General features: G+C 40.1%; 4 protein-coding genes across 16 annotated transcripts; 1 reads left to right on the top strand and 3 right to left on the bottom strand.

Moving 5' to 3' along the window:
* The first annotated feature begins 9226 nt into the window (after positions 1-9226).
* Positions 9227-106891, top strand: APBA1 (amyloid beta precursor protein binding family A member 1). Of its 2 annotated transcripts, XM_068926681.1 has the most exons (13): positions 9227-9373; positions 66100-67298; positions 78901-79002; positions 82684-82723; positions 85826-85971; positions 91234-91266; positions 92373-92459; positions 93097-93282; positions 96826-97005; positions 97833-98045; positions 101947-102066; positions 102719-102859; positions 103186-106891. In XM_068926681.1, the coding sequence occupies exons 2-13, from the start codon at positions 66153-66155 to the stop codon at positions 103255-103257; spliced, it is 2466 nt and encodes an 821-aa protein (XP_068782782.1). In that variant the 5' UTR covers positions 9227-9373; positions 66100-66152; the 3' UTR covers positions 103258-106891. The 2 variants fall into 2 exon arrangements, with proteins under 2 accessions (XP_068782782.1, XP_068782783.1); XM_068926682.1 differs by lacking the exon at positions 91234-91266.
* Positions 104485-143356, bottom strand: ENTREP1 (endosomal transmembrane epsin interactor 1). 2 transcript variants are annotated; one of them, XM_068926683.1, is made up of 11 exons: positions 142909-143356; positions 140324-140380; positions 127608-127718; positions 125651-125779; positions 124737-124844; positions 124479-124612; positions 119989-120118; positions 119257-119332; positions 115802-115942; positions 113699-113988; positions 104485-112548 (listed from the first exon to the last, which is right to left on the bottom strand). In XM_068926683.1, the coding sequence occupies exons 1-11, from the start codon at positions 143317-143319 to the stop codon at positions 112342-112344; spliced, it is 1794 nt and encodes a 597-aa protein (XP_068782784.1). In that variant the 5' UTR covers positions 143320-143356; the 3' UTR covers positions 104485-112341. The 2 variants fall into 2 exon arrangements, with proteins under 2 accessions (XP_068782784.1, XP_009670353.1); XM_009672058.2 differs by lacking the exon at positions 142909-143356 and adding an exon at positions 142817-142893.
* Positions 143357-150918: 7562 nt separating this feature from the next.
* Positions 150919-218891, bottom strand: TJP2 (tight junction protein 2). 11 transcript variants are annotated; one of them, XM_068926605.1, is made up of 25 exons: positions 218617-218891; positions 203885-204005; positions 190374-190431; positions 174813-174866; positions 172644-172768; positions 170302-170404; positions 168955-169534; positions 167413-167516; positions 167095-167248; positions 165834-165942; positions 165600-165739; positions 165033-165099; positions 163288-163438; positions 162106-162214; positions 161117-161327; positions 159695-159882; positions 158496-158591; positions 158305-158384; positions 157032-157242; positions 156506-156606; positions 155877-156089; positions 155329-155439; positions 154064-154399; positions 153555-153640; positions 150919-151819 (listed from the first exon to the last, which is right to left on the bottom strand). In XM_068926605.1, exons 4-25 carry the CDS (start codon positions 174855-174857, stop codon positions 151651-151653), a joined length of 3489 nt encoding a protein of 1162 aa, XP_068782706.1. In that variant the 5' UTR covers positions 174858-174866; positions 190374-190431; positions 203885-204005; positions 218617-218891; the 3' UTR covers positions 150919-151650. The 11 variants fall into 11 exon arrangements, with proteins under 11 accessions (XP_068782706.1, XP_009670356.2, XP_068782705.1 ...); XM_009672061.2 differs by lacking the exon at positions 190374-190431 and having other exon boundaries at positions 218617-218889; XM_068926604.1 differs by lacking the exons at positions 190374-190431; positions 218617-218891 and adding an exon at positions 218070-218224.
* Positions 218892-220614: 1723 nt separating this feature from the next.
* Positions 220615-233187, bottom strand: FXN (frataxin). The gene is made up of 5 exons (XM_068926607.1): positions 233077-233187; positions 232091-232188; positions 230786-230906; positions 227129-227226; positions 220615-223765 (listed from the first exon to the last, which is right to left on the bottom strand). The coding sequence occupies exons 1-5, from the start codon at positions 233185-233187 to the stop codon at positions 223612-223614; spliced, it is 582 nt and encodes a 193-aa protein (XP_068782708.1). The 3' UTR covers positions 220615-223611.
* Positions 233188-236823: the final 3636 nt, after the last annotated feature.

Here is a 236823-nt window from a genome sequence, read left to right as displayed (position 1 = left end):
TTCTCCATTCTTTCATACCCAGCCTTTCTAGTGTCCTCCCTTTCATGTTTGCTGCCATTTAGAACCCTGCAATGAAGCCAGTCAACCATTCCGGTAAAAGGAATAGAGATTGTTCCTGAAGAAGCTATGATACTGTCTTTGTCTTTAGATGTGCCCACGCGATGCAAGGTTGGGGTTTTTGTTTGTTTGTTTTCCTTTTCACAAGTCTCTGTTCCTCTTGTGGTATTTAGAGCTCAGGATCTGTTTCTCTCATCTTCACGATACAGGCTGTAGAACTGTCAAATGAATTACCAGGATAAATCAGTAGTTTTAAGTTGGGTACAATTTAATAGGAGAATTTTATAGAAGCATCAGCAAGAAAAAACAGTAAAGCGCCCAACTGATCTTTTGACATGTATTGCTCTCTATTGGTTTATTTTCTTCTCTTTCTGTTCCTATATATGTTATATCGTAAACTATAAGAAGTTTACTAACTCCTTGTGTGGTTTTTCAAAGGTATGGAGCCCCTGGCTGTTCCCCTGTAGTTTGTTTGGGGTTGCTATACCTTTAGAAAGCAAGCTGTGGATTCACTGCTTCCTTTGTAATCAAACATTTGAAACTTATCTGAGAACTTATTTTCAACAGTATCCAGAGAAGAAGCAAAAAAGAAAGGAAATGAAAGATAATATAAATGTCAGGAAACATCCCAGTAGAGAAGAGTATGCTAGTGGAGCACAGTAGGAAAAAGGAATTTTGTCATCACTCTCACATCATTATATGTATAAGGCAAGCGTGAGCTACTATGCAGATACATTGACAAGCTTGGAAGGCAGTAAAGCAGTGTCTAAGGGAAGAAAGCAGCCTTTTGAGGGCAAGCGCACATCACTTGAAGTGGAACGCTCGCAAGGGAGGGAATTTGTTTTACTATGGCACAGCTTTTTATTTCCTTTGCATGTATGCTATCTCAACTCTGACATTCCCGGTAGTATTGGCATTTCTTTGGCTGTAGTAAGCTTTCCTGGTGGCTTACAGCTCAAAGCAGTAAGAGGATAACAAAGACTTTTAGCTGCAGAACACACGAAGTTTTTAAACATCTTGTTCTCAGTATAAACTTGCTCGTTTGCAAACAAGTGCTAATTCAATCTGCCTGGTTTCTCCATCGCAACAGATGGAGATACCTATCTTTTTAAGGGCAATGAACTTAATTAGTGCTTTATTTCAGTTTTTGTTTTAGCTTCCCCTCTCTCCTTATGAAATAGGGCAATACTGATCATCTTTTATATGAAAGTTATTAACACAAGAAAGCTAAAGACTAAATCTGTCAAAACTGCCTACTGCTTTGAAAAAAACTGTACAGATATAATGTATATATTACACAGTGCCTTTTATCGTTCAGCACCCGGCTTTTATCAGTGGCAGTGTTCCGCATTGCTCAGCACACCACAGTTTCTACTGAGGACCCAAAAAAGAGGAATACTGAGTGCATACATGTTTAAAAAAACCCACAGATTTGTGAAAGCACTCTCACACAAGAATTCTTTATAGGGGGCACCTAGAATACTCTGCTTTGATGTAGCCCTTAGTATGGCATGCACACAACAGAGAATAATTCACTTTGCATGGGAGGTTTTCATTCTGGCAGTTGCAAACCTTAGTTTGATTGTGTGACCTTAGTATTCCTATATTTTTAATAATAGAAAAAATATATACTTTTAGATAGGTTTTGTGATTTTTAGTTTCTGACTTCCTCAAAAACAGTAAATGGAAAGTGTTTGGAGTAAAGAGCAATAGATACATTTTTTATCAGGACTGCAAAATTAAACTATGTTGTAACTGCAACAAAGAATCTGTGGCATTTTTATGGTATACCACATAGGAACCACAGAATTTAGTCTTAGTATTGGTATTTTTTGTTTGAATGTATTGCATTTATAAAAACTTTTAAACAGTTAAACTCTTAAACTCTTACCTACCACATTTTGCCTCTAAAGCTGCTAGTGAAATTAATTTCTGCACATAAGGTTTTTCACAAAATCGCCTTTACTCAGGAGGGTCTCTAACACTAAAAGGTTCTGATTGCAAACATTTTCATGTCATTGGTTATGCATTGTTGCAGTTAATATGCAAACAGCTTACAAATAGTTAAGTCTTGCTATACATTAAATGACTATAGAGCATATTGTTTTCAATATAGTTCAATAAAAGGAATAATAAATCAATAAAACTAGTTTTATTTTAATAAAAGCTAATCTTAAAAGTCCTTCCTCCTTCACTGTTTTAGTAAACTTCAGATTATTCTTACGGTGACATACTGTAAAACAAAACCTATCCCAAGAGAGGTCATAAATAGCAGCCTATCTTCAGCTGAAATTAAGACAAGGTAATACCAAGAAAGTGCACGTAAACACTATTTAATAGCATGTTACATCTTTACAGTAAGACTAACTTTTTAATTTTTTTAAGGAACTGTGCTGTTAATATTTTCCATTTCTTGTCTCTACGGGTTTGTAAGCAGGTCTGCTTCTCTGTTTCCTTTCTTTGTCCTAAAAAGGAGGAAAATGTAGGTCTTCGTTGAGAATAAGAGTCAGGATCTTCTTTCCTGCGTCTTCCTTCTCTGTGAAAAAGGGGCTATATGTGAACATAGATTTATGTATCTATGTGCAGCTGTGCACCCAGAAAGAAATCCTTTGAGCAGGGATGAAATCCCCTCCTCCAGTCACATATCCCATTTCTTTAGCAAAAGCCATAAGGTTGCTTTTCACCTTAGTGTGGCTAATACGCTAATGCCACATACGTGGTCTATGCAGAATGAATCTCGACTAGCCATCTACTGACTCCCTTCACTCATTTACGCCGCCCTTTTTTTTCCACCTCCTCAAATGATGGTAATCCTTAGTCCTGACTCAATGATCTTAATTTTCAAGAGGAAAAAAATGTGAATGGAGAGTAACTCTGATTGAAATATATCATCCTTAGAATTGTTATCATCTCCTTTGTTGTTGCAACCTATTATTTGGTAACCAGTGTTTAGGCACAGTCCTGATAAAGTGAAGTTTTTCCAACTGGAGGGTATAAAAGCATCTTTTCAGTGAATACAGTATACATCTTTGAGCTTGCTCTAAGCAAGTAGGCCTCCTTTTGGCCTAATTTACTTTGATAAGGAGGATATTTGGTTTCAAGCATACACATTAACCCGTTCAACATTTGGAGACTGATTTATCTCCGCAATTCGCTATAGTCCTAAAAAGCATGTTTTAACAGACTTCAGATGCATTAGTTGCTCTTAGAATTTGAATTAATGTAAATATTAGTAAAAACACGAGACTAGACAGAAGAGACTGTTTTTCATTTAGTTTGTTTCTTCTGTGTTCTCAACAATTATAAAGACTATTTCTGTTTTCCACCTTCCTTTTTTATCCAGTGGTATTCATTATTAACAATCACAGCTTTTCTTGTATTGGGTCTGTGCTTAACTCTTACATTTCTCAATTGCTTTGTATTTCAGCAAAAACTGTTGAGTTTTTCATTCTTATTTTCTCCTGTGATCTGAATGCAGGTCCCCTCCTGGACCAACAATTTCTTCACTGATTCCGAATAAGTGAGAGAGAGCTAGGCTTTTTGGTTTTGTTTTTACATATTCACTAATTGAGTTTCAGATGAGACACTGACTTCCTGCTTTATATTTTATGTACCCCTGGTCTGCAAGGCCTAGGTATCACAAGTTATTATGAGTCGGACACTCAAGAAGGGATCACATAGAATCAGTGGCCATTTTGAAAAGAAAAAGAAAAGGCGGGGGCGGGGAGAGGTTTCACTAGCACTTTTCTCTGAAGCAGAGTTTAAAGGAAGACTTTCTGTTCTCTCCTGTCTTCCACGGTAGTGTTATAAATCCTAAGACATAAACACTTGCAAAATGCTATGTACATTTCAAATAGTGGGTGTAATATAATGTGATATGTTTTTTGCATAGTACAGCTACTGCTGTGACATGTCAGTGCCTCGAAGAAGAAACGGTAAAAGATCACGCCTGGTATCTGTGAAGGGCTTCACCTTGAAAAAAATAAGCCTTGCAACATACTCTGTAGGCCATTGTGTGCAGGTGATCCGTTGGACGTAACAGATCTCTAGGAGAAGGGAGTTTGACATTCCAGCGATGCTTTATTGTGACTATCTTCTTTTGCTGCCTCTTGAACTCCTTAGAGTTACCAGCAAAAGTGCCTCAGCTGATTTTCTTTCCACTGGCAGAAATGAAAAAAGAAAATTAATGTGAAGGATACCAGTGCCAAGTCATTAATTTAAAACCTGTGATTGCAGGCGGGAGGCCATGGATTAAAAAACTGGAGCTGTGCCTTATTTTAGCCTTTTTTGCCAAGCAGTTGGGCTGCTCCACTGCCTGGTTTCTGCAGCTTCATTTGTAGCACTAGACACCTGACTCCAGTAAGCAGCTCAGAAATTGAAGGTACTAACTATTTGGCTTGTTACTGAGGCCATCAAAAATTCCGATCAGGAAAGAAATCCAATTTCCTAATTAATTATACATTTGATTTTTTTAATTCTGTAAAACAAACACTCCTACAGTCTGCACTCTCTGCAAGTGTTTTTGGCAAGGGGTTAGGTGTACTTCACCAACAGATGGAAGAGGCAAGACCCTGCCAGATCCTACGCTTTTATCGACCTTGGCAACCACAATACTACTGCTGCCTTCTCCAAAATTAGGCTGTAAGCCCACTCACTTCCCTCTCCCAGAGAAACCTAGGAAACTGCACTATAATGAAAAGACGAAACAGTGCTGAAGCTATCAGCAAAATGATATTGCTCAAACCCATGCAGCCCAGAATATCTCTCTCTCTCCTTTTCAATGTGTGTTCACTGGACAGATTAATCTGGACTGTGGGCTGGGATGTTGCAGAATCGTTACTTGAGAAGGTCATTTGGGTGGACTAATAATGGCCCAACTCCATCTGCTGATAGGTCCTAGATTGGAAAGAAGAAAGTAGTGTTGAATTGGCCCGTCTCCTGTGTAGATTTCACAGGCAGGTAAATCAATGTTTCACAGTCATCTGTACAATAGCACCTAATGGAGCTACTTGGCACACTTCAGCACCGTGCTGGAGGAGACTGCTCATGGAAATAGTACAGCCTTCTTGGCCTGTGAAGGTCTGAAAAGAAAGGCCTGGAAAAGAGAAAGTCAAAGAAATACATTCAGAAGGAGAACGCCTGTGGCAAAGGAGCGCGTGGTGAGGGTAAAGTGAAGTCATTCTCAGCAAGAACTTACTTCTCGTTTGAAAATGCCTTCTGTATCACACAACTGCAGGAAGACGGTGACAACGCCTGTCACCTAAAACTTCATGGTTGGTTCCATGGTTTACAAACAATCAGGACGTAGCCAACAGGCAGCCTATGGAAATCCCACACGTGAAGGCAGCTGGCCAAATTCAGAGAGAGTGTAAGGTACAGCAAATCAGTTCAGTCCTGCTCAAACTCCCTGTGCTGCCATTTCCACCCTTCGTAAGTGCTGGCTAGTGTAACTTACTAAGGAATTAGAACAGTAAATGCACAAGGGCAGCTATCCTATTTAATTTAACTTTTTTATTCCTTCTGTGGGCTTCCTGATGTATAAATTCCACTAGACGTTCCCTTCTGCAGCTGTGGGAGAAATACGAAAAGGCCTAGCTGGGTGTATTAAGTGCAATACGCTATCTCTGGATTCATTGGCTTCAGTAAATTTTCCACGCTGTTCGACACTGCTCTGAGAAAAAAGAGCCAAAACAGTTTGAAGCTAGGTATTTTGCAAAGTAGGTGACAAATTTGTCACATTATAATCAGATTGAAAAATATGTCAAATGAACATGTTTTATACTCACTATACAAATAGTTTCTCTGAATGTTGTACCTGAAAAAAAAAATTTTATTTTCCATCACTGTGGTCCTTAAAATTCCTAAAGATTTAATGTATAACACAAAGGAGGTTTTCTCAAGCTAAGTCTTTAAACCATTACAGCTTTTTTGAAAAACATACACTTTTCGCTAATTCCAACAATTCATTATAAAGGGCCGCTATCAACTTTAATTTGAACAAAGGAAAAAGAAGAAGGAATGGCATTGCTTTTCTATGTTCCTGTGTCAAAGCACTGTCTGAACAGTAGGAAAAAGTGACTGATTCTCCAGTGAAGGGGAAAATGAAGCAAAAATCTATACAGTGCGTAAAGAAGGACATTAAATGGAAGGTGGCCTTGAAGCAAATTACACTCCTTTAACATATTTCCAAACTTTCAGAATTGCCTCCTTTGATATGTTGTTGCTGAATTCCCCAGATGCTAACATGTATTATGATACCATCCATATGGCTCATTCCTGACTACATTTTTACACCCTGAAAAGTTTTCTCCTTGCCAGCTAAGATCCCTATTTAAGGCCTTTTCATAGATTATGCCGCATTCTTTATAATTTAAATTAATTTAAAATTTATGTATGTGGTTCCTCAGACAAAATAAATGCTTCAAAGCATAACTAGTGATATACTGTCCCTCAGATTGTTAAAATATTAGAAAAGGGACAACCTGTTCCTTACAGGCTGTAGGCGGGCTGGCTACAATAATCGCAACCCAATTGAAGTGAATGTTTCCATTTTAATATATGTGATATCTGCTCCAAAGTTTGGCCAATGGGATGAGAGGACCATCAGAAAACCAGATTTGTAGCACTTGTCTAGCATGCAGGTGTAGTTAGGGATATGTTAAGATATTACTCCCTGACACGGGGAGTTACTTGTTGAAGTAAAATGCTGGTGGAACCCGAGCGTCTCTTATGCGACAGTCAAGTAAGTTATGGACTTGATGCAGAAACAGTGGGTGAAATTTTACAGGTGCACTATTCAGGAGATCAGAATAGGTGATAACAATGGTGGTCTCTAGGTTTTAAATCCATAAATCTGACTCTGCACTCCTGACATAGCTATTTCTGACCAAACTAAGCAAGATGGTGGAGTGTATGAGACTTTATTAATAAAACTGTTCTTTCAATTCATTGGTTCAGCTAGTATCAGAGTTTGAAAACATTTCCAATTTTGAATGTTAAGTTCCTGCTTAAATATCATGAAGCATCTTTGAAACAGTCTATTCTAGCTGCAGATATTTCACAAACCACTGGAATCAGAGATTAATGCTTTATGACATATGAAAGCTGTAATTACAAGCTCTCGGATGGTAAAAAGCATGTGTTTCTGTCCCTAGTGGACCTTGAGCTGTCTGACCTTAAAACCATTTAAAGCTTACAATGGTCTTTTTAGTCTGGCAGCGCTCTTTTGCCCTTAGCCCAAGGCTGAAAGTAGCAAGTCATAGACCTAAGACCATGGCAATTTCCCTCAAAATCCCTGAAAATACATACAAGCTTAGTAGATTAAGGTAGTAAAAAAAAGTGTGAGCTGTCATGGCAAAGGTTTCTGTGTAGGCTCATGAATGTATAAATACAGGTAGAATGTAGACATGCTGAATCCAGTTAATGTATTTTACAGGGCATTTTTTTTTTTTCTGAAAAGAGAAACCTTCAGGGTAGCTTTTTTCTTTTAGACACATATCCAGGCCCAGTTACTGAGATGTGCATGAAACCCGGGCCAGGTGTTTCCCTGTGAAATAGATGTTTTGCTGGCACTCAAAGCAGCTTGCACCAAATGACCCTAAAATATTCCCAGAGTAAGGGAATATACATACTCTTTGTGTGTGAGCAGGTCCCAAGGGGAATGAGGCTTCTCTAAGATCTGGCAATTTCCATCTGCCTTTCTGTCTTCCCAGTGCCATGGGCAGGCCAACATAATTAGAGGCCATATGTGAGGCAACAAGCCTGGTCTTAGCTGCTGCAAAGCTTCTGGAAGGAAAGGCTTATTCATCCCCATTTTCCCTTGAGTCAAGCCATAGCTTGGTCACTGAAGAGGCACTGAGTCTTAAAAGCCATTGTTGCATGGGCTGATGTTATTGCTTGTCTTTAAACTGAAATACAGGGGAAAAAGCACATACACTGAAAAATTAGCTCAGGGTAAATAGCACTATTTACACAGCAAGAGTGTCTGGATATTTCAGAAGCTGGCTGATTTGCATTTCTTACAGATTGTCATAAACAATGTATTAGAAAGCTGTCACCCTCGCAGGATTTTGTCTTAATGTTCAGCAGAAGGTATAGATTCATTCACAGACTCATTTCATTTTACAGATTTTATGGATTGTTCTTGGTGCTTGTGATACTATGGATCTTTTTTTGGTTTGGTTTTATTGACTGTTTTTAAACGTGTTCTAGTCATTTTTAAAATGGCAGTTTACATTTGTCCAAAAGTTAATTTCATGCAAGCATGGTTTAAAAAACTCAAGAAGTGCTTCTACATTTTGAGAAAGATCTGGAGCAAAACAGAGTGTGAAACTTAATGCCTTTCTAATGATGAATTGTGAAACAAATGGGAAAAAATGGAGCTCTGGGGGAAAAAATGCATTTAAAATATGGAGCTTCTCTTGGATACAACTGGGCAATCATGAAGACACCTGCTATTAACCTTTTGAAATTTTATGGAAGTAACAGAACAATATTGGTTCAGAGGGACCTCTAGAGGTCCTCTGATCAACCCCTCCTCTCGAAGCAAGGCAAATCTAGGGCCTGACAGGTTGCTCTGCTATTTTGAGAGGGAGGAGAGAAAGGAGGCAGCTAAGGCGAAGTACAGTGCTTGCACCTGATCTGACGATTCAGGAATCAATAGTTTTGGAAATTCGCTCATGCACATCCTGCAACAGCTGTGGTAACCTGTAAAACCAGGCCATAAAAAAGCATAGCGGAAGACGGACCTTCTCCAGGTTTTTGTTATTTTCACTCCAAAGGTGATAGGGCTGGAAGATGCCTCCAGCATAAGAAAAAATCCCTGGAAAAAATCTATCAGCAAAAGGAGGCGGGGGGGGGGGGGGATTGTAATTAACCAGAACGGAGGAGAGAGTTTTGGTAGCATTTTCAAACTTTCCCCTTCACTTTCAGCCAGGCGTTTCCGCGCTCGCGGCCTCAGCGCCGCGGCCGGGGAGGGCGGAGGTCGCGGCCGGGACGGGCCCGCCCGGGAAGGCGGCACACACAACCCAGCTTTCCAACCAGCGCCGCGGCACCCCGCCGAGCCGCGGCGGCGGCTGCCGAGGAAACCGGCCATGTCGCCGCCCCAACGGCTGCGGCGGAGGGATCCGGCGGAGGGGGCGGGGCCGCGGTGGCGGCGGGAGGCGGGGCCGGGCCGGGGCGGCGGCGGCGGCGGGAGGAAGATGGTGGCGGTGGCGGGCGGTGAGGTTGGCTGCCGGGCTTTCCGCCCCCCGCGGTGCTGCCAGGCCGGCCGGAGCCGCCCCGCGTGCTGAGGCGGCCGGCGCGGACCCGCACCCAGGTGCGCAGGGGGCTGCGCGGGGCCGCGGGCGGGGCGGGGTGGGGGGTGGGGAGGCCGCCGGCGCCGCCGCCGGGCGGTGTGCGGGGCCCGCGGGGGGCGACATGGCGGCGGGGGGGCGACATGGCGGCGGCCGCCGGGGGTGTCGGTGTGTGCGTGTACGCGGCGGTAGGCGAGGGGCAGAGAAACGCACCAACGCCTCGGTTTTAGCCTTCCGCCAACGGTCGTGTGCGCTGGCCTTCCCTGAGGGCGCCGGGAGGCGAGCGGGGCGCCTCAGCGTGGAGCGAGGTGTGCCCCGGGGCGCCGTCCTTCCCCCCCGCCGCCTCCTCAGCGGGAGACGGGACGAGCAGAGGCGGCTCTGTGGCCGCGGACCGAGCGTCCGCTGGCCCCGGCAGCAGCAGCAGCAGCAGAGCCGTCCGTCCCCTGGGCCTCCTGGCCGGGCCCCGCTTTGCAGAAGGGGCCTGGACACTCGCCAGCCCCCCGCTCCCCTTTTCTTTTCTTTTTTTTTCTTTTTGAAGGCTTGGTGATTTCCCTTTCCTGCCCTCCATCTCGGAGCTGGGAGGGGGAAGTAAGGTCTGCTACCATCAGGTACTGATTTCAGGAAAAAGGAGAAGCGTCCTGATCTTGCCTTCCTAGAAAAGCAAGGCTACAGCCCGCGATGCAGTGAGGCCGCGCGTTGCCTAAATCGCATCCTTGGTCGGTGCAGCCATATGTATTCTATCTTCTTTCTGGAAAGATCAGTATTAATAGGCACCAGGACTTGTTTTGCTCTCGTGATGTGTAAATCTGCCTTTCAAGGGAGGCTGGGAGCTCGGGCCTAAGCTGGAAAACTGCAGCACCGTTTTGCTTTCCCCTTTCGTAGCTTTATTGGGCTGTAGAATTGCAGTTTATTTGAGAGAGTGCACTACGGAGCTGGTTGTTTTCATAGCTGCTGAGGAAACAGGCCTAGATGCTTTTGCCTGACTTTGCATGTATTAACAGTGAGCTAACGTGGGTGTAGAGCAGATGTAGCATTTTTTCTTATCTTTAATAGGCTCTACCTTATGCCAGCTCATAAGAATGCATGCAGGTGGCTGCAGTTTTGATTGCGTTGTGTGGATGTGGCCCTTAGGTCCCAAACAACTTGCTCCAGAAAATATTCTGGTCACAATACTTTAGATTTTACTGCATTGCTGTCAAAATCTGAACTGGCCGACCCTGTCTTTGCAGCCCGTGGCTGAAACGAGTATGTGATGCGTTATTTCCCCAAACCCTGGTGATGCCAAAGAATATATTTATTTTCTAAGTGTTACACTTAGTGATATGCAGATAACCAGAAGTGAGGTGCATATTTACCCTTTTGCTTTAATCTGAAGGGGGAGGGAGGAAGACTGCTTACCTCTTGTTCATTTTAATTATAGTAATATCTAATGGTGTGCACACAGCCTTTCTCTAGTCAGTTCAAAACACAGCTTATATTCTTCAGTTTCTCAACTGTTTAAACTTGGAAGGGAGGTTATTGAAAATCTTGTTGAATGGAGGAGCCACAATCTTAAAAATACTTGATTCTTTTTGTGAAGCTATACTATTTTGATTGAGGGAGAACAATTAACATAGAATTCTACTGCACCTGTGCATTGGTGTGTATTTAAACTGAAAAGTTGAGTATCCACTAAATAGCAATGAGGGACCCTGGGGAACTGTGCAAAAACAGCAAATCCAGCATTCTCATGCAGTCTGGGAAGGGCTTTATGGATGTCTGATGAGTGAAATATAAAACAGAAGTTGACCGAAAGACAGGAAGAGCAGCTTGTGTTCACTGGGAGAAATGCAGTCTGAATTTGAGAGATCTATGAGCTTTGGGGCCATGCTGATTTACAGAGTAGTGGCTGTTCAAGGTTAATTGTAGAATGTGAATCCTGTAGTTCATTGGTGTAAGTTTTCTTTGACCTTCTTAGTTGTAGCTCGAAGCGATACGTTTGCCTTACATTAATGCATTGTCCTCACTTAAAATAGCAGTAATGTTTTTCTGTCTATTATTTGAACAGATGCAAGGCCAGTCTTTTAGAAGCCTGTTAAAATAAAGATGTTTACAGATTGGCCCTTTGACTATAAAATGGAAGAATGCTGGGAAAGTGATTTGGTGCAGCTAGTTAGATAGAAAGGATAGTTTTGATGTGTTGGAGAGGAGGGAAAGAGACAAATACTTTCTAATATAACTCATTCAGTATTGTAGATACTTAATATAAAATAATTTTCACGATTTCTTATGCTAATAATAGTTTTAAACGTTTGTTTAGGATTAGTTTGTAAGTCCATACATTCCTATTGTTGTATTTGCTAAAGCTGTCCTCCTGTGCGTCTAAACAATACGAAGTAATGCTTTAGAAAAAATTCTGTGATGCTGGATGTGGTGGTGTAATGGATGCAGGAGGTGAAAATCTTGGCATAGTCAGTTGTGCCCCATTCTTCTGGGGCAGGGAGAGTGGGTATGGATATTTGGAGGTAGGCGTGATCATCTTGTTTGCTGTATGTGGATGTTAAGAATCCGTAATGCTTTTAAATAAGAAAAATCTTGCTGCTAATTTTGACCCTAAAGTTTGTGAGAATCTATCCAATAAACAACAGTAATCAGAAGCCAGAATTCTTTGTGCTTAAGATTGGAACGCATTTTAGGTGGAGTTAGTTTTAATTTAATTCCTTGACTATCTTCTGATTTCTCTGACATTATTTTAAGCCACAGTCTTATGTAATGTTTACATGCTTAAATTGAAAGAAAGAAGTAAAAGCTTACAGCATGAGAATTATGTGCATCTTTGAAACATGGTTAACCTTCTGCTGTTATAAGCAGTGCCTGCCAGCACTGGAGCTGGCATGAAAGGCAGGCTAGGGGGAAGAAATGGCATCTCTTGTTCAGCTTCTTGTTTTGTATTTTTAATATGCCAGCGTGCAGAGTCATTTGCAGTGTTGCTTGGTTTTACACTGTGTCAGTGTGCCTTAATGTTTACAGCAAACAAAATTAGGAAAATGGGATAGTAAACCCAGAAATAATAGCTGAGAAAATATGCGCTATATTGGTTCTGCAGTGCTACTGCATATGAGATCAGTTAGTAGCTAAAACTTAACCATTAACTGTCTTTAAAAGTAGTTATGGATTAAATTTTTGAGTTCTTCAAGTGGACAAAATCAAGGAAAATCAAACTTAACAGCTAAAACTTTTAACTTACGTCTTTCTGCCTAGGTAGTTCAGACTAGATTCTTTTTTTTTTTCCCCCTTCCTTTGCATGTGAGTTGACTGCTGTTGGCTGCAGCTGTTCTGGATTGACACTAGATTAGCAGGAGAAGAATTAGACGTTTTCTATGTATCCCTCTCAAAAAAAAAAAAAAAAAAAAGAGATTCTTCAGATAGTTTAATGTATGTTGTCTGTAGGCAGTGCAGCTTGATTAATTGAGGCTTAACTTTAAATAAGATCCTGTTACTCTAGGTTTAAGTCAAACCTTGATGTTCTAGTAATGCATTTTCAAATGTGGCTTCCTCATTTCACAGAAGCTGAAGACTTCTACATAATGAGAGCTGTAGCGAGCAACCCTCTGCTCATTTATTTCTAATAGGTGGTGTGTAATACACGTTGTATAGGGGAAAAAGGTTTTTGAAGCAGAAACAATCAATCTCTTGTTTTCACAGTATTGACTGACTTGATAAGCCGGCAGTGTGATAGTATAGAAAGGACCTAAGGATGTATTTTCATTTGCTACTTTCACATGTGCGGATGTAAAATGATGATAATATCTGTCCTAATTCTTCAGAATACTTCCTATAAATATGGGAATACATAAATTTGATAAATATACATAATATATAAATAAATAAGCACAGGAAATAAAGAACAGTATAATGGGAAAATACCAACTGCAGATAGCATTCGATTTAGTTAAGGATACTGTAGCTGAGTGGACCATAGGATGAACTCTTTCAGTTAGACTTTTTCTGTTCGAGAGAGTCTGTCTTGACATAAGGAGAGGGGGGGTAAAAAGGAGTGAAAATCTCCTTCCAGGGAGTCAATGGGGAGATGCCAGTATCACCATTGGGAAAGTGGGATCCAGCCCTTGCTATTTAAAAGGGCTGGGTTATGCTTTCCTGGTCCGCCTTGTGGGCTTATAGGGTCACAACCTACAAGGTATTTCCTATACTGTATTCTGTCTAATTTCAAGTACTTATTGGAAGAATAAGTCTATATAAGCAAGTATTTGTTGATAATTAGTGTGGTTTTGTACATCAGAAAGGACACTAATGAAAGGAATGGAATGGCAATATTTAAAACAATGCAGTAGAGGTCTAGATGAGGTAGACCAGATGAGGAATTCTGGTTTTGCTATCCCCTAGAAAAAGGTGGAGGAGATGTTCTGTGAAATTTAGACCAAGAATTCAGAATGTTTACAGAGAAAAACTTCAGACATGCAGCCTAACCCTCCCATGCTGTCATCTGTTATTGAATTATCTATTTAGTCTGTACAATCTTGCTTATAAGCTAGTGATTAAGCAGTACTTGCATTAAACTTTTTTGTGAGCAGTTTAATAAAAATCAGTCTCTGTAGGTCAAAGATCACCTTATCCTACAGATGAGGAAAATATGATAGTAGAGAGTGGGAGAATTCTGGATAAAACCTATGCGTAAATGTTATGACAGATGAGCAGTACATCCTTGAAGTTTTGACTGAATCCTTTTAAGCTATAAATTTGATTTCTCAACTGATTAAGCTTTTCTGAACCTTCAAGGTACCCTCTTTGCGCATCAAGAGCATCCCTGCTGAATTTGATATTCAAACTTTCTCTTCTGTAGGAAACCGTAATTACTGGTCCCAGCCGAAAGATGAGTACAGATCAAGAAAACATCAGGAGAGCAGAGCCATGAAGTTTAAAAAATGTGGCTATCTGCTACCAAGATCAACTGAACAATTATTAACTCAGTGTTACTTGATTTTTTCTGCACTCAGGGTGTATACCATGGAAAGAACTGTTTTTTGGTGTGTGGGAGGCTGAGGTAATGTACTGATGTCTAGGAGATACAGGTTTGAGTCCCTGTTTTGCGCTGGATAAATCATTTAATTTCTCTGTACTTATTTTCATTTTTGCATATAACAGAAAAGGTTTCTGATTGTTCCACTTTTGGTTCATTTGTCCATTTTTTGGTCAGTCAGAATTTTTCTCTGACAAGAAACACCTTTTGCTAGAAATTTGGTGGGCATTGAGAGGGCTAGAATTTTTAAACTTACACGAATATGATCTTTTTTTCCCTAACGTGCTCAGTTTTTTTGTGAGCTTCTTTTTTTTTTTTTTTGAACCCATTCTGATATATGAGTTGTAATTTTTTCTGATAGTGTTACTGAATACTTGTATAATGCCTATTCCGAGGGGGCTTTGATCTTGTTAGAAATCTTGGTGCTTCTGTAATATTAAGTATAACTCTTCCTAGACCAGGTAAATTTAAGTAAGAAAGCATTTTAAAAAAAAGATAGTAATGTCTCAAAGAGCTTCCATCACAAATGGGAAAGGAAAGGGAGGGTATAAGTTCTTGGTTTAGGACTTGTATAGGCTAAGATAAAAAAGAGTTTTAGCTAACACACTTAAATCCTAAGGAGAGATGAGCTCAGTTACATTCTATGGTATGTTGCCTGACTCGGGTGAATTTTAGGAGCGTAAATACTACCTATACTGCTGGAACAGGAAGTTGGCATATTTTGTGTGTATGTGTGAGAGCGCTGTGGTGTTTTTTCTCTTTTTTTGTTTTTTTTCTTTTTTTAACACCTGTCTTAGAAAAGCCTGGTTGGAAAGCCTCCCTGAATGCCATCTGATCTAAACCCTGCTCCAAACTGGTGATTAAAACGAAAGCTAAACACTCAGTATATGTAGGCCTTGAACTACTAATGTATGAAATTCTGAAACCAAAGTGTTGCTTCTTTAGTGGATTTCAAAAATAGCAAACAGTATGCAAAAGATTTTGTTGTGCAGTCTATCCAGTACAAAATATGACTGGCAAGAGGCAAATTTTTCCTCTGACCTTGTAGCTGTCTGCCTGCAGAACTTTTTATAGAGAGAGTAATTCACTTTGCTGACTGCTGTTGGGGCAGATGGGAATGTTGGGACAGAGAGTGAAGGAAACAGTGATTGCCTTCTGGTGGGCCCTATTTTTAAATCCTTCTTACTGTATTCACTCCACCCAGGACATTACTGGAATATGAGTGTACCTTATCTGGTAACCGAATAATCTTAAAAATAAAAAAGAGAAATTTTAGACTCTTAAAAAGGAAGAAAAATAACCTCCAGAAGTGCATAAAATATTTTTGTATTACATTATGTTGTAAGAGTTTAAAAAGTTGAGCGTTAGTTTTAAAAAATGAAAGATTTGGTAAGCAGCTTTCCCGCTAACTATATGTTGTACAGTTACCTTTGGCTAATAAAGAAAATCTCTCCTAATAATTTTATGGTTACCTGTTTTGATCTAACCTAAAACAAATTTAAATAGTATGGATTAAATAAAAGATCCTGTGTAAAAACAGTCTATAGCTTTGAAATTTCGTTGTATTTTAGTGGACCTTTTAAATATCCTGTACTTCCCTTATGTTTCTGATATCCATAGCTATTGTACGTTTTATCCAAGAGTGATAAATAGGCATGAACTCAGGTTCTGTTCTCACTCAAGAATTATCTTGCCTTGCTGATAAATGATTAATGTAATCCACTTATAAGATTGCTGTGACATCATTCAGATGTTGGCATGCTGAGTTTTATTTCATACTAACAAAATAAGCAAATCCGGAGGTCCTTGAAAGCTTCTTCCTGGAGAAAAGTACTAAGACTGCGAGAAGACTGGGAGAGCTCCTTGAGCTTGCTACATTCTTAACAATGAGCTGGGCATCAGTTTGAGAGTACTGCTCTGTTTTTAATAGCGTTAGTTCATGCTCTGTTTTTAATAGCGTTAGTTCAGTACTGACTTTAACACGCAGACTCTCTAGACTTTAGCCTTTTAGCAATGACCTCACGATAGTCTGATTTCTTTCACAGAGTTTACCATCTTGTACAATTCATACAGTTTTAATTTTTTTACATTTTGTGGGCAATACCGTTTGAGTTGCACTGATTGTTGAATCAGCAGTTTTAATCTCAATTGAAATTGACACATACAACCCTTGGTTTCAATAAACATAGAACACGCTTAAAATTGATTAAGTTTTTCTGTTTTTGTAGAGAGGTTGCCTCTTACTGCTAACTGTTGAGCTGCTGATTTTGTAGCTAGCTGTAGCCACTAAAATGAATTCAGTCTTGTTGCTTTCATCACTGGGAAGATGCATTCGAAAGATGAGTATCTTAACAAACACTTAGCTTTTCTTTTCTTTATTTAAGAATAATGTAAAAATTAAATGACTATTTTCATTTAGGTCAAACTGCTTTTGGATGTAAATTTCAATGTAATTAAGAATACAGAAAGCCACTGTGTTTCAGGGGTTTACACATTTGATACTTTGATATACAGTTCATCAAAATGTGTTCTGCATACAAATCTAACTACCTTATTAAAATGAACTAGTTTTCCTAGTTAGCTAGTGATCTGATTATTTCTGGTCCATGATATAGGAGCCAAGATGTCTCAGCCTCTTGAGCTTAATTTTGGCTTAAGGAAAGATATACAGGAAAGCCAAAGGGAAAATAAATTTTTCCTTTTTTTTTTTTTTTTTTTTTTTAAACTTAAGCACTTCCAGAACTGCTGCAAAAACTAGCTATTGAATCGAACATTTCTTAGAGGAAATCTGATTTTCTGTCAAAATTTCCGTGGGATTATTGACCCTCCCGATTTTTTGTGTTCTAGTTAATAGCATTTTGAACTAAATAGCAATGTGGAATTGAGGTTTTATGAAAAGTATATATTAAAAGCACAACCATAGCCTTTACACAGTTAATATTCATACAATCCATTTTCAAAAAACAATAGGTTCTCTACTTCAAAAAAATTACTGCCTTTTGGGAGAAGGTTTTGTGGACAGCATTTTTGTATATGAAATGAGCAATTTTTATACTTGACTAATTTTTTATTTTAGGGGAGGGCAAAGGACAGGTGAATTAACTATATGTTTTCAAAATAAGTCATGGTTGTTATGTTTTTAATAGCAAAGGAATATCAGTTTTTGGAGGAGGAACCACCATGCGTTTTGTGTTTTAATTTTGCCAAGGCATCGTGCCAGAACCACTACTGTTCACTTTCAGAAATTGCTTCTACAACATTATATGTGCTTTTTTCCCTTAATCTAAAAACCTGTTGGATTGTTGAGTGTGGGGAAGAGCAATGTACGGTTGGCAGAAGTGATACTAAAGAGGGGAAAAATGAAACTGCTGTGGGACCTCCTGTAATGGTAAATCTCCAGAAACCAAAATGGCTTCAGTGGCAAGTTCTATAAATGTTCATGCTAGCTGCTACTTTGTGTAGCAAATGCTTTAAAAGTTCCATTGCTTTTTGAAACAGAATAATTGGCCACTTCCTTTTTAGAAGCTATTATGAAAAATTCTCAAATGTTTAATATTGAGGAGACTATAGATATAACAAAATCAGAGCTGGTTTCTACAGTTACCTATCAGACAAGGGTCTTCCTACATGATTTTTTTCTGCTGCACCCCCCCCCCCCCCAGCATTTGTGTAAGTAAAAATGTGTTCAGGTTGCTCAGGTTTTTTTAAAGGGTATGTGTAAGGTATATATTGAAAGATATGTGAAATATATTTGTGCCTGGATTAGTTAACTTTTTAATCCTTTGAATTTCTTAGCAGAGTTTTTCAGCAAATTCTTTTAAACTTTCTACCCACTAAAAGAGAAGAATTTAATATGTGAAGTAGCTTTGTATCACGTGGAAAGACAGGAATAGAAGAAAAAAGAATTACTGACTTCCAAAACTAGAAAGCTACTTTTTCAGCTGTAATTCGTAATGCTTGTACTCTGTAGATTGTATAGCAAAGCCTCAAGACAGTCTCACATGGTTAAAAGTGGAAGCATCGGATTGTCCTTGTAGTCCTTCTGGCCTGATATATGGTGACATTACTTTGATCCCCTGAGACACTGGAATGCATCTTGTAATAGCGACTGCCTTCAAGAAGGAAAAAATGGCTGTCTGGTGTGTTAATGTAACATCAGTGTTTTCGTTGTATTCATGTCAATTTCCTATTCTTCAGCATCTCTATCTGTGAAGTTGCTAACTTATTAAGCAGAGATCCCAAAGGTATTTTGGATTTTTTTTTTCTTCTAGTATATAACTGTATTGAAACCTGAACAGTTCACAACTTAATTTGGATCTGAAGTGTTAAACTCTGTATACATGTCTTTTAAGAACAGTCCTGTAAGGAGTGGCCTCTACATGTACTGTGGTACAGGCTGATACGCATACACTAGATGCCCTCAAGATAACAGAATGACATTAGTAGTAAGGTAAGGGTTCTTTTTTTGGAGAGAGAAAGCACTTCATTTATTCAGAAAAGGAAGACTATTTAAGCTTCCTGTCCAATAGCCTTGTATCTTCAAATGGCAGAATATATATCGAATAGTTTTTGGACCACTAGGCAGCTGAAATGCTTAAGAATATGGACTGTTCCTTCACAGGTATCTTGCACCAGAAATCAGAGGGCTGAATTACCAGGCAAGAGGTTATAGAGTTGGGATGAATAGTTCAGAGCTATTTTGTGGTATAAGGAAGAGGAAGATATTATTTAGTATCAGTCATCTGTTAAGCCAGCCTCAGGGGAACTGTGAGAGGTTGGTAGCTGTGATAAGTTAATTAGAATTCTATACAATGGAAAGTTTTAGGCAAGTTTGATTTCCCCCCCCCATGTCCACCATGGCTTAAAAAAACCCAAAACAAACAGATCAAAAACTCCCTCCCCCTCTGCAGAAGCTCTACATATACTGCAGCAGAAAGTTTTATAAATGGTTTAAAAATCAATGCCAGATTTTCCTGTTAGTTTTGACTAAAATAATTGTAGCAGTGATTACACTTTGATAAGCAAGTAACTTTTAAAATAGGTTTTTCTGTGTTGGCACCTGTCACTGCTCTCTAAAAATTGCATCTTATTAGGAGAAGAAGAATGGAGAAGTGACTTTGTGTAACTGGAACACCCATCTGATGCGTTTTGATGTCACAGCACTGTAGTGAGTTGAGCGATACTTACTGTTTGTACAATGCCAAATACATAACCGGGACCTTGCTTAAAGTACAGAAAGGAGCATGCTATTCGATATTATGTGTTTAGATTTCTCTAGTTTCTGACGTTTGTTCACCGTTTTACTCTTGTTTACTAACTGAATCTTTGGAGGACAGTCTAAAATCCCATTACCATAGCTGTTTAAGAACAAAATTCATAGAACATGAACTTTTGTTTGCCGAAAGGAAAGAATCCCTCACAAAGTTCTCCACCATACTCTTTTTGTTCAAAGAGAAAATCTTCTGGCTGCAGTCCTGTCTAAAGAGAAAATGAACTGGTTATATGGTAAGGTGCACAGATGCCGCTAAAATGTGGAATACGTTTTCTCCTGAGGAGAGGCTAAGACCTTAGAGGTTTAGTCGTCTTATTCTATTGCTCATCGGTGGAAAATATCGCTGTGCGATATGCTTTCCCCAGAGCTCTGGTATCTGAGCTCACTTTAAAAGCTCCCAGATGTATTTGTGCTGATGTTTATAGCTTGTCAAGCGCTGTTACAGAGAACTGATGAGATTTTTGTCACTTTTGCTTCTGACGATGCGTTTGAGTGTCGAAAGTGAAAACTGAGCAAAGATTTACCTATTTCATTCTGCTTTTTGTGAGATGGCACAGGTATTACTAATGCCAGGTTTTCTTTGGGGAGTCAAGATGGCAAGCAGTGCTTTTATTTGTGTTTCCAGGCTTATCTTCGTGCTCACGCTTACTTGAGTCTTACACCTAGGTACTTGACAGGAAACCTTCCTGTGCGCTAGTTATGGAAGTGTTGGCTTTTTTTTCTGTCCCCAACTGAAGCTTGTGAGAATTACATCCTTTCTTGCAAGGCATAGCATTGTAGTCCTTCAGTTTCATCTGCATGTGAAGCATCCTTGTAGCAAGGGCTGGAAAGTAAACTCATATATATGTTTTATTTCGCATCTAGTGCGTCTGTTCTAGTTTTACAGTGGATACAGGCTATTGTAAATGCCTTTGAATTGTATGTGGTGATTGTTTTCTGTTTTCCCTTCCCGCCTGCCTGTATGTGGTCTGTAAATGACATTATCATTTCCAATTTTCCTTTTCTATCATAAGCAAGCTAATTCTTCATCCTAATTGTAGCCCAGTTCATGAGTTCGCAGTGCATGTATGTGACATATTCCATGGGGGGGGGGGGGAGATGAATTTTTGTCTGTTTGGGATTGAGATTAGGAAAAAACAGCTTTATAGAAGATCTGATGAACTTGTGGAGAACACATGTGAAGAGAGTGAGTGTGTGTGTTTAATCTAGGAACACATCTTTCTGAAAAGTGCCTTTAGCTCTTGAAAACTCTAGGAGAATCCTGGACTGGGTTAATGAGATAACCTTAGAGCTTTAAGACTGGTAGTGACAGAAGGAGCTTCATAGGCCGCAGTCTGGATCCAGTGGCCTAGAAGGTCTAAATAAGCCTTTATCTCTTGGTTCTGAAGACTTGGCAGCTGCTCTGCATAGCTTTGATATTCCAAACTAAAGGCAAATCTCTCCGTTCTCTGTGGCCGTAATGAATTTACTGTCAAAGAAATGAAACTTTCTCAATTTTATGTTTGGATTTTTTTAAAAATAATGATGAATAAACATATTATGAAGATGCTGTCTGCACATACTTAGATGTTGGATGAGTAACATGGTGTTTGTTTTTTCTGTACATCACTAATAAAGATGCTCAGTGACTTCTAGAAATAGAAGACCTCATTGTGACAGATGTGGACACAGTTTCTCTTGTTATCACTGCATAATAAGTACATGGCAATTTTGTAGTGTTTGATTAGCAGAGGAGGTTACTCCGTTGTTGCTATTGTGATTGTACAGCTGCTTTATACAGAGATTTGTGTGATTTTATTGATTTACTAGGGACAGATGCATTCCTGGATTGCAGAAGTGAACTCCTTCATTGCTTTTCTCTGCATAGTTTGTACTGTCAACAACAGAATAATAGTGATTTGGAGCAGAAATTGCGTTATTAGTCTTCCCTGTGAAAATAATGTTTTATTTTAATATTTACAAACTTTTTTCTAAATTAAGCAATAAATATGGGATGTGTGTGCATATATGGGATGTGTGTGCATATATGGGATGTGTGTGCATATATGGGATGTATATATTCTCTCTATATGCCATTTTTACCATTTTTATTTTGGTTCTTTATGTACAGATTTTATATCAACTTTTCTTTTGCATTTTGACATCTGATAGCTATAGTCATCAGCCCATTTTTTCCATCTGTCATCTTTATTTTTCTTTCTATTTTGGAGATTGTTTCAAGGTCTCTCTTGAGTATCCTGGAAGGTGATCTGTGGTCTTGATCCTATATTCTGAACGTTTATCCGGTTTTAAGAACTGTTAAGAACTGTTCTGATGCTTGCCTACTTGCACACCTCCTGCTGTGTCAACTAGTTAAACTCTTTGTTACTTTTGTCAAGGTTAATTGCTAAGTGCAAATGAAGGAAAGGTGAATTAAAAGGATTCAGAAGTGAGAACAAATACTCCCCCACTAGTTTCAGGGCAAGTGATTTGCAAACCAGTTGTATGAAAAACACCTTTTCTATATTTTTTAAAGTGACACTGTAATATTACCATATGCTTTGGAAAATTGTCCACCCTGTTCTTTCTCCTTTCTCAGCATGGATTGGAAAATCCCTTTTAGTCTCCTTGAACTTCTGAAGAATGATCAGAAGTTCCTTATTGCTATACTGTTTAAGGGTCAGCTCTACAGATAACCCTTTGTGAATGTACCTTACAGGTAACCTAGATTTCCTCTTGCAGTAAAGAGTGAAAGTTAGTTGTAACATCAGTAAAACCACTTTTTTTCTTCTGGAATCCTCAGCTTGAATAATCTCATTCTAAGGGATTTTGCCCTGGCTTTGTTTTTAGTGATCAGAGATAATTTCATCTGTAAAACTGTAATCAGATTTTTTTGTATGTCATCAAACGTAACATTCTAATATAGTTTCTTCCATGAGTATAACCTTTTTGTGATGTAGTACTTTTTTTTTTTGTTTTAGTTTTGCCGTTGAAGGGATACCGTGACTGTTTCTATGGTCAAATGCTTTCCTTTGATATTTATATTTGACTAAAATATAATAAAATTTAGGGGTGAACACAAGTATGTTTTGTCTTCGCAAAAGATCAAAAGTTATTGGTAAATCTAGAAGTCTAACACACGATTATAGTGAAATTACGTATGATCATGTTCTGTAGTGATCTTTTGTTCCTTTAAAGGTCAGTGGAACGCTTCTAACAAGAGTGCCCTGTACCGAGGCGTGCATCTGATGGAATTGCAAACATGATCTCATTTGCACTGCTTGCCTTTCCTCTTTAAATAATATAGGAAGAGTAAAACTTGTAGAAAAAGCAGCTTAAATCTAGGGATCTGATACCCAATGAGTGATAGAGGGGGCCTAGTGCAGACTAGATAAAAAGACGTTAAAGGCAAACATAGTAGTGTTGTGCAAGGGTCCTCAATGAAATAATGTCCAGAGTGGAAGGGGGGTTAATTACCTTTTTCAAAATTAATAAAAGAAGGAAGGATGGTATAAAGCTAAAGGTATTGAAACCATCATACTGAACTTGAGGAGAAATTGTGATAATAACGCTGAATTAATTGAAGTACTGCTAGAGATTGCGTTGGGAAATTATTTGTAGGGTTCAGCAGAGTCAGTGTAGATGAGTGAAAAGTTTTGCAGGCTTTGTGTTTTCTGATTGTTAGAGTATTTTCTTTGCAAGGAGAGTACCATTTCTATAGGAGATCTCTTTGGTTGCCACTGCTAGCTGTTGTAAGAAGGTGATGTGTTTTTGAATGCGAACTTATTTTCACTGAAAATGTGGAGTAATTATTATGGCTGCAAGGTGCCTTGAGCTAGCTCAGGTTTTCTTCTCTTCTCCTTCACCTCAGGTGGTTGTGGTAGTTCTGTCGTAACCCTAAGGATTACCACTGTAACTTGTCACTGCAGTGTATTCCCCATGCTCTTAAAACGTGGCACTGTGGCAAGTGCTCTTTAGTAATTTAAGACTGAATAATGTTATTTCTGGATACCATTGCTGTCTCTTTAATCGTCCTGAATTTGATGGTGTCCTTTCCAGCGCATCCACGTTTCACTTTTTGCCTATCACTGTAATACTATTGACATGTGAAGCGGGGGATGCTGGCTGTTGAGCAGTCAATAGCCCTTACTTGTCCAGGATCAAAAGACAATAACTAGGCGCCAAGCCCAGCTCTGTTGAACAGTGAGGTTTCAGCTACAAATGGTCTGACTGCAGCTGGTTTGGACTACTGTTGCGGCTTCAGTGCTACTCAGAACTGAGAAAATTGTTGTACGGAGTGTCCTTAAATTGGCTAATTCCCTGGATGTGGTAAAAATGGAATGGTTTGTCTTTTTGCTTGCAAGTATATAATAATCTAATAGCTTTTAAATGCTCTTTCTCCTTCCCTTCGTCCCTCAATTTTTTTACCAAAGAAGGTGCTAATTTTTGAGTGAGGGCTGAAAAACCATACAGTCCGCAGTAAAGCAGTGTCTGTCAGAGGTATGCAGCAGATGAGAATATATTTTATCCTTTTGTTTATTTTTTCTGGTTTTTAAAGCAGCGGAATCTGTTAATTTGTCTGCCTGTTGCAAATCTTAAGTTAATTGCTGCACCGATTCTATTCTTCCCTTTATTGTAAGCATTGGAGGGATTTTCAGAGGGTGGAGAAGGTAACTCCATCTCCTTAGCCATACGCAGGGGTTGTTCTCTCCAGTGAGGTGAGCAGAAAGAGTGTTGGGGTGATGGTTTTTGATGTGGAAGCCTTCTCACTGAAACAAAGTTGTTATCTGCTGTAGTGATGATGTATCTTTCAGCTGTACTTTGTGGCTGCCATATCCTTCTTGCATTGTGGTAATCATTTGAGTTTTAAGACGCTCTGTAGTTTTTGTGGCCTAAATTTCGGTGTGAACATAATAGAAATTTCCAAGTTAGAGCAGTGAAGCTCTGCATGTATAACAGTAGACTCTGCATGCATAAAACACCACAGAAATAGCTGCTTTTACTGTGTGAATTGTGATTATGACCAGAAAAGTCTACTAGGGAAGTCTCAGTCTTTTTTTATTTTTTAAGCATGATAATATATTGTTGATTTTTGTTGTTGCAGGTATAACCCAGATTATAAACCTTTGAGGTGACGGAGGGAAGTGAATTTCTAGTTTTATTGTGCGGAATGGGAGGGCAACTCAGGTGCACCACTTGGAACTTCTAGAAACATGTGAATCTTTAGATTAATGATGCCTTTAGCTTAGTACTTAGAAAACATGAAATTAAATGACTTTTACTGCCTGATGCCCAGGTCTTGGTATTGTTCTTAAGGCCATTTGCAGACTGCCTTGGCTTCCAGCTAAATTCACTGAAGCTTGTGGAAAAAATGTACTTCAATGTTTATCGTGTGCAAAGTGCTACAATACAATATATTCTTTTCCCTCTATAGAGCAACTGAAAAATTAAGGTGACATTGCTGTTTTGATCTTGGGGGAGTAAGGATAGAAATAATGAATTGATAATCCTCTTTAGATGTAGGAGATTACCTTTTTTATTTAAAGTAACACTTAGATTATTTTGATTCTGGTTCTGTAGCATGCTTCGGTTTACATTTTCACTAATTGCTTGCTCTAGAAAAGCTCCTAGAAATGCCCCACACAGTTCAGTGTATTAGCATTTTCAGAGCAATGAATAGACCAGTAGAGTACAATGTTATGGCAGTTCTGAATAGCAGCTGAGACTATGCTTTGAGCACTGACATCCAAAATCACTGAGGTGGAAACTGATGAAAGTGAAGGGTATTATCAAGAACATTTTTTCGGAATTTAGCTAAATATTCCCTAAGTGGGATTTTCTTTACGGTGATTCAATGATTGCAAATCTTTGGGAATTTGAAAAAGTACCTCAGTGGAAAATAGAAAAGGACTGAGAAGCTGAAAGATCCTTTGACTCTGCAGCTCTCGCTCGTCTACTTGTAAGATAATTATCCAAGTCCTGGACAATAATTTGCTGTTAGTAAAGTTGTATATCTGCAGTCACTGTACTAGCATGGCAAGAGCCATTAATGTCACACTGCTAGCGTTACAGCTCTGTTAGCTTTAGAACAGCTCTTTCTCTGCTTATTGGGGGTGATTTTTTCACTTGCTCCAGAAATGTAGAAAACTACCAGATTTATTGAGGAGAAAATGGTTTTCGATGCTGGGGACACTTGACTGACTCAAGGCTATACAGAATTTTGTGGAGTTGCACTGATTTGGAATCAACTAGGGGTCAACCCTTAGTGTTTAAGCCATGATTTTTGTTTGCTACTGTCAAAGCCTTACTTGAGAACTTAACTGAAATGGCACTGAGGCTTTGTGGGCATCTCTAAAGAACGTTCCCATTCCGTATTTGGAAGTAATTTTGCTTCCTAAGTTTCCACATATCTTTTTCCTGCTATCCTCAACCATAATCTGTAAAGTAGCTCTTTGTTTATTCATGCTGGAAGCTGTATATTATACTCTTCTCATACTTGCATCTTTGTAAATCCAGAATTGCTCAGTTGATTAATGGGGTTTTGCACTGAATATTTGCATTGATGTTGCTAAGAGTAAGATATGACCTGTAGTCGTCTGTGCTTATGGTTAATTTTGGGTTCTAATCTTGTATTTTTTTGAACTACAGCTTAAGGTGCAGAAAATAAGTTTCAGCAGTTGATGATCTCATAAGCAAAGACAACTTCTTCTATTCTGCACACTTGCCTGTAGCTGCGGAAAAAAGCCACCTGAAGAAATCTGTAAGACAAAAACATGCTGAATAAGTAGACTGCTTTCTTTCTCAGTAGTACCATTTTCCAAATCTTTCTGTAGGCTTCAGGAGGCAAAATTACATTATTAAGGTTTTCCTCACATAGATAGTTTTGATTCTGTTCTTGCTGGAGGTCAGTGAATTTGCTACTGATTTTTGGCAGGAGATGTATTGGGCAATATAATTTAAAACACACACACTGGTCAATTTGGATTCTAGGAAGACTTTTTTTAAGACAGTTTTGGTATTCATAAGGTATTTTTGTAGGGATAGCTGGAAATGGTTCTCTTCTAACGCACAGGCTTATGAAGCTTAAGGGAATTCAGAAAATATTGCTTCCTAGCTGTATCAGGTTTATGAGGAAGTAAATGGATGAAAAGAGTATTCAAAAGTTATTCAAAAATATTAATTTCCACCTAAGAGATTATGAGCTGTTTTAAATTGGTTGCCTTTAACAGTGAGGATGTGTTTCTTCTGGTGAAGTGGAGGACCTTATGAAAGCTCTTAGTTACTGGTTTGTTTGTTTATTTCCAAGTCTCCACACAATTTAGTAAGTGTTTCTAATAATTACAAGCATCACGAGAGAGAGTCTCTTGTGAGAGATTCTTGGCTAGTTTGTCCATATCGACAGAAGGCATGGATTAATATAAAAGCTATCAGTGAAATCCCAGATATGCTTTTGGGGTGGAAGAGATTCCATTTAGCCTTGTTTTCTGGCTGTATATTTAACTTCTCCTTGGAACAGTTGGGTGGATGGGAAACTGCCATTTCAAGGACTTGTTACTTCCTAGATCTACACTTATGCTTCCAGAGAAGTGCTCTTGTGCAATTATTCCTATATTTAATCTTTTGCTTTCTGCCACAATTTGTCCTTGTTTGATTGTGTTGTCAGAACCAAGCAAAGTTCAACAGGCAGCCAGCAAAATTTAGAAGAAATCAGTCTGTGAGTAAAGCCAAGCAGGAGGATAATTTATAAAATAAATGATTGCTAAGTAAGTGCATTGTGTACACTGGGAAGGAGCTAAACTTTTCAGTAGCGTGATGTTTGGACGTTTTTTGTAGAATCTCTTAAAACTTTAATTGGTAAGATTATAGTAGACAAATGGAATGTCTTCTCTTGTGTAATTGGCTCGTTGTCTGTTCCCACACTGTGTACTACCCAGTGGTTTGCACAGCTGTCAGGCAAAAGTGAGCCATCTTCTGGTCTCTGTTACATGGGTTTAAAACTGGATCAGCTCCAGATATCTTAATCTCAAAGCCTTTTTCAGTTTCTTTCATGTTCATTAGTATTAATGAAAGCAGCAGGCTGTCCGGACTACTCGCTTTCGCAATACTGTTCGTCTCTGTTTGGAGATGATGGAACCTGAATTCAGCAAACTTGGCACAAGAGTGGCTTGCAGCTTAACTTAGAGAATGGGAGTAATCACTTTCCTCTCCTCTTTGCAGAGGAAATCAAATGACCTTTCCATGCAGTATCCAGTCAGAACCCCTGCACGACCTGTGAATACGACTTCTTCATAGCTGTTTCCATAGGATTATGGGGTGCATTTTGTAATACATAGCAGGTTTTCCCGCATCTGTCTTTGTGTACCCACAGCTTTTTACTGTGCATCATGGGGAAGCTGAGGGATGGAAGGAAAGGTCCAGTGGCTGGCTGCAGAGAGCATGTGTCTGTCTTCCTGTCCCACTCCCCGTATCTTTTCTCCAGGTATCCTGAGAAAGCCTTAGGAAACTGGTCAAGAAACAGAGTAGGCTGAGGATAATGGAAGACTGAACACTTACTGACTTGCTGGTCAGGTCATTCCCGCTGGTTGGTCTGCCTGCAGTTGCCCGATAGTTTGAATAATGGGCAAGTTCTGTTAGCCTTTCTTTTCATGGGAAGACTAATTGGCATTGCCCATGAAACTTAAAGGAAGTGCATTATCTTTGAGACTCCTGCACTTCTAAAGTTAAATTAAAATTAGACAGTGGTTAAAAAGTTAAGGATAAGGAGTAAATGAATATGTAATCCTTTTAAACTACTGTTTGTAAATTATCAGTCTAATAAAAGAGCCTGTGTTCCAGGCCGTTTGATTATAGAGATTTTTTCAGCTTAATGTTATGCATAGGTTGTAAATCTTACAAACCTGTAGGGTTCTTCATTTTCTTTTGGTAAACAGCAATTGAAAACCAGCAACATAATATTATTGTTATTTAATGAAGCTTTAGTTATATCTTTGCATTTGTTTGACTAGCATTAAGTTGCATTAAAAAAGTATATATATACTACATATGTGATAGCCTCTCCAAAAAAAACTGTATATAGCTTTGATCTTTATATGCTTTCAACTATACAGCTTTCATCTATATAGCTTTCAACTATATATCGCTTTCATCTTCTTTATTTATTTATTATAAGGATCTCTTTCTTGGTTGCAGTATTGGTGGACACTTGTCTGTGTGTGTTTAGGTTCAGTATGGGTCTTTAAAGAGCTGATGTTACATGAAGAATAGAACCTGTATTAATGTATCTATAAGTAGATTAAAAATGTAGTGCTTTTCCAAAAGAAAATTTCCTTTATAGTTCTGAATTGATTACACTGCAGACGTTGCTATTACTGTAGAAGAAATAAAGAGCTTGGTGATCATCAGATTTATGCTTGTTTGAAACATTTTCTTCAGATGTGTTTCAACAGAAAATTTGAAGTAATTTTTGAATCCGTACTATCAGTAGTGGTCATGTGTCTACCAACTGCTACATAAACAAAAATAGTGGGCTATAGAGAACAAAACTTGTATGTTGCTCAATTGGATATAGGTTTTTCTAGACAAATGGCTGCTTTAGTAAATTACTTTTTCAGTCCTGTGAAACAAAACTTAAAACTATCAACATGAATGTATTAGCTAATCAGGAAAGAGATTTGATTTAGACTTTTTTGTATCTTGGTTTCTGTCTAGATTTTTTAGATGCTCTCCAAATTGGCAGGTGAAAATAAAATGGACATCAGCTATTCCGGGCAGAGTAATATAACTGTTGCATTTCTTGCCAGCATTTTTATCCACCCTAGAAGAGTAAGCAAGAACAATTTCTCCCTAGTTATTATTTTTCCTAAAATAGATGGCATTTTCAGCTCTGTATGTCTCATTACTCAGGTAGGTAGACTAGGAAAGGAAACTTTAATGCTATCTTTTCAGAGATTTTATAGGAGGTAAGAATTTTACCTTTGAAATCATGTATCACTTGGACATTCACATTTGGACTTTCTTCTGCCTTATTTTTTGAGTTTCAGATCTGTGTGTGAACTGTTTAAAGTACTTGTTTATAAATGAGGAGATTAAGGGCAGACTTTAAGACTTTGCTTTGATTATTCTTCCCTTCTTCTCCTTCCCATGTGGTTTTAGTTTATGTGACTGCTTTAAACAGCAAGAAGGCTGGAGTTTAATTGTTTTAATCCCAGCAGTGTTAAACATCCTTGTCTGGACAGCATGGAGAGAAAAGATTGCTTCTCCAAACATTATTCACTTCTGTCAAGCCTTTTGTATTGGAACATACACAGTTACTACTGAACCTAGTTACAATTTTTTTCTGTTGTGAGTTTATTACCAGACTTTGATTTGAATTCTTTGGATTTCAGAAGATTCGAAATTCTTTAATTTCCTGTGCTTTGGTCTTTTGATCAAAATGACAGCAATTTTCCATTATTCTTTCCCCGTTAGTGAATTTTCTTTCAGAAGACAATCACTATTAATACCACTTAGGCAGTCAACTTAACAGTTGTTCATAATGGTTCCAGTCTATCTTTGTGGGAATAGATCACAATCCCCACTCAAAAATATACCTGCTTCCTTTAGTTCGTGCAATGGATCATCTCTGAATTTCCTAGCATTTCAGCTATCTTGTCCTAGCATCTAGATGGTGCATGGTGCATATAGGGATATTTTATTTTTTGACTTCCTTTGCTGGGCAAAAATCAGGAAAAAAAAATGACTTTTTTTTTTGTGAGAGGGTAGTCCTTATAAATGAAACAGTGGCTACCATCACTGTGTGGACGTGCTGAATTTCTTATTTGTTTTGAAGAGTGACTTGCTGGTTTCCTGGGTGGTTCTATATCTTTCTTTCTCAAAAGATGCTATTTAGCGTTGTTTATGGGAGTGGTAGTACCTCATTACACCTTAGAAGGCGACAGTGCCCTTTGATTGTATCACATACTGGTTGGTGCTCTGTAAATATCTGGCCTTTTACTGTTGGAACACAGAAACTGGTATGTGTGTTGTGGCCATGTTTATCAGCTGAACCTTAAGTGGGGCCTTTTGTTTCTGTTTTCTCACTCGTTGAAAACTCATTGGTTAGTGGCAGAATAAGGATTTTTGTCTGCTGCTAGCGGTTATAGATTGGTATTTGTTTTTCTGTTAAGTGCTTGTATACTAAAATAATGAGAACTCTGTAAGTTATTACAGTAAACAACTGATTCAGTCTGTAGGGGTTTAAACATAGGATTAATCATATTCTACCAGATTTAACTTCCTGTAAAACTACGTGGGCCTTACACTGGTATGACATAATGCTTTCAGAGGTTATGGAACTTTGAAAATGTTAAGTAGCTTAAGGTGATGCATAAGTTCTTTGTCAATGCTAAATCAAGAGATTTATTTTGAAAAGCAGGTTAAAGATATAAAAAAACCATAATCTAATTGTAGTCATTTCTTTTTTTTTTTTCCTTTTTAAAGTAATGCAAAGTTTTGCCAATATGATTTTGTTAATCTCTTCTCTTCTACATTTTTTAAAAGGTCAGTAACCTAGCATAAATTTGTAATTTTGCTTGCTAAGGGAGAGTTGTTTGACCTCTGCCTGTTTTAAAGATTATTTTGGCTATGTTTTTGGGTGGGTTTGTTTGTTTTTCCTCTCTGTTAAGTGTGAGGTAGGTAAGTATCTTTGTTCTGGAAGTTAAGTCAAACTTTTTGGTGGTGTGTTTTATTTAGTATTTTTCTTCTCTTTGGAATAAAGTTTCCTGTTGTGCTTCTGGCCTAGTTTTATTTTTGAGGAGTGGAAGGAAAGAGGCTGGGGTGAATTGCACTTAGTGCTTCCCACAAGATGCATTTTGATCTAGCTCAGAGGACATACTCCACAGGCCGTAAAAAAGAATCTGAAAACCTTAAAGGATCTGGGCCCTAAATTTTGCTGCTGTTGGCTGGTTCACACCTGGGGTTGGTGTGTTTTTATTTGAGTAGCTCTGAAGATTTTGTTGGTTTCAGAGTACCGTTACATTTGGATTTAAAATGAGTTAATGCTGTTTTATAGGATATAATTTATATTCCACATCAGATTTCCACCGACCTTCCTAAAGGGGTAGTGATCTTTAAATGAGTAAGTAGTAAGTATGTAGCGATAGTACAGTAAAACTTGCCGACAAGCACTTTTCTCTGCTGTTCTCATAATCAGACTAGGGGAGGTAGTTCTAAGGAAGTTAGTGGAATAAAAGCGAGCACTCACTAGAAAGCTTTATCAAGTTGAATTTTGCAGGATGTCATCAGCAGTACTCGGCATTTTCATTAATGGTGTGGAAAAAATAGAACGGAGAGAATGTAGATTTGATAACCAGACAGCAGCAGTCTGGAAGGAACCACCAGTGTGTTAGAGGATAGGAACAGCATTCAAAACACTGGTGATGAGTCATCGTGGAAAGGGAGGGAAAGGTGCTGTTGGACTGGAACAAAAGACAGGTGGATGATACAGGAGGGAACTGCTGCCTAAGGAATAGTTCTCCAGAAACCTCTATGGGGGTTTTAGCTAGTCTCAAGGTAACTTGAGTTGTTGGTGTCATATTGTTACTAAAATGCAATTGCTGCTGCACTGAGAATGCTTAGGAGAGGCATGACAGATTCTCCATGAAGACTCAGCTGGAGTGTCCTGTTCTATGCATTGCATTTGAGAGCTGGAGAGGGTTTGAAGGAAGGTACTGAAAGCGCTTGGATGGACAGAAAATACAGGCTGTGAAGAACGGAGGGGGATTGTTTAGGCCAGAGAAGGGAGGGCTAACGCAGGATATAAATAGAGAAGGAGGGCAATCTGCGCTCTGTTGACAGGCCTGGATATGACTGATTAGCTTCCACTGCAGCAGTCAGACTAGATGCTGGGACATTTTTCTGACAGTAAAGATCTTGAAACGCTCAAATCTGACCAAGTGACCCTGGATGCTCAGAGGCATACTTCAGGAAAAGAGACATTGATACAATGGCATCAACACCTGAATATATGACTCTGATTACAGGATTTCAGATATGCTGCACATAACTGTGCACTTAAATTATTTTTATAGTCACAGGTCTAAAATCAACCCCTAATTCCGCTGTCTTCAAGGAAGCTTGAGGAGGTTAAACATGGCCCTTGTATTATAAAGAAACAGAGCAATTTATATAAACCTCCCTTTTCCTTTTGTCTCCTAGCAGTATCCTTGCTGTTAGTTTCAGCTAAATTTGGAGGAAGAGTAGCGATCTCAAAAATGAATAAATCTATTCATGTTCATGAAATTGGTGACCAGACAGGGGAAAATGCATTCATTTGCTCCCCTGAGAAGAAAAGGTGAACTGATTTATATACAAATTTAGCAGTAGCCAATTGACTAAATGGATGTGTGTATTGGGCAAATATTGCTTGTGTAGTCTGTACTTACCATAGAGCGATCTATCTGTTGCCTGATCAGAGTTTCATCGGGTAATAGGATCGACTGTGTTATAGTAGTAATAGAAGATGCTGTAGAAGGCAAAGATTAGAAAGACACAGGAATTTGAACTCAGTAATCTGAGCAGCAGAGTTACTTGATTAAACTTATGGAGCAATAACCTGAAGCGTTCACAGAATGAGTGGAGCTCACGTCCCTTACTATACCATTTTATTACTACCTTATACCTCTTAACTCCTTCCATTATTTTTTCCTTTGTAGCATTTGGATTTTGTAGGTAATCTGTGGCACACAACATAAGAACTATGTATCTGTTTTGGAGAGCAGTTTTATCAGAATTGTGCCTGGTGGATGCCATGTAGAGTTTACATGCTGAGCTGAAGTTTTAGGGCATATACCCAGGGGGGCTTCTAAAAAGGGAGAGCTGTTTGGAGTACGTGATTTTAGGTGAGGGTTGTAAATCCAGGGTCTGTATAGCTTTTTGTATACTAATGTTTTAAATCTGTAATTTGTATTCTATTTAATGAATGCTTGCTGTCTCCCATGTTGTTTAGAACATGTACCGTATCTGAACATCCTCTTTACCCAGGTAAACTGTGGGTGCAATGGAAGGGGTCTAGCTTTCTTACTTTTCAGCTGAATGATATTGATTGAGCCTCTGTCTTTCAGAAAGTGAAGCCTTTACAGTTGTCTATATGTGAAGCATTTTTGCCTGACATCAATACTATGTGGCTAGTAGAATAGCAGTCTGACAAGAAGCTTTGATCTGTGGTGGAGTGTGGATTGGGTGAGGACACATTTATTCTGTGAGCTGTAATTATAGTTTGTTTCCTGCCTGTCTTTTGAATCCGAGTTCTGTGATGCAATTTAAAATGGAGTAGATGTTTGCAAATTAATAATGTCAAACCCCCAAGTGATGCCTGAAATAATCTGTTTTGCAGATCGGTGTTCCTGTTCCTCGTTTTCCCAGGTGCCATCTTGAGGCCTGCTCTGCTCTTCCTTTCTGCTCAGTGAATGATTCTATATTAGAGAAAATGTCCAAGACAATTCCTAGAGGAAATGAAGAAGTCTGGAAGAGAGTGATTTGGTGCAAAGCACTGTCAGATCTCTGACTAGTTGAGAGTTGAAATATAATTTGATTCATGTCACAAATAGCGTGAGAGAACATAAATGGAAATTGCTTATGCAGGGAGAGAGAATGAGCTGCATTTTTGGAGGTACTGTTTTGCAAATATAATCTACAAATCTGTTCTGCTCAGATTCTTATTCTGTGCCTGTCTGTAGTATTACAGAGAACCTCAGTATGAATTAATAGGCAACATAATTAGTTTATCTTGACTTTTCTGCGTTTTGAATTTTGATCCAAATTGTACCTTGGGACGTACTGCTATCCAATGTGGTATGACGTTTCTAGAGCTTTCAGAGGGGATAATATAGTTCAATTTCTGAAAAAGTTTCAAATTGGAATTCAGTGTCTTATTCACTACAGAAACAAGACAATAATGAAGATAAATATTTCAAATCAAAACAAAGTGAATGATTACTGGAAATGAACAATTAGCAGTTATTTTCTTACTGAGGTACCATTTTTACATCTTTTTTGGCATTGGGTGGTTAGTGGTTATGTTGAAGTCATCTATGCTGCCTGTGTTCCGGAAGTCAAGTTTTAATATGGCAGGACTTGCAAGGCCGCTCTATCATTTTTGAAAGAGAGTGGAGATCAGGGGAGGTCCCTCACAAATAGAAAAAGGCAAATATTGCATCTATTTTCAGAAAAAAAGGCAAAAGGGCAGTCTAGGGAACTATAGGGTCATTAGTCTGTCTCCAGTCTGTGGGGAAAATGATGGAGCAATGTGCTCTTGGAGCACATTTCAGGACACGTGAGGGAGAAGAAGGTGACCAAGAACGGCCTGCATGGATTACATGACTGGAATGCTGTCATGGATGGCTATGTGCTTTTTAGGAAAGAGAGGCCAGGAAGGCGAGGTGGTGGAGTTGCCCTTTATGTGAGGGAGCAACTAGAATGTGTGGAGCTCTGCCTCGGGGTGGATGAAGAGCAAGTGGAGAGCCTATGGGTAAGGATTAAAGGGCAGGCTAACATGGGTGACACTGTTGTGGGGGTTTACTACAGGCCACCTGATCAAGAAGAGGAAGTCCATAGGGCCTTCTACCGACAGCTGGAAGTAGCCTCGTGATCACAGGCGCTAGTTCTCATGGGGGACTTCAACCCCCCTGACATCCGCTGGGAAGACAACACAGCTAGGCACAAACAGTCAAAGAGGTTCCTGCACAGCACTGATGATAACTTTTTGGCACAGGTGATGGAGACGCCAACAAGGAGAGGTGTGCTGCTGGACCTTGTACTAACAAACAAAGAAGGTCTGGTTGGAGATGTGAAAGCTGGGGGCAGCCTTGGCTGCAGTGACCATGAGATGGTGGAGTTCAGGATCCTACAAAGAGGAAGCAGGGCAATGAGTAAGATTGCAACGCTGGACTTGAGGAGAGCAAACTTTGGCCTCTTGAGGGACCTACTTGGAGGAATCTCATGGGGTAGGGCCCTAGAAGGAAGGGGGGATCCAGGAGAGCTGGGACATGCAGGGATGTGACAAGGAAGGCTAAGGCCCATTTGGAATTAAGTCTGGCAAGGGATGTCAAGGATAACGAAAAGGGCTTCTTCAAATACTTCAATAGCAAAAGGAAGACTAGGGAAAATGTTGGCCCGCTGCTGAATGGGGTGTGTGCCCTGGTGACGAAGGATACAGAGAAGGCAGAGGTACTGAATGCCTTCTTTGTTTCAGTCTTCACTGCTAAAGTCAGCCCTCAGGAATTCCTGACCCTGGGGACCAGGGAGGAAGTCTGGAGAAAGGAAGACTTTTGCTTGTTTGAGGAGGATTGAGTTAGAGATCGTTTAGGCAAACGTGACACCCACAAATCCATGGGCCCTGATGGGATACACCCACGAGTGCTGAGGGAGCTGGCGGATGGTATTGCTAGGCCACTCTTCCATCGTCTTGGAAAGGTCATGGAGAACAGGAGAGGTGCCTGAGGACTGGAAGAAAGCCAGCGTCACTCCAGTGTTCCAAAAGGGCAAGAAGGAGGAGCCAGGAAACTACAAGCCAGTCAGCCTCACCTCCAGCCCTGGAAAGGTGGTGGAACAGCTCATCCTGGAGGTCCTCACTAAGCAGCTGGAGGACAAGAAGGTGATCAGGAGTAGTCAGCACGGATTCACCAAAGGGAAATCATGCTTGACCAATCTGATAGCCTTCTCTGATGGAATGACTGGCTGGGTAGATGAGGGCAGAGCAGGGGATGTTGTCTGCCTGGACTTCAGCAAGGCTTCTGACACTGTCTCCCATCACATGCTCGTAGGTAAACTCAGGAAGCGTGGGCTGGATGAGTGGACGGTGAGGTGGCTTGAGAACTGGCTGGATGGCAGAGCTCGGAGGGTTGTGGTCAGTGGTGCAGAGTCTAGTTGGGAGGCCTGTAGCTCGCGGTGTCCCCCAGGGGTCAGTGCTGGGCCCAGTCTTGTTCAATGTATTCATCGGTGACCTGGAGGAAGGGACAGAGTGCACCCTCAGCAAGTTGGCTGATGACACTAAACTGGGGGGAGTGTCTGACACACCAGGGGGCTGTGCTGCCATTCCGAGGGACGTGGACAGGCTGGAGAGGTGGGCGCAGAGGAGCCTCATGGAGTTCAACATAGGCAAGGGCAGGGTCCTGCACCTAGGGAGGAATAACCCCGTGCAGCAGGACGGGTTGGGGGCTGACCTGCTGGAGAGCAGCTCTGCAGAGAAGGACCTGGGAGTGCTGGTGGACAGCAAGCTGAGCATGAGCCAGCAATGTGCCCTTGTGGCCAAGAAGGCCAAGGGGATCCTGGGCTGCATTAGGCAGAGTGTTGCCAGCAGGTGGAGGGAGGTGATCCTGCCCCTCTCCTCAGCCCTGGTGAGGCCTCACCTGGAGTGCTGTGTCCAGTTCTGGGCTGCCCAGTACAAGAGAGACATGGCACTCCTGGAGAGAGTCCAGCGGAGGGCTACCAAGATGATTAGAGGGCTGGAGCACTTCTGCTATGAAGAAAGACTGCAAGAGCTGGGGCTGTTCAGCCTGGAGAAGAGAAGATTGAGAGGGGATCTCATCAACGTGTACAAGTATCTGAAGGGGGAGTGTCAAGAGGATGAGGCCAGCCTCTTCTCCGTGGTGCCCAGCGACAGGACAAGAGGCAACGGGCACAAACTGAAACACAGGAAGCTCAATCTGAACCTGAGAAAAAACTTCTTCACTGTGAGGGTGACAGAGCATTGGAACAGGTTGCCCAGAGAGGTAGTGGAGTCTCCTTCGCTGGAGACATTCAAAACCCGTCTGGACACGATCCTGGGAAATATGCTCTAGAGGACCCTGCTTGAGCAGGGGGGTTGGACTAGATGATCTCTAGAGGTCCCTTCCAACCTAAACGATTCTGTGATTCTGTGATTTACCAAGGGTAGATGATGCCTGACAAGGAGGGGATTGAGGAGACGCAGGCAGGCTCCACACAGCGTGCTTGGGACAGGGCTGGAACAGCCAGCACAGCGGGAAGCAGGAGAGTTTGACATCCAGAAATACTTTTTCCCCCAAGGATAGCCCAGCAGTGGAGCAGGTTGTATTGCCTCCGTCCCTGGAGGTTTTCAGGCCCCAACTGGGTAAAGCCCTGAGGAACCTGGTCTGACCCTGCTTTGGGGTCTTGTCTTCCATGCTGATGACTGAAGCACAAAATGTGACCAGGTAAGTTCTGTGAAAGGGCTCGGAACATGATTGCTGACATCCACCCTCATTCCCAAAACAGGCAGCCTGCTTTCCTTTGAACTGCCACTTTGGCTAACAGGAAACTCCCTCTACTCTACCTCCCCCCCAGTGTGGCTTTTATTGTTTAATATTTTTCCGGTTGATTCAATATTTTTCAAGAAGAGAATTAAAGAACTCCTGTAATTCTGTACTGTGCTCTGAAACGTCATGAAAAATATATTAGTTGATCAATAAATACCCATTTCTTTTTCATCAAAAACCATTATTTAAAGAGATTTAGGCTTAAGCATGGTGAATTTGGCCCAAGATACTTGAAAACTGTTTCTAAATAGAAGGTCCTTTAATGATGAAAATTTACAAAGTACTTGGACTGCTGAAACAGTAGCTCTGAGCATTTGAGAGGCCATGCTGTACTTGATAAGTAGGTTTAAAATGTTAATGTGTCTCTGGAGTTCACTAGCATTATTTGTGAAGCACTGTGTTGTCGCTTGCACCTGTATTGGGCAGGGTTTTTGTAGCAGGGGACTGCAAGGGTCCCCTGTGGGGAGGAGGCCATGAATTGCCCTGTGCCTGTCACAGCCACTTCCAGCCTGCTCCAAATCTGAGGAAAATGACCCACTGTGTGCCAAAACCTCCGCCAGTCAGAGGGCATGTAGCACCTCTGCTCCAATATATTTAAGAGAAAGCAGCTACTGTGAGAGGGAGGTGAAATGAGGGAGACGGGTGGGAAGAGATGTTACTGGAGACAGGGCTGGAGGCACATGCTGTGAAGCAGATGCTCCCCCTGTCCCCAGGGTAGGGACACCTGTGGGGCTGTGACCATGGGTGACCCATGTGGACATCGGAGAGGAGTAAAAACCAAGGAGGAGGCAGAGGAAAATGACTTAAGAAGTAAGGAGCAGCAGAAAGGAACCATTATGCACTGGCCCCAGCTTCCTGCGCTGCCAGCCGCATCCCTGGAGAAATTGGAGGGAGACTGAATGTCAGGCAGTGAAAACGAGGGGAGCTGATATGAGGAAGCAGGGAGGAGGAGAGGTATTTGACTGAAGTCAAGTCTGGAGAAGGGGGAGGAAAGGTGTTTCCCTAAGTGTTTGTTTATATGTTTATCTTTTTCATTTTTTAATATCTGAATCAGTAAGCAAAAGTTTGTGTTACTTGACATAAGTTAAATTAGGTAGAATTCCCCAAGTCAAGACTGTTGTGCCTGTGACAGTGTTATGCCTGTTAAGCTGTGAGATGCAACAGCTGAAAAGCCAGCTTGTGATATGCCTTTTACTAGTGAAGAGCCAGGTTGCATGTTGAGAAAGTGCTGATCAGTTGTAAGCTATATACAACTATACGACAATACTGTAGCATTTCTGCAAGATCTAGCATAACTGCATTCAAAAAAAATCACAAGAACCACTCTCAATGAATGACATAGAATATTCTGAGTCCATTTGCCCTATTTCCAACAGAGAATGCTTACGAAAAAGTATGAAAACAAGAAAGGTGTGCTGTGATGCTTTTTCAGCTTCCTGGCATTTCAAGTACTTCCTTATTCAGACATGAAGTATGGAGTCATCTTTTTAAAACAAGGAGAGAAGCTTATAGCTTATATAGAAAGCCATACTAGAGCAATTTGATGCGTTTTCACCAGTCCCTGATGCCTCAGATAATCCATTACATGAAATGTTGGTGTTTTGCTTTAGGAACAGCTGGGGTTGAAACTTTATTTTTGCTTCCACCAGAACTCCCATATGAAAGCTGCTGCAGAACTAACTCGTTATTTCCAGTCTAAATTTCATTTATGCCTATCTGTCCTTCTTTCAGCATAACCTTTCAGTTTAAATAGCTTTTTTTTTTTTTTTTTTACTTCCTGCTTCTCAGGTTTTTGTTTTGTTAAGCTCAGCCCTTCTAGATTTTCCTTGTAGGGGAACTGGAAATTCCCCTACAAGAATTGCTCTAATTATTCTTGAGGATTGTTTTGGTACCTATTCCAGCTTCTGTACCTGTTTATTGTTTCTGACTAATATTCCAGCTGAGGTCTGAACTAAGTCTTCGTTTTTTTGTTTCTGAATTTGTTTGGTTTGCTGCTTGAATTCTGATCTTGATTCCTGAAGTTCTACTGAGAAGCAATTCTGAGCTACGTAGACCTCTGTGAGACCTCTGTATTGAACATATGTAACCATTCACTTTTTGCTGGTAGAAGAAGGAGCTGTACAAAGAAAGAGGTATACCAGTTGCCCTCTCAGGCCGTGAAGATGTTTACAGCATTTAAAGTCGATCGCTGTTTCTCAAGCAGGAAATCTTGAGACACACGAGTGTAAAAGCATTTTAAGAATATTTTGAGACATGCAAAAAGTAAGCACTCTAAATGATGAAATCAGTGCATTTAGATATTTTATCTATCTAGATTATCCTGTTGTTATAGGTCAGGTTTATTTTCACATTTCACTAACTATTTTCACATATTCTGTACTTTTTCTTCTTCTCTTTGAGCCTAATAATTTTACCTGAAATTTAAACTTTTGACCTTTTGGGTTCTTTTTATTGCTGTCAACACCGACCTAGTACATAATATTATATATTGGAGTAGTGAAGCAACTCTTGCATTCAGGACAACGTATATATGAGCATATATATGAAGTTGGAGCCAAGGAGGAGAAAACAAAAAGCCTTGACATTTTATCAGAATGCTATATTTAAACTGTTTCATATTAAAAGTATTTCAGCCTAAAACCGTGGCATTAAAGCATTAATGTCCTGTTCCCAGGACAGCTCTGCAAAGTGTGTTGTTGAGGCATATTTAAAATTAGCCAAAGCAATTTAGAATTTGTTTCTCCCAACCTGTATGACTTTGCCTAGTGTAGAGTTAGATACTGTGTAGTGTAAGATCATACCTGGCTAGACTCTTCAATCAAGTGGACTACAAGAGTAGATCCTTAAGTGTAAACACAGATCATTTCAAACATGCTTGTCTTGTAGCATGGACCTTGGAATCCACGCTTGACTTGCATGACTGATGTGACTGGGGATTTTCCTTTTTCCCAGGAACAAATTCTTTCAAGCTTCCCTTCTCCGCTTTCCATGGAATTAGAGAATAAGTTGCTGAAGGTGGGTAACATTAATTCCTGATCAAATTTGACAAATTTGAATTTGGTCATTATGCTGAGGCCAGTGTGTGTCTATGACATGACAGATTTTTAAATCCTATGTCTTGAAAGCTATATAATCTTTTTTAGTTAGTTGTGGGTAGCTACTGTTAATGCAAAACTTGGGTTTGGAAGGTTTTTCCGCCTTGTGACCCCACTCCATTGAGCTGAATAGCCTTAATAAAACACTATTACTGAATCGTACCAGGAGATAGATTTTGCATTTTTCTGACATTTTTTCAAGCTGTCGTCTTTAGGAAAAACTATTGGCATTTAAAATAGTCTGAAACAGGTGGCAAAGTCTGTGGCCAGACTTGGAGCTCTTCCTGAAGCCAATGGCAGTTTTTCTTGTAAAATAGCTTCAGGATTATAGAGGCAGCATACATGGATTAAGATCAGTCTGCGCGGCCTGTGATCCCTCTGCAGAGAACTTGCTTCTGCGCTTCAGTGGGAGTGGAATGGCAGCACTCTGCCTTTAAAACTGTTTCCCATAATATATTAAGATGTTTACAAAGAATCTTGTCTGATCTCTTCCTCATTGCCTATTTGTTTCAGTGAGGCTACAGCAAATAGGACTTTCCAAGCGGTCCTGAACTGTATAAGCGGAGAAATTCTGTAGTTCTGTTGATGAAATATGCCATCAATTTCAAACAAAGAGCTGTACCATTACAGCTTGCTGCCAGCTGTGTAACACTTGGAGGATCTATGATCCTGCATCCCAAAGAGTAACTCAACTCACTTTGTTCCATTTGTGACGTCACTTCATTGTAAGCTTACCTGATTTCAAGTGTTATCCAAGGTCATTTAAACAAAATAAAATAATGCTGTTCCCTGCAGGAATCTTCCTGCTTCTGTGTAACTGTGCACCAGAATTTGGTGATATGTTTTATAGTTAAATTCTTAGCCTCTGTTTATAGATATTTACATCTCAATCAGCTGTGGTATGCCTGATTTAACTTGCAGTGAAAAAAATTTACGTCACATATAGTTAATGTGCTTGAGAGATGTTTGATTTAATTACTGCTGTTGCATGTGCTTATGTACCAAGTACACATTTCTCATAAATTCTCCCGGAGGATTATCTTCAGGAGGTGTGTTTCAGAGAGACGGTTTCTGTGTTTATAAACTCAATGTTTAAGTAGGCTAGCCTTGCTTTAAGCTGTATGTTTGTCCTTGCTACAAAAATAAAACAGATGAAGGAAGTACAGTGTAACTGTCCCCTATGCCTATGGAAGTTTTATGTCAAACTTTCCCCCTTCCTCTTCCCCACTTTATTTCATGCTGCCTGTGCTGTGTCATTTTTAGGACTAGCTGATGCAAATTGTGCTTTTGATTTTCAGAATTCGCTACAAGCATGCGCTGATCAATTTTCACTGTAGTCTAGTAACCTGATAGATTGTGGTGTCTTGCTTGTTACACGAGGGAAAATTGAAGGAGATATTTTATGCGACTTGCCCACTGTCAGGAAGGGATTAGATAGAAATCAAGGACTTCTAACTGCCAGCTTTGTTCTCAGAGCATCTGTCCCACGGCAGATATAATCAAAATATTACATACCTGAAGCAATGGAACAAGAGTTACCATAGAAATCAGTCATACATGGTGACAAGCTAGTGTCCATAGGCTTAGTGGTGGAAACTGGACTTTTTTAATGTTTCTTCAAAAACATTTTTCCAGTGGTGATGAGCAAATATTCCATATTTGTTAAAATTATTTTTATTTAATAATCTTTTTAACCAGTAAATATATAAGTCAAACTGATTTTGATATAGCTGGGTATCATTACAGTGTATTGTTTGCATATCAGGTTTATAAGGTAGGGGCAGGCTTGTCTATTATCTAGTTTAATACTATACATCCTGTAAGAATGTCAAAAATAACTGTTAATTAGATGCATTTTTGTTATTGTCAGGTTTTGACACTCCCCCTCTAGACTGGAGACTTGAGATATAGCTGATATAAGCTGATTGTTTATTGATTAACAAACACACTACAAGGAAATAGAGCAGCAGAAACATCAGTGGGGGGGGGGTCTGTGCAATCCCATATACCCATTTACAATTACATAATGCAGAATAATGCAGATTCTAAGGAATCACGTATATGATCACTACTGAATTACAGTTGTGCAAATATTCTGTTTTCCCCCCACATGCCGAGTCTTATGAACATAGACCTGACAGAGAGTCCAGCAGGCTGTCCAGCATGGTTTCCTCCAGCCTCCTGGTGGGCTTTGGTCTGCAGGTCAGCATTACCACCATCCAGACACCCTCCTGCTCACAGAAGTTGCACCTTTTTTTCTCCACCTGATACCTTATTCTTCACCTTTTCTCCAGCCTTGCACCACGTTCTCTCCACCTAAACTCTTCCCAAGAAAACAGCCCTCCCCTAATTACTTTTTTTGCCATTGGTCTCAGCGTTGCTACATGCATACCCAAATTTGGTATTTCCAATACTGTTACCTAGGTAACGTTAGCCTTATACAATGTTATTGACAGGATTACCTCAGTGTGAGTGATCTGCAGCCCAAAGTTCCTCTATTATTCTCCAGTTCTGAGTGGTTGAATTCAGTTTACCTTATTCAGTCACTAGACATAATTATTCTCCTTTGCCTTGATTCCTCTACCTAGTTTCAGTTAAGCACAAGCAGGTTCTTGCCATAACCACTTTTGCTGAGGGCTGTCAAGGTTTCCTCTTAGGACCTTAGCTTTTGTGAAGCCTTATGCTCCAGCTAGACCTCTTACTCACAATTTTCTTACGTATGATTCATTTTTTTACTGAAGTCTTTCTGCCTAATTAACCAGGAATTAAAGGAGGGAGGACCTTGGTGAAAGTCTTGGAGCTGAATCTCTTGAATTTTTTGCCTTAGAGAAGCTATAAATATTTTAATAGAAGAAAATCCTAGCGCTTTGAAATCTGTATGTCGCTAGTGTAGAAATACAGAAGATAATTCCAGAGATGAATCTAATTTATTCCTTTGCATTTAGGCATGATGAATTGCCTAAATCATCCTTGATTAGATTTTTCTAACCTGCTGCTGTATGTCCAGATAAACAGAAGAGATATTCCACAGCCTCCCAAAGTTTTAAGGCTTCATTATCCTTTAAAGTTAAAAAGGAATGTTTATTTGTCTCTTTATTTTTCCTAAAATCTAACCCCACTTATTCTGGTTGCTACTGTAGGCTGATTTTGGCTGGGGAGGGGGGAGACCCTTTTTGCAGGGGACTAAACTCACTCATTTTTTTTCACTATTTTCTCAGAGGGCTGGTGTTTTAAGCCTCTTGTATTTATTTAATATTCTCCTGTGGTGAGTATCCCAAATCCCTTACCCTTGTTGTGTCCCAGTCAGAATACTGCTGTTCTTGGAATACTGAACTTTGTTGCTTGTGATTACTTCAACACAGTTATCATCACATCTAGATTTTCAGCATTAATTCTTACCTATTTGATCAGAATAAAGCATACATTAGTCACTTTCCTAATAACCTTCTTAGCTTTCTAAAACAACAAAGATCCTTACTCTCTCCTCCAATAGCTGGGTCTTTTGTCGTCAAGTGCCTGAGTTTATGGAATCTTGTATTTTACCCTCACAGGCTATCTTGTGGGTAGTTGAGATAACTGGTTAAGAAAAAAGGTCAGTATTTGCTTCAGAACTTAGGAAATCTGTTTCGCCTCTATTATCACCTTTGTTTCCTTCCTCACCTTTGATTTTAAATTCAGTTCAGGTGATCTTTTACCTGTTCTTGGAAGTTAGAATAAATGCACTACTCCAGATGTACAACATAAGACTTTCTTGCTCTTTCCTCTTTGCTGTAGTTGACATTCATGAAGCAGATGTCCCCTTCTGTGTTACTGTTCCAGTGCATTGTCCCACAGAGTTTTTCTGGTGCTGAATAGGAGGTGCTGCAGAACTCCTTTGTATTTTTGGAATTCATTGACATCTTTGGTGTTTTATGAACCGTCTTGATGTATTATCTTTGTTTCTTCCATGATCCTCTTACGATTTCCTACTGCTTCCTTGATTCTAGCTCTAAGACAAAGTTATGGTGGTTTTAATCTGTGAGGGCTTATCTCATTAATTCTCTCAAAAATTACTATCTTTTTGCTGTTGCTGAGCTAGTATTCTGAACTGTGGCTCCATCTCTGCATTTTCTGCCCCCTCTTCCTTTGAGCAGGGTGTCTAAGTTGAGAAAATGACAGCCCTTCTGCTGATCCCGTTTTTGTACAGCCATGTATTCATTCCAGTTATGCATCTGCCCCTACTTGGGCCTTTACACCGGATGAGAGGATTGAAGAGGGAACCACCTCTGTCTCTAAGAACTGCAGCAATTTCTTATAAACTGAATTTTTTTAAATCTATTATAGCCCCATCTTAGTGTCATGTGACTAGGTAGCATAAGGAAGGAGGGGTCCAAAGGGGGGAGAGCAAAATTAATTAAACTTTTTGCAGTAAATAGCCTTTTAATGTTACTGGACAGATTGTTACAGGTTTGTTTGAAAGTCTGCTTTCCTGAAGTCACAAACTATTTAAGCTTCCCAAATCACTTTTCAAAATGAGCCTTAGGTGGTTAATGGTCTCATAGGTGCTCTTGAAAACGTCTGTGGTCTGCAAGGGAAAATATGTTATCTTTATGTTCTCGATCTGTGCTCTTCAGATTAATCAGGTGCACGCTGCAGTTTCTTTGTTCCTATACTAGTTTGAATTGCAGAGATCTAAGGCATGTTTCAGCGATGAGACCCTTTCAGGCAGGATCATATGCAGGGTTCTGTCAATTTAATCTTGGTGAGAGGATTGCTAGCATAACTCTGAGTTGTCCTAGAAACTATTTTATCAACCAGGCGTTCTAGTAGGTTATTTGTTTATTTTCCTGAAATAATGTGCTGCTACAAACTAGTAACATCTTGCTGTTTAATGCAGAAACATAGACTATTTAGGAACAGATCTGAAGAAGGGGCTGATTTTTTCATATAAGTTAGTTAATATTTCTGAAATCTTAGTGCACTGACTTAATGTCAGTGTACCAGAGAAATCATATTGACATAAAGACCTGTATACAGATTTTAGTGAAATAGACTAATAGTTTGCTCCCGCTGTACAAATATGTCAATGATTTCCACATTGCACCAATGATTCTTTACACTGTTAATGGTACATAAAAGACTTTCAAAACATAACAATGAAGCATCCTGCACAAAAATAATTCTTGATAAACGTGTTGGCCTTTGTTATACAAACTACTACTTGATTGGCAAAAAATTTATTGTTAAAACAGAAGTGCAGTAATACATTCTGTTAATCAGTTTAACTGAGACGTTAACTAGTTCATCAGATTTGGACATCAGCTTAACGTTTTGTACAATCTGATTTTCTTTGTAAGAAAAGCTGAACAGAAGCAAATGGCAAATGCAGAGCAGTCATGACTTTGGACTTCTGTGGAATTCTATGCCTAGTTCCAAAGGATGTCAATATTAAGTAAATTTTTATTTAATATTCAGTAGGTTTAACTGCAGCTTGAGTATAAGCTTCATCAGTGTTAACTGCTGGGGACAAATGTAGTATCCTTGGTTTCCTCAGTTATGCAGGCTATTTTAAAAATCCTGTCATTAAGAAAGGAAAAGTGTTTGTTGATGATGTCTGTTTTTAGCACAGTCTATGGTACCTGCAATTGAGCAGCTTACTTAACTGATATAAAACGTTGTATTACTGAGGGGAGGAAAAGGAAGAGAACAAATCAAAGACTAAAATTATTTAATTTTGAGTCTCTGAAGGAGGAATCTCTCCTTATTGATCTTTTGACTTCTTTTTGCAGTTCCATTAAGGTAGCACCATGTGTTATTTTCTGTGGCAGCTGAAGGTCACCATTATCTGCAGAGCAGCCCTGAAAGATTTTGAGAGTACAGAAGGTCAAGGTATTTAAGTGAGCAACTGCTATTATTGCCTCAGTGGGAGAAGTGAGGTAGTTTCTTCTTGGAAAATTTTTGTTTTGAGAATTCTGGAGCGAGTTATGACAGTGCATAGCTTTAGAGTTGTGAGTAGTCTCAGATTTACTTATGGGAAATGGCTTTGAATGGTTTTGGAAGATACCAACTGAGTGAAGTGTAGTCATCTGTGATTCTGGCATCAGGCTTTCATGTATTATTGGCAAGAAAAATGGGAGCCTTGTAAGGAGAAGAAGCCCATGGTAGAAAATGTGATTTATTTAATTTAAAAAAAAAAAAAAAAAAAGGAAAATTTGGGGAACTTAACGTGCTCAAAGATAGTCCTTCAGTAGCTTTATTAGATTGCTTAGATTTCTGGTTGATAATGCCCCTAAATTAGCTGGTTCTGCAAACCTCACTCTGAACGTGGTCGTCGTCTTTGTCTTGCGTCCTTGTCGTTGTCTTGCTGCCCAATCAAATTTTTGACAAAAACGTTGTCAAAACTTTATCTGCTTTTCCCACCTATGTAAATAAGTAGAACGAATTCTATTTGACAATGACTAAAAGAATGATTGCTTATTAGGAATGAAATGAAATGGTTTGTTCTTTTTTTCATATTATTATTCTAAAGACTTTGGATTCCTTTGAGCAAAACAGACAGCAAAGGGTTTGATTTAATTTGGAATGCTTTGCTCAGTTGAGCTACAACTGAATTTTCTACAATTCAGGAATGGTTCTGAGACGTGGAAAGCCTAGGCTGTGACATTATAGAGCCTGACATCTAGGAATCTTACCCCTGCAGATCTATGGTGAATTTATGAGGAAGGGACTTAGCTGTGCTTAGGATGGCTTAGAGCCAAAGAATCCATCATATTCTCACAGCTCAGAGCGTTTTGGCTGCTGTCTTTTGTTTTCACTTAAATTCTCTCATTCTGTGTCTGTTCTCAACTTAATGTTCCCTTTATGATTTTCCTTTAATTTTTTGTGTCATTTAGTTCTCTGCAGTACATATGAATTATTGATCTTGACCTTGTTAATAGATGACTCTGCTTTGCTGTGCCTTGAGTTGGACTGGTGGGTATGCTGATTTTTTGTTTTTGTAATTGTCAGATTTGCTGGATGAGCTCATTGAAATGTTTGTATGCATGTTCTTACTCCTACAGTTTGCAAAATGGGTCTGTTTTTCAGCTTCTTGGCACATTTGGTTATCTGAATTTTGGTTGGTACTGTTATTTCCAAGCCATGTGGAATTAAACATCATAATACAAAGAATCATATTTCAGGAAGGAAAGGGATTTTCTGCACCATTGTTTCATAAAGTAGCAGTTTTTCTGTTGTTACAAATCTCCTTTCTTGATTTTTTGCTATTAGGTTTTTCCTGTGCTTTATCTATTTTGTGTTTTCTCTCTAGTTTGCTAGTGCAGGTTTTTGCATAGCATGTGTCTGCCTTTGTGCATGGGCTCATGCTTGTTCTGTTGTGCTTGGACACAGAGGTATTATGCAGAGTTAGGAATCTTGCTTTGCTGCCGTTTCTGTAGTCGATGAAAGAATTGAGGTCATAGTTTCTCTGTGCAGTTTTCTACTGCTGATCTTTTTCTAGCTTTTCATGTTTCCATTTATGGCTACACAGGATCCCCTTGAGAGAGAATCATCAGTCTAATACATGCTAATTTGCATTCTCCTCAATGACTTTGCACACCTATGTAACTCATGCAGAATTTTGCTGCTTGCTTCCAGATTGTCTGGTTTGAATACTTGGCAGTTATGCCTTGTAGATTCTGGCACCATGATAGGGCAAATATCAGTTGCCAGTCTAATTTGAGCTATGCTTGGAGAGACTATTTTTCCCTTTGGGCTTTTTGTAACCTGCTTTTAAGAGGAAAGTGTTGCATGCTTGCCTTCACCTTGGAGCTTGGGAGGGCCTGCTTCTGTAGTATTTGTCATGTTTGTTTCTGTGAGTAGCTTGATCAAACATGCTGTGTTTTCAAAAACGAGCTCAGAGAGCAACCTGGGAGGGTGCTGTGAGATGCCTTTCCTTGTGGAGGTTAGAGCTTTTGTGATGTCGGGATTTATCCCTCTGTTGCCTCTTTACCCAAGAAATCTCTTAGTTGGAATGATTATTGGAAAATCTCGGATTGTCCTTTCTTCCTCTACAGTGCACTGTTTTTAAGGAGTCAGTATATGACCTAATTTGATCCGTTCTCGCTCTCTGATCCATAGTATCCTGCAATTTTTCCTGTAAGTGCTGAGACTCTTGTCTCGTTTTATTAAAAAAGCCTTCTGATGTCAAGCAGGTTGACTGGTGTCTTCCATACGTCTGTTGTGAGCTTGTCTTTTGGTTTATCCATTTCCCTTCCAGCCTGATATGAGGTTTGTAAGTGTGTGCTTTGATTACTGTAGATTGGACCGATTGCTCATTTCCACTTTGAGGCTGATAATCTCTGTAAGAGAGAGGTGTGAAGTGATTGGTACATGGATACGTAAACAAAAGTTTGTACTGAGGTTCACAATAGCTGAATAAGTCAATAAGTCAAAGAGTAGGAAGAAAAAAAAAAAGATTAGTTTTATATGGAGCATCTCTTTTCTTTGTTACTGGAGGTAATTCAGAAAATGTAATTTCATCAAAAGGAAATGGCTTGTCTAAAGTTTTGGAGTTTAGTTTTTGTTTTGATAGATATAATTTTACAAACAAATTACATAAGAAATGTCTGTATTTATAGTGGGCATTCTTGGTTATTAGAAATAGTAAACAAATCTTTTTCTGGCCTTTTCTAATCTGAAAAGGGATTAATACATCACTTCATTTTTCCTGGGAAGGGTTTACAGATATCTTTCCACAATCTCTCTTGTGAAGCCGCTAACTATTAAAATGATGGTTCCAGTGGCTGAGCAAGCCAGTGTGCAAGGTTGGAAAGAGAGGTCTTACATGGGGCAGAGATGTAGGATCTAAATATTCAGCTTTTCGCCAAGCTTTTGCTTGGTTTTTTGTTGTCACAAGGCTCAAGTAAACTGAGGGCTTGGCAGCGTTACTTTGCCATACGTTCATATTGCCTGATTGCACGCCACCATAGCCTTGGTTGATAAGAAGTTATATCTACGTTGCTTAAAGGGCCTATCCATGTGGATTTCTTAATTCAAAACCACACCCAGAAGAGAAAAAGGTTTTTCACAATTTTCTTTTGTAATAGAACTTACTTTTTTAAATTAAAACTATGTTGCTCTATCTTTGGCAAGTCTTACATGATACTGAAAGAGAACACTGGCATTAGGCCTGATCTGCTTTACAAACAACTTTTTTCTATTTGTGCTTTTTTGGTTTCTTTCTTAAATTTTTAGTTTTTTTACAAAGCTACTTGGGACTGTGTATGAAAAAATATTTTGCTTTTAAGAGTTCACCTCATATTGGCTGTTACTCTTTTGCTCATATTGGCTGTTACTCTTTTGCAAAGGTACAGACTGTCTCTGATATCCTGTTAGATTAATTTGGTAGGACTAAAAGTGACATTATGAACCCACAGATTCTATTTTCATGCAGAAAGTACCTTAGTAACAGTAAGATATAGACAAATTGGAACTCACGGGAAAACATTTTCTGTGTGGAAAGTTTTTCAAAATCTCTTATCTCCATCGGTTATTGTTAAGTCAGAACAAGGCAAATAGATAAAAGGAAGAAATGAAGAAAGACTTTTCAGTTGAGTGACACAGTTCTGTCCCAAGACAGAGCATCATAAATTGTTTCAGTTTCTGTACATCTAGCAAAACTCCTTCATCCTGCCTAATGCTGTGTGTGGGTGCAAGGGTGACAGAGCAATTGGTACAGTTGGTTCAGAGATGAATTTGTCTGTTGGATATTGCTACATTTCCATAGTTTTATGTCTCCTTGATGCAGTTTTCTTCCAGTAGTTCAAAGGTAAACGTACTTACAGAAGAGCAATGCTGATAGGTGTTAGATAAGACTCTTTTGGCATATTGCAGTATTTTAGCCTTGATTTTTTGGGGGGTTTTGTTTATATATATACGTTTTGTTTTGTTTTTATATATACTCTTTTTTTTGAGAATTGCCCCAATACTGCTCTGAAAGCCGTGCTTCAGGCCTGTACGTGTGGAAAAGTCATTATCTGTGTGGGCAGAAGGTGGATCTTGCTGTGCTGCCACCTTTCGAGGGACTGCTCCAAAAGAATAGTGTGAGAGTACACTAAGAGCCTGTAAAGAAACAAGGCATAGTCTGATAGAGTTGCTCTACAATTACAGGGTGAAATTCTTTAACTTGTACTATATGGGACTTCAGGCTAGATGGTTTGATGGTCCCTTCCAGCCTAAAAAGTCTGTTCACATGCATGCACACGAGTGCCCACCTTTCAGCAAAGATGGCATAAGAGACTTCAGCTGAGAAGGTCGTTTTGTTCTGAAAGTAAATAGTGAAAGTACCTTCTCAGTTGTTACTAAGATATCAGACTGGCAAAGCCCTATAATAAAAGTTGAATCTGTTACGTGTCTCTTTGGATATGGTAACAGAGAGGTTACAGTCTTGGACAGAAATCACTGATTGCATCCAAAGTAGTATGGGAGAGGTAGAGTTTCACTAATCATTTTCAATCTAAAGTAACAGTAGGCGCGTTCAGAAGTCTGTTTTTAACTCAGGCTATTGTGATTCTTTAAAATTTTGTGATGCCACCAGATAAATCTTAGTTGATCTCTGATGATGACCTCAGAAAATTGAATTTGTAAGGTATTTGGAAGTGAAAAATGGAATTTCCAGATGTACCTCAAAGAAGTTAGGTGCTAATTTCTCCTCTGTTTCCTGAGACTCCTTATTTTTCTTTATGCCTTATGCATTCTTGTTATGATTCTTCGTGCATTTTTGGGAAACATTTTTTGAAGAGCTAAAAATCAGGATATATGCAAAGAAAATAAAAACAAAACATTCTCATGGGTTTAGTAATAGGCAAGTATCATTAAATCTTATTTCTAATTTTATTTTTCATGAGTAAGGAATCCAAATGTGACAATTGCAGGGATAATTGCAGAAGGCATTAATATGACCCAATTCATGCCCTGTTAATTTATTTACCTTTGTGCTGAATGACCTTTCTCTCTACAGAACAGTTGAGGTTGGAAGGGACCTCTGGAGATCACCAGAGGTGCTCCAGCAGCTTCACGTTTCTTTTGTACTGGGGAGCCCAGAGCTGGTCACAGCACTCCAAGTGAGGCCTCACCAGGGCTGAGTAGAGGGGGAGGATCACCTCCCTCCACCTGCTGGCAACACTCTGCCTAATGCACTCCAGGATACCCTTGGTGCACTCCAGGATACCCTCGGCCTTCTTGGCCACAAGAGCACATTGCTGGCTCATGCTCAACTTGTTGTTCACCACAGCTTCCAGGTCCTTCTCTGCAGAGCTGCTCTCCAGCAGGTCAGCCCACCAGCCTGTCCTGATGCATGGTGTTATTCCTCCCTAGATGCAGGACTCTGCACTTGCCTATGTTGAACTTCAGGACGTTCCTCTCTGCCCAGCTCTCCAGCTTGTCAAGATCATGCTGAATGGCAGCACAGCCCTCTGGTGCCTCAGCCACTCCTCCTGGTTCTGTATCATCAGCAAACGTACTGAGAAGGCCCTCTATCCCTTCATCCAGGTCATTGATGAATAAGTTAAGTAAGACTGGACCCAGTCTTGACCCTTGGAGGACACTGCTAGCTACAGGCCTCCCACTAGACTCTGCACGGCTGATCACAACCCTCCGAGCTCTGCCATTCAGCCAGTTCTCAATCCACCTCACGGTCTACTGATCCAGCCTGGTCCTTCCTGAGTTTACCTACGAGGGTGTGATGGGAGACAGTGTCCAAAGCCTTGCTGAAGTCCAGGCAGACAACATCCATTGCTCTGCCCTCCTCTACCCAGCCAGTCGTTCCATCAGAGAAAGCTATTAGCTGTCCTCCCCCTGCCCTTCACTGCTTCGTTTCTGCAGTTTCTGATCCCCTGTATTTTCCCAAGCTTATATTTGCTCGTATGAACTGACACATTATGTGAACGTATTGGGAATTTGTTGGTGAGATCTATTCTAAATTCTGGTGTTTCAAGCACAGCACTAATTGAGATCATAATAATGGGCATCTTGATAGAACCTCAGGGACAAATTCTTCCCCAGAAAAGCTCCCAGAGTGGGTTGTCTGAAGAAGCAGCGGAAAATCTTGTCTGTGCTGTGTTTCGAGGCTTGGTTTGGCAAAACCACAGCTGATCTGATCCAGTATGGGCATCAGTTCCACTTCTGAGCCACCGCTTGAACTGAATGATCTCCAGAGGTCCCCTCCAATCAATTTTTCTTCTGATTCTTTGAGTTTGTAAGCACCATCAGAGTATGCAAATAGATACCAGAATAGAGTGGGTTTTTTCCAAATATTTCATCCCTTTCCATATTCTTTTTTTTTTTTCCTTCCATTTCCTTATCTTCCCCATCTCCTCACATTTCAGGAGTCCCATATCACACTTTCTCTGAACTGGTCCTGTGCCTGAGTGCTTACAGGCAGACTGAACTAGTCAGGTGTACTCCTGGAGCATTCTTTTTTCCAGTTCAGTTTCATTTGAAAGAGATCTGTTTTGAACTCTGCAAGACTGCCTTGCAACGTGAACTGAAGTGCCTGGGGACCATGAGTAGAGGGGGAGGATCACCTCCCTTGACCTGCTGGCGACGCTCCTCTTAATGCAGTCCAGGATATCATTGGCCTTCTTGACCACAAGGACTCATGCTCAACTTGTCCACGCTGACTCCCAGGTTCTTCTCCACAGAGCTGCTTTCCAGCAGGTCATGGAGACCATCAGATGTGTTTCAAAAATGCTTCAAATCCATACTAAAACACAGATTAGAGACCCAGTCTGGGAAGCTGGCTGTTACCAGTCTACATGACACTCTGTTGACTCGTGCAAGCCTGAGACTTTGTTTGTGTCTTTTTCTTTTCTCTTCTTTTCTCATTTTATTCCAGAATTTTTTTCTTTTGCAGTCTGTGGCTAAATGGATGTGAGAAGTTCAGAGACTTCCATGGAGCCTAAAACTCTTCATCGATGTAAAGAACAGTTTATTTTTCCCCAGAATTGACGCGATTCATTAAGTATAGTAATTCCTTGTGTGCGTGTCTGAATCTTATTTTCAAAATGTTTCTTCCGCTTGCGCTGACTTGTTCTTAATTCCAGAACTTGTATGTTGTGTATTTGAGCTCTGGATGTGCACGAGTAACAGTGTGCAGAAACTGGCCTGTTTGAAAGTCTTGCAAGCTTGGCCTGGATGAATTCATACTATGAACGAACTGCCTTTGTAAATAGAAATTGTTTTGTTCAGGTAGCTGACTTAAAATCTTAGAGGGGTGTGGCTGAGGAGTTTTTTGGGCTCACAGTTTTTAATAATTATTACAACAGTGCCAGAGTCCCAGAAAGCTATGAGCAAGCTTGTGTTATGCTAGTATTTTAAAAGTTAAAGTGAATGGTTAATTATAGCATGACAGCTTAACATCACTCCTGCATAGAATAATGGAATGGATGTTGTGGATTGACAAACTGTGAAGTGAAAACTGCACATCTTTCTAAATGGGTTATGCTGCAGTTAAAGCAAGCAAGAGCCTAGGGAGTTGTAATGGTTTATGCTGTATAGGAGGTCAGGTGTACTGGTCACAGCAGTCCTTTACAACATTTACACAGCTAAGAACTTAAGCTATCTAGGGAAGACTATGTGATTTAATACCAAGCCATAGCCAACTATATAATTGATTGGAACCACACTGTCAAATTCTGTAATAAGGTGATAATCTTGAGTTAATCCTGTAGCAGCCTACAGGGCTACAGAAAAATATATAATTCTTTATTATTTTCATAAAAAAAATTGTAACTACTTTCACATAAATCATTTAATGTTAATTCAGTGACATCCTACCTTCATTTTAAAGCATGCTTCCATGGGAGACATCACAGCCTCATTATTTTTTGCCCTCAACTTAAAAAATCCCCCCTAAATGATGGCGTAGTATATACTACAGCAGAAAAAAACTGGAATTAGTGTATGCATGTTTATAAGGTCACTTACGCATAGGTTAAATATTTGAAGAGAGGTCAGAACAGTTCATTTACGTGATATAGGGCAGAGAAGAGACCAGCATGGCTTTTAATTTGAGTTAAATGCCACTAGAGAGTAGAGATTTAAAGTTTAAGTACCACATTTAAACTTGGATATTGAAAGAGAAAGGCTTACTGTTGTAGGAAGGACAAACCTTGAAAATGAATAAAAAGATAAAGCAAAATGACTTTAAATGTACCACTCTTCAGAAGTGTTTAATCCCTCTTATCTAGATTTCATGGAACAATTAAGAGGCATCTTATTTTCTTTTTATGAAACATAATAAAGAGGACTTCCAGTTTGTGGAAGGGAAAGGTCACGAGTGTCTTTGAAATACATTGCCTTGAAAATAATTTCTGGAGATAAATAAAAGGATCTGTTGAGTCTGAAACAGTGTGCAAACACAAAAGAGAAAAAAATTGACAGATTAATACCTGTATATTATAATTGCTTTAAGTATTAAAATAGCCACGATTGTACTGTTCGTCCAGCAAATTTACCCCGGGAAATGTATTTTACTGTGCAACTAACCATTTTAGTTGCTGCTTTTCTCTGCTCTAAGCGTGCTACTTGGATATGTTAATGATATATAAAGATTTGGTAAGGTTATGAATGCATAATAAGAATATTTCCAATTGAGTGTATTCTCAAAGTAAAATCTAAATATTGATATGTGAAAAGAGGAGAAAAACGTACTTTTCAGATGCCTTGCATTTCTGTAAGTTTGTTTTAAAGTAATTTCTGCTTGGGAGAGGGACAAAATACAGGGGGAAGCATGTAAAAAAAAAAAAAAAAAAAAAAGTCTATCTCCCTGTGTGTGCTTACGAAATCATTTATTTGTGTTCTGTTCCCTTTATGACTGCATGTCTAAATACTGTTACACTGAATTCTTTTTTCCTGTTGCCCATGTTTGCCTTGACTGATTTGCATTGAGGTTTTAGCTGTAAATGTTGCACAGGGATATGAAAAGTACGTTTGGGTGACTCCCCTCCTTTTTCTTTGTTTTCTTCTAAAGTTGTCCGTTTGTCAATGTGTTCTTAAAAGCTTGCTTTCCTTAGGTAGTAGAGCCAGGCAAATGCATGGAATGCTTTATGTTTTTGACAACGTGCATCTATTTTTAATTTTCTTGATCCAACTGCCTGTGGCAATAGTGTGTGTGATCTGGTTAACATGATTAGCATCAATAGAAAAAAAAAAATATATATATATATATATATGTATGTATATAAAAGTTTTTTTTTTTTAATGTTGTGACCCCTGTAGCTGTCACTGGGCATCCCACCACCTCCCTTCCAGCCTTACTCTAGCTGTGACTTTGGAGTGAACTGAAATTTCTGAGAGACACCTGGGAGGACCCCTTGTTGCATCCTTTGCGATTAGCAATACCCATCAGGTCCGGCTTGGAGGCGCAGGAGAGGGGAAATGCCAGCCTTCATTAAGGTTCAGTCACATTGGGAGCAGATTTTGCTGGTAGCAGCCTTGGAGCAGCTGGTGCTACTTGCTCGCAGGGTGGCAGAGCAGGCAGCTTGACGGAGGCAGGTCCAGCGCGGTGAGGTGCCAGCCTGCATGAGGTGCCAGCCTGCATGATGTCCCTCGACGTGGTTTTGGAGAGGCCAGCGGGGCTGTCTTTGCAGTGTTCTAGCACTGTTGCAAATTCATGAGGAAAATGAAGGTGGCAGATCAATTTTCATTCAAGCCTTTGGAAATTTGTCAGGTGGTGTATGCAGCTTTGGGTTTTTATTTATTTATTTTTAATGTGGACTGAATCAGCAGCTTGTCCTTGAAATAGCATCTACAGATCCTTTTAATTCTTCTATTAGAACTTAACGTGTGGATATGAGATGTAAAAATCACAGTGAGGACTAAAATAGTAACAGAAAATGCAGCAGAAGAGAAAGCTCTGCATGTAGGAGGGGAGAATAAAGTTAAGTTTAATCTCCTGTAACCTGCGTCTGTCTTTTTCTATTTCTTCCTTCTTTGCATCTGTGGTTTCATTCTGTGTTTTTTATTTCTTGTGATTTTTTTTTCTGAGAATAAAAGATATATAGATACAGGCTCAAATCCTTCTTCAGCAGCGTTTAGCAGTATCCAGGAATACTGCAGCTTGAAGTCAGTAGAATTCTTTTCCATTTATTTCTTGGTAAATTGGGTTTTCTTTTTAGCTGTGATTATAGCAGTGAGTAAAACCTCTTTGTTAGTGGGCTGCATAAGTAGTCTAGAAGGCTTCAATACCGTCTTTCAGTGGTTCTCCATGAGGTTTTGAAAGCCTGCAGGTGTTAGATTCTCTTGCTTATGTTTTTAGTTTCTGTGGTTGGAAGCAGGTTTGGCTGTGATGCTTATCATCCCTGAGAAAGGAGAGACAAACTGCCTAATATTTAAAATATGCTTCTCAATAATGTAATCCAGGCATATGTCAAGTCCTTGAAAGAACCTTAGGATATGGCAGCTAGAAAGTGTTAATTCAGTTGTTCTGAACAGTGAGAAGGGGATAATGAAGAGTTAATACACACAACATAGTCAAATACTTTGGAATTTTAAACTTAACGCATCTTCCGTGCCTTCCTCATCCTGCCCTGATACGAGTAACACCTCCACACCTTATGTACTGCCCTTTCCAAACGTTACTAGGAAAAGTCATTCCCAAGAAAAGCAAAGTGCAGGCCTAATTGAAACAGCAATGGAGAAAAGGGCTCTTGTTTTCGACTAGGATTTGAGTGGATTTTGTTGGTGGTATTTTCTAAAATGTAATGGGTTTAATTATTTCCTCTATTGCACTGGCTTTTCCAGCTTAATTCAGGTGTAGCTCCTTGGCATTTTTGAAACAAAGTGAGTCAAAGGAGAATCAGGTTTCTTCTTCACATACTGTCTGAGTGCTGGTGGCTTCCCATGAGGGTGTATCCTCTTAACTCAAAGTGCTTGGGTAATAATGATTGCCTCAAAACGAATCTTTTTTCTGAATGTATAGCACAGAATCTAACTGGAAAGTTACTGGTGTTTCAGTGCTCGCTCTTTATCTTTTCACGGGGGCTATTTGGGTGAGTTGGAAGCAGGAAGTGCTTAGATCAAGAGGCGTTCCTCAGTTCTCTTGGTAACTAGTAGAAATTGATACAGATGCATGAAAATGTTTTTTTATTTAACAAATAAAAAAAATATTGCTTAGTTGTCCTAGAGGCTTTCTTAATCCTGCATGTGCATGCTTTTCTATAATGCTAGCTTTTTCTTTTTGTAATTGGCTAGGCTTTTCTCTCTCCACTGTTTAACTTGGTTTCCATGAAAGCTACATATTTGCTGAAGAGGTTTCTCTCATGTTCTAGCAGAGTTTTCTACTTTTCATGAAATGGTCTCAATATTGCCTGAATGTTTCTCTGTACCTGACACAACCTGTGATGTGTTTGCCCTAAAGAATTCAAAAATCTGCAATTTAGCTAACTATAAAACTGTCCCTAACTAACGATAAAATTTCCCATAACAAAATTGATAGACCTCATTTTCCCCTCACAGTATCATTTTAGGATGTTAAATCGGGAAGACTGAGAGACTCAAAATTTTTGATAGACTGGAGAGTGTTTTGGGTTTTGATTCTTGGCTGATATGTCATCTGCCTCAGTTATATCAAAAAGTAGTAGCTGCATGGTGTGCAACACCAAGCAAGAATACAGCTGAGTGAGATTGTCTCAACCACAGGTGGGCTCGGGTCAGGAGGGCTGGATGAAGTCTCTATTTGTAGGCAGAGGAGAAAAACCAAGGGCCTCTTGGACCTCTTAGTTCTTGCTGGGTCTGTGACTGAAGCCTGAGGAACTCTTACTCATCCTAAGACTATTTTGCTATGGCCTGCAATTCACTGGTTCATTTCTTTTTAAATCTCTGTCCACCGTTCTTGTTCTGTATTGCACTATTAATGTCACCTGAAAGGAGGTGGAAAGGGTCTTAGGCTTGTTGGTTAAGGTTTTTTTTAAGGTAGCTTAGAGCTAATCCTTCTTTATGTAAATGGAGAAAAATATGTAGTTTTCTTTGTTATGAAAATGCCACTAGTGAAAAGATAACATCATTTGCATTCAGCATTCATCACTGAAGAGTCAGCATTTTCCACTGTGCTCTCTGAGGCAGTTCTGCTCTTTTTACACAAAGGAGAGAGCATGGTAAATCACAAACAACCATGTGCTCAGATTCAGTACAGATCCATTTTTAGTAATTGCATCTCTAGTACAGATTGAAGCTAGTCTCACATTGTAATACTGATCTTAAATGTTGTTGTGCTTTGACACTGCTTATATCCTGTTTTAACTTACCATCTTTGGAAACAGATTTTATTAATAATCATGATTTAAATCCAAGAACATCAAATCCAGTGATCAAAACTGTATATTATCTGGCAGCTAATTGAAGATGCAATCCGTATGACATCTGAGAATAAAAACAGCAGTAACCTACCAGGGCATCACACTAGAGTAAAAAAGAAAAACAGAGAAAAACGAACTTGCGTAGGTTAACAGTTGTAATAGGAGGGTTTTTTTATGATGCTTAAACTGTAACCATGCTGTTTGGTGAGACTGGACACATTTATTCTCTCAACAACTTACGATTTGGAATTTGTGGATTTTTTTTTAATCATCTTGGATCTAGTTTGTGTAATCCTTTGTTAAACTTATCTGCAGAGGTTGCCTCTGGAGATCCAGAAGTGGATTCTTGTCATGACTTTTCTCTGCTACTTTTGTTCTCCTATTTGGGTAATAGCATCAGTCACCCTTCCTCTGGCAGCAGATGGGTGGCCCCTCTGATACCCCTGGCATGAGTTAGTCTCCAATATGGGCAGGACTTTAGCAATAAGACGTGGTGGGAAGGGGCCGCTCCCTCTGTGAGTGGAGCTCGGTGCTCCTTGGGCGTCCAGGAGGCAGCGACCCCCTTGCCCTGATCTCCTTTGCCCACTGATTCCCGCGGGGTCAGTCTGAAGAGCTCTAAAGAGTTGTTGGCTCAAGTTTAAAGTTTAATTGTGAATAAGAGGGGAATTGGGACTTCAGAGAGGAGATACTTACGGAGAGGTAATGCTGGTAATCCTACATCTGTTTATTACTAGCAAAAATTTGGAATTCTTTTATGCCAGGTGTAGGGTTCTCTCTGCTCTTCTTTTACCTTGCATTGGGACAGATGTAGGCAGGAAATGATGGAGGTTGTTGTTTTTTTTTTTTTTTTTTTTGCTTCAATCCTTCATCTGTTACATTGGCTTTATCACTGATTGCATAATGGTTATGTATCAGCTGCTGAATGTGCTCAGGTCCAGTGTAATTAGAAGTTGGATATTTTTAACGTGTTCAATTTAATAATTATTAAAGTAATTATTACTTTTCTAAAATTTTGTCTTATGAATTTAAGACTTGCAAAATGCTGCCTTTGTCTGTTTTAAATCCATATGACAAATGATATGGGTGAGCTTCATGGGCAATAAATAATTTCTGTTGTCAGTAATTTGTTACAATTGTAAATATGTTTATTTTTTCCACCAAAAGTACTTTTCAAATCTTACCTGAGAAATGCCTCTACAAGTTACATATATTGTCAGTTTTTTAAAACTGACTTTCTGTTGTTTCACCAATTTATGTGCTGCAGCAGATGAAATAAAAATGTGCTTTTGAAGAAATAAGCTAAGAGTGAGATGGCATTGTCAGAATAAAAAAAATCAAAACAAATGTAGATTTAAAAAATGAGAGAAAAATGCTGTTAGGCAAAAACATGGTGCAGTCCTGGGATCCTGTTATCCAGGGAATGATGACATTTCCAAACTCAGTATTTCCCTACTTTTTGTTAGGAATCTGTGTAGTGTTTTAGGCTAGTTGTGCTCAGAAAAGACAGCTGAAGGTATCAGAAGCAGCTAGGCCCTTTCGACGTTTACATTCCTTCCTATAATTAATATAGCAGACACCTCAGGAAAGGGAAATACTGTATTCAACCTCCTCATATGGGTAACAAGCCTATACTTAGATATACATGCTGTGTAAGTGTCTGCTTAGAGACAGTAACGTGAGCAAGTACTGTAGTTATAGTTGCAAATTTTATTTCTTCAGCTTTTCTTCAGTTTAGTTTAGTGAAAGAGTTGATGTTTGGAAGGATTGTTTTTTTCAGTGCCTGGTCTTGAGCTAGAGATAACCTTTCTTACATACTTAAACTTTTTTGAGAGGAGGGAGCTTGGAAATCATGAGGTACTTCCACACTCCTTTGAACAGTTTAGCAGCTGATTTGAAACACCTTGAGACACCTTTGAAACACAAAACTGAAAATAGGATTAAATAACATGAACTAAGGAAAATATTCAAAAGTTATGAATACTGTGCTGAAAATGGTTTTGATTATGGTGCTGTGACCAGTTGAAAATTGCTTTTTAATGTTTATTTTCCTCAAAAAAGTTTAATGACTAAAGTGAAAAATACGTCTGCTACCAAGTACTGCAGTTATTAAGACCTAAAGCAATCATACTGTATTTAAAAATAACATTCATGATCATTATCTTGAAGTGTTGCACACTCTTGACATTACATTTTTTTTAATATGCCACTTCATAAATGTCTTTTGTTTTGTGACTGTGTGTCTGTCTTCCCCAAATGATCTGTTGTGTTGCGTTTTTGCTTTCTAATACGTTTTTCTTTTTCCTTTTTCCTGCTTTACCTCCCTCACTTTATATTTCATTGTATCAAGGTCTACAGAAACTTAAAAATTGTCCTACATAAAATTTGGGTTGTCTAGCTCTTGATGGCTAGAACAAAAAGGCTTTTCTCCTAAACACTAAGTACTGTATGTTTTAAACTTGCTTCTGCTAAGCTCAGAAACAGATGTTGGACTCAGAAATGGAAACTTCCATGGTTGTTTAGGAAGAATAAAGTCGGAGCAAGACTTTACAGCAAATATTAAAAGCAAATTACAGTGCTAAAACTAATGTATTTAATGTGTTTAAAATATTACAGGGTTTAATGTGTTTAAAATTTTGCAGGGATACAGGGCTTCCACAAGCTTCTGTAGAAAGCTCTATAAGTACAGCAATTTTGCATATGCAACTTTTTAAAAAGAAAAAACAAAGGTACAGCTCAGAGACGTATGTTTGCTAAGAGAAGAATATTTTCATTTTCTGAAGGGTAAGTTGTGAACGTACGCCTTTTTTAAATCAGTCCGTATGCGTAAGTCTAGTGAAATGCTGGTGCAGTGATGGAGTCTGGCAAAGCGTGGGTGCTTTGTGAAATTCCATCGGTAGCTCTGCCAAGATGACCTGCTCTGCGAGTTTGACACCTTTGCAAATTCACTCTGCGGGTGCAATGTGACTTGAGTTTATGGGTAAATATGTCTAAAGAAGAGGTAGCTATTTTGTAGGTAAGACAAAAACACTTTTGTTTGCATGCTCCACTGGCTTACTAACTGACTTCTCTTATAAAAGCTCTGCAAAAGAAGGGTAAGCGGACGTCTTAAAAATGAAAGGGTTAACTGAAATGTTGCATATGGCACACAGCTTGTTTTAGGACAGTAGTGGTATACGACCCTATTGAAAGTGCAGTCTTTTATTCCAGACAGTCAGAGCAGGACTGTAAGAATATGGTGCGTTGTGTTCATGTAAGACATGTTTGTTTAAAAGACATATTTGGAATTTAAAAATTACTTCATTTCTGCCTGCATGTACAAGAAAGCAAAGGATTTTAAATCTGGACTTGGGAATGAAACAACAAACAAAACTGCATTTGAATCTGAACACTCGCATTTTCACCTCTTCTTATTGCATTTGATGTCATGATTGTCATGCACTGGACATGAATGCTGTAGTCTTTCTCCAGAATGAAAGCGTGCCCTTTGGTTGTGTTAAAAGGGCTTTATTTGAATAATTTTTCTTTAGTATAAAGCAGCAGAGAAAAAATCCTCAATCTTGAAACTGTTTTGTTTCCCACTGCCTGAAAAATATATGGAGATACTAATTTTTTTTTCTTTACAGCCATGAAGGTTGTTTAACCTTCAGCAAAGAGCTACTTGCGCTAGTAATCAACCTCTGATTTGTCTGTTTTGGAGGCAGATTCATCCATCAAGTCCTGAGTGCAAAGCTAGAAGTGCTTAAAAGGCACTTTCCCATACATGTTTGATTACTGGAGCACAGCTGCTGTTCTGGGTAATTAATGTGAGAGTATTACATCTTTCAGATGGGTGCTGTGTCTTTATTTCCAGGGTTAGGTGACCTCTGTTGCTTATACTCTCTTCTGCCTGTGGCATTTTACGTAGGTTATTGGTTTTTGTTTGCTTGCTTGAGGTAAGGTGCTTTTTGAAGGCTTAGTGAGAATAATGAGAAAGACCTTGTGCCTGCTTGATGGAAATGCTAATGAGAGAAGAAAATTTTGTTTTTCAGTAGTCTTCCAGCTACCGTTTAAGAAAAGTGCTTCTAAACCCCCCACATTAATAGGTAGTCCTTTTACAGTACTCTGCTAAGAACCTTCAGTGAAAAGTAAGCTTCTGAGTTAAATACATGCATTTGACTACTTAAAACTGGTTATTGGAGCTGAGGTAACCTAAGGACATTTATTCAGATCCACAGTTTTATAAGCATGTTTTTCTTCACCGCTGACAATTAAAATTTGAAAAAATGTTGTCCATATATTATTCTTAGTAAAATTAAGAAGTGAATTTAAAATGAAATTATTGGAGAGAGGGGTAAACAGAAAAGGACCTTTTTCAGTAAAAGCCTTTAAGTAAAACAATTTCCTCCTCATGCCCCCTAAACGCTTTACCTTGACATTTTCAAGAAGTCAGTATTTGAAATTAACCTGAGATCAGTCCTCAAATGAGGGCAGTTTCACACATGAAACAGTTTTACTGTGGTTGCTTTCATTTTGCAAAATATTGGGGGCCTTCAGGTGGTCTATAGCAATATTTCAGCTGGTCGGTATCTCTCTTTAATTTTTTCTTATAGCTGTACATGTCAGCAATGATTTGTATCCTTTATATGCTAGCTAGTCTGTTTTAATTGATCTTGTGCTATGGCTTCCAAAGTTGGATCACATATTTTCAGATATTGTCCTAACTTTGGTTGTAGTAAATATTGTGGCATTTGATAGCTTTTTTTGGGTTGAGGTTTGGAGAGTCTTCACACGGTTGACTTTTGCCTTATTTTCAGACTTAGCATCATTCAGTTAAAGATGTAGCAGTATACATGTTACATACATTTCCAAAAATTTGCCGTCATCCTGTGATTGGGTAGAACTTCACTTCCTTTTACTAGTAGTACACTTTCTCTGTGAGTGACCAATGACACTTAGGTAAAAGTCAAGGGCTGCTTTGAGTGCAGCAGTTTTAAGGTAGATTCTTTAAACAGTGCTCCATTTTTTGGCTTAATTGTGTGTCTATGCAAAGGAGTGGAAATTTTACAACTGACTTCAATGGAAACAGGGAATCTTACTTGGAATGGATTTTTCAAAGGCCTATTATGTATTATTTTCTTCACTATTCTTTTTATTTAATCTGTGCTTAAGATTGAAAGCTCTCTGATACCGTTGTTCTTGTTTCCTTAAATGATATGGTTGTCATCTGGTTTGGGGGTTGGGATGTTTGGTTTGGCAAAGACATTACCTTGTCACTGAAGGATTCTTATTCATATATGTTCTTTAGCTGAAAAAAGGAAACCTGAATTTTCTCATAGTTATTGTGAAACTGAAGTCTAAAGTAATGAGCTTTTCTGTTTGCTTTTTCTTTGTGTGTGACCTCAGAAGGTTAAGGATTAGTTTCTGTATAATATCTTTACTTGTTCAATTGATGTTTTTTATGTGATTTCTTAATTATTATTTTACAACTTTACTATACCATGATCTATTAAACTTTTTTCTGCCCTGTAAAGGTGGAAAAGGAACATCTTATGAGTTAAACACAGCATGCTAGATTTGCACGAGTTATGTGTGTATTGTTGCTGGAATTGAAACGATCCTTCTGGAATATGGGCCAAAATTTATTTTGTTTCCTTCTTTTTTAAGGACTGTAAGTTTTAAAGGCTAAAGCATTAGATGTGGCATAGACAAGGAGAAACGTTTGTTGACCTGAAAGGTGCCCACTAGCTTTCCCGTGGAGCCATAGTACAAATATCTCCTATCTGCCCTTGCCTGCTTGCCAAAACTCTGGTGGAGGGCAGCAGAAATTATTACTTGCTCTCCTGTGGAGAGTATTCCCACTGCCATTTTCCACAGAGCTCATTTATTTAACAGAGCGTCGTCTAAACCTCCCTGCCCAAGTTCACTAAATTTGGTGCAAGTTCTATTTTACATTCGTGTTAAATTTTTTAATTGATGTTTGACATGTACAGTTTCGTACTTCCTTCAGATTATATGTCTTCCAACAGATGCCTTTTCTCTTAATATGTAGCAATAAACTGCAGGCTAAAACAGTATTTTATTCATGGGTATGTTGTTTGAGTTGGAATACATAAGATGCCCCCATCTTTATGAAAGTACATTTTTTAAAACATAGGGCAAGGTTCAAAATAGCTAAAGCTGTTAGGTAAAAATGAAACCTTCTGAGCTAGAAAAGCCTGGTTGCCTTGAGAAACTTGTAGAGGCTAACCTGTCGTCTTATGGCCTGCATAATTGTCATCTTTGGCAGACCTCTGTGGAAATTATATTGTCTTTTGAGATTTTTACTCAAACACAATAAGGCCAAAATGTTGTGTTGTGTTCTCAATGTAGCAGGGGTCATGGTTATGAATATTAGTAATGCCTGTTCGATATTTTAGGCAAGACATTTGGTTCAGGAGTCATCCTATGTGATTTTAGATGTATCCCATTAAGGATATTGGATCTTGCTGTCACATGCTTCCCCAGGAGCTGCTCTGAGATAGTTCTTCCACAAAGAATTTGTCCTTAAAATGTGAGGTGCAGTCCCCAGTGGATGGTGGTTGGTGCTGATGGAGATCATTTGCGTGGAAGGCCATACTGCTGTCCTGGCTGTCCTCTGACTTCGTAGCTTATGAAGTCAAAAGTTTGTCTACTGGGGCAGAAGTCAAAAGTTTGTCTACGGGGGCAGGAAAGGTGCCTGTTGTTGCTTCTGTATATTGACTTTTAATTTTTCTAAGAGTAACTTCAGGGGTTTTTTTTGTTGTTGTTTCTTTCTTTCATTCCAGCTGTGATAGGCAAAATGTCAATAGAATAAGTGGCCTGTCCGCCAGAACTTGCCATGAACCATTTGGTTGGACCGCCTGAGGGGGAAGTAAGTGAAGAGCCAGCAAATGGAGCAGTAAACGAGTCGGTGGAGGCTGACCTGGAGCGTTCAGAGGTGGAAGAGGAGCAACGGTATGCAACTCGCTACCCGAGGCACACAGACAGCAGCCAAAGGGGCCAGTCTGGGCAGGAGGAAGAAGGGATGCTAGCTCGGTCGGCCAGCACTGAGAGTGGTTTCCACAATCATACAGACACGGCCGAAGGGGATGTTATAGCCACAGTGGAGGACAGTTACGATACAGACAGAGTTCAGGAAAATGAGGATGAGAGCGCATATGCGGTGCAGTATAGGCCAGAGTCTGAGGAGTACACAGAGAACGCTGAGGCTGAGCATGGCGAGGCCATTCATAACCGAACGCTGCCCAACCATTTGCATTTCCACTCCATCGAGCACGAGGAAGCCATGAATGCAGCCTACTCGGGTTATGTCTACACGCATCGGCTCTTCCACCGGGGGGAGGATGAGCAGTATGCTGAGCCTTATGCTGATTATGGACTGCAGGAGCATGTGTATGAGGAGATAGGGGAGACACCAGAGCTCGATGTGAGGGACGGGCTCCGGCTCTATGAGCGGGAAAGGGAGGATGCGGACAATTACCGCAAGGAAGCACTTGGCGCCCGACTTCACCATTATGATGAACGGTCTGATGGAGAATCTGACAGCCCTGAGAAGGAGGCAGAGTTTGCACCCTACCCAAGAATGGATAGTTATGAACAAGAGGAGGACATTGATCAGATTGTGGCAGAGGTGAAGCAGAGCATGAGCTCCCAGAGCTTGGACAAGGCCGCTGAAGACATGCCAGAGGCGGAGCAGAGTTTGGAGCACACTCATGTACTTGCTGGGCATGAAAGCAACGGCCAGCTACCTGCTGGTTCTCAAGTCATGTCCAACTCGGGAGAGTCCATACAGAGGTACAGCAAGGAAAAGAGAGATGCGATTTCATTGGCCATTAAGGACATTAAAGACGCTATTGAGGAAGTGAAGACAAGGACCATCCGATCTCCTTATACCCCTGATGAACCAAAGGAGCCTATCTGGGTGATGAGGCAGGACATCAGCCCAACCAGGGACTGTGACGACCAGAGGCCACTAGATGGAGATGTGAGTATGCGGAGCCTTCCTCTCTCAGGTTGTGTCTGCCCTGTTGCTTTAATTGTGACATAGACTGCAGTGCAGGAGGGTTGGGTTTTTTTCTTGTTCTGTGACTCAGTCCTCAGTACAGTATGTAGTGCTTAGTGCATTTTGAATTCGTACCCTAGAGGGTATGTAAGAGCTAAGCGTGCACTATCAGTGAGACAAATTTTCCATTATGAGACACTGATGGCCTCAGTTATATTATACAACAATTTGATTCACAAAACTCTTGACTTTTTTTCTGAAACAAGTGCTGTTACAGTTTTTTCTAACAGCCACTGCACAGGTAGAATAGAATAGCTAGCAAATAATTTATCTTCTATTACCTTGTGTCCTGTTAATTCTAGACTTCTAAGTTTCATTTTCTGTCAGATAATAGTTTTTGTTAACAGCCTGTTAGTGTTATTTATGATTTCTATAAAGATTGTATCACAGATTCAGATTCCAGAAAAGATCCATGCTTTTTTTTTCCCCTCACTTCCAGGCTCCAAAGATATGTTATGAACCCTAATATAAAATATTATTGCTATAAAATGTATTCTCTCTCCTGTGACCTAAGCATTGAAGACCATTGCCGAGAGATTTACAGTATCAGCATTTCTTAAATTTTGTACTTCTTGGCATGAGGCTTTACTTGGATCAGAATCAGTTTAGGTTGTCATTCCAGCTGTCATTGTTGGCCTGTCATTGTAATCTTTGCTTGAAATTTTATGGCTTTTCTTCTCTCCTAGTAAAATAAACTCATAAGCAACTTTTAACTATATTAAATTCATGCCTGATGTGAAAAGATCTGGTAAGCTAAATTTAGCAGGCCGAAATCATCTCTAATATGGACCTATCCAATTATTTCAAGGATAACTGCACTGTAAACATCTGCTCCATCCTCTTTACTGCTGTGCAGCATTTTTGGTGACCTTTGTTTTTTTGGAAGAACACTGAATGATAGACGTTTGAGTATTGTTTAGCCTTTTAACCTTAACCTATTGCAACCTTTTATTGTTACCTATTGTAACCTATTGCACCCATCAAAACTACAAAATACTTCAGTCTCAGCAAAGCAAATTCAGATGATGAAAGAGGATCACATGCAGTGTAGACCTATGACTTGCTTCTTTTTCAGCTATGTTCAAAACTAAGAAGGCTAGTATTCTACAAATGTGACTTTGGAGCGTATCAGAATTGCTGAATAAGCATGCAAGCTAGCCTAGACAGACGGCTTCCAGATTTTGTTGTCCTTGGAAACTGTCGGAAACGTGTAGCGATGAGTATGTTCTGGTTTTAATTTCTTCATAGTCTCATCGAAACTCTTCAAAATTGTATTTTAAAAATTATTCCCCCAGCTATTTTAGAAATCAAGCCTGTTCATTGGTAATCAAATGAAGGACTAAAGCAACATGTCCATTATATAGAAGAAAACAGTTATTTTTCATTTTATTTTTTGAAATTGTTTCCAACAGTATTGAATAATTCCCTCTCGTTATTCAAATATGGATCGTGTTACTCTGTTTCTCGTTGTACGCTTTAGCCACCGTATTTTCTGTGCTTCTAAGTGCTTCAAGAGAATCAAAGCATTCTTCTTGCTGCTCAGATTACTTAGTACCAGCAGCGCTTAAGCAACCTTAGGTTGGGGGTCCTTGGAACACTGAGTCCTTCCTGAAAGTGCTCCGGCTACTCTCAGAAACCTCACTGCACCTTGCGGAATTTGACTTTCTAAGGTGTGATGTTAGTAGAGTACATTGTACAAGTACACTAGGTTTTTGATTTTGCACCAAATAATTCATTTCTCATTTGACATTTTTCATGGCTTGTCATATAGGAGCCTGACTGAGATTTTCCATGCTGGCAGTAATTGAAACAGTGATGTATAATGACAATAAGCATAGCTCATTGCAGAGATAAATGGTGATTGTAGACATACAGGCAATCTGCATTCTTGGAAGGAGAAAACAAAGTTGAGCAAATAGAAGATGTGTGGCAGATTGAGGGGAATCCATGTTGTAGGAGAATAAAATATGGAATTTGGGATTGGGAAGGTTTCTGTTTTTCATAGAAGATTAGATTTTTATTTGCATTACTAGGCTCTTTAATTCAGATATCAACTCATACAAGTCTGAACTTGTACTTTCTTTAACAGAGCATTCCTAGAATTGCTGCGCAGTAAATTGGATAAAATTGGATTGTGTTGACTAAGTGATTATGAGCGAACCATTCTAAAACTATATATAGTTGAAGCCCATTTATCAAAATATATTTTTTTCTCTTTCTCTCTCCAGAAGAAAAACCAAGATCTCTGACAAGAGCTTTTCAGTGTAATCAATATATGCCAGAGATGTAATTCAGTCTAGTTTGTAACATTGATATTGAAATAAGAAAGAATTCGATTCAGAGAGAGATAATTGTTTTACCTTCGGACAGTACACCCTCTTCGTCCCCCGGAACTATCAAGGAGCTGCACAGGAGTGAGGCAGATCGGGTGCTTTTATTACCTTTAGTATTTTTCCAGCTCTATTTTGAAAATTATCCCCGTGCTGTTTTTTTTAACAAAACCACTTTGCTTTTAGAACTAATACTTGGAAATATTTTTAATCATTTTGTGTTGTTAATCATATGATATTGAAACTGGCAAGACCTCTTTAGATCTAAATAGCAGTCACTTTTTATTTATCTAGGAGCCGCTCTCCGAAAGAGAGCGATGGAGCCATGGAGTCAGAAGAATGATTTGCAGTTGAGAGTCATTAAATACGACAATTTCTCTTTTGCTTTTTTTCCATGAGAAAGTGACTGCCGTTCCTTCGGTCTGAGCATTTGGTTGATAGATTAAAAATAGAATGTTTGGTGGAAGACCAGTTTGAAGGATCCAGTAACTAGTTTGAGAAGCTAATGATCAAAACAGCCGGCCTGCAGCAGGGTCTAGTTAGAGATTATTTGCAACAGCAAGCATGGAAGTAAGATAGATACAGATCAGTTGAGTAAAAGTCCATTTATTTTTAAGGAGCCCTGTTTCCAAGTTTATTTACAATTTAATCTACACAGAAATTTCCATCATTCCTATGTACTTCTCCCCAAAATAAATATTTTGTAAGTATGTAAAAAGGGTATTGCCGACATCCCATGGACACTTCCGCTGTAGTAAGCTGTGGTAGTCCTGTGATGTAGAAGGTAGGTAGCAGACTTGTGTGAATAAATCCAAGTACCTGCTTAATGTTTAACGATGCAGGGTATATTCTGTCATGTGCTTTGTGCGGTCTTATTTAGGGATGCATGCTTTCACTGGAATAAGAGAGGCTCTGAATTTTCTGGACATTCAGTTGATGGGGCAGGCGCATTTGATAAAAGCTGAAAGATGCTGTCACTGTCCTTGGAATAAATGCGGTTGTTTTTTGTTTGTTTTTGTTGTTTTTGCTTTTTTGTTTTTGGAAGTTTCTCACTCAAGCAAGATACAAGTAGTTGACATATATTTCCAAAGTCTTTTTATCAGAAATCTTTTCTGAATACAGTACCAGTGAGAGCTGCACAGCTGCTGAGATTGTGACAAGAGGAAACCGACTTTTGATGAAAGGCTGTGGGGCTCCAGTTAGATTATATACTCTTGGGTGTGAAACTGGAGAGATTCTGCTCACATTGTGCTGAAAGATGTTTGTGGCTGGACACTAGCATGGAGCATCTGGTACATTCGCCTCCAGGACAACCTGCAGGAAAGGCTGTTCTTATTCTAGATGCTCACAGTTATCTTCCAGGAAGGAAAGGCCCTGGTCCTATTTAGGTAGCTGTCCTATTTAGGTCAGCCTTCCCTGGCAGATTCTCCGTCAGAAACAACCTATTATGTGTGTGCCTAGCCAAGCACAGACACAGAGGTGTTTAAAGGTCTAAATAGAGGACGTTTGCAGTGGATCTGGATTTAAGGATGAATGCGTATTGCTGGAAAGGAGAATAGTTCTTGTGTGGTGGGTATCTCAATATGGGGAAATATTTTGTATACAAATTGTGTGAAAGGTCTAAAAAGCATCTTTAAAAGGTCACAGTGCTTTGAGAATAGTGGCTTTTTTAGATGTGGAAATAGAGCTACCTGCTGAGAAAAGCACTGTAAGGCACAAAAGCTTAAGTTGTTTTTTTTTTTTTTTTTTGGTCAGGATTTAAAGAGCATTTCTTTCTTCTCTTGACCAGAGAAGACAGGCAAGCAGCCTATTTCTGTTGCCATAATAAGGAGAAAACAATGTAGGGCTCAAAAGAAGGTCATGATACTTAGTTCTAAGAATAGAGAATCTCTCCTTCCAAACTAGATCACCTATCAAAAGGTTTATGGATCTGAAAACCAGAGGTTGACTCTCCAGGACATATTTTGTTCCTGTGTTCCAAGATCTCTGTGTTAGAGCCCTGTCACTGGTGTCCACGGTCTCTGTCCCTCTGCAGACCCTTGTGGCAGTGGAGTATTAGAATAAAAACTAGTATAAAGCAAAACCACATACATGGATGGCTTGGATTTGTGAAGCAGAAGCTGACTGCTGAAGACAAGCCCTTCAGATAGAAAGGAACTGACCTGCAGTATTTTGCTTCTCTATCCTTTTGTGTTACACATATTTTATTTCAGCCTTTAAGTTCTCATTAGCAGGATTTTCTCGATTCTGATGACTCCAGAGATGCTGGAGTATCATCACAGAGATGAATTTGTTTCACTTTTTCCACAGCAGGAGTAATTTATTATTAATAAGGCAATAGAGAAGTCTGTTTTAAATAATTAAGCAGGTTTCAGTAGTAGATGAACTAAGGGGGGACAAAAAGAAAGAAAAGGAATGAAATAAAGATGAGCTTATATTAATAGGATATTATTTTCTTTTTCTAAGCAGAGGTTTTAGAATTGCTGATTGAACACACAAAATACAGATTGTCTTTGTCATCTGCGTTAGTCCACGGTCTTAAAAGTATATAGCAAACTAGTTAAAAATAAAAAACAAAAAAAAATCACTAGGGCAGAAAGCTTTATGCTGATTCGTCAACTACACGGGAGAAGGATATATTTACCTATTCATGTGTTTGAAGACCAGCAGTTCCCAGAAGAGTTATAGGTGTATTTAAATTATAGTGAAGATTGGATTCATAACCCTTTGAATTGTTTTTTCTTTATATTTTTAAGTAATTTATTGAAAGATGAAAGCAATTTGGCATGATTTTCCAGTGCTGTTGAAAACTAGAACAGCACTTGCTGCAGTTTTGAAGTCTATTGGAAACACTGATGAGCTCTGCGCTAGTTTTTTCAGATTGACACATGAAGTGCTGCATTTGAAATCAAACTGCAAGTTCAAGAGAAAGTACAGTGAAGTAAGCTCATACTTGAGAGAGAGAAACAGCCAGCACTGAACCAATTTCCAGCAATCCTGGCTGTGCTGCCAGTCACTTATCCAGCATGCATGATGCTGGACAGATCCTACCCACTTAATGTGTGTGTCTGTGTGTGCATGTGAGATCTCGTGGACGGTTAGAGACTGTAGAACCCCAAATTTTATTCAAAGAGAAGTTATCGGTGCACAAACCACATGCCACTGTGGTACTTCGTGATTACTGCTACAGTCTTCTGTTGCCAAAGGGACACTTTTTGAAATGCGAAATTAAGGGCCATCGTGTAACAGACTCATTTACATTTATTTGTTCACTTGATCAGACTCTTACAGGTCAAACTTAAACTTATATATATTTTTTGGTAAGTTTTTTTTATTTTGTACTTGAGATGTAGTAATGTGAGTAGTACCAAGTGAGGGTCTTTCTCTGAAAATTTTGGCAGAGGACATGTATGTCTTAGGTCAGAATCTGTGTTTTCATAACTTCAGTGATTTTTACTGAAAGATTACAACTCAGTGTTATTGCACAGACGCTCATGGACGAAGTGTTTATTTTAAAAATGCTAATTTATTCAGAGCTTTTGCATAGCATAAAACTTGTGTGGACAATCAGATCTCTCGGACAAGGTGGTCGGTCACTATCCAGGTGGTGACAGATCCTTTCAGTGGCATCTTCAGCTGGTTCCGGGGAGATTCCTGAAACTGCTGCTGTTCTCAGGTCTTATGCAGAGCTGGTCCTATGTGACCACTCTAGCACGTATGTGTTCCATTGCTACAGAATACCTTAAGCTACATACGAAACATATCCTCGCTATCTTAACTGTATACAAAAGGTGGTCATACATGACCTTATTTGCATCTGCAGGAGTAGTTTCTACTGACTATTTTCAAGTAGAATCTTATCTGTGTAGAATTTGGTCACTTTTGCAGCAGAAACTGCCTGGGACAGCCATTGAAACTGCCTGAGTCTACCCAGGATGGCAGTCAGCGCCTTGAGGCAGCCAGTGGTGCCTGTCTGTTGGCCAGAGGTGCGGTAGGAGCTGCCTGGGGGAATCCCTGGGACTGCCCAAAACTCCTGCATGGAGACCCCCTACAACAACTAGTCAAATGCTTTGTTGTGAAGCAGGTAGGAGTTCGGTCAATCACCTTGTCCCAAGTCGATCCCTTGTCTCAACTGTGCAGGCACTAGCTTGGGAGTACCTGGACCACCGAGGAAGTTGATGAATAAGTGCCCTGAATATGAACGCAGGCACAGTTGCACCACAGTTTTGAGTACAAGACGAACTTGAATGCCATCCTTATGTCACAGTTATCAGTTAAATTCCATAAATAGTGCCATATGCATGTATGTGCAAAATAATATTGGGAGTTGTTTTGTTTTTTCAAAATCTCATTTTTCAACATCACATTTAACTTAATGCAACTTTTAACTTTTACCATCTAACAGCTATGAACGCATGTTAATAGTCTCACTGTAGTTTTTAGTGAGCTGTTCGAGTCACAGTGGATATTCTGCAGCAATGTTATTGGCAGCTTTGGCAAACAGACTTTAACTTCTGTCAGATAGCAGTTGTTCTAGCTAGTGGTAAGTAAGAGCAGAAGGTAGGTTTCTTACACAGAAAGATATAACTCTCTTGATACAACAGTCCTACTTATAAATCTCATTTTATCTTGTACTAGAAACTTCCCAAGAGAAAGAATTTTTTAATGTTTGATACGTGGAATTTTTTTTTTTGAACTGAGCTAGCTTTACTCTGTTAAGCAGAAGTAAAATCACATTTCTTCCTTGGTACTTTCATTTCCCATGTTTGGATTATGACAGCAGACAAAGGTTTGACTTGAAATGCAGAGCATAAATGTATAAGGTGTCACAGGTCACAGACTTGTGACCCACAGTTTATGGATTTGAATTTACATAGCTCTTTGTGTTTGAAGAGCTGCTTTTTCTACCAGATCCTTACAGAGGAAATGTGAAAGAAAGTCTCTGCTCCCAAGATCTGATGATGTGATCTGTGGTATCATTCTTTCTATTAAAGAAGCAGATGATGGCGTGGTTGAGGGAGGCTCAAGTTTACATTAATGCCATCGTGAAATTACTTAGCCTTGTCAGACAGAATTAGTTTTGTGTCCTTCTGAAGGTGAGCAGAGAGTGTGTGTAATGTACTGCTTATTTGGAAATGACAGAGAAGTGAGTTTCTCCTAGTCCAGCATCTGTTGATGAGCTGACTCCTGTTGGCCTCCCTGAAGTAGGTTTTGGATCAAGCCCTGAAAGGGGGCAAGGATGGTGGATTGCTTGTTTGAAACCTTAGCTGTGAATGCAAGTGCATTTTCTTTGCTCTTTCTCCTCCTGAAAGAAAGACAATTTAATGCTAGAATGCAAATGAGACTACAAGGCGGTTAATTGCATGTGGTGTTGTCCAAGCACCTGCTTTTGAAATCATAAATCTGACTAGTACTTGATTGTGGGACCTGAAACTTTTACAAAACTTTGACCTGTGCCTGAAGTATATGGGTACCTCTCAGGAGACTTTTTGTCACAGAAGTCAAATCAGTTTAAAAACTTTATCCAGTTGTCTCTGCTGAGCTGATGGACAGAACAACTCCTTGCCGCTCCGCTGCCCAGAAACCTAAGGATGGGAATTGTTGCTGCATAAATAATGGGCTTTGGTTTGGGTAGATCTTGTTTTGCTTAAGTATTTGTTGTTTCATCCCCTCTCTCCCAGCCTTGCATATGCAGTATGACCCCCTAGATTTTACGGTTTTCAGATACACTGCTGCTAAAAATAGGCAAACAGCAGTGCTTTCCTGAAGCAAGAGCGTATGGTTGTATTTGAAGGTGCTTTAGTATCAGTTGCTTTTGTCTACGTGGGGTATTGCGTAGCCAAGCGGATTGGCCTGGCTAGGTTAGGTGCAACACAATGCTCTTGCCTCTCTGATTACAAGCTCTGTCACTAAACCCCATGGTTCATCAGCAGTGAGGGATTCTCTGGGGAAGCAGGTTGTGTATGAGTTAGGATTGAACAGGCCAAAATTGAGATGGAGAATTTTTGGATGTACCAACTTGAGTATCATAAGAGGAATGTAAGTAGATCGCCAAAGAGGAGGAATGGGGTTACTGGTATTTTTTATTACTGCTGCCTTTTAGGAAACACTTTGTAATCCCATTAACAGACTTTTCCAGGGTAGTAACAGCGTACTTCACGTTCATTTATTGGTTTTGCCTTGACAGAGTTTTTGTTAGATTTCCACAGCTGTTTTGTTAACGGACGGTGAAGGAGTACTGTACCTTTATTTTAGGCTTCAGTTTGCAGTGTTTTGAGTAGCTATGCAACTTGTCTATGCACTATGAGTAAACAAAATATTTCTTGCTGTTAATATAAAAGCTATTCTCAGGTTTACTACATCCGTTGCTTGTAAGGTTTATATTGTACCTCTTAGCTTGCATTTTGATGGGGAAGAAAACTGAGTGTTTATCCTTGGAAGACTGAACTTTTCATGATGAACGTTTTTGGGGACAGCTGTCATTTCATGTCATGTAGCAAACTGTGTAGCCTGTATGATGTTTGGTTTTGGTATTTTTGATTGGGGCAGAATATTTTTTCACGAAAATTTTCAGATGATGTTCGGACACCATGTAGAAAGCTGCTGTGTGACCATTTAGGTGGTTGCTTCACGCTGGTACTTTGTAAATGAAACTAGCTTAGTAAAGACATTTGTAAAGCTACTACAGAAACTGTTAATACATTTTAAACCAGCATAATGTATAAATGTCACCTATTAACTAATTTAAGTGAGAACATTTTTGTTATTAATAATTATTGTTTCTTATTATTATTCCAATGTGTGAGGACAAGAGCTTTCAGGCATTCTAAAGAACTTGTATTGTGGAAACACTGGGTACTGAAAGGACACATGCTTTACTTTGCTTCGTATACTATTTAGAGCTCGGTCTTGCAATATGCTGATACCATAGGTGGATAGTATTGTGCACGTTTATATTTAAACCTATCATGTTTGTGTTATGTAACTAGGGGGAATGAGAGCACTATGAGGATGCTTCCCTAAGGGAATAGGAATTGCTGTTTGTGCAGCAAAACACAGTCACTGTGGAGCTGTAACTCTCAGGCAGTTAGGCAGCAATTTAGGGACCCTGTAGCTCACAAAGCTCCTGGGAGGGTGCCAGGGCTCTCACAAGCAGTCCTTCGGTTTGACAACGCAAACAGGCCCATCAAGTAGCCGTCTCCTTTTTGCCTTGCAGTTGTGATTCAAAACATAGGTTAATGCAAGGACAGCTGTTGTAACCCAGGTTGCGTATGTACAAGGAATTGCTTCCTAATTCTTTAGTAGCTTCTATTAGTTAAGTATAGTATTTAGTAAGTATTGACGATAGTCCTTGTAAAGGAATGAGAGTATGAAAAAGAAGGATGGAATTTTATTTTCTTGTTTTGTTGCATATCTGTTTAGAGAAACTTGCAGAACTTAGATTTTTGTAGCTCAGCATTTCACGGAACAGCTCAACGTACCAGCTGGAGTGGAGACATAGCAGGAAGGAGCTCCTAGATTAGAGCTGCTGCTGCCAGCTCAGAGCCCTGGAAGTGCAGCTATATTTGATAACATGAGTTGGCTTAGAGAAGAGCCATGTTGTGTAATTGCTTATGAAACTGGGAAAGTATAATTTGTCTATTTTACAGTCAGTGATAAACCGTTGAGCTGGCAAAGCTGATACCAAACTTCCTACATCAGAGGAGGCTGCTGATCTAAAAGCCCAGCTTGCATAACTAAATGCAAAAGTTTTTTTTTTGAGAATTCACAATGTGGCCTCTGCACTGACATGTTTTACAAGTACCTCCGAAAGGTCTGCTTTGAAGCACCTACTGGGTTGAAGCTTTGTACTGTTTTACATCTTGGTAGCCTTCGTTAATTCCACACTCTTCTGTCATATTTGCGTTACAGTTCCCCTGCTCAGGATTCTATCTACCTAGCTGTGGCTTTTCAGTGTTAGCAGCAATTGTTAGGAATCGGCTATTATTGAGTAGCCTTTCCCATATTGGCTTGCGAAGATATTTGCTGATGGATCACACAGAGCTAGAAATTTCATGATACTGGTTTTCTGGGCTGTTCCCTTTGTTTTTTTAATGTGACTTTCCAGGTAAGGAAAGGCTATTACTGAAGGGTACATAATCATAACAGAAGGGAGAAAGATCTTTATGATAGTGAGTTACTGGGAAAGTCGTCTGAAAAACAGTATCCCCATTGAAATTGTCCTTCGTGAAAGGAGAAAAATGAGGAACTCTGCTCTAGAGAATCTATGAAATACTAAGATCGTGACATGAACCAGGACATGTTTTCCATGTTTGTATGGAATCTAGAATGAGGAATCATAGTCCTTGGTTTTACTGGTATTGAATACACTGAGAAGTCCTTGAATATATTTGTATTACTCTATACGATTCATAAAAGCTGTTTTTAAAGACAGTGGGGTAACGTTTATGGACAGCCACTGTAGCCTACCTCTGCTTAGATTAAATTAATTTGGTAGTTCAAGTTAATCACAATGATACCTGAGAGGCTGTGTACTTGCAGGAGAAATCACAGTTTGAGTGCCTTCTCCTCCTTCCTCAGTTTGACAGTTGAGAATAAATCAATTTCAGCAGAATCTCAGTTTTCTAGTCATGGTCAATTTACCTTTCTGTCATTGCAGCTTAATTCTGTCTTGATGACTTTATCTTGTCTTTTCTAGAATGTCAGAGTTCTAGGAGATTGGTCTGCGTTGCTCACCGCTACTGCTTTCATTAAACTCAGAGTAATTTACCTGCTGCATGCAGAGGCGTGCACTTGCGCAAGCAAAAGTGCTGTAACTGCAGCCGAATTGGATGGCTAACAGTTAAGTGTAAGCATTTAGCCCAATATTAGAGATGAACCCTCCACCCAAAAATATGATTTTATGACACACTTTCTGGGTGACTGATGCTTGCCACTGGCTATCACATTAACTTTACCACCTGCTTCCTTTTGTACGTTATTGCCAACGAAACATACTTTGAAAATCCCCTGGGATACTGAGAGGGATGTGATAATTATGATAAAAATCAAGAGTTATAACATTTCAAGAAGTGTTTGTCCAATTTTTTGTTCATCTCTTACTTCCACTGCTGAGTTACAGGAAAATAAGAGAGCAGAATTTCTATATTGATCTCTCAAATTATTATTTAATTTTATTTTCTTGCCATGTCTAGTCTCCATCTCCAGATTCCTCTTCACCTCGGGGTGCTGAATCATCAAGCAGGCAACATCACCAGGATGTCTGCAGTACAGCAGAGCCCTCCACTAATAAAGAGGTAGAATGAAATCTTTCTAAAAGCCACAATGGTATTCTTGCTACTCATGCCTTCTTGTTTTCCCTGCCCCCTTGTGTCTGTGCAGTCCCTTCTCTCCTAACCAAAACTGTGACAAATCTGAAAAGTGGTTTGCAGTTCTTTTGATTTGTGCTTGCCTGGCAGTCTGACTGAGTCTCTAACGTACTTAAGGCTGTTTATCATTGCTTTTCTGATTCTATGTTTGGCTGTCATTAAATGCGTTTAGCAGGCTGGAATGTATTGACTTCCTGAAGAACAGCCAACATAACCTCTGTATTAGAGGCAAATGGAAGGAGCCCTTTTTTTAAATCCTGCAGAGCATCTTGCCACGACAAAAATAATGTTTCTCAGCAAGGTGAATGAACTTGCTTAAGTAAAGCTAATTAGGTAATATTTTTTGCTGCTTACCGTATTATTGTTATACAAATGGCCTGCTGGAAGAACTAAGTGATTTGGTAATAGCCTGCCAGTGGTTCACCGTCTGGATCCAGCAATTCCTGACTCCAGGCTCCTCAAAATCAAGCTAAATACTTGAGAGAGAGAGAGAGAGAGAGAGAGAGAGAGAGAGAGAGAGATATGTATATATATGTGTATGTATGTATATGTGTGTGTGCACGCGCGCACACACACGCATGTACATGTACACACGCATAAATACACACACATATATACATATATATGTATATATATATAAATAAATTACCTAGACTTGAGAGCTTTTCACCGTGCAGTAGTTCTCCCAGATCAAAATCTGCTGTTTAAATGGAACTTCTCAGAGTGTGAACAGGAAATTATTTGTCATTTAAAAAAAAAAAAAATTTAGATGAGTGTAGAATGGCTGGCTCTCTAGGCAGGAAAAGCTGCAAATATCTGTGTTTTTTGCTTTTTAAACTTTAACAAATCTAATGTGGAAAAGAATCCTGAAAAACAAGTTGTCACAGTAGCTATCGAGATACTGTGTTGTTATTGGTAGCAAAGCATGAGTTATCTTCCACCATGATGAAACTGGGCTGCTATAACTGGAAAAACTGATGAAAATTGAAACACTAAATTGTAGTCCATTCTTTTTCTTTTGTTATCATCGAGGGGCTAAAAAGCTTTTATCATATATGTATTTGTGCCAGTTTATATTTGCATTTAGAAAAAGATGGACCCTTTCAAAAGACAAGGATTTCTTAATTTCTGCTGTGCCAAAGCCTTCAACAGTGGTTTGTGTCTTAACATCTTTGTCTGCAATATTCTGAGCTGTTCTAGCCTTTGGCCTTCTTTACGTACGTTATCACTTCATGCATATTCTGATCATTAGATATCATGAAACGTATTCAAAGGAAAAAATATCAAGATGTTACTCGTTTCAGTCTTTAGTGTGGGACCACATGCAGTATCAGAAGTAGTAAAACAGATTTCACAGTGGGGTATGTCAGGCTGTTTATTTCCTCCAGATAAGCAATAGTGCTCTGCTTTAGTACCTCGCTTGCAAAAGTAACAATGACAAAGCAGCTTAATTATTTTCGGGAACAGCTTTTACGTCTTAACAAAACCAGTTTTTGAAGTATAAATGTTATAATACTTGGCTGAAAGGCAACAAGATTAACAAGAGTAATAAAACATTAATAACCTAGCTATTTCATTATTCATAGTATGTAAAATTAAAAGGTGTAGATTTCTTCTTTTCAGTAACTTTACCTTGCTGTTGCTATGGTATTAGCAGAATGGGTTTTGAGGTGGGTAATAAACAAAAAAATTTATTTGTATGTAGAACTTTTGCAATAAAAGCATATATTCATGTTAGTTTACAATATTTTATCCTGAAAGGAAGTTGTTTTAACTGGTAAGATAGTTGAATATCTGTTCAGGTCTTGGGTCTGTTTATTTAAAAAAAACATATACTTTGAAAAGGGCATTCCTATGGGTAAGTTGTCTCTTTTTTTCTCAAGTATGCTGTGGATTTGTTCTCTAGATCTGTCGTAGTCCGACTGTTCAGTTTTCCTCCTAGCAAAACACCAGTTATAGTAGCAGTTAGGCACAGTGGTTGAAGTCTGTACAGGAGGTCCGGTAAAAATAGTCACTGCAAATAGAAGAGTCACAGAGCATCTTCTCCTGATTTGAAAATAATTGTCCTCACAGCAGTTGATTTCCATTAAATGCCTTGGCAGCAGGAGTTCAATGGTGACAACTCTATTTATGCTAGTGCTATCTCTGATGAATAACTTTCCTAGTTTTATAGTACATCTTAGTCATTTTCACAAGGAACAGCAACTGTTCTAGGGCAGTGCAAGCTCTGCTCTCTGTATCACGCACTTTTTGTTTCTCTGACACAAGTCACTTTATAGCAAGGCCTGCAAAATTTGTTGAAAAATACTCCTGATTTGTCACATCTTTGTAATAATAAATGAAAAAGCCTTGTGGGGTTAGTCGCTTAACCTGTCATATAACTGTGACCTTCCTAATTTCCTAATTTTTTCCACTAACGCATAGAACCTAGTAAGTTGTGTGCCACAAAGGAAAGTAAATTAGCATGTGTGCGAATATATAAATGAAGCTGGAACTTGTCTAACACACTGGACATTATCCTAATCGTACTCGGATCTTATTTTAATGTAACTAATATAATGGGCGGCCATTGGAGGAATTTATAATCTACTGTAGATTCCTTAAAGTTTTGTTGTCCTTAGTTTATCAAAAAATTTTTATCTGCAACACGTATGAAAGCACCATATATTTCTGTTTGTCTATTACCATCCATACACTGACACACAGAATATTCTTTGATAGATTTTCCTGTGTGGGTATATTATTGATTACAGCAAAATAGTGATTTCACTGAAGTGGCAGTCAGATGTTCAATGTGTTACCCACCGAGTCTTTAACAGAAAGTTACCTTTGGAAATAAGGTGGTCTTTTAGTCTATGTATTTACAAATGCAGGACAGGGGGGATTTGTTGTTGTTTTTTGTTAGTTTATCTTTTATGAAATAGAGACTGTCAGATTCTTTACTTGATAAAATAAGGAAAATATAAATGCCTTGCTCAGAGTTTTCACTGTCCAAATCAAAAGTGTGTGTATGTGTATTTTTGTGTAAACATAGTTGGTTGAATAGTGTTACTAAATTTGTTTACCCCACAGAATACAGGTTACTGCCTAACCTGTTGAAATTGGGAAAGTTATATGTAGGCTGTATTGACACGAGGGATAAATTTAAGATCAGTCCTAACGAATACAAAAATTTAGTTCATGATTAACTGCCTGGGCTGATGGTTTCAGTCATGAATAATGAGGGTATTGGGACATTTTAAATACTTCTACATGTATTTATCTGTAGTTGGAAAATCCAGCGGCTGTGAGATTTGATATATTTTTCCATGTGCTTTCAGGTTAGTAAAAACAGAGCGCTGGTTGGTAGACAGGAAACACGGTGCCGAACACCAGCGAGTAACTGAAAACTTGAGTGTAGCACATTGCCTGACAGATGAACATGCTAGTGCAATACGTTATACTTAGGAATAATAGCCTCTAATGAGTAGACAGAGTAATATAATTCTTAATAAACTGTGATCTTCCTTTGCTAATAACTATGACTAATTTTTTTTGGCATGAAGAAATTTTTAATGCATATTGGCGCATGCTTTGTTCTGTTTGAAATCCTGTTTGTCTTAATTACAGTCCAGAAAAAGCTTGGCTTCATTTCCAACCTATGTTGAAGGTAAGATACAGAACTATTTTGTCATATATCCAAAGAACTCTAGTATTTATAATGTGTGAAATTATATTTTTATTTGTTGAATAGAAAAACTACGAGGATTGGATGATCTGGTTTAGGTTAAATTGGGTCCAATCTGGAGCTTGAACTGAACCTTGCTAGGCTCTTTTGCAAGTTCAGAAACGTACCTCTTATTTTTGAGCATTTTGTTCATAGTTTCTGTCCCAGTTCTGTTGAGTTTTTATCAGTATCACTTAAAACACCACTAAAACTTCTTTTAATGGCATTCACACAACACATGTTAATGTGTGTGCACAGTGAGCTATTGTTCTGACAAGGTTAGGCAAGATTACTGTAATGATTGCTGTCCAGCATTGAGGCAGGCCTGGGAGAGGAAATTTTCATGGCTTTACAGGTGCTTGTCCTCTAAGTAAATAGAGCTTCCTGTTTCAGAGTCAGGGTAGCCCTTGTACTCTTGCTAAACTTACTCAGAACGGTGTGAAAAGCAGGTTATCTGCTACATGAGCTTCTCTTAGCTTTTCTATGACTCTGCATTCTGTGTATACAAAGAGACTGCATGCTGTAAAACAGTTATTTCATTTTGAGAGCATGACAGAAACAGGAAATTTGAAGATTCTTTTGCTGTTTTGCCCTGGCGGCAGTTGTGCTCCATGCTTTATAAAATGGCAGAAATAAAGCTGATACAATATTTCATTTGGATTGTCTTGACATTCCTTGGGTTGCTTTACAGTGTGCTGTGCTGTGTTTAAAAGATTATATGATCAGTGTCTTTAGACTGTAAAATTGATCATTGGTTAGTATTCAATGTATGTACTATACATTTTGGAATCTGTCACCAGATCATCAGCTAGTGTAGATTTCATAGGTTGTTTTGAAAGTAAATGAGCTTTGGAAATAGGCAATAGTGAAGGATCAGTCTCAGAATTAAAATTTATCTCCAGGAGCCAGCCCTCTCTATTAAGGGCAATATTACAGCATCCTCCCCTCCTTTCAAAAAAATTTTTTTAAACTAAATTTTTCTTAGATATTGATCTTTTGGGAAAATGCTTAAAAAATATACGTACTGAATACGTACTGAATGTGTGTTCACTTCCAGTGGCAATAGAGCACATTCCTTTTCCATTTTGAATGTGCTTCCTTCCTGAAGTCTTATCGGCACCTCTTTCAGCCTACGTTTATGTTTTTTGTGTTTTTATCAAAAAGTGTACTAAAAAGGATTTGGAGCTGGAAGTGGTGATAGGGCCCTTGTATGTAGAGTAATGAATAACACCATTTAAAATGCCTTGGGTTTTCAGGACTGGAAGAGTGCACAAATATGCAGCACTTACAGATGTATAAATCTCCCTAAGGGAAAAATTTCATTTATTTGGGTCATCTACTTGAATGTTGCTAGTTCGTTTTGAGCAGTGTCCAGGTACATGGTGTATGATCAGATTCTGCATGCTCAAGATGAGCATCTCAAAACTGTTAGTCATAAATTTTCATATTTAAAAAAAACACAGCAGGCAAAAGCTCCTGATAAGATTTGTGAGTGTACTTGTATCTCTGTGTGTAGTTTGAGTAGTTCATATATGTGTGTGTATTTATATATATGCATATATATATAAAATATATGTTAATATATATTTATATTATATTATTTTAATTATATTATATTAATATTTAATTATATTTAATTATATTTATATTATTATATCACATGTGTTAATGTAGTTATGTAAGTTATATAGGTATAGGAGTTACATTAACTGTATATTAATATATTTATAATTAGTATACAGTTAATGTATAATTAGTTAATGTGTATATTAACTCCTCAAATTACACGCACACATTATATAGCTATATAAAAATTAATAATGACCTGTATTTCTTTGGGGCTGTGGTTATTCATGCTCATTCTAAATACTTGTTACTCTCTCTCTTTAATAAATTAGAATTATTATTCAGCATTCTGAATTATACAAGACTTTGTGTCCCCATCACCACAAAAATATCTGAAGATAACCCTTGGACCGATAAGCACTCCGTTCCGATATTTTAGGGTTTTTCACTTTGAAAAAAAGAAACAAAAAACAGTTTGTTTTTGATGATAAAATATTAACACTTAAAGCAGTCTCTAAAATGATTTGCCTTTTCACTGGCCTTGAACATAAATTCTTCTTCCATGCTTGTAACAAAACAAGCCTTTTATGTAAACCAGCATCCCTATTGATTCATGACAAGTGAAACATCTAGTGAGAAATACTCAATCCTTTGTAGATATAATCTCCAAACACCAAAAATCTGAAGTTCATAAATACTGCTTTATAAGGACTTAAGTTTTTAGGTGCTGAATACTTCTTTACCCACTGACTTTCCACAGACGTTGACAGATGTTAAATCCTTAAGAATCTTGCTGGACTAAGACAATAGGCTCCTTTTCCAGCAGGAGAGCCTATGCTCTGTATTTTTGATTATTCTTTCCCTCGTCGTCTTGTTGTGACAAAGCATGAATTTTAAGGGACTATGGCATAAAAGCACTTTCCTTAATTGGGGGTTGATGCTACCAGTCTTCTCCATAAGGGGACATGTTGTACCTGTAAAGCACTCCAGGGAGATTCCTCTGCCTAGTCCAGTAGCTATGGGTAATACGCAAGTGAGCAAGTTGCTGATGGCTGTTCTTAAATTGTGCCCTTCCAGCCCTCTTTCTATCTGTGACTGTATCTGAACAGTGACGTGTTAGTGCTAGTCAAAATTGCAAGGCTGTTGGTAGTGGGTGAGGGAACAGCTGAATACCTGTGCCTCTTTTTATGAGCAAAAGCTCTCAGGGTTTATTTTGCCCAAAGGTGACGCCTGCCTCACGAAGGAAAGAGCTGTTGTGAGAGACAGGCTGGATTAACAATTACAGCTTCTGCTGGGGAGATTGGAAAGCATTTGCTCAGTGTTTTGTACCTGTGAAAGCACTGGTTGCCATGTCATTAAGTTAAACCAGAGAAGAGCGTTTACAGCCAGCCGTCAGGTGCAGGCTCAAGTAATCAGAGTGCTGCTGTTGTGCCGTGGTTCAGTATGATATTCTTCAGTGATTTCTTTCTTGTGTTACAGTTCCTGGACCTTGTGATCCTGAAGACTTAATTGATGGAATCATTTTTGCTGCCAATTACCTTGGCTCCACTCAACTCCTTTCGGATAAAACTCCGTCCAAGAATGTGAGAATGATGCAGGCTCAGGAAGCTGTCAGCAGGATCAAGGTGAGGAATGACTCCTGCTATTTCTTATGCTGAGGCCTTACAGTGGCAGATGTGAACTTCTTAGGTATGCAGTAGTCTTTTCATGTTGGGTTATCTGTGTTTTCAGAAAGGTTAAGTGCCTGATCTTGCTTTCTGCAAGCACTTGTTTTATGCTGCAGAATGATAAGGAATCATTTTAATTCCCTACAGTACTAGTTGTTTCCTGTACTGTAAGCCAAAATCTAAACTGAGTGGTGGTCTAACTGCTAGGTTACCTGGGTGCTGAGAGAAAACAGGTTTAGGGAAAAACTTGTGTTGTAGTTGCTTCTGATCTGGCATTTATCAAAGCTGTGCTGTAGTAATACCTGCCTCTTTCTGGCCATGTTGTACATAGTACTTCTTCACCTCACATCAGCTATGAACTGATGAACAGAGAGAGTAGTCCCTGATAGTAGGGAGATGTATGGAGAAAACAGTGTTTTTCATGGAATCTGATATATTCTCTACACTTCTTTGAAAACAGGAACACTCACTGATTTCTGTATGGGCAGGGATAAGGGATGGCCATTCTCATCCTATATTGTAAGCTGACAATGGTGACACTGTCAATGGATATTAAGATGTGTGGAGGAAATATTGCACAGAGGATGCTACAATCTTAAGATACGTTTCCTTCCCCCCCCCCCCCCGCCCCATTACTCTGTTGCATGGTGGGCTCACGGTTCCATATAGCTTGTGCTAATTCAGGTACCCAGCATAATCTCATCTGAAAGTTTTCATGAGTTTATTATTTACATGTTCTTCTTTTGCACAGTTTATTTTGGGCTCCAACTGAGACTCTGTGTGTACAATAGTGTAAGAGAGAGGAAGGGAGAGAGCATGTTATCAGCACAGTCGATACACCTGATGCTTCCTGCAGTTATTGTTCCTTCCCATATTTTCCATACCAGGTGCCGACTTCAGTCTGTGCGTGAACTTGTAGAGCGATGCTCCCGCTAGAACCATTTAGACACTTTCAGAAGTTGTAATTTTGCCTATGTTCAACTATACATAAGTTCTTGTAACCTTGTCTTTGAAAATCACCAACTCTCTAGCACTTTGGCAGGGAAGTAGCCTTCCTGTTCAGATAAGTCTTTCCCTGTCTTTGTAAAGGCCTGCCCAAATTTAGACAAATAATAAGCTTTTTGAAAAATAGTGATCTGTGTGTGTTCAGTGGTGACAGTGGTTTCAGTTCTGTTTTTTTAAAAGACTTTCAAGTCAGCAAGCTTTCTCAAGTCTGCTGCTCGTAGTCTTAATGAGAGTCATATGTGCAGTATTCCTTTACATTTACAGCTGAGACTTTCCCTTACAGTGTGTGCTCCTTTCTTTCTCTGGGTGCAAGTGAGGCTGTGCCTATCTGTGTTTATTAGTCCCCACATCTCCTTTCCTGACACTTGGATGCGTGGTAGAGAAGTTGCTTGATTTGAATGCAGACGAAACAAAAAGGTAAGCTAGAGAAGGAAGAGAAATAAGGACTTCAGTGTGACTGCATCTAGGAGGGACGCGTGGCTGGAAGGTGAAAGGAATGGTTAGGATCAGCTGTGATGGAAAACTGGTAGTGGGAACCAGAAGGCTCGGGGCAGCTGGGCTGGGGGCCGAGCAGGAGGTTTGCATCCAGGAGGCAAAGCGTGTGTGGGATAACAGGAAGAGACAATGATTGAAGGAAGATGTTAGAGAAAAGCAGCGCAAAAATGATTTGATTTAGAACTGGCTTTGTGAGGTAGAAGAGCTTAGAATCTTGCTTAGATATTAATATATTACTTGGAATTTCAGTAACAAAATACAGCTCTTTCTGAGGGCTCTGTTATGCCCTAGCACTGCTTTGTCTCAACGCAGAAGAAATGTACTTAGCTCATTTCACCCATCGAACCTATAGATTATAAACCAAATAAATGAGCAGGTGTGCACCTGTTGGTTGTCGTAATTTTGTTCAAAGTGGAGACCCAAGTAGTTGCATTATTGACCTGATAAGGCCCTAGCTGGTGCACATGAATTTTCCGAAGCTGCGAGTAGATTTCAGAAGATTGATTGCTTACTACTTGGCATGTGTTACCACTGCACACTTTGACAGTTATGGCTTTTCAGCTTCTAGGGGAACTTCAGGAAATGTAAATAGCCCTGGGCCTCAGAATTCTGGTTTGTTAGACTTGGTTTTGGCTCTTTTTGTGAGTTTTGTCATGAAAACCAAACCTGCCTAGTGGTGACTTGATTATGACAGATGCTGCCAGATTCATTGTTGCTGAAGACAGCATTTAGCCCAGAAGTGTAAAATGTTGCCTAAAGCATGCTGATAATGCTTGTGTGCTACTCATGTTTGTTTACGGAGTGTGTAGGGTGTTGCATGTGAAATGTTTCTCTGTGGTTAAAGGTAACAAAAGTTATGAATTAAGAATGATCTTTTAAAAACTTAAAAACATGAAATTAAGAACATTAAAAGGGGGAGAAGGCCTTTGTTTAAGGCATGCTGCTACGATACTTTCCATTTAAAGCAACCTGCACTGTTAGGCTCATGCATCTGAATGCGTTCGTTTTTAATTTAGCAATCCCTAGTAATGCCTCGTTTTAGCAGAACCTTTAGACCACTGCGTTCACTCATTTAGAATTTAAACAGATTTTACAAATGCTTCTCCATACTTTGTATTTACCTGAGTATCTCTTCAGTTAAAAGTATAAAAGAGTTGAGACTTTTTTTTCTGCTCGGGTGCTTTTCTCCATGAAGTCTAGTCCACCTAAGTTAAAATGTGTCGTGCTTTGAAGACAGTCACCAAACTTTTTTGACTTGATATTCCCACTAAAAGGTACTTTTATATTCACTGTTTTCTGACCGTAGTCTCATTTTCTTCAAATAGCAAAGGAAGAAACATCTTTCCCTGTTTTACTTTGACTGGATCTGTTTAATGCTTGTAACAGTTTAGAAAAGTTAATGTTCACACTTAACAATTCACAGCTGATTTGTGCAGAATAGCTGTTGTGTTTTGCATGTAAAATAACAGCTAGCTTTTATTTTTATTTTTCATCAGCAGATTTGTACTGTATGGGAGGTTTGAACAGTTTAGACACCAACTGAATTAATTAACTGAAAGTAGCTGAAGATAGAATCCATGCATGACAATCATTTAATATCTTACATGTTATTGTTTACAAAGGGCCGTCTGGGGTTCTCTGGATTATAGTACGTTTCTTAATGGGTTAAAGTTAAGAAGAAAGATGTTAAATGGGTTACATGTACTTAATCCATCCTTCTAGCGTAAATGGAAGTTTGCTTTTTATTTTTTAATAACAATAAATAACAATATTTTGGAAACAGCAACATTTCACTTAAATGAAATGTTTGGACTCCCTATATTTAAGAAACAGTATTCATTTAAATTAGGTTGTTTCTAGTTTTCTAAGAATGTTAGAAGGATCCTTTGATTCAAGTTAGCAAAATAACTTAGTCATGAAGAATATTTGTTTGACAGTGTATCTTTCATAGAGTTATCCTAAAAATTTCATGGACCGTAGCTTCTTTCCTGCCATTTCTGTGCAGTGCCAATCACTTCTTAAAATTGGCGCTTCACTACCTTAGTTTTATGAAATATTTGAAAATCGTTCTCCAAGAAGTTAAAACTAAGACTGCTGCAATTGAGTTCAGGAGCAGAAATCTGAAGAAGCAAATGCATAACAGGGTTTTTTGAGTCATGTTTGATTCTTCACTGTAGGCTCCGCCGCAAGGATTTTTTCTGCTTTCTCTTCTTTTAAGCCTGTGCTTTTTTTATTTTGAGAGTTCTGTCACTCTGTAAAGCTTGAAAAAATTTATCTGAAAGGGAACTTGATTTTGGGGAACAGTCTAAATGCCTTATCTCCAGATTGTCTCTGCCCAGTATTTGCCAGGCAGCTATATTCAAGATAAGTATATTATTTCTGAGTACCAAGGTAAATTAATTTAATGCAGAGCCTTCAGCATGAGACAGGTCTAATTGCTTTTGTAGCAGTTTGCTGTCACCAGACTATAACAGATTTCTCAGTTTGAGTAGGGTTAGTAAAAGCAGTGTGAAAATGTTTGTTCACATTTATAAATAAGAAGCACAGTCTAAAATTTCAGTAGCTATTTGCAGACTGGTTTAAACTAAAACTGACAGATTTAAGTTGTAAGCATCAGTGTAAAACATTGGATGTGTCTGTGATTCAGGCTTCCTGCTTGTTCTTCCTAAATATAATTAGTCATGAATCTTTTTCTGTGAAGCCTGTCGTAATAAGACCACTGCCCACCACAAGGGCACCTGTTAATTTAATTAGCTAAGAGGCAGTGTTACTGTTGAAAGCGAAAGGATATCTGCTAGCCTCATGAGTATTGCCTTTTTTTCAGTAAGGAGGTCCATAAATTCAGTTCGCCTTAGGTTTGTATTTCAACTTGAATTAATGATTGCAAGATTTTAAGAATGATAATAATTACTAATATTATTGCTATTGTCACTGTAATAGCACATAACATACTGATTTATTACAATAGGGTGAAATATCTCTGGATGTAAAGCAGTTAAACTGCTTAGTTATAGGAGACCATTTTCAGGTGTCGGTGGAAGGGCCTCTCTTCTGCCTTTTATGAAAAAGTGTGGCGGTATGGACCTTTATGCGGGTGTCACAGGAAAACTTGCTGTCCAGCAGCAAAACTTGTTGTCCAGATGCGTGATACTAACTTGGCATGGGTGTATTTGCACGGAAGAATGAAATAGCAAAAAAATTCGAGTCAGTTATCTTCTGCCATCTTGTTTTTCCAGGAAAGATTAGTATAGTTTTAGGGGATTTGTTTTTTAGGCTTGCTCCTGTGTGTAGGAGCATTAGGCAACTTGAAGTTAAGTTCTTTAGATCTGAAAAAGCTGAAATAATAATATTTGAGCTTCTCCTCTCACCTTTTACACTGGTGTTTCTTCAGAAGAGCTCCTCATGGTTTAGAATGCTGTAAATGGAAAAAAAAGGCTATTTGTTTAGAGTAAACCCAACCTTTTCTATTCTTCCTAGCACAATTTCTTTTCATTTTTTTTTAAGCTATATTAAGTGTGGAAAGTTTAAAAAAAAAAAAAAAAAAAAAAAAAAAGGAAAGGAAAGAAATGGAAAAAGGAGGAAATTAATCCAAGCAGGAACTAACTTAGATCAGCTAGCAGCCTGTGAGCCCTGGCATTAGTATGCAGATCCCTGCTTGAGTTGGAATTTCTGTACGTTCTCTAACTCTTCTCCTGTCTCTGTTTATTCCATGCTAAGCAGATGGCCCAGAAATTAGCCAAAAGCAGGAAGAAGGTGCAGTACAAACTCCATCAGCTTGATGTTATGCCTGTTCTTTTGTTTTCTGGGAGGGATTTTTCCTTTCTTTTTATTTTGTGCTTTTATTTTCTGCATCCAGCAAGTTTTTGTTTAGGTTTATTTCTGAGCCGCATACAAGTTAACATTTCTCAGAAATCAGTTGCCCGATTGGCCATTTTTTGTTGCTTATCATTAGCCATTTCATATTAGAAACAGGGTAAAGATTGGATTTATCAAATGGTTACAGGCAGTACCCAAAATGCATACTAAACGAACAGGACTGACATGGCAAAGGTTTTAACTCTGTAAAATACCAGATTAAACAATAAGTGTCTGTTTTTATCCCTCTCTAAAACCTGTTTTGCTCAATTTACAGATGTGTCAAACTGCTGGATGCAAAAAAGAAAAGAAAGTTTACATATATACACAATCATATGCTGAGACTGTGACTGATTTTAGTAATAACTTTTGTTTATGGAGTTTCTAGGGGCCTTTTAACAAACCTAATTATTTTTAAAATTACAAGCATTTGCTTTCTGTTAACAAAGGTATGACTTCTGAAGTGGGTTAGTGCTTGAATAGTGTGTTGTCTGACTGTGAAGACCTTCTTACCAGAACTGCATTATGAATTGCTTAAACTGCACCCACCTGTGGTACATGTTTTTACATTGGTCTGAGCAGTCACTGTTAGCCCATTCAGAAACTCCTCAGGCAAGAAATACCTGTAGCCATTTGTATGGCTTGTGTGAAAAACCTTCTTTAAAGTGAAATTCATAACGGGGGAGAAAATGGGAGAATCATTTGATTTTCACAAAATCTTTATACAGTTCATGTTGCAGTGAGGTATAACTTTACTGGATCAGGAAAGTGATCAGGGAGGTTTTTATGGGATTAACGATTTTTCAAGTAATACCTAATTCACTTTCATATATATGCATATAGTTTCCTTGTCTTTATGTTTGTCTTTAGCTTCTGCAGTCTAATACTCTATTTTGCATTGCTGTTCTGGTGACAGTGTCTTAGTGTGTCCCGGTTTGTGATCTAATATAATCTTTAAGGATATTACCTAATATGTTTGTTAATGCTAATAAATATATTCACAGGCTCCGGAAGGTGAATCTCAACCCATGACTGAAGTGGACCTCTTCATTTCCACACAGAGAATAAAAGTATTGAATGCAGATACACAGGTATAGACAAAGAAGCCATTGCCAATGTTGAAATAATAGTTCATTGAAATAGACTCTCACCTACCTGCCAAAATTTGGCCTTCAGAAAATGCTGGTTCTTGTATTTCCGTCTGGGATTTCCTCATAAGAAATCCATGTTATAGAAGCATGTCGTACATGCAGTTACTCTGGTGTGTTACTCTGGAAAATGGTAAGAGTTCGCAGGTAAGGTGACCCCAGCTGTCCCCCTACTTCTTATGAGAAGCTAAGTTGCTCACATTACAGAATATTCTAGGTAGCCTGGTATTGTAGTGTGACAAGTGTTGATTGTCCACAGAGTAGACAGAGTAGTCTAAAACATGTGATTGTGATAATTTGAAGTTCATAGTCCTGAGTACAGTGGTCCCGTATATGCCCTGCATATTCATGTTCTGATACTGAGGTCTTTGCATTCTTTTCCATAGGAAATAAAACTTTAAATTGGAAAACTTGCTGTTTGGTTTGTTTCTGGAAAGTGAAGCTTTTGATTTCTCTTGGCATCTCCTCCTCTGCATGAGACTTTTTATGGACTTAGAGTTGCTATTAGTGTGTTTGTCTAACCCCAGGAGTGCAATAAGAACTTTCTGAAAACGGCTGATGATGTTGATTTTTTGCCTAGGAAACCATGATGGATCATCCCCTGCGGACCATTTCTTACATCGCAGATATAGGGAATATTGTTGTTCTGATGGCACGTAGACGAATGCCACGGTCTAACTCCCAGGACAATGTGGAAGCTTCTCACCCTTCCCAGGATGGAAAGAGGCAGTACAAAATGATTTGCCACGTCTTTGAGTCTGAGGATGTAAGGAATTACTCTGTCTCATGATTGCCTAGGGGTGGAAATGTAAGCCTATTTTGATAGGCTTGAAGTCCATCACTAGTGGTCCTGTTTATTTGTTAACTGCAAAAAAATATTTCATCTAAGCAGAGGAACTTGCCTTCTGTTTGCATATTGGGGCCTGATATTTTAATCACAAATTTGGTGTGTATAGAAAAGCTTCCCACTTTAAGTGCCTACAATGTCTTCCGGTGGCAGTGAGAGTCAGGCCCTGTTGCCACAGCTTACATATACCAGCTCAGAAATTCTACCTGTGAGTGTGATTGTCTGTCAAAGACATTTATTTCCCTATGAAACTTCTCATCCCACCTGTTGCTGCAAGGATCATTAATACATATCAGAAAGGTGATTTTTTTTTTTTTTTAATGGGAAGGCTTGAAATAGGGAGCAGTTGCTGATGTCATCCAAAAAACAGCCAAGAAAGTTGGTAATTCAAGTGATCCCAAAGTGCACTAAGTGGAGACACATCTAAATGAGTATGTATGGTGTAGGTTTATTGCATTACCTGTTATCAAACTTGCTATCCTGCCCTCAGCAGTTACAACCCAGACATTTGTGGAAGAAAAACCAGTGTGTACAACTTGTTGATTTTATTTATTTTGTTAAACTCTGTAACCGAAAGGTAAAACTAAACATACATATGTCAGAACAAAGTGGCTAGATACTTAGTTAGCAGTCTCATAATCAAGTTAGCCCTAAAATGAAGTGATGTCACACAACGTTATCACATAATTTGGGAAAAGAGCAAATCGCATTTAGCTCTCAGCCCTTCAAATAACAGGATATTAACTGTCTCCATGGCAACTGTCATATTGATACCAGTCAGATGGTTCATGTAGCAGGAGGTGGAAGGAGAAGATTTGCTCCCAAGTGAAAATCGTGTTCAGACTAGGGCTGTGATCCCAGTTAAGTAAGGCATACTGCCCAGACTACAGATAAGGAGGTAATAGTTTATTCCTGTTTCTTGTGCCTAGCATACCACTCAGGGTGCAGAAAGACTGTGTAGTTCATTTCAGTGTATATTGAAGTAGTTAACGGAAGTTAAGTGAAATCACCCATTTTCTTTGGAATACCTCATATGCCTTCCACTCCATGGAGTACGAGTGAGGACTTTCAGATGGAAAGGTTTCCTAGAATAAACAGTTGATTTTATTTTGTGGTGACCCTATTCTGAGCTTATGTTCGATAAATTCTGTGGCTGCAAATGCAAGTACATATATCACCCGCTGCTGAGGTTAAAAACTAAAGAGAAGAGCACTGATAAAGGTAATCCTTTACCAAAACGTTGACAGAAAACATTAAAAAAGTGGTAGTGGTTTTTTAAAGAGCACATAAGCCAGCTTTGCAGTGTCCTTCAAGAAACTGATGTGCAAGTGGAAAGACTAATGGTTTGTTTTTGTTGTTGTTGTTGTTTCATATCACTCAATAAGCTGCCCGATTTGTGGCTGTAATTCCTATATTTCCGGTTACAAGTGTTGGACATCACTGGACTCTCTTACGGGCCAGCTGAAAAAGTGGGGATTAAGTTGTCAGAAGCCAGAGGCAGTGTGTGGTTTTCCTTCAGCCTGTGAAAGCTTGACTGTGATCCAGCCTTCATGGATCTTTTTCCTATAGCCAACACTTTGGCTAACTGGCATCTATGCTTCCATTTGGGGATGCTTCCTGTTGTTTGGTTGGATTAGGTCATACTTCTATCAGATGTGATCCTCCCTGTGCCAGTAGAAACTGGCTTGGAAAGTACATGTCTGTTGTTCCAAAGAAAGCATCATTCAGTAATGTGAAAATATGCTAAAAGATTTTGGAGATTGTATCAGCTGTCCTTTAGTCCTGGTGTAGTTCATAAAGAGCTTGCAAAAATTGTCTCAAAGATCCAAATGACTAGGAAAAAATAAATTGGGGAGGAATTACAATGTAGACATCATAATAGCTGTTAGCAGCAAAGGGGTTGCAGCTCCAAAGACTCTGTACCTGCAGTGCAGTAGTACAGACTCTTTATGCTATAAACTTCATATATATTTCATTGTAACCTTTTCTTCTGGGACTGCTGGGTATCAAGAAGAATTTGCTCAAGAGCTGGCTCATAAACTGTAAGTTGTCAAGGAAGTGTTGGCCAGACTGTGTCCTTGCTTGTCATGGTCCTTATCTAAGAAGCACAGCATCGGATTATCAGTTGTATTTGAGGCTGGATCTTCAGAAGAACTGAGCTTTTGTGTGCAATTGTTGGATGTCTAAATGGGAGCTGAACTCTTAAGATCTTTCTTAAAGATCAGCTTTCTTTAAGGTCAGCTTTTTATTTCAGGGTTGGTGACCCTTTCTTTATTAGGGAGCAAACTGGACTTAAAAATACGGTTGATAGCTGTACAGAAATGCACCTCAGGTGTATTCGTGCATCCCCAGTGTTCCCCCACACCTATGCTGCCAGCTATGCAGCGCTCCTGGTCTCTTCCTTCTGTTCCTACAGGCAGTGCTGTGCACCAAGGTTGGTTTCACGGCACATCATGACCACGTTCCCTGTACTGCACAGCGCTTCCTGCACCCGCTGCTGTGGTTTTGTTTCCAGCTGCAGCCCTTGCATGACACTGAGTTTCCTTTTGTCTGCCCTTGTCTCCTACTTCTCCCGTGCGGTAGCAAATGTCAGGGGTTGAAAGCAGCTTGCGGGCGGTAGTAACGCAGAAGAGCGAGTGAAAGCTGCAGGCACTGGCTGCAGAGAAGATGTTGGGAAGCTGTAGGCGCAGGAGCGTACCACATCAGATGGGCTGGGAAGAGAAAGTAGTGAGGAACTGATGGAGTCACTGGAGCTGGGGAGGGAAACATGAAGTGTCAGGGGGAGAGGCTGAAGGAGGTAGTAGGATGGAGAAGGAGCCTTGAATGACCGTTTCCAGTCACTTCAGGGGCTGGATCCAGTCATTTCAGTGGGTCAGAGCTATTAACCTTTTTTGTTTATCTGAGAGGGAGGCATGAGCTGCCAAACACACACGTGATGATTTCAAAAGAGGGAGAGAAAAAGAGGAGGAAATATCCTCTCAAATGCAGCTGTGTCTCTTCTAGTAGACATTTTCATTTTCACTGCTGGCTTGTCAGAGATGGCATTGCCTCTGCTAGAAGGGAAAGCCATCCAAGAGCTGCGTGTGCTGGAAGAGAGATTTGTACCTGAGAGCTAGCGCTCTCATTCTGCCATCTCTGCTCCAGGCAACACAGTGGGTATATCTTTATGTTTATATTAGTAATTCTTATCTGTGAAAGGAAGGCTTTATTCACGTTTCTCATTTATAATTGCCTGCCAGGCTGGATTCACAGCACAGGTGAACGCGTTGGACGTTTTGTGGGTCTTTTAAATTAATTTGTAATGCACAAATATTTTTTTAAAAGGGGTTGCAGTAACTTGAATTGTAGGAAGGAGCCATTTTGCAGTGTGACTGTAACAGAGAAAGTGTCAGTAGGCAAGATGCATCAGAATGTTTGATTTATTTATTTTTTTTCTTTTCTCCTCTCTGGGTACTGTCACAGGCCCAGCTGATCGCACAGTCCATAGGTCAAGCATTTAGTGTGGCCTACCAGGAATTTCTGAGGGCAAACGGAATCAATCCAGAAGACCTTAGCCAGAAGGAATATAGTGACTTGCTCAATACCCAGGACATGTACAACGATGACCTGATCCACTTCTCCAAATCTGAAAACTGCAAAGATGTACGTCTCGTTTTTCTCCATAACAGTGCTAAGTTGTGTGTATGAGTTGCAGGCTCGTTCTGGCATAAATTAGAAAACCGTTCATGCTTCCTAGGAATGACCTTAGTGAGGACAGAATATCCTCCCCAGGAGGATACCCTGTGGGCAATTCTGTTTCAAAAGCAAACAGTGAACCCAAAATTTATCAGCAGTGAAATGATTTACCATCTGTTTGTGTTGTCTTTTCCAAACAGTTTCAGAGATGTGGGACACTACACGTCAATGAAATGTATTTAAAACAGATTGTTAATACAGTAAAAAATATAAAATGTATGGCGGCACTAGAGAGTTTACTAGAGTGGTTGATTCCAGATTTAAGAATTATATTTGCTGAAAGGATTTGCTGCTTGTTGTTATTATTAATAAAAATGAACCAGTGCGCCTTTGCAACACACAGGTACTGGTTTTCCAATCTGCAGTCAGAAGCTCATGCAATCTCTTTCTGTTTAGCTCCCTCCACAAAAGCCCACTGCACTAGAGTTTCTTATTCTCCAGTTTCTTATTCTCCAGTTCCTTCAACTCATATGCAGAAATGAGTTCTGACCGAGGGATCAGCGTTAAACAAAATCTGTGGATTTAGTGTCAATTATTTACTGTTTCATACAGTTAAATATGCAGTAAATGTATACCTTATATTGTTTTGCCTTTGAATTAGGAAGACAGGTTGGAAAGGAGGAATGTGCGATTTTTTGATTCATAAAAGATCTAAATGTTTTTTTGCGGGGGAGACAGTTAATTCCACAGATGAGAAGAAACTTCTATTTGAAATGCTGCTTCTTATGATGCAGGTTTACATTGAAAAACAAAAGGGAGAAATTCTCGGTGTAGTTATTGTGGAGTCTGGCTGGGGATCGATTTTGCCTACAGTTATCATAGCCAACATGATGCATGGAGGACCAGCAGAGAAGTCTGGGAAGCTAAACATAGGGGACCAGATCATGTCAATCAATGGGACCAGTCTGGTTGGCTTACCGCTCTCAACCTGTCAGAGCATTATAAAGGTAGGGTGAATGTTTCTGGATGTTTTACATTTTAAAAGTGCTACAGACGTAACAGTAAGTAGAAAGTATAGAAAAATGTATTATTTATTCATTTCTGTCAAATGTTTGTATAGCACTTCCCATTTCATGTATTACCATGAGCGTGCTTGCAGAAGTACGCTGCAAATCATGCAGCACTTCTTTTCTGAGTCCCAGAAAGGGAGCTGTGATATTTACTTGCGTAGATATGGATTCTATGCACAACTTCAGGCCCTAAGAGAGTATTTGGTTCAAAAGGAATATATTACCGGATGTACGTCTGAAGACACTTAAAACTTTACATGACAAACAGAGACTCAGGTGCCTAGTATTGTCTGGGGCCGTTTTTTGCTGTTTAAATGCCTCCTGGGATCTGACTCAAAGGGAACTGAGTCGTTGTCTTTTTTTTTAAACAATTTAAAATTTAAAAAACTTTAACTTTGAGTTTAAAAAAGGAAAAAAAAACATACCTATCCTCAGTAGAGACCACCTAATTTATTTGGAAGTGGAATATTTTTCTTAATCTGACTAAATGATATGTTTTACTTATAAGAGCTTTCTTCTAGTCGTCACAAGAGTATATTGTTACAAAAAGCAAGCAGGTCAGCTGGAACTGAAGAATGCCTGAGGTAGCTGCATCATAGAAGGGAATGGATATTTCAACTTCAAAGCTTCAAGAGGCAAGAATTTCACCAGGGAGTGCTGGAGATGCAACTAAATTGAATCCTTGACTGTTTATTTAAATAACCCCACAGAGCTCCTCCACTTCATAGCATATAAACATGTGATGTAATGGTAGTGTCAGACTACACAAAAATCCTTCTCTTATTTCTGCTAATATGCCCATTAAACTTAAATGTATTTATTTATTTTTACTAGTTCCTGCTAGGTAGTTATATTCTGCAATACATTTTTTTTTTTTTGCGTTGTGTATTTTTGTAATTCACAAGGTAGGTTTGTATTTGTTGCCTATGGATTAGTTTCTTAGTGCTTGAAATAAGATTTTTGCTGTACAGACTTGCCATTCTGGCTTCCAAAAACATGACTGCTCTGCTCTAAGAAGTAATAGAGGCACAAGTCTCTGAGCCTGTCATTTTAGACTCTGTGATTGCAAATGATACCCTGGAAATGTTGTATATTAAAGCTATGGCAAAGCAGTCTTTCTTTGTGAAGAAGGGAAAAAAATAATCGTATTAAATATGTCTGCGCCACCTTCAGTGGAACAAAGCCCACTGCAAATTCGGGTTTTTAGTGCTACCAGCTTCGCCATACTTGTTTCCTGTCCCACATCAGTTTTATTTCTAAAACTGTGATGAATTTTCAGAGCCTTTTCAGGTAGACTTTTGTTGTGAAGTGGTGAGGATATTCTATACTTTCTCAAAATAAAAACAACCAAAAGGACAGCTTTGCTGTCTCTAGCTTCTAGGGACCTTTGTACTACTTCCTCGCTGATACTTGCGTCTGTTGCCATAGGAACTGCTAGCCATTTATCGTCTCTTTCTAAAGAAAAGCCTCTGTGTTTGCAGGTCTTCATAGCCATAGATCTGGAGCTGTTCATACAGCACTTCAGGATAACAAGTAAACATTTAAACACATTTAAATGTGGTGGAAATATCTCAGGGTTTCAGATTTCTTCAGCGTGCTGCAAAGACTCCTATAAAGAGAGTTTTATGTATATAAGAATATCTTGCAAGTACTTTAAATAAGATTCTTTTCATATTACAGATGCAAGCTGTGCTACTAATTGACCATAAACTAATTATAGACAGACAAAGCTAGGAAGAAACTTTCCACATGTGATAGTTATTCATAATTTTATTATGCTGCTTATGTCTTTTTCAGAAGCATCTGGTGCTGGCTGCTGTTATAAACAGACTCAGGGACGACAAAAGCAAATACTCTGGTCAAACAATGCATTTCTTATGTTTCTGATCAGCATATATTGTTGGCCTGCACAGTGTATAAATTAGCCATTTTTGAAAGATATGTTCTTTCTCTAGAATTAAAAAAAAATCATTAGGGACCATGTTACTTTGTTGGTTTTTTTTTTTTTAAGAAATACATAAAAATATACTATACATTCTCTTGGAGAAGTAAGAGAGCATTGATGTCATCTGTTTAAGGCATCTAAACTGAGTAAAACTCAAGACAGCTAAAGTTAGACATCTGAATTCCTCTTGGAAAGGAGCATCTCCAGTGCTCTGAACCCTGCTACCCTCCTGGACACAGAAAGGCCCCTCAGACTTCTGAGTACACATCCCACTACAGCTTAGTGCTCATTAATTAGCTCCTGCTTTTTACTGTGTGTGTTGTTGTGAAGACCCACAAAGGGATGATATATTTATCCTTTAGCATGCGTGGAGGGCTGCCAGCTCCAGGAGCAAGTTAAACATGGATGGGTTCATGGGTGAACCCATGTCCCATGGTGGCTGGGATGAGGGGATTCAGTCCATGCCGCTACTGCGAGTGAAGGGGAGGGTTCTCTCCCTGCTGTGAGCTTCACCATTTCGTGTTCACGTGCCTGGTCTCCTCCAACTGCCTTGAGCAACCAGCTGGGCTGGGTTCAGCTCTGCTGGGGCATGAGCACAGTCGTTGTCCATCCAGACAGTTTAATGCAAAGAAAACAGACTCAAAGTCTCTTCACCCTGGCAGGACACCAGCCTGGTGGTTCAAGTCACTGATGAACCTCATTAAGCTCTACAGAACCAGCAGCATGTCAGGACATCTGTGTATTACTATAGCTGCAGTGGGAATTATTTTTCTGAATGAACCTTTGAAATCAGTGTCAGGAAGCCATTAATTTCAGTGAGACCCAGATTCCAACTTCTATGTATAAAATAAGTTTAGAAGTAGGTACTGGAATTGGTAGGTATTCATATAAGGGAAGGTGAAAGTGACTGTGTTCTTGACATAGCATTTCTTTCTTGATGTGGATTTTACTTATTTTTGAAGGCTTGAGTGCAGCATTTCACAGTGGAAAAATGTGTGTTCAGTCTGTGTTATTAGAAAAAAAAATGGAATGTTGGGAGTGGATTTATCTGCAAGGAAGAGTTTTGAACACTTGAAACTGTGTAATAGGTCAAACTGCAGTCATTTTTGCTTTTGGATTTGAGTTTTCACAGAAGCGTACAGCCAGATTTGCTGAGGCCATCAGGAACCACTGGGGGTCATGTAGTGTAGCCCCTGCAGGAGCAGGGGGTCAGCTGCAGTAGGTTGCTCAGCAGGTTGCTGTGTCCACTCTGGGTGTGAATCCTTCCAAGGATGAAGACACCACAACCTCTGTGGGCCGCCTGTGCCAGTGTTTGAACACCCTCACAGGAAAGCAAGTTTTTCCTCCATTAGTTTTCTTCTGGTAGCAGAGTTCATAACAAATGTGATGTACCTAATTTAGAGGGGAGAAGAAAAGGGAATTAGGAGCACTGCTCATATAAGTGTTATATGAGGAGGACCTTCTGTTACTTGACAAAATTTTATATATCCCATTAGGGAAGCTACTTGTAACTCTCTTAGCTACATATTTAGAATTTCATTTTCTAGCCACAAATCTTTTTTTTTTTTTTTGGTCAGCTACGTAGACCTGTTTCATATTTGTGTGCATGATTTGTGTTTTGAAGTGAAGAAATTGCCAACAAGATACAAGATTTGTTAAAACAAATGTCCACTTTTTGGCAGGAAGAGTTTGGTATTGCATTGTTCATTTCACTGAGTGTCGTCGTGCTTGTGTCTGGTATTCAGTGATCCTGTTCTGTTATGATGCATACAAAGCGCTGCTTATTCAGGGCTGTTCCCATGTCAGCATTTCAACAATCGTTTTTCCCATTGTCCATGTTAAATGTTTTGCCCTGTCTTTGCCAGCATTTTTCATGGTGATTTGTTTTTGCAGGGTTTGAAAAACCAGGCCCGGGTCAAGCTAAACATAGTTAGGTGTCCTCCAGTAACCACGGTCTTGATCAGGAGACCAGACCTCAGATACCAGTTGGGCTTCAGTGTGCAGAACGGGATTGTAAGTCACTTCTAGACTATCTGGGGAAGCTTTAACCTATGTGAAACTTCTTGTTTACGTGTGGCAAAGTGAGGAGAATAAAGCTGTCCTTTCCTCCTTTGCTGCAAGGAGGACTTAGTGCATGTGTTAAGACTAAGATACAAAAGCTGAGTTGGTTATAGAGTTATTCTCTTCTCCTTGGCCTTCTGCTTACTTCACAAGCTTTGTAGTCAGTCAGAAGAGCAGAAAGGTCGTTTTAGGTTAGAGAAACAAAACTATGTGGTTGAGGCTATTTTCAGTCTGCAACTTTCATGTCTCTAACCAAGTCATTGTGCGGCCTCAAAAGAAAGATGCTGTCCTTGTTCTCTTGTAAGGCAAGGCGTCTGCATCCTGAACGTGGTTAAACTGTGGCCCTTCATGCACTCAAACGAAACGCACCTGAAGTACAACTCAAACAGCCTCTTCTGACAGTTTCTTTTGCTCTTGAAAGAGAATGTACAGTAGTTGCTCTGTCACTAACAAATTTTACTTTGAATCAGCGATCCATTACATTTTAGACTTTGTTGCAAGCACATGTATTTAAATACTGAGTTACAATTGGTAGGCAAAAATGGGTAAACTAAAGCCTCTCTTCCATATCCAGGCGTTGATAAATTTGTCCTTTTCTTACCAGATCTGTAGCCTTATGCGAGGAGGTATAGCAGAGCGAGGAGGTGTGCGTGTTGGCCATAGGATCATTGAAATCAATGGACAGAGTGTTGTAGCAACACCCCATGAGAAAATTGTTCACATTCTCTCAAATGCTGTTGGTGAGGTAAGAGTGTGCGTTGGCAATATTATGTATTTCATCATCGTTATCTCTTCTGGGCTCTTGCTAATCAAATCTAAATAGTGGGAGTGAGACTAAGGAAAGCCTACCATTTCTTTTATATTATTTGCCTGTAGTTCTCGTATGTTTTAGAAGCACCCCAATAAAAGGTGTTAAGTGCCTACAACTTTAGACAGTTGATTGATGCTCATCAGTGTTTCATAAAATCATCAGCCTGTTGATAGTGTAACAGCAGTATGAAAACTCTCAAGTCTGTGCTGTGGGTAGCATGTGTGGCAGGAACATGGATTAACTTGCCTTATTTTCTCTAGATTCATATGAAGACTATGCCAGCTGCCATGTACAGGCTGTTGACTGCTCAGGAGCAACCTGTTTACATCTAAGGCTGACACCTCACCTTCACGAAGTGCATGGAGGATGTTTTTCTTCGTTAGTGCTTGTGTCTCTAGTGCTGCATTTTTGTGTCTGCAGAGACATTTTTTTTCTCTCTCTCTCTCTCTCTCTCTCACACACACACGCGCGTGCTCGCTCGCTTGCTCTCTCTCTCTCTCTCTCTCTCTCTCTCTCTCTCCTTTCCTCCCTCCCTTCCTCCCTCTCTTTTTCCCCCATTCTGCACCATTTCCCTGTTTATGGGAAAAGGGGAAGATATACTATTTTGGTTACATCCCCTTACAAGAGAAGCTTTATGCAGTTCCACACGCAGAATAGACAAACAACAGCAGCAGCGTTCACAGCTGGGTTCACAAAAAGGATTAACTGTACTTCATGCTATGTAGTCAGTTTTAGTTACGTGGCTATGATTTGACAACACGAGTAATTGTTGCTAAAAGAAAGCTGACTTTACCACATAGATACAATCATAGGGTAAAGTGCTCTCTTGGACACCACGCGCGTGACTCTGCTTCTCTTCCACTATTTCCCTGCAGGCACTGAGCTCAGTGTTGACGTTTAATATCCGTAGGGAGAGTAGAATACCAAAAGGGTAAGTTTCATCCTCAGTGAAGAATTACCTGCTTATGAAGAATGAGTAAATGCCGCTATGGTAAAATTATCCAAATGCACACCTTTTAATTCCCCTCTATCATCAGTTTTTCAGGATAATAGAACTCCAAAAGGTACTCTGGGACTTGCTGAAATGTGTTACAATTGCATTACTTACACCAAGTAATTTAGGGGGGGCATCTTTTGCAGCTGCCCCTCCCTGCCCCGGTTTTTTATCTCTAACTTTCTTCTGCTTTGTTTCTAAATGCAACATGTCTTTTATAGTCCCCTGCCGATTTTAGAAGTTCAGTGACGTGGGGAGGGGAGGATCTAAGTATCTACAAAAGAAATAGTGAGGGGCTTTCCTGAATAGCTACACTTTTTCTAGGCTCTTACTTCCAGATTTGGTGCACACAGCCCAGTGTGCCAGTGTATATAGACATTTTTAAAATTGTGCTTGCTATTTATGAAGTTTGAGGATAGGAGATCTGCATACCTTTCTAAGTAATTTTGTTCTCTGAGCCAGTTTGAACATATATTTTTGTCCAAAGACTTGCCTAATTGTATCGACTTTTTCTTTAGTTTATGGCGTAGATAACAGTGGGAGAGATAAGGTGGGGATAAATTTATTTATTTTGTTATGTAAGTTAACTTACGCTTTTTTTTTTTTTCCATGTGTATGACACTTACAGGATATTTGTGTGTACTATAGGCACTTGTATGAAGAAGATATATTGTAGGTATAAATGAAATCTAGGATCTGATTGGCCTCTAAGTTGCATGCTATAAACGAAAAGGGGGGAAAGGTTTTGTTGTTGTTTCTTGGTTTTGTTCTTTTAAAAGGCAAAGGCTCTTTTTCCAAGCAAGAGGAAAAAGTCTCTGTCCTCTATGGTTACATTTCACCAGGAGTGCGTGCTGATGTTTCCACCAAAATTGAAACAGGCGTTTAGACCTGACAAAAGCCCTGTTTGTTGTTTGTTTGTTTTTTTGAAATGAACAGTTTCTGCTGTGTCTTGCTGTGATAGAAAGGCTCAGTGAGATGCAAACAAGGGCTGGACAGCCATGTGCACACAAACACACACATGCACACATTCCAGCCCTCTATTTTGAAAATGTGGTTATGGTCGTAGGCATTGGTTTCTCAGTTATTGTGGGGTGGACTGTGCAGTATAAGCATTGCTTGCAGACCAGTAATGGTACCTAGAGAATTCTCCAGAGATTCATGGATATGGATGTGTGTATGTGTGCCTGTTTGTGCACGTGTGTACGTGCACATTTTTGTTGGTGAGAGCCACAGAGCACTCACTTGCCGTCTGTTGCCAGAGGTCCTTTTTTGGCTTTCAGAAATTGTAGAAATGCATGGGCTAATCAGAGAGAGAGAATGAACTTTGTATTTCAGTGGGCAGTAAATATTTAAGGAGGTGATGGAATGGTGCATACGCTATTGTAGTCAGTGAATATGTTTTAGTGTGAGATTAACGTGCAATGACTTGATTTACTGCAGTTCTTGTCGTTACATAATTTAATCCCAATCTTGGAATAGCAGATTGCACAAGAGAGTGGTATTAGTTACCTCTGCTACCAGACTGATGCAAATAGATAGTGAATGACTTGTGTGTATATTGTTTAACTGTAGACATTGGTTTATGATGATCATTTCAACTTTTTTCAGAACTTTCCATATATATATAGTAATATATGTAAATATGATATATCAACTGTGTACAATTTAGAAGACTATATACAGCGCAGCCTTTACATAAGTTGCCTGAGGAAACTCAGCGAACTCTTGAAGACACAGTTATCATGCTTCTGATTCCTGCTACGTTTACACCCTCAGCTTCACTTGTTGCTTTTGTGGTTCTGTCCAACTCGCGTGGCAGGGTCTTTAATTCACTTCACTGGGTGATGATGGAGACCTAAACATGCAAAAGTACTTAGAGATGATACAACTGTTTGTTTGAAAACAAGGCTATTATCTTGGCAATCAAGTTTGTGCTTCCTTATATGCGCCTCAGTGCTTGCCCAGTTCCCTTCATGGTAAGTTGCATATAGGTGCCTACCATTAAGGGAGCGAATACTTGCAGGTTCAGAGCCTGGCACAGAGTCTTAGTTATTCCGATCACATCATCTGCGTAAGATTTCTGTGCTGGGAGATCTGTAGTGTGCATACGCTCCTGATAACAGTCTTGTAAGCAATCTCATTTTAGTTTGTAAAGGGAAAGAGTTTTTAAGAAAAGTGAGCTCAAAAGGGAGAGCTGGCACTTCTCTGGAGTAGTGCAGCATTTTGTTAGATTACATATGTGAATTCTTAATGGATTCAGAGGAACAAACTGCTATTTTACATTCCTTCTTCAATGACAGGCCTGAAATTCTCCTTTCCTTCCTCACTGCTTCGTACATTCTAATGAACTCTTCAATGTTTACATTAAGGATGAAGAATCCTTTACATTTTTTTTATTGGCAAGTTTCATACTGTTTTTTTTTAATCTTGTTCAAATTTGTTGAGACTTCCAGATTTGTTTGCTCTCTTTTGCTTATTTTCTAAATTAAACAATACGTTTCTGAAGATGGCAATGTCGTTGAGATCTCTTGTACATATTTAGCACAGTACCTAGAATATGAAGTACTATTGTTCTGTAAAGAGGGTGAATAGAAATTATTGTAAAGCGTTGGGAAAAGTATAGTATTGTATTTGTAACAATATTGTTCTTTGTAAACACTTAACTCAATGATCTCTATATATAAATATAAATATATATATAAAAATATACGTGAGCCTGGAATGTTGATACTGCACATCTACTGAATGTAATTCCTCTGTTTTTTGCCACAGGTCTCTGACCTCTGTAATGAAGCTGCAGTGGTTTGATTTGGGGGAGGGAGTGGAAGAGGAGTTGGGTTTTTTGTTGTTATTGGGGGGAGGGGGTTCTGGCCAGCTATTTTGTTGTGATGTATTTCCTGTGCTACATTCCTTTATTTAACAGAGCGCTAATGTCTGTAATATTTGCAACAATAAAATACAAAACAAAAATACCTCAGATGAGGCTGAGAGTTTGCTGATACTACTCTGGGATTTGGCTTGCCAATACTGAATGCATGAAGGTATTGGTATGCTTGGAAGGTATTTGAATTTCTCTTTTTTTTACGTAGTTTGGCGTAATAGTATACATGTGTTTGCAGATGTGAACCAATGCCATTAACTTTATTTTTAAAACAGCATTATTTTCAGGTAATAGATGAGACAACTGCTCCTAAATGAAACTGCTCCTCCACATCTGAAGTTGCATCCCAGTTTTTACTGTGTGAACTATCATCATGTTTGAGTCTTCCTTCCACATGACAGAAATATTATTTCGTTGTCTGAATAATCTTAAACATGTTTTTTTCATAAGTGAGATTTTACTAAAAAGATTTTTGCCATATTACCATTTCTGAAGCTGTTGTTTTCCTTCCAGGGTCTTCAGTATGATTTATTCTGAAAGACCTATCAGAATTTGAATAAAAATGGTTTAGAATTGTAGTATGCCTGGCCTTAGCATAAACTGTGGGACTGCCTGTGCTAAAGTCGAAAAATATTTGTATGATCAGAGACTGACTATGCCCAACATGATAGTATTTGAAAGTCAGCTAGCGAAAGCCAGTAAAGGTGTGTTTCTTCATGTAAGGTCTCTGTGCACCACAGGTTGTCATGAGAACTTTCAATCTGCAGAAAAGAAAATATGTACCATACTTGATCCAGAAGAAAATTGAACTTGGACCTTCAGGCACCAAGTTGCTCATCATAACGTGAAATACGCATATTGCCAAAATAGGGAGGAGAAGTGCATTGTAACTGTTCGTATTCTTTGCTTAAGTGGTAGATTGGAAAATCTCCACTTGATTTTTGTTTTTGGTTCTTTCAGTTAGGCAAGAATAAAGTCCCACTATTAAATGAGAAGGTTACTGGAGCAAAAGAGCAGAGAACTTCTTCCAGACAGTTTGTATTTTAATTACAGCTTACTAACTAACAAAGAGTCTCATTTTATAAAACATAGTTATAGAACACTGAAGAGCAGTTCTTACTGAAAGCATGTTTTGTACCTGAGTGTCTGTATGCATTTAAACCATATTACTGATGAGTTGCGAGGGTCTTAAATCTTGCTGGTGGCTACTGCCACAAGAAGTGGGTATGATTCCTGCACAGCTTACCAAACTTAAGAGCCAAGAAACTTTTTCCATTGAGTAACTTAAAGTGGGAGCATAAGATGCCTAGATTGCGCGTGTGCATCCCTCGTAGATCTTTTTCTTCTTCTTCTTAGACAGCGTAAAAACCATGGAACATAGACTCCGCTGGCCTCAGCCATAGCTTAGGTGTAATAGTCATAGTTTGTTGAAGAAACTGTTGACTTAGAGCCTAGAGTAGTGATGAGATTGGTCAAGAGTTATGTATAAAGTGATTATGCATGAATCAGTATACTGACCTTTCTGAGGGAGGGCAGCAGCAATTCTTAAAAAACCGAAGCATCTTAACAGCCAGCGTGTTCTCCTCTGAGCTTTGTACTACCGTAACGGCAGCACATATGGGAAGGAAACTATGGTTTGTACTTAGAGGTTGATTATTGTTGTAAAGCTCAACCTTAAGTACTGCTGTTTTTGTAGTACGCTCTAGAAGTGACTTTTTTTTCCCTTTGCTAGTATAATGTTTTTGGATACCCCGTTTTCCTTTGCTGCTGGCCACCTGGTGTGACTCTTCTCTGAGAAATCTCCCCCATCAGCTCTCTAGATTTTTTATTTGCAATATGGAAACCTAATATTTATTGTAAGTGTTTCTATTCTGGGTCAGCCAAACAACATAAGATATGGTTTATGCTGATTCTGCTGCTTTCACAGTAGCAATTTCGTGCAGTATTTATCCCCACTGGATGTTTGTAGAGATAACTGAAGTAAGACATCAGAGAAATGGCTCTGAATCCTGAGCAGCTGGCTAAAAAGCTTGTGCCCTGTCCTTCCACCACTCTGTCATTTCTGATAAGTCTGAACGCGCGTGTGTATTTGGGCAAGGGGAATAGGGGCTGTAAGAATGACTTCTATAGATGTAAACTGAAACCAGATACAGGTATTTTTGCACTTTAAGTCCATCCTTCATGCTTATACTTATTGCGCTGATGTTGTTCTTATCTTTTCTTTACCCTCTCACAGTCTGTATGTCCTCTGCATTTTCTTTCCTGCCTATTCTATCGCATACAAGGTCTTCCATGGCTTCTGCGAATTTCTCTGCCACGTGAGAAGGTGTCTATTTTGCTCCTTCTCGTGAAGGGCTTCCTTAGACAAGACTGCAGAAGTTCAGGGGACCTGCCCTGGCATCAGAGGAAGACATACGGCATGACAGATAGCACTGAATATCGCGTCCCCCTTTTTTAGAATGAGGTGGTCTGGGGCAAAGAAGGCAGCTTCTCTCCCACTAAAAAATTTTCATTGCTCTGACTAGTGGCTTTTTCACTGGACAAAAAAGTTGGAGGAAGACTGGCATGGCATCTGTGTTTCAGAGGGTGCTGTTGGTGAAGGGAGAGTGTTTTTCGTTGGTTCTGAAGACCACCTGGAAGGGAAATGAGACTGCGTTTGCAGGTGTGTTGGAGGGGAGAAGTTCTCTCTTGAACATAACGTAGCTCATAAAGCTGATGGGTTAATGTTCAGGAAAAAAAAAAGTGCTAGGGGGAGACTGGTTCTAATGAAAGATTTGCACAAACTTTTTCTTGAAGGGAGAGGGGGGGAAACCTTAAGGAAATGAAAACAATTCTGTTGCTGAAGGCCGCACTCTCACCTACCTTATACAGGTTGTAAGCAGCTTTTTTGCAAAAGCTTGTGCACAAAAAAATCCATGCTAATGAAGACTGACGTCATGCCAGTTTGGCGCAGTATAAAATTGTGATGCTAAGGTTAGCTGCTAGACATCTTGTACCACTTGAAACTGCTGAATGTTTTAGAATTGTTGAAATAGTATTAAATGTGTTAAGAGTCCTTTTTATTATCTCTTGCTAAGAGTCCAATTATGACAGAAAAAGAAAGCCTGGATATGCTACTTCTAACTCTGTGTGTCTCTGCCTTAAGCTAACTTAATTTACACTTGCTATATCAATCATTTTGGATTATTGTTAACTCACTTTTTTCCAAGACTTGCAATTTTATTGTTGTTCTGTCTAATACTGGTAGAGAAATCTAATGTGTATCTTGGAAAATGACTTAGTTTGCAACAGGATTATTTTGTGGTGGACTTGCTTCCTATCTACTAGTATTTCCTGCTCTCTGGATCACTGTGCCAAAGAATAGTAATAGTCCCCTGTCAGAAATGGGGTTGTAAATTCATGACAGTCAAGCTGTGGGATTAGGGACTGTGGTTCAAGGAGCTGGGTGCTAGCAGACAGAATGGATTATTAGTGTATATATAAAATGCTTGGAGTTAGCAGGACCTACTTGTCCAGTCCAAAGGCAGTAAGATTGTCAAGTCATGGGTGGAGAACTGAGCACAGCCTGACTGGAGAAGCTAGCCCACTTGGTATTCAGGCCAGTCTCCAAGAAATCTGGGAATTCCAGAACTACTTTTGTGCACTGATTCAGCTACAAAAAGATTGCAAGTATGTTACATAAGATATGTAGAGAACAGATGGGCTCCTGACTTGACATAAAGTGCCTTGACTTGTGCAGTCGCCTTCTGAAGCTAGCCTGTGTACCCGTAGAGCATCCTGGGCATAGACCTGGCTCACAGGTGTCTCAAACACTCCATGGGACTGACAGGACATCTAATAGAAAAGCTTGTGATAATAAAATATCGGTGGTGAATATTTGTTCAGAGAAGCTGACAACTCTGAATATATATAGTTATATATATATTTTTTTAACCTTTTCCTCTTGTGGAACAAACCTCTGTTGCCATCTTGTTTTTCTCAATGTCTGTCCAAGCATGACTGACTAGTTCAACAGTTCATGTTTTTTTTGCAGCTCACTAAGGGAACAGCTAACCTGGGCGATAACTTGATTAACAGATTTACTAAGTAATTGGGTTTCACTTTTCCTTGAGTAATTACCCTATCAACTTGAAATGGACTGCTATGGTAAGCAAATAATTTATTGAATTCTGATTTTATTTTTTTCCTTTTACGGAAGCATTTACATACCTTTTGAAACATTATGCAATAGCTGCTAACTTTAATTCAGGTTAGTCCTATGCCACTGGGATGGTAAGCAATTAAGTGAATTCTGATCAGGTTTTCCAAAGCCTAAATTTACACTGCAACCTGACTTAGAGCCCAGGGACCTTGCCGACTTTTTCCCCAGTAAGTGACATGGAGTTATGAAGGAATGAGCTGTTAAAAGCTACTGGAAACACAGTTTGCACGAATGGAGGGGCATAATTCTCCTTTTCTACACACTAATTTTAGAAAGGGAACGATAAAGTAGGAAAAGGAAGCTGATATGCAAATCTCAAGAGCCCTAACATACGTGCTCTACCAGACATGAAAAATAAAACGCCAATTTCAGAGTAGAGATAAACATTTTATTTTATTCAATTGTCGTCTTTCATGAGTCAAACTGCATGAACAGTTTCTCCTTCTGAACAAGCTTAATTAAAATTCACTTTAAAGCTTTTCGTTTTTCAGTAGGCAAGCTGCTTAATAATTGTTAGATGAAGCTTTATCTTTAAAATAGCAGCAGGAATATTTAGTTGTCCTGCTGAGATGCGGAAGGTTACAACTAGCTTTGGAAATAAAAACTGTGTGCCTGATCCCAGCCTCTGGAAACACTTAGTGTATTCCAAGTTAGCAGCATACGTACAGAATAGAGCTTGACATACTAGCTGCAGTCAACAGCTTGAGTCAACTGGCTTATGTGTTTATGTAGTAGCCAGGGAGTGTCAGCTCATGGGTCACTTTGGCCTAGTGGTTAAGGTTGCCAAAACAACATCAGGTAGTTATCTGCATATTTGCAGAGGATTTGAGATGGCTGCAGAAATTCTTTCAGCGTGGATGGCTGTTGATATGTAGGAAGCACCTCTACTAGGAAGTAAATTGCTAAAAAGCTACAGTAATTTAGAACATACAAAGACAGGCATTGACTCTGGCCTGTATTGTTCAGTGAGATACAAAGTGCATGCATGCGTAACTGTTCTTGCCTCACCTCAGCTAAACCAAGGCATAGAATCATTCTACCATCTCTCTTGTAAATTGAGTATAAAAAACAAATCCATCCTAAGTGATGATGGACTACAGAGGCGCAAAAGAACAGTATTATATCACAAACAGAGTAGTTGCACTGGAATAGCCCAGTTTAAAGGCCAGCTTGGAATCTGATTAAGAGCTTTTGTAGAGTGAGCTTCCTCTTAGGAGTCTGAGCAGGAGGGTATAAAAATGGATTAGCGACATACTCTTCCACGTACTTCTCAGAGATGATTTTTTCTGTTCAGCAAGCATGTTTGACAGAAATGCTCTGAGGAATAGAGAGAAACCAGCTCACAATACAGTTTCCCTTACAACTCCAATAAGACTGTGAGGCCGTTCATGTTCTAGTCCCTGGATCCTTCTTTCTTCTAACTGACTTTCAGCTGTTGTAAAAGTACTCAGATCACCACAGCTCTCCAGGTGCAGCAGTCCAGGATGCTGTCTAAAAGGTTGCACGTATGCCCTTGATGACGTTGCTTGCTGGGCAGGTGCCATCACCTTTAAGAGGAAAAAAAAAAGTAAAATCAGGTTTGTTTTGGGGTTCCTTTTCCATTAAAATGGCTTCTTACCCAATACAAAAGGCTAGTTGGAGTGCTGCCTACTTTTAAAAAAAAAAAAGAAAAAAGGAAAAAAAAATCCAAGTGATGCCCCATTAATTTTGAGCAAGTCACTGGTATTTGCTAAGGAGGCATGGGAAAAGCAGTCCCACGGGGAAAAACATTGAGTGTTGTCATTCCTCACCTTTTCTTTCATAGAGGCTGCACAGGAATTAGCTCACCCCAAACCAGGCTATGTCAGTTACTGTTTAATGGGAATCCAAATGTTACTTCCTGAAAAGTCACTGAATTTTAACAAGCTTCAGGCTAGCGTGATAAAACTGCCCTGAGGCAGGTTTAAGACACTCATAAGGAAATGTGTTTCAGCTACTTTTGTCAAACTATTTGATGCTCCTATTGACAGTAGGCTGCAGTGGAAAATCTCACTTGGTTTCTAGAAACAAAATTAAAATTTGAGGGTTGTGTGTGAAAACTCAAACCAAAACCAGCTGTCACCGCAAATTGCTTGTACTGTGCTATCAAACAGATACATTTGAATCAACCCGTCCTTCCAAATGCTCTGAATGTCACCCAAACATTTAGTGCAGACTTTGTCTATCTGAACTTCTGAATATTCATTCCACTAACGTAAGCACATTATTTTCTACTTTCTGCTTTCTTCCTTTAGTAATAGGTCATAAATGTATTGCACAAAAAATTGCTTCTAGTGGGTTTTGCATGAAAATGTTCTTGTCAGCCTCACTTCTTTCCAGCTTACAATTATAAAAGCTTTGTAATGTCTCTTGCTTTTCCCCTACCATAGGTGGTATGTCATGCTTTTTACAATTCACGATTACACCACACAGGACTGTCTCCTTCAACTTTAAAGTATGCATGGTGTTCACGCTTTCTTTTGAAAAACACTGCTGGCCCTGTGGGACATCATGGCAGCACAGCCTCTTGTATTTTCCCTCTATGAAGCCAAAATAATAGTGAAGCTAAACTGGGCTCAAAATTTTGAAATGCAACATACATACATTTGGAAATGTTCACTCCCAAACCAAGGCCAGCTTTGGTTTTCCACATCATCCTGAATACAGTAATAAAACTACCTGCTCAAGAAAGGTGGCACTGGTGATAGCTTCCGCCATGTGTTCTTCATCTGATTTTAAAACAGACTTGATACTTTCCAGCAATTCATGTATGTCAGGGGTCATGCTGCAGGAGGACTGCCCCAGGAAGCGTGCCACAAGCAGCTTAGTGTCTATGTAGGACTTATAGTCTATCAAAGACTGGGGTCTTGCTCTCAAAGCTCTTCCTCTCAAACTCTTCCGCAAAGTGACAGTATCAAGTTCTGGTTTTAATTCAGTCTGAGTTGCAGCTTCACAGCTTAGCGCTGGACCTAAAGACAAAAATCAAAGTAAACAATTTACTTGGTTCACACATCTTGTGGGATTTCAGTACTGATTCAGTGATGATTTAGTGCATAGTTAGGTCTTACTTGGGTTAAGTCTGGCACAATCAGGGTGGCAGGTGTCCCTCAGTCTATCTGTACTGAATTTACTTATTGGAGAAAAAGCTTGTAAGATAGAGTAGTACGTAGCTATGGGTGAATGCATATCATATGTCAAAAAGAAACAAAAAGAGTCTGTAGGAACATCTTTGTACAGGTGAAGTTTGCCATGTGCGTACATCAGTTCCCTTCTCTTTCGCTTCTGTTTTGCTGAAATATGAGCATTTAGCATTAATGTTAACATAAGAGTCATTCAAGACACGTTGACAATAGTTTGCTAGGTTTTATGATCACTCCTAAACTGTATGTAACTTTCCGTTATTATCAGTCAAGAGGGCTGGTTACAAACTAGCTGGAAATAATTTCTTCTCAAGCTGGAAATCAGTAATATTAAAAAGTGGAAGTTCACTGACCAAAAAAAAAAAAAAATCCATTCCAAATGACTTCTTTGGGAGGGCTAAGCAAGGGGTGGCAGGGAATGCAGTCCACTGCCTTTAGCCTACATAGAGGTCGTTACTGTTAAATAGATTAATAAATAAAAGGACCTACAAATTATTCAAGTAGCTTTTTAATGATGGCATTATGCCAAATACAACAACAATTCTAGGAAGAGAGCCAAAACTTCCCTGTAAGAGAGGACAAACCAACTTGAAGCAACTTCCCTTGTTAAAGCAGCTCACTTCCATTTCTGCAGCAGCTGTGTATTTCCCTTTCAGGTCCAATGCTGAATAGACTTAATCTCAATTATACATTAAGCCTAAAGGGCCCAATTGCTTCTGATGGATGGATTCTGCCTACAACAGAAACACCCAGCTCTGTTTTCACAGCTATAAATAGGCTCTGCATCATTTAACTACTGCTTCAGCAGCAGCTTCTGTGGGGGACTGTGGTGGAAGTTGATGAGGAACAGAGAAAAAGCATGACACAACAGAGAGATTAAGATATTCCACAAAATAGTAAGTGTAATCCAGACATATATGTTCTTAATCTTCAAAATAAATACTTGTTACTAACATGTCCCCTCTTCACTTAATTTCTGAGTGCTAAAAAAAAAAAATGTATCAGCAGCTACTGTAGGGATTCCAAAGCTCTCTAATAAGACTGTAGGACTCTGACTGGATTTTTTTAGGACTGTCAACAGAAACAAGAGCGGTGCAGCCACACTAGCAGTTTTCCCATAGCAACTGAATTGGATCATATCCCCCCCCCCACAAAGTAATTATGGCAAACCTCACTGGATGTCCACTGTGGGACTTTCTTTGGCTTTTTTTTTTTTTGGGGGGGGGGGGGGGGTGCTATGAAGGGAGAGAAAGGTGATTCAAATTTAGATGCTCATACTCAAGCTAATTTTTTACTTTCAATTGCTTGTATCAACACATGCCCTTGAGTGGTTTTTTTACTATAAAAATGTACTGAAAAATCCCAAGTTTTATTTCTTCCTCATCCCCCAAGTAAGTAATACCTAATACAGACCCTGTGCTGAGCTGTGAAAGCCTAAAAGGAAGCTGGGCTAAGACTGGGGAAAGAGAAGGATATGACAAAGCAAATTGTTTGCTCCGCTATAGCAAACATTTGCAAATATTGTTGGGCGACAATAGTTGATTTTGGCGCTTTGTAGGGTTAAGGTACTACATTTTCTGGTATATGTCCTTGTTAGAATTCGTTATGTAAAAGCATTGATGATACAGAAAAATCAAGTCACCTTGATGCAGCAGGCAGTGCAGCACAGGGTCACTTTTGGACCGTTTCTTTAGAAGAGTGAAGGCTCTCTTGTCTGCAGATGCTGGGTTTGCATTTGAAGGTGAAAGGCTCACTCTGCTGGAAGACTTAGGAATTTCTTCACCTGAGTAATCAGGAATAGTAAAGATGAAGTAAAAGTAGTTAAAGCAGAGCATTAAAATAAAGATTTGCTTGAATTCCTTTTGTGTGTTTCACCTTTCCAGTTAATCAACACTCCTAATTTTCCTTAAAGTGAAATTATATGCTGTGATACAGGCAATTTCCTTTTAGTGAATAGCTGGGTGAAGCCACTTATTTTTCCTCAAGTTTAGTTCCATACTTCCATCTGATGGCACCTGGCATCTTTCTTACAAGGAAAAAAAAAAAAAAAGAAAAGAAGAAAAGAAAGAAAAAAGAAAAAAAAAGAAAGTTCTTTCTTTCTTATGCAAAAAAAAGCAAAATTAGGGTCAATAATCTCTTATACAGAACGCGGAAAGTGTTTGTCCTATTATACCGAACAGAAAAGCAGCAGTGACTGAAGTATCTATGAACATTAAGTAAGTCCTGGGAGATGTGTGCTCATTTAGTGAAGTACCTTATCTCTTACTTACTTACTTAAATACAACCTAGAATCTCTAAAAGGTAGACACAATGACATATAACCTATATAAAGCAGTTTCTAGCCTGGAAAGTTGAGGTAAGACCTAACAACAAAGCATGGCAAGCAGGACTAAAGACACTAGAACCATCGCTGTACCTTCAGTAATGCTGGTGGATTTGTGCTAGCTATCAGTCCTTGAGGTACAGTGGTACTACTGTTCCGGGATTCTTGTTTTTACTGCTAAACTGAAGAATTAATTAGATTTCATGATCTTATGCTAATTCTTCATAATGGTTCATATGTTAAGAGGGCTAACAACTGGCAAAAAAATTGCATATTCCTACTGTGGGATGATCTAGGGCAGCTGCCAAGCATTCTCAGCCATCAGCAGCTGGTTGGATGTGTTCCCACCACATTCAGCAGGGAAAGTCCCATTTTCTTTGACAGGAGTGCTTTTGACTCTCCCAGTTCTGCTGGCAGTGGGTAGCTTTAATTTCCAGCAGGAGCTGAACACAGTGGATCAGGCCTGATGATGCCAAGGGAATCATGGAGTACACAAATCCCCTGGCACTGCAGTTTTACCACATAAACCATGCAAACAACGTTCAGCCTTTATTTATAGACTGTTATTTTCCACTAACTGAGAGAGCCCATGAAGTTGCGCTGCTGTGATTCTAGCACGCCTCCTCAATTTCTGTGTCCTTCCCTACACATAATAAAGTATTGTTCAGCGCCTTTTTCTCTGCTTAAATTCATTGTCCTTGAAAAAACTTCACCCTTCAGTAAAAGCAGCGCTCATTTTTGTTATTAGGCTAAGAAGAAAAGAGCAAGAGAGCTAATACCTAGCACTAGTCACTAAAGTAGTTGAAGGCTTAGGCTGCAGCCAAGGCCCACCGCAGCCTGTTTTTTTGCAGAACAAGGGAATATCCTAACCATTGCAGATGATAACAGTCACAGAGGTAACCTAAATAAACCCCTCCCAGTGACAGAGAGTACCAACAGACCACAATAAAATGAATAAGAGAAGTTGCAAGATTGGTTAATAGGGACCAGACTATGTGGGAGGAGTTTGTGTTTGGGTTGCAAGGGGATAAATAGAAGCAAGAACCTGCAACTGGGGTCCCTCCTTGGAGCCACCCAGCTTAAGCTGTAGCTCTATTCTGCGTAACAAACTTTTTTTGTTTGTTTGTTTAGACAAATATTTGATGTTTAATTGTGAACATAAGCAGAGACCAAGGGTCAGAGCAAGGCGGTTAAAGATGGCAGCTGTGTAATTCCTGCAATCGTCCAGGTGGTAACAGCGTCATGCCTGCTGTAAGAGGTGAGAACTGTGTAATTCCTGCAACATCAAGATGCTTGCTTTCTTGTTGTATTTGAATTTAGCAGCCATGCTAACATTTAAATGGCTTTTTACAAACCATTGAAGGGGGAGACAAAGCAGTTTAAAAGAGAGGGAGAAGAGGGCATTTTATCACATGAGCTCAGTTCTGCTTGCTTATGTCTCTCTGTGAAGGAAGTTTTTCAATACAACAACACCTCATCACAGCTTTATTTATATATATTTTTAAGAGACTTTGGTTCTCAACAGTTGCCTCTTCTGTAGTTTTCCTGGTTTCTGTTCTTAACTTTAACCACTCATCACGTAACCCAGTGTTTGATATCCTTTTTCAGTTTGTAGTCAAAGTGCCCAGAGAAAGCAACAGTAGTTTTATCTATGAAAGGGTTCTGAGGATTAAACTTTGCACTGTCACTCTTCTGAATTTCTTTCTGGGCATCGCAACTGATGGGAAATTAGAAGCATCCAAATGCTTGTTTTCAGAGTTTCAGGCAAACTGGTTTCCTTACAAAGGAAATTTAAAAGAAATGTTACTTGATTAAAGTACAGCTTTATGGCAATCAACTTTTTTTTTTCCCGGTCATCACTTAGTAGGGCCATTTCAACTGATAAAATTCACACCAAAGTTTTCCTACAGTTTGTCATAAAAGTCTGCAGAAGTGAAGCCATGGCCAAATAACGGTTTGGGTTTTTTGTTGTTTTGGGGGGTTTTTTGGTTTTGTTTTTAATATCTGTCTTTCTTTACTTTCTGTATCCTTATGTTGTGAACATTGTGCAGCAGGGGCACAGCCATCTTCTGCACAAAGGACAATCTGCATTGTGATAGCAAATTAAAATGAAGATTAGAGTAGAACAGATGTTCCTGTTCACCAGGGCTGTAGGAGAAAAGCTGCCTGTTGCTCACCTGGAAGCCAGCTATGGTTTAAGTGCAAGCGTACACCACAACAAATGAAAAAGCAAGGCTGAAAACAACTCAGAATGATTTCCATGGTTTTCTGAAACAATGCTGAGCAACGTTTAGTCTGGCCTCTACTTGTAGTCTAGCCATATCCTGTACCAGTAGGTGGACACTCAGAAATTCTTCCAGTGCAGGCTGGATAACAGAGGAAGTCTCATATTCAGAAGCTCAACACAGCATTACTTTTTCCTTTTTTTATTTTCATCAGTAATCTAAAGTCAACAGGCACCATCACGTACACAAAACAGAATGGGAGCGCTGGAACCGGACATCATTTATTTCAAAAGGAAAACGTGTTTCCATCTCAGTTATCGGCAAGATAGTTGCTCTCTCTAAGTCTGTACATTGTATCTTTAAAACAAACAACTTTTTTGAATTTTAGAGCTCACTCTCTGTTCCTACTACCCCGAAACAATCACAGTTCTGTATCTCTGGCTTGTAGTATGGTGGCTGTCTTTCAAATAAATAATAACGCTGCTGCTGTATGAAGTCAGTTGGATTGCGTAGAACTGTTTTAAAACAAATTTTAAAATGCTCTTTTACCTTGAGAGGCCTGCCTATCACTTGTGTCCACAGAATCAGCAGCAACTTCTACCACACCTACTTGTAGTGTATCTTCCTAGAATAAAATAAAAAAGTTGAAAATACAGTCATCTTTTTCTTAGTACTTTTTAAGAACTGCAGCATCCACCTTATAAAGTGATACGCTTTGCTTTCCTGCAAAATGCCTTTGTACTTACTTAATTCGATTGCAATACCAAGGATAGTGAATTTCTAAAATAAAAAATTAAAATTAATTTCCATCATCCAGATCAGCCAATTTTATCTTGCCGATTATTCTCTGGAAAAAAGTACCTCTCCTGAAAACACCAGTAAACATGGATCAGAAAGTGAAGAAAAATGTGGTCCCATGTAAGGGGAGTGTAGGTGCAGAAGGAAAGTAAAGCAAGGAGGTAGCACAACAGTCCTACAGAATAAGCGGCAAATGGTGTGCTCCACTCTGTATTTTGTTCCGTCTCCCATGGTCAGATACAGTTTTTCCTCCAGGCATCTTTCATGACACCTAATTAGGAAAAGCTCTTTAACTGTAAAGGTAACTTACTTACTGACTTAAATCTTTAGTGACATTTACAGTGATATCAGATATTGTAACCAAACGTATTCTGCTATTCTTAAATGAAAAAAAAAAAAAAACTTAATGGACATTCACTTTACGCAACTTTACCCTTAGAGCAGAAAAACAAGATTATGCCTCCTGGCTCTTATGGACTATACCTGTTCACAGCTGATCCGGCTCACCACAGCATCATAAGGAGGAGGTGGATCCAGAGGGCAGAACACTTCAACTCCTTTAATTCTAGCTCCGTAAATATGTGGTAACGGAATCACATCAGAGCCAAGCATCCTAGGATAAACAATACTGAATTCGTATGTTTTAAATGTTTTAAATTCAGATACAGCTACATAGCAACTGGCAAACCTAAACCAAGTCTACTTTTGTGATGCTTGGTGAAGTGTATTACAGTTAATCAATTTGCAGAGGCATGTGTGAGATAAACATATTTCACCATTAACCTCACTTTTCAGTTTTCAATAGAGAGCTCTCTGTAACCTTAAATACAGTAGAAATCTCAAAAAGCTTTTTCCTTATCTTTTTCCCTCTTAGGAGGTAGCTCAGAAAGAGGAGAAATTAGTCCAGTGTCTGGTAAAACTCTTTTCGCTAAATTGGACAATATATGTTTATCTTACACCATTTAATATTAGAAAAAAATGGTGTGACTCACAACAGTCACAAAGGGAATTTTCCAGCGGGAAGTCTTTTTGATCCCGACTGCCTGGGTTTTTCTCTGCTTTTTATTAATTTCCAAATGCTCTTCACCATCTCGATTTCTATCAAGGCTACAGAAACTTACATGTTATTTAGCACATAAAGCTACTCCAAAAAGGAGTTCAGGAGGCACCCCTGAGCAGGTACTGACTTGATAGGGAGTAGAACCTCAAGCAAAACACAGAAACCACAGATTTTGCTCTCGAGATTCAGTTCGGGCTCCCACTTATCACTAGTGGGCACTCTACAAAGAAACGTAGCACGAGAGCAAGTCCTTTCCAGAGTTCAGGGGTTGTCTGGACACTGGCTGGAGGAAACAAAGATGACCGTGAGAATCTTCTTCATGCAAGCTGAGAGGAAGATGTAGAGAGGGAAAAAAATGCCTACAGAAGCTTGCTTCAAGAGGAAAGGAATAAAAACTGTTTGCAAGTTGCAGAAAAAGAACAGGGAACATTTTTGTGAACAGCTTCCATCAAGGAATGGAGAAAATATAGGGAGAAGCGTAAGGCAAAAAAGGGGAAGATCTGGATAACTGGTCATTGCTTTTTTTAATTCTAAAATTGGGGGGAATACAACATGTTTAACTTTAGCCCAGCTATGTCATTTGTCCCTAAGAACTTCAAGATCATTTTGCAGAAGAACAGAGATTGGTATTTCAGTGGCATTAACTCTTTGCACTTTTCAAGTATGCCACTTACGTGGAATCCATGAATCTATGTTTAATGTAGGCTACACAACTATATGTGCCTTGAGCCTTAGAGTTTTACTTTATTTTTAAAGATGCCTAACGTGGCCACCCTTTGAGAATTAATGTTGTACCCAATAATTTTATCATGTTAAAAGTTATGAGAGAGAACACACAACCATAAAAGAATTCCCTTAATATAAAAGTTGTTCCCTTGGATGTGGGTGTTTGTCAGTCAGTTCTTTATTTTTTAATTTCTACTCTCTCTTTCTAGGTAAGCAAGAGAAATTCATGCATTAGTCATGGAAATAATTACATTAAGTGAGAAACAGTGGGCAGTCTTCATCTAACCTTTTCTCTAGGCAGTTATTCCCTCTCCAGCAAATTAGATCCCTTCCATTATTTTCCTTTTCCAGCAACTGTAGCTCAGGATAAAGGCTTTGGTGCAGAGACTTTAGTTCATGATATCAAAACTCAGTCACTGCAGGCAGAAAACATTTGCAGATTACATATTCACTACTGTTTTACAGGGATCATAAGATTTAGGACAAGCAGGCATGTGGGAGTGGCAAAAACAGGGTAGCTTTTTGAGATGGTGATATAGAAAGGTAGGAAATAATACTTCAAATTTTTTCAGAGAACTCCATAGTGAATAGATTCTGTAGAATCCTTCCAGAATGTTATATGATGCTATACTGTTCGTGCTATTTGGGACAATGGAGGGAAGAAGTGCATCCTTCGCCACCTCTCTCCCATCTTACATGGCCACACCTTAGCTGAACAGCAGTGCCAGGATTTTGGCCTCCCAGAATCTTTAATGGTTCAATAGCAGTGAACACATGCAGTGGCCGTGAAACAGTTGTCAGAAGAATATGGGCCCAATCTGAGGAACATGCTATCTTTTAGAATGCATGACTTGAGTAAGTAGATTTGCGTTTTGGCAAATGGTTCTAATCCCCAAGTAATATCTTAAATGGAACTAAGGTAGCATTTCTAGACCCCAGGCAATTGGTATGCTGCCCAGAATGGGTTCCCTCTTCCCTCAAAATCACATGCCTTGTAATACTTTCTTTCTATTTCATTCTTCATGTGGAAGCTCTTCTGTAACTGTACATGCTGTTGTGCCCATTCGGAAAAATGACTTAATAACTTAATTACTATTAAAAATAATAAGATTAGAGATAGGAGTTAAACAGACATTTGTAACACTGGTTTGTTTTGTCTACCACGAAATTAGACAAATGTAAGAGGTTTGCCATGAAGAGAGGAACAAACCAATTAATCGGCTGTGCTAGCATATGGTTCTGGCTTTGCAATTTAAAGGGTGGAGAACGATGGCCCGTTCCAAACACAACCTTGGCACATGTTTTAATCACTGCAATGCTTCCTTTCTCCTAGGCATGTATGTGTTTTGGAAACTCCCTAGATGCACTTTTCAGATGGTGGTTCTGTCCCCTGGGTGAAGCTCCTGAGTCACAACCTTTTGCACAAAGGTTTCGGATGCTGTACTCATGGGAGTGCAGCATAGAAAGGCAGGCGCACAGAGCTTAGCATTCAGTGTACAGAGCAGATGATAGGGAAGGGAATGAGATGAGAGAGGAGCCTGGAAGAGAAAAGGCCAGGTCACAAGCAAGTCTCTCGGCTGAACACAGTGGATCCATCCTAGGGTGAGTCATATTTCCTAGTCTGCCAAGAACGGAAATTAAGTCTGTCTGTTGCTTTCAACTTCTGGCTTGCTACGTCTTACCCTGACCACCTTAAAACAAGTAACCTGACTTTGAAAGGACATCACCTTCATTTAAATATTAACAATTTTAAAGCAGCAAGAGGCAAGGTGCTTATCCATTATTAACCTGTGGGAGCCTTAAATATTGTTGAGCAGCCCCCACTGTGCCAAAAATAGACAAAGAGAACTACCACTATCAGGAAGGAGATAACCATCTAGAATGACATGCCAGATGAAGAACGACAGCCTCATTTTAAAACAGGGGAGCTGTGACAAACATATTTGAACAAATAGCTAATGTTCCAAAGAACACTGTGCACACCACTCTGTTTCCATAACTAGAATGTTCAAGGCTTGAAGCAATACTCAGATAGGATGCTTTTAACACAGCTTGGTATTCAAACTCAGTCTTTTGAGTTTTAGACCACTTTCCTCCTTCTAAAGCTATTCCTGTATCACATTAGCATTTTCTGGGTAAACCCATAAAGTCATGCACACTATTTCTGCAGGTCATGCACACTATTTCTGATGAAACAATGAAAATAAACAAAACAGTCCTGCACACTTTGACCCTGCAAAAAGCAGGAGTTTTAAACAGAGTTAAGTGATAAAAAGATTGCTTAAGCATCACAATATTTTACGCAAACATTGGGGTGTTCACAGCAGAATAATGCAGCCCCACCTGAGTCATATACTAGTAAACAAAACTCACTTTCAAATTACTGTGAAGAGTGCATAAGCACTCTATATACTTTCAAAAGGAAGGATAACAAAACCTGAAAGTCACCACTGAATTGCAGAAACTATAGAAGCCACTAAATCTCAATAGTGCAAAATAATAGATTTCATTCTTAATGGACAAGCTACAGGATTTTTAACCCTCTTCCTGAAGAACAAAATCCAAGCTTATATTTTAATGTTCCATGAGACTAATTACACCAAAGAAAGCAGCCTGCAACAGAAAAATTTTCTGCCCACCTTCCTCTTACTCAGAAGAAATTTTGCAAAGCTATTATTTTATCCTCCTCCAAATCCTTCTTCCTTAAAATTCATCTCTGTCATAATTAATTCAGAAGAAAGGGCAGGGGAAAGAGCTTACAATGACATGTGACTATCTCCTTTTCCTATTCTAATATGTTAACTTCTCCCATGTTACCTTTCACTCTACCACCATCCCACAGCTACAATTCGAAAAGAAGCCCAGCAATAGCAGGTATGAATGCAATCTGACTGCTTGTACTGAGCTAAGCTCTCAAGTGCTCTCTCAGCTCGCAAGTGCTGAGATAAGGGTAGTGATTACCTGGCCTGAGAGAACAATAAAAACATACTCTTCAGTCAGTCCTAACTGCCAAAAAGAGGGAATGGGAATTGTTCTGGCGATAAAGGGCTTTGGAACACAGGGGCTAGACTGCTAATTTAGGATCTTCTGCCCTAGAAGCTTTGCTAAGAACTTAGGCCTGGCTTTCAGCCTTTGCCCTGGCATGATCTTGACAGCATCACAGAAGTTCTCAATCATAGAGCTTTACCTGTGAGTCATTCTGGGAGTACAAGAATAAAATGTTGCAAAGTATGAAGGAGGTGGCACAGGTGGGACAAAATCTTCAGGATCTGAAATGTGACCTTGTTCTTCAGTTTCTTCTGTGGCAACCCGAGATTCATCCTAATCAAATACAACCTTTGTCAACAAAGCTTCTAACTGTAACAGAAAGTATTCCTAGGTTACACAATTCTATGATTTTATTAGTACTACTGTTTTTATTAGCCAGTGCCTTGCACTCACTTACTGTGCAGGTTCTTCTTGTTGCAAATATCTGTAAGTAGCGCAGAGCAGCTGCTACTAAGCAAACTGTGGTGGTGAGAGCATTCAGGGCACAGAGAGCAAAGAGAACTTTCTGAAGAACATGAAGATTATGAAAATTAAAAGATAAGGCATTTGTAACCATCAAAAAAAGCAAAAGAAAACACAGAAAACAAGGACATGAAAATTAGTTTTTAATTATATATGTGATGCAGTCTTCTGGATAGTTCATCTATAAGTTTGGAATAATTTGTAAAACTTTGTTTTGCCCTATTGCATGTCCTGACACAGAGATATACAGAAGGGCTTAAGTCTGCCTAGCTGTGATTTACAGTCCATCTCTTCACTGAAGAATTATGTCCTTTCTGTGGGAAACCCAGATGCGAGATAAACAACATTAAAGCACTTCTGTACTTGAAAATGACGTTGTCTGGAAGTTGCATTTTAGACATTTGTAATCCAAGAAATATATCAAAAGTATAGCAAATCGAAGAGTATATCAAAAGAGATAACAAGGCCTCAAATCATCAGCTAAAATTCGTAACATCTTTATTCATGCAAAGCTATCTGGATTCAACTATAGCTTTGGTTGCACAGAATGCAGAAAGGACAAGGACTGCATAACTTAATCCCATTCATAGATCTAACATTCTTAAAGGACTGTTAAGATCACCAAGGCTGACAGTTTCTCGGATCAGGAATGCACTGATCAAAAATATAATCTAGAGGGGGGGGAAAAAAAAAAACGGTTACAAAATTATAAGGGGCTTATGACCAGTGTAGAAAGCCACAAGGGAAGAGAATTTGCTATAGTGAAAACAACAGTCACTTCAGTGCTGCGTTTTTGCACAAGAGTGAACATTATCAAAGCAGTGTTTTTGAGCAGTGCATGCAAGGTACCTTAAGAAGAAGGTGAACAGCACTGCATGACTTCACTGGGTATAGCTTCAGCGCATTCTCTTTTTCTGTGCATTTAGTGGGATGAAATTCTTCACAGCAGAAACAAATCTTGTTTTCACCTGTGTCCACCTTTAAAAAAGACCCTGCTTTTTAATTTATTAGCTTTTTTATGAAACACTTTTAGCCGCATAATATAGAGCCGATGCTTTAAATTACATCTCTAACTGCAAAAATAGACCAAATTACAGACTTATAAATAAAACTAAATTTGTACAGTTCAGTATGGCAGTGATTCACACATTATATTGCACATACTTCTTATCTGCAGGTAAATTTTACTGATAAGGTATACAACTTAATTCTAATCAATGTTGCACTGATTACTGAACAACCCTAGTATCCAAACTCTACCGATTCCACAGCAGCCTGAAATTTCTTTCTTTCACTGATATGTAAACCACTGTGTTTTTTGAATATACACATTCTCTTTGTGTGAATCATGGGCATATTTTGCATCTCTAAGGATGGAATGGCACCCACAGCTATGATTTCATCCCACTCAAATCAGTAATGACTATACCTGTATGCCACCAATGTTTGCAATTTTCAAAGTAATCTTGTGATCTTAGTTTTCAAGTAGAAATTCAACATTTCTATATCTACAGATATTGCAGTTTGTTCAGTTGTCAGACTCTCCAGAGTCACAGTGTCAAAGGCTTGCATACACCAGGTTATAGAATAATTTATGATTTTGGGAACACCTTTTGGCTGTGTCCCATCTTTCCAAGCACAGATGACTACTGAAATTCCTCAAGTGTTTAACCATCTCGTCTGGACTAACACTAACAATTTTCAGCACTGTTTCAGTATGTTCAGATATTGGGCCAATCTTGACTGCCAAAGTACTTCTAAATCTTGAATGCTTACTACTGTAACTGGCATGTTAAGGAACCATTGCTAGCTTTCCGTGAAGCAAAAAATTAATAAATAGACAAAGATCTTTCCGTTCTTCAAATCCATGCCTAAAACATGATCACCCTTATTACTGAATGATCCTGTATCCTTCAATTTAATTTAAATTATTCTACTGTTTCTGGCTCATGAATAGACATTCTTCCGCTTCATAAGACATCCATATGAGAAAAACCTTTTGTCTTCTGTCCTTCCTTGTGCAGACTGTTCTTTCTGTTCGTTATATGTTTTACGAAAATGATTTGATCTTCCTTAATTTTTTCTCATATTTCTTGCTATAAGGTATGAAAATGAATTTTGCTAACTAGGTGTACCAAAGAACAAAAAGAATCCCATCCATAGGCTACACTGATGGACCATTTTTGCAGTTAGCTCAACAGTACCCGTTCATGCTTTCTTCAGAAGTTTTATAGCATTACCCAACAAAGATAAGACCTTCATATTGGTTCTGTAAATGATTATTTAAAAGTCACGGTACAACACTGGCAAGAGGGGTTCTCTAAAGATATATCTGAGATTCCTTCCTTTATGACCCCATAAAAATGACTAGAGAGCCTCACAGAGGATTACCTGTGTCGTCAGACCCTGAACACAGCGCCCAGCTACCAGTGCAATCAAACAAAACCATTTCTGGGCTAAGTATGCTCTTCTAACACAGAATAAAAGCCTGCACAATACATCTTTGGGAGTCTTTAGTTTTGGGAAGTCAACAGCTTATGAAGGCCCCAATCCAAAAAAGCAAACCTTTACAAAGACAGATAATAAAAGTAATGTTATGGATTTCAGTGAGTCTATTCACAATTTTAAGTGAATCAAGGTCTGAATCAGCAAGTTTTCTTTTTTCCTCCACCATGCTGTAGCTCCATTTCAGTTTCTTGGCACGCATTACTTTTATCTCTGCTTGTAGCACTTTCTGTAATCCTAGCATGGTGAGCTTATGTGGCACATTGTCAAGAAATACATTACAGTTACCATGTCTGCTCACCAAATCACATCTGGGTACACTGGACACAAACTGAGCACCTTGACATCCTAATATAAATCCAGCCAGGTTCAGAAGAACACAGACGACAGACAGCAGAACAAATAGGTTAACCTGAAACAGCAAAACAAAGTTAACAGCAGTGGGAACAGGATGATAAAACAGACTCAAGGAACCTATAACAATGCAAATCATGTCAGGAACAACACTCCCCTTCTGTGTGATTTTCAAAACTCCCTTAACTCAGTAAATAGTTCTTAACACTTTTACTCTCTCTCCCCTCTCCCTCCCCCCCCCCACTATTCTCATCTTGCAGTATGTGCAGGAAGAAAATCCATGCAACTTTTGAAAAGTATAGGTTTTCTGAAGTGTGTCTCCCCCTCACCCCGTTTTTTGCTGTTTCAGGCCACTTAAAATGTATGAATATTCAAAGAACTTTTTTTCTACAGAAATGTTTCCAAAGGATTGTCCAAATCATCCGGCTGCCCTATAATGCCAGCATCCTAATGAATGGGAAGATATGTCAACAGGTGCAAAGCATGATTTGCAAACTTTCTGACTTCCACTGTATGTCATACCCTTCCACTGAGTATAGTTTTCAACACGCATGGATTAGTAAGAAATCTAAGAGGAAACACCTTAGGACAATATTTGTTGTGTACAGTATTTTCAGAACTATTTTGCAGCACAAATGAGGTAGAAATATTTGTCACACTACAGTGAGGACAGAAACTTACAAGACTGTATTACAAGACTGTATTTCCTCCTGACCACTACAAACAAAACATCTCCATTCATAAATCAGACAATACCTTCAGTTTTATAAACAATCTGAAAGAGCTACAATGGCAGGAGTAATGAAGTACTTGAAATAGGACAAGCAGAATCAGCAGATAAAATGTGTATCAGTAGATGAAAGTCCTACCTTTATGTAGGGCCTTAAAACCTGCAAGCTGTGCTTACATAAGACTTAAAATAAGGATTTTAAGCACATGCAAGAACTTCTACTGTCTTGTAAATATGTGCAAAATTTGTCTGTACTTCATGAGAGAACCGAGGAAGCACTAGAGGTGAGAATAGTGCTTTAGAGATGAATAAATATCTCTAAAGGTTCCTATGCTGACACATTTAAATTTCAAGCACACAGTCCCACAAAGCAAATATCAGGTCTTTCATGTCCCAAAGAATCCTTGTTAATAATTATCTGCTCACTTTGGTTTCTTTGCATCAAAATGGTGTAAGTTAAAAATGCAAGAGGAGACAAAAAGCTCAGGAAGAGAAGGGCCAAATGAGGGGCTCAGTTCTGCTCCAGATAATTTTACAACAGATTCATCAGCAAGACGTTTGTAAACACAAAGCAACAGCTCACACAAAGCAATAGCTTTTCAAATGAATTTAGCTGAGGTATCATCATGCTTAACTACATAAGTATCTGTACTAAAAATAAATCAGAGCTGTTGTACCAATTATGATCCTGTTTACTGAAGTTCAGGACAAAAAATCAATCCTGAATGGCTGAAAGCCAAAGAGCATTACCGTGCAAGCCCATTTCTTAAATTATTAACTCTCCATTATCAGTGTCCATTACAGAAGGCTGACTACAATACTATCATATAAAGCAGACTTTAACCTCAAACCCCAATAATTAACAGAGCTAACTACATCCCTGAAAAGGATGAGGGTTCCTTTGTATTAGATATACCGAGAACAATCAATATTAAGAGGATTAGTATTTTCATCTAGCTTTATAAGCATCGTAAAATCACAGATAACAGTTTTTAACATTAGTAAGGATTTTAAACGTCATTCATTTTCCATACAAACACAGAATTTAACCATTTTTTGAAATTAACTCATTACTCAGCACTCAGATGAATCCATACCACTTCTTATGATCCCATCTAGATTGTCTCAGTTACCTTTCCGATGAAAACTACTCCGAGAAAAAGAAAAATGATGAATTGAAGGACATGAAAATCTCATGCAAAGAATACTTTTCCTCTGGGTTCAACACAGGACATTATCAGCTTGAAACTAGTCAGCTTGATAAATGAATTAGAAGCTGTTTCAATGTAAAACATCTATGTAATGCAAATCTCAAGAAACTACATAAAGGAAAACAAGAAGTGTTCTTTCAACTGATGAAGAAACTGAGGTACTAAGCAATAAAGTTACTTAGCTAAAGTCATAAACTAAGGTAGATTTAACAAAAAAAAAAAAAAGACAATCAAAAAGCAGAAACAAATTCATGTATCAGTTTTCCTCCTTTGGTATGGAAACTGTTGTAGAAACAAGAACAGTTCGGTATACCCGTATATAAAAAGAAAAAAATTCCAGGACTCCTAATGGTGTACAAAATCTTAGATTAAAAAACATACATATTTCCTAAAGAAGTATGTTAAAACCAAAGAAGGAAAAGGAAGAAAAGTAGTATTATTCTTACACAAATGCAAAACCAGGATGATAGCTTGTACATTGCTGCTCTAATAAATTCTAGCGTGCAAAAGTGAATCCTTGGTCTGCATTCCATTATATGTATAGTCTATTTGCACCTGCAGAACTTGTTACTCAGAAAATCCCAGTGGAGATGATGAAGCTAAAAACAGCTCTTCTATACACAATCTGAAACACAGACACTAGCATGATCAGAGCTATCACATTCATTAACACAAGCAAATAACTGTTTAGCAGAATTTGCAAAGAGTAAAAATCTTTTTTCCTTCTGCACCCTTACTGATTAGTATTTTTGGCCACCCCTTTCACAAGTATTCCAATGATTACAGTCAAAGCATCTTGTCACTGATGGACTACAACACAAGCTTTAAAGCAGTGAACATATCTTTGAGAAGTACCTTTCCAAGGATAAACACCCTTCTTGGAGATTAATCAACGTTACTTTTGGTTCAACAGCAGAAGTGTTGGCAGAATAGCAGGTGGGACTTAAGCTTCAGGAACGATAATGACTCCTGCATCACTCATTTCATCCGTTCCAGGAAACCGTGACAAAGATCTTACTTTGAAACTATGTTTTCATTAGACATATGACCTATTGGACTGGGTTGTGACAATGACAAAAAGCAAAGATGCATTGGAGAATCTCAGCATAGGCCAGGAGATTCAGATTATGATTTGCAATTTTCTAGCAATGTATGCTTTAATTGTTTAAAATAAAATATTTATGAACTATTCAGACAAAAAAGGAAAAAGAAAGCAAAAGCCTCTGGAGTGGCTAGATGAGCTAAGAATCTCAGTGCTCAAGGAAAGAAAGGTTATAAACCTTACCATATAGCCCAGTGACAATTATCCAAAGAGAAGTAAACTGCACGTTTCTTTATGACACAACACCTTAGGAAGCTACTTCTACAATGTCATAGTTTATACATCATGCTTTTCTCACAGCTTTATTTCAGAAGATGTATTCTCCAGCAGATGCAAATTGAAATGCCTTCTCCATGACTACTCACCTACAAGTAAGAACAGGTAAGAACACTTTCTATCACAGTGAAAGAAGATTCCACCCACATGTAAACCAGGGAAAAAAAGTATCATCAGCTTAGTATAAAACAGTCAGTGTACAGAAGACACCAACAAAGGCAAACATGCTATTTTAAACGTGAAAACAGAGGTAACTAGTCTTAACCGCAGTGATAAAAATAGAAACAAGTCAAATTATGGCATTGGTTTGGCCCACTGCCCTTAATCTTTCCAGCCTTAGATATGTATGCATTGTGGACAGCCACAGAAAGTCTTGAGGAACACTTATATGAATTAAACTATAAAAAAGCAAAGTGTATTCTGATGTTAGACACATTACTTATTAATGCCTTGCTTGGATAATTTTTTTCCATGAAAAACATCGTGCACTTGGAGGATTCTGGCAACGCTTTCAGCAAATCAAGCCAATACTGCTGCTGAAGTCAATGGGAGTTTTGCCAGGACCTTAAATGGCAGCAGGGGCAGGCCAGACTTAGAAGATTAAGGCCCTGACCCTGTAATTCATTCTGCATAGGCAGACTATTATGCCACAGGGGAATTGCTTTGAAGTTAACACACGCATGTATTACAGCACTGTCGCCCAAACAGGCACTTTAATAGCACATGAAAGAAAAACACTTGCTCCATAATCATTAACTTATATGTCTTTTTATGTACTATATTTTATAAGCAACCTTCTAGGAAAAGATACATCAATGTATTAATTTCCCTCCAGATATACAGCAGAAATGGCTAGCTAAGCCAATTATGCAACTCTGCTAACTTTCAACTTTCCATCAGTTGTGAAAGCCATTTATTGTGGCATATGGAGACCTGCAATATAGCTCTCAAAAAAAGAGGCCACATAAAACTAGAAGACAAATTCATTTATTTAACAAAAAACACCTCATACTTTAAATGCAGCATTAGAACACCTTAAATGAATTAGGAGAAGGCTTTTCAGCATGGTAAAAGATATAAATATCAGAAGAAACCTAGTTAGGCTATATGTAAGGCTTTTTATAGTGTCTCACATTTTAAGTTATATTTCTTTTTATTTTCTGAAGACTGACTTTAAAATACTTGTAGCTTCTTGCATTAATGGTTGGACAAGACATTAACATTGAGGTATTCTGCTTCTAAAAATCCAGAGAAACATGCACCACTGCAGTAATTCTCACTGAAGCTAAATGACTTTGCTTAATATGAAGCATGTTGCGGGTGAGTTTTGCAATATTAGGGCCAAGATCCTGTTCACACTACTTTATATTCTTGCTATCAGTGAAGAGCCTGCAGAGCTAAAATTTATGGAAGTTCACTTTGCTAGCACCAGGACTATGTATTTAGGTCTAAACCTTAAATCTTGATTAAATCCATGCAAAGCAGTTAAGGTGCAGATATGATGAAGGTAATAACTTGCCCTAAAAACTTTTATATAAAAGCTGTCAGGAAATGTTTTCCTTCTGATAAAATGTTTCAGTTAAAGAAAAGGTTTACATTAAAATTATTCTCCAAAAATTGTTTCAAATAAAAGAAATCTGAATTCCAAAAACTTTTCTATTTCCAATGACAGTCTGAAAATTTTTGTCATAAAAACAAAAATATTAACATTTTTCATTTGAAAAGTTTTAAATAAAAATTTCAAATTCACTGTTATTGACCACACTGAGGAAAACACAGAATTAACTGCTTATATTGAACATGCAACATAACCTACATGCACACGCAAACATACATGAACACGTAATGCTGAAATATAAGCAAAAAAAGCATTGTTTTTACCTGAAAGCTAATCATAGCTGTAAAGACCACAAATATAAAAGCTTACATGCTGTCTAGCTATGGAACCATAACGCATTTGATATAGCTGAATGTCAGAGTTCCATTCACCCCATCTGCAACTGTACTGTTAATTTCTTGACCGCAGATACAGAATTATGCATTTATAGGTACTGAACTGCTCTCCAGTCCTTGCAGCTGCCACAGGTATACTCTTTCCAGACTAACAGCTTGGTTCTGCCTTCCTGAATGGTTGCACTCCTTTCAGCTTTCATGCCCCTCATATATCTGATCACAGCTGATTTTCCCTTTAGCAGCAGAACCAAACTGCTAAACAGCCACAGAGAAACGCTTAATTTTAAGTCTTTGTTAGTGAAAAAGACAAGAAAGCCTCCTAAAGCGCACACTCAACAGGACTACAACTAATTCATACATGACTGAAAAAGAACGGATGCTTCACCAGCAGAATGTCTCTGTATTCATCAGAGCATGTATAGCTCCAAGTATTACCTGAAAATGCAACACCAATTCACAGTGCATTGGCTTAGTACAACTAGAGATAAAAGTAAGGAGACTGGCATTATAGGAAGATTCAAAGATGTGAATTACCCTTGATGCGCAGGCAACAAAATAAGTAATGAAAGAAGCTGGGTTTCTTCAGTTAAAAATACAATTTAAGATCCTGTGAAAGGAAAAAGTTCAGAAGTGGACAGAAAGGAACCAGCTTCTATAAAAGCTAGCCCAAAACTATTTAGAGCCAATATCCAAACAACTTTGGAGAAAAAAAAAAAATTCCCATAAACACTTCGATAGGCACATAGAGGAGGAATCACAGAATCACAGAATGGCCAAAGTTGGAAGGGACCTCTGGAGATCACCTAGTCCAACCCCCCTGCTCCAGGCTGGTTTTGAATATCTCCAGCGAAGGAGACTCCACCACCTCTCTGGGCAACCTGTGCCAGTGCTCCGTCACCCTCACAGCAAAGAAGTTTTGCCTCATGTTCAGACGGAACTGCCTGTGGTTCAGTTTGTGCCTGCTGCCTCTTGTCCTGTTGCTGGGCACCACGGAGAAGAGTATGGCTTTCACCCTCCCTTCAGATACTTGTACACGTTGATGAGATCGCCTCTCAGTCTTCTCTTCTCCAGGCTGAACAGCCCCAGCTCTCTCTGCCTTTCCTCACAGGAGAGATGATGCTCCAGTCCCCTCATCATCTTAGTGGCCCTCCGCTGGACTCTCTCCAGGAGTGCCATGTCTCTCTTGTACTGGGCAGCCCAGAATTGGACACAGCACTCCAGGTGAGGCCTCACCAGGGCTGAGGAGAGGGGCAGGATCACCTCCCTCCACCTGCTGGCAATGCTCTCCCTAACGCACCCCAGGATCCCATTGGCCTTCTTGACCACACGGGCACATTGCTGCCTCATGCCCAGCTTGCTGTCCACCAGCACTCCCAGGTCCTTCTCTGCAGAGCTGCTCTCCAGCAGGTCAGCCCCCAACCCGTCCTGCTGCACGGGGTTATTCCTCCCTAGGTGCAGGACCCTGCCCTTGCCTTTGCTGAACTCCATGAGGCTCCTCTGCGCCCAGCTCTCCAGCCTGTCCACGTCCCTCGGAATGGCAGCACAGCCCCCTGGTGTGTCAGCCACTCCTCCCAGTTTAGTGTCATCAGCCAACTTGCTGAGGGTGCACTCTGTGCCTTCCTCCAGGTCACCGATGAATACATTGAACAAGACTGGGCCCAGCACTGACCCCTGGGGGACACCGCGAGCTACAGGCCTCCCACTGGACTCTGCACCACTGACCACAACCCTCCGAGCTCTGCCATCCAGCCAGTTCTCAAGCCACCTCACCGTCCACTCATCCAGCCCACGCTTCCTGAGTTTACCTACGAGCATGTGATGGGAGACAGTGTCAGAAGCCTTGCTGAAGTCCAGGCAGACAACATCCCCTGCTCTGCCCTCATCTACCCAGCCAGTCATTCCATCAGAGAAGGCTATCAGATTGGTCAAGCATGATTTCCCTTTGGTGAATCCGTGCTGACTACTCCTGATCACCCTCTTGTCCTCCAGCTGCTTAGTGAGGACCTCCAGGATGAGCTGTTCCACCACCTTTCCAGGGATGGAGGTGAGGCTGACTGGCTTGTAGTTTCCTGGCTCCTCCTTCTTGCCCTTTTGGAACACTGGCGTGACGCTGGCTTTCTTCCAGTCCTCAGGCACCTCTCCTGTTCTCCATGACCTTTCCAAGACGATGGAAGAGTGGCCTAGCGATAACATCCGCCAGCTCCCTCAGCACTCGTGGGTGTATCCCATCAGGGCCCATGGATTTGTGGGTGTCACGTTTGCCTAAACGATCTCTAACTCAATCCTCCTCAAACAAGCAAAAGTCTTCCTTTCTCCAGACTTCCTCCCTGGTCCCCAGGGTCAGGAATTCCTGAGGGCTGACTTTAGCAGTGAAGACTGAAACAAAGAAGGCATTCAGTACCTCTGCCTTCTCTGTATCCTTCGTCACCAGGGCACACACCCCATTCAGCAGCGGGCCAACATTTTCCCTAGTCTTCCTTTTGCTATTGAAGTATTTGAAGAAGCCCTTTTCGTTATCCTTGACATCCCTTGCCAATTTTAATTCCAAATGGGCCTTAGCCTTCCTTGTCACATCCCTGCATGTCCCAGCTCTCCTGGATCCCCCCTTCCTTCTAGGGCCCTACCCCATGAGATTCCTCCAAGTAGGTCCCTCAAGAGGCCAAAGTTTGCTCTCCTCAAGTCCAGCGTTGCAATCTTACTCATTGCCCTGCTTCCTCTTTGTAGGATCCTGAACTCCACCATCTCATGGTCACTGCAGCCAAGGCTGCCCCCAGCTTTCACATCTCCAACCAGACCTTCTTTGTTTGTTAGTACAAGGTCCAGCAGCACACCTCTCCTTGTTGGCGTCTCCATCACCTGTGCCAAAAAGTTATCATCAGTGCTGTGCAGGAACCTCTTTGACTGTTCGTGCCTAGCTGTGTTGTCTTCCCAGCGGATGTCAGGGGGGTTGAAGTCCCCCATGAGAACTAGTGCCTGTGATCACGAGGCTACTTCCAGCTGTCGGTAGAAGGCCCTATGGACTTCCTCTTCCTGATCAGGTGGCCTGTAGTAAACCCCCACAACAATGTCACCCATGTTAGCCTGCCCTTTAATCCTTACCCATAGGCTCTCCACTTGCTCTTCATCCACCCCTAGGCAGAGCTCCACACATTCTAGTTGCTCCCTCACATAAAGAGCAACTCCACCACCTCGCCTTCCTGGCCTCTCTTTCCTAAAAGACACATAGCTGTCCATGACAGCATTCCAGTCATGTGAGCTATCCCACCATGTCTCTGTAGCTGCAACGAGATCATGGCCCTGGCAACTGCACACAGACCTCTAATTCTTCCTGCTTATTCCCCATACTGCACGCCCTGGTGTACAGGCATTTCAGAGAGGTAATCGAGCGTGCAGGCTTCTCAGGGCAGGTGCAAGAGGACATAGCCATGTCCTCTTCTGATTCCCTTGGAGGCATGCACCCACTTGAGGCACCCTGACTTGAGCAGTGTTTTACTGACTACCCTATCTCTATAACTCTCCCTTTCCCTCATCTTTCCTAGTTTAAAGCCCTCCTTACCAGGCTATTGGCAAAGAGGCGCATGCCCCCTTAGTGAGGAAACTTCTCCTCTGGAAGAAAAATCAGCTTCAGGATACAAACTGACTTCCAAAGTAGCTTGACAAGTGATACCCAGATCAGAAAACCTCTGGAAAGAAAATGCAAGGTAAGATTTCAGAGTGCCAAGGATTCTCAGGAGATGACTGAAAGCAAAGCCTACCTCGCAAGAACATCCTTCAAAAGAACTGATTACAACTTAGTTTTGTCTTGCTCTGTCTCTGGGACTTATTATTTACTTACTGTCTTCCCACATTGTGCTACCGCCTGGGTGGTGCAAAAGGACAAACATGGCCCTCAAATTTTATTTATTAACAGCAGGTCTTATAACAGTCTACCCTCTTCAAGACTGGTCTCTTCTTGTGACTGGTGGTACTAAGGCTGTCACCAGTTGTATCTAACTGCTCTCCCTTTCCTTTCTCTCTTCCAGCAGAAAAGACTAACAAGCCCTCTCCGCCTTTGATATTGCAGCCACTTCCCAGTCCTTCTCTCCTGATAAGGCAGTGCTGTGCTTTCCCCTGATCTGTGCACCATCAGAGACTTACAGTCAAGGAAAAAACAACCTAACTGTTTTTATTGCAAGGATTCGGATTGAAAGTGACAGCTGTCTTCCCCTTCTCTCCAAGTAATCTCCTCCCTCCCTCCTCCTCCTCCTAATATTGGCTGCAGCTTTTTTACATGGTTTTTGATAAGCTGATGACCCTTAGAAATAGCTGCAGGTGTCCTTTAATCTCCTCCAGCCTAGCATCTGTGGCAAGACTCTGAGCAACAGGACAGTTTGGCTGGTCACAAAGAATAAACAAAGGCAGTGAGAAATTATTACCTAAAGGGTGAAGACAGAGAGAAACATTCTGTAAGCAAAGAGTCCATCTTTTTATTGGAGGAACTATGTTACTGCAGTAAAAAAGAATTGTAGGCAAATAGCTGTATTCCAAAAGATTTCAGAGATGACAGGTCTCTGAAATCCTGAATCAGGGTATCAAACAGGTTTCTTTTAGAAACAACTAGAATTTTTTTTACAGGAAGTGAAGAAAAAATGTGACTTTTTAAATAAAATTCTCTAAGTACTGCAAACTGGCAGTTAAAAGAAAAAAAAAGAGATACTAGAAGAAAACATGAAATACCTTTATCATGTTCATAAGAATAAAACCTACCACAGACTGCTCTGAGGAACAGCACGTCCTCGTGGCCAGATTCTGTGGCACTTAGAGTCACTGTAATTACGATCAAACCCAACTCCTGAAAGGAGAGAGAGCAAGAGGATGGTACCCAAATGTCTACACTTATTTACAGTCTAATTGCTACATCTGACAGCTTTTAGTGTACACCAAGGCAAATACAAATCTATATATAATTTCCTAATTTGGGCTGAAAATAAAGCTATTTTGAGGGCTTATATGCATATGGAGAATTCTAAAGGGCACTTAGAGTGCATAATTTGAAGAAATTAAGAAGCTGAACTGAGCAACTGAAAATAGCTCTACATAGAAACAAAGACAAGAGGCCTTTGCTTAAGAATATGAGAGCATCTGAAGAGTAAGACATAACTGCATGTGAAAAAGAATAGCAACCATTGTTGATCCCACAAATTTACGCTGTAACTGTTAAATATAGCTCAAAGTCAATGCATATAGATGGCAAAATGCTGACATAAATTGCAGCAATACAAAACACAGTAATTCACAATATGTGCTTGGGATAATCCTGACTCCTCAGACTTCTGGAACAGCAACGGCATAGGTTCCCCATATGCTAAATATCTAGATTCTATAGCAATCTTGTAAAATCACTTTCATATGAAACCAATCGTTTCTGCAAAGCTTGTTTGCTAAACAAAGGCAATCAGCACACCTGGCACCTGCTTGAATCAAGGCATGTAGGGAAGACAGCTGTGTGATCTCTGCTTCCTTCATAAAAGGGCAGTGGCTGCCTGCTATTTCTGAACAGGCTAGGGAAAAAGTGACCCAGTGCAAAAATCTAGGGAGAAGAATTCATTAGAAGTGTACTTACGAGGGAGCCTTGCGTAAGGAGTAAGAAGGTGGGGGTGCAGTCACAGGTTGAAAAAGGAGCATGTATCAACACTAAATACATTTCTAGTTTTTAGTAATGAATTTGGTAATTCTAAGCCTTGCTGTATATGCTATATCATAGCTTAGGCCTTTAGGAAAACCTGTTTTTACAACTTATGAGGTCACAGATTCCAAGAAAAAAGTTGAAACTACTAGAGGGTGGATATATTAGAAATCTAACCCAGAATGAATAGTCTCATAGACACTAATGATCTTTCCTTGATAAACTGTAGTTAGTTCTATGTATGACTCCCTTTGAATGTTACTTTATTGCAGCTCTATAAACTGTTTAACAACTTTCACTGATGCCGATTTCTTTTTTTGCACTTTTAACTTCATAACCTAAGTCTCAGAAATCAGACCTCTCCAAAATACATACAACAATAAGAAAAAAAACAAGTTCAATTCATAGAATCATACAGTCACAGAATAATTGCAGTTGGAAGGAACCTCAGGAGGTCTCTAGTCCAACCTCCTGCTCAAAGTAGGGTCAACGCTGAACTCGGACCAGGTCACTCAGGGCTTTGTCTGGTCTCAAAAACCAACTGCTGCACAACCTTTCCAGGAAACATAAACTGACTGCCCTAAAGATTATTTTCACACAAATTAAAGGATCAGGAAGAGTTTATTCCTTAGGTAAAACTAGAAAGGACCCATAAAGCTTACATATAAGTTCAAAGTTTATACAAAGGAGAACGGAAAAAGAGAAAGAAGTAAGAGACAAAAAGACAACAGCAGCAAAATGCTGTAGGAATAGTTTAGAACATAAATAATACAGAAACACTGAGCACCTTACCGGGCTGAGCCAGTTCAAGATTGATGGCATTTATATTTATTTTCATGAAAATATGGTGCTTGTAAAAACTACCGTATTGACAGCCCCAGACACCAACCTCCTCTACTTATCCACAGAGCCAGTATAAAAAACTTGTTTTGCTCCTGCCGGTGGTAACCAGTGCACCATCAATGAGTATCATCTCAGTTGAGAAAGAGCAGTTCATCCAGAGCTCACATCTCTGATCCACTGACGACCACGTGGCGCTTAGCAGAGCTACAGTACTTCACAGATCACCAAGAAGCATCACATAAAAATAAAACAATTACTTTGCTGTGGAAAAAGTCTAAGAAGTGACAGCATGACAAAAAAAAAATTCAAATCCTTTTTTCAAATCCCATTTCTGAGACGTTGAAAGCCACACAGCTTTAGATCCCACTTACAAAAAGCAACAGTTTACATATCAAGACTTCTCTTGGAACAATGTAACATCAAGTGTATTTGAAAGAACAACATTGGATACTGTAATACTGCACTGCTAACGTTAGCTCTCAAACCTGCTGTCAGGCACTGGCACAATATAACTGATTTCAAACCAATTTCCTTATTTAAGCTTAAGCACTGTCTCAAAGAGCTGAATTATTTATTCTAAAGTATTGTGAGTGTTTTCTCATAAACACAAAAAGTGCTCCATAAAAAACATTAGCACTTCCTCCAAGCACAGTTCTCCTTTGCCCTTAACAGAGTCCATGTCCTCACAAAAAATGATACAACCTTTTGCAAGTTCTGACTTCTCTTTCAACAATAATGATTCTACAGTCTCCAAATAGACTCAACAGTATAGTTTTTTTTTTTTTTTCCAAGAAGAAAGAACTTATTTTTTTGCTAATGACTCTATTAAATCAAAAGCATCTTCTGGCAATTCCCCTTACAATAAATTTTAATCCATCCTTACCAAAAGTATCATTGGTCTCTTCCATGTTGTTAAGCCTATGATTCCTGATAAGATTACCTGCAACATCAGAAAACATAGCATTACAATGAAGCAAACAACTGTTCACAAAACTCCAGCTACGTGGCATTTACCACTCCTATGATGAAAGGTACTTCAGAGTGCTAAAGAAAAGCTGGGAAGATGCACTTTAAAGCAAAAAAACAGAGCCTGTACTGATAAAATTCTTCACTTCTAAGAGCATCCTATCAAATCCCATAATCAGAACTAATATTTTAATATACTGTTCTCTTATTATTTTCATCCCAGTAAATGTGCATGAAGATGAAAAGCTATGCCAGCAGCTCCCACCTCATTAATTACCTGAAAAATAAGACTTTCAGCCAACTGAGGACGTGTTTCTTGTAATACAGCTAAGCAAATCTAACCAGTGGCTATCCCTTCTCCACTCTTGGTCACCTGCTTCCACCACGCTGTTTGAGTTTGCAACTACACATCTCTGTCGCTTCCCTTGTGTTGACTTGGGCCCTCCTCTGACCATTTCAGTGAAATGAACCCTAGAGAATGAACGCAACCAAAATAATTGAAGAGTTTTCTGAACAAAACCTACCTCTGTGAACTGACTCATTATGAAGCCTGGTGAGTGTCAGTGTTATAGTTAGGAGAGAGGACAAAGTAGAAGCATCCCCTTCAGCAGCAGTTAGCTGTTAGATCAAACTTGCTGAATCACATAACTGTACCCTATAACTTTAGGGCAAAACAAGGAAAGGAGAAAGCATTGCTGTAGAACTGAAGCAAGCGACATACCTAAGTACCCTCCCCCCGGAAGGATGGAAACCTGAAATAAAGGCATGTCAGTTTTTCAGCAAGCTCTCAAACAAGGAGGAATACTCCCCATGTGGGGGGCTTTGTGGGGGGCCAGTCCTGACCAAACTCCTACTACAAAATGAAACAAGAACACCAGAACAAACAGGAAGTTGCACACTAGCATTTTCAATAAATCCCTTCTATAACTTCATTAACTTGACATGATTAACTGGTCTAGCGTAACGTGTATATGACTTGGCCAAAACACCACTGGTGTTGCAAAACCGCATACATAACTTTGCAGTTTCATAACAAAATATTTTTTTGAATTCTGTGAGTGCAAAATTGTCACATGATTTTATAATAAAGTACATAAATACTGATGTGAATTGGTGTTTTGCCTCAAGGACAGTAAGACTGATTTTAGTATGTCTGTTAAAGCTTTAAGATATAAGAAAAGAAAGCTTTTCTCAAAGTTGTCCTGCTCATCACTTTATCAGTGCATCACAATCAGGATGTTGCATCTAAAACAAGAAAACAGATACATCTTCAATTCCAACTTTCAATACCTTTCCTATGCCTTTCCAAGATGTTTCTGGGCTAACATTTTTCATTCACATTGTTGCACCTTTTGAAAATGTAGTTTGGCAATTTTGGTAATTTTTCCTGACCAAATCTTTCCTGAACAAATATTATTATTTCAGAGCTAGTATTAAAAATGTAAAGGTATTTTCTCTTTAAAAGAGAGACTGATTATATTTTGCAGGAGTAATTTTAAAACATTTCAAAAGCATAAACATGGTTTTGTGTGTAGACCTGTAAGGAAGTCCATAGGTTAGATATATTTAAATAAATTTGTTTTAATCTAGAGTCACAATGAGATGAAAACTGACAAGAGAGACACTCAGCATACACATTTGGAAAGTTTAGGTTGTTTTCCCCCATTAAGGTCATGTATACTTTTTGGGATGAGTATTTCATTATACATATAAATGGGTATAAAATGATTTGATCCTCAAACCACATATCCTTGAGCATTTTTCCATAGGTTGTGAGCAACATTGCAAACTTAGTATAAAAATTAAAACCAAAGGCTGCACTGATACTGTTAAGACCACCAGCAGGAGCAGAGCATGTCAGCCACAGAACATTACTTGCTATTGCCCAAGGGCCCACACATTTAATCACTTTGCTGTATTTTCTTAAGCCTGCATACTAATCCAAAAGGTACTAACTATCCTCTATTTCTACTAATTTTGCTTCTGCTTAGTACCATGACACAGGTTGTTACATATTCTCTATTTATAAAGTTGCAGTTTAAAGCAGAATCCAACAGGAGACGGAATAACCTCCCGCTGCGCTTTATAAAACAGTCTTACTCCCATCTGTGGTTTTTTTACTTTTCCCCCAGGAGTATTACTATTTTATATCTATCTCAATATACAACACGTGTACGTGCCCCACTGCTGGAGAAAAAATCTCCTCCCGATTGCATGTAGTACTTGAGCACAATTTCATAGGAGAAAGCGCACATCAGAAAACAACGGCCCGAGCTAGCTGCCCGGACGTTTGCTGATTGCCCTGTCGGGGTTCACGCTGCCCCCGTAGTGAGACCGTCCGCAGGAGCGTAGCTATGCGTTATCGCCACGTAACGAAAAGCTCGCGGTTGCCTTTTAAAGAAGTGCGTACCGGCAGGCGTTTCCGGACAACACCGCCTTCGCGGAGAGCTCTGCCCCGGCAGCAGGGGTAACTGCAAGCACCGGGCCCGCGCCCGCACTCACCGAGGAGCCGGCCCAGAAGGGGCAGGCGTTCTTCACCTGCGCCGAGCCGCTCAGCCACAGCGCCCCGAAGCTCAGCGCCACCATGCAGCAGCCCAGGACGAGCTGCAGCAGCCCCAGGGAGAGCAGCGGGCGGGCGGGCAGCGCCCCGGAGCCCAGCCCCGCGGCGGCGGCGCGGCGGGCGCAGAGCGGGGAGGGCGCGGGCGGCCGCGGCCGAGGGAAGCCCGCGCGGCAGCAGCGGGCGCGAAGAGGCGGCAGCGAGGGGTCCGAGGCGGCGGCCAGCGAGCCCGGCGGCGGCGGCGGTGGCGGCGTCGCCGCGGTGGTGGTGGCGGCGGCGGCCGCTGCCGCTTGGGGCACGGCGGAGAGCCCCGGCACGGGGCAGCAGGAGCCCGGCAGCACCACCGGCAGCGACATGGGGGCGGTGGCCGGGGCCGGACCCCCCCCGCGCCGCCTTCCTGAGGCGCTCGCGCCTCACGGGGCAACGGCCGCCGCCAACGGCCGCAGCTCGCGCCTCAACGGCCGCCGCCAACGGCCGCGTCGCCGCCCCCCCCGCCAGCCGCGTCGTGCGGTCAGACCGCCCCGGCGGGCGCAGCCCCAGCGCCCCCACAGCGCCGCCCCTCCCGCTGCCGGCGCCCGGCCGCCCTCGGGGCAGGCTGCAGGGGGGAGCCCGGCGGCCGCCCCCTCCCGCCGGGGCCCGTGGGGACCTATCGGGCTGTGCCGCCGCCGCCGCCCCCCTCCCCTCCTCCCCCACCCCCCTTCCCCGCCTTGCTTGTGCTCTCCCACCCCTCCTCCCGTGCCCGTTTTCCCCTTGGTCACTGTTGTGACCAAAGAGTCAGCTTGAAGTTTTAAAATAACTCTTCCGGGCGGGAGGGAGGGGGGAAAGCCGCTGGGTTGCATTTCGCGCTGCTGGCGCCCTTCCCAACGGGAGGAGGAGGTTTGGCAGCAGAGGAAACGGTGTCTGCGCGCCTTGCCTGCCTCCGGGCGCCCGCACGGTGCCATGTTGCCTGAACGGCGATCAGGGCTGAGGGCCTTGCAGGTGCAGCGGCCGGTCACAGGGTCTCATCTCGCTTCACCTCCCCCGCTTTCCCCCCGGGGGAGGACGTGTCGTGGCGGCGGCCCGTCCTTCTGTGGCGCTGGCCGTGTGCGCTGCTCTACCTGCTGGGCATGCCTGGGCTTGCCTGCGAAAAACAGAGACTCTCAGATATGAAAAACAGAGCTTTCAGTGCTACAGGAAAATACGCTGCATTAGAGGTGCCACTGGCTCATCTTGGCTCACCTCTCTACAGAGAAAGGTGCCGGTCCAGCACTCGCCACGCGATTTTGGGACTGTGCTGCGATAGTACGCAAGGTCTGATCCAAGGAGAGGAAAAGATGCGGCATTAGAGATGACTGCTATCAGAATAAAACACTTTTTGCACCTTTGTTGATGATCTACCTGAAAATTCAGGATTTAGAGCATCCCTCACCAAAAAAAAAAAAAAAAAAAGCAAAAAGCACCTGCCGCTCTGGACCACTGTCTTACAATCAAATCCTCACAAATCAAACTTTATGCTAGGGCTTACGGATAAGGGTTTGAAACGGACGACTTTCCTGTCCAAGATGCCTAAGAGGTCTGGGTGATTGCTACTGCAACTGCGTTTGACTGTATGTATTCCCACTATTTAACTCAGTCATTGATTAGTAAATACGTAACTGTGGCTGTACGTGCGCAACTAAAAGCTATCGTAGAGATCACAATTTAGTGCTAACTTACAAGCTGTTTTCTGAGATTGTTCCTTTTATGCAGTTAAATGAAAATACAATGGCAGATACTATAAAAACACTAAAAGCTCCATCTGATCGCAGATTTATTGCACTACCGACCCTGCAGGAAGCATTTAGATCACAGCAGAAAGTCTCTTTATGTTGTGTTCAGACTGTAACTACTTTAACCGCTTCAACTATACATTGCTATGACTGAAAAACAGACACCTAGCAGAGAGTGGGATTCATAGAGCCTCCTACAATCAAATCCTTGTATAGACAAAAGAGAAAGGTACAGAGAGCTCGTGAGGAGCAGTGTAGAGTGCTCAACAGAACACGTTACCAATATTGAGCCACTGGGAAGTGCTGTGTCCATATATTTCAGGGCTTGAGAGCAGAGGCTCCTAATCTCAGCATTCCAGATCCACAGAGTGCAGCCAAAGATGAAAGATGATGCATGAGAAAACAGACTTAAACCCTATCCAGAGAGTAGTTTCCGTGCTGGCTTACGGCAAGTGAAAAAAGGTATCTGCATTTCATCTTGCAAATGGAATCTTGTGACTCTTGCCCTTTACTTCAGTTTCTTTGAACATGCTTTTCTTTCTACGTTTCATTATTACAAACTGAGAGAAACACTTAGTTCAGAATAAAAAGTTACTTTCTGTCTAAACCAACAAGTTACTTCATGTGTCAGAAATAAATGCAAACCCACAATATTCTACCTCATCTGAGCTCAGAGTTCTCTGTCTTTCAGAGACTTGGACGTCACTTTCTCTGTAGCCGTTTACCGTCTTGCCTTAATCTGGAAGACAGTGTCAGTGTATGTAAAGTCCCAGGCATTTGTTACAAGGCCTTCAGATGGTCTCGCTACATCAATAGCCTTATTTTCCGCTCTCTGAAACTTTGGGAAACTGGACCATCTGTTAACTATATTCACAAAGACTTAAAAAGAAGCAAAGTTAATCTGAAAAAATGGATAAAAGAAAACTCCTACTCGTCTGAGAATTTCAAAACACACGGTTTTGCTCACTAACTGAAGGGTATTTGCAATAGAAATTGTAGCAAATCTGCATTTTGGAAAAAAACACCACCTAACTGAGAAGCGTTTATATTTGGTAGTAAAACGTTCACAGCAAGGAAAATGACTGGGTTATAAAAGCAGAGTGCAGACTTGCATAATTGCTAATCATTCAGGGATAAAACCAAAACATTTTCACCCTTAGAGGCATTAGCAAGAAATACTTTTTTCCAGATATTTCCTCAGTTTTAGTATTTGTAAGATTGTATGTGTTCAAGCATCTATCAGGTGTTGTTTAATAATTAAAAATACATATTCCTAAAATACAGCATTACTTGCAGTGTAAGGTAAACATCTGGACCCAAGTGGAATAAGGAGCAGAGAATACCAAACTTTACAGCCAGAGTCATGACTTTGAACAAACTATGAAGGGTTCACTCAGCTTGCTCCCTTTAACTATTAATACTGAACAGAGTCCCTTTTTACCAATTCAATGCCCTTAATATCAATTAAAATCATACAAACCAAATATTTCTAAAGCAAGAGCAATCTCTCCAGTGACAGGTTCAGCTGCACATGATGAAAAATATCAATACATTCTCCAAAGTTCTAACGCCTTCAACTTGAACATAAACATAGGCTAGCTTAAAAGAGACCATGATTTCAGTCAATATTTCATCAGAAGCAGAACTGTACATTTTAAAATTGAAACAAAATAACTTGCATTATATAAAGGATATCAGCATTTTCAAGCCACTCAGAAGAGCTACCTGAACTCAGCTCTCGGGCTTCTTCTTCCTAGCTGGTACAAACAAGCACAAGTCAACTCAACTTCTGCACTCCTGTTTCTCTAGACAAAGCCTGGGTGTTCCTGGGTACCAGGCTTTGGTATGGCTGTCTGATGTCCCGCAGTCCTCCATATTTTTCTGGGAAGGGAGAGCTCTGAGGCAGTACGAAACCATACATGGAAAATGAACCTATCTTCATACGATACCATTGCCATTTGGCTCTTAACTGTGGTAAATACAGCAGTGAGAAGTGACTTCTGGAAGCAATAGAAATATTTAGCACTAGAAATTTATCCAGAAATCTCTTATCTGTAGGAGATCCTTTAATTAGGTCCAACTTCAAAGACAGAAAACCCACACTTCATCCCTATCAGTGAATCTCTTAGTCACCCAATCTACTGTACTTTCACTGCTATCATAGAGGCACCGTAGAGTGAATGAACTGGATTTCCTTTCAGATGAAAATAAAACCATACAAAGAAATGCTACAACTGCTAACAGGCAATCAGTCTATGGCAGCAGACTAGGGTTAGTCCAAAGCAACATCACTGAAATGTGTAGAGTATGGTGATCAGATCCCTAAGACAGGCTCTTTTCACTCTTTAGGTCTGTTATTCTTGGAGCACATTACTGACTAATGTTGGTATATCATAAATGACCTACATTTTCAATTGCGGCTATCTTGAATCAAGAAATCAAGGGCAAGATCCCTCCTATAGTCCTCTAAAATAGAAGTAATTAAGTCAGCTAGTCAGGTTTTAGAACTTTCGTACTTTGAACATCAGTTTAAAAAGCACAGATCGTAATCCTGCAAATGGGCTTTGCATAGAATAAGTTATTTTATTGCAGCAACTTTTCCTTGAAGTTTTACAGGCATCCACTGTGATTTCCAAGCAATTTCTAGAGCATCTATATACTTTATGAGCTACCCCTAGTGTTCCTCAGTTGCAATGCAGGCATCCTAAAAGGAAGTAAAAGATAGGGCATGTTTTTGAGGTTTTCAGATACAGCCTAGGCATTACAGAATTAAGCTTTATAGCAGCTATAATTCATTAGAATACACATCTGAAGCTACTGCAAAGCTCTTTCAATGGAAAAATCCCTCTGTCCCATCAGGACATCCAACAAGGTCTTACCAAAAGTAATGACTGTATCGGGCAGCATTCAGCTCTCAGTATGCTGTATCCTCTCCCCCAATCTTTTTTTTTTTTTTTTAATAGTCCTGTGACACTTGAGATTAATTTACCTATCTAGCTTTCTAAAAAATGAATCCACACTGTCTACCATGATCTGTCTTAACTTGCACCTGAATCTTCTAAGGCATACTTGCCTCTACTGCTTGCATGACTAGTCTCTGAGCTCCACATGGTATTCTGAAATCGATTCAGTTGGCGGCACCAGACATTTTAGTTCTTTTAATGATCATATGAGCATTATGCCAAATATGTCAGACTGAAATAGGGCAAACTTAGGCTTAGAGATAGACAGACAGCGTGACAGAGAGACCGAGAGTGACAGAGACAGAGAGAGCAACAGAGACAAAGAGAGAGACAGACAGAGAAAAGAAAGCATCTTGAACTTAAACTTCAGTACTACTTTCATCCAATAACAGTGTAAAAGGGGGAAAAGAACCACAACCTACAAGAATACCTCCAAGGACACAAAAGTCATGGGAAGCAGCTGGAGTACAATCTTTCAGACCAGTACAATAGATTGTGTTTTTCTTTTAAAAATCTTTTTTTTGTAGCCAGAAAAAATACCAAGCCACAGGCAAAGTGCAACACCCATTCTACTGACGCATGCCTAAAGCAAAGATGTGTGATTCCAGACTTAATGGCAAAAACCAACAACTTGTTTGAAGACAAATCCCTGCATCCACATAGTTTACATTTCTGCTTATGACCCTTCTTCATCTCTTTCAGATAATTATCCCACAAGTCAACACAACTTTCCTTTTTCTAACTAAAAAAAAAGGTAGTAGTTAAGCAATTACAGGGTGCAAAAATATGCAAATTTTAAGTCACATAGAAAAAAAGAAAGGAATATTTAAGAAAGTCAGCAACCCAGCAATGCAATAGCCTAACTAGTAGAGAGGTGGTGATAGAGTCAAGCAGAACAGTGATATAAAGTCAATTTCTTTGAAATTACCAGTTTCATATCTTGAAGGATTTCCCACATTCCCGTTCCCATTTCCAATGTTCCAGTTCCCATGTTCCAGTTCATCACCTATCATTTTGATTTTGTTAAAATTCTGATATTTTAGAGCAAGTGATTAGATAAAAATATCCCTGAAAAGAAGAAATAAGTCTTTATACTCTGAGAGTGCTTAAGACTTTCCAGATAGATTTTTGACTACACCAAAAGATAGGAGATATGAACAGAAATGAAATAGCTGACTACTAGGCTCTTGTACACCGATGCTCACAATAATATTCACCACAGTATTTGTGAAAACTCTATTGTTTTTCCCTAGCCAAGTACAATTGCTGTAACCTACTGACAGGATACTATTGGAATGCTTCTGCACTAAATTCCACACCCTAGCACTAAATGGGATTGAAATCCACTGGTAAAATTCCAGGCTACATCCATGTCCACGGGAACTAATAAAGCAAATATAATGCTGCATAAGCAAGTGCAATTCTATTGGGTTTTTTATGGCAGCAGTGACATTATGCATACCAAATAGCACAAGAACAAATAGGACAAAGGAACTGCTACCTTAGGCTCCTAAGAAGTTTGACTCTCTTGAAGATAAGGCACAAATTATAACTGTTATTTAGTACAAAACCCAATAAAACAGGACAACAAAAAAGATCCATTTTGCCTTCAGCATTACAGGGTGACGGAGGGAAAACAACACATACTGACCCTTCAAAGACTGAAGTTTCCTCTGTGGATGCTAGTAGAGATTTGGTTTCCCTCAGGACTCAGAGGAGGATACGTTAGCAACATCTCATAAATTCTCCTTACCTCATTGTATACTAAAACATTCCTCTGGAGTTCAGACACCCTGATTCTCCAAGAACAACAAAAGTTGAACATTCCTCCCTTGAAATTCCATTGTTACTGTGAAAGAGTATAAGTTCTTCTGCATGACATGGCACCTTAACAAAGAAAGGGAGCAAACACCTATCCCTAAAAATTGGCAGAGCAAAATAAAGTCATATAGTGCCAGAAGTGTTTACAGATTCAAAATTCAGGACTGGTTTAGGAGAAATGGCTCAGTTCTTCCGATTTGTTCCCATGTTAACTCCGGGTCATCCCTCCCCTCTACTATCAACCCCACCGAACACTCCCTCCCCATACGGAAAGGAAAAAAAAAGAAGAAAGGCGGGAATACGAAATTGTTTCCCTCACTTTTACACTAAAGAAAGCAAATAGACTAGTTTAACATCGAGACTTAGTTTTGTGTTACACCCACTCTACAAATGTGCTCTGAAAACGTGTTGCCTGATGTTTGCAGAGCTACTTAGAAGCAATCATGTAGTACTGTGTAGTAGCTTGATCAGGGAACACTATAGCAGATGTTTCTCTCCAGAGTTGCAGAGAAAATTAAGGCTATTTGAGCGCACTGAGGATTTTGTTTAAAATTATGAACAGTAAACAAATATATATCTTTCTATTACTTCTGAATTGGGATAAATGATAGGGTCACATACCGGATACCAAGGATTAAAAAAGAACTAAGTTACTGCCCACTAAGTGAGAGCTGTCCATGAAATGAATGTGGCCAGGATCCTTTGTCGGGGGTGGGGGGGGGAAAAAATCACACTGAAGAACCAATGACCATGACTATGTCTTACTTTAGCTTTCCTATTGTACAATCGAACTACATTCTAATGAAGGCAGTAGTTGGCCATTTCAAACTTTGAATTGTGGTACTGAAGTTCAGAGGAATACACACTTAAAAAGATACAGCTGAAACAAAAGTATTTTAATGCTAACAAATTCTCTGCAGCTGAATGTAAAAAGGCGTAATGAAAGTAATCTACGGTGAGCAATACAGGTTTCCTTATCCGAGATGCATCTATTCCCTTGCTTCAACATGGAAATTGTACCTCTGTACTTTCTTTTTGTTTTAAGAGAGTGTTCAAAAACCATGTTTTCTATCACACAAATAAATAATTAAAAAACAAAGTTCTCCATGACCCTTTCAAGAATTTCTTTTCTATATAGCAGAATAAGGGATAAAGAGGAGGAATGGAGAGGCGGAAGTTAATGATCTAAAAGTCAAGTATCTCACAGGAAGTCCATAGTCTGTATTAATTTTCTTCTAAATCAGAACAAATTTAAATACGATGTTTCAGAACACTGGGAAGCAACATCAACAATGAAGTTTCCCAGTTACTTGAATAGCAGGAGATGTGACCATGAAGTGAACAGTGTGTCACTGTAAACACACTCATGAAAGCCAGAGGCTCTAGGAGATTATTTGGTGTTAAAAAAAAAAGATACTTGAGATTTGTCTAGAATATATTCTTTATTATTTTGCAGTCTGTGTAAATTTTAATACATGATTGAATTTCTACATCATTTTCTTAGTTTCAGCACATCCTGGTCTCTCCAACCCACTGAAGTGCACCTTTATTATGTACAGTCAGTATTTATGAAATATTGCATATGCATCTATGAACTTACAAAAACAACACAAAAGAAAAATTGTTGCCACAAAGTTGATCAAAAGTTAGGTAAAACAGTCAATCATTCTTTAGTGTGTTATGGCTTTGCACAAATACTAGATGTCAAAACAATCTATGATGCTTTTTGTTAAAGGCACTTACTGTTCTTCATATACTCCTTCAAATTTAACTCTCTTGCATTAAAAAGTGTATCTCTTGGATCATACTTTCACAAAACAGTACAAAAAGGCAGTATTATAAGAGGAAGAGAAGGGTTTTTGCATTAAAATATGAAAATATCAAGAATTAACACACACTTTAAAATACGTTTTGGTCCTTTTATAGCAGGCAATTGCATTCAGGAAATAGTGATTTCTATTCCTAGATGCTCACAAAATAATATCCCCAATAATGAAGTCTTCCAGTTCCAGCGTATGGATATGTCTAAGTTGGGGAGAGCACCCTCTAACCACCCCCAACAAAGATATAGCTTTTCAAAACTAACTAGTGCTCCACTTTGGCTGTGAAGGAAGAGTATCTCAAAACAGCATTACGCATGCACATACTATCAAGCCTACAATTCTGTGTCTCTGTATCGGGATGGCTGTCCATAATACCCTTTCTTGGAGTGGTCTGATAGCTGTCGACGGTACTCCTCTTCCTCCTCTGCATCGCTGCCATAACTGCCTTGTTTCTCTAGGTAAGGTCTGGTAGGAGGTTTCTGGGGCTCTGGAGGTCTGGAGCTAGCAGCAAGAGGAAAAGAGAGAGAGAGAATGCTTACTTCCGTTCTGAAACCTGAAGGAACAGTTATACTCAGTACTGATTTTATTGCCATGTATAACCTGGGAAGGCATACATAGCAAAGGAAGCCCCTTCTAGCCCATTCTACCAAAATCAACGGTTGCCCAGCCATGGTAAGCCTGTTCTGGAGATGCACTTTACTGCTGTAAGCTGGAGCTTGATGATCCAAATTAGATTCACTGAACATACCTGGAAGAATGCCATATTTACAAACTTTAAAATCTAACTCAAGAGTTTTAGCAGAAAGAGGTTTTCAGGCATTGCTGCTGCCTCATTTGTGACCAGAGCTGAACTAATACTTTCCTCATGCTTCTTTAAGCACCACATTCTTTCTATGCCTGCTTCCTCTCTTTTCTATTCGCAGTCTCCTGCCACTAGGTATGCCAGGTCTGAAGACTCCCTGTGAGACACATTCCTTAAATTGGTATCCTTCTCTGCCCACTCAAGGCTTTCTCTAGGGCTCTCATACTTAAAGCTGGGCAGAAAAAACCCCACACATTTGCTTTTTATCTATTGTGGTGCTACCCATTTAATGTGGCATGAGGCAGGTACATAAAAATAAGATCTACCAAGAAAAGAAAGGGCATTTCACCAGTTTTGAGAGTTACGATTTTTCAGAGCACACACTGTACAAAAATAAGGTGCCACCCATCCCCTTCATATCCCCTCAGAGCTTGAACACTCCTCCTAGGTCAGTCATTAATGTTCCTCTAAAAGACAATAGCACCGATTTCTAGAAGCGGTCAAATAGTTTGCTTATCTGGTTAAATAAGACTTTTTATTACTTTCTAAAAAACTTCTAAAGCTATATAAAAATCAGCATGCTTACTGTTTTGAACTCACCAGGAAAACCCTGAAATTATCCTGCTTTTGATTTCCACTTTTGCATTTTAAATTATATACCATGATACGAAGGAACGGATTCATTAGGAAAAAAAAAAAATCCCATTTCCATTGGCTATGACTAAGAAGCAAGAGAAAGAAAGTTCTCCAGAGCAGAAAACAAGATCCATCATATCGTGTATTAGTCATTGCATAGGTCACCATCCAAGTCATACAAATCCATGGTTTTTCAGGGGTAAGATAATACCTTGGCAACCAATTCAAAACTCACTGAAACTTCATGAAGGACTCTGACTTGAATGAGACTCCAGTCAGATTCAATAGAACAGTTCTCTCCCCAACTACGCCTTGTTGAGTGACCTCAGGCAAGTTTCATCCTCAGTTTCCCTACCTGCACTATACATCTGTAACTGAACAAGCATTTTAAAGTAATTGAGTATTATTAAGTTATTAAAATAGCAACTATAGACTAACAATCATTAAGTCTCTAGAACAGAAAGAATGGACATCAAAGGACATAGAAATGCTGAAAAGCTTCTGAGTGAGACTTAACTGGGACAAAAAAAGTCTCTGAAAATCACTCAGTAAAAGAATATAGTGTTTCTTCCTAGGTAACTCAAAAACTATAAATGAACTAAAGAAAAGAGATCTTGAAAAATAAGAAGAGTTATCTGAAATCTTGCCCCACCGTTACAACAATTTTTGAGGAACACCACAACAAAACAATATACCAAGAGCTGGCAAGGTTATTTGTTTGAGTAAAAACTGGCAAGATCAGTTTCCTCTTGCCGAAGCAAGCAATCCAGACAGTGCTTTAAACTGGTTACACCTTACCTTATGGGCTGGGGCCAGTTCTGATCTGACTTCTGTGTTTTGACAGGGACAGCATAAATATCCGGGTGCTTCTGGGCTATTTCAAGCTTTAAAAGAAAGCAGAAGAAAACAACTCTTCTTTTTTAAAATCTATCCATTAGAAATCCTAGACTGACTAAAGTAGGTCACAGCTACATCTGAAACAATTAAGGCACAAAGTGCTAACTGATCCTATTTCTAATCTGACAATGATATATTCTTCTGCTAGAGTATGAATTCAAAACAACGTGAAAACAATGGATGGCCAAAAGCAATAGGATTTTTAAAAGTTTGTTTTCTATAGCTACAATAGGAAGGCTTAACATATATCCTATTTTCACATCCAAATCCATGTAATACTTCCACATGCATAGTTTCCCACAGTGCTCCCTCCAGAAATAACATGATGCAAGGGCATGATTTTTATTCTGAGTGTATGGGCAGTCTATATGCTGTAAAGGACAGCAAGGGAAGCAGGCATTGCTTCATACCCTGGCATTCTGGGCCTCTTGTAGCTCCTGCATTCTTTGCATCCTTGCCTTATGATCCATCTCTTCAAATATTTTGACTTTCCTCAGCACAGATTTTGGAGTATTCTCTTGTTCACTTCCTTCCTCTTCCAACTTTTCCTCCTCCTCCTCTGTGGGTGGGACTGCTGGCTGAGAGTTTCTCATGACAGGACGCCCAAAGGCAGGTTTCATAGAAACAGGTGGTGGTGCTGGTTTAGCCGATACAGCTGAAGCCTCACTGCTGACAGCAATGCTGCTTGGTTTGGAATCATGATTCTTGGGAAAATCATATAGATCCTCTTTGCTTTGTAACTTCCCCTGTAAGTGTGAAAAACACAAAGTTTCTATCAGCAATTCCAGAACCTTCAAATGAAGGTTTGAATTTGGAGGCAGTAATTTTGCCTATGTATTTAAACAGGGTCCACCTTTGTCCAAAGAAATATTTGAAAGATATCTGAACTGCTACAACATTTTCTCCAAAGAGTCATACGCCAAATCTGATAAGTACATCAAACTATAGAAGAGCAACACATTTAGGTACATTTGTCTCACTCTTTAAAGATTTCCAGAACTACACTATGTGGGAGGGGATAGCACAGGGAAGAGGTAACTCCCAGATGAAGAATAGATTTGTCAGAGCTACGGAAAGTACATCACCACCACCTGGAACCCAAGCCTATTACTATTCCATCTCTATTTCTCTTACACGTAGTCCGACTCTGCCCAGTCCCCATTGCCCCATTGCCAAAGCATACCTGAATGTATATTGAACTGAGGGGAAATTGCAAAAATACATGTTGGTCTCCAAGCAACATTAATTTTTTAATTCGTCATTCCTGAGCAAGGTTTGAATAGCTAATTGTTAACAGAGTCTATTGATGGAGACCGGCTTCAGAGGTGGCAGATTCTATTTTTGTGCTGCGCAGTCATGGTCATCAGAAATGTTTTTCTTGATGATTAGCCTAAGTTTGTTCTCGCTGTACCAAAAAGGTCCCTCTACATTTGTTAACAGACACAGAAAGGAGTCTGCTTCCTTATTCTCTGCAGAAATCACACGTATTTGAGGAGCATTGTATTGCATTCAATTTTCTTTCTGCTGGACTCTATAACACATTCATTCATTTATTCTTTCCACATTGGTCAGGTTTTCTAGTCTCTGATAATTCTTGGTGCTCTCTCTAATGTGCAAACTTGGAAGCCTCTCTAAAAGAAGAACTTTGCATTCAGACTTGTTTCTATAAGCTTACCTTAGGTGGTTCAGGCTTGAATGCTGGAGGTGGACTAGGTTCTCTAAGGATCTCCCTGCTACCAGCCTTTCTCATCTGAGCTCTTGGTTCTGGGCTAGATTTCTTTAAAATCTATGACAGAAAATAAATTAAAATTAAGAAAGACAAATTCACTGCAGTATCCCGTAATTCAATCATTTTTGATCTGCTTCATGTTTACTATTTTTGGAACAGTAACCGGGACTCAAATGCGTATCAGTATCCTGATCGCAGTCACTGGAGAGGTAGCTGCAAAATTCAAGACACTATAAGGTGTCAGGAAGTGACAAGACACCATAAGGACATCTATAGAGTTAGGCAGAAAAACATAGTTATTATTACTTTTGCTCAACACAACGTACCTTTAGAATGCTATTAGAGGTAAAATAATACTGCAGCTACAAATCAGATTGTTGTCAGCAGCAATTGCAAGAGGAATCTTCCGTTTTTTTTTTTTTCCCTTCACATCATGCACACAGTGCTTTCTGAAAATCTAAAGTGCAGCCTGGCTCAAAATCCAAGCATCTCACCTCCTCGTGATGCACAGGTTCAGAGGACCGGCTAACAGATGAAATCCTTGGTTCATCCAAGGGCTCATCAAGTTCATTGTCAGTGTATGCACCTCCTTCTCCATCTGTATCTTCTAAGTCACTGATCAGCCTGCTGTCACAACTCAGATAGTCAGCGCCCATTGCAGTAAGGTAAGACATGCGATCATCAGCATCATCTTCCATACCATCCATCTACAGAGAAGTAGGTAAGAATTAAAAAAAAAAAAAAAAGAAATAAATTTAAGGACTAAGGAAATAAGTATTAGAGTCTAGGAGGTCTTATTATCACGCTGTAAGAACTCCTTAAGAAATGAACCTGCAGAACAGAGAGAAACTCTACTCCAGAATAAAAAAAGAAAGTCCTGTAGTCCTTACCACGTTCTCCCCTAGCCACAGCATTACTGATGAAAGCTCCAAAGTATAACAGAAAGAAAAATAATAAATCAGTTTTGGTTACCAAGAAAGACATCAAGTGACTACTTGTCCAATCTATCCAGCACAGCCAAACAACATTTTGAGCAATTATAGTAATAGATCATCTCATAGGTAAGAGATCATCTTCAGACTTGTGCACAGCTTAGTACACACAGTATGGACCGATTGCCTACCTTTCCTTCTGATACCCACACTGCTTCACCTTGCTGTTGCTGAATGGTATCTTTCAGACTACCATACCAGCTGTCATTGGCTGAGTTCAAATTGATGGTGGCTGTAAAAATTGAAAGAAAAAGTATACACGTGCAGCAAATGCAATGTAATCGTTTATGTAGTCTTTTCTATTTAATACTTTTTATTTTGGTAATGTGATAAACAACCATTTTATTGAAATCGGTGACAGAGGCAGTACTTCTATTTCTATTGTTTGTTCACTCCCAAAGCCTATTAAATCACTTATTCGTCATCTTTTAATGATAGTATATTGAGTCCCAATCTCTTTTATATTAAAATATGGGCAGGACAAGGAACTTGGAAAAGAAGTCAAGGAAGAGATTACTCAAGACCATCCCTTCACATCCCTCTAGTTACAGCCTGCATATGTTTTAATATGCAGGGCAGCAAGCAGATGTCTCACGACTTACACATTCACATCCATGGTTCTCTTGGTTAGCAGGCTGGACACACATTCTTCCTTACCTGTAAAGAGGTGGGAGCAAGTTTTCTTCAGCTTGTTTGCTTGCTCATAAAGCTTTCTTGAGCTCTTGTTAGATGTGGAACATAGCCTTTGTCTCATGGTTTTCACACCCTGCTTACTGTCTGGGTTAAAGAAGACTACAATTGGAAACCACTGGGTATAATTTAGCAGATCCACTGCTTTAGGAGTCACATCCAGCAGAGCATGTTTATCCTGTTAACAAGAAAGCTCACATCAGTGTTCTCCTTCGGAAGGACAAGAGGCGATGGTGGGTTGGAGAGAGAATACGGCATCCTAGGAAAACTAGGATGTTTTCCTCCAAATAAGGCAATAACTAGTTTTTTCCCCCCGCTAGTTATATCCCATTCAGGAAACACAGCAGGCACCTTCTTCCCTTCAGATCTGTATTTCTGAAAAGTTTTTATCTGAATGTCCACATTACTGTATTAACAAAATAACTCTCATGTTAAATGAACTATCTCTATTCCCCATCCTTGTCCTATAAGTTGGAGGTGAGAGCTAATTAACCTCTCTCTGCACATGTCCCTACCCCAGCTTCCACTGCCACAGCCATCTGCAGACTTTTCTCTGCACTTTAGTAGCTGGGCCAAATCTCACTTTTTACACATGCTTGAGCGGGCCTTCTCCTGTGAGCTCTGAAGAGATTTCTGCGTGACATTCCAACCCCTCTGGCAATGACTTTATTGGGCTCAGGATGCTAAGCTGCAGACTACATTCTTTTTGCCTAAGGTGAGACCCCCCCCCTCCCCCCACTTCTTGATTACCACTTATTTACTTGATCTCTAAACAGTATTTAACAAGTATTTAAGGCTGACAATGCAGTCACAGCAAACACCATTTAGTTATCACAGCCATTTCCTGTTCAGTGAACTTACTAATAACTGTGAGGTAAGTTAAAACGTTAAATTTTTGCTGACACTGTGAGCAAGTAGAGCACTGAATGCCAGTAAGGGCTACCCTGGCAAATTCAGAAAGAACACATTAGAGCACGGATGCCCCTCTGTTCATAATTAGAGTGGACAAAGAAAGGAGAAGTAACTACTAACATCAGGTTCAGCCTCCCACTTGGACAACAGCTACTGAAATAATAAAAACTGCTGTTCAACACCGTTCAGAACAGCCTCATCCTGAAGCCAAATCTGCTTAACACGAAAGTAAATATAGTGAACATCTGAAAATCCTCCACGTTTCAGGAGCAAATCAATCCGATATGTGCATTTGAGCGTAAGCAATTTTCACAGAGAAATACTCTACCTGCTCAATGATTTGCCTCACAGTGTTCAAGCGCACTACTCCAGTTGACTTCTCTGAACCTGCATCTCTGGGTTCTGTCTCTGCAAAGACAATATTTTATCTTATCTAGAGTAACTGAGAGGATATGATTCTGAAATTACCTATTCTCCCATTTAAAGATAATAAATAAGTTATGTTAAAAGAAAACTTACTTGCGGTCTGGTACAGGTGAGGCAAGTCATTTGACAACTTCTCCATAGCAACATCTGCAATAGGGCCAAATATCACCACAGGTCTCTTAAAGCCAGCTGAAAGAAAAATATTTAGAGAAAAGACAGTATTATCAGACTCGCCTTATACATAGATATGAAGTGGCATGGACAAGAGCCTCAATTACCGTAAAACTCTATGGATACTTTAAGACACTCAAAACAACCATTTTCCAGAAGATAAAACTTTGTAAGTTTGTGCAAGAGCCTAACTCTCTTTTCTACAGAAAGCTATTTTTATCAGTAGGGAAAGCATAAGAGATTGTTTTACTTAAAGAAACAGAGAAGAATAGAGGACAGAAAATAGTTGAGCCTTCTAATGATAGTGGGCTGACAGGATTCTACATTCTGAAAACACATAGCACATCTTCAGCAGTCTTCCCAAATAGCAAAATACGCTGAATGGTCTTTCAGCACTGTGGGATTTGTGTGAATGAAGCTACAAATGCTTAACCAGCAGCAGGACAGCCTGCAGAAGCAAAGAAATGCAAATTCTGTTATGCTTTGTCAAAAAAGGTGCAATCGCAACCCTCCTAAGTCAATGGGGAAGGCCATTCCATTGCTCAGTTTTCATCCTGGCATTTGGGAGCTCCTTGAAAATACTTCTTACTGTTTCTTTTGTTCCACAATGCTGGCATGTGCACATACCCAGGAATGTATTCATAGCTAATTTAGAGTCACAGAGATGAACAACATTAAATTCAATTATATTTGGACAATCTACCAAAGATACCTGGGTTTTATTTTCTCTGAAGATATTGTTAAAATGGTGTTTATGAGCCAGCTAATGTCTCATGCATATGGATTGTACTTGCAGAGCTAGCCTAGGGGAGACTGGGGAAACAACAAAACCTTTTGTATTTTTCTTTTTTCATTTTAAATTCTGAAGTTGGCATATATAATGAGGAGGAAAAGGACAGCAACAATTTATGCTGCTGAAGCAGTTTAAAAAGCCCCAAAACTTTCTTCTAGTAGTTAATATCACCCAGAAATTTGCATCCTGATGAAAACGTCTTTTCTTTCTGTTGCTCAAATTTAATCTCGAAGCCCAAGGTCTCCAAGCACTCACTTAGCTGACCAAACGTTTGGGCGCTAACATAAGTAGCAATAAACAGACAGCAGGTTCTCACCAGTTGACTTACCCTCGCGCAACTGAACTCTCTCATAAGCCGGGAATTTTGTGCTCACAGATGCAATAGCTGTCAGATCTTCACGACTCTTCCTCAGGTTCTTCTTTGCTCCAGATCGCTGGCCACGTGTTCTCCAGAAGTCTGCCCTGTCACTTGAGCCATCTTTCTGGGCATTTTGAACGCTAGCCATTTGCTCAGCTCTGGCAAAGAAAACACAAGAGTTTGTATGTACGGCGCTAGTCAAAAAGGGCAAAAAGTCTCCCTCTGAAGAACTATGAATTTTGAATCCACAACAGATAGTTTGGCAGGTAGGCAGCCACGTGTGGAGAAAAGAGTAGAGAAATCCAGGGTCTTTGGCCTTGAAACAAACACAGTGTCAGCATGATGCTCTAACTCACCACAGCTGCTGGACTTATTGACAGGAATCAGTCCACACCGCTAATGCAAGTGCAAATAAAAGCAGACAGCTGCAGAGATGGTGAGAGAGTGCAACTCAGAACTGATGGCCTAAAAACTTACTCTCATCCTCTTCTCCATCAGGCTTCTTAAGTTAAGTCACTGTAGCATAGAAATAAAGGCCTCTTTGGTCAGATCAGTTTAACAGGGAGGACACAATGCACTAACCAGGAGAGGGGGTAGTAGAGTGGGAGATGGGTAGGAAATTATGTAAGCAGCATATTTCAGGAGCTTCTGTACAATGCAACCAAGAGATTTTTGTTAAAATCATGGCCATGCTGAAGGACTTAAAAGCTACAGTCTAAAAATACCCTTACTCGTTTTTTTTGCTGACTAATTTTAATAAGCACCCATTCAGTATGTTTACCATAAACTTACAGTAATACCTTACATTAACTTTGACTAGAAGAGTGTATCTGAGCAAAAAATACTGTTGTGGTTTACTCCATATTTCACACAAAAATAAGGACTACAGAAACCAAGAAACGCTAGGCTTAAAAAAAAAATTAAAACATTTTCCCTAAGAATATAGACAAGAAGTTGAAGCGCTAGAAGCTCTTTTAAAACATTAATCAGCAGAATATCCTTGTACACACAGTGGTGAACTTACTGGATTTTTTTTTTAATGTTTTCAAGAAACAAATCCCCTTCCCCTCCCCTTTTGTAGAAGAGGATCTGAAGCAGCTAGTTGTCAAAGCTCAGCCGATAGCTAGGTCAGAAGCTCTCAGGTCTGTGTATGAAATTCAGTGTACAGGTAACACCGTCCTCTCTCATCCACTCCTTACATAATACCAGGGTTCTAAGATCTACAGTTTTACAGGCATAACTGTTGTGAGACTAAAGACAAGACAATTTCTTCATTCCCACCAGGAAAAACAAATGGAAAAGAGATTGCATGAGATATGAGGCAAGAGCCATTTGGAAAAAAAAAAAAAACTTACTTGCAAAAATAGGTTAGAAGATAGGAGGCCAACTTACCTGCTCTTATTTGGAATTAGGCCCTTTTCCAGTTCATTTCCAATTCTCACTGCCAGCCAGTTTCCCAGTTTGCCATCATACAGTGTATCAACTACTCTAAAGATTTCCCCTCTAGTGAACGCTAAGCTCTGTGGTGACTCTTTTTCACATTCAAAGTGGCTCCTGATGAAGAATGAATCTCCTCTACCACAGGCCATGATGTCTCTGTAGACTAAAAGAGGAACTGCTGTTTAGCTTGTATTTTCTTTTTACCCATTTTTCTGGATTGTAAAATACACAACAATGTTGAATTGCATTTTGCCCACTTTAGTTTTAGGCTTAGCTCTCAGTACTTCACGATTCAAAGAAATAGATTAGCAAAGGGTTTTGAAACTTTCCCCCTTCACATCAAAAAGATGCAAAAAGCTAACATTCACAGCCATTACAAGAATGTTTTCTGTATTCATGTGCATACAGTTTTTATAGCTGAGGGAAGCATGTGCTTTCACCTGGACGGCCAAAACAAAAGGCTGCTACTTCAGTATTACAGTAGGCTTTATCTGCAAACAAGAAAGCAAGAGGCTTTGTTTGTTCCTTATCTACACATCCATGAAACTGTTCACTGGCTAGTATCCGATTATGAATCTCTTATGAGTGTCAAAGCACAAGAGAGAGGGAATGCAAACAGGAGATCTCATGGATGCTAAAGTGAAAGGTAAAAGGGATAAGCGTTACGTTGCCACTCTTTAGGGTTATGAGATGCTGTTTTCTGAAAATGAAAGAGATGGAGAAGTGCTCTGATAAACACACTGCACGCGTACCTCTCTACAACCCTTTGGGGATGGAAGATAGCTATCTTCTAAACTACTGAAAAAGAGGGCAATTAGAATCTTGTCAAGAGTAGCGAGAGGGAGATCATTTGCTGTTTTACAAACAAAACAGACCCTAATGTCCTCCTGACCCGTCCAAAGGCTTCATGGATACACACACATTTAGTTCAAGGCACTTACCTTCGTATTTGCTCTGAGCCAATAGGGTCACTGTTTCACCTTTGGGAATTTCTAATAGGTACAAAACAGCATCTTCCCGAACAATGCCTCTGAAGTCTTGACTGTTTACCTGATGTACAAAAAATTCAACAATGAAAGGTGTACCAAAAGATTTTTATGTTTCATTTAAAAAGCTTTAATATTTTCTTTTTTATTGTGCCTGCTGCCAGGTGTGCTGCTGTCTCCCTGCTGTTTCTAAAATTCAAGACAGTACTGTCATCTCGTTTCATCACCACTGATTCCTTCTGGTAACATATACTATACAGGAACATGGTTAGGAACACTAGCTCAGATTCCCAGTTCTGGCCCTTAGCGATGTTCATCCCTGATCCTTCTGCCAATGCTCATTGCTACTTTCATTGGATAGCAAAGTGGCTACCACTTCCTATTAGGCAAATTAAATCCAATTAAAAGCATCTGTGCTTCCATGCAGCATGAACAGAAGGAAAGAGTCAGGCTCTGAAAAAGAACAACTCATTCAAAAACCATTCAGGACAATAACTTGAAGATAGGAAAAATATAAGGAGCAGGGACCAGGGGCCTGAGCTAAGCTTCACTGTAAATCAACATAAATATTTTAGCTGGCTCCAAAAGGCCTTAGAAATCAAGGCTATCACAGGAAAAAACAAACAAACAGAAGAGAAAATGAAATTTTATCAGTGTCCCATCTGAATTTTGAGAAAAAATGAGAACATAAGACGACAAAAAAGGGCTAGATAACATAATTCAGGAACTGACAAAATAAATCAGTTACCCAAGTAAAGTCCAGAAAAATGAAAGTAAAAAGAAAAATATGCTGGCCTCAATTTCTGTTCCCCGCTCCCCGTCCCGCCAAGAGCAAGAGGAAGCATTGCACAGAAAGCTCATTCTCTTCCATCTTAAAGTGTTTTTCTTGCTTAACGTTTCTCCTAGATATGTCTTCTACAGAATTAACAAACGAAAACCAAAAAATACTAAAGCTTAATACATAATTTGAGTTCTCCTTTATAAAGTCTGATTTCAGTAAGATCCCCCCACCATACATACACGCTTCAGAACCAACACCTTGACTTCCTAAGAAAATAATTTTGTCCATACTTCCACTAAGAAGCAAACAAAGTAAGTGGTTTGAACTTGAGAGGCGCATACTTATTATACTGATACCTTAAGAATCTGATCTCCTTCCTGCAGTCCTTCCTGATCAGCTGAAGTACCTTCCTGAATTCCAGCAATAAAAATCCCTACATCATTTCCACCAGCCAGTCGTAGACCCACACTGTCGCCTTTCTTGAATTTCACCATCTTTGTATTAGGACTACAAGATTCACGTGCAGAAAAAGAAAGTCATGCCAGACATTAGGCACATGATAGTAACAGGTTATCAAGAGCGAAAAAGCACAACCCTCTCAGTAAAATTATTTTAATATTCTTATCCCCTTTATCTCACTAGATGCACTATTTACCCATGTAAATTCAGTGAGAGGAGAAAGCACAATATCTACATTTTTCAGAGGGGAAAGTGAACTGGAAAGATAAACTGAGTAACTTGCATAGACTTGGAATAGAAGCAGGATGATGAATCCTGGTTCCTGCGTCCTGAGACAGTTTCTTGCCTATTGGATCCTCTGTCACATGAACAGCTGGGTTTTTGTGAAAGCAGCCTGAATTATAAATAATCCCACTCATTATTTTTTATCTGTACACTTGAAAACTGTTATATAAATTAAATTTACACATGTTTGCTTTGCAGTTTAAATAATATGTTTGTCAGACCCCAGGGAAGTCTTCAAGTTTCTTGCAATGAGAAATATGTCCACCTGGCACATTAACAATCATACCTTTGATATTCCAAGGAAAGAGAGATTACTGGACTAGGTTCAACTTTTTTCCTGCCAGAAAAGCTGTATGCCTGAGTGACCTTCCAACGCAGATGATAGCGCTTATCTGTCAGCCTTTACTCAGTAATACCATAAGCCTATATTATAAATTCCCCTTCACCAAGATAACCACTTAATTAATTTGTATATCAATGACAACATACACAGGGTCCAACCCAGAGAAGATTCGAGAATATTATCCAAATGACAGAAAAGACTCTAAGCTGCAGAGTATCTTCAACGCCTTATCTTTAGGCCTCCCCTTACAAACTCAGAGTCCTCCCTTTCGGTTTCTGTATTTGGAAGAATTCTTAAAGAAAACAACATGTTTGCTGTCATATTAATAAAGTTCACAATTTTTAGTATCTTTATTCTTAAGGGACCAGCATTACCAGGTCCAATTTGATCATTTATAAAAATCACCAAAAATAAAACACAAAAGTAAACAGTAGAAACAAAATTTTGCTCGTTTCTGAGCAGAGACCAGAACTGCAACAGGGACAGCACATGCCTTGCTATTAGGAAAAGATGTACATTTCTGTACAGAAGTTTCCAACTTGTATGTGCACTTCTGGGGCAGATGAACAGAAACATGCACATGTTTGGCCTTGTTTTGCAATGAGCTTGTCTCCAAAATATATAGAGGACGTTCTCTTTGTGCCCTAGTTGGGGGGAAGGGGAGGGTTGCCCTTTGTATATGTATAAAATAATGGAAGAGGTGTAAAATACATTTCCATAGAATTGCTTGAGTTAGAACAGACCTCTGGAGGTCTCTAGCTCAACCTCCTGCTCAAAGTAGGTTGCTCAGGTCCTTGGCCTGTTACATGTTTGGATATCTCTAATGGTGGAGATATCACAACCTCTATAGGAAACCTGTTTCAGTGCTTAACCACCTTAACAGTAAAAGCACTAAACTATGAAAGGAATATCACTCCTAGTGGGCAAAAAAATAAACTAGTGCAACCACAAAGAAACTACAGGTGCTTAGAAGAATACTGTGAGTGCCAAAGAATACAGCAAAAGCCTCCTTACCCATATATTGCTTCATCTTCAGGGCTAGGCTTAAGGATCGTTCTTGCAGCTGCTTTTGGTTGAGACACTGTATGTAAAAAAAGACAACAGAAGTTGCTGAGCTCTTAAAAAAAAGGCAGGAAAGGCAGCATTTTTAGTTACAAGATGGTAATCAAACTCCCCTATGCCATGGATAAAAGTAGATTTAAATGGCCAAGCACCTCTTTGACTAGAATTGTATTTACTTTTCTTCTTTTCTCCTAAAAATAACAAAAAAGATCCAATGGAGGGACAGACAACTCTTTCAGGCAACCCACCCTAGACTGCAGAAGGAGTTTCACCTGGCTGCTTAGGGCCAAGCTACAGTAGATGCTCCAGGTGACTTCTTGCTGTTGAGGTGGAAATTCTATAGCCAAGTGGCTTTTGGTAATCTCAGGTATCTCTCTGCGGCACAGAGCAAAGATAGACCTGTCTGTGCACTAGAATGGGGTTAACAGGAAGACTGTAATAGACACAAGGACGTGGTTGGGAGGATACACGCTATGTGGGCAGGAAAAATAACTCTTCAATGTGAGTTTCAACTCTGACCTGCTGCATCATCTTCATATTTTGGTTCTTTGTTTGTGTCTGCAACTGTAACAGCATTAGCAGCTATGTCACTGGTTGATTTAAATGGTGTAGGCGTTGCTCCCATTCTGGACATCCTGTTGGATGGATCATCTTTTGCACTAAAGGTAAAAAATGAGTTCAGCACAGTAAGATAAGAATATCATATTTTAAGCTTTATTTGATAAGCAAAAGACAAGAAAAAACATTTCCTACCTTGGCTTCTCTTTTAGCTTTTCATTGGATGAATGTGACTCTAGATCAGAGTGATGCAATCTGTCATCTTGAGGGGAGAATGATCGGTTTGACTCTATTTCAGAGATATCTATAGAGAGAAAAAGAGTACAAGAAATGAGGGATTTGTTTGCATTACCAGCACATCTAATCACCACATTCATTTACAATGCTTTCACATATAAATATGCAGAACCTGCAGACCTACTTCCCTTCCAAGAAAAAACAGTGTTGTCTCCCAGAAAATATTTCAGGAAGGTTTCACACAGCCTTCAGGAAACATACACACATCACACAACAACTTTGGGCACACCCTAGACTCTGACTAACCGGTGTTAACAGCCTTTTTTGTTTGAGCTCTCACTGGAGCTATCCAAACAGAAAAGGACCTTCATATTAGCAGTCCTCACGCTATTGTTACAGTAAGGGAGGGCCAATTTGGTTTGAAATAAGCAATCATACAGGCTGTAAAGCATGACAGAGAAAGCTAACAACTCCCCAGATGCTTCATCTCAATTTCCCACCTTAAGGCTAGTGAGTGTACTATTAGTTGGTGCATTAGCTCTTCAGGGAGAAGGAAAACAGAATAGTCCTCAGATTTAAACCATATCTCAACCTTTGCAGTAAAATCTGTAAAAAGTTGCATTGAAGTTTCTCTGAAACCAGAGAAACCGACATCTTGTTCAATTAACATAACATCCTGCTTCCCCAAACATCCTGCACCCTTCCAAAAGCAACATTATGTTGTGAGATACAGCTGATACACTGTGAGAGATCATTTATATGAAATAGATACTGGAAATAGAAACAAGTTGTCTAGACAGACTTCATTTCCTCTTGTCCTGGCAATTCTCTCCTCCCATTGAATGCTGTAATGAATGTTAATGCCCTCAGAAGGAGGGAACAGTCTATTTCACTCTGTTTTGTAATTCAAGCCTGGTATGAAAGCAACTGAGTTTCCTGTTACGAGAAGTAGGCCTGGTTTTGTCGGATCAGCATTGCTTCTTCCATTTCCTCCTCCAGAAAAATTTAATCATATGATCACTGCAAAGTGATGAAGAATTCTTCTTTCACTTAAAGGAAAGGGCTGCCTACCTTTTTTGGCTGTTATTTAGGTGTGAGGGGTTTTTCTGTTTTGTTTTCCTCCACAGAACCTAATACCCTTATACCATAGCAAAACACTATATAAGTTCCGTTTTCCCCTCTACAGACTATAGAACCTTTTATCCACATTAAACCTTACCATCCATTTCTGAGTCACTGTCGTTCAGCGAAGGAATGTTGAGCAGTGTCTGCTTCCTGTCCCTGAGGACAACCAGCTGGAGTTTCCCCCGCGACTTCTCAATCAATTTGCGGGCATCAGCTAGAGACATGTTCTCTGTCACTGTACCGTTGATCTGGACATAAAAAGGCAACGAAGTTACAAGCAAACAAATAAGCCCATACTGCACTCAATTTCAACAGTTGCTGCAATGTGGTTTCAAAATCTAACATGACTTATCCCAGACAAACCACTTCATAAAGTATCTGCTATACTACTATCAGTTTAACCAGGACACACCTTGAGAATGATATCCCCTTCATGAAGGTTGCCATCTTTGGTTGCTAGTCCAGTACTGGTCATTTCTTTTATGAAGATCTGACTTCCAAGCCGCAGACCATATTCTGCAATTAGGGAAACAATTCACTATAGCTCAGAAAAGCAAGCAAAGATGCACTCTTAAAAACTCTACTGTGTACATGCAGCACACTCCATATACCACAAGAGAAAAACAAAAATCCACAGCCCACACACTAAAACAAGGACCCAATGAACCCACTTAACAGGTAAAATCTCCCATTTCTGTGCTGCCACAGCAGTAAGAATCAGCAGCAGTTTGAGAACAATAAAGGACAGAACATTAGCTTGTACCTTCAACAGTACAACAACATGCTCATTCTAGAGGTGCTTATCAAGACACTGGACTAGATTTTCTTCCTATCATATTTTAACAGCATGGAGAAGGACCAAAAGTATTACTAGAAGAAGTGACTGTTTTACCAGTTGCTCCATGCTAGCCCTGTCCTATCTGTGTCCCAATAAGTGTCTCAGTTGTTGCAGGCAACAGAAAAAAAAAGTGGAATACCTGAACCAGTACCTTTTCTACTTAAAATGAAAGGTAACACTAGTTTTCAAACAAGCATGTCCTAGAACAGCTGAAAAAGTAAGAAAATAAACAGTTACCCATATTCCGAAATAACAGCCTTAAAGAGAGACTGCAGAATACCGAGATGGATGGGAGAGATTATCATGGACTTACTACCTACATGTAAAACTTCTTAACAAAGCCACCTTAAATTTCTCTTTATTACTTTATACTTATCTGCATCACCTTCACAAGCAGAAACATTATATGCAGGAGAAGAAGAGGAAGAAGAGGAAGGAGGAGACACCCTTGCAAGAGACAATGAAAAGAGGTTTGTTTGCTCCTGTATTCAAAGCCTGCATGGGCAGAAAATTCTTATGGATCACAACAGAGCAGATTCAAAAACACAAAAAGGAAGGGCGGACACCCAATGTCAAACGCACTTTGCAGCAGAATAGCGTTTATTTCATGGCACACCAAATATCATGCCTCTGGCCTCTATCTGCACACGCACTCTAACACTCAGCAAGGAGAGGCTGTTTCAGTTGCTGCTGTTTTAATAGTCATTAACTCTATCTTGAAATATTGAGAACCCAACAGTACTTGGAATGACTTCTTCCCTTCAGTAGAACTAAATTAAACTCACTATTAAATCATGATCCCACAGAATCACGAAAAGGTGTGTGTTTTCTGCCAGAACCAGAAGGACAGGCAGGAGGAAATGGAGAGCCAAAGGATGGAGTAACTCAAAAACAGTGAAATCACGTGGGTGAACAATCTTTTGTTCAAAGGTAAGGCCCAAGTTGCCATGTAAAAAGCACCCTGGCCAGGGAGAACGTAAGAAAAACTTCAGTAATCAGTTAGGTAACTCAACATTTTATCTGTAAAAGCAGAGAATATCCAGCTCCCACCAGGCTCCCACCAAAATAATACATGCTGTATTGAAAGTCAGTTCTTCTCCCCACTGTCATACCTACCTTCACTAAGTTTGCCTTTTGTTAACAGAACACTGATCAGTCCCTCCTGATCCTGCGGTCCCAGGTACTCATGCGGGTGCCGTGTTTCAGGTGAAGGACTTCGGGAACGAAGTCTGTCCCGACTTCGACTCCTCACTTCCCTTCCATATCTAGCATCAGGTTGAGATCCATGACCATAACGGGGTGGGCTGTAGTCTGCTCTGTAGTCCCGTTCATAGCCACCATCCCTGTCAATGCTCCTGCCTCTGCTCTGATCTCTTCTGTACTCTCGGTCTAAGCTTCTGTCAATGCTCCTGCCACGACTTCGATCTCGGCTGTAGCTGCATTCCCTACTATGGTCTCTGCTTCGATTGCGCCCTCTGTCCTGATCACCTCTATAGCTCTGATCAAGATTGTTTCCCCAGCTTTGGCTGCGCCCTCCGTTACCACTTTGCCAGCTTCTATCACTGTAGCCGCTTCGAGCACTTCTGCCATCAAACTCTGCATGGTCATCCATCATATCTAAAGCTCTGTCTTCATAGTCAAGGGAGGGGCTTCTCCTCAAAGCAGCAGCCTGTACTTTCCGTGGTCTTTTCACTACCTGTCCAATGCCATGTGAAACAAAGAAAAATAAAAATAACCACTGGAATGTAAAATTTAAGAGATGAAAAGTTCTTCACACTTCAAATGAGGGGGCGGGGAAGAGTCCCAAACCCCAAATCACTTCACGGTAGCACTTCTCACAGTGGAAACTAATCAATTTACAGAACAATCAGTTAAGGGGATTATTAAGAAGTACAGAAGAAACTTTAACTAACTGGGAGGACAAACAGGAGCAGGAAAATACAAAGCAGATCAGCAACTGCATATAGTTCGCTGCAACAGTTGGAGAAAGGAATATACGTTTTTCTGTTTTAGGGAGAGTTCTAGGAAGTGTGTCAGTCCTTCCACCACCTCCCTCTCCCCCCGCCCCCCGAAAGTTATGCATGCCTCTCTTCATCAAGGAAAGCCATAATCTGGACAGCAAATTCTTGGACAACATCTGAGCCTATAAGATATCATCTGTTTCACAGAACTTTTCTTTTTTCCAGCTGCGGTTCACTACTTGTTAAATTGAAAGATTGTGGACAGTCATTTTATTTCCATTTTTTTCCAGAGGACGACTGTGCGATACTGTCATTTACTTTCCATTTGCTTCTCTGTAAAAAGAATATGTCTTCACTTTGGTTTACTTAGTTTGCTTGTTCTGTCAGGAGAAGGCTTGTGTTGCTTTACGCATAAATAGTACACTTTGCAGAAGAAAACCACAGCCTTGATTGGTTATGGATATACCACACTGCACAGCAAATACATTTGTAATTTACTTACAATGGTGGCCACTTTTCCACTTTTTCTAAGCTGTTGGACTGCAAAAGAATGGGGAACATTTTCCATTGGGGTCCCATTAACAATGACCACCCGGTCATTTTCTCTGCAAAGAGGGAGGAAAAGACAGCATTTAAGACAAGTCTTCCTGAAAACACTGAAAATGAAGTTCCACTTTTTTTCTGGAAAAAATACAACAAAACTAGTTTCATTCACTTTAATAGCGAGTTTTTCCTCAAAAGATCTGTTCTTCATGTAAACACTATCATACCTTAGATAACAAAGAGAAGTTTTTAGTGTATTTAAAAATCAGAGATGGGATTGTGGTATATCCCTGTACTTACATTATGTACAGCTTCAGTACAGTGACAATAACTTTGAGAAAAACGTTGTTTTTTAAAGAATATTCTTGTTGACCCTTAAAACTTTAATTCTTTTCTTTTTTTTAGTTCTTTTAGAACTCCTAGTCTATCACATCTAGCAGCAGGTTTTTCACAACAACATAAGAATTTCAAGAGAGCTTCAAATTGCTGTAGTATTCAGACAAATCTTGACAAATGCCACTCTGGTACACTTTTCTGAAAGACTGGTATTGGGGCCCCATCTACTCTGCTACAAAATGCTATACTACACAAAAAGTCCTCCCTGCCCTAAAATAGGCCAAAAGAGATTACAAGCTCATCTATTCAGACCTTTTGCTTGTCAAGTAAACCATTAAGTCTTAACTTAGTCATCCCAGGAGACAGCCCCATAACACATACTTAATTAAAAATCGTATCTACCAGAAAGACATCTCAGCTCAAGAATGGCAAATGATTAAAAAAAAAGAAGAACCACTTTTGTTACTAGTTTATTCTCGAGATAACTCAGTTATTCACCTTACAATCAAAGCATTAGTTTGAGTTTAAATTTGCCTAGCTTCAGCAACCAATTACTTGTTGCAGTGCCTTTTTCTGCTAGATAAAAGAACTCTTTAGTACCCACTATTTTCTTTTCACTGTAATCAAGTCACCTCACAGTCTTCTTTTTAAATAAGATTACATGCTTTAGGCCTCTCTTTGTAAGGCACTTTCTCTAACTCCTGAGAGTACAGAATGGCACACTATATACCACTACTAGTTTCATCTTGGCTTTATATAAAGGTAAAATAACTTTCCTCCCAGTTCATACATCCAAAGATGGCACTAAACTTAATACCACAGGACTACACCGAGAGCTCACATTGATTTGTGTTCACTCTACCCTAAAAAGCTGTCCAAGGATTGAAGGAATGTACTGCCCCCAATCTGAAGGCTGGGCCTACATTCTTTACTTCTTTGGAAGAACAGCTTTGCATTCAGTTTTCGTAAGAATGCGTTTTGTCTGAATGTGCCCAAACTGCTTATCATTGACCTGTCTTCATCCTTTTCTATTTACCCAGGACCTTACATAATTTATGGATATGATTTTATTCCCAAATCACAGATGATTATTAAATAGTATAGATCAAACGGGTGTTGCACAAGGATTGTTACTATTTAGATGAAGGTTCGATGTCTGCATTTGAGAACTGTCTGTCACCTGCTTCCAAACACTCCTTTTATCTAGTCTCTCATTAGCTACTCCCATGTCAGCTTTTTCATTACCTCACCAAAAATTAATGTCTGGCAAACGGCCTGAACCTACTCTTTTGCTTTACTGCACAGTTTTAGCATTCTTCCGAATCATTTTGTCCTTATCACATATTCCAGGTGAAAAGATAAAAAAACTGGCCAGCTATTGGCTAGAAACTAACCATTTATTCGAGCCTACAGATATAAAAACACTTGTCTGTGGTAGATGTTGCCTAACTAAGGAAGGTAGTATCAGAAGGACCACAGAAGCACTTCATTTCCAACCTTGTTTCTTTCACGTACAAAATAAATACAAAATATTCAGCAAACACTTTGCTTCTCTTCCCTCCCCCAGCTCCTGACACCTTAGGGGTGAAGACCCATAGTTCTTTGGACTATATGTCTGACTTAAGTAAATCCCTGGAAAACTAATGACTGACCACCTGTTTCCTATAGGAGGAACAGGGAGTATGCTTAGACATGCCAGGATTTCGACTGTTCCTTTAAAAGAAATACAACCTTAAAAGAGATACACTGGACTACGGAAGCTTCTCAACTCCACTGAAATTAAAGTCCTTACAGAAGGGCAAAGACAAATATCCCCAGGTATGTTTTCATTTGAAACAGACATCTAGATCTTAAAAGAGGCAGAAAATGTTGAGTGGGTTAAATCAGTGGGGTCTAAAGGCTTTATGCGTTCTACAGCCACGGCCCTCAACACATAGTGGACAAGAGAAATAGGAAATTGCTTACTGAAGTAATCCATCTGCTGGACCACCTGGGAGTACATCTGAAATGACTATAGATGTTTCACCATTTTCAAAATGAGGGTTATCTCTGCCACCAGAAACTGCGATCCCAAATCCTCGTTTTGAATCCTTTGGCAACGAAAACAAACACAACAAAACTCATTTCCATCCATAGACATTCTGATAGGGAGAAAGAATAAGAGTAGCACAAATGTGCCTGTGATGGCACTCTATTTAGTTATGGTTATTTAAAAAATGATAGCTGTGTGCAGAGCTCCAGAAATGTACAATACCTATAGATTTAAAAAAATTGGAATTTTATATATCATGGAGCAAAAAGACATAGTCTACTGTCCCCAAACCTCAAGCAGTCTATGATCTTGTAATGGTTAATAATTACGAAAAGGACTCACTAACTTAGTCTACATTTTGCTCCACCATTCCATTGGTTATTCACATCAAGTTAATTATTGGATTGCTAGTTCTATTTTGTGAGTGACGTTTGGGACCCTGGAGCAGTCTAGCACCTCATGTTCATTATAATTGCTATCTAGTTTGTAATTACTACTTACTCCTTAAAAAGACTACACAAAAATCACAGCTGATTACAAAAAGCAAGCAATGGACTTGGACTATAATTATCCTCACTCACAATCAAGTGTTTTCACTAGGCAACTGATGTTAAACCTGCCTTCAGAGAAATGTCAGATACCTAAAATCCCTAAGTTTGGCATTCATAATATCAGAGAAGTGCCTAACAGGGTGTGAGAGAAGCATGCCTCTAATGCTACAGCTGAAGTGCTGGTATAACTGAACTGCAGATAAGCAGATGAGCACAAAAGCACACGTGTAATTTAAAAAAAAAAAAACAGGCTTAATACTGTCACCCATTTCATACAGCTAGTTACACCTCCTGTAGTTAAAACTTTAAAACTACACTTAAAAAGAATATTTTTAACATAGTGACAGAGAAACTAATACTTTAGTGTTACTTGCAACCTTATAGTGACGCTTTTTCCCAAATTCCCAATCATCATGTGTCTTTCATAACTTGCCAGCCTACCTTCCATTAATTTAAATATTGAGTGGTTATTTCTTTGGGGAAGGAAAAACAACACAGTGCAGTTGTTTAACACAGTGTTTCACTTGCTAAGTCTTAGGTTTACAGGAGGGAGATGGATGCTTCAAGTCAAAACAATGCAGAATTTAAAAAGCAATAAGACTAACTGGTATTGGTCAGCTTGGCAAATCCAGCAGTACGATAATGCTCGTTTACAAGACATTCGAGAACAGGAAAGTTGGAAAATACAAGAACTAATAACTGCTTCTGCAATCTTTCTACTGCCTACCTCTATAACCTAAAAACAGTCTTTCCTCAACAATTCAGTACATAAAACAGGTTGTGTAGGAAAGCTGGTTGTTTTACACTGGGTTACCAACTTGAGGCCTTTGCAGAGCACATAAAAAAATTTAACAGCTCAAGGCTCAAGATAGCCTGTGGATTGAACCCACACCACGAGAGCCGCTGGAGAGAACACCACCACTACCACAGCATACATCCTGTACCATCGTGTGCCTCCTCAGATGTTAGACAACTAAAAAGCAACAGATCTACCTTCTTTGCCACAAAAGCAGTTTATAGAACAAGGTATTTCAGCTTTTCTTAGATGAAGTGTTGAAGGTGACAGTGGTTGTCCATATATTTTAAAAATCATGATGGCAGTAATTTTCTACTAGATTCTACACTGGCAGATGAGAAAGTATACATACAAAAAAAAAAAAAACACGCAGAGTGGAAACAGGCTCAGAGATTATTATAAAGCTCTGACATTAACCATAACCTCTTGACAGAGCCATCTGCTTTTTTATTAAGGTTATTCAATGTTCAGTTTAGCTATGCAGCTAGTACATACTGTATTAGACTGTCATTACAAAGACCAAACAATAGCAAATATAGCATCTAAATGGTTAATTTAATTTACTCTAACATTGAAGAGTCACACAATTGTATGAGCACCTAACAATTAAGCTATAAAATGAAACACATATCTGATTTGGACAATGTACTAATCATATTTTAGACTCAAAGATGCTAATAACATCTACTGCAAAACATACTTAGAATAAAACAGTGTCTGAATATTTGAAAACTAAAAATGTAACAGGCACTCACCTTTTGTAAGGTCACAGTGTACTGCTCCCATATCAGCTCTTCCATGCCTGAGGCCTGTTACACACAACAGCCAATTAGCAAGACAGAAAGCATACAACTATCTAAATAAAATGTAATATACTCCATCAAAACACAGACATAAAAATAACTTATATATTCTAATCACTTGGTAAAGTTAGAATAAAATGTGTGTGTTTCAGTTAACAATGATTTTGCAAAAAGGGGAGAAAGATATTAATCAGCACCCCTTTGAATTTCACTGATTAGAAGCTCAGTCCCATTCTCAGGAAAAGCCTCATTCAACAAAAGCATTCCATTGAGATTGCATCAGCACGATAAGAGCCCCGATTTAAGTAACACAAAGCCCTTAATGAAGACCTCCCCATTCCAGTACATAATAAGTTCAGCAGCTGGACATGAGGTCTTCAAAGAGCTTTCATATCTTTCTTTTCATTCTTGTTCATGCAGATTAAACAAAATCTTAAGTCCATTCTGGACTATATAATTGAATATTTAGATTCCCCTGAACAAATTTGATTTTACAGAAAACTACAGTGTGTATTTCATAGATATATCCATTTCTGTTTCTCAGAAACCACTTTCTTTTATTTACACAGAGAGGTTCACATTTCCGGTTAAAAACTGGTCCTGAACTGACCAGTTCCTCTTACTTGATATATCCTGAAATTTTTCCAATCTCACAGCTTAAAACATAATACAAAATAATCACCCAGCTGTGACCCATCATATAGTACATAGCCACCCCCTTGAGGCCCTGGCCTGCAAAAAGGGGAGAAAAATGAATTGCGATATTTGATATTCTGCAAATATTTCAAAGCGGAAAGCATCCATTTACAGAAAACCCAGGCACTGCACGGGTACCTGCATGCACACACTCAGGCTGTGGGTTTATTTGTTATTGCTGCTAGAACTGGGGTTCTTTCAGGAAAGCTAAGAGTTTACACAAGAAAAACACAGAACTTCAAGGTATTTTTAAAGGTTTTAAAGGGATGACTAGCAACAGAACTCGGAAACAACACACAGAGAAGTGACACACTGGAAGGTGTGCCTGTATTTTGAAACATCCCTGTATTTCCAGAGCAGATGTTTTCTGGCAGCTGACGATTCTATTTAGCAAGCGGTTGGTGCTGTTTCTGCTTAGCATTCTTAAATGAATACCCAGGGTATTCAGCGCACTTATCAAGAAGTTTGCAACATAGAAACACAGTAATGCATTGACACTGTTCTCACAGAAAATAGACAATGCTATCCAGTGCAGAAGTTTGCTTGACCTTTTGGGTCTAGTTAAAGAATGCATTTTAACATGGCTGGAGGAGAAGATGATCTATATTAAAATGAACACAAGTAACTATTTTTAAATGTCTTACTTGTTTAGATGAGATGAGAATGAGAGGCATTTATAATTGCTATTATTAAAATGTACATGTCTTGGGTCAGTGAATTACTCTATTTGCTGAAGCACACGGACAATTAAATAATTTTCTCTATTATTCCCACGTTACCAGCGGAGATGTATAGCCCTTCAGCTGACAGCGAACTGTCCCACTATGCTTGTTCCATCACACAGAGAACCTTGCACGAGTAAAAAATCTTTCTCCTTGATTAAGTGCTTCTTCTGAGCTGCAGTGATGCAATGGTAAATAAAAGTGACTAAGCTTGCTTGTCTGACATGTATGAAAATGGGTAAATATTTTACCTACTAAAGACCTACTAATCATATTTTTAAGCTCTGCAGAAAACCAGTCTGTGCTAAAGAAGGGCATTACTGTCATTCAGATTCCAGCTGACTTCTCCGAAGAGAGTTTTAGAAAAGAAAGACAGTACCAAAACGATTGCTATATCTAAAGGACAAGCGCCTGGTTTCAAATTTTGCAAAAACAGGGAGCACAGAAAACCTTTTCCATCCCTCTTACCACACAAAGGCCTGAACAACTTACATTTATCAAATGAACGTCACTTAAATCCAGTCTGCACTGCATGCAGTTCTTTCCAACATTACCTACCAACCGAGCGTAGTGAGTCCAGGCCTGTGCAGGCAGAACGGCAAGGCTGGCAGGACACAACGGGCAAGAGCCTATTACCCTGGAGGACAGAGGGCAGCACCTTTACCTTGCTCTTCCAGAAACTCTAACATCACTTCTTTCAATGTGCCGTCTATTCAAAGAAGGCCTGAGAAGTGACTGCATTTGGTGCAATGCCACAGAAAAGAGACTGAAGAAGAGATAGTAAACATACTGGGTGTGGATTTATGGTATGAAACAACTAAGCTAATGGGAATTTCCTTCCAAAAAGTTAGGCTTCCCATAAGCAATGGCGCAAGTGAAACCTTGTGCAAAATAGACGGACACCCCATGTAGTAAAGCAAAGCATCTTAAACTAACCCAGTTAAGTTTATTTTGCTCTGAAGAATAAGCTGCACACTATCTGGTCATGAAAATAAGTGAAAAGAAACTACTGCCTAAAGATGCCTACAACTGAGGCCATGCAAGACGTTAAACCTATAGTACCAGCTCAGCTGCGTCCAGGAAGAGGTCCTCTAGCACCAGTGACTGTATCAAGTACTTCCTGTATCAATTTGGGGCGTTTATTTTTAGCTTGAAATTATTAGTGAGCATTCAATAAAAGCTAACTAAATAATTCAATTTTAAATTCATAAACATTTGTTAAAGTAATACATTTTTAGAAACTCCTCCCTGGGGAAACGGCCTCCCAGTTACTGTATGCTATATTAGCAAAGGAAAGTACACTATGTACTTGCAAAGCTGATTTTCTACAACATAATTACCAGGACAAAAGGGACTATTTCCTGCCATACCGATAAAATTACACAGGCTATGTAACACAGTTCAGAGAGCTGAATGGTCACCTTGGTAGCCCATAAGGCACAAAACACATCTGTACTCCCTTAAATCTCTAAGCAATAATCTCTTTAACATTATAAAACGTACTGCTGCTTGCCACTGCTGAGATACTAACCCATACTGGCAGATTAATGGAGAAGAGAAGACTGAGGGAGAGGGAGAGACTACAAATATTATAAATCACCATTTGAGGACTTGATCAAAACTAAAATTAAAGCCTCTACCACTGTAACAAAATTTGTGCTATAACAGTATTCCAAGGCTAATAATAAGACTCTCCTCTGCATGCATCCAGTGATGGGTTACAAAAAGCCTCCCTCACCCCTGCAAATTTCTTTATATTTCATCTGTGGGGAAACACAGAGGGATCCTGAGTATTTTGCATATCCCCTCCAGGACCATGACAGCTAATGAGGTAGCGCATGCCAAAACACTGGAGAGAGAAAGGCAGGCGAAATGGTAAGACTATCACAGCCAGTTACTAACAGCAACTGTTTTACAAGTCTACCTATGTTTTATACAAATATCAGGCTAGGTGCAGTAAATGCAAATTACTAAAATTAGCTAGTCTAAATTCATTACTGACCAAAGTCAGTTCATCTCTAATTAAACACTGTAGTCAGGATTTGCTTAAATCTCTCTAATACTCATATACCAAAATGATAGGTGCTTTCTGTGTATCCAGCATAGACTTTTAATAGGATCTTTGGCGTAAAACTAGTCAGCGTCCTACAATCATTTTTGTGTTATAAACAGGCAGCTGTTGCAGCTCTCACTGACAGCTATCAAGAGATTTATGCAATTACTTGCAACTGAGAGATCACTGCAGACAAGTTCATTCACACTAAAACAAAAAACCAAAACCAGACAACCCTATCTGGCTACAAAAGTGATTGGAGGGGGAAGGATATGCAGGGGAAGGCGGTGGTGGGGAATGACACGACTTGAAGCAAGATGCAACAAAAAGCAACTCACGTGTCCTTTTAAAATCCTCAACTTTTTTACTGTATGTGACCACATTCTTTGTAGAGCTTGAGCTGTCTTCATTGTTGCCGGATATGATCTGTTTGGGGACGCCGTACATCCCAGTCTTTTCATCTGTTTCTACCACTCAACATGGTTATGTAATTCTAATACAATAGTGGCCTACATACTCAAACAAATCCTGCCGTCAGTTTCGCACAGGAATACATCAAAACCACAGTTGAGAAATCTCTCAATAGTTAAACTAACTCTCACTTTAAGACACCCCCAGAAAAACGCAGTAGAGTAACCTTAAATTAAAAAAAAAGAAAAAAAAGAAAAAAAAAGGTGTTGGAAACAAATTAATATGCAGCAAGTTATTCTTATTCTAAGCACATACTGGTTCCCCCTTGCCAGGAACCTATTTGAAACTCTGAAGAACAAAAGGGTTAAGAAGCAAACTGGAGATTATTTGAAAATTCATGTTCTGATGATAACATTTGACAGTAAAAATTACCACTTGACTCCATTATCTCGAGTATTTTAAACTGTGGTTTAGCAACTTCTATCAAATCTTAATAATTCAACTGCTGAATCCAGGAAATCCTTACACAGAAATAACTGTACATATGTGAGTAACCCCTTTAACTGTATATGTTAAGTTATGTATAAATGCTTGCAAAACTAGGGACTTAGTTTCAGCAAGTAAAAAGGAAAGAACAGCATAAGAGCTGCAAATAGCAGCTATTCCCTCTGCCCTCAAACATTTAATAAGATATTCATAAGAATAAGCTAATCACATAGCCAAACAGATGACTGTATGGGAAAATGTGTCAAGCTATCATTTCCACTGATGCACCATAAATGCTGTAAACTTTAAGACCTAACCAAAATTTCCCCCCCAACTTTATGTAAGTAAGCTTCACCAACAGCTTAAAATGTCAAACAGGTATGAATACGTGCCAAGTTCAGCACACAATGCTAAGCAAAAACCCCACCTGTAGACTGCATTTTTCTTTCTTTCTTTCTTCCTTTCTTTTTTTTTTTTCAAATTTACTGGAGCAATTTTAACTGCTGGAGGCTAAGAATTCAGATAACAGTGGAAAACACAGTTTTTCATTTTTTTGTTTTTAATACACAGACTGTATACAAAGTTCTGTGCTTTAACTGTGAGCACATTGACCTCTCCCATTCCTCTCCGCTAACCAGAAAAACTAGAAAGAACATAGGTTTGAGCAGTTAGAGCTCAGCTGTCAAGGGTGAACAGGCAGTGCAAACACACAGTGAAGAGGGACAAAGTATACTGGTTCTGCCTGTGATTTGGGTTTCCTACTCCAAGAGCATATGTACTGAAGGAGGTAATTCAAAAATTACCATTAGAGTTTCGTCAAAATAGTTTAGAGCCTTCATCAATGTTTGCAAATAAAAACTCATTCCTCCAAATTGAATCACAGTTTCTGAAACTGCTATTTTTTCCCCTCTTCCCGCCCCCCACAAGCCGCAGAAAGCAAAAGCAAAATGCAAGGATGCATTTGAGACCTATACCTCTGTACCAGCTCCCCTGTTCTCTCCCTCCCTCCCTACGAAGCTTCAACAGCATTCCAAATTGTCAGTCAGAGAAACAGGACATGAAACAAACTGTTATGACATTGAGAATAGACGCAGTGACGCACTGTCCATGAGCTCAAGTGCTTATAAAAGCAGGGACTCTTCCTCCTCGGTTTTGGTCTGTCCTTTTCGCAAAAAGAAAAGGAGAAATACAGATGGATTGACTCCACTAAAAGAACTTACGAGTATCCAAGGAAAAAATTCAGGAAGTCTAGGAACGTTACTGCAACTCTGAGGAGCTTTCTTGCATAGTCAGGACAGGAGCTGCCAAGAGATGGACGAGTTAACAGGAGAGTACAGGTTCTTGGATTTGGATCTTTCACTTTGGAGGAAAACAACTTCTCCAGAATCAGAACTCCTCTCGCAATTTTTAAAAGTTAGATTGAAAGAAAATAGTTTTGTCTTGTTCTGTTCTGTTGTTCTAATTCACTGTCCATGACACCTACTTTCAAGGGTACAATACTGTCTTTTGACCCTCCCCTTGGCTCTTTGCAAGGAAGGGCTAAAGGAAACTAACTGAAGCCTAAAGGCTAACTTCCTCCTGGCCTAAGATTACAGATGCAATTACTAACCTTTGACATTTGAGATCTATCTGAAATCTATTATCCACAGATATTTTAGTCTGAACCTCTCTTTGAAAAAAAGCTAAACTCTGAGAAGAGAACACCACAACTTGGCTCTTTCCAGGAGCCTAACCAGACAAAAAAAAAAGTTTGTGAATCATGTGGGAAAAACAAGTAAGAACTAGTCATGATGACCTAACCCAGAAACTGGGACTGAGAGAAGAACAGCAGAACTTCCAGGAAACCCAAAGAGCAATGTTAGAATGTCACAGTAAAGCCTTACAGCAGGAGGGAACGTCCATCCATCGACTCAGGAGGTAAAGCAAGAGCTTCCTTATTAAAGTAGGGTCTCCCTAAGGGAAAAACTAGTTACAAGTCTTACACCCAGAACTGACTGCTTTGACCTTTTCCTGTTTAGACCTGTCTAGAGAAGGATCTGTTTCCTCAGACGTAATCTGGACAAGGCCACATAAGTAAACAGGAAGGAAATACATGATGGTCATGTAGGATCTATTATACAAGTGACACAAAAGAGAGGGCCATTTTGGCTTTTTTTTTTTCTGTTTCGTTTTGTTTTTTCTTTATCTAGTACCATGACCTTAAGCTTAAAAGCCTTCAGAGTGGAGTCTAAGTTTTTCCTAAAGACCAACTGCTGTACTGAAGATGACCAACAACTTTAACTGAAAGTCACCCACCTGCAAAGGATGGGGACAGAGGCTGTTCTGGTCCCTGAGATAGATAAACAGCCAGGGGAGAGAATCCAGAGTTGCATCAAGAGACATCAGCAGCACTCTAAAGTTGCTGCACCCTAACACACTTTTCTCTAAAGAAAGTGAAAAATGACTGAAGAGGAATGGCACCTTCACCAATGGCACCTCTCTTCTGTAGTGGGGAAGGATGCTCAAACCACCCTGAAGTAGAAGGCTCCAATTCAAGTGTTTTCATCAAATATTTGCATATGTAAGGCAGATCCTCAATTAGAACCTAGAAGGGTGAGGAAATCTCTGTCTTTCCATGGACCTTTTACAGTAAAGCCAACATCTTACAAAAAAGGAGGCACCTAGTTTTCTGCTAATAAAACTTTTGCTTCAGAGCAGCATCTCCTACTTTCTGCGTAGGATCCTGCACCACTAAAGGAACCCCCAGAAGAACAACAGATGGTCATTCAGTAGTAGGTTCCCAGAACAGTGAATGCCTCAGATTAATGGCAGAGAAGGGATAAAAAAGGGGTTTGCAGAAGATTTTTACTTAGAATTCACCTCTTCTGGTCACTAGGAGTAACATGCAATTGCTCTTCAGCAATGCAGACACTCCTCCTTTTTTCTCTAGTCTTATGTAGGAGAAACACAGTGAACAACTCCACGTTAAATGATACTCCGTATTTAGAATCATCAGTTCAACTTTCTCATTCAAGTAAAATAGCATCAAAATGGTTATACTAGGATGCAGAAAGTTTAAAAAAAAAAACATGTCCTGTCATTTACTGTACAAGTAACTATATCTACAACATGGCAATGGAATGACACTCTTTGAAGGAGAAAAAAAATTTCACATGGAAAAAACATGGACAGTCATTCCTTCCCCTTCCCTCCAATGCAGGATTATCAATTAGAGACTATATATTTGATATAGCCTTTGCTATCCCCTGAATTGCTTCACGAAACAAATTCCTTGCAAATAGGACAGAATAGAGGTATTTTGCTTGTAACAAGCAAATTCATCAAGCATTATTGGACTTTGTTCTTGGTACATCTTTACAGAAAAGCATTTAGAACCCACAGCCTTGCAATACAGTTTCTCTAAAAAGATCTATTTAAAGAAAATATAAACATTCCATAATGTCTCCATTCATTCATTCTCCCAGATTTGATAAACAGCATGGCCTTACACAGAAACACATCCAAGCTGCTTTTCAAAAATACCCAATCTCAAGGCAAGTCAACTGCAGAATCAGGAACATAATTCAGGCTTCTTGACTTCAAGTCAAGTAGCCTATCCACAGAAATATGTAGTGTCAGGAGGCAACCACCCAGCTACCCTCCTTTTCTATCACACAGGAGATTCGCAGCAGAACATCTGTAATAGGAAAATAGGACCCAGTCTTCTCCCAGAGTGGAAGTTATAGCCAGTCAACAGATGGGAAACAAATCCAGGGCTGCAGAACTTACATTCATTTGTACCTCTGTTGCATTATGGCACCCCAAACACCCTTCAGATTGCAAACTGAACTAGAAAGCAGTCCTACCACGGAAGGGAAGAGCTGAGTGGAAACAATACTCTCACCAGAGTACTAGGAATGATTAGGTGACAAACACATGCAGGTCTCATTTGCACTGTAGCCCTGCTGCTAACATGTACAGGAGAATGTCCCAGGTACCCCAAGGCACAAGTTTTTTTGGAAAAATTAGCTGAAGGAGATGGAAAATAGTTGCACATGCACATAAGATTTCCACTGATTCAGAGCTGTGACAAATCACGTGCTCTTCAATTCAAAATGTATCACTTAATCCTGTTCACAGCAGGTCTATGACATGATGCTTAAATACAATGAGGGATATCATACAATCTGCCTATAACAGCAGTCCCTGCACTAGTACTCCCAGAATGGTTAACAGTGATGAAATGAAAATGGCATCTGCAGCGGAAAGAATTTTTTGCAGACGTTTCCCTGGACACAGAAAAAAAAACACAACAAAATAGAGACATGGGATTTGTTTTTTGCAAATATTTATTTATTCTGCACTTCCATAAAGCAAAAGGAATAAAAAATAACCTGGACACTACAACAAAGCCCCTACAGAATGTAGTATATAGCATCTTTTTGCTGGGTTACTGAGTAGAGCATATAATCTGTGAATTGCTTTATCAATTTCAACTGCCTATTAAAAAAAAAAAAACAAAAAAACCTGTGGCGGTTGTAATGTATAAATACGCAGACAATGCATTAATTAGGCTAACTTAGGAAAAATATTAATTGTTTTTCCATGGACCTTTTTTCCAGTGAAGGCTAGCAAGACACTGTCTTGGGAAACTCTCAAATGTTTAAAGACTAACATTTACCAATCAGACCAAAGACTTTCAGAAAGCAGGCCAAGCACTTTGAAGGGAAGAGGAGGAGGATTTTCCAAAAAGCATTTTGAATTCAGGTCACAATTCACCTTAGAAATATCTAATTAAAAAAAAATCAAAGCTTTTTTGTTGTTTATTTACTTGGGTTTTTTTTAAGATGGTTCTCTTTGACTCAGGCTCATTAACGTTTTTGTTTCCTTGCCTCTAGAAATGAACATCTTTGCGAGGTTCAGAGAAGACTAACTCCCCTTCTCATCTCTGGGAATCCCGGTTGCTCCTGTCATACCCACATCCACCTCAATATTCTGGGTCAGGTTTCACAACACACACAAAATAACTTCCTTCTGCAAAAACAATCTCAAGCCTCCTCCTGCTCATAATCCATACTCCTTCTTGACTTACTCCATAAATTCAGGTGTTTGACCCTCAAGGAAGCTAAAACAGCTCCTTAAAGCATCAAAAAGCTATTCAGCTTCTCCCACTGGCCTTTTAGTGAGCTGAACTGGCCTACTGAGGGACAGGCGAAAACCAGGGACGGAACATGAGAAACGTTGGAAGTGTGTGCACTTAAGATCAGCTCAAGCATCACAAGAAACCTCATCATCAAAAATGCACCAGGGTAGTAAAGCTGGATTACACTGAAGTGCCAAAATATATATGCCCCTGTAGCACAGATGAACAGTTGGAAGATCAGCTTTTTTTCTCCTCATGCTACATGTTAAGATGGTATACACAAAGGATATCCATCTCCAGCTGAATCCGCACAGCACTTAGAAGTCTAGAACAGATAAGCAGAATAGGCAGGAAATCTCGTCTTTCAAAAAACCCCACTGTTGGTAAGTTATTTCTGCATAGTGAGGACAATTCATGCAACCTAGCACATCACAGAGCCCAGATTCATTGTACAACCCATCACTAATTCAGAGAGCCACTAGATGGTGCAGTGATGCTGCAACAGAAACCCAAACAATTTCCTTGTCACATACAGAGATAAATGCTGCATTAACCATTTCTTTTTAACCTAAGAAACACAACTGCATGCCATTGCTTTGGCAGCCAGCAAGCATAGTGCTATTGCTATAAAGAACTCAGACTCATTGTTATAAAATATCTTCATTTATTCATTTCTCAATTAGAATAGATTGACCTTTGAGTGATTTTCATAAATTCATATAAATTAGAAGATTCTGAGAAACAGAGCTAGTATTCATCCTTATTTCTGTATTTAAATCAGTATAAACTCAGAGAGAATGAGCAGTCAAAAGCTTGCAGCGCTTAGGTCAGTGTGAATTGAAAAAGTAGGTAGAAAGGTGTCTTGTTAGGCCAAAATTTACTTCAGTTCCTTTCTTCCACATTAAAAAGGAAAGAAAATATGATTTTAAAATAGGGTATTGTGAGGTTTTACTGTTTTGTTTCTTTAATCTCAGTGTTCAGTGGCATATATCCAATCATCAGGCAGGCAGGCAGGCAGGCATTTTTCTGGAAATTCTAGCTTTAAGTGCCTTTCCACCAGAATAATTTCAAGGATTAATTGCGCTATTTGAACAAGGGAAATAAACAAGTTCCCTGAGCGGTTTTATATTCTGAAAAGAGAGAAACGTCTGAGACTCCAGAGGGGTAAGCCATGCATGTTGCTGATCAATCACACCAAGATCCCACAGAAATAGATAGGAAAAAATTCTAAATGAAAGATTTTGATCCTATACCAAAAGACAGTTGCATCTAAAGATAGAAACACTACATTTCAGCACTAATAATAAAAAGGAGAACTATAGTTAAAATTTTACAGTAAAGTTTTTTATGTCAGGCTACTTTTGATGAGAACATAGAAAGTTTCATACTCTTACACTTGCCATGAGGTTTTCAGGATACGGATTCTGTGGACATAAAGGCATAGTTTCTCACTAAACTTGAAAAGTCAAGCAAAACATACACACTGGAATTAGCTAAGATTTATTCACTTATATTCCACAGTACTTGTGATCTCTGCCAGTAAGAAAAATCGTTATTATTTTAATTCACTATCTAAAATCTATTAGGATTAAAAAAAAAAAGTAGCATATAAAGGCTGTGATGCCTATGGAACAACATATTTTAAAAAATGCCTGCTCCCTCTGTAACTGTTGAAAGAGGGTCAATATCGAAGCAGCCACCTAAACTCCTCCAATGGTGTTTTACCAGGAGCAGGTCTTCATTCACCTTTACTGTGAAAAAACACAGCGAGAAGGGCAAAGAGACGTATTTACACCAGAGTGCAACAAGTCATTCAGAACACAAACTCAACATCAGTTTAGAGCTTTGGCATGCTAAAAAGTAAAACATACAGGCAAAACTTCCAAACTCATTTGGAACAGGGTGGAAGGGACGGGCAGAGCAGCTGTAATGTTACAGCTGCCTTCTACTGAGTTTAGATGCATACATATGCATCATCAAAATCCAGTACAATATCCCATTACCAGCTAAACAGAAGCCTATTCAAGACAGAAAAAAATGAAATTGTTTGCAACCAAAACACAGCTGCAAGACGCACAGGTCATACCTACAAAAATCATAACATTCATAAAAATATACCTTAGCTCTACTTCAGCAGTAAGTTGTCTCCATTATTTTTTGCCCAAGAACAGCTCTGTCATTACCCTGTTAAAATTACGCTGCAATTGTTCCAGCACTTCCCGCAACAGGAAACAACCAGTTGTTCAAAATTTGTGCAGGGAACAGCTTCATTTGAAATATGAAATTACCATTTCAGAGAAGAAAATATATGTCGTTTCCAAAAAAGGAGTAAAAATGTTTTATTCTATTTTCTAGACAGCATTTCTGTCTCTTGAGGAATAAGCCTGTGGGAACTTTTCATCAAAATTTTCTTTCCTTTCAAATGATGTTTCACAGAGGAAAGCCTCGTTTCCTAAGCATTCTGGGATGCACAGCTTCATTCCAATGGAGAAACCTTGAAAATGGTAATTCATTCTCCCCTATGTGTTTCAGGTGTTTTAGAAAACTGAACAAACCCCATCTCTCAGACTTGGTGTGTGCTCAGTCTTGCAATAAAGCTAATAAGGTGGTTTTGCTCTTTTTAGAAACATAGTAATGCCTCAAAGGATAGAAAACTGGAAGTCAAACAGCTTCTGATGAACATCAGAATTAACCTAGACAGAAGGCTGAATGATCAGTTTTAGTTTGTACGCAGCACATGTGCATACACACAGAGAAGTGAGGAGACGGTCAAAAACCTTTAACAGTCGTCTAACATAACAACCTGCATTCATTTTAACTGTAAACGTAAAGCATCACTTTCCATTTGCCTTGCTTCTATATTTTCTGCTGCTTTAGAGACCCATGTAATCCAAATCGGAGAGCCCAAATACACAATCAGTCTGTGCACAAGCTTAAGTTCAACAGGACTACTTTTTTGTTTGGCATTCATATGAAAAATCTGCACTGATACACTTGCAGGATCAGGGATTGATGGAGACAAACTCATTAGGTGTGCATAATCAATCAATTTCATTATGCTGGATGTTTTAGATGTCTTTTTACTAGTTTAACTATGAAAAAAAAAAGAAAAGTACAATTGTCATCCTTGAAGTGTATAATTTCAGAATCAGTTATTCTCAGCAGCCAAAGCATAGCTTTTACGCTCATATCTTAAAATACAAATCTGAGAGAAAAAACAAACCAAAGTACCACATCTGTTCTGCACTTTGGAGCACTGATTACAATTCTTAATCAACTACAGTGATATATCTTCTACTGCTCCTGCTGCTACATGCCTGGGTTTCTTTCCTCTATGTTCAAATAGCAAATTAAGTGCGAGAAGCAACCAACTCTAGCATCAAGCAACTACCTGACAGGAACTACATTTCTGCTATTCCACGATCCTTATAGATTCTATGATTACATAAACTTCATTATCCAACAACTAAAGCTCCTGAATCTGAGAATAGCAAGCTGGGTATCTGTCTACTGCTTCATGTAACTTGTTTTTAAAAGGCCAATTCACTACTGGGATACAATCCAATCAGGTCAGCATTTATATTTAATCATCCGGTCATAATGCAAGACAATTCAAACAAAGGTACAATTGTTAGTTTCTGAGCTCAGTCACAAACTAAATTAGATTTTTCTTCCCCTGTTAAGATTTCTAGTATCCTTTGTTCTAACTCTATTAGCAGAAGAATTATAAGCCATACTCTCGCAAGCATTTTACTTTTCTTGAACATTCCTGTGGCAATAAGATTACATACTGCCACGAGTTCTCTTTTCTGGGCTGATGGAAACAAACCTGAAAAAAGTTCCGTATGGTCCAGTAGTTTTGATGGTATATTTGACTGCACTTTAAGACTGAAACTCCATCAAATTCACAAAATACAATATAGTTCATACAAGTCTCAATGTCACGCCACAACCCTTCTAAAACACAAATGTCACAGAGGAGGTCATATTCCCATGAGGCAGAAAAATAAAAGCTTAAAATTAATTTGAATATCCATATTACTAAAAGTCTAATTCAAATTTCTGTTAAAAAAGCGAGTCAAAAATGGATGATTCTAAAAATCTCAATCAAATCTCTAAGATCAGCCTTATTAAAGTGAGTTAAGTAGTTCTGAGCTTGAAATCACATGTTCAGCAGCATTCAGATACATCAAAAGGATGAGCAACCACAACAAGTATCTTCTGCATATGTCTTGTTTGATTTATTAGCAAAGTATTATGGAGTTACCGGTTTCATTAATCACCACGCAGTGAAGCCATTGCTTGCTCTGCAGTCTTTGTTAGAAAGTCACTTCCCACTTTTCAGATATCCCATCCTCAAAGGATTTTTACAACTGTTTTCACTCACATGTCTCCTCCTTCCTTTCTTTTTGTCATCATGCTCCTACCCTCAGAGTCTTAAGCAATCCACCTCTCCCTCACAAGATGTCTCAACTGCTTACTCTTTCATGTCAGAAAGCATTGCTAAATGCGACCCCTAAACTTTAATACAACATGCACATATTTAACATGACAGCTAAACTGTTGCACAAGGAACTTCAGTATTTATTCTGCCATCCATAAAATTGCTCCTGGGATTGCGTTTGAAGAGATTGGGTCTGTCTGCCTCATACCGACACTCCTCCTAGTACATTTAGAAAAAGAACGGGAACACACAAACAAAAAAATCATTTGGTTTCACCCCAATCCCCTCCTGACATATCAATTATCATGAGTTAATGGATTAAGTCAGCTGCACCTGCTTCCGTAGACCACATTCAGAATCCCTTTGCTCACAGCAGTTTCCACCTCAGAGCTTCCACAGAAGTATAACTGCTCTTTCAAGCAATAAAGCTAAGCGTAGACGTTTACCTCAGCCCTGAATATTTCTGGGGGAGGGTTATCAGCAACCTATCATCTAATATAAAGCTATGTTACACAACCTCACCACTCACCTGATCACGCTGATTAAAATCTTTGCAATAAGAAAGCAATAGAAGGACAAAAGAGATGGAAAAATTCAAGTATTTTCCATTCCTTCTTCCCAGTCCTCTGGCAAGTAAGGAAGTGATGCTGAAGTTCATTCTGCACTTTGTACTAGTACATGACTTGCTAATATCCAAGTATGTTGAGAGAGAGAAATTTTCAACCAGTCCCCACCAAACGTATGTAGAAATTATTCCCATCAATAGTATTAATGACAGCAGTTGATCAAAGACCCTCAATCAACAAAATAAGGGGAGAAGTGTGGAGAGAAATCCCCCCCCCATCTTTTTTTCTGAACTATCAATATAGTAACTTTCACTCGGTTGATTCATTCCCAAAGCACTAATCCAAGCTTATCTGCAGCCATTCTTCCTTCACTTGACAGGATGCCAGCAGAACATTTCGAAACTAGAACTCCTGATGCAATATGTTACCAAGCCAACACTTTGCATGCATATAATGGCAATGTAAGGAACTTCAGGCATCTCTTCAAACATTAAATGAAACTGAACTGTCACATTCTTCTGAAATGGAAAAGACCATTTCCACTGAACTGTAAACTGAAGTACATAAAGGATTAACTGACCAGAACAGGATCAGCAAGTGATAGAGCAAATATTTTTCCTCCTTTCCTGACTATTAGTCTCCTTTAAAAATTACATGAGGTTTTGAAAGAACTGGGAAAGAAAAACCAAAGAACCCCTCTGCATAGGGAGCTAAAAAGAAGTTATATGATTCACAGTCTTCAAGACTTAGAAGCTTTCTCATTAAGTTACCACTCACATACTGACTGAAAGTTCACTCTGAAGTTCAGAAGGGCAAGCAGTTTGAGCAACATAAAGACCATGATACACTCAATGACCTTCCGACACACAAAGTGGAAGCAAGCCATGAGGGAGTGTTCACCTCTTTCGTTTTGAGAGAAAAAGAAGTTATACACCTGCATATAGACAATCAAGCAAAGTAAAAAAAATTTTAAAAAGTAAGAAAAATGTAATCCATTTTCAAATCATTGTTACCCAAGAGCGTTAGTCCTTTCTCACTGCTGTAGAAGACATTAGCAATGTCTACTGGCTTCTGCAAAGTAAAAAAGAAAAGTAAGCTTGGAAAATAGTGTTGAATTGTTGCAAGAGACAAAACGGTTCATTGATAAAACTCAATAGTTCAAAACCATATTGATGTTAAAATTAGGAAGGCATCATAGTAACCTCTCAAAAGAAAAGGCAACCCAGAAAAAGACACAATACGTCCTCGAAAAATCCCCGTGTCAGACTGGATTATACGTATTTCACATGCACGGAAGGGACAGCAATGACTAATTTACCAACGGTTTTTTGTGGGGCTGCTCACATCTGATCAACAGCTTGGTAAGTACGTCTGAGGCATGTGACACAAGACCTCCTCCACCCTTCTTCCTCCTTCTTACCGATCATTAAACCTTTTTTATGATCATTAAGCCTTTTTTATGTGCACTGGGCACTGCACATGAATAGCTAGGGGAGTGGATTTACCAAAGGGGAACTGGGCATATAGCAGTGTTTGGAAATTCCAGGAGGCAGCTGTCTGTGATCAACACTATAGCTTTAAAAATCTGAACTCAGGCCTTTTAAAGCATGACCTACTGTAACACACCAGCTTGAGGTAAAGCACACACAAATATCCGTTGTTAGCAATGGAAGGGAACTTCCTGGCAAACAAGGTACTGGGTCAGGAACAATATACCCATTTTGATGCTAAACAGCAACATTTGGGGGGAATTTTAAGTGCTGGAAAGTAAAAATTTAAAGCCAAACCATTTGTTTAACTGCAATCATTATGTAAGACCACAGACAAAACATTAATTGGAACTCCTCACAGAAATAGGAGTTCTGCAGGCATCATCTAAGGAACACACACACATTACCAATCAGTTAAGCTACTGCTCCTGAGTTGCTTAAAAACGTTCTGTAAGCAGACGAATCCAAAAAGCCTTGACTATTATTTCTCTTTTGGGGGGAGGGGGGGGAAGGGAGGGTACAAAATAATCAGTAAAATAATTTGTTTTTCATCACGTTCTGCAGTTTTTCAAAAATCTTCAGCCCTGGCCTCTAGAAGAAACACACACTACCCAGCAAATTTTTGCTGTGCTGGAACACAGAAAGAAGTGCAGTCAGTGCCAAGCACTGACCCTGGCAGCAAGCTGCACAGTTCAATCAAAGGCCAACAATGTGCCTCTGACAGCTCTATGTGTGCAGCCTGAAATGACAGTCTAGCTGGACATCCTGTATTCTGTCGGAAAAGCCCATACTGACCAAGAATCGCAAGAAGACAGCTCCTGAAATGCTTTCTCATCACAGGTTAGATAAGAATGTGCAAAGGAAAGACATGGCAGGCTGAATGCATACATTATTAAACAATAAATAAATAATAGATAGGTGTTATAATTTATTGTAGTTGGAGAAGAAAGCTGTTGGACCACAGCTGTTTTCTTCCAATACTTGTTTTTTCTGACACTGTTGTTTTAAAAAGAATTGTTCATCCAAAATCACTAATACCATATTATTAACAAGAACTAGAGACTGAAAACACGTAAAAATGATACTGCTCTCTTACTGATTAACAGCCCCCCCCCCCGGAATGCTGCCGACAATCATCTGCCTCCTTAGCTAACTGCTACCACTCTAGGCCCAAGAGGCATTTTCATATTTATTGTGCTGTTAAGCTACTGGACAGATATGCCTGGAAGGTTCATGAAGGCTGTTTAGTAAGTTAGGGAATATTTTATTCTTCTATAGCATCGAAAGTAATCATATGTAGATATGTACGTAGTAGCTTCCATTGTACATTCCAGCTAAGATACACATACTCAGGAACTCTGCCTCAAGGCAGAACTTTGTCCTACCGGCCTAGGTCACATCTGGATTCTTGGCGAGTTCTACATTTTGATGGTAAGAAATACTTTCCAAGTAAAGTTTTAAAATATGAACTCCACTAAACTGTTTGCTTCATAACTCTTAAAGATGATAGTTCAGGTCATCTGAAAAGAATCCTGCAGCATTACTGACGTTAAACTCTTAAGAAAATACTGCAACTTACCACTTTCTGCTACACATAAGATGCTAAAAATGCTTCACAGGTCAGATGAATCCTCATTTGTTGCATCTTTTCTAGTAATCACAAGCTGTGAAAAATGGATTTCCTAGAACTATAGCCATAAAGTTTATCCTGTTTGAATAGTTTTAACAGGAAAAATACAGAGGAAACTGGAAATCATAGCTGTAGTATCTCTGCAGATTATTTTTCTATCTTTTCCTACAAAATAATGAACAAAGAGAATTATCCATAATATACAGAATAGAATCGCTGCAGGAGACACACTGACAGCTCCTCCCTATCTAAGTACCCATATTCCCCCCAAACATGAGCTTTCTCACAATCTCAGACTCAACAGGTTGGAGGAAAGCCCAGTCCAAGCTTCCTTTCCCTGACACTGAAGCTGCCACTGGATTCCTAGCCAATACAGTTTACTTATTCATGGTATAGGCTCCCAGTTGTGTAACAAAAAGAAGCTGCATCCATCCAACCACTTAATTCCTACTTCTTTACATGAAAGGCAGAACCTAATACAGTTTTAAGAAGCCCTGTATACTCAGTAGAGACCGGACAACACACTTTCCTTTTTTAAGCACTCTTTTTACATTCCTTTTCTCAATAAAACAGAGAGGCACTGGAGTACAAACAAGGAAATATAATAAAGGGCAAAATGCTGGATCAAGCCAAGTCAAGAGAAGCTTTGCCATTAACTTCAGAAGGCCCAGAATTCCATTAATACTGATGAAAACAGGACCATAATATGTTGCTTTCTGAGGAAACAGGGAGGAGACTAACAGCATGGTCTCCCAGTCCACCAATTGGTGGAAATACACTGTGAGATCTCTAAATTCAGAGACCACTTCATTTTTCATTTTGAATGTATTAATTCAGATTTTGTTTAAATAAAGCGCTTAAACAATAGCCATACCAAGCATAAAGCTGTAGATACAAACTCTGTAACTATCATAGCTGACACCGTAACAGCACACAGTCAGGCTTTCCATTCACCTCGGGTCAATGTATCTAAACTTCATCCTCAGAATCACAGAATGGTTGAGGTTGGAAGGGACCTCTGGAGATCACCTAGTCCAACCCTCCTGCGCAAGCAGGGTCCTCTAGAGCATATTGCCCAGGATTGTGTCCAGGCAGTTTTTGAACATCTCCAGGGAAGGAGACTCCACAACCTCTCTGGGCAACCTGTTCCAGCGCTCAAGTCACCCTTCCTCATGAGACCTGTGTTAGGTAAGACACCAGCCCACTGCCACGGTTATTTAAGTTTCATCAGAAGCATCAGCAATTGATTGTACCTACTTCCTATTTGGATTGCAGCAACGAAACTGTCAAATACAACAGATTCTGTGTTAAGGCATTCACAAGATTGACTTAGAAGAGATGAAACAGGCAAACACAGTAGACACCAAAGAACACAGGACACGAAGGGTGCAGTGACAGTGCGACAGTTACCCAGAGCAGCTGCACAGTTTCTCTCTCTTCCCCCTCCCCTTTTAATACACTCTGGAAATAATTACACAAACGAAAGCACCAACTGGTAGTACACTCATGGCTGATACGTATGCATATCACATATTACAGGTATTAGGGTTAATAAAGACAAACTGCACACAAGAAGTGTACTTACAGTACCAATTATTTCACAAGCCACAAAACAAATAATTAGGTGTAAATTTCTTTTGCTTACTATGACTTTGATTCACGTTTTAGCTGAGGGAGGGAGGAGGGGAGGGAGAGATTGTGTGTGTGTGCATGTGCGTGTGTGCGTGCATGTACAAGGTGACTACAAATAAATTCTGCTTCTCATGTACAAGTGCGCAAACCATATAGGTTCTGCAGTTCTGCTAGGTTATGTACTTATTGCTCTAAAATATTTCAGGCTTATATCAACTACTCCAGTTCAGCAATGGGCATAGGAAACACACTTTCCCATTAACACTGCACTTTCTTTTTTTTAATGTTAGCTGGAAACCAGGATTACACACGAGCAAAACCACAGACACATCTGAGAAACGAACGCTCCTTTGCTCAGCAGCCTGAAGCTCCCAGCTCTGATTTAACTGAAAAACCCAGGAGTTCCATAATCTTCCAACTTCAACAACATCCATGGCCAGTCCAAGGTTGTGGGGATGAACCAAAAAAAACCTCACCTCCACACTAACCACAGACCAAGCCTTCCTCCTTACACATACAGCCTGTCCACTTAAAAAAAGCAGGCGGCCTTCGGGGACAGCGAACGCGCCACACGCGCAAGGTGGAGAAACCCCAGGGAGAGCCTCACCGCCGCAGGGGACATGAGAGCAGGGCCACGACAGCGCTGCGTTCAGAAGAGACGCTGCGACGCGCTCGCAAAGGCTGAACATAGGTTTGGAGTACGCGTTTTTATATCTACAAATAACATATATACCAGGCTTCTAATATATTATATATATATATATCTCTGTGTGTGTGTGTGTGTGTGTGTGTGTGTTTCTCATGTTTCACACACGAAAATGCAACATTAACCCCTTCACCCCCCTCCCACACACCCCTTTCACACACACCTTACACATACACACACACACCCCATACCCCACCAACACACCCCTTACACACACACACACTCCATACCCCACCAACACACCCCTTACCCACACACCCCCATACCAACACACCCCTTACACACACACACTCCATACCCCCCCACCCCATACTCCCCCAACACACCCCTTACACACACACCCCATACCCCACCAACACACCCCTTACACACACACACCCCATACCCCCCACCCCATACTCCCCCAACACACCCCTTACACACACACACCCCATACCCCACCAACACACCCCTTACACACACACACACCCCATACCCCCCACCCCATACTCCCCCAACACACCCCTTACACACACACACCCCATACCCCACCAACACACCCCTTACACACACACACACCCCATACCCCCCCACACCCCATGCTCCCCCAACACACCCCTTAAACACACACCCCATACCCCACCAACACACCCCATACCCTCCCAAACCCCCATACTCCCCCAACACACCCCTTACACACACACCCCATACCCCACCAACACACCCCTTACACACACACACCCATACCAACACACTCCTTACACACACACACCCCATACCCCCCAACACACCCCTTACACACACACACCCCATACCCTCCCACATCCCCATACTTCCCCAACACACCCCTTACACACACACACCCCATACCCTCCCACACCCCATACTCCACCAACACACCCCTTACACACACACCCCTTACACACACACACACCCCATACCCCCCCATACTCCCCCAACACACCCCTTACACACACACCCCATACCCCACCAACACACCCCTTACACACACACACACCCCATACCCCCCCATACTGCCCCAACACACCCCTTACACACACACCCCATACCCCACCAACACACCCCTTACACACACACACACAGACACACACACCCCATACCCCCCCACCCCCCCGCACGCACGCAGCCCCCCCCCCCCCAACGGCCGCCGCCGCGCACCTACCCGCCAGCTCCCCCCGCCCCACGCCCGCCCCGCCCTGCCCGGGGGGACGCTACCACCGCCGCGGGAGGAGGGGGGGCACAGCGAGGGGGCCGCTGGCAGGAAGAGCAGGGTGGGCGGCGGGGAGTCCACCGACCTGCTCCGCCCCCCCTGCGGGTCCGCGTGGTTGGCTCCCGGCGGAGCCCTGCGTCGCTCCCATGGTAACATCGCCGGCCCGGCGCGGCCTGCGGGCAGGGGCAGGGGCGCGGGCGCCGCCGGCCGCCCTCGGCGGCTGCCGTCAAAGCGCCGGGCTCGGGCGGGGCGCCGCGGCCCGCCCGGCCCCATGGCCCCGGCCAAGGCGCGGGCCGGTGGGCGGCTGCGCCTCCCGGCCGAGCCCGGCGCGGACAAAGCCGCTCCTCAGGCAGCGCCCAGCGACAGAGCGGCTCTGTGCTGGCAGGGCCGCCCCCGGCACCGCGCCGCCAGGCCTCCCGCCGCCCCGGGGAGGCGAAGAAACGCTTGCATTCTCGCCGGGAAGAAAAGAATTGTTATTCTCTATTTACAAAAATATTTCTTGTCGCCTGCCCTTTGGCAGCGGCCAGCAGCAGACGCCTGTGACGGGGTGAACGGGACAGGCGGGCCTCTGGTCCGAGCTTGGACAGCATCTCTAGCACTTCAGATGAAAATCTGCAGCCCCGTTTTATCAAACGGTTTGGTTTTTTTTTGAAAAACGCATGCTATTCAGGTAATGATATTTTCAGGACCCTGCAGAAATACCTGGGCAGAAGCACTGTAGGGGACTGTTAGCAGAAGTTCAACCACACTGCTACAGGCAGAAAAAAAAGGATCTTCTCCCAGTGCTACTGTGTTCCTGGAGTTGCATTATTGTGGGTGGATGAGTCAACACCAGTAGCTTGAAAGGAATCAATTCTTGTAAGGAAAAAAAGAATGAGGATTAGTTGTAAGGGAAGAGTTTTCCTAAGCCAATGTTTCAAAAAAAGAATGCAAACAACATGTTACCTTTTATGGCCTACCCTCAAATTTGAAGAGAAAAAGGCAGAAAAAATGCTTCTTTCACCCAGTCCCTCATCTCAGTGCTACAAGTGAGCGATACCATCCAACTTCGTCACAACACTAATAGATGGTAGCAGGATGCGACCAAGCACCAAGAGCACTTGGAGAAGGAAGCGGAGAGAGGCCAGCCCCTTCACTTAAATGGGGCTCTGCAGTGAGATACAAGAGGAGCATCTGGCATCGGTGATTTCTCCCTGAGACACAGCAGGGCAGGGCAAACCATCTGCAGCTCTCAGCACTGCTGAGCACTTCTCTACACCTCTGAAGTCTGGAGGCAGCTTCTCAGGGGAGCTAGCACTGGCTGGCAGCATCAGCATAGGATATTATTACACAGCAGAAGCAGAGAAAGCCACTATCCAATAGTTACCTCCCTGAAAAGATGAGGCACGATGGGAACAACACAAGGTAGTTTTCAACTGGATAGGATATGTTAGGATTTTGCTGCAGATAAATACATAGCTTTAGAAGCCAGAAGCCTGGGGGCCACGTGTCTTTTCAAAGAGGGCAGGGGATGTCCAGTTGTCTCACGTAGTGTGGGACAGGGAAAGGAGAAGCCACTCGATCCCTGCTGATGCATTCTCCTGCACGCAGGTATCGAGTTCTTGTCTGCACAAGGTAGAGCGCCAGCCTCCTGCAGCCACCTCCCTCCACACAGCCCTGGGCAGAGGACGAACAGCTGGCTCTCCCGACCCGCGCCCTCGCCTCGGATACCGCCCCTCGGGACTGCAGGCAGTGCCAGGCAGCGCAGTGCATGGGCCTGCCTATCCCAGAGCGGGCCAAGGAGGATTACTCTCATTCCAGAGAAGAACTGAGGCTTTAGGCTAAGCCACATACTTCGTCCCTTTATCAAAACCACATGGTGTTATCACTAACAGTGGGGTTATCAGGCTACACTTCCCTGAGCTGTAAGGCAGCAGCTGAGGTTAACGCGCTCAGCTAGCCTGAGGTACTGCAATGCAGATGTAGGAACTGACCACAGTTATGCAATCAAAATAGACTTTGTCTTTTAATCCCCAGATCATCATCTGGGAAGGGGCTACCAGTTTGTCTCCATTCAGTTTCCTGCAAACAATTCATTTAGACTTAACAGAATATCTCTTGTAGTTGTCTATAAAACTTGGTACAGTTGTAAGAGTGCAGAGGACACGTTTCCTGTGCCTGCTTTCTTATTTCTTTTCTAAACCCAACAGCTGCTCTGCCACAATGTGTGGATAAATCATCCATGCCACCCTAAAAATGTGAACAGTAAGTGACTCCAAACGCTCAGGCTCACACTGTACCTTGGAGAAGTGCCCAAATGTCTGTACTGCTGTTAAGGTCTGGTGTAACATCAGTGCTATCATAATTTACAAATTACTTATCCTGTAATTAGACTGCAGAGAAGAGACATTAAGGTCTTCATGGGTAACTCCATCTTCCCTATAACTGAGCTATCCTCCCGACATAGGATCTCCCCTCGCTGGGGAAGGCTAACGTAACTTAAACTGAAAGTAGAGGGATACAGCATAGCAGTTTAAACACTGACAGAGCCACAGGAACCGCTCCAGTAAGTACCACAAGTTATAGAGTTACTATGGCAGGGAGAGGAGAGCAAGTACTCAAAGCACACAATTCACCCAAGAGCTGTTCCTTTGGAGGACAGCATCACTATCCTCTTCCTCAATAAACTGTAGGTAAAACATAAAAAAGCCTCACAAAAATACCAAAACCCCAAACCACGGCTCAAACAGGCACATATAATGTATAATTAGAGCTATCTTTTCCTCTTGACTCAATTTCCCTTAAAAGCCACATGACCCTGCCCTATGAATCATGAGGGACTACGAAGAATACTCACATTTCAAACCAAAATGGACCTGGGACACCAATACAAGCAGAAGAGGGGCAGGAGACCCAGGGGAACAGCCTGTTCGTTCCATGCAGGGTGCCACCGGCTTAGAGTGAATGTTTGGAAACAGGGCTGCGTGCACTTTCAGTCATTGCCTGTCTTTGAAAGGCTGGTATAGGTACACTTGTGAGCGGCCTTGGAAGGGATACTGTAGCACAAGGAGTAAAGGTAGAGTGCCAATACCATTTCAAAACTAAATGAATTTGGCTGTAAGTGTGCAGCTCCGTCCGCTGCAGTGTTTAGGACTAGCTAGTAGCCTACGTGTACAATAATTGGACAAAGCAGTGTCATGTGCAGGGAATTTCATCGAATGTTATGAAGGTGTGTACAGATATTATGATCCAGAACTTCCGTGGAAGGATTAATCATCATTAACTATATGAGAAGCATGCAAATAACGTCTAGTGACCCCACCTCCCATTGCAACTTCCAACTTAAGTAATCAAGGTAGACGTTGTTTGCCTACAGTCAGATTCAATCTATATTCTTTACAGCAGTGATTTAAAGAGATCACTTGCTGCAGTTTGAGTTATGCAAAACCTAGGATATATGCTATAAATTATCTAATGCTACTGTGAATGAAGCAGTGGTGCTGCTTCCAGCATCAGCAGAGGGAACACCCATTTAACATTACACTACATGATGCAAATTTGAAACAAGCAGCTGCCTCCCACAGTTATTCCTGCCAGCCAAGTAACTCTGTTCAGCAGCTTCCTTGCAGCAACCAAGAGTGGTTACTGTGTTGTCCTTTGGGCTCTCTCCACCTTCTCCTCCTCCCCTCACAATCAAACATTTTAAATGGCCCCTCTGATAATCACATCCAATCTTTTTTGAAAAATGTTGGAGTTCAACACTGAGAAGTGCTCAGTAGCAGAGCAAACGGGTAACCTTAAAGACCTGGAAACTGAGTCCATGTAGAGACACTGCTTCTGTAGGTTGCTAGTCCAGCTGTTGAATTGCCTGAACAGGAATGTCAGTTTTGCTTTTGTTTTTAAGCAAGTGTTCCTGATCCTCTGATGAAAGGCACTGTAGAAGTTTCTAAAAATATCATGTTGCCAAACAGCCTTTCCTCCCATCCCTGCCAGACAATCTCTTCAGAACGCTGGTTCTCATCAGCTTGCAAAATTACACAAATCAGTCAAGCCCAGTCTTAAATGATTCATAAATCCAATTATGCCTGTTTCTTTATAAAGCAAGCTGGGCCCTGACAGACTCAGCCTTCAGGATTACAGTACATGTAGGGTTGCTGACTGCTGACCCGTGAAGTGCTCAAGAGCCACATATCGTTCAAACACACAGCTCTCCACTGGGGCTAGATGACACGAGGGGCAGGGTAGTCTTAATCTCTGTCTTGAGAGGACTGGAAAAGAGAAGACACCAATGCAGCCTTGGCACTTGGGGAGGAGCGAGCCCAGCGGAGGGCCGCTGAGATGGTCAGGGGCAGGAGCCCAGCGCAGCAAGGAGAGGCTGTGGGGCACGAACCAGCTTGCTGTGAGCAGCAGTGGCCTCGGGGGACTGCACAGCACCCCAAGTACCAATGGGGAAGGGGTTGGGGAGACGCAACTGGGCTCAGTAACGCAGGGACAGGAGAAAACAGAAAAAAGTTGAAAACAAGAGAGGTTCAGACTGGATATAAGGAGAAGTTTTTCCCCTACAAGGACAGCCCAGCAGTGTAGCCGGGGCCCAGAGAGATTATGCCATCTCTGTCCTTGGAGGTTGTCAAGCATTGACTGGGTTAAGCCCAGCGCAGCCTGGTCTGATCCTGACCCTGTTTTGGGCAGGAGGTTGGGCTAGAGACCTAAGGTCCCTTTCAGCCTGCATTTTCCTATCATTCTTATATTATTCCACAACTCAAATGCCAGTGCCAGCATCAACGTTCCAGTGAGGAACGAACATTGGCCATCTCTGGTCTAGCATACGACTGTCCAAACGTACTCGATTTCCATGTTTCCAAACACCATTTCTAAAGCTGCTGTTTTAGAATGCAGGGAGGCACCTGGAAGAAACGCAGGGCCCAACACAAACAACATCTCGCTTTTCATACCTGCTTTTGCTGGGATAGCCACCAGTAAGAACCCTGCCTGACACAAGTGGCCACCTATTTTGACCTTCGTATTGTAAGGATTTTACTTTTTGCACCTAGACATGCAGATTGACCAAGATATTTCATATCAACTTTGTCTTAAAAATGCATATAAAGCTCTACAGTAAGAAGATACACATTTCTAAGCACATAGCAATCACAAATGCTCTGTTTCAAGTTCACAAGAAAGAAAAAATATCACTACTGTGAGAAATGCTTCTGCACGATGGAACAGCACTACAGAAATGAACAATGTCATAGGGCTTGATATTTTCCTCAGCGGTTTTGAAATCTTTTTCATCATCAGTTCTACTAGCTCTCATTTGAAGATCTCAAAGTTTTATTCTGTTGAAAAGCAACACAAGATACTGTTACTGTCTGCTTTGTGTGTTATTACGTCTTTACAAAGAACACACTAATTAGAAAATATACGTGCATAGCATATGCTTCACAGGACAAATACAATCAACAACAAAACAAAGCAGCATGAGAAATATGCTGAAGTATTTGATAACAGTCAGTAAGAACAATGATAACGGAGAGAATAAAGAAACAGTCTCCATTTGTTCTGAATATATTCTCATTTGCATAGTGCTGTATGCTGGTAAGTAAGGCGAACGAACAAGATAGCCTGACCTGTTGCTGAAGTATGTGAATGAGATTTAGTAGTCACTCTACCTGAATCTTGCTCTTCTCTTCATGGTCATTTGCAATACTATATAAATTAACACATCTTTCTCTACCATAAACACTTTGACCTCTATTGATTTAAGAAGCTATACAAGCTAATAACGGTATCCTAAACAATGAAATAATGAAGTACTTTGAGCTGGCCCAAACCACACAAGTATGCACTGTTTTCCTCCTCAAACATCACAGAAAAATATATATACAACACTTCAAAGGACACCTCTTCCCTCCCCCCCCCAACTTTTAAACATTTTAAACATAAAGCACCATGTGAACACATTCTATTTGAACATTCATTTTGCTTACATTTCATTTCCTTCCTCTCTCCTCCATGTTCCTTGCTTAGTCCTTGCAAGGCTGTGAAACAGAATCTTCTGCTTTTAGCAACTTATCTGCCTTCCCTTACTAGAAGGCAAGCCCTGCGACACCAAAAACTTTACCACGGTAATCAATTCTTACAGCACAAATTGACTAAGACGTCACAGTGAAGAAAACAAAGATCCCATTCTCATGGAGATCTTAGTTAAGTACAGTTATTTACTAAGAACAAGCAAAAGAAAACCCAGAATGCACAAGACATAACATACACAACACTTGCTCGTTCATTTTTTCTGACACCGAGGTTAATCTGAAAAACAAAGCTCCAGACAGCATTTGTTCAGCCAACTCAGTCCTTTAGAGCGTTAAAATTCTGCTTCAAAGCTCTGCCTCTCCCCATCCTATTTATACTAGAATCCTCCTGCCGAGGAGCCCATTAAGAAACAAAGCAGTTATTCAGCCCTCTTCAGTAATAGCAAGGTCTCAGCTAGGATACGGTTCCCACTTTCGGGTGCTACACTTCAGGAAAGACAAACTGGCTGGCGAGAGTCCAGGGAGACTGCAGAGAACAATCATCGGGGAGAAGTACGGTTTGAAGACAGACGGACGCAGCCACCCAAGTCTTTCAGCCACCAGCCCACAGCTCCTGGCAGACCACGGGCAGGACGGCTGGATGTGAAGTATCTTTCTCTAGTGGATCAGCGGTTCTGGCTGCTGGAGTTTTGCCCAGAACCAGGCTTGCAAGTATCTAAATTCCTTAGTGCGAGGTTTGCATGGCGCACCTTACTCTTGAAAGTTGTTCATTTTGAGGATTAGTCTTTTAAATCCCATCTGCCAGGGAGTACACCTGGGACATTCTTACCTATCTACGCTTCACTGACATTCTCACATCATATCCCCTCCCAAAGTAAATAAGTCTTGCTTGTTTATTATTTTTTACAATGCCAACACATTTTTCTGTCTTCTTATAGTGCCTTGAGAGTATGCTAGCTAGCATGCTCTCCCTTCAGCCCCAAAGCATGAAACTAACAGATGAGTAGCTTTGGTTAACAAGTATATCGTGGATTAGAAAGAATGACAGACACTCACATTTCCAAGTAAATCTCTAAAGCAGCAATAGCTATTCATTTCTTAACAAATAAAGATAAGTCAATTCTAATTTTGCAAGATGCTAGCCTAAAGATTCTTTGCTCTTTTAAAATTGTCACCTCTTAATCACTTGAGAAAACAAGCCAAACACATTTGTTTGACAAGTAAAACAAAGCATGCCTTTTATATTCTCTCTACAAGTATTTGAGAAAAGGTTTCAAATGCAAGGTTAAGAAGCCAAAAGGATTATATTTACCTTAATGATGTATTACAAGAAAACATGCAGCAAAGCAACTCCCTCTCTGTGTGTGGCTATTGTGTTTCCCACAGCTCAACTGAGTCACTAGGCAATTTCCATTAATATTACCCTCTGTGCTTAAAGAAATGTGTTTATCCCCAAATCCATGCTAAATATTTATATTTGCTGAAGCCACCACCATAGATTAAATTCATTCTTTAGCAATGTTTAGAGAAGAAATGAACTAGTCCAGGCCTGTGCATTATTATTTGCATAACTTCAGCAGAATATTAAGTTCACTGCAGAAGTCTCTCCTCTTCAGGAGGCTATCACCAAGCTTTCAGTAGATGTATGTTGGCTCATCCTAAGTTGTTACAGGAATCCAGAAGAACTAGTTCTAATTACAGCATAATACTCTATCAAGTACAGCTTCGTAAATCCATTTAAAACCATAGCTAAAAGAATGAACACTATAGCTAATATATGACAAGAACCTATTGTTTTAAATTAATGGATTAGACTGGTTCTAACTGACTTAATTTGATCAGTACCTTGTGAGGAACGTTGATTTTGGACAATCTCTGTCTATTTCCTGTGAGATGCTTTGGGCTTGATGTACAGGTATGCTCCCAGTCCCACTCACAAGGAGACGGCAGTGCAGTAGTTTGCTCCCTGAAAAATAAAAGTCTCATTTAAGTCATGTATAACTTCAAGAGAGTGACTGTGAAGCCTGAAACACTGAAGTCCTTAAGAAAAAGAGGATATAAGATAAATTTCCCTGGTTAGTCTGGTATGCTTTAGCTGTCCTGGCAGTCCAGTGGAAACAGTGTTTAAATAAAGGAGATACCCAACAACATTTACACTAGCATCAACCTAACAGTAACTTCAGGTCAAGCACTCTCCCTCATCAGGCTTCCAGGTAGGCCTACACACCAGGGAACAATGCATTTTTGCAAGCTAAATAACATGTGGACAGGAAGCATGCTTATCTTCCATTTGTCACACTAGTTTTTCCCCAAGTCATTTTAGATTTTTGATTTTAATTTAGTCTTATGTTTACACAAGATCATGCAAAGTTAAATCAGTAACAGCACTGTTTCTTGAAGCGTATCCTCAAAAAGAACAACCGGATACATGCACTCTCGTGGTTTCAGTAGGGAAGTTAACAGCTCCAGTTGCCAGGTGATACAAGAGAATCGTTTTCCAACACCCCCTTTCCCCCAGGAATGGCTCAACAGGCCCAAACTACCTCGCTTTTGTGCGAGCAGCATATTAGTCTCCATACACCTTGCCAGAGGGCTTCTCCTCTCCCCCATCCCTTGTTATAGCCTGCTGGGTAGGACAATAAAAAAAAATGAACAGTTTAGCCAAGCTGAAGGAGGAATTTCTGACAGAAATAGAAACAGAAGTCAGAATTTTTTTTTTTAAAGCATTCCGATAATCTATCTTAATTTCTCTCAAAAAACATCTTTCCTTTCTTTGAAGAAAGGAGAAACTTTTCTAGGGAGATCTGGCAATATCTTATTCATACTCGTAACAGCTTTGTTTTGTTTGTTTGTTTGTCTTTTCCTCTCAACTTATACATTCTTCTGGTTAATAACTTACAGCTACTTCTAGTTAGCAGAAGTCATAAGAAAGAGATAGCAAAAGAATTTTGCAGAACTTGTTCAATTACAGAACTTGTACAATTACTTGTTCAATCTACAAGTCTACACTCCATTTTATAGACGTGCCTCACGTGTGGCACCCACTTTTCCCTGAGTACGTCCATAATGAAGTCCGAGATTGAGAAAAGGAAGTTTAAAAGGTCTAAGGCATTACAAAAAATCATTTGGTCTCGGATGAACTTCTTAAGCCTCACAAATGCAGGCAGCTCCTGCCAATCACTTTGAGAAGACAAAAGATGTTCATTTTCATTCTCTGCTGACTCCTTCCTCCACAAATGCATCTTTCCAAAAGTAAGGCTCTACTAGTTCAAACAGACAGAAACTTAAGCATGAATTTCCACCGTCTTCAAAGAGCAGCAAAAGCTATGCATTATGAGCAAACATCGACTTCATTGTTCCAGGTTGTGTGCAGAGTAATAGTGTCTTTTCCAGAAAACAGCAGGAAAGTTATACAAGAAAGCTAAAACCAAAATACCATTGCTGTCATCATTTTGATTCCCTGTGAAGATGCGAACAGTTTCAAAGAATCCATCTGCCACAGAAATCGCGTAATTATTCCAAGTGAAATGGAAAAATATGCTTTATAATGACTTTCCTACGGAAACGAAAATGAACACCTTAGCAAAATAACACGCTTTTCTTCCTTGCCCTCTCTCACACCTTAGTCTGGGTTACTGTCAGTATTTTCACACCTCTCAAGTGATGGCACGGGAGTTGACATCCCACTTTAATGCTGATTTTCTTTCATTCTATGAGATGGTTGAGAGAAGCATAGGAAGAATTTAACTTAAGCATGCATTTGAATTTGTGCAGTGAGGAGGAGCCAGATACACTTTACATTCTGTACTAGCTTTTAGAAAATGCGCCATGATGGAAATTGGGGGAAAAAATAGCTAGTTTAAAAATGTTATTCAATTTGATTGGATTCTTTTTTATATGAACCTGATAGAGTACCACCAGAGGCTGAGTGACAAGCAGATATTAGCCAAGTGAGTTATAAATTTGCTTATTCCAATTGCACAGATCACAGTCCGCAGCTGCAAACAGAACAGCGCTCTTTTCTTCAAACCATGGTTCACTTCATGGCAATTGTTAGCTCCCAACCCTTAGTGCTCGGAAAGATCTAATAAAAGGATATAAGGGGTCCCTAATGAAGTCCAATGACAAAAGCTTTTCTACTTCTGTTGAATTGTCAGAATGGCAATTCTGTAATTCAAATACATTTTAAGAAGTTAAAATTCCAAGTGTGTACAACAATTACATCACTCGAAACCCCTCTATGAAAGAAGGGAGACGCCTGATTAATAACACTGGAAAGAAAAACAAGTATTAACAAGGCAGTATGTTTTGCATTTGGGTATTGACTAACACTCACTCGTAGATGAAAGCTTATCATTCAGACATTTAAGTAGTAAAGCAAAAAAGAAGGGATGCTAAAGTTAATAAGTTTCATTTTTAAATGGTTTGTTTCAAGTTGCTCCTCTAGCCAAACAAATCTACTTGAAGCACAAAGAGAAATTTTGTAAGAATGTGTCATTACATTCTAACACCGTTCCTCCAAGGATCAAGAGCCATCATGTAACTTTTTATCAACATGTAAAGAACGGCTGCAAGATTCAGAGAGATTGGCATGCAGATAACTCACATTAAACAATCAGAGGAAGTCAGAGTCAAGAGAACATGGGAAAGAAGTGTCTACAATGCATTGTACTAAGGATGCCTTCAAATGAGCACATTTTAACAAAAAAGCCAAAAAGCACTCCTCAGTGCAATACCAGCACACTAGGATCAACTTGAAGAATTTTTGTGTCAATGAAGAGGGTGGAAAATCTTAGCATCCAGTATTTTGTCATTTAGGTGAAGCAACTAAAAATCATATGGGTGCTTTATTTGAATTGGTATTACTGTTGATACCACTATTAGCAGAGGGGTTCTTGCAGAAAAATCATGAGCAAAATTAGAGTTCAGGTGATAGCATTTTTACTCCAAGATTTTCTTTGAAAATTTTCTCACACAAAACTAATCACAACCAGTACAAACTTATCTAACCATTAGTCTTCAACAAGTTTCTCAGATTTTATGTTCCTCTGCCATGTCTTAAACAACAGTACAACATTCTAATGCAAAACAAGAACAGGAGAGACTAGAAAGGCTATGAGGATATGCACCCACTGACGCTACTTACATAGAATGAGCAGATGGGAAAGAAGGACAATCCCTCTTCTCACATACACACTCTATGAGCACAGGAGTTTTTAAGACGATCACTTTTAGAGGGAAACTGAGTTACGAACGAACGAATTTTCTGAAGTCCAACATTCAAGTTAGGGGGTACAAGAAAGCACTCTGAATTGTTTTTAACCAGAACAGAATGCTCCCAATTTCATAGTCTGAACGCTTAAAAATCCTAATTGTTTTCTCTATTAATTGCTGCATATTTCCTTTATGAAAACAGTACTCCTAAATATGAGGAAATTTTGCTTTCTATTAGAAAAAGAAAGTGGGATACAAGCAAAAAAGTGGGTTTTTTTTTCTGCTTTTAGAAGCTGCTAGTTCTCCCATAGATAATAATTAAAATATGCACATTCTAACAAGGAGGGGGGGAACCCACACATACACATGCAGCAGGAGTAAGCATTAATACAAAATGACTATCTCGTTTTCATTGCAATAAGTATGCTCCTGTTTATCCTTTCTACTCTTTGAGCAAACTTTTAATTTAGAAATTATGCCTCTTTCTAATTGTCCTGGTAGCCAAGGACAGTAAATGCACAGAAATCTCTAATGAAACCACAGAGTTTAACTGCAACTGCAGAAGATACACTGCTTGGAAGGCAGACAAAAGATTACTTGTTTTTATGAATGACTCTTTCCTTTTCTCATAGAAGCGTTCAAATTGTATTCTTCAAGGTTAACACAGGTTTTCCCACAGTTACTCATTTATCTCGTTTGTAACACTTACCTGGGATGTTGCCAAAGGTTTGCATGTCTACCTTCAGGAAGCAGTTCCCTTTTGTTAAGGGGAGTTATGCCTATTGCTGCTTCTAAGATAGTTATATATTTCTTGTACCGCATCCTGCCTCTCTCAAGAGTTCCACCACGCTAAGTTGTCATCCAAACGCAGTCATGCTTCTGCACTTGTCTGAACGGTTGCTTTTCAAAACATACTGCAGGTTTCAAGCATAAAAATAATGCCTTCCCCCCCTCTACTAGGCATGGAGAGTTAGTCTGGGAGAGAAACCAAAGAAAAACTCCTGCCAGATTCCCCTGAAACGTCATTGTTACATAATTTGATCTTTGAGTAAGACACTAATGAAAATGATTGAAGAGACAATCACGGTTCTAAGCCTGGCCGGATAATGCACACTCTCCAATTTACTAATCCTTGGCTAAATCTCTGATGTTTATAATCTTTCAAGTACTAATGGAGCGCTAGGTAACTTCTCTCTCAGATCAACTGAGGGAATGAGATCTGCACAGAAAAGTTGAGAATTTTTTTTTACATACTCTGAAAGGTAATAATGGCTTTTGCTTCAACTTTTCTCCGTAGCACCAGGATTTATCTGTGATCTGAGCAGGAGAGGCATGGAGAAACATTCCCTTACTTCACTTACACAGAATTAAGCAAGATAAAGACTTCATTATGATACCTACTAGTCATACAAATGTGCCTCACACAACGCCAGAAGCCACTTTCCGTGTCAAAACTGTTCCAGCCATGACGTAAGTAATTGTGCATGCCAATGACCTCAGGTACTAACTACAAGCGTGGAGACAGATGTACAAGTTGAAGTAATAGTGGCATTTTAGATATGCTGCAGCACTGCCAAACTACAGTATTAAGAGAGACTTGCTTGACTGCAAAAAAGATTAACAAAGGAAATGTTGTAATGCTACATAGATAGTAAGATACTAACTATGAAAGTTTATATATAATTTTATATATACTATTTCTATTGTTGTATAGGTTATTTTATATAAACATGCAAAAAGAACAGACGGGACGGGAAGCATTTATCCTAAAGACCTGGCCAAAAACCCCTCTGCAAACTGCGTATTTTAACTATTCTCTAGTAGTAAAATGCCTATATTTCTGCTGAGGTGACTTTGTATAGAATGTTACATATTTTGAAACCTTTAAGATGGAAACTACAACTTCTAAACTTATACTGTAAAATATTCAGCCCTACACAATGAATTCTTGTACAGTTATTTCCAGTCCCTGTATTATTCACTCTTCTGTATTACTTACGCCCTACCTGGCACTCAATATATTAAGTTACATTGTAACTTAAGTTCACTTACACAAAATATGCACACACTGAACCATCTCAAGTGAATTATTAAATCTGCTCAACTGACTTTAAAATAGCAATATAAAATTAAGCAGTTTACAGATTCAAGAAATAAAACGACAAATAACTGACAAAAGGAAATCTGCAGTTTATACCTATCTAGTTGTACATAGATATGTAAGGAATACGTAATCTGGAAATTTGAGATGTATTAGGAAATCACAGAGTCACAGAATGGCCAAGGTTGCAAGGGACCTCTGGAGATCACCTAGTCCAACCCCCCTGCTCAAGCAGGGTCCTCTAGAGCACAGTGCACAAGATATCCAGGCTGGTTTTGAATATCTCCAGCGAAGGAGACTCCACCACCTCTCTGGGCAACCTGTGCCAGTGCTCCGTCACCCTCACAGCAAAGAAGTTTTGCCTCATGTTCAGACGGAACTGCCTGTGGTTCAGTTTGTGCCCATTGCCTCTTGTCCTGTTGCTGGGCACCACTGAAAAGAGTATGGCTTTCACCCTCCCTTCAGATACTTGTACACGTTGATGAGATCGCCTCTCAGTCTTCTCTTCTCCAGGCTGAACAGCCCCAGCTCTCTCTGCCTTTCCTCACAGGAGAGATGATGCTCCAGTCCCCTCATCATCTTAGTGGCCCTCCGCTGGACTCTCTCCAGGAGTGCCATGTCTCTCTTGTACTGGGCAGCCCAGAATTGGACACAGCACTCCAGGTGAGGCCTCACCAGGGCTGAGGAGAGGGGCAGGATCACCTCCCTCCACCTGCTGGCAATGCTCTCCCTAACGCACCCCAGGATCCCATTGGCCTTCTTGACCACACGGGCACATTGCTGCCTCATGCCCAGCTTGCTGTCCACCAGCACTCCCAGGTCCTTCTCTGCAGAGCTGCTCTCCAGCAGGTCAACCCCCAGCCTGTCCTGGGGCATGGGGTTATTGCTGCCAAGGTGCAGGACCCTGCCCTTGCCTATGCTGAACTCCATGAGGCTCCTCTCCTCCCAGCTCTCCAGCCTGTCCACGTCCCTCGGAATGGCAGCACAGCCCCCTGGTGTGTCAGCCACTCCTCCCAGTTTAGTGTCATCAGCCAACTTGCTGAGGGTGCACTCTGTGCCTTCCTCCAGGTCACCGATGAATGCATTGAACAAGACTGGGCCCAGCACTGACCCCTGGGGGACACCGCGAGCTACAGGCCTCCCACTGGACTCTCCACCGCTGACCACAGCCCTCCGAGCTCTGCCGTCCAGCCAGTTCTCAACCCACCTCACCGTCCACTCATCCAGCCCACACTTCCTGAGTTTACCTACGAGCATGTGATGGGAGACAGTGTCAAAACCCTTCAGGAAAGCAGCTAATGTATTAAAAACATAGAAATAAAGTGAAGCTAAGTATTACTTTCGCAAGACCAAGGAAAAAAAAAAAGCTACAATACTACAATTTCAAACATCTGCATACAAAGTAGTAAGAACCTTGGGAAAGTGAAATACTAGTAGCAGTCTGTAAGCACAGCTAATGTCATCAGGCCTGCATGCATCCTGACTTTTGAGAGCGTTAGCAGCCCTATTGTGCAGGCAGTATTGACTAGCAGTTTGTTGACTATTTCAGTTTTTAAACACCTTCTGAATGTAGTAATTCATGATAATAGTCAGTCCTGCTTAATCAGAGAAACATTTTGATGAAATCCAATCTGCCTTTTAAGTTAGTTTTGTTTTCAATGTTATCACAATTTCTCATACGTTTTGGCACTTCTTTCCACCATCACCACCCCTTCACCTTTTTTAACCTTACATTTTTCCCTTAGAGATATGAGGAACAGATTCTTCCTTACAAACACTTCCCAATAGCATGCTTAGAACTATGATTCTGAAAAAAGTGAAAAAATTGTTTAGTGTAGCTCTAATTAATCTGTTATTTGCTTGAGTAAAGCCAAATAACTCTGACTAGAATAGGAGCCCCGTGACCAGCCTTGTACACAGAGAGCTCACAAACAAACTCATACAGTAAGCATAAGTCACTCCCAAGCACTCCTCTTAGCTAGCTTGTTCATGAATCTTAGATATGCAGAGGGAGTAAGACTGACTCACAAGTTATCAATTTCCTTCAACTTTGTTTGAAAACAGAAACTCAAAGCTATTAGTACATCCATTGTTTGCCCTGAAAAAACTATCCCTCAGTAACAAAGGGTCTAAAATACATCTACGTTCATTGTTTCCTGTTGAGGAATATCATCCACTCCCCTTCTAACTTTGTGTTTTTCAGGCAGAAAGAACACCAAGTTTTAATGGAAAGAGCACAGATCAACTGGGAACATACAAGTGAACAAACATAATCTAATAATTAATCTGTTAAAGAAAAACACTTGTGTCAGCTTCGGGAACTTGTGGTCCTCAACCATGCTCATGAAGAGAACAGCAATGGACAGCCTGAATTTTAGCAAAAAGAAATCTTTGCTTTTTCACCATACTTGTGTTCTCTGCTCAGCTTCTCCTTACAAGTCTGCCATGTTGATTACTTCTCAGTTTTCAAAATAAAGAAAATGAGGTAACATGTATTTCTATCAAATTGATATAATGCATTGTGGCAATATATCAAAAGACTTGGAAGGTACGCTGGCTGTAGGGAAAGAGAACCCTGTGAGAACTGAAAGCTTTTTTTACGTCTGTTTCAAAGTCTCTTACTCTATTCTGTGCTTTCTTAGCTGAAAGAGAGAGAAAAAAAAATCAGTCTTGTGACAATGATTTCAATGCAAATAAAATTCTATAAGTGATATTTGCAAAAGCAGTTCAGAAATTATATTATTCTCATTCATTCTATACAAATTCTAGACTGTTGCAGTAGATGGTTTGGCAAGTGAGAAGTAATTCAGGGAAAGGGGAAAGAATGACAAATGTTCTTTTCTGCATGAAAGAAACATTTATGAGATCAAAGTGAAAGTTTTCTTTTGCTCAATACATGAAAAGAAAGAGTTATTAGATTTAGAGCATATTTCATGTAAAAGCTGATGACAGATGCATGATTCCATCTTCAGTCACTTCAGATCCAACTGCAAAGGAAACAGCCATTGCCAAGCATAGCCACAAATTACTTTCCATCTTAGGAAACAAAATTCTCTTCTTTCTTCTCTCTCAACAAAAAAAGTCTGTAACACCTACAGGTTAAAGAATTCTATCGTGAGGAGAAAAAAGAAACAAAAGGATTTTCCTGCATTCTTACTCTTGGATGACAAGAATAACCATGACAGATAAAGTTAACTTCCAGCGTTACTTAGAGGGCATATGTGTTTTCTTGTTTGCGCCATATAGCTAAGAAACGCACATGTTAAGCTTGATCTGTCAAAATAATTTTGAGGCAAAGGAGCATCAAGGATCAATTTTTTTGTGGGAGAAGGGTAACATGGAAAGAGCAGACGAGAACCTCGAAACTGTTTTCACGCTGCTTCGCTGACGGCAGTAGCTTTTGGCCCCTCCCCAGGAAACATCCCTCGCCTGCATAGTCCATATGTCCCCAGAGATTCTCAGCATCAGCTTATACAAAGTTGTGCTAAGGAGGCTAGAGACACCAGCAGCCAAATCTGCTGGCTATTAAGCAGAGCTAGATGATGAAGCAGATGTTAGAACAGAGAGCACAAGCTGGACTATAGACAGCACTGCTGTTAACAGTGACGCGTGGGATTTATGGGTTTTCTCTGGTGATTTCTCTTTTAAAAATGGCTAGCAGGGGCAGAACAAACAACAGAGAGGTTGAGCAAACATGTGAAACTGTGGTGCAGATGAAGCTGAACGTTGCTGAGTGCAGGCCCAGTTTATCAATAATACAGTGCAGGCAGATGTTAAAGACTTGGTTTGTCATGACAGTGATGACAACTAAACTCTTTTGGGAGCAGTTTCTTTGAGCCAATCTGAGGAATAATCTGAACTGGTCCAAAATACCTAAACTGGTGCCCTGACTGGCTAATGAAAACAGACCCACGCTTAAGCAGAGATCGTAAATCTGACATTTCCCATACATACATAGGCCACACCTGAGATAATCTGCAAGTCTTTTGGAAATAAAAAGAAGTACCATTTCTCAAAAGCAACTCTGGATTGCTAGCGGAAAACACAGGCAAAGATGATGGCCTGGAAAGGGAGCAGGCCCTGGGAAAAATCAGAGCAAACAGCAGTTCCCAGGCAAACTTACCTCTGCATTGTTCTCACACACTTATTATTGACGCTACCACTCTGTCACAGGGTATTTTTGTTTAAAGTGTTATACATATGAATTAATGAGTTTCCTTTTCTCCAAAGCACTAAATTAGGAACCACGGTAATCTCTGAGGTGCCAAGACTCAGATACACAATGACAACGTCGACCTAAATTCAGGAATACTTGGGTAATTTATGTCTTCTAAAAACAAGGAACGTTCACCTGGGAAGTACTAAACAAGATTTCAGACTAAGGGCTCCCATGGATCTCTCCATTATCTCTAGACTTGGTTCACAGACTTTCTAAATACGTTCAAAACTTCCACAGACTCTCATAATGCTGGATAAAAAGGAGTTACTATGAAGCCTGCATTCTTATTTTGAAAGAAAAAAAAATCCAAAATATTCCTAACACCATGAATTTTCAAAAAGCAATTATCTGATAAATTATTAATGTTTGGTGGATTTCTTCGTTTTTAAGTTGTGAAGTGACCCGTAGTGGTCACTGCTGCAGTAAGCTGCTTAATTCCCATACTGCAGTCAGCACTGTGTTCATTATGCATTGTTTAAGCCAAAACAACCTCAGCACTTTAACAGTTAAAGACAGACCTTTTTTTTTTTTTTTTTTTTTTTTTTAAACCACTTTCCAAAGTGAGACGTGTAGCTGTAAGGAGCTTAGTATTGGTAAAGTATATTGACTGTTAAAGGGCAGCAAAAAGCCCTGAAGACCCTGGAGGCAACAACTAAGCATGCTTTAGGAATGATCAGGCATAAAGGATCTAATCCAGTGCTCTTTTCTCTAAGGAAGAGGCTAGATTAAAATAATTGAGAAAAGCACACTGTGGCTGAACTATTCTGTTTTGACAAAAGCGTTAGGGAGATAAATCTGCCTGGGTAGTAATTCTAAACCTGAGTACTTCTCTGGGGATTCACAAACAGTTTCTATTACTTGGTCCTGGGACTGAAACCAAACCTATAACTATGAAGGGTGGCAGGCACTGGTGCGCCTTGCGTCAGCACAGCAATGCAAATCTAGTAATCCCACTCAGGGCTGCAACCCCTGTTTGTAACTCCCCTTTTTTAAACATTCTGCACTTTGGCAAAATCCATATTAGAAGACAGACCTAAAAATTAAAGCCTGTATCTTACTGTCATAAATGGTTGTTTTATAAATCAATTATCTCATTTTGGAAAAGTCATCTAAAGTTCATTGAAGCTCACTGCAATTTGGGATTAAGATTCACAGGCCTTATGCAGATTTCATTTTGTCCCCGGTAATCTTAGTGTCTTCATACGCCTTTGAAAATAAGCTAGATTTGAAAATCTCTAGTCTCAACAAACTGTAGCTATTTCACTATGTCTATACTCTTCCCCTTTAGTAGAAGGACTGATTCCAAGATTGCTGCAATAGGATGAAATTGATGCAACCAAGGCATGACACAAGTTACACAGTCCTTGATTATGTAAATACTGTTATTTCAGCAATTAAAACAGAACAGTCCTATACCAAGATATTTCCTTTACCCTAGAAGGAAGTTTTGGAGACAGATAATGCTGGAAACTATTAAAACACACACAGACACATGCTTGCTATTGTCTCAAGACGCTTCAGGTTAAATGCAGCTTTGAAGCAGTACTGGAATATTATATCATTCCTCAGTTCAGGATTATTATGGTCCAGAAACTTTCTGAAGCATTTAATCATCTACATTGTATAACTGTGTAACATATCCCGTTTTGTGAACGATTTCAGTGTCTATACGCTATTTTAATCACCGAGAAAGATTTCCTGGTTGTCCTTACAAGAACCAGGAAATGAGGATTAAGCAATCAAAAAAAGTATCTGACACTTAATTACTCTGATGCTTTATTCTGAAGAGCTTTACTGAGCTTTTGCTCTTATCAAGATATTGGTTTCACTCTAACCCCACTGGGTAATTTACAGTATACATCATTAGTCCTACAAAAATCCAGTAGAGTTGTAGTGAGTACATTTGCAGTTACTGATATTCTAGTATAGGGCAATGCAGGATGTAAGCAAAGTTAGACCTAGTTTCAGTATGTATGACTTCAATTTATAAGGGACAAAGTCACTAGAGTCACTACCACTACTTGGAGGCAATGTTTAGGACATAACAAAATGTTTGCATAGAACAGTCCGCAAGCAATTATAACAGTAAATTCATCTAAAAGTCAAACACAGGCAGAAAGGTTCTTGATGAACCTTTCTTGAAGGAACTTGATGTGTCTTGAAGCTTGATGAAAGCCCTCATAAGTGTTAGGTTATAGAACTAAGTACAAGTCTTACTGTCCATCTCTAAATAGCACACACAGGCATTCTACATGCAAATCATCTGCAAACCTTTTCAAGTCACCGATGCCCGAGCAACGAATACAAACTTAAGAAAACTCACCACCCTTTCTAATCTCTGCCCCTTGTCACCCAGATCCCATGGACCCTGACAAGGATCATTGCCTGGAAGAGTTTACAGGTGGAGCCTTGAACTGCGAATTCTTCAGAAAAAAAAGAATCAATATAGCATGTGTGCTTTTTTTTTTTTTTGAATAAGTCCCAAATTACTACCTTTAAAATCAGATTTTACTGAGCAAAGGAAAAGAAAAGTCGTTTTAATTTGTCTCAACACCATCCCACACTGAGAATTACAACCAAAGGTTAAAACAAAGCAGACCTTTGGTGGCCTCTGCTGGAGCAGAGCTGTGGGGCTTAGAGCTTTGAAATACCATCTTAGCTGTTGAATTCAACCTCAGCTTATAAAGTGAAGCTAGGGAGCAGATTATTCAGCATTTTTAGCTGTTTTAAGTGAAAAACTACTAGAAAGTAACATCGGTAGGACGAAAATTTTCAGACAACCAACATGAGAGATCACTCGCAGGTAAGTTCAGACAGAGGAAAAACATAGGGAGGGAACAGGTATGAAGGAGGGGGAGGGAAAGAGGGGGAGAAAACAGGACAACAAGGACAAGCACATGCACTGGTAGAACAGCCTCCGCACTGGCCTGATGGAAATCTAACGTACCTGGGCTGCAGTACCACAAACAAGAGTGATGCCAAGGCACTTTAATACGCCAATAAAGCCTTTGGCTTCTGGAACCGCCTGTTCCTTTGTTTTAAGAGTTCCTTGTAAACTTGAAACTTCCCCTGACCCAGTTAGCCAAAGCCCGAGGCACGGCTGGAATCCACTCAGGATTTATGCCTTTATGCCAACATAAAGATTTCAGGAATTTTGTGTACAACAAAGGCGGCCCAAACCCTTACAGCCTGAGGTGCGCGTCTGTCATGGGATCCGCCCCTCCTGCAGCGAAAAAAGCCCGAGTAAACAAAAACCCCTGATTCATCGGTGACATCTCTCCCACTTCCCACGTAGTATCGCAGTCGCCCGGAAAACACTCAGCATGGAAAAAAAACACCGAGAGCCGCTTAATCCTGTTAGAGAAAAGCCGATCCCCAGCCCCCGCCCGGCCCTGCGCGCCCAAGGGCGCGCAGGACCGCGCTGCCGCCGCTGCCCGCGGGAAAAGTACTGAGAGTGCGCCCTGGGAATGAAGAAAGGAAGGGGGGAGAAAGAGATAAAGGAGGAAAAAAGGGAAGGAAACATGGGACAAAAAAGAAGGAGAAAAAAAAGAAGAAGGAGAAAAAAAAGAAGAAGGAGAAAAAAAAGAAGAAGGAGAAAAAAAAGAAGAAGGAGAAAAAAAAGAAGAAGGAGAAAAAAAAGAAGAAGGAGAAAAAAAAGAAGAAGGAGAAAAAAAAGAAGAAGGAGAAAAAAAAGAAGAAGGAGAAAAAAAAGAAGAAGGAGAAAAAAAAGAAGAAGGAGAAAAAAAAGAAGAAGGAGAAAAAAAAGAAGAAGGAGAAAAAAAAGAAGAAGGAGAAAAAAAAGAAGAAGGAGAAAAAAAAGAAGAAGGAGAAAAAAAAGAAGAAGGAGAAAAAAAAGAAGAAGGAGAAAAAAAAGAAGAAGGAGAAAAAAAAGAAGAAGGAGAAAAAAAAGAAGAAGGAGAAAAAAAAGAAGAAGGAGAAAAAAAAGAAGAAGGAGAAAAAAAAGAAGAAGGAGAAAAAAAAGAAGAAGGAGAAAAAAAAGAAGAAGGAGAAAAAAAAGAAGAAGGAGAAAAAAAAGAAGGGGGAAAAAAAAAGAAGGAGACAGAGACAAAGGTGAAGGGAGGACAGGCCGGAGCAGCGCGGCACGAGGAGGGGCGGCGGGTCCGCACCTGCCGGCGGGGGGGCGGCCGCCCCCGCGGGTACTCGCCTGCTCGGGGGGCTGCGCGGACGCGGGCGCGGCGGCGCGGAGCTGGAGCTGCCCTGCCGCTGCCGCCGCCGCCCGTCGGGAGAGGCTGCGACTGCGGGGCCGGGCCGCGCCGCTCCCCCGCGCCGGGCGGCTTCCGCCGGGGCGGGCGGACGGGACGGGGCGGCGCGGCGCGGCCGCCGGGGCGGGCAGCACCGCAGGTGCCGCCCGCGCTGCAGGTGGGGCGGCCGCGGCCCGACGGGGCGGTGCGGCCCCTCCGCGGGCGCGGCTCCACCTGCGCCTCCTTCCCCCCCCCCCGCACCTCCCGCTTTTCCGCGCACACGCTCCAACTCACACGGGGAACAGGAAATACCGGTCCCGCCCGGCACACGGCGTACGCGGCTCCGCGCCCGCTGAGTCACCGCGGCGCGGCCGCTGCCCCCCGCCCGGCCCGGCCCGGCCCGCACGGGTGTCGGTGCGGAGCGGCCGCGGCTCCTTCGCCTGCTTTAGCGGCCCGGGGGGGGGGGCGTGGGAGCCCCCGCCTCTCTGTTTTTCTCCGTTTCTATGTATTTTTTGTTAGTAACTCGGGATAATTTCTCATGCAAACTTGTCCACGTCGAGGACTTTTGAACGAGCTTTTACAATGCGCAGTGCAGTACTCCATGCATGCTTCTGAATCTGTGTTTTATTTATTTCCTGCCTTTTAGCACAGCGCATCTATGGCTAGCTTCCCTCAGTTTTACTGATGTGCTCTGGCAGCTCTCAGGAGCTGGGTGTTCATATCATCGCTCACAGCTGAAACAGTGAAGATTAGCAGAAGGCACAGCAGCTCAGTTTTCAGGCCAAAACAGTGAGTGTCACTCTGCAAGTCTTACCAATATGGTCCTGAAACCTGAACTTACCGAAACTGAACTATACTTCAGACTGGAATTCCAGAGATATCAGCTTTCTGGGATCACTGATGTCCTCCAGCTGAAAGGAGAAAGGCAAGAAGGCCAAACAGCTCTAACAGGATTCTTTGGAGTCTCATTTCTTGGCCATTGTAAAGCAATGAAGTCACAAAGAATTCCTTATCTCCTTGGTTTTGCGATTAAACCCAATGTGATCCTCTCTGAAAGTAAACCGTAAAGCTCCTGCAGTATCAGATCTGTGAAATGAAGTCACTTTCAGATTCAGTTTTCCAATAATTTGTTAGTTATTAACTATAGTTAGTTATTAACTACTAATTATAATTTAATGAGAAACTGCAGCTTATTTTTCAGCAGCTGCTGAAGATTTTAGGTTCCCAAAGCATTCTTAATTCAGACTGTTTTCTTCCCTGTCAGGCGAACACTACATTAGTGCAGTTTTCTCACACAGAAATTAAGATAAAGAAGGTAAACGGTGCTCTTCCGTGAAGGCGCTGGACTTTGGAAGGAGGCACAGAGAGCAGAAAGAGCCTATTTTATTGACAGTAAATACCAGACTGCATGCAAACGGTATTTTGAAAAGCCCTGCTTGTAGCTCTAGTTAATTATTAACATGCATGTGCATGCGCTAGTCTTTAAGTGAGTTACAGACTGAAAAGCCCCAAACGGGGGGGGGGGGGGGGGGGAGCCCTCAGCTATAGATAGGATCTATAATCAGCAATACAATATTACAGCATTCAGGCAGAGTGAATCAAGGCATAAGGAGTGGAAATTTAGTCTTACTTCCAGGTATGTGTCAGGTTTTTTTTTTTTGCTTTACACAGTGCTGGATCTCTACTTCCTTAATGAATGTTTAAAACTTCACGTATTACTTCTCTCGCTACAGAAAAAAGGAAAATATTTACTTTCCTAGTAGTGGCATTATGATGCTTGGTTGTCAAATACTCTAAAAAGGAGTAATACTTATTATTCCTCTTATTTTTAGTAGAACAGTATAGAACATAGATGAAGAGCCTAGATCCAGAAACTCACAATGTTTACAAAATTACTCATTGTAATACTGATCACATGGCATAATTACCAGGACCAAAAGGATCTGGAGAAGGCAGCATCTGCACTAAGTGGCTTGTTTTAAATATCTATTATTTGCTTTTCCAAATTTTGCCACCCTTTAACATGAACTCCAAAAATGTTTGTAACTAATAACAGTTAAAAATCTGTTCACAGCTCTGTGTGTTCTTTCCCAAGGGAAGGAGTCTCCACTGGGTATCTTCTGTGGAGGTCATGAATCTTCTCTTTGTTCCATGACTGCCAGCCGTGCAGTTTACATAGTCTGGGAGAAGGGGAAACATCATTCTGAACACCTTTTTCATATCTTTAAATAGGAATTACAAAAGAAAAAAAGGTCAACAACTCAGACTGGAGCATCCATGTGAGTGGTTACAATTCTAAATAATAGTGTGCAGTAAATTTAAAATATCATCCCCTAAGGTGCCGCAACATGACGCAGCTTGCCCCTAGTCTCTTTTCACTGCCCTGCCAACATCAGCCTTTGGGCACTTTCAATCTCTTCCTGATAGCCTTTTCTTCTGCCCCTCCCATGCTTCCTCTTTTATTTTGAATGTTCTTCCAGATAATTTGGCAAGCCTCTGCCTTCCTTCCAAGGACTCACTGCTGCAAGACTCCAGCACGTTTCAGAACTAAGTTAGCACAATCACCATGTTAAACGGTTAACTAAAAGCTGAAAGGCAAACCTGAGTCAAGTAATCAAACATAAACCTCTCTGCAAATCCTCCTACCCTTGTTCAGGTATCACCTCTTCAGGACAGGTCTTTATCCTATTTACTGAAGCAGCTAAAAGACTTCGGGATTTATGAGGAAACAAGTTGGGATGATTCCATTATCTGCAGCAGTCTTGCAAGGAAGGGGTAAAATTTCTTGAGAATTACCGCAATTAGAAAGTAAAAAGAACCAACAAACACCAGAGAAGCATTTAGGCACACAACTCCCGTGAAACAAAAGTAGTATTTTGTGACAAATGCAGGCTGAAAGCAGCTGTTGTGAGCTTAACTCAACCACATGAATCAATTAAAACATTCAAAAGAACTCACTGGCACGCAGGGAACAAAGGACTTCAGCTCAGGATGAAGTGGTAAGACTTTCAGACTGTAGCAGAGAAGCAGAAATACAACCATCATCTGCAGAAGAGTGTTTAGCTGTTCTATACCTGCCAAACAGGAAACCCGCCCCCCCCCCCCCCATTTTCTTCACTGAGTCCCTATTTGGAATATCCAGTGCAGCTACAAACGTCCATACTTGTCTTTCAAAGTACAAACGTCCATACTTGTCTTTCAAAGGTATTCTGTGGGTTTCCATTGACGAAAGATGGAGCAATTTGCTCTGTAGGAAGAAAAGCTGCCTGAAATGTGACAGTTCTCCTTGTTACTAAGTTTGTTTGTAGCAAGCATCATCAAAGAATTATCCTTCAGCTATTTCTTTTGAGAAGTGAAGCAAGAAATTACTGCCATGATGTCAAGTGAGTAACTATGGAGTGATCTGCTAATATAAAGAAGACACAGAAGCATAAAATAGTGCACAAGACTTGTCTTGGGGAAATACGTAATATCTGACATTAGGACGAGAGCTCCTCCTGTGCCTCCACTGTTCAGGCATGAAGACTGATGTAGTCTCTTCCCATACTTACAATTTGATACAAGCATTAAAGCAACACACGTTTCCTGCTCTAATATTCACACTGCACCTTGAGACAAAATCCTCTGGTTCTAGCTTACTGATGCCATTCATCTTCACCAGTTAAATTAAATCCATTTTGTACTCAGCTACCTAAAAATAGGAAACTGTTTGCATAAACAGCAGTAACATCATTGTTGAAGAGGACAACATTTCAAAAGCAAACCTTGAGTGCTCATATAAAATTCACATTGACTAGCCAAATTTTTAACAGATTCCTTGCAGTAATCATTTAAAGAAACAAATTCAACACGGTATGCATAGCTGCAGTGACTTCCTTTATCATCCCAGACTGAAATATCTCTATCATATAAAGGATTCCAAATTCTACATACAACTTCATTGCGGTGTAAACAATTGTTCAAGATGAAAGGGAATGGTGGGTGAAGCTCCAAATGGGTTTCTGATGTATGTCAATGAATATAAGTTGCATGCAAATCACTTAAGAAAGTAATTTTGGAAAGTCAGCAGAATAATTACACAAGTTACTTGTAATTAAACAAAGTAAGAACCAGGAGAAAGTACCCTTGCTTCAAATATCAGTTCATTACTGTCTGTACAGATGTGTCTAAGTAAATCTAGCTTTATGAACTGAGAGACTGAGCTGAATTATTACCATTCTTCACATGCTACAAATTAGTTTTACTGTTCCAAAAGTAAAAAAAGTTCTATATCTAGTTTTGCTTTGTAAAATGGTATCTTTTAGTCTCTTCTACTCATACCAGTTGCTAGTCATTGTACTCACCTCATCTAGTAGACTTAAATTTTCAGATAACTGTCTTCTTTTTTATTTTGACTGAAAAACATGCAAATACGGCGTGCACAATTAACCACGAACCAGCTCCAGTGAAACATTACTTTTGCTCTATTTAATGGTGGGAAATAGCTGGTAACAAGACTTCTATTTTAAATGCAAGTACTAGGCAATCATACTACATAGCTATTGTTTCTCTACGACAAATTATTGCACCTGCAATAATTCTAGCTAGCCAGAAAATCATGCCAAGCTAAACACAAGTGTCAGAAAAATCAAGAACCGGGGCGGGGGGGGAGAGTTTGCACCGGACATCTTTTCATACAATGATAAAATTTTTAAGAGTATGGTTTAACCATTCCTCAAGAATCAGTGAGTAACTCTGTGCTCCCATTTCACAAACAATTAAAACCCATTATTGGTAATATTACAACAGTACCAAGTGTTGTAGTGTTTTTACTGCATTTCACAATTTCTTTTTAAAAAGGGTTTTTTTTTTCATTTAAGATCTGCCGTATATAATTTATTTCATTCCTCTTTCTTAACAGTCTGAAGCAGATTCAACTTCTTCAATTCTAAGAGGCAAAAAGGCAAATGTTTCTGCATCAGCACAGTACTAATGGAAGCCTTGTTGCATTATGGTGAAAAAAAAATCTACATTCAGTTTCTTAGAAATGCAGCAGTACAAAAAGTAATGCTAATTTTAGCTATGAGAGGATCTTCATTTTGCTCAACTAAAAAGCAGTCAGTAAATTACGTATTTTTACTCTTCAAAGAACAAAAGGGAACAGAAGGAGAAATTCACAGTAACAGAACACAATGTTTGTAAAGTTACTGCTGCACAGCTTAAATACGATCAACCAGCTTTTTCAGTTACACGTACTGCTTACAACCACACAGACCTGCATGCAGTTTAAAATTCAGCTTAAAAAAACTCCTACTATATCTATTACACAATATGAAAAATTTCTACCCACCACACTCATTTCCTTTACCATTGTGTTCAATTAGACTGTGATGCCTTACTTGCTCTCGATTGCACCAGGCTCCCTTCACTGGCCTCAAGGTTTAATGCAGCCCATTCACAGTACCACAAGTCCTGCCAATGCGATCCACTGGCGCTACTTCTTTGGGGTGAAGGCCCCAGCACAAGAAGCTGTGCACTGGTCAAAAGTCACCAGACCAGCCAGATCCTACATCCAAACAAAGCTATGGACAAGAGGAGTTCACGACTCACTTCTTAGCTAAGAGTAAGAAATGCAGTGATAGGAACGTATGGATAACTCAGCCGTCTGTACTTCATGGGTACAAATTCAAGCAGTGACACAGAAACCCAAACACTGAGCACTAAAGAAAAATTATTACTTTCATGTTGTTACACAACATGGTGAAGAAAAACAACAACAGAATTAAGTTCAGGTACTTTAGAAACCACAGAAGGGCTCCTGGTTAAAGTCTTTTAATTTCCATGAGGTAGAAAATTATCAAGTGTCTTCTTTCCCAGAATATATTAAGCAGGACAAATCTAGTTTAGTTTTTAATGCTGTTGAAAATTCTTTTGATAGCAGTTCATGAAGGGATACTCTGTCATGAGAATATACCCAGTTCCGTCCAGTCCAGTCATAGCGCTTGGGCCCACTAGAAAACAAAACACACAAAACTGTTAAGTACAGATTATTGCTGAGTAGCTGCTGGGAGCAGTATGCATAATGCCACCTGGAGAGCACCCAGGAAAAGGAAATAGACTGCATAGAGAAAAATGGGTGGGCAGTGTGGGGAAGCGGAACAGAAATGGCCAGGCCTGCCAGGAACTGCTGAGCCATCCTACAGATATATTTGAAAGGTGACAAGATGTATCAGTCATTCCTGGCAGACATGAACTCCTTCCCTTCCTGCTTTCTGCACTGAGTTCTCCAATTTCTTCCCCTTCTCCCTTCTTCCCTCACCCACATAATTTTCTTACACATAAATATTAAAAAGAACATTTGTAAAAGACTGGGTCAATGTTATTTACTAATTGTTACAGCAGTATTACATGCAGATATGCTAAACAGAGCAGAACACAGACCAACACTCTCGCTTTCACTGCAAAGGCAATAAAGGAATTTGCTAACTGAAAGCAAACATATTCCTGTGCGGGAGATTTGTCTTTAAAAACCTGATGTCCCCCGTGCAGTCGTGTAATTGCTGGCAGGTGAACTTGATCCTTCCAGCTTACAGTTAGGCATCAAGAAAAACTCAAACAGGATTCCACTCCAGACCTTCCTATCCACCTAATTCTCGGCTTGTAAAACAGGAGCAACGATTGAAAGGCGCTCATTGCTGTTAACATTGGCTAGAGAAGCTAAGAAAAGAGAAAGGACTGGAGTGCTTGGCACAGCAGGGGGGCAGGGAGGAACCATCCCTCTTACCCTCGGGCTTGTACTCCCAGGAGAAAATGCCTTGGAACTTAAACCATCCAGTACTCAAGTCTGCTAGGAGGCAGACCATCCCATTGTCTACAAACAACAAAAACACTAGCCGAACCTTGAATATTCTGAATTATTCACAATACTCAAAGGAATAACTTTCAGACCACTAACCAAACTATCAGAAGCCACAAATGCAAAGGTAAATCAAAAGGACTACCAGCTTCCAGAGAAATCTCATTTGCTTTATGTAAACTGATAACTGTTCTGAATCAAGATTAAGTCTCCGGTTACTTTATTATGCATTTCTCACTTTGTCCTTACAGTAAAAAACATGGTAACGCTCCTACAAAATGACAGAACCGGCTGAAACTGTTCATGCAAGTGAAGCTAGGACAGGTCATTTAATCGACATATGTAGAGAAGAAAAGGCACTGATAAGTTATGTGAACTGTTTTTGAACATTTTTTAGTAAATATCAGTGATACCATTAACATGTCAAATAACTCAGTTCTCTGAATCTTCAAAAAGGTGTATAAATATGATTTTTCTCCTTTAAATATATCATTTCAGCAAGGATCTTTTGAACTCTTAACAAACGTCTCAAAAGGTTAAATACAGAGTAAATAAAAAGATATTCAGACTTTCCAGGAGAAATATAAACAATACGTGAGAAGAATTAAATAGCACATGAAGGCATTATTAGAGATATTGCGTAATGTTTAAAAAGCCTTTTTAGTTAAAGGAGCTACAAAAAATTAATGCAACCACACTAATGGTAGGTTACACACTTTTTTTTTAAATTGTGAACTAAATAAAGCTTTACAAACACAGACTTAATTTCACCTGAGTGTATGCAAGTAGAGCAAACTGAAGGTTAAAAGGATTCAAGAGAATTGCTCTTTCTCCCATCTGAAGCAACTGTCTTCCTCGGGCTATGGTCATAAAGACTCAAAAATTCTACGTTTACTGTACAACTTTCCCAGACATAGAATTCAACCTCTTCACCCCCCATCACTGGTAGCAATGTTCATTTCTTTCACTTTTCAGAACATTGCATATAAGAAACATGTCACTCCAGATCATATAGTATTTGCTGAAGTTGCAACACGTATTTTCAGAAATTAGGAAATAAGTGGACTTGTAGCATTTTCTTCCAGGAAACATCAGTGTTTACTGTATTACCAGTAAGGACGCACAAAACCAAATGTTTGTTGGTGAATCATATCTCATCACAGACACTGAAAAATCCCATCAGAGAAAGTTCAGTTTGTTTATTTTATTGTGAGTTTTCCCAAACTGCAGGAGCAATCAAAAAGTGAAAACCACCGATATTTTCTGCAAATCCAGTATTCTGAGCTAGGGTTGGCTCCAAACACATCTAAACTCTCTGACTTCTGGTTTGCAAAAGCAGATGAAAACTACTTATGCAGAATCAAGGTTCTTGATTTATACTTAACACAAAAAATATGGAATGAACAACTTATGACACGCAGCCTGCATCTGTCTACACATAAATAAAAAGGTTTGCTTATCTGCTAGGCCTCTGCCTTAGCAAGTCACAGCCCCGTTAAATAATTATTTAAGAAGAAAAAAGATTCTGGGAGGAGAAAGGAATTAGTAGTAGTGAAAAATGGCTAACCTAATACACTATGCCAGTACAAAAGTGTACCATGACAGAGTTCAAATTTTCTTCAGGAAAATTTTATTTCCTATAATTGTAATTTCCTCAATATTGTTTATCTTAAAAATCTTAAATTCCACCAGGCTTATTTTTTCCACATGAGTCCTACTACGAAATCCTATCACTGCAAAACCATTCCTGGTTTAGCAATTAACATGTTCTTTCTGAGCAACCTGCAAGAGGTATGCCTGCACAGGTATTGTGAGTGCTTATTGTTTCCAGCTAGCTGGTTCCTTTACCAGTAGCACTGTTGGACTCCCTCCGCTCCTTCTCCGGGACAGTGGAGATAACATAAATTTTGGGGGAGGCAGCTACAACACTTTCCCACACATCTGGCTGCCCTCCTAGCTCAAACCAACCAGAAAACCTGGAATGGATCAAACCACAGTATTTGGAAAGGTAGAGGGAACTGCTAGCCAAGGCTCCCACAAAGCACAGGAGCCTGACAAAAACCACCGTTTAGAGAGCACATAAACATATAAAGCAGGAAATCCCACAAGCTTAAAGAGGAAGGAGCCACCCTGTTTAAATACAAAGAGTGGTTTAGATCATAATATTATCATCTCTCTTTTTCCAGCAGAAGTTTTGTTTTGTTCTTTAATCATGACTGTTTATTTTTCCTATGAATAGGCTATACTCCCCTGTATAGTGGCTTTGGCCTGTAACAGGATGTGAAAATTCTGTATTACACATTCACCGGATTAATTAGGGCATATTAGTACACCGTACTGCATCACAAACCTCCATAACAAACCTTCATCACACACTTAAAATGGATCATGTTTTGAATAAATAATGAAGGAAAGGGTTATTTTTGAAAAGGATATTACCTAGTCCACGGCAGGCTAAGAAAAAGGGAAAACGCATTTCAATCCAGTCTCCAAGCATTACATATAACACATAACTTACCTAGTGGGTGAGGAGAGCCAAATCTGCCGGTTTGGTGTTTGCTTATTGATTACATATGTTCCCATGTCTCCACCTAATTTAACTGTTAGAACTCCACTCTTAAATCACAAAGGAAACAAATAGATGAGAAATTAAGTAAAGTTTGTATCCTGTTACTTGACAAGAATTACATCATCTACAATAGGCAAACAGAAACTCACACCCCTGCATCATATTCTCAAAAGTTTTCCAAACAATAATAGCTTGGAAGAGTTATCATCAGATGTCAACAACTTCATCTCACACCTGTGACAACCTGCATATCTTCAAGCCTGACCTAGACTTTAAACCCTCCTGGACAGGGTTTGATTTAGTGTGTTTGTACTATTCACAGGAGCACTACTTAAGCAATACTTTTCAACTTTGACCTGCCATCTTGGAAGGACGGCCAGTTCATTTTGCAAAGACTGTAACATCATAACCAGTAACAAACCTTTCTGTTCATGAACAATGGAGAAACGGTGCAGTTCAAACTCAAGCAGCTTTACGTGCCATTATTGAATTCCTGAGCTGCGCAGGCTCACCTAACTTTTCTTTAAGTAACTGTAACAGCTTCCAAGTGAATAAACAAAACTCATTGTCCTGTAATTCTGATGCATTGCGCACACGCTGAATTATTCCTCAAGAATATTTCACATCTAAAGTGAGCTCTGCTTTGTTTCAGTTTTGCCAACTTCAGACCATTTTCCTAGTGAGCTTTTTCTTCCCCTCTTACTCACATTTCTTAGCCACAACACGATTCATATTTCTATGGCATTTTCAGAAGCAGATTTTGAAGAACAGCTCTAACTCTGATGAGACTATTTCTATCCTAATTTGGAGAGTAAAAGAATGACACTACTTGGATTTGTTTAGCCTGCAGATGATCTGAATTACGCCAGTTAAAAAGGGCATCTCTACAGAATATAGTTTGATGACTCTGCTAATCGGTTACTCACATTCAATTTATAGTTTCCCAAATACATCACGCCCTGCGGCGTGACACAGCACATTTCTGAATCCATACTTTCCCCCACCTTAGTCAGAAGATGTTATTGTTAGAGCAGCTATTATTGCTAGGGCGATTTTCGAGGTATAAACACTTAACTGTGGGAAAAAGATATTTTCATTTATGACTACCTACTGCCTGCAATCCTACTCGGCAGCACAGGCAGCAGCTTAGACCTTCCTTCCCCTATACAGTAATCCAGTGTTATTGGTTTCTGACATATCTCCAGAAGCATCAGCAGTGAAGTGATATTCTCAAGGTTTGAATTCTTTACTCCAGTTTCAATACTGTTGCTGTGCTTGATAATGGATTTACTGCTGTTTGCAATAAAATGGAAAAATAAAAGGCATCCCTGACTAACATTGCCATCGGATTGTTCTGCAGGTTATAACAACTGGATATTGATTTCGTCTAAAGAATGACAAAACCAGACTACTTCTCGACTGCCACGAATTCAATCTTTACTGTATCTGAGTGGTCTCTGACCTGTAGAGATACAACAGAGTAAGAGCATGTCGGGATCATTAACCCTGAACGGCTGCACAAAGGTGTGAGTATTCTTTTACATGCTAGTTAGAGCCACATGTAACAGTTCAGTATGATTAATGTCATGCCTGTACATTAAAGAAACACTGTAAGCAAATAGGTTTCAAAAGAGTTAACAAAAAAGTTAAACCATTGCTTTTATTATGTGTCAGCTGCTGGTGAGTGTTGTTGCTCTATCATTACAAATTAAATAAAGGTTAACTTCTAATGCTGGGTTTAACACCTTTACCCGCACACTTCGCAATGCTTCTGAAATATCAGAAAACACATCTGGAAGTTTTAAGGACTTAAAATGCAAAACATTTTAACCATATTTTGAGGAATACCACTGCATGTGTTTTGTACTACTGTACGAACGCTTGCTAGTTCCTGGTAACAAGAATATTCTTCACATGAGATTTCTTCCATCTGCGCACTACGATATAAACTGCACAAAGAAATAAAGTTCGTAAGAATTCACAGCAGTAGCCGACCTTTATCAAGTTCGCCACCTTGTGGCTTGCTATAACAGTAGCTTTTTTTCTTTGGAATTAACTTTGGTAAACTTGGCACCATTTAAGCTTTTACTCTTCACAGAAACTACTACATATTTTCAGGTAATCGTGTCGCCTATGCAACATGGAAATACTGGTGAAATACGGGTGTGAAAGTAATTCCTCAGAGCCTCACAGTGAGCAAATATCAAACACAATCCGCTGTAAATTTACAAGAGAGAAAATTATGACATGACTTATGACCTACATGTAATGAAGCGTGTAAAAACATTAAAGGGAGGAAATGCTTATCTTTTTGATATTTTTTGTCTTCAGGTCTTTAAACTAGCCTAACAGACACTGAAGTGCTAACGTATACTAAACAGTAGTGGTTATAGTGGTTAAATAACTCACTGCTATTCACCAAGTAAGTAATTAGCTATCTCATTAATTCTATATGTAATTAAAGCAACGAATAATATTTGCTGAGTGCAACTATAGGGTTCGACTACCAAGAAGTTCTCTTCTATTCTAGTCATATGAAATAAAGAACGAATGTTATAATCATGCAGAGTTACACATAAGCAGGTCTGAAAGCTACAGGAATTTTTTTGCACAGTGCAGCCCAGACCATCTGGTGCAATATCCTGGAGCATAAACACACATCTGACAGGGCTAGAAACAAGTAACCTCCTCATGGCAAGACACGAACAGAGAGCACCAGTTAGGCAGTTTATGAAAAACCTGTGTTGCAGATTGCACGGTAGGGAGAGACTGTTCCCTCCTCCAAGTCATGCAGAGGGCTGTAGCATATGACTAACCTCAGGAATTTTATATAAAACTAATAAATTCCTTAAATAAATAGAACTGTCTTTTGTGATAGGAGTCTGCCAGTCCTGTAAAAGAACATGCGTAGGGGGTCTATTAAACGTTCCACCTGTCAGGCTAGCAGCTTCCCACTGTCGTCCCCTGTGACAGCAGTCTTCGTCCCATGCATACTCTCTTCTCATTTTTGCAAATCATAATCCAAACATTGCATGCCCTACCGCTCCTCTCCACCACAGGCTGAATCATCAGGAAAAACAGGTACTCTGCCTGGTCAAGATAAATGCTGCCTCTCAGTATGCAGGCCAATCAAAGAAGCTGCTCTACCAACTACACCTAACATATACGTTACATGTTATATAGGCCTGTCCTTGTGTTTTTCTTGAGGGAATTGACTAGTGGCGTCAGACATGAAAGTGAGATTAGAAAGTTTTAGGGACCACCATGAAATCATACAACAGTTTCTGCCTCCTCTAGTGCTGGTTTATTACTCTATAACATGACCTTGTTTATACCCGACACATTTTCATTTTCAAATTATGTAACAACAAGTGTTACTTTTTACCAAAATAGCTGCTACAGTCAGTAAAACAAAATGTAAGAATATTTTTTAAAATTATTTTTAATAATTTTTAATATTTTCAAATATTTTTATTTTTTAGTACTAAAATAGTAAAAACTCACTATATTTTAAGCGTGGGCACTAAGGTGACTAGTTTAAAATTCTCTTTCAAAGATGAGATCTGCAATCATTATAGTGGTAATAACAGAAACTTAAAAACATACCCCTAAAGAGACATCGTAGTCTTCCGGGGTAAAAGGCTTATCTGTGAGATCCTCAAAGAAATCTGCTAAGGAGTCCAGTGTTTCTTCAGCCAGTTTTTCGTAAGTGGTCTCATCTAAACAGCTGCACATGACATACAATCCCATAATTAGAAATAAAAGCTTTTTCTTTTGGAAAGCAGTATTTCTCCTGTAATAAAAACATAACAAGACTGCCATCTTGGAGGAAACAGAGACGCTCGCGTGAAACAAGAAGTCAGGTCTCTTTAAGATAATGTAGGTAACAAAGCACCTCACAAGCAGAGGTAGAATTTTGAAATTTTGGTACCAGAGATCACTAAATGAAGAATATGTACTTCTTTCCTTAGACATACGGACCGCTGAGTACTAGGAGGACAGAGTTAGTTCAAAATTAAGCATTTTCATAGAAGGACTTTGCACAAGAATTTTTTAGTTTTGAAACTGTGAATACATACAAACGTTTCTTGTACAGAACATATGCCATCTGATTATAAGAAAACAGCTGTAGCTAAAAGCAGAGACTTAGAAACATCAACATCAGTATCAAATGACCTATCTACATAGGCACGTGAGAACAAAGTCTAGATCAGTTTCTTTAACCAGATGTCATTGAATCACATTATTTTTGCATCCACATCAGTGTCGAGTTTTAACAGTGCGTATCTGAGTGTGTGTCTCTAGCAACACATAATTCAGTGAAAACGTTTTTGTTTTCACTAATGGATATGGCAACACAACATGATTACAGTTACTATGAACTACAGTAATGTAATATCTTTCAAATGATAACACAGAAAGTTTCCTACTAGGGAACTACCGAAATACACCCTACACCACCCGTGCGAGGGCCACCAGACCACCGCAGGAACACCCAGGGGGGTGAAGGACTGAAGACCTTCAGGTGAGGATATAGGATGCAATTCAGCTACTTAATAGTTAAGAGCCATTTTAGACAGATGCACAATACTTCTCGGCCATCCAATCGCTGCATCAGAAGGGGTGAAGTCTCCTCAGGTACTGTGCAATGTCATGCCAGTCAAGGTAGAAATGTCATGTACCTTAAGGCATGTAAAATGCTACTGCTTAGACACCTATGTTTAGCTACGTGAATTATTTCCTAAGTGACTTCCCAAATTCATCCAAAATGCTTTCCCACATACCTATACTTCTCTAGATCATCATATCAACATTTACAACACATTAGTTTTACAGACTATTCTGTCTAGCAATGATTTATTTTAAAATGCACTACCAATATTGTTGTACGAACAGCTCAATAAAATTTACCTTTTGTTGTTCAGAGTTCCTGTGTTTCTTAAATTCATAAAGTGAACAGTCCTGCTCTTCACCTTTAAGGCATATTCTAGCTGCTGTAGAGAAGACTCCTAACATACAAAATGCAATTAAAAGTTAAAAAGAAAAGAATTAAAGATTACATATTTGTCACATAAATAGATTCTTGAAGAACTTTCCATCCTCAAGTAAAATACTAATATTACAGAGCCAAAACAGAACTATGCAGCTATAGTCCTGGGATGGCCCAGGCCATCTAATATCCTGGCCTTCTGCAATAAACAGAAAATGAGAAAAAAAAAAAGAGAAAAATGAGAAAAATATTTTATTCATGGAATAATGAACTAGGAAAGAGAATAACTTTTTTTCTTCTGCTCTCCCAGAGAGTTACTGAGCAACTTCGCATCACTGACACAGGCCAATATTTTCACGAGCGTCCACTTATCTCAGATACTTCACTATGTGCAGTTTGTGTCTCACTGCTAGAGGTCACCAGTATTTTCAGAGCTAACTTACAGCCCACTTTTGGGGGCTGCAGATCACTTCTGCTTCAAAAAAAAAAAAAAAGGAGTTTCAGTTATAATTTCTGTTTAAAAAAAAAAAAAAGCTTGAAAAAGACCGATGAAAACCACAGGAAAAAGCTGCACCAACACACCTGCCACCGGAGAGAGGGGCGGAAAGGCGGGAGACGGCTTCCTCCCCGCCGCAGCAACCCGCGACGCCGCGGCAAACGCCCCCAGGCAGCAGCAGCGCCTTGCCCGGCCCCTCAGGCCGCAGCGGCCCGGCCCGGCCCGCCGCCGCCGCCGCGACCCCGCTGCCCGCCCCCGGCCGCGCCCCGCTGCCTGCGGCCGCCGTCACCGAGGCGGCGGACCGGGCCGGACCGAACCGGATCGGGCCGGACCGGACCGGACCGGGCCGGCGCCGCGGCCCCGCCAGCCTACTCCGCCCTCGGCGCCTTCCCGCCCTCCTTCCCCGCTCACCGCCGCTCCGCTCGCCAGCGGCGCCCCGGCCGCCGCCGCCGCCCCGCTCCGCCGAGCCGCCGCCAGCCGCCGCGCGGCGCCCAGCGCCCGGGCCGCCCCCGGCCGCCACATGCCGCCGCTCGCTGCGGAAGCGGCCGGGGCGGAGCCAGCCCTGCGCGGCGGCGGCGGCGGCGGGCGGGAGGCGGCGCTGTTGGCCCGGCGCGGAGCTGCGACACAACCGCCCTTTGCCGGGCCCTGCAGCCCCCCCCGCCCGCCCCCCCGCGTCCTCCTCTGCGGTGCCCGACCGAAGCGCAGCGCTTCCCGCTTCCCTAGACCTAAATCGTAAATCGGCGGCATTTCCCCCCCACCGCCACCGCCACCGCCCGCCGCCCGCCGCCTTTTTCCTGACGCTTTCGGGCAGGGACCCCCGTCCACGACGGCGTTTTCTGTGACGATCGGTGTCGTGCGCGGCAGCCGCTGCCCTGACCCGGCGCGGGGCAGCGCCCACCGCCGCCGGCGCCTTGGGGCCGAGCCTCTGAAGGCGGCCGGCAGCGGGCGGGCCGCGCGGCCATAACGCAGCGAGGCGTTTCCGCGGGCGGCTGGGCGAGCGCCTGCGGGCGTCTCTAACAGCTGGCGGTACCGCATGGCCAGATGTCAGAGAGGCTCAGCGAGACGCGCCGCTGCGTGCGCTGAAATAATAAAAGTGGCTCACAAGGGAAACGAGGAATAATTCTGAGGAGGCAGCTGCTACGAAAAAACCGTACTGAGCAAAAAACTCGAAAAAACTGTCCGAGCACCGAAATACGGCCTCTGAGGTCCTCCCACTGTACGATGCAACAGTTCCAAGGGAAGTCATAAATACGTGAGGCACGCAGGAACGAAGAAGCCTGACACCGATTACTATGTGCAGCATTTTCATATTTCTAGAGGTCTTTCGCTTGAGTAAACAGCCGCCACCTTGCAATGTATTAGGGAATCACTTGTTAAGGCAAGACAGGCAGTTTCCCCCCAAGCTTTATATTCTTACTATTTTCAACCACAGAAAGGGCAAACCCCCAGACAATTCAAGTTCGTTACGCAGATTTTAGCAGAGACTTTGGTGTCTGGCATAGTCAAAGTTCTCTACACCAGACCACATTCATTCTTCTCCCCCTGTTTGGTCACCTTCTCATCTCTTTGGAGCGGTCCTGTGTGTTGCTTCGTTACCCTTATCTTCCCTCAGACTCGGTTGGGGTCTGTGTTCTTACTGCCTTTTGAGACTGAAACTTTCAGACATCGAATGGATGGATGCAAAATACTCTCCATCTGGTAGAGGAGCAATCCCACATTCTTATGACTTGTGGAAGAACCTAGTTATGTTTTTACAGCTATAATGGCCTACACATTGAGTTAAGGTCTGTAGGGAGAAACAGTAACTTTTTTTCCGACAAAAGCAAACAGGAGTAAAACACAGTTTAGTTTTCATACTTGGAAGAATGTCTTTTTCTGTATGTCACTTGATCTAGTGAAAGATACTGCTTGTTTACACACCTTGCCGTTCCTGTAAAAAGGGTATCTGAGGATATTCATTTCATTTTCTGGTGGTTTCTGGGTAGTTCCATAGTGATTTTTCTGTAATCATTAGATGTCTTTTGAAAGCGTAAGGAACTGTTGGTTTCTCTTGTTTTTAAGATAATTACAGATCAATGAATTCCTACAGATGAATTATACTCTTCCGTATTAGCACTTCCAGTTTAAAAAATTCCTATTAAAAATGTTTGTGGACAATGTGAATGAACAGTACTGCCAAAGAGAAGTGTTCCCACCGCTTCCAAAAGACATGAGCTACTGGACAGCACTTTTAACCATTATTTCTTAACCTTTTTCATCTTGATTGTCATCCCTTAGGTGAATGGTGTCCATACCACAGCACTTTGGTACCAATATCTTTTTGCGCTTGCTTAGGGTAACTGCCAAGCAGCAGGAGTTCCAGACACAAAGTAGCGGCAGGGTCAGGTCCTATACTTTCAGTCTGCAAGGAGCTGATATCTTTTTGTCAGTAAATACATGCACCACTGCAAAATGAGTCAGCAAAGAGCTTCCATGTGGAATAGGCAGAGGGCACCACACACTGCTCTTTATCACTATCCTTCAGTGCTTTGGGACAAATAGTATTGAGCTATAGGAAATTAAGTTGCCTGAAGTGCAAGAAAAAAACATCGACAAGAAAACATATCTTGGGGTAGGAAGCAGTATTTTCAAAATGTTGAATTTTAGTAGAGCAATATGCAGGCCTGTTTGTTTTTTTTTTTTTAAAAAGAAACAAAAGAACATACCACCAACAAGGTGGTAGCTATTACAAGCTATTGCCAAAGGGAAAACTCTCCCTCTGAATGCCACAAGATTAAGTTACAGGGTCAGATACAACAGATCTACAGTTATTCCCTATATATCTCTTAAGTGGGCGTCAACCTGTGCTTTTTCCTTCCAGGCATCTCGGAGGGCCTGAGTATTGCACACCGAAGGTCCACATGCCTGTGACCTGATTCTTTGTATTTTGCTTCCTGTGGTGAGTTCCATCTGTTTAGAACTAGAGAAAGATACCAACACATCACTTCAGTACCCCAGGGAGTTGATTATTTGTGCCCATGCCTTCTGCATGTGTTCTATTTTTGCTTGACAAGCATTCCCTTACCAGCTCTGAGAAAAATAAGTCTTTAAATTCGCATCAAAGAACCACTACTGATGCAAACTAAAGAGAAAACAAATACTCAGGCGTGAAACATACACATCCTCACAGGCCTTCTGCCCTCTTGGATGTTTGAATTTTTGCATAATTTCATGCACAAGGGACAGAGAGCCACGTTATTGACCACTGAAATTGCTCAGCTATAATCACTCTTCCCTCTCAGTGGAAGCACATATTGATAAAAAGAAAGTAGGAAGTGGACATGCTTCAGAGGTGGATTCACCACTAGGCTCCATTATCTGCAGAGGATTTCCTTTAGCAAGTATTAAAGGACTGTTTTCACTTATAAATGACCTTTTTCAAGGACTGTACACAAATGATGGTTCATCCTCCGAAACATTTAGTATAGACACACTGGTTTTGGACAGAATGGTCTCTCTTAAGTTTTTTGTCCTCTGGATTCTTGCGAAGGATGAACAATTTGGATACTGCAGTCTGCTAGATAATTGGAAAAAGAATCAACTTAGTATATGCCTGCTTTTGGAGTTTAATCTGGTGCTTAAACTAAGAACTTTCAACTTTTTCCCTTAAAAAGACTAATCACAGGTACTTACTTTACATAGAAAAACACATGCTAAATATGCCATACGCCGCGCACAGAGGAAGAAACTCTTACATGCAAGTATAACATTGTTTTGCTTGCAGAGCAAGCAAAGAGATTAGTCTCTGCATTTCCAGGGAGAATGCTGCAGAAGAGTTGTTTTGCTGAGATTAAGCAAACTCATTGCAAAAGCCTGGAAAAGGGACAGTCATGAGATGTAGTTTCTAGGTTCAGCCAGAGAATCTACCTACTTGGAAAAAGAATCACTGAGCTCTTCCCTTTTTCTGTTCTGTGCATAAACCCCCCCCCCACACCCCCCTTGTCAGGGGCATACGATCACAGCAAGGTAAAAGAAAATAAACTTTAAATGAGAAATTCTAGAGCGACACAGAAGGCATAATTCTAGGAATTAAAGTGACACATTTTTATTTTGCCAAGCCATCAGGTGTGCTAGCACTTACTTCTAGAAGAAACATTATTCCCAGTAGCTTTCATATAT

Source organism: Struthio camelus, chromosome Z, assembly GCF_040807025.1.
Source record: "Struthio camelus isolate bStrCam1 chromosome Z, bStrCam1.hap1, whole genome shotgun sequence".
Classification (NCBI taxonomy): domain Eukaryota; kingdom Metazoa; phylum Chordata; class Aves; order Struthioniformes; family Struthionidae; genus Struthio; species Struthio camelus.
This window is presented reverse-complemented; position numbering and strand designations above follow the sequence as displayed.

Excerpts from the sequence above, each read along its gene's own strand:
- APBA1 (XM_068926681.1), top strand. The coding sequence starts at position 66,153 with ATGAACCATTTGGTTGGACCGCCTGAGGGGGAAGTAAGTGAAGAGCCA. Across the intron at positions 92,460-93,096 it reads TATTGAATGCAGATACACAG|GAAACCATGATGGATCATCC; the intron begins GTATAGACAAAG and ends TTTTTTGCCTAG. Across the intron at positions 102,067-102,718 it reads TCAGTGTGCAGAACGGGATT|ATCTGTAGCCTTATGCGAGG; the intron begins GTAAGTCACTTC and ends TTTTCTTACCAG.
- ENTREP1 (XM_068926683.1), bottom strand. The coding sequence starts at position 143,319 with ATGTCGCTGCCGGTGGTGCTGCCGGGCTCCTGCTGCCCCGTGCCGGGG. Across the intron at positions 119,333-119,988 it reads GCCGGATCAGCTGTGAACAG|GAAGATACACTACAAGTAGG; the intron begins GTATAGTCCATA and ends ATTTTATTCTAG. Across the intron at positions 115,943-119,256 it reads TGATAGGCAGGCCTCTCAAG|GTGAAGAAATTCCTAAGTCT; the intron begins GTAAAAGAGCAT and ends CTGATTACTCAG.
- TJP2 (XM_068926597.1), bottom strand. The coding sequence starts at position 208,075 with ATGCGGTACAAGAAATATATAACTATCTTAGAAGCAGCAATAGGCATA. Across the intron at positions 174,867-203,884 it reads AAATCAACGTTCCTCACAAG|GCCTCAGGCATGGAAGAGCT; the intron begins GTACTGATCAAA and ends TGTGTGTAACAG. Across the intron at positions 156,607-157,031 it reads TTGCTCCCACCTCTTTACAG|CCACCATCAATTTGAACTCA; the intron begins GTAAGGAAGAAT and ends CAATTTTTACAG.
- FXN (XM_068926607.1), bottom strand. The coding sequence starts at position 233,187 with ATGTGGCGGCCGGGGGCGGCCCGGGCGCTGGGCGCCGCGCGGCGGCTG. Across the intron at positions 232,189-233,076 it reads CGCTGGCGAGCGGAGCGGCG|GAGTCTTCTCTACAGCAGCT; the intron begins GTGAGCGGGGAA and ends TTTGTATGTTAG. Across the intron at positions 227,227-230,785 it reads ACTACGATGTCTCTTTAGGG|AGTGGAGTTCTAACAGTTAA; the intron begins GTATGTTTTTAA and ends TTGTGATTTAAG.